The following is a 288,358-nucleotide window of genomic DNA, read 5'->3' on the forward strand; positions in this document are numbered from 1 at the left end:
TTCTTCACAGAAGCTAGTGTGAGACTACGTTTTGGATTTGGGATGAGAAAACTGTTTATAATGTGCTGATGTTTTGGGCTGTTGCTCAGTAGTCAAGGACAGTCCAGCTTCTCGTGCTGGCCTGCCAGCAAGAAAGCTGGGGGTGCACGGGAAGCTGGGAGGGGACACAGCGGGACAGCTGACCCAGGCTGGCCAAAGAGATATTCCCTACCATACGACATCATGCCCAGTACATAAACTGGAGTTGGCCGGGGGGCGGAAATCGCTGCTCGGGGACGGGCTGTCGATCGCCGGGTGGTGAGCAATTTCTGTATTGGGCATCACTTGTTCTTGTACATTCCTTTGTTGGTATTATTATTGTTTTTATCACTGTTGTTTCTTTCTCTCTTTCGGTCCTATTAAACTGTGTTTATCTCAACCCACAAGTTTTTTTCTAGTTCTGTCCCCCATCCCACTGGGGGAGGGGGAGTGAGTGAGCAGCTGCGTGGTGCTTAGCTGCTGGTTGGGGCTAAACCACGACACCATATCCAGAAAACCTGTTGGAAATCAAATGGAACTATTAAGGTCCTGGGTTATTTCCAGTCATTTGCTGGAGGACTCCCAAGGGACCAAAGGAAAAAACCATCCTGATCTCCCAAATGGGAGATCTTTCCCAAAGGAACGATGCCTTTAGAAAGCTCTGGAAAAACAAGAAGTCTGTTTTCTTAACAGAGGTTACAATTGTGCTTAATTCATCACCAGGTTAAAATGAAATCTTTTGATCCCTTCCGTTCCCTCTGAGAGAATCCCTTCTCACTACACAGTGCTGCTCCAAGTGCCCACTGAGATTATGAATTAAGCTAAGCAGAAAGGGACTTGTGTCCTGCTGTACCGATAGATATTCTGCAGTGGACACACATGCTCAGTTACTTTGAACGGAAAGTCTGTCCTCTTCTTGACAAAAAACCTTTCACAATCGTTGGATTTCCACAGGCCAGTTAAAACAGCATAGTTTGGTATGCAAAGGTTGTTACCTGGAGTAATTACTACCAGTCCTTAACACTCTGAGACTCCTAGCCAAGTTTATAGCAATCAATACCAAAAAAAGGAAGAAAGTTACAGAACAATCATGAACTTTTACCTCAAAAGGCAGCCCTGTCTCTTCTTGCAAGCCCTTCCTTCAATATTTTTTTGCCCAGGGTGCTTTCTTGCTGTCAGCTTTTGTGTTTTATGGCACCCAAAGGGATCCCCAGCATGAGCTACTCCTGTATGGCAGGACAAATGCACTACTGAATCTCTAGACTGGACCCAGGGGTTTTGAAGATGTCCTTTGAGTGAATTTTTACCATTTTCCTCTTTTAAACACAGCAACTTTAAGAAATCCTGCATTAACAGCAATGGAAGTAAATGCTTAATGAATGGCAAAGGCAGCACAGTGACATTCACATCTTCCAGGCTGCAGGTCAGGGTGCTGTGGTTCAACCCTGCACCTGATGACCATAGTTTCCTGTCTTCTTATTAGTCGTTATTCCTAATGATTTTCTCTGCTGGTTTTGTTCTTCTGTCTTGAGTTGGCGTGTGAATGCAATGATCTGAAAGCTGGGCTGGCTATTTAGCGGGGTAGGAAATCTGGAGACATCTGCTAGACTGGGGCCACCAGCTTCAGGAGCTCAAGGGTCCTGGTGCCAGACACTGGGGAGCACTGGGACCTGATGGCCAACTGCTGAATACACTAAGCCCAGCTGCTGGAGAGACCCATGATGGCTATGAATACCCCAACAGCTTCAGTCATGGTTGGCTGGGTGGAAAAAAGAGGATGGGGCCACATGGTGGGTTGATCTTGGCTGGATGCCAGGTATCCACCAAAGCTGCTCTATCACTCCTTTCCTCAGAGGAAAGAGAATATAATGAAAGGCCCATGAGTCAAGATAAGGACAGGAAGAGATCACTCACCCATTACCATCACAGGCAAAACAGACGTGACTTGGGGAAATTTAATTTATTGCCCATCAAATCAGAGTAGGGTAATGAGAAATAAACCCAAATCTTAAAAACACCTTCCCACAACCTCCCTTCCTCCCAGGCTCAACTTCACTCCTAATTTCTCTAACTCCTCCCTGCCAGTGGCACTGGAGTATGGGGGAAGGGAGTTGTGGTCAGTTCATCAGATGTTGTCTCTGCTGCTCCTTCCTCCCCAGGGGGAGGTCTCCTCACCCTCTGCCCTGCTCCAGCCTGGGGTCCCTCCCACAGGAGACAGTCCTGCATGGACTTCTCCAGCGTGAGTCCTTCCCACAGGCTGCAGTTCTTCATGAGCTGCTCCAGCCTGGGCCCCCCACGGGTGCCGTCCTTCAGGAACAGGCTGCTCCAGCCTAGGTCCCCCATGGGTGCCGTCCTTCAGGAACAGGCTGCTCCAGCCTAGGTCCCCCATGGGTGCCGTCCTTCAGGAACAGGCTGCTCCAGCCTGGGTCCCCCCACGGGTGCCATCCTTGAGGAACAGGCTGCTCCAGCCTGGCCCCCGCGGGGTCCCAGGTCCTGCCAGCAAACCTGCTCCAGCCGGGGCTCCTCTCTCTCCCCACGGGGCCACAGGCCCTGCCAGGAGCCGGCCCCAGCGCGGGCTGCCCACGGGGTCACGGCCTCCTTCGGGCATCCCCCTGCTCCGGCGTGGGGCCCTCCCCGGGTGCGGGTGCAGATCTGCTCCCCCGTGGAGCTCCATGGCCGCAGGGGCACAGCCGGCCTCCCCGGGGGCTTCCCCTGGGGCTGCCGGGGACCCTCTGCTCCGGCGCCCGGAGCCCTCCTGCCCCTCCTGCTCTGGGCTGGGGGCTGCGGGGCTGCTCCTCTCACACGTCCTCACTCCTCTCTCTGGCTGCTGTTGCACAGTTTTGGTTCTTAATGCTGTTACCCCAGAGGTGCTGCCACCATCGCTGATGGGCTCGGCCTTGGCCAGCAGTGGGTCCATCTTGTAGCCAGCTGGCAGTGGCTCTGTCAGCCATGGGGGAAGCTTTTGGCAGTTTCTCACAGAAACCACCCCTGCAGCCCCTTCCACTACCAAAACCTGGCCAGGCAAACACAATACAGGCCTTTCATGCTGTTCCTGTTTATGTGAGCATTACGTGTGGTTACGGGCTGCTGGTAAAGGCACTGCTCTCTGTGCCGAGCTGTGTCTGGCTGTGTCTGTACTCCGTGTGTGTGTGTCTGCTGGAAATATGTGCTCACTTCCAGTGATAACCGAGCTGGGGGCTGCAGAGCTGCACAGCTCTTGTGCTGGGGCAGGAGGAATGCGTTATCTTATAGCCCACAGGATGTGGCTGCCTCTAACACCCTTGTCTTCTGTTGTGTCTCTCTCTTGAACCACCTCCATGTTATTTTCTCTTCCAGGTTGGAATTGTCATCCTGACAGTTAGATACTACATCCAAATTCCACTATTAATTTTTCCTTTTCTATCTTTTTAATCAGTGGCTTTTATGCCATCAGCTTCCTTTAGTTTAAAGAATTCTTGTTCTCTTCTGCAGTTCCCTCTGTTCTTTCAACAATCATCAGCAACAGCCAGAAACCTCTTGACATTGTTTATACAGACTAAAGGAGCCAGCCTTTCTTAGCCTGACCACATGGTCTTGGTCCCTCTGAGCTGTTGAGTAGTCCTTCTTGGTTTGAATCCCTCTTCTCTGACCGTGTGTGGCTGGTTGCGCTGTTCTCACCACCAAGGAGGCAGCAGGAGCTCAGGCAGCCCCAGGACCCCTCAGTGCCTGAAGGCACACAGTGCTCCACAGGAACCTCAGCAGGTTCTTGCATAATGTCATCTCCTCTTCTTTATTGCTACTGGAAAGTATTTTTCTGGTATCCCCTGAGCTTGGTTTGATTTTTTTCTAATTGATGATTGTCCTGAATGCATCCAAGCCTCTCTCCCTTTTTGCTCCCATCTGCTGAGCCTCCCAGGCTGCAGCATGAGCTCTGTGCTTAGCTTGACTGTGTGCTTTGTTCTATGAAATGTTATTCTGTTCCTCTCCCTGCTCTCACTAGGCATCTAGTTCCCTTGGATGATGTCTGAATCCTTCTCTGTATTGACAATGTCCCTAAAGGTTTTGCCTCCAAATCTTTTCTTGACAAAAACCTAACCTTTTTGTTCCCAGGCTTCAAATATATTAACTAAGACAAAATCTTCAACTTAACTGATGAACATGATTATGGACTCCTGCCCTACTCCCATCATAGTCTTTTATCCCCCAGAACCTTCCTTATCCACTATTCACATTTTCTCTACCAATACCACAGTGTAATAGTCTATGAGACCCTTTGCTGTGAATAGACAAATTATTCTGATCACAGATCTAAGCTCAGGGAAATCAGTTGTTTTATTTAAGGAAGACAATTAATTACTATGGAAAAGCACTCTTTGGTCAACTATCTATGCAGTGTGACCCATTTTCTGTTGCCTTTTGTCTTTACTGATTCTTATAATGTGCCCAAAGCCCTGCCTGACACTGAATGGGGGTGACCCATTATAAACCAAGCTGATTTGCACTGTCTTGGACTATCTGGACCAGGAGCATCAATGAGGCCAAGCTTTTAAATCTCTTTATTTCATTAACAAACAGTAAGTGTCAGCCCCAAAACGCCAACCCTTCCCCATCTCAGGTCAGAAGAGACCTTATTTCGTGGGAAGCAATTGCAACCCAGCAATTTCTTGTAGGCCTTTGACCTCTTCCAGAAAATTTATCAAAACTGAGTGAGAGGATTTAGTACTTTGAATGGAACCATGGCTTGGCCTAAAGGGCATCTGTGGAGGAACCAGATGGTCAACACTTAGCCCTTCCCTCTGCTGCATTTTCTGTGCTCAAGTCAAGTTTCTCTGCCTTTCCTCTGTGCTCCTCTACTTCAAACAGGTTTCCAGCCCTTTGAAGAGGACATGGCCTCTTATTTCCCATGCAAATGCAAAACACCCACAAGTGGTGGAAGCCTGTGTTGGCTGAGGCCTCAAATCTTGATTTGCAATATTAATAATAGGTCCAAACATGAGCTAACACAAAGAAGCTGCCAATTATTTCAGATAACAATTGATCAAAGCCAAGAAACTCCTGATATACATTAAACGACCCTTTGATTGTCCATTCCCTGGAAACCCTCAGCCCACACAGACCAGGAGATGACAATTTGCCTTTTCATTTAATTATTTCCCTTGAACAGAAACTCCCCTGCTCCTTTCTTGTTTCCTGCAAAATTTTACTCTTTCTTTCTCTCCTGCTTTCAAATAATTCCCAACATTTGCATAACTTTCTTCGGTCATTGCACTACCACTGGAGAGGTCATTTGTCAAAGTGCTGCCACAAAGTCGTGTTTTTTAATTTTGAATGGCTTTATAGTGACATTTTCCATTAGACAAAAGGAAAAAAAAAGCCTCCATCCTGCTGTGTACTGCATAAGCACAGCTATGTGCTAGACACAGCAGCAGGTTGCTTTGCAAAACCTGCTGGACACATGGAGAAATGTGGCCATGCTGGGTACCACCACTGGTGCCCAACAAATTGGGGAAGCCAAAACATGGTCAGATTAAGGCATTTATGCAAAAGTAGTGCAGGGAAACCTGTGACAAAGCTAGAAACTGAGTCTCCGTCTCAGGAGTCTCTACTCAGTGTCTGCTCCATAGTAAAATTCATGTTCTCTCCTGCGGTGCTACCCCCAAACAGGAACCCAGGCTCATTTTTCACCTCTGTGCCCTGAGCTCTGTGGTTTTAATGCCTGTCCTGATCTCTGCAGGAAGGCAGGACCTTGCTGAGTTTAGAATTAAATAGTTCATTTGCAGCTGGTTACTCACAGAAGGCCAAAATGAGCCAATCCCATAGGATCAGGTGAGAAACATACTTCTGCTTTGTTTTTCCTTTGCTGAACCTGGACTTTATTACCAATCTCCTTGGTCAAAAAATTCAGTTTCATGTCACAAATAAAAACAAAACAAAACAAAACAAACAAACAAAAAAATCAACAAAAAACCACACCAAACAAACCCAACAAAAGCCATTGCAGATGTGCAGATCAGAAAATGCTATTGCACCTAATTAATTGCTGCATCTTACTTAATTCCCACTCTCTTTCTGTAGTCCACTGAACACATTTCTCACATAAATCTTAACTGCTATTTGAGTCCCATTGTCAAGTCAGTTTGACATCAAAAATGTGGTATATTTAACCTGTCCCAATGCATTTTAATGACTTTATACATTTATGATGGTTTACCTGTCTGTTTATCAAGCAGTAGGTAAGTACTTGTGCATGAGACTGTGTGAGAATATATATATGTATTTATATGCAGCTGCACATATCAGAGATTTGAGGTCAGAGTTCTGTTTTGCATTACATGTGATATATTGCCCAATGAGCACTGTGTAGGATATGGCAGTGGCTCTCAGTACCGGGTTATACATACATGCTGAGCACGGGCACGTGAAAATGCTAAATCACTCCTATCCCCATCAGAAAACTGCCTGTCACTACTGACTCTGCTCAGGACATGTTTTGATAATCAGACAGGTACTTGCTTTCCTTTAGAAATGTGGATGGAGCTGAAGCAATACCTTAGTGTTGTCCTGTTTTCTGCCCTAATCCTTTAAAATTTAACCTCCTCTAATGAACAAGTGTTTAACACCTGCCCAGCTGTGGCTGCTACAGGCACTTACATGGCAGAAAATTTCATAGTACTGACTTCTCTTTTCCGCAAAATTGACCTTTTACCTAAAGGACTTTAAAGTCAATGGGAAGTGGTGATGGTGAGGACCCAGCCCTAGTGTGGCTATGTTGACGTGGAGTCATCTAGCACAAGTCAGGGTGCAGCAGCTGAGAGCAGCACACTTGCGCTTAGTTATTTCTTCAATGAAATCTGCAGGGGGAGAAAGCAAACAAAATCATCCAGACCTTACATAAGATTCCTCCTCAGGCTGAGAGTCCTGCTTGTCCTCTGTTTCCCCCCAAAATACAGCATCTGTCCTTTCTTTCCCCATTTAGAAGCTCAAGGAGCTCACAGAAACTCCACAGGAGCCAAGACATGTTGCTTTTCAAAGAAGCAAACAGCTGTGAAGCAGTGGATGGTGTGGACCTGATCCTGGAAGGTGAGGTTGGGATTTCATCTCTCAAGATGCCACAGCTCTTCTGGCTGTCGTGGTGGTTGCATGCTCTCTTCAGAAGCCACGTTGCTCCTCACTAATGTGCCAAAGCCACAGTGGGTCTGGGATACAGGAGGAGATGAGCAAGGCCCACGTCTGTGTGGTGGGCTTCCACAGAGAGTTGTTAAGGTGAAGGAAGGCAGTTCAGGTTACATGGTTGACTTCTCTTGCAATGATCATGGAAGAGACTGAAGAGTGATTGAAACCTGACTGCGTCATTCCCCTGGGCCTCTTTTTTGGTATTACTGCCATAATGGCTACTCAACTTCCTAACGAGCCAGCGTAATGAGTGACGTTCATTACTCAAACATAATGCTCATACAATCATCAATGAGTTTCTCTGTTCGTGCTAATCCTAAAAGGATTCTCAGGTTTTTAAGGCAAGGAAAGAATGATTTTGACCATACAACATGAAGACCTGCATGGCCTTAGCTTAGGAACTGTGCTCGTGTTCAACACTGACATCTCTATGGCTTAGTACAAAATTGGCCTACCCAAGGGTTTTGCCAGCATAAAGGAGCTTTGAGCCTTAGGCTTTTTTGAAAATCATGAATGAAAATAGGTCTGAGCAAGCAAGAACCTGGAGAAGTCCTCCATATGCATCCCCTGAGGACTCCTTACTCAAAAGGCTGCTTAAAGCTACTTTGAAGGTGTTTTCTATTTGCTTGAAAGCTGCAAGGCAGACACTTTAATCAGGAGCCACTGACCTTTCCTGGGAGGAGCAGGTTGGGGAAAATAAGAAAAAAAAAAAAAAAGCAGTCATCTTCTTTCTTTTCTTCTGTTTAGATCTTGTCACAACAGGAGCTCAGCAATAGATCTTCAGCTGAGACCCAGATTCATCCTACCTCATCTTGCACACTTCAGTTAGTAAAGTGAGCTCAAGCACTCCCTTCAGGCACAGAATAGAGGAAAATCACCACAGAAGGTAATCTACTCTGGTCCTAGATATTCCAGGAACGGTGTCTTGCTCCTTAAGGGCCATTCCCTATATGGGTAGCCCAGGGCAAATACTTCTCAATTTCTTCAATTTTCAGATTCATCTCAGCTTTCCAGCACAGCCATTTTTTTTCAGTGTAGGAACCAAGAAACATGATTTCTTACTTGTGCAATGTACCATTTACCCACTGCTGCAGCATGGCTGTGCTTCCTCCTTGCGAGGAAGAATCACAGAATCACTAAGGTTGGAAAGGACCTTCAAGATCACCAAGTCCAACCATTAATCCAGCGCCACCGTGTCCCCTAAACCATGTCCTGAAGAGCCACATCCACACGTTTTTTGAACACTTCCAGAGATGGCGACTCCACCACCTCCCTGGGCAGCCTGTTCCAATGCTTGACCACTCTCTCAGTGAAGAAATTTTTCCTGATATCCAATCTAAACCTCCCCTGGCGCAACTTGAGGCCATTTCATCTCGTTCTATCACTAGTTACTTGGGAAAAGAGACCAAAACGCTCGTCACCACAACACCCTTTCAGGTAGTTGTAGAGAGTGATGACGTCTCCTCTCAGCCTCCTCTTCTCCAGACTAAACAACCCCAGTTCCCTCAGCCGCTCCCCATAAGACTTGTGCTCCAGACCCTTCACCAGCTTTGTTGCCCTTCTCTGGACACGTTCCTGCACCTCATCATCCTTCTTGGAGTGAGGGGCCCAAAACTGAACACAGGATTCAAGGTGCGGCCTCAGCAGTGCCGAGTACAGGGGCACAATCACTGCCCTACTCGTGCTGGCCACACTAGTGCTGATACAGGCCAGGACGCTGTTGGCCTTCTTGGCCACCTGGGCACACTGCTGGCTCGTGTTCAGCTGGCTGTCAACCAGCACCCCCAGGTCCTTTTCTGCTGGGCAGCTCTCCAGCCACTCCTTCCCAAGCCTGTAGCGTTGCATGGGGTTGTTGTGGCCCAAGTGCAGGACCCAGCACTTGGCCTTATTAAACCTCATACAGTTGACCTTGGCCCATCGATCCAACCTGTCCAGATCCCTCTGCAGAGCCCTCCTACCCTCCAGCAGATCAACACTCCCACCCAACTTGGTGTCATCTGCAAACTTACTGAGGGAGCACTCGATCCCCTCATCCAGATCATCTATAAAGATATTGAACAAGACCGGCCCCAGAACCGAGCCCTGGGGAACATCGCTTGTGACCAGCCGCCAGCCAGATTTAACGCCGTTCACCACAACTCTCTGGGCTCGGCCATCCAGCCAGTTCTGTACCCAGCAAAGAGTAAACCTATCTAAGCCACGAGCCGCCAGTTTTTCCAGGAGAATGCTGTGGGAGACGCTGTCAAAGGCTTTACTAAAGTCCAGGTAGACAACGTCCACAGCCTTTCCCTCATCCACTAGGTGGGTCACCTGGTCATAGAAGGAGACCAGGTTGGTCAAGCAGGACCTGCCTTTCATGAACCCATGCTGGCTGGGCCTGATCCTTTGGTTGTCCTGCACATGCCCTGTGAGCACTCTCAAGACCAACGCTCCATGATCTTTCCCGGTACAGAGGTCAGGCTGACAGGCCTGTAGTTCCCAGGATCCTCCTTTTGGCCTTTCTTGTAGCTGGGAGGCACATTGGCAAGCCTCCAGTCTTCTGGGACCTCCCCTGTTAACCAGGACTGCTGATAAACGATGGAGAGTGGCTTGGCAAGCTCCTTCGCCAGCTCCCTCAGTACTCTTGGGTGGATCCCATCAGGCCTCATAGACTTGTGGGTGTCCGGGTGGCTTAACATGTCCTTAACCGCTTCCTCTTGGATTATGGGTGGGTTATTGCGCTCTCCATCCCCATCTTCCAGCTCAGGGGGCTGAATACCCTGCGGATACCTGGTCTGGCTATGAAAGACTAAGGCAAAGAAGGCATTAAGTACCTCAACCTTGTCCTCGTCCTTGGAGACAATGTTCCCCGCCATATCCAGTAGGGGATGGAGATTCTCCTTGCCTCTCTTTTTGTTGTTAATATATTTGTAGAAGCGTTTTTTATTATCCTTTACAACTGTGGCCAGACTGAGCTCTAGCTGGGCTTTTGCCTTTCTAATTTTGTCCCTGCTTGACCTAAAGAGATCCTTGTACCCTTCGTGACTTGTCCTCCCTTTCTTCCAAAGGTGATAAGCTCCCCTTTTTTTCCTGAGTCCCAGCAAAATCTCCCTGTTCAGCCAGGCCGGTTGCCTTCCCCGCCAGCTCTTCTTACGGCACATGGGGAGCGCCTGCTCCTGTGCCTTTAAGATTTCCTTCTTGAAGGCTGTCCAACCTTCCTGGACCCCTCTGTCCTTCAGGACTGTCTCCCAAGGGACTCTCTCAGCCAGTGACCTGAACAGGCCAAAGTCTGCCCTCCGGAAGTCCATGGTAGCAGTTTTGCTGACCCCTCTCCTTACTTCCCTCACAACTGAGAATTCTATCATGTCGTGGTCGCTAAGCCCAAGACGGCCTCCAGCCACCACATCTCTCACCAATCCTTCTCTGTTTATAAACAGCAGGTCTAGCAAGGGACCTCCCCTGGTGGGCTCACTCACCAGCTGTGTCAGGAAGTTATCCTCCACACACTCCAGGAACCTCCTAGATTGTTTCCTCTCTGCTGTGTAATACTTCCAGCAGATGTCCGGTAGATTGAAGTCTCCTACAAGAACAAGGGCCATGGTCTATGTACAGGTGTTCTCTGTTTGCCCCATGACTACAGCTTGGGGTATCACAGAATCGTTAAGGTTGGAAAAGACCTTTAAGATCATCAAGTCCAAGCACAAACCCGACACCACCATGCCCACTAAACCATGTCCTGAAGCGCCACGTCTACATGTTTTTTGAACACCCCCAGTGATGGTGACTCCACCACCTCCCTGGGCAGCCTATGCAAATGCTTGACCACTCTCTCCGTAAAGAAATTTTTCCTGATATCCAATCTAAACCTCCCCTGAGGCCATTTCCTCTTGTTATATTGCTAGTTACCTGGGAGAACAACACCCATCTCACCACAACCCCCTTTCAGGTAGTTGTAGAAAACGATAAGGTCTCCCCTCAGCCTCCTCTTCTCCAGACTGAACAACCCCAGTTCCCTCACCTGCTCCTTGTAAGACATGTTCTCCAGACCCCTCACCAGCTTTGTTGTCCTTCTCTGGAAACCTTCCAGCACCTCAACATCTTTCTTGTAGGGAGGGACCCAAAACTGAGCACAGGTTTCGAGGTGCGGCCTCAGCAGTACCGTGTACAGGGGCACGATCACTTCCCTACTCCTGCTGGCCACACTATTGCTGGTGCAGAAAGGGTACCTGCAAGGCAGGATCACAGGGTTGTAGGACAGTTCAGAGGAACCTCAGGAGGCCCTTTCCAAGCTGAACTAACTTGTGACCCTCCCTTGCAGACACACCACATAACAACACCACTGCAAATTGAAACCACCTGTACATACACTGACTTCCTGCATGCACCACATCTGACAGTGCTGTTATTTACAGTCCCATGAACGCAGTGGGGACACGTTTCCTCCTTCCGGCTCCCCTTGATGAGAAACAGCAGGACCTCCTGAACCATCTCCAGGGCTATGATCAGAGGTTTGGGCTGTCCTGTCCTCCCAGCCTATCACCTCATGCGCTACCTGATGATTAGTATTTCCCTTCTGCCTACTAGTGTTATAGGATCATGGTATGGGAGATATAGGGTGAGAAAGAACCCTGCAGGAAGGATGAAGAAGCCCTGGGGTGCACCATTAGTCACTGCTGATTGAAGATGGGTTGGATCATGGTTCAGGGGTAGGGTGATTGGGCTAAGAGCCTCTGGGCAGCCCCACACCTCTTCAATCATTTTAGACGTTTCGGGATATCCAATTCGTTTCAGCCAGGCCAAGAGAAGTCATTACATCTGGGGACCTACTGGGCCATGATGGCTTTCAATCAAGGCTCTGGAGAGCAGCAGCCCTGGATTCGATTTGCCAGACCCCTAAGCCTCCTGCAATCCTGCCTATAAACCTAAAAACTGTCGATCAGGTGATGGAGCAGAGTCAGGGAGATAAGGACACATTTTCTTGCTGGAGGATTTCAGGCATTCAAGGGTAAGCACCAAGGAAGTGAATAATAGCTCAATTCATTTCTTGTCACCTTTCGTGAATGATATCCTTAACCCCATCGTGCACTGAGCTGTGCTCCACCTCGCAGCCTGCCTGGTAATGCAAGATGTGGCAGGGAAATCCAGGTCAGGTTGAGACTGGCTGCGCAGGCACGCAGGCAGGGTACCACCAGCATCACCCTGGTCCCATTGGAAACTGCTATATATACCCCAGTACTGCTGCCCTCTTCCAGTAACGCTGCTTGATCTGTGTTAAATATTGGCCCCCTCACATCATATGTTAGGAGGAGGGCATCAAGGGTTGGGTTAGAGATACCTGCAGAAGAGCAGGCTGCACTGCAGGGAAAAGGGAATTCTTTGTGCCCTGGAAATGTGCATTATAAGGGGAGGTATTTTTGAGGGTTGTGAAGAAGCTACAAAGCTAAAAGCAAAACATGCACTTGTGGGGAAAGTTTGGCCCCTGGCTATGGCTCTTCCAGAGCAGAGAGCCAAACTTGCAGCTTGCAGGAGAGGTGTTTCCCAAGACCCGGGCGCGATGCAAACCCTATGTAGGGCACGGGCAGGGGCGCTTTTAAAAAGCAGACATTGCTAGAGTTTGCACCTCTTTTATTAGAAATAAGACACATTCATTTTGTGCTCTGAAAACTGTACAGAAAAAAACCTGATGAACACAGAGAGGAGGGAGGGGAAGGCATGGCACGGGGCAGGGCAGGGCATGGGAAAACAGAATTAACCGGAGGAGCTGAGCAGAGAAAGTCGAATATCAACAGTTTTTAAACAAACATTTATCTCTGTAATTACATAACACCGTTAATGTCCTGCAAGTCGGCTGGAGTGAATGGGTGAATGGGGATGGTTGGAGAGAAGAGGGCAGGCTTGGTGGGGCAGGTGAGGGAAGGGGAAAAAAAAGAAAAAAGAATTAAAACACAGTAGAAAGATCTCTGTATGCTAAAATTCATAATGTGTAATTATAATAATTACATTATCATACAACCCGGCATCTGAGGGAGGCCTTTGTGCTTTCCTGTGTCATAGAATAATCTAAAATTGAACAATAATATCACAGTTTTTATAAGTAATCAGTTTCCCTATTTTTTAACTATTTGGATTTTTTTTTTTACGTTTTTCTTTCCATCCTTCATATTATACAGTTAATGGCAAGGTAAATGCCACTGTCCTTAATCATCAGTTACCCAGGTGGCCCAAAGGAAAGTTGAAGCAGAGATGTTTGCACGTCAAGCAACAGCTCTCAGTGGGGGAAGCACAACTGGGGTCAGTGGCTGTTTTGCATCTTGTATCCGTTCCTATTTTTTTTAAAAAAAGAGACCCAAGCACACAATAATAACTCAGACCCTGATCAAACTTTACTGTCATCTGGCACAATCTGGCCACTCACAACCAGAGATTCATCGCTGCACATCTCCAAAGCTGGGAGAGTAGTTCCAAGCATCAGACAGACAGTGCTGGGAATGACAAAAAGATTGAAGTCTGCATGTAGTGTCAGTGGTATATTTTTTAATGCTAAAAATATTGCACAACGCTTTTTGGGGTGAAATGTAGATACCCTATTTTTTGTAAATAGCCTTGAGAAATGTTTAATGAAAAAAATCTTTTTTTTTTTTTCATGGTGAAATAAAAAGACAGTATTTTATGATGAGGAATGTCCTGCTCTCCTGAGCAGTTCCACCTCTTCCTTCTTGTAGGACCACAAACCTGCCTCCTGGCTCTGGGCAGTGGGGAGGGAAGAGAAGAGCCAGCGAGTGGAAAATAACCAAAACCCAAACTGAATAAAGCAAAGCAAAATATTGCAAATGAGTGGCGAAAGGGCGATGTGTTCCCACCATCCCAAACTTTCCATGGAGCAACTTGCCTTCCACCTTCAGCAGGTGGCAATCTCACCCCATGCCTGCACAGTCCTACAGCACAGAAAGGCATTTGAAATGACAAGAGCCAAAGAAAAGAAAGGTCTCGGGTTTCAAGTTCTCTTTTTATTGAAGAAAAGAAAAGAAGAAGGAAAAAAATAGATTATTTTGTTTGTTTGTTTGTTTCCAAGTGGATGTTATTCATGTTGTCAGTTTGTCTCAATGTCCTAAGGCAACATCTCCGTATACCAAATATCTTCAGGTACATTGGCAGATCTGTCTTTCCCTTTTTCTCTCTCTGCCTTCCAGGGAGGGGCAGTTTGGAATAAATCTGAGTCCGAAAGCAAGGAAAAATAACAGAAAAAAAAAAAAAGGGTGAGGCCAAGAGGACCTTCGCAAGGCCCGTGCTGAGTTGCTGAGTTTATCTATTTAACAGTCAATGAAACGACCTTCCTGTTGGTCTGTTTTTCTAACACCTTCGGCACTCTCCCTGGAGACGGGGCGAGCAGGTTTTGGAGGTCCTTTCCTCCTGCACCTGTCCCACTCCTTAGGGTGTGCAGGAGCTCCGCTGTGGAGGGATGAGAAGAGGAAGATCCACCTTACCTCTCCACCTAAGCCATGGATGACTCCACCACTTCCCCCTCCAGGCCCCGTGGGGACCCGCTGCGGGAATGCCACGATGCCAGGTCACAGTGTGGCGCATCGGAGTGGGAATGTCTTCTTGGCCACAGCTTGGCGCATCCCGTCTCCTTCCTTCTCGGATGAGCTGGTGAGGGAGAGGTGGGGGGCGAGAATTGGCAAGGGATGCCACGGACCCTCAAGGCTGGATCTCCCCCGGGGATCTACGGCCAGACCACATCCCAGTGAGGTTCCCGCAGTGTCCCCTCTTGTGGTCCCCAAACAATCCCGATCTTCTTGGCCCTTCGTGGTGGCTGCTGGACATCCTTCCACAGCTCCCTGTGGTAGAGCGGGAAGGCTCCCAGTGTGTGGCAGCAGCCCGAAAACATCTTGGCAGGGCTCGTCTCCTGCAGTCCCTCCCCACCCTCTGCCTCCTCCTCACTCTCTTCCAGGTTCACTTCTTCTCCAGTCCTACCTGGGAAAGCTCGTGTTGTCCTGAACCTACAGCTACTATACTCTATGAAGTAATATTCCCCCTCTCCGCTGAGAACAATACAAAAGTTACTCTGTCTTACCAAAGGTTTCAAAAGAAACCAAACACTTCTCTCACTCGGTTCCGATTTAATTTAATCATTTCTTTAAAACGTGGGTTTGTTTTGTTTGTTTCGTTTGTTTTCCAGAAAAAAAAGTCCCTTTCTTCCCTTTCCACTCAGACCTCTGTCTGAAGGTCAATAATGTCTTGTCCCACCAGGGGGATGGTGGCCCCTGTTTTCTCCCACTCTACAGTTTTTAGTTCTAGGGGAGACTGTGCCACAGGTTCGATGTCCTTTTTAACCCATGACGGCGGGGACTGGACTTTCCTGATTCCTTCCCAGGGTCTCTTGTTTGGTGTCTGCTGTTTTTCTTGCTGCAAGAGGAGGAAAGTGTAAGAAAGGAGAGAGAGAAAGAAAGAGATGTTAGCACCTGTACAAAAAATAGCATTTTTTCACCTCTTCTTCTGTTAAAGGCAAATCTTTCTGTGAAACTCCTAATCCAAAATAAAGTGGGGTTTCAATGAAAATTTCACTTGGTGTGCAGACTTTCTGTTTTCAGGTAGAAAATATAAAGGTTGTGGGTTTTTTTCATTGCTATCTCTATCACCTAATGCCTAGATATTTCAGCTTTCAGCTGAGGTTTTTGCCACTTGCATTTCCACTGAAAAACTGAATATAGTTTTGAGAATTCAAGATCTTTTTCTACTTCTACAGAAAATACCCATATCGAAATCCAGATTACGATGAGGTTTTTTTGAACATACATTGACTGCATTTGATACAGATGTGAATACATTCCTTATGCAGCACAGCTATTTATAGGCTATTTAATTGCAGTAAAACATGCTAACTCTTTTTCCAGTGAACCCTTGATGTTTGATGGGCTGGATTGTCAGCTCTGAAACTGAAAGCATTTCCATCAACTCCACACCAAGCCTTTGAGGCTTCATCGACTGCCGTTAGCCCAGTATCTTGCCAGCATCCCACCATTGATATAAATCCAGAGAATATCTTTCAATGTTTCTGCCGATATGCACCAAGACAAGACTCTGGGGAGAGCTGCGGCTCTTCAAAATGGGTGTATTCTTCAGTTTGTATATGAAGGGAAGTCCATGCAAAGATTTTAAATGAGTTGTTCCACTAAGCTTCTACCCCCCACCAAGAGTGATGCTTTTCACAGTTAATTATTCCCACAAAACAGTCCAGCACTGGGTGAGAAAAGGCTTCCCTGCATGTGACAGGAGCACAGAGCCCTTTTGAGCCACCTGCCAAAGGGAAAGAGGTGGTTAGCAGAAAGGGTGGCAGGCAAGGCAGCTGTGTGGAGGACGACAAGGAGAGAAGAAGTCTGGGGAGAAGGTGAGGAGACAGACATGCAGGTGACATGCAGCCCGGGATGTGTCACAGCTCGATGCTGTCACCAAAAAGTATTTACTGAGGGGAGATGAAGCCACACGTAGACTGCGGTGTCATGATTGTACTCCAGGATGCTGCAGAGATTGCTGCAACCCAGAGGAAACCGAAATACCGATATGCTACATGCTAATCCACCTGCCTTGGCTTCCGATTTTGCCCCTTCCTAAGAGACTTATAAGTCTGTGATTTATCCCACCTTCACACTGCAACACCGATAGGAAAGGCGCTGTAGCGTTATCCCTAGAGGGACAGCTTTCATCGCATCACCCAAGCCACAGATTCTGCCGAACTTTCACCCTTAATATAAAAATAAGTCATGTTTGAAGTTGCTCCTGCATCCCTGCAGCTGCTCACAGGGAGAAGGTGCTGGGTCAGGTCATTTGGTGGCTCGAGTGGCAAATGTAGGAACAAGGTAAACCCAGTCTTCTCAAAGTGAAGTGAAAACATTCTGAAATTATTTTAAATCAAAGGGAGAAAAGTAACTTTTTAGAAGTCTTTTGAAAGAGATTTTTTTTTTTTTTAAATCAGGCTTTGGAAAAGCATTTTTCGCAACAATGTCAAACATGTCCGTTCCTGAAATCTGCAGCTGTGGTTTTCATTAAACTCAGAGCTTTTGTTATGCTGTTGGTGTTATTCTTACTTTATTTCGTGATGTAACACAATGGTGACTAATACTAATATGACAGGAAAAGTGATAAAATTGTTGACTTATTCTGTTATCTATTTTGGACCTTATTTAAGAACCACTGCCACTAAAAATTGAAACCTTTTTATCTCTATGTGTGTCTTAATGAGACAAGTTTGAGACTTCCTGAAATGAAACTTCTGCCTATGGTGTTTTTGCAAGCCATTATTTTGCCATGAAAAGATGCAGCAAGACATAAAGACAAATATACATATAGAGCAAGAAATGGAATGAAACTAAAAGTTTCTCAAGAGGTGAAGAATTAAAAGCTTGATCAGAACAGCTCTTTTCAATGAAAAACATATTGTCTTCTCCCACAATATCTGTAATGCCACAAGTTTTCGAAGTTACCTATGTCCACAGCTGTATTATATAACAGAGGGCAGCACAAATGTTCATATGCATGAAGTTCATAAATAATTCCATCTTTTCCCTCAAATAAAATCCCTTCTTTGATGGCATTATTTATGGCCACGCTCAGCATCAGGTTCTTCTATTCCCAACCAATCTCTGTTTTCATAGTCCCTGTGTCTGCCACACTCCTGACCTTCAGCCTCTCCTTTGTGCTGCGAGGGTGCACCCAGATCTGATCACATACACTGAACATGATCAGCAAACCTCAGAGCTGTTCTTGGCATGGGCTGCTTTTGAGCTACTGAGCGAGAGCAACTGCAAAACCATGTAGGGAATAGAAATTGGGACACCCCCCTTCCACCCCCCACAAACAATTATGAGTTCATATCTACAGCAACGGTCTCTGATCAGACCTGTCACTGGGGAACAAGACCTAAGAGTCACAATAACTATTCAATGGCAAAAAGACCAGACATTAAATGTTGTGAATTATGAAGAATGGATAAATTAAGAAAGGAAGAGAGAACGGAGCAGAAAACATCACTATGCCAGTGCATAACTCCACTCTGCAGCCACTTCTTGAATATTATGTGCACTCCGTGGGATTCCTGATAGAAGGATATAGGGGAAGTGATAAGGGTGGACAGTTTACAGCCATGAACATGCCCCATACTTGGAAACATCCCAGGTCAGCCTGGACGGAGCTCTGAGCAACCTGATCTAGTTGAGGATGTCCCTGCTCATTGCAGGGGGGTTGGACTAGATGACCTTTAAAGGTCCCTTCAACCTGAACTGTTCTATGAATCTATGATTAACAAAGTTATGAAGCATGTTCTGTAGGAGGAAAGATTACACAGACTATGACCTTTCAGCCTTGAAAAGATATTATGGATGGATGTGAAAGAGGTCTATGAAACTTAGCGGCTTGTTGACGATAGGAACGGACTACTGATGGTAGGGATCATCTCTTCCAACACAACTACAGAGCACGACGAGGCACCGAGCGGTGCCTGGCCCAGAGTGAACAGCAAGAGCTGGTCCTGCACACAGTGCCCAGCCGAACTGTAGACCACCTTTCGATAGCTCTCTGTTGATGCCGAAAACTTCTAAAGTTATAAAAAGTATGTGGAGACATTCACAAAAACAACATCTATACAGTAATATGATATAAAGTGATGCCGTTCTGTGTCAGGGGGTCTCTGAGCACAAATCACTGGAGACTTGGGGATCTTTTTGAAGATGCACTACCATATGGTTGCCCTGCTCTTATTTTTCCAAGCTGCTTTTTACTCTGCCATGGAGAGGAGGCAGGGCCAGACTGGCCTTGGGTCTGATGCCCATACAGTTGTTGCTTATCTATGGGATGGGTTATCTAGTTATTACTGTGGCACGCTTAATGACTCCAAAGATGTCTACTTACAGTTAGAAGATGAAAAGGAGCATCAGGAGATCAGCAAATGGACAGGGAAAGCTTCCTTTTAGCTTCCTGCTTCTCAGAAAAGAATTAGACTTCCCTGGTGATGCTGTGAGCGGAGGTGCTATCAGGAGTGGGATGCACTGGCTGTCCACTGCAGTCACCAGCAGTTCAGAGAGCTGCGTGCATAGCCGTGATCTGAGCACGGGTGCAGAAGGACTCGATGTGTGGTCAGATCTCTGAGCAGGTTAAACACAATCAGCCAGGCTGAGCTCTGGCAAGGATGCTGGGAGACAACAGAAAATCTTCTCCTCTTGGCAAGAGGCACCCTGAGAATTGGTCTCAGGCTCCTGGGAACAGCCCCCATTTTCTTTCCCTCCGTATGGAAAAGATTTTTATCAGGTCTGGGCCACTGGAGCAGCATATAGAAACAGCCACTGGGCTCATGCTTCAGCTCTGGCATTTTCCTCCAGCCCCACTGTGGGGTCTTAGCAATCTTTGCAGTCAGGAGGGAAAACCTAGCTATGCACAGAAAAGAAGAAAAAACCTGGAGGGAGGGTTGTGTAATCCGACTGTAAAAGGTGCCGGTGCTGGCCCAGGGCCTGGCGCCTCGGAGACAGCCAGGAATGGCCCAAGACAGGAGCTGGAAGCAGCAGAGGCTGCCCTGCCAGTAACTCACAGAGACAGAGCCATTACTCTGGCCTGACACAGACCATGAGCTTCTGGCTGTCGGGGCGGGGAGAAATGTTTATCGTTTCCTGCCCGGTGCCAGGACAGCGGAGCAGACTGCGCAGTCAGAGGAGTGGGGAGGGAGCGCCCCGACCCAAGGCTGGGGTAAAACCTGCTGCTCAGGGCAAGCTGGAGGTCTTCATCACCATGGTCACATTTGGATTCTCCTTCATTCACCCATGGCTTTCATTTTAGCTGCACATCTTTAAAGGCAGAGGGAGAGGATTTGGGACAAAAGGCATTTAAGATGCAGTGACAAGAACACCCCCCTGCCCCGAATCCCAAACAGACAGAGGCAAAGTGCATTGAGATAATCCACACAGCCCTCTCCTAAACCTACTCCTGGCAGACTGCAACGAGTCACCTGTGCTGGACTCATGGTGGCTATGGAAAGATAACGGTGGAGTGAGGCACTGCCCGGCCACGGGCTCTTCTGTACGTTGTCTCTGTGCTGCCTTCAGGGGTGCCTTCAGGCTGGCTTCATCCAGAGTATCACAGAATCACAGAATCACTAAGGTTGGAAAAGACCTTTAAGATCATCAAGTCCAACCATCAACTCACCACCACCATGCCCACTAAACCATAGTACCATAGTACCATCAACTCACCACCACCATGCCCACTAAACCATAGTACCACGTCTACACGTTTTTTGAACATTTCCAATGATGGTGACTCCACAACCTCCCTGGGCACCCTGCTCCAATGTTTGACCAACATGCATCCCAGTACCTGCATCCCAGTGCAACTCTTTTGCTTAGGAGCGGCATCAGTGTATTAAATAAATACGGCACGGGAGACTGGCAGCTGCTCCAAGACGCAGCTTTCATTTCACACTTCAATCAAAAAAGATGAAATGTGCAAGCTGCTAAGCTGCATCTCCTTGTGTTTGTTTGTGGGTTTTTTCTTTTTGTTTGGTTGTTTTGGTTTTTATTTTAATACCCATTTTTTACAGTTACCCTGAATAACCTGAAGAGGAATTCAGTGCTTTCTACAGAGCACTCTGGGCTAACTCCCCTAGAACCGGCTACGCCCATGCTGTTTTCATTGCCCCTGGCATCAACTTGAAGGATATTTCATGACCCAAATTGTCTCTCCCCATGACACTGATGACTCTAGGACCAGAATGAAGTTATTCAGAGTGTATTGCAGGGAATCTTAAAGATAAATGTGGCTCACACTGTTTAATCCATCTTTGGATCAATGTCAATGAAAAGTGATTAGAAAATGGGAAAGCTGTTTTTTTAAAGAATGATAAATTTTCCTTTCTTTGTTTGAAACAAGTAGCTGCAGTTCCTTCATTTTATGCTACTGAGCTACAAAGATGATACTTTTTAATTCTTTTTGTTTGGGAGAAAAGCAAAATAAAAGGAAGTGACTGACTTTGTTCAGAATTTCATTTTTTAAAAAAAGAAGAAATTATTTGTGGTTTTAACTTGCATTGATGGAAATCGGTTAGGAAACCTCAAATACGCAACATTTTCTGGGTTATAAAAACATGTCTTCTGCTTCTGAATTCTTTTAAGTTCAGATGGTCTAACCTGTAGGGGTTGCTGTGAGCCAAAGTCTAGTGGTTCAGCTGAAGGTGAACAGGCACTGAATCAAGGAGCTCCTTCATAGACCCTCAGGGGCTCTTGCCATAGACTCACAAACTGTCCCTTGCCTGAAGGTTGCAGAGAAATCCCGTGGTCCCACCAGCATGAGGAACAGGGTATTTTCCAAGATATTCTTGCTGTTAATCCAGCTGGTTAACATACCATCATTTTTTGGACAATGCCTATGATCTACTGAGGACCCCATTCCACTTGGTGGACATGGAGGACTGGGTGTTCCCCAGAATGCTGAAATCATTCAAGGCTCCCTCATGCCTCACAGGGGCTCCTTGGAACTCCAGGAGGGGACCAAGAGCACCCAGAGCATCATTCTTTATAGAGTCCTTTGGGTAAGCAGTCCAAACAATTAGAAGCTGCAATCTGCTGGTGGCAAGTGCAGGGTTTTGTAGCAGCTGATGGCTGGTTAGCGACAAGGGGCATGGCAGGAAGGGACTGTGGATACAGAGGGTGCAGGGAATAAGAATTCTCTTGGAGAAATACAGGCTAGCTGATGCCCGTTACTTGGGACACAAGGTTTCAGATGATCTACAGGAGGGGGTGAACTTCTGATTGATGATATATTTGGACAGCCTGTAGCTGACAGACGGTTTATGGCTGAATGAATTAAGGTTTGACGTCATTTTCATAACAGAAGTTATTGCAGTAATTATTACACTTTATGTAGCATTCCTCCCTATAAAAGTTATCCTAATTGGTCTTTTGAAATTTGCCAGTTACTAAAGCCTTTAAGAAGTGCAGAGACGACTACACACATTGCACAGAAGAGACACCCCATCTGTACGTGGAGCTTCCCTTGCAGAGGGACACACAGTCGACAACAGGAGGAGCACAGCCTCCGGATTTTCTAATTCTTCAGTAAGGAATGAGGCTGAGTTTGACACAACCACCACCATCTGAGCTCCTCCACCCCCACCCTGAGCCACTGCAATGAGGTTCTCATGGACATGAGTCAAGTTTTCCCACCTGGGAGCAGGGCTGCTGGCTCCCCAGCCAGCTAGTGAAAGGCCAGGTAGCCAGCAAGCAAGGGAATTAATTCTGTCAGGCAGCAGAGCACGTCAGGGAGACACACAGCCCTGGCCAGGAATGAGCTGCAATATTGATGAATATTCCTCTTTTCTCACTACTCTGTTAGATGCCAAAGCAAGTGTTGGTGCGACAGGCATACCTTCCAAGTGTCCAAAGAGGAAAGCTAAGAAAAATCTTGACCTGAGAAAGCAAGTAATCAAGGTAGAAACATTGTCTAGCAGGAAAGAAGAAAAAGTCATAGAAAGGCAGAAAAAACTTTGTATCTTTTTCCACTGGGTTTTGGAGCAAGTGCTTGTCCAGGACCAACACAGGGATAGGACTGGATTTGAAAGCTGAGTTACAGACTGAGTCCAGATCCTGTATTGGAGTTCTAGGACAGGGCTCCAGCCAAAGCAAGAGCCATCTGAGCTGCAGAAAAGCCAAACGTAGCAAGTAGCTAATAAGCAAGAACGAGCAAATCAGAGAAATTTGCAGAGCTCTGTTCAGCTTTCGCTGGCCTTGGTGCAAGTGAAGACCTGCTGTTTAAATGAATGCAAAGCCAGATGCTGGCTAGAAGAGAGGAATATGTATATGATTCAAACTTCTGTAATGGAGCTGGATCAAAGGACTCCTGCCGAGGGGGAAGGCAGGAGTGTCACTTCCATTGCTTTCAAAGCTGCTGCTAAGCGTAGAAGAAACAAAGCCTTCGCTTCCTTTACAGGCTGCAAGGCCTCCACTTTCATGCCATGCTGTTGCAGACCATGTGAAGCCCTCCCGATGTCCATCCCAAGCGATGGAATTTCTTTAGCAATTAATTCACAGGGAGGAGATGCTTTACCCTGACAATACAGATCTGCACAGGAAAACATTTCCCATGTGGTACAAAATAGCTTGAAAATAGCGACTACCCTGCTTTAATGTGAAGAGCTCTCAGCTGCAAAAATTTAGACCTTGGGAATTGTGTGTATTTAGGAGGAAACAGGGAAAAAAAATTGCATGTTGGAGCAGACTGTAGGTGTGCCAGGCAAAGGGCAGACTTTGAAATGGAGAAACAAACTTGCAGCAAGGTTTCCAACAATGGGGTTTTTTTGGTAGCACTCAGGTAGGTAAAGAACAACTCAAAGCGATGGGAGTAATTAGAAAGGAAGAACTCTGCTGAGTAAATACCAACCTAACATTTCACTATGCATCCATTTGGGCAGCAAAATGTGCCTTAAAGCTGCTATGAAGACAGATCTACAATCCTGTTGGAAGCCACTCAGTACTTACTGTTAATCGCGTAGGATGCATGGTGAGGGTGGCTGGGTTTTTTGATTCAAATCCTGCTGTGCCTGTCCCCAAGCCTGTGGTTCCTTTCATGCTTCCTGGCTGCAAATAAGCTGTCTAGGGGATAAATATTCAGACCTCTCTGATGCTTGAACAAACACAGCTCATTCAGTTTCCTGCTTAGGTTCTACACCAGCTTCCAGTTTGGTCTGGGATAAAATGGAAGGGCAACAGTGCACAGCCGCCACACATGGGCTGGCTGCAAGGCATTTGGGAGGAGGATGAGCAAAGTAAATCCAGTTGTTCCTGATATACTCTTTTTAGATTCAAAGTCCCTTCAGGTGGACAGAGATAATCTGTCCCAAAGTCCAGCATAACAGGAGCAAAGGAGCCTTGCCCACAACCCTATAACTTCGTTTAGAGGAAGGGCTGATTTTTCAGAAATAATCTCCATCTTCCTTGCCTCATCTGAACTTGAAGACTGCAAGAGAAAAAATTTAACATACGTCATGGTAAAATCATACAGAGACTTATTAGTGCGTTAAAAATGGACTTTTTCAACTTGCAGTCATCAGGTCTTGCTCTATGACTGCTAACATTTTAATTCCCTAGCACTGAAAACTTAGCTTTGGGTAATAGTGTCTACATCCCTGAACACAGAATCACAGAATCAAAGAATTGCTAAGGTTGGAAAGGACCTTCAAGATCATCAAGTCCAACCACTAATCCAGCACCACCATGTCCCCTAAACCATGTCCTGAAACGCCATATCCACACGTTTTTTAAACACTTCCAGAGATGGCGACTCCACCACCTCCCTGGGCAGCCTGTTCCAATGCTTGACCACCCTCTCGGTGAAGAAATTTTTCCTAATATCCAATCTAAACCTGCCCTGGTGTAACTTGAGGCCGTTTCCTCTCATCCTATCACTAGTTACTTGGGAAAAGAGACCAACACCCTCATCGCCACAACCCCCTTTCAGGTAGTTGTAGAGAGTGATGAGGTCTCCCCTCAGCCTCCTCTTCTCCAGACTAAACAACCCCAGTTCCCTGGCCTTATTAAATCTCATACAGTTGACCTCTACCAATCCAGCCAGCCTGTCCAGATCCCTCTGCAGAGCCCTCCTACCCTCCAGCAGATCAACACTCCCACCCAACTTGGTGTCATCTGCAAACTTACTGAGGGAGCACTCGATCCCCTCATCTAGATCATCTATAAAGATATTGAACAAGACCAGACCCAGAACCGAGCCCTGGGGAACACCGCTTGTGACCGACCGCCAGCCGGATTTAACTCCATTCACCACAACTCTCTGGGCTCGGCCATCCAGCTAGTTCCTCACCCAGCGAAGAGTAAACCCATCCAAGCCACGAGCCGCCAGTTTCTCCAGGAGAATGCTGTGGGAGACGCTGTCAAAGGCTTTACAAAAGTCCAGGTAGACAACGTCCACAGCCTTTCCCTCATCTACTAGGAGGGTCACCTGGTCCTAGAAGGAGATCAGGTTGGTCAAGCAGGACCTGCCTTTCATGAACCCATGCTGGCTAGGCCTGATCCTTTGGTTGTCCTGCACATGCCCTGTGAGCACTCTCAAGACCAACCGCTCCATGATCTTCCCCGGTACGGAGGTCAAGCTGACAGGCCTGTAGTACCCAGGATCCTCCTTCTGGCCCTTCTTGTAGATGGGTGTCACATTGGCAAGCCTCCAGTCTTCTGGGACCTCCCCTGTTAACCAGGACTGCTGAGGAATGATGGAGAGGGCTTGGCAAGCTCCTCCGCCAGCTCCCTCAGTACTCTTGGGTGGATCCCATCAGGCCTCATAGACTTGTGGGTGTCCAGGTGGTTTAACATGTCCTTAACTGTTTCCTCCTGGATTATGGGCGGGTTATTGTGCTCTCCATCCCCATCTTCCAGCTCAGGGGGCTGAATACCCTGCGGATACCTGGTCTGGCTATTAAAGACTGAGGCAAAGAAGGCATTAAGTACCTCAGCCTTGTCCTCATCCTTGGAGACAATGTTCCCCACCATATCCAGTAGGGGATGGGGATTCTCCTTGCCTCTCTTTTTGTTGTTAATATATTTGTAGAAGCATTTTTTATTATCCTTTACGACTGTGGCCAGACTGAGCTCTAGCTGGGCTTTTGCCTTTCTAATTTTGTCCCTGCTTGACCTAACGAGATCTTTGTACTCGTTGTGAGTTGCCCTCCCTTTCTTCCAGAGGTGATAAACTCTCCTCTTTTCCCTGAGTCCCAGCAAAATCTCCCTGTTCAGCCAGGCCAGTCGCCTTCCCCGCCAGCTCTTCTTACGGCACATGGGGACCGCCTGCTCCTGCGCCTTTAAGATTTCCTTCTTGAAGACTGTCCAGCCTTCATGGACCCCTTTGTCCTTCCAGACTGTCTCCCAAGGGACTCCCTCATTCAGTGACCTGAACAGGCCAAAGTCTGCCCTCCGGAAGTCCGTGGTAGCAGTTTTGCTGACCCCTCTCCTTACTTCCCTCACAACTGAGAATTCTATCATGTCGTGGTCGCTAAGCCCAAGACGGCCTCCGACCACCACATCTCTCACCAGTCCTTCTCTGTTTGTAAACAGCAGGTCCAGCAAGGCACCTCCCCTGGTGGGCTCACTCACGAGCTGCGTCAGGAAGTTATCCTCCACACACTCCAGGAACCTCCTAGACTGTTTCCTCTCTGCCGTGTTATACTTCCAGCAGATGTCCGGTAGGTTGAAGTCCCCCACAAGAACAAAGGCCAGCGAATGCGAGACCTCCGCCAGTCGCTTATAGAATGTCTCATCTGTCTCTTCATCCTGGTTGGGTGGTCTGTAACAGACTCCCAGCAGGATATCTGCCTCATTGGCCTTCCCCCTCATCCTTACCCACAAGCACTCGACTTGGTCTTCACAATCATTGATTTCTATGCAATCAAAACACTCCCTAACATACAGAGCCACCCCACCACCTCTCCTTCCCTGCCTATCCCTTCGGAAGAGCTTATAGCCATCCATTGCAGCACTCCAGTCTTGAGAAGCATCCCACCATGTTTCTGTGATGGCAACTAATCAGTTCATAAAGCCACAAAGGACTGAGACCCCTTTACTGTGCTGCAGCAATGACTTGGCCTATGCTTGAATGCAGGTGGATGTGTGGTTCTGTATGCTTTGAACATGGATCCTGATGGACAATATGATTCTAATCAGGAATATCTGACCATACTTCCAATGGGAGCATTTTTATAGTTGAGATATATATAAGAAAGTCCATGCCACACAGAACAGATTTCATGTAATAAACTGAAAAAAAATTGAAAAATCCCAGTCTGTTCACCAAGGAAGGCAAATTCTGTATTATTGTGCTCTAAGGCTCAAGTTAGTTTAGCATTAGCAGTGTGCTTTGTTTTGCAGCAAAATAGCTGCCGCAAACACTGGTGCCACGGTGACTCCTGGGAAAGCATTAAATCTGGGCAAGAATCAGATGTGGTCCCTGTTTCAGGCAGTATTCTGCTTCTCCTAATTGCCTGCTGCCATACCATCCTGGCAACATTGCTCATTAGTAAGTTGATGACAGGTCAGCTGATGGCAGTGGGGACACCCTAATCTCAGAGGGCTGTGGGTTAGTCTCCAGACCTTTACTGCAGCAGTTCTGACTTAAATGGTGACGTGCGATGGCTAGCAGCAGTGTTGCACAGTGCTTTGCATCACATGTATGCTTCCACCCCGTGCCCTCCAGTGCAAGGGAGAAGAGAGGTCCCAGGGAAGGACACCTTGGCTACTGGGTGAGGGGAAAGCAGCATTCATCCCCAAACCTGTCTCCACATCTGCAGGATGGGAGGCAAGTCCAGAGGCATTTGTCAAGTCTATCTTTGGTAAGGATCAGGACTTTCTCCCATCAGTAATGCCTTTCAGAAATGGACCTTGTAAAGGAGGAAAGATGAACAACTCAAACATGCAGGAGTCCCTGATTATGTTTCCAGCTCCGCCATTAACTACTCTGGGATGGTGGGCAAAAGGCAGTCTTCTTTAAAGACTGTGGTAATACTGATCCAAAGTTTAAATGTGTCAGGATACTTAAAAGGAACATATGTGTTGGTACACACCTTCAGATCTTTGCTGAAGATGCCTTAAAAATCATGTTTTACCACTGAAGCTGGAGAAATTCTCAACCATAAATGCATGTGATTGTTGAATTTTCAACCCCTCTTCCTAAAGAGTCAGAAGATCTGTTTCTCCCTCCCATTCCTCTGTGGGTGCTTTCTTCAAATCTGACAATGTAGTAATTAATCTGAGAGGACCTAGGCATTCAGTGTGATGGGGTAATCAGCTTTGGCCAGTGCACTGAAGAACAGAGAGGACTAGCATTTACAGCGAAATGAAAACCCAGCCAATCCCTAAATAGGGCCAACACCATTCCTAGGAATTCTCAAGGGAGGTCTCTTCTATGCAGACATTTAGCCCAAGTCTCAGCAGCACCTTTCTGACCTTGGAGTTGAAGGAGGAGAGAGGAAGTGCAAGAGGATTAGGAAAAGCATAATATCTTGGAAAGGACGAAGGACAATGGGACGTGCTGCTGGGAGAGGCTGGGAAACTGCTGGGGTTGGCAAGAGACTTGGTAGCTGGACTTTGTGGTTGCATATTTAAAAGTGAAATCAAAGAGACAGCAATGCAGGTAGATGGACTAGACCCAGTAAATGTCCCTTTTGCTCTATGATGCTAGGTGTGAAAGGGTGCAAGGACATTCCAGGATCCTTATGACCTTGTTCATGTCCACAAGGCAAGGAGTTTCCTCCTGGTGAAGGAATGTGTTTGGATTCATGCGTCATGGAAGGGTTTGGGACAGGTTTGCAATGCTCTTCAATGCAAAATGAAAGCCAGACTTACGCTAATGTTAGTTTTATCACTTCCACCAGAAGAAATACTCCATCGTTTTATAACCTAAACATACATAAAAGAGGAAAAAATTCTTTTGTTGTTACTTTGATCCCCGGTATCTGCAGTTTGCCTTCTCAGGGCAAGCTGAAGATGGGGCATTATTTCCAGTGGGGTCTCCAGTAGCAAGTGGCAGAAAAAGGGGTGAAGAAAGCTATTTATTTTCACTGTACTGCTTTGGATGTTGTGAAACCAATACCCACTACTGACTTGCCAATACTGATCTTCACAAGCTCACCCTCTCGGCTTACATCCAGGGAAAAATCACCACTTGAAAAGATTCGGTCAATATGCAAAGGCCACCTTCACAGCTTCTTTCCAGCAGTTCAAAGCTCTTTGATGCTGACACTGGCAACTTTAATTCTAGATAGATGCATCTCTGAAATGACCAAAACATCTCAATCTATAAAACTCTCCTGCAAACATATCACAGATTAACTTTTACATGGCATTTAGGCATTTCTGATTTTACGGCTGTGTCATACCTAAATAATAGAAAAAAAAGCAGACACATGAAATTCAGTGAAATGCATTGGGATTCTGGGCCAACATAGGCTTCTTTGATCGGAGCCTACCTGCTAGATTCACTATCACTCTCATTCTGTAACACTGGGCAGCTAATAATGGCACCTTGCCACACATAATAGAAGTAGGATTTGCTGGAACCACATCTCCAGAGCTCAACACAGCAGCGCTGTGAGATCTGAATGCAGACCAAAGGCTCTGTAGTCCTCTGCTTCTACAAAGAAACAGACTAAACCTCTTGTTCAATCACCCTCAGAGCTTTGGTCTTGCCTCTAAGGAAGTCCCATCAAAATAAACCCCACCAGTGCCTTCTTGACCATGTTGCTGGTGACTCTGCATCCTAGATGTGGCTTTGCTTGCAAATGACAAAGAATGTTATTAATAGCTCACCTTGCCCCTCTTCTAAGTGCAGGCACAACCCAAAATTCATTTCTCACCATCAACCTGACTCTGCCACTTGTTTTTCCCTCCTGCTGGAGCAGATACACTTCCTTGAAACCTTTTGGCTCTTGACCAGAAGGCCTAGTAGGCTGAGACATGGGAGAGGTGTCACCAGCCTGCCCTTCCTTATTTGTGTTATCCACATCACTTACTACACAGTCTCCTGATACCTGTTTCTAGTACCAAATCTCTGCCCCTCTGAAAGGCTGCAAGGTCCTTCCCTCAGCCTGCCTCCCTCAAAATCTCTTCCTGCCCTGGAAGTTTTGTGCTGTTGAGGAAAGCCGTGTACATGGTGATGAGCTGTCACAAATACCCTTACCCTGCATTTAGTTAGCATGCAGTTCCCAAGAAGAGCTGCCACCATCACAGCTGTAGCTTTCCTAAATAGCTAAGCCCGTCACTGCCACCTTGGCCTCTGACTCAGTCCCTGCAGGTCGGGTAGATGATTCCTGCTGTCCCCACCTTCTGCCCTCTCCCCTTTCCACCTAGATTTCCTCAAGGCTGTTCTAGTTTCCAGTTCCTAGTTATGAGTGGATGTATGGGGCACTCGGAGATGACCTGAAAGAGAATGCAAAGAACAGACACAGACACGGGGAACAAACACAGAGAAGACAACACAGGCTCTATTCACCATGAATAGACATGAGGACAGACATTCTCCTTCTGGGCTGCCAACCACTCTATAGACAAGCTAGTGGTACCTCTGTGACTTTTGTGTCTTTTGTGGTGCACATGTGCTTGTTGCAACATGCATGGACAGAAAATCAAGGTAAAGTAGGCAGTGAGAGCTCCTAAACTTTCCTGCTTCTTTCTGTGCTCTTGCTGGCACTAGTGGGCTCTAGGAGATGATGGTTATGGAAGTCTGACTAACCTTGCTGTCCGTTGTTGGAGACTCCTTTTCCTTCTCTGCATGCTGGAGTTTTCTGTTCAGGTCTTGGAACATGTCTTGGTGACGTTTTCTTGTGTGCATTATTTTCTGAAGCAAACACAAGGGCCACAGGTCAACAAACCCTATTCAGCTGTACAGAAATAACAGGTCTTCCTCCCCAAAGTTACATGCATTAATAAAACCAAGCTCTGCTCCATGCAGTTGCAATCTGGTGTGTCTAAGCTACCTTCAAAGTTCACTGAGGACCCAGTGTAGCACTGCCTTTATTTTCAGGATGAGATGGAGGGACAAAGTGGAAAAGACTAATTTTTGACCTTATGGTTGCCCTAAACCTGCCACTGCCAACTGTTTATGCCCCAGAATTTGTGCTTGACTGGCAACATTCTACTAGCTAGCCCTAGGAAGCTTTGCTGACCTTCTTTAACTGATTCGTGACCCCATGTCCACTCCATTCTCAGTGTATCTATCATCTCCTTTGCAAATGTATTCAGAGCTTACCCAGACATGTAGAATTTGGGTACAAAAAGTTTCATCAGAAACTATTCCACAATTTCCTTTTCTTTGTATTTTGACCCTTCTGCATTTTCACTTCTGCCTTCTACTGACCAGAAGGAGAAGCAGGACCAATTTTTATAAGTACTTCCCTTTGCATGTAAAAGCATGTGTAATATGGCTTTCTTGTGCTCTGCCAAGTGCTATATAATTAGAAAAGGCGGCTCAAATAGTTTAGGACCAACTTGAAGTAACAGCTTAGACGTATCCATCGTGCCTCAATTTCAGACCAAGCTCACAACCTGGAGCTCTGAAGTGATTCCAGTGTTAAGGGAAATCCTCATGGGCCTTTAACATGACTGTTTTGGAATAAGCCAGCAGCTTTGAATACAAAGGATAGCTCTGCTGGGAAAGATGTCATGATTGAACCCACGATAGCTACACTAGCTCTCATTAGACCCATGGACCCTCTGTGGAGGATTGGCCCTTTCAAAGCTTTCCATTCTGTGCCTCAGGTGTGAGGACAAACATTTTCCTACACACAGTATAGACTTTTTCCACCCAGGCTGATTCTGTGACGTTCATTAATAGGTGTGAAAGACCATGGCTGACGATGGGTTGTGACAGTGGGCACATATTAGCTTCCTTTCTGTTAAGTGACAGGTCTTGCGCACAGAAAGCGAGGCGTTTTTAGCCACCAACCAAATGTATGTATGCTTCCCAAACAGAAACGTGGTGCAGTAACCTACCACTCCATCAGCTCTCTGTAAGCATTTTGCTCACAGAGTATTTTTGAGCATTTTGCTCACCCAGTATTTCAGCACAGGAAAGGAGAAATAACAGAGAAGTTGCCTTGGGCAAGCTGACATAGGATCTCAATGTACAAATGTTTACACAGAAGCTACTGCTCCATAAATTAAGCATGCACCAATACAAATCACCCATTTGTTTAGCTGCACGGGGTAACCCTTACTAGGCATCCAGCACAAATCTCTCAGCCCACCATTTTTAACCCTTGAAAAGGCCCTTTGGCAAAGGCAGCACTCCTGCAAAGGTGCTAGAAAGAAAAGAAAGCAGCATTTCTTTTTCTCATCCTATTCCTAGAAGAGCGCATTCAGAAAGGGATGTACTTACCTCAAAATCTAGTTCTGCGTATCGGGATTTCCGCCTCTGGGTATTCAAAAGAAAAAGAGATGGGTGAAGGTTAGTAAGAGGTTGATGCTGGTGAGTGGGCACACACTCAGCCACACAGTAGGTAAAACAGGGACACTCATTCTCCTTTTCCTTCTTCCTATGCCTTTAGCATGTTTCTCTGGCTCTTCAGGATGGAAAGTGCCAGCCATTTAGAGGGATCTCTACTAAAAAACACTGAGCCTTGAGGAGAGCTGAGCATGGGCTGAGCATGCGAGTTTGGCCAGTTCAAGCTCTGTCTTAGTTATGAAACTTGCAGGTCATTCACAGAATGGGAAGCAGAAAGGGAGCAGTAGATCAGCCAACTGATCTACTGGAGCTTTTGAGCACCAGTCAGCAGAGACTGAAGTTTGGACAGCAATAGCTGAGACCTGCTCTCTGACAATAGACAAGAAAAGGGCCAGATGCCCTAGGACAGACCTCAGTGTAAGATCTAAGGTCAAGGGACAACTGCTAATGTATGTAATGAGTCATCATGGGTCAGAAGGAGAGGGCTGCACTTATGCAGAACCTCTGACATCCTTCTGATGCTAAGAGCATTGTGGAGAATGCCTTAGGGACATTTTACACCTGTGATCACTAGGGTTTTCTCATCTGTATCATGACAGGTCATCAAAATGGGAAATAGAGGCCAATGATAGGAGAAAAGGTAATGCAAGCCATGTGTCTTGCATTAAAATGAACAGTCTTTGACAAATTAACATTTTTATTGGACTTCTCATTGCCTGTAGGCCTATCCATCCAGCAATGGAATATGTCTGTGGAAATAATGAGAGATTTTAAACATTACGTTACAAAATGGTATCACATGCCAGTGATCCCTTGTGACAATGTAATACTGGCATTGCATAGTGGGCTGCATTTGGCCTAAGCTGCTTCTCTTGAAACACCAGCGTTGAGGGCAGGGCATCATTCTGAGCTGAGAAAAATACAGTAATTCACATGCTCACCTCCAAGGAGCTCATGGAGAGGGTGGAGACGGTCTCACTCTTGGACACCACACCCGAGTTCCCTGAGTCACCTGTGTCACACAGGCTGTTGGGAATCTGTGACTCATTGGAGATATTTTGTGGAGCCAGCTGCTGCTGCTGTTGTATCATGGGGGAACCTTGAACCTCACTGCATGTCATGGTTACAGGCTCCCGTGGAGGACTCTTGACAACAAAGCCTGGGTCAGTAGCCATACTGAGGTGGATGAGCCGTGTCTGAGGCATCTGGTCAATATTGATGCTGTATTTGCTCTCATCTTTGGGCGGTTTGGCCCGTAAGGTAGACGTGTTGGTAGGCAGAATGACGTAGCTGGTGTCCAGTGTTTGCTCTTGCGCCCGGGAGAGTTCTGAGTCCAACTTCTTGAAGATGTCCCCATCACAGATGTAGATGGATTTAGGTGGCTGGTTCTTGTCCTTCTTCAGAGTGAGAGTGTGATTGCTGAACTCGTTCAGGTTGATGGCCCCCAGGTAGTGTGGTGAGCCCTGAAGATGCATCTTGGAGACATTGGCTGGAAGACTGTTAAAGTTTGATGACCCCTTCTGGTGATTGAGTTTCAATTTCTCTTCATCTGGCAGTGACGGACGCTTCAGTGTTCCTGTGATGGTTGAGGTTCTGCAGGTGGTGATGTCTTTATTCAGTACTATGGAGACAGATAAGTAACCTTAGCACCTCACCTAGGTTTTTGTTAACACATCAATACAGCCACCACAGTCACTCCATGCTAGCATGTGCTGTTGGACCTCTCAGAAAGAGGCTATGGTGGCTGAACAGTGTTTCATACTGTTTGTTTGGTTTTTTTTAAATCCAGGATGCTAAAGGCAAAGTTAAAGCTAGGGAGGAAGAAAACTTTCTGATTTTGAGAATTCTTTGTGATGTGAATTCTCCAACGCAATCATGGCCAAAACTTCCAACTAGGCCAACACATATTGTCATACTGATAACAATATTTTGAAAAGCAAACACACATATATATACTTAGTACATGTAGCATAGGTATATGTATGAAATATATATATAACTAGCCTATGGAGGAGTAGAATTCTTTGAAATAAAAGACTGCTTTCATGTCAAAAATTATTTTGATTCAGAAAATAGCTGAAATGCAGCATTATCAATGATTTCAAATGTGTTTTTTTTTTTAATTCACTAAACTGCTTCAAATTGCTCTTTTCCCTTGAACAGTTTCAGTGTCACTAATTTGGTATTTTAAAATACACCGCATTTTGTTATAAATTTCTAACTGCTCTCCAAAAAGCTTATATTCTAGTAATCATGGCAAAACTTTGAGAGCGCTAATTATTTAGTGTTTTTCAATTTCTGCTGAGGAAAGAAAGGAGTGCCATGAATATTCCTTAATAGGAGAGGAAAACCTTAAACTGAAGAAGAGGAGAACATGCCAATTAGGAGGTATATAAAGGGCAGACAGACACTCATTCCCACACAACATTGTCCACAACAAAGCATCTGCTTTTTTTCTAGGCATAGGAATCTATTGCTCAGTTGATTTCAGGCTGCAACAAAGACCTTCGGAAGATAATGACATCAGCCGTGATGTCTCACAGGCTGTGGTGCAGGGGCAAAGTGGTGTGGGACTGAAGGCTACTTACCCAGTATTTCAGCACAGGAAAGGAGAAATAAATGCATGTTCCCCTTTCAATCATCTCAGAAGAAAAAAAAAAAAAGGTCCTTTTACTTATTTCTTTCTCAATGGACCAGAAACAAGGATCTTTGGGGTAACCTGATACTGTTCAGCTGCTCCACCTGGGACAGAGGCAGGTCATGACATAGGCATCCCATCGGACTGAGGACAAACTAATTTTTCTACCAACTAATACTGGGAGTGATGGGTGCTAGAAGAGCAAAGCTCCCCTGCAAAGACTAGAAAGCAGGCAAGAGCAGGATGACAGAGATACCAATGAGAATAAAAGAACTTTAAAAAACTTTTTAAAGCTAAAGGTACTGGGTGTAACTGGCAGCCGCAGTCATCTTGACATTGCTGGAGGACACACTAGGATAAATCAGAGCATTACAGCGTATTCATAGCATACACTGCAGGAAGATGTTACTGAAGCCAAACCCTTCACTTGGGAGTGAAGGCTATTCTCCATGCTAACATCAGCTGCAGAAAGTAGGTTTGAAGAGGTTTGCACTTGGCAATCTTCAAGCATGGAGCAGAGTGAGCTTTCAACACTGAGCGATGGACCCAATCCTACCAGTGAATCTAAGTGAGGAGGTTATGAGCGATATCAGGAATATCTCCAATCCGTCATAACATGAGAGCTGGTGGCTCCAGGAGAAATGATGTCCAGAAACCAATGGACAGATTTCTGGTTTTTATTATTCAGTAAGCAGAATGCATAGGATGATGCACTACACAGAAAGGTCTCTGAAATTGGGACTATTATTAACTACTTAGCTTGGCACAGACTAAGAGCACTTTATCAGAGGAGGAACATCTCCTCAGGCAGACATCAACAAACAAATTGAATAGCTGTATGCTGGCAAAGGAAGGGAAACCTAGGCTGTTAGCAAGCTGCTGATCCAGGGTCTTCTGCCTTGAAGTCATGTGAAGCCAATCAGCTCCTTGCTTTCCTCCGAGAACCTCGATTTGGGAGCAAGAAGTAGCAGATCCAGAAAGGTTTCTTTACTGCAGGAGAAACCAAGGTCTGCCTTGGTTTCCAGCACAAGGTGGGCTGCTGGCTGTGTAGCTGGTTGTGTGTGCCAACACCCAGCCTGGATGCATGTTTGCTGAGCATGTGTGCAAGTCAGACCTGGTGTCACACGAACATTTTTTGCACGTGATCTTTTTGAACTGAGATCTTCAGTGTCAGAAAGGAAGGAGGAAGATAAATGAGAAGAGGGAGACAGTTAGAAATTAGATTATAGAGTGTGATACAGAGAAACAGAAAGAAAAAAATGGACAGACCCTGAAAAGAGATAAATGGATAGAAAGAGACCATGAAAGAAGATATCACAGGGATAAGTGAGATAAATGTACTGTGACTGTAATAAGCATAGGGAGAGGGAGTGAGGCAGAGAGAGGACAGGAAAAGATAAATAAGATATAGATAGATATTAGATAGATAAACGATAGTGACAGTGATAGACAATACACAGAAACACAGTGACAGAGATAAATGTTGACAGAGAAAGAAATGCATACGTAACACGTACAGCAAGACAGACAGCTGAGGACAGGGATAAATAAATGATTGCAAGACAGAGAGCAAGAGATGAATTATAGACAAACACATTTAGAAGCAGATAAATAAGTGATAGATTAGATAAAGATGAAGATGAAGATGAAGATAAGATAAAGATAAATGAAAGGGACACGTAAATGTGTACAGAAAGAGAGAGAGGAGACAAACAAAAATAAAGAAAAAAGGGAGAGAAAGGCAAGAAAGAAAGCAAGACAAGAAAGAAAGCAAGACAAGGCAGAAAGAAGGAAAGAAGGAAGGAAGGAAAGGAAAGAAAGAAAGAAAGAAAGAAAGAAAGAAAGAAAGAAAGAAAGAAAGAAAGAAGAAAAGAAAGAAGAAAAGAAAAGAAAAGAAAGAGAGAAAGAAGAGAAAGAGAGAGAGAAAGAAAAGAAAGAAGGAAAAGACAGAAAGAAAGACAGAGAAAGAAAGAGAGAAAGAGAGAGAGAGCAAGAGAGTGAGAAAGAAAGAGAGAAAGAAAGAGAGAAAGAAAGAGAAATGAAGGAAAGGAAAGGAAAGGAAAGGAAAGGAAAGGAAAGGAAAGGAAAGGAAAGGAAAGGAAAGGAAAGGAAAGGAAAGGAAAGGAAAGGAAAGGAAAGGAAAGGAAAGGAAAGGAAAGGAAAGGAAAGGAAAGGAAAGGAAAAGAGAAAGAGAAAGAGAAAGAGAAAGAGAAAGAGAAAGAGAAAGAGAAAGAGAAAGAGAAAGAGAAAGAGAAAGAGAAAGAAAGAGAGAAAGAAAGAGAGAAAGAGAGAATAAAGAGCGAGAGCGAGAAGCTTTCCCATGACGGTAACTGAACACACAGCATGTACTGTTCTTGGCTAAGGGAGATCCTGGTTTGGAAGATATGAATTATATGCAAGTGTCAAGCAAGCTGGTATTTCTCTTGCTTGGGACAGGGGAGGAGTCTTGGAGGGTAAATGAAAGCCTATATATCTACAAAGGGTAAGAAAAAACCTCAGTCAAATGGCCAGACATGCCAGGACCAGGAAAGGATGAAACCTCCAGAGACAAACAGGTAGCAAAGGAGAATCCAGACGGCACAAACACCCCCAGGAGAATGAGAGAAAAGGGAGTTACTGGGGAAAGGGACTGTCAACTCATGCAGATCTTCAGGATCAAAATGAATGTGTGTGATTGAACACACAGCAGAAAGGTGCAGGCAAAGAAGGAGAGACCTGACCAACCTCCGTATGTGCAGGCAGCTTACAGCTGGAGGTGTGCATGGAGCCGGGTAGAGTGGTGGGAAGGCTCTTCAGGTTCCAGACCTTCTCAAAGACATCTCTCCTGAGCACAGAGCTGTCTGAGGTTGGCGTGACTGGTATGATCCCCTCGGACAGGGGTTGTTAAAGCAAAGAAGGATCACAGTAGGAAGAGGTGGATCCAATCTCTTCCTTGATACTCTTCTTTGCCACCGCCTTACATGGTCCATAGGTAAGAAATAATAACTTGGAGCCAAGGCTTAATCTTAGTTAAAAGACCAAAAGAGTTATGGGAAAGCAGGATAAGCAAAGCGTAAGGGAGAACTAGAGGTGTTGCTTTCTTTTGGCCAGGTTTGAGAGTAAGGGCAGACCACGCAACTACATGCAAGCCACAAAGACACACACAAATAAAAGAGAAAGTTAAAAATAAATGGCCTAGTTCAATCCCCAAACCAGGTCACTTGTTGATTCTCACCTGTGATGTGCTCACCTGATCTACAAGCCATATCCACGTCCTTCTCAAAATCGGTCTGAAAGACAGAGAACACAGAGGAGATGGTCAAAAGGAGGTGGTGGGGGAAAGCAAGCCATTTCGAAAATGCAAAAACACACCTTAATTAGTGAGCCAGACACAATCATTGCCAGAAGAGTGGAGGAGAGACATTTTGCTTGGGCTTTGAAACATGACAAACAGACCATTTTTTTCCACCTGTAGCTTTTGCACCTCAAGTGGTGGTAAAGCTGTAACATTGCTTTTCAGCTGGATTCATCTGCTCATCCATACACTAATTCCTGGGCTGCCAGATTAAAGTATCTCCCTGGAACACATTTATGAACATTCCTAAAACACTGGGGACAGGTTCTTGGCCTGATCTGCCTTGGATATATAACACCCCACACTTAGTCTAAGTGGATTCCCCTCCTCTCTTTCAAAAGATCTGGGGATGCCGCTGAGAACATTCCGTACCCACTGGGCTTTCCTGTGATCTAGCACCAACTCACATGAAGTGGAAACAAGTCTCTGCTTCTGAAACTCTTAGCATATATAATCAATGGTCCCTGCAGGCACAAAGGCTGAATAACTTTTTCAAGCAGTCTGCACAGCCAAATGAAGCTCCTTTCTTCTCCCAGTATGAGTTAATCCTTTTTCTAAAGCTTTTAGCAGATAACATTTCAAAGAAGTGGATACACTGACTCACAGTAGGCAACGAGTTTTCATGGAGTAATGGAAAGGCCACAGACTAGTAAAAGGTAGAAGAGTTCACTGATTATTTCTAGTATCATTTCAGAAAGAAAACACTTAATATAATTGTATTAATGTGATTAAATGCATTCCAGTTTGACACTAAGAAGAGCGGGGGGCGGGGAACCACCCCCCCTGGCATAAACACTTTAATATTAGCAGGTTGAGATCCACGAGTTGTTGAAGAGCTAGTTGAGGAATTCTCTCAACCTTCTTGATGTTAATTTCTTGATAAGTTATTTGGGATATCAAATAAATCTGAAAAGAATAGAAGTAAGACTGAACTAAAGTTTCAATGGGTAAGTGGGATGACACAGAAAAATGTAATCTCAATTTCACGATAGGAGTTCCAGAAAATGTAACTGAACAGCCTATACTAGTTCTACTGGTGAATAAATAAAAGATAGCTTTATATTTAATACCAGTCAACAAGATTTTGTGGAAAACAGTTCTACTCAGCTAAGCTTCTTTTCACTTATTGGGCAGATTTGGAGATTACTGGAAAAGGTAACAGTAAAAATGCCATCCTGCAAAGCTTTTGATTTCTTTGGTTATGTTACAACTCATTCACTATAAAATAACATTGCACCCCTCTAAAAATATCAGTGAGGAGGCATCATTCATGTCTAGATTCTGGAGTTTTTTCTGCCTGAATGTGAAGAAACTGATTTTAAGCTCTCTACTTCTCAACACATCCATCAACAGTGCAGAAGTAAATGTAAACTCATTGCTAAAAAACTTGTTGCTGACACAAAATTTTGCAAGGTGGTTGGTAATGAATGAAAACAGGGAGTTATACAGAGAGACAAAAATCTGAAACTTCACAATATAGTGCTTGGGATGGTGACAATAGAATAACAGATATAGCATCCACATTTTTAAAGGATGGTGAGAGCCTGAAGGGCATGTGGAAAAGGGTTATATAAATAATTTGAAGGCAAATGTCTTACAGAGGGAGAATAAAAAAGCTCAGTGTGTTACCTTATTGAAAAGAACATGGAGACTGGATATGATTATGGTGTCTATTATTGAAGGATTAAAAGTATTAGGCACGCAAGGGGCTTTCTAATTACACATAAATAGGCATAGCAAGAACCTGTCTGAAAATGAGACTATGCATTTAAATTAGCAATGAGGCACCTGTTTTTAACAAACTCCTGTGATGTGTGGTAGAATTATATATCTTTCATGTCTTGACTTAAAGATTGTGCTGTTTGAACTGAGACCTTGAACCCAAGCTTAGCACAGGAGTGACTGGGAAAAAAACATCGTTGGGCTATGCTATAGGTCTAATATTAACTAGATGTTTTTGGAACTTGTTCAGATCTTGTGATTGTCCTGATGTCCTTACACTAACATCAGAAATAAGTCCTTCTTATATCATCTACATCATAACACTGAAGCAGATGCAAGATGATTCCTCACAGCTTATTCTATGGCTTTATCTAGACTGTTTGTAAAGGACTGACTTACACAACAGGACCAAGGTTTACAGTGCTTAAACTATATTCCCAGTGAAGCAATGTAAACAAGTGTGCTTTTGAGAGACACAAATCCCTTTGAGACAGCATCTTTATAATAATGACCCAATACACTGTGATTAAAACTGTATTAAACTACTGCCTCCTAGCTCTAGGAGTGGCAGAGTGATGGGGATGAAAAGGTCTGGAAGACCTGGGAGGGTTTTTTTGGCTTTGTATTTTCTGGCAAAGAAAGGATCTCACCAAGATGTCTGTAAAACCTGGTGTGTAAGTTGAGCCCCTTAATATTACAATGAAAAGAAACTGTGTTTGTGTGAAAGAGCCTACGCTAAGTGTTACGTTTGTTCTAGCACAGGTTTAAAGGGAAAAAGAATTATGGTTCTTGCAAAGTCTGTGATGGACAGAGCCCTTTGTTTATCAGTTATGAGTTAAAAATGCCCATAGGTCCCTTAATAATATACTATGTGGTAGTTTTCCCTACCATTAGCTGAGCGTGTCCGTTCTGAAATGACCCCCCTGAGTCTCCATTGCCCTCTTCCTGACGATCTACTACTCGGCACTTCACAGCATCCTGGACCTGCAGGAACAAATGGATTTGCAAGTCAAAGTCAGACATACCAAACCATGTTACGTTATGCTGAAGAAAAAAAAAAGTCAAGTCCTTGGTAGATCAAAAAAACATGGATCCTACTTTAGTAGCATTCAGGTATTCATTTCAAATGGTTTATATGTTATTTATCTCCCGTAGTAACAGAGCAACTCAAAGGTTTCAGAGGTATCCTGGGTCATTGTGTTGGTCGCTTCTAGTTGCTTGGTTTATATAGTCAAGAATAAAATTGTCTTCTATTTTGCAGCTTGCAATATGTTTACAATGGACGCTATTGCATAAATCATTATACTGCGGTTTGCAATGTCTGATTATGATCCTGTATCGGCTGTAATAAATATCTGATCCCAAACTCACTGAAATCAATAGAAAAAAGTGCCAGTGACTGCAATGAGAGTTAAATGCAGGCCCATATTCATATTGCAATTAGTTGAAGGAGTCTCAGCCAAGCCAGTAGTGTAATTCCATTGATTTCACTGGCCTGACATAAGAAATTAATCTGTTTTACTTAATTTAAAGGAGCTGTAAGAAGATAAAATGAATATTGAAAAAACTCACCTTCCTGTCTCTGTTATTAATAGTCTATCCACTCAGTAGAATGAAAAAAATAAAAGAAACATAAAAGATTCATCCTTTTCTTCCCTGATATAATTTACCATTTTAAATCTCCACAGGGAGGCTGAGAGAATTTTTTCAATTTCCTTGCTTGATTATTGCTAGCTTTACTTTCTAGCTTAAATATATAGGTGCTAATGCCAGCGTACAATCATTCTGTAAATTTTGGTGCAAGTTGCCCCTCTTAAAATCAGATGAATAAATTGTTTTTCTTAATATTCCATTTTCCATTTTCAGAGGTGGGGTGGAAACATTCCGGAAATATTAATTTTGTTGTTAAACAAGCAAAACCTGACATGTTAGCTAATCTAAGACTGTCCCCCAAATTCCACTCTGTACTACACTCAGCATGACAACCGCTGATTCATCCCTCTTTCCCTCTGACTGATACTGTCATGGTCATTTTTGCAGTCACTGTCTACACAAAGGCAAGAGTTCCTAGGATTAGAGAAATTACCAGGCTGACTGGACATTTTTCAGATGTTTTCTATGGGAAATATGTTGGTTAAATAAAAGACAATGACTCATCTGTCTCACCTCCCGCCTTAGGATGCAATGGACCATAACGATGACGAAGCCCTCCAGCGAGTCAAAGACAGCAAAAAGGATCTGGAAGAGTGCTGACCGCCGATCTGTGATTGCCAGAACTGCAGACATCCAGGTGAGAGCCAGGAGAGGCAGGACCACGCAGGAGCTCCAAAGGGATGCCCTGTAAAGGGAGAGGAAAACTTCAGCCTCACCCACTTCCATGTGGGATGCTTAATTCAGCCTCCTGATCCCATGGCATCTTCAGCAAATGTATACTTGTGCTAGACATCTTCTGAGCCCCTTTCACAAGGAAGCAGGAAGATGCTTTGCACACTCGCACTACCAATACAGGTGACACACATTTCTATGGGAGAGACTACTTTTCAATGGTGCCATCATGCATAAAACTTGAGGTGGGGAGAAAGGATGCAGATACCTCACTCCCCCCTTCACGCTCTTCCCACTCTATGTCACTACAACGATGGCATTTCCCAAGGAGGGGAGACAAAATACAATCATTGTAAGTTGCCAAAGGGAAGGGGAACAGTTGCAGCAGAGACTGGTTTGTCACGATGGCTGTTGGTACTTGAGTTACAGACACTTGGACTTCCACAGCACATGGAAGACACCAACAGGTGGGGACATATGTCACGGTTTCAAGTGACTAAGACGGACAAGCATAGAGCTGATGTGGAGACTGATCTTTTGCTGTTGCTCCTTTTTACTCTACAGCTGGTGGTCCCTACCGCACTACCTCAATGAGCATCAGGAGAACTGATAACTGACTCAAATTTTCTGTAAAGAGAACTTTTTCTGCTTTCTTGTGTGATATGCCCAGTTGAATGCTCTGAAAAAAAATTACACTTGTTTCTATACTTAACAATTATTGTAATAACTTTATTCTTGGGTGGACATGCTGGGTCAAAATATCTTAAGATACAAGCCACTTCTGAATTTGATACAAGCCACTTCTTAATTCACAAGACAGAAAACCAGAGAAAACAGTTTTCTGCAATGCAAGTACTGCCACATGAACCTCCACTTCATCTATGAATGATGGCTCTAGAAATGGGAAAGCAGGTCTGTTTCCATGGATTATTTAGTCATTCAGCTCTCTGACCAAAAAGGTCCCAAGCAACTTTAACAGCTTGCTATGGAGATTTTAAGCTGTCAGTCATCCTATATATTTGGCAGCACTCATGCACCAAGAGTACTGGGAGAATTTCTCTGTGGGCTTTTATCTAACAAACAACAGTAGATCTATTCACAGTCTGAATAGCAAATTGAGTTTCAAGATATTTTCTGCATAGAAAACTTCAATCTTTATGCTAACAAATACAGGCAACACAGTAACTTACAGGACAGATATAGTGACACACATTTTACAGTACTTACATGGGACTTGCTTACCATTTTGTGATATATGATCAAGATTTTAATAATGTTTACTTGCTGGTTATCCAGGTACTGCTCTCACAGACGTCAGTGAGAGTTTTACCTGAACAAAGCTGGAGCTTGGACACAGGTATGGACATCAGGATATAACGCCCTGGCTTCAGTTAAGAGTTTTTCAGGGTTTGTTACAGTTCTGCTGGAATGACCACATGCTGAAGTGACAGGTTATTTTTATAGTCATAATGATACTCGGATTGCAAATATTTCTACAACCTGTCCAGACTCAGGTATGTTCCTTAGCGGTATTATTAAACAATGTAATTTACCTAAGGGAGCAGGTAAATGGAATACTTTTTTTCCAATTAAAAAAACCATTATGAGACTTCCTTGTAAGGTAAGGGCCATGACATGATCTGATATCTTGTATGATATAGGATGACAAACTGATTGTTCTTTAATGTCCAATATGAACTGTAATTCCAAAGTATTATTTAAAAAAAAAAAATCAGCAGCCAGCCAGCCCTCAACCAAACAACCCCTAAACAGAAGTTTTTATTCCGCTTCTCCCTCAGCCCTCTGAAATCTGCCTCATTATAATGAAATCTCTCTTCACTGTCATTTGCAGTGGTGCATTAATGAAACTGGTTAAACAGTAAGTGCAGCAAAAAAATCTGAGAGGCAGAAAAGCCAAATGGAAAGATAAGGCTTGCTCCATAACATGCCACTCCAGGTGTATCTTTAACGCAAGTATCAGCAAACACAACATGCCTGATGCACGGCTTGGTAAATGAAGTCCTTCTAACAGCAACCTACCTCTGCGATTGCCTGAAACCAGCAAAGTCAAGAGAGGCTGCTAGAAAAGGTCTGTACCAAACAACTCTGCTTCCTGGAATTATCTGGTCTCCCAGCAAAATCTTGATACACATATTTGTGTACGTTACCACCACCACCATGCAAACCAGAAACCTGGCAACCACATCTGAGAATGGATCTGACCCAACCAGCCATCTAAATTCGGATGGGGTTTTCATTCTTGAGAAGAACTGCAACGTCAGAATGACAACGATTTGGACCTCGATCCAAGATTCAGATGTGGATTTGGGGTTATAATGGATGCTTCTGAGGAGGTGAAGTATGTTTCTCTTTAGCAAATGGTTAGATTTCAATCCACTGGCTTCAAAACCTGCTTTAAAAAAATATGCAGGCACCCTGCTTTAACAAGGCACTGCTTGAGTCTATTTGATATCCAGAGCACAGATGCAATGATCCATAACTACAGTGGGCTCCCTTCAGAGCTCTTGCTGCCTTCACCCTGGACTCAGTGAGTCCTTCCCAGCCCCTTGCTTCTGTGTGTCTCCATATGGGAAAGCTATTCAACTTTCTTCTGAGTCAAGACATCCTGATGGACTTCACTATTGCTCCCAACATCAGCAACCTTAAATCACCACTTAAATCTCTGCCCTTCCAACCAGATGACGAAAACATCCTCTGTCCTTCCAATTCAGATGATGAAAACAGTGTTACGCCATGTATTCAGCTGGAATAAATGAGGATTTTCCCAACAGAATTGTGCTGAATTACAGCAGCTAAGAGTACGGCCTTTCTGTTCTCATTGTGGTTCACCTTGCAGATGCCTTTTCAACAATCTTCATCCCTTACAAACATTATGGAAATGTTGCTTGACAAAGCATAATCTTTATTCTCAGGTAGCAGATGGCAACAGGTCATAGGAATGAAACTTAATTTCACTTTCAGAGCTCTGCTTAGCTTTTGAAATATCAACTTCAAAAAAAGTTTAATTTAAAAAAAAATTATATAAAGATTGAAATTTCAGAAGGAAACTCAAGGAAAGATAAGTGGGTTTCCTGTGTCATTACCCTTAATTCTTCTTGCTGTGAGCTAAATTCATAGCAGAACTCACATTTCACAGAATCACCGTATCATTAAGGTTGGAAAAGACCTTTAAGATCATCAAGTCCAACCATCAACCCAACACCACCATGCCCACTAATCCATGCCCTGAAGTGCCACGTCTACACATGTTTTGAGCACTTTTGAATACTTCCAGAGATGGTGACTCCACCACCTGCCTGGGCAGCCTGTTCCAATGCTTGACCACTCCCTCAGTAAGAAATTTTTCCTAATATCCAATCTAAACCTCCCCTGGTGCAACTCGAGGCCATTTCCTCTTGTCCTGTCGCTAGTTACTTGGGAGAAGAGACCAACACCCACCTCACCACAACCCCCTTTCAGGTAGTTGTAGAGAGCGATGAGGGCTCCCCTCAGCCTCCTCTTCTCCAGACTGAACACCCCCAGTTCCCTCAGCTGCTCCTCGTAAGACTTGTGCTCCAGACTTCTGCCACCTTTCCACCTGTCCCTTTTTTAGGAGGTACTATACATCCTTAAAAGGTTCCAGAATAACTTACAGGACCTAAGAAACGTCATGTTATGGTGCCACATGATGTGAAATGAAATGATGATGTGTTATACAATGACATTGTGATTACTTAGTGACTCTTCATTATGGATTGTCTATGACCAATGAAGCCGGGATTTTTATTGCTCAAGACAAAGGGATTAGCTGCCAGATCCTCTTATTTGTCCCATACGTGACAGCAGTCATGATGAGTGACAGCAATATCAAGGGAAGATCATGATACTGCATTGTGGAAACATCATGGTGGTTTATCCTGTGATGACCATGCCGTGACTGTGTTACTCAGCAGTACAGTGGTAGTGTCACATTGTTCCTCCCCACCACACCACGCTACTGCTGGATTGCAGAGGAAGGGCGTCACTTTGGGATATGGCAATGCCACAGCACAGTGCAACCAGATATGATTACAATGACGTCTGACAACATGGCCACACGGTAACTTTGTCCACAGGTTTATGTAGCGTGGCAAAGACTTAGCCTTATGAAAGCACATAGCAAGCCCAGCTCTGGCAGTGAGCAGATGATGGCCTTTAGTCAAAATGTCAAAAGCTAGCTGTGGTTTTGTTCTTTAGCTAGCTGGCAGCCTTGAGAGTCTTCATCTTTGCAAAAGAAGCAGGATAAACTGATGGCACTTAGGGGATAGCAATGGAAAGAGAAAAAAAAAAGCTTTTGGAATCAAAGATCGACATGAAGAAAGATTAAGTGGCCTGCACCCTGACAAGAGGCGAGTGCAGAGGGACACAGAGTACATGCCAACAAAGATGTGAAGGACCATTATAAGGAGGTAAGTGATCAATTCTTCTCATTACTCAACACTGACAAGGCAGTGAGTATGATAAGTTAAAGAAAAAAACAGAAGGACAATTAACTTTACAATTCAGAAAGGAGCTCCTGGAGAGGAGCTCTGAAAAAGGAGATGGTAGATAGACTCAACACACAAGACAATGGATGGCTCCTTACATGCTGCACAAAGGACATAGCTCCACTATTCTGATGGACGTGCATCACAGCAGTTCTGCTCCTGGAAAACTACTGTACAAGGATTTACTTTATTCATTCTCTTCTGCTTTATTCCTTCTCTAACTTGTATTCCTTCTAAAAGCAAGAGTGTTGCCCCAATTTTAGGCACAGTTTCAGGAAACTCCATTTAACTCAATGCCCATATAACCAAGATAAGAAATCTGTAGCTAGAAAAGAGAGAGCACTGTGCCTGCTCTTCCCATGCACAGGCAACACAGAAACACAATATATTATTTCTATTTTCTCCAAAAGATGATTCTTCTCTCAGTGCTGCAATCTGAACCATATAACTAGGCGTACAGGAAATCAAATGTATCTAAATTAGACAGGCAGGTAATGAAGTAGCTATGGACAGACTGCTTAATTGTTCACCCTTAATAGGGGAATTTGTTCTTTGACAGTACAAGCAAGGTCCTGCAGGGCCCAAGTATTATCCCCAGGTTAAGGATACAATTTCCAATTCCTTGAATTCTAAGAACAACACTCTCCTGAGGAACAGTCTCATTCAAAAAAAAGCAGTCATGCATGGAAATATTGATTCTCATTAGTCCTGGAAATACAATAAGGGCAGAAAATTTGACATCTAAGACTTCCTGAAATGACTTTGAGCCAAGAAAAAGAGCAAATCCCTTAGATAGGAGATTTGAAACATGAGCCTCTGATGACTTAAGATGGATGATGCATGAGAAGGGTCATGAGGACTCGCAGACATTGATTCTTGGGTGGGTTGCCTGCACGAAGAATAAATTGTGCCTGGGACTTAGCCTTGCACCGCTCTCTTCCCTATGGTCAGAACATGAGAGTCCATATTTGTAGGAATTCCTTCCTTTTTTCCTTCTTTCCATTTATCCATCCCTCCATCCATCCCTCCATCCATCCACCCATCCATTCACCCATTCATCCACCCACCCAAGAGCAATCCCTGTTATCTGCAGTGGATGTCCTTGTTTACAGCAAGTACAAAGACACAGCATGCCCTTGAGAGATTTTTTCCCTGTCTCAGATAAAAAAAAATTACAGGTAGCAAAGACAAATGAATTATAAAGCAGTATTTCACAGGCTGAAGCTACCCTACAGGCAGCAATAAAAGGAAGTGTGGGAACAGAGGTCTTCCAGTGGGAAAATATATCCATACTTCTTCTCTTTTGGACAAGACACTACCATGACGAGCTGCTCAAAACTTCTATGACTTCCACAAGCTAAGAAAAATGGGCAAAAAGGTCTCTATCATTTCATGCTATATCAGGAACGAGCCTCTGAAACCTATGGGAGGTGAGCTGGAAAAAGCATAGGGAACCCTGGCAGGAACACCCTTGATGTGCTCTCTACAAAAAAACTATGGCTAATTCCAGGTTAGAGAGGAGCCAGGAATCCTCATGGCATCTGATTTGCATTACAAGACTTCAAAACTGAATGGCAAAGCTGGCCCGAGGTCTGGGGTGAAGGCCAGCAGGATGGTGGCAGTGGCATGAAGTCAGGGCTTTGCCTTATTGACAACCTCATTCACGACAGATTGGAAGGAAGAAAAACAGAAATAGCTTAGCTGCAGAATGAAGTGAATGACAAGGGTAGATGAGGGCCGAGTGAACTAATTTATGTATTACTCAGTTGCCCCTTTGCAAGAATAAGAGTATAGGACACTTCAGGAGAAACAAAACCACTACTGGAATTAACCATCTAAGGTATTCTATCTGCTGGGAAACAAAAGACATACCGTCTTAGAAGAGCCCTCCAATATCTATCAAAAAACTTGAATTAGAAAAGCGGTATGAGTAGGAGATCTGGATTTCATATCTCTTTTTTTTCTGATTTGAAGATGAATTGGAATATGTGATTTATGATAGACCAATGTCAGACAATTTAGGAGAAGGATTTGAGACTGTTTTACTTTTTAAAGAAATTTACGATGAACCGAAAGCCTCTCCTATTTGACAGTCTAATTTATTAATAGTAAAGCTTCTGCTGGTTTAGCATTCCTTTGCAGTCGCAGAAATGCAGTGACCTGCTAATTCCAGACTCGTGGTACGTGTGTTTGGACAAACGCCATCTCACCACCTCAGCTGGGCACTGTTGCAAAAGGTAAGTAAATGACTTCAACAGTGAAAAATAAATGAGATTTTGTTCAGTTTTTCCATCTCATAGAAACTGCTAGCTCTTAATAAAGGTGATTGCATGTTCTATTTTTCTAACGACAATCGGTTGTTTTTCAGAAATGTACATTTTCCCCTAAATTCTTTTGGATTTTATATAAATGGCTCAGTTTTCAGAAAAAAAGGAGAAAACCTTGTGTTTTTATTTTCTTTCATATGTCTACATTTTGAGATTTGGCACTCAGCTACCTATTTTTGTTTGGATTAATTAAAGCTAAGAGTTTTCAAATTGAAAATGTCTAGATCTGAGACTGTTTCTTTCACACATTTTACATATATTAGTTTAGATCTCAAAACCAAAATACAGCATCGCTTGGAAATGATGTAGATTAGATAATAGAATTTCAAAAGGAGAAGGAAGAAGACAAACCTTCCCTCATTGCTCTCCCTCCTACCTTAAGCTTTGGGAAGAAAGCCAACTATATAAATAGGAACAATTTCTACAGCAGAACAAAGCTCTGGCATTTTAATTTTTTTTTAATTTTTTTTTAACTAACTCCAGTGGCATCTATGAAGAGATTTAACAGCATTTGACTTCTGTATCTCAGAGCTTTAAGATTTTAAGAACTAGTTCCAAATGTTTTTAGGGGTCCAAAAGAGGCAGTCAACACTTACCAAATCACAACTGCAGCCCTACAAGGTATTAAACTGAACTCTAGCCTTTTATAAGAGAAAAAACAAACACTTAGAGGTGATTCAGCAACTCACTTAAATGATACTCAACACTCTGAAGCCTCTGGAGTAAAAAACTCAAGCACATGATTAAGTGTTTGGTCCCCATCTACCATCAAAATTAATGAGAACCACATCTTTAAGTCTGTAACTCCAAGAACTAAATTAAGTGGGGACATTAAACATATACCCAGCTTCAAACAAATCAAGAGTCCCTTTGTCTTCCATGGGCTGCTCACATGCCTAAATCTAGGCATGTCATAAAGTGCTTTTCAGGATCCAGCCCATCAGCTTTTCCTCCAGGGATGTTGCAGGAGCCCTACACTACTTATGGCCCACAGAATGAGGTCAGGAAGAGTTGGGGATGTGGGGAGGTGGGCAGGGACATGGGGAGAGAAAACAAACAAGGGCTGGTGAGTGCAGGGAAATGAAAGAGGGAAATAAAAAAAAAAAAAAAAAAAAAGAAAGTGGAAAGAAAGAAAAGAAGTTGAAATTAGAGGAACTAACATGGCGTTACTGGTGGCTGTGGCCGAAACTTCAGCAGAAGAAACTACTCCACACTTGGAACATTTGAGCGTCATGCCGTAAAGGGGCACTGCCATCTGACTGCAATTAAAACCAAAAGACTGAAACAAAACAAAACACTTTGCTTATGAACACAAACGTAGAAAGGAAAGGGAAGGGAAAGAGAAGCCGAAAGAAAGAAAGAACAAAAGAAAGGAAGAAAGAAGAAAGGGAACCAACCAACCATACCCAGTTTGAAAAGAGAAATGAAAGACAGGCAGGAAATAACTCTCTCATCTGTACCACTCCAGATGCGGGAAATGGGAAAAATGTACAATTCAGAGACGTGTTGGTGCCGCTGGAGAGGGTGGAACTGTGTTGGTGAATGTTTTGCCGGATTCAGGGTGTCTCTCTCTGGCACCCATGGAAGAGAAACCAGTACTGCTCTCCCAGTCTCCACCTCCTTCTTTTGGTTTGGTTTTGAGAAATTGTTCTTTTCCCTCCTGGCCTTTTGGCTCCAAAACAAAAAAGGTGGCAGGGTTGTACAGTAGAAGGCAAGAAGTAGGGCTGTGGGGACTGTGTCTGCTTGTCTTCTTTCCTAAAGCAATGCAAGGGATAAGTCATGTATTTTCTCCACTGGCCCTTGTGTGCTAATCCTCGCCCTGGTGGGGATACCCACATGGCAGCTGACAATACCGGGAGATGGGCCACTCTTTGGTTGCTTAATCTGTGATAAAGGACATGCAAATGGGACTGTTTATGTCCTGGAAGTTAAGCATGAGCTTGGGTGTTTTGTAAGACCATCAACCTGCCCTGAAGGGAGGTGGACTGGCTGACTACTTTTGAGACATTTCTTCTCTCAGATCTTGTTTTGGAGCTGAAAACATCTTCGGGATGAACACTGAGACTTACTCACTTGCCCCCACTTTTTCTGGATAGGATCAACCACAGAACCAGGCCATTGTGGGCTGCGGATACAAGGGGCTGCAGGGATCTGCTAAAGGGCACGGCCTCATGATTTTTAGAAGATGATGTGTGTAAACCCACGCAGCTGACAAGCCAGCTCTTACTTAGGAGCCCGAAAGCCACATTAGTTTGGCATTGGCCCTGTTTCTTCATGGCATTTACCAGTTTGTGTGCACTCTCTGATTTGCACAGATAGACATCCACATCATATCTGGCTTGGAAAACAGCAAAACATCCTACAGACCTACACGCATTGCCTGGCATCAGAAAAGGCGTGACCATCACTACCAAAGGACAGGAGGTCTGTCATTCTTGGGCGATGGCAGTGCAGCTAGTGAGGGGTGATGTTTGCAGGTACCAAACGAACGTCAGGGCTTCTACAGCCCTGCCCTCCCTGGCAGAGAGACTGGGAAGCCTGACAGATTGTTTCTTAACTTTTACAGCTTTCTGGCCAGTCTCACTGCAAAAAGGACATCCCCATGAACACCAACACAGCATTATCAGTGGTCCTAGTGGCCCACATTCAAGCGGCTATTGATTGATCTTTTAATTAGCTAAACCAACATAAGCCATTACTCCCTTCCAGAATAACAGCTAAGGTATTCCACCGAAACTTTCAGCCTTCAGACACAGAGAAAATTAGCTCCTGTGTCCATAGATACATATCTTCCAGGAAGGATGGTGTAAATCCAGTGAGGACAATGGCTGAATTTAAGAAGGCTAAAGTGGGTCTTGAGAGGCATTAAGTGCATGACCCTTTAAAAAAAGACAGCTTATCCCCAGATCTATAAGCCGCAAAGAACAGATAAGCAGAGAGACAGAGAGAGGCAGAGATAGGCAGCAAAACGAAAGTAGATTGATTTGAAGAATTTGATGGAAAAATATATCAGAAAAAACATGAATGACACTGAATCACAAAGAACTGGCCAAAAGACCACTGTAAGACACAACTGTAACTGCTGCTGGGTGTATTTATGCAGAGAGTTGTAAACAGTAGGCACAGATGTGGATACATTTATATTCTAATTTGTTCTTATTGGGGGCATGAGACTGTTAATATATTGAATTTCCATAGCAGGTTTATATTGGTTCCTGTATGTATGAAAGGGTAGCTAATGAAATAATCACAGTGAATAATGCATTCATTTAATTTAGCTTTTTCTGCTCCCTAAATATCCACAAACAGCTCACGAACTCGTCTGGTGTGTTCACTGAAGCCTGGACTTTTGCTGCCTATTGAACAGTGCTTTACATCATGCACAACCCAAAGAGCAGGAGCACTGCTTCCAACATGAAACATTCCCAGATGAAGGGCAATCCGAATCTGTTCCTATTTTAATGTAGTTGTTATCTTTCCAGTTGCTTCTCTATGAACTGACAAGCCAGCTCTGTTACACCCCGCCAGGACAGTCGCACAGAGAATATTTCACACAAGGTATTGGGGCAAACTTTCCCAAGACCTCTCTATAATCAACGGAGAGATAAAAGAAGTAAAGGTCCTCTAAGGGGCACATTGGAAAAACTAAACAAGGCTCTCGTCTCTCTCCAGTAGCTACAGAGGAAGCCTAGGGAGATTAAAACTCAGCAGGCTAAAATTAGGCTATGTGAATATACCCTATAGTCTCATTCTTCTTCCCTGGCTGTGTGAGCACACAAATGCTTCTGGAATAAATGCTCGCGGAATAAATTTAAAGTTCATTTTAAAAACTCCTGCGTCTGACATTAAAACATTCGGTTTTTAGTAGCACTCCCATCAATAGAGCTCAAATGCTGCTGGTGCAGCTGACCGCAAATGGAGACCGCTCAGCTGCGGGGGGTTGCTAACCACTCCAAGAAAGCATCTGCTGGGTGACACTTGCATGGTTTTTTCCCGTGCCCAGAGAGGATTTGGGCTGTTATGCGGGTTTCTCCAGCTCTCCAGGCAATAACACCCGACGCTCTACCGCCTGGTTTTGCGATATATCTATGAAGTCATTGCCATTAGAAAGTCAGCATGTTCTGACAGATGTGACAACAATAATCATAGAAATTTCCTCTACTAAGTATAGGGCAAGACCTATCGTGTCTCGGGTATTATTTCACGGGAACTGTTAGCACTGATTTATTTGTGCCAACCGATCTGTGGTATGTGTGCTGGGCTCCTCTTAGTGTTCAACAGGTCTTTTTTTGGGTCTCTTTTTGTTTTTTTCCCCTTTGTTTTTGTTTTTGGTTTTGCAACACTGAACCATACTTCTTGCCTCTGCTAAAGGAAACTCAACGTTTCTTTATACCATCTCCTCAGATCCAAACATCTCCAAGGCTGTTACTCATTCTGATTATCTTCAGATCTACCCTCCAACACGGTTCCCAAGCCCAGGCCAGAAGCGGCTAGCTACAGGGAAGGGGCACCAGAGCTCTCAAAAGTGCTTCCGCACTCTCAGCGGGTGCACTTCGAAAGGAGAACAAAATCACTGAACACAGAGAAGGCTTAAAAGTGCTGCACACACACACACGGACATGAAAGAGGGGGGGAAAAAGAGAAAAGAAAGAAAAAACAAAGAACATCAGAAAAATGACATTTTTTCTTTGCTTTGTAGGTTTTGTTTTCAAAGTACAGCTATGAATGTGATCAATAACCAGCTGCTATGTATTAAATAAAGTCATTCTGTATGCAGTTTAGAGAGGGTGAGGCTGATAGACAGTAACTCGCTAATCCAATAAACCATTTATTTCAGCGCTGACTTTCAAAAGCAATTATCTTGCTACAGACTCTGCCTGTGGTTCAGGTATTTTCTTGAGTTCTTTCTTTGTAAAGATGGCATCACCCAGAATAAAGCACTCGCTTGTTAGCAGCTGCTTTAAGCAATACACCGAGGTCACTTTTTTGCATACCTGTCCAACCCAGCAGCAACCGATACCTCTGGTTATCCAAACGTGCTTAAGTCACCTCTTACCATCATGACCACGAGTCTGCTCAGGCATCGAGATTCCCCTCTTTGCTGCACCAAGGCACTGTGCTGCTTAGGCATGTCAACACTGCTGACAAAACATGAACCTTCACACGTTCCTGTGTTTCTCCCTGGCTGGGTAAGAGCTTGCTTCAGCCCTCAGTTTTGCTGCCATCACTCAATTAAAAACCACTTCCACCAGAACTACTCAATAGTGCGACGACAGGAGTATTGAACCATGTCTGTACTTTCTGCTTCTGCCCTCTGGGACCCAATTTTAGGGCCCAAAGCTTTTGCAGCACGGCAGTGGATAGAGCAGCTTAGCCTCTCTGTGGAGCCTGAGAGAGCAGCAAAGGTGGCGGCAGGTACTCACGCTCCCTCTGCTTTCATAGACAGTGTGTGTCCTGTGTCTTCTCCACCAGCTTCCTAAGGTTTTAGGCTCTGCCTGTAGCCACAGTGCAGAGGCAACAGAAGACCTCTTGCTCTCCTCTTCTCTTTGTAAACAACTTCTTCCTTCAAGAATACGATCGTTATCCACAGTAATAAACCAAATGCCATCAACGGACCGGTGGGAGCATACAACCCTGTCTTTCCTAGCAGCAGGTAAGGAGGCAGTTTCTCTGACTGCAACAGCAAGCCAAGTAAGGCAGTGGAAAATAATGTAGTAACATCAGCAGCCAGGCAGACCTGTGCATTTGATTTGGCTCAGATTGTCCGTGTGCCATTTCTGTCCTTTGCTTGGAGCATGGCACAGCTCACGGACAAAGTCTGAGCAGGCTACAGACTTGTTTGTAGAAACGAAGATGAAGCGGGGGAGGGGGTGACTCATCCTGCTGGAGCCAATGACAAAATAGCCATTGCCAACAGAGTTTGGAAGTAACCCAACAGAGATCTCTGCAGTTGCCACTCCAGCCAACCCTTAGCGAGACTAGGGTGATAAGAACTGTGGAGTCAGCTCTTCAATTTACACTACAAAGAAAACGAGGTAACACAAGCCCCAGGCTTCAGGCATGGAGGTTGTGTAGTGGGTGTGGAGAAGATGAAGAACCTCAGGTGACATCAGAAATGTTTCTTGCAGAAGACGTATCTTTATTTACCAGTCCTCCTCTTTACATATTCATCCATCTACTAATCTGTTCACTGCTAGACCTCCAAAGACCCTTTCCTTAAAAGTATCACACACCGTTGCTGTCCCTCAGCCACCTGCCAGCCGCTAGACAAAACTTCTGTTACACAGCCCATGCCACATTCAGCAATGATGAGTCTCTCTCTGATCCAGCTGCTGTCTGTACGAGTTAGTGAGAAGAGTCACTTTGCTCACTTTGCTCTCCCTAATCTTTGGGAGGATACATCAGGCTGGGCTGAAGCCATCTTAACAAAGAGATGAACTTCTAACCTTCCTCCATAGTGCTGCTGCTTGGATCTTTTGTCTCTGCTGCATTCAATGACAAGGCAGAGATTAAACCAACTGGTTTGTTGTTTTTTTGGTTGTTTGGGTTTTTTTCCTTTCATATTGTTGAAATCTGTTTCTGCTTTTTGTTTGCATCTCCAACCTCTCTTTGTATTCCTTGCCTGGTTATTGATCACAACCTTGGGTATGTTTTTTTTTTTTCATTCTTAACTTAGATGTATTGATAAGGCATACCCTGCCCGTTCCTTCAGTTTCTTATCTGTTATTCCATCTTTGGATACAAGTTTGTTAAAAACCAGAATGCCAATAACCATGTTCACCTGTTGAAAGAGAAACAACACACAATTTTGTTCTCAAGTGGGTCAGATCAAACCTGGTAGCACAGAACAAAAAAACCCAACATTTGGCCAGCTAAGTCCTTCCCATTTCTCCCAAAGCCAGAGAGTCACACTCCTGCAGGCCACCACCCCTTCTATCCCCTCTCCACCGTGTCCCACCTCCCCTTGCCATGCATCAGTGAGTTCAGGAGAGCAGAATGCAGCTGGCAGCAGATGGGAGAGGTCTCCATAACCAGGACAAGACTGTAAAGTGCTCAGATTGCTGCAGGGCTGTTTGAAGCCCGATGCATGCTTGAGGTCTATCAAGGCAAACTCCAGGCACAAGAATGATTTTTCAGGGTAATACAAATAGAAAGTGGCCAATACAGGGGAGAGCAGTGGGTTGACAGTAGCTACTTTCAAAAGTGCCTTCTGGAGTCTGTGCTACCAAAGCAGCAACATTAAAAGGATGGAGTAGGGTGGGGTGGTGCAGACAGCTTGTCATAGTTCTTGCTTAGTGAACCAGCACCACTGCTCTCAAAATAAGAGGTGGAGGGCACTGGAGCAAGCAGAAACTTCATCTACTATGGTGGAATGTCTTGGGAGATACTGCAGATGGCACAGCATGTAGATCAGACATCCAGTAATTTCTAAAAAAATCAGTGGGCATGCAGTCCTTCAGTCTGCTTTGTTAGGGTGAGAGTATGGATGTCTCTATCAATCAGGTATAAATATTCACAGTGAAATACAGGCTGTACAGAGCTGAAATCTCACAAAGTGATCCTAAACTCCTCACTGTGCCTTTCTGACTGCATTCGCTGCTGCCAGCTGCATCTGTTTTACAAAGCCCATCCAAACCTCAGCACCCCCAGAATGTGAACACATTAGGCGACACACAAGAACCACCCTCTTCGTGGAGGCACAGCACTGATGGTGGAAAAAAGTGACACTCTTCTGGTTTTGTTGTCAGTGAAACATCTGGGAGTAGAAAAATGTGCTAGATGCTCTTTTGCATATGGGGCTTGCAAGGAAATGTTTAAGGCCAAATTTGGAGATGCGCAACATTACGTGCTGGCTGAGAGCCTTACTGCGTTAAATAGATCCTTGAGAGGTGGCCCTAAGAGACACCTAGTACAAGACATCCCCCAAAGAAAGGGAGGTGTCTGCTCATACCAAGCTTCCATCTAATTACCTAAATCATTCTCAAGAATGAGCAATCTTTCTAGAAGAGTTTGGATTGCTGGTTTCAGCAGGACACAACCCAGCTCACTGATGCAGAGTCCACAGCTGGGACTAAATGGAAGATCTCACAAATAGCAGTTCTTTTCTTTTGCATCATTTGCTGGGTCAGTGGACTAGTTTCCACAGCTGTGAGTCCATTTCTAGAGCACACCATGGTATCGTTTTAGAGAAGCAACACTGGCAAGTCAGATGCAGTAACTCAGCCAAGGATTAGCAGGAAATCTAACCCTAGTTAGGTGCTTGGAGAGCGAGCACACTTTCATTTCACTGACCTTTCTTCACCGTGCTGGAGGCTGGCGAGGGCAAGAGATACTTTTCTTTAAGATGCAGTAAGGCAGTAGGAAAAATGGGGCTGAAGTGTGGCAGGCTGGATCGTTCCTGTGGCTGGGCATAACACTGTGTATCCTCATTCATATATAGCAGGGGAGATGACAGAGTGCAGCTCTGCAATTGCAGGTCTGCAATTGTTTTAATAAATAAAAGCGATTTTATCCAGTACATTGATCATCATGATCAACATCCTGCTCTGATCCTAGCTCTGTTTCTTTATAAAGTCAGGGATATAACACGGACACGCTTCTAGATGCAGCGACTCTTAATAAAACGCAGTGTAGATTTACTTCCTTATCTCTGGGATGCTATCCGGAATCAAAGACACAAGTCTGAGATTCAGCCCTTGAGATACCCAGTACCTGATGACTGATGACTCTCCGTCCTGACTTCACCATGCCATGAGCCTCTCCCTGCAGAAACACCGTTGCCTTCAACCTGCACACATTTACGACTAGGCTGCTTCACTTGAGTTAGGTAGGTAAAACTGCTTGCAACAGCTCTGCGTTTCAGGCTGCCAGGGTTTTTAAGGCTAAAGGTCAAATCTTTGCAGTCATTCAGTGTTAGTGGATTGACTGCAAGCTCCAGGCCAACCATATTAAGAATATTATTTTGAGTACAGATATTCTCCAAGCCAAAGGCCTTTTTCCAATGTGAAGAATAATAAGAGAGGGTGTGGAGGAACAAGGTTACTATATATAGGCAACAGAAAAATCATGTTGATAGGAGAACTGCAGTACAAAGATGCTTGAATGCCTTGGGAGGAGTGAGCACAAGTCTAGCCTGTCCAGGGTGAAGGCAGAGGTAACAAGCCCAGCTGGGGCCAAGTCAGCTCTGTGCAAAGTTACTTGGCTGTCTATATATCATACTCATCAGAGTTTTGGGTGAGAAAGAGCTCAGGCATAGAGTCAAGTGCCACCTTGATCTATGCCTCACTGCACAACAGCAGCTGTATTGTACTGACAGGAGCAAACCTGTCCTGAGAGTAGCACAGCTGAGTATCCCCTGTGCAGCCCTGCAAGAGCCTGACTGTCCTCGTTTGTCCTCCATTGCTGGCATGGTCAACCTGAAATCAGGACAAAGTACACAGAGAACAAACAGCTGTCCAGTCCTGTGGACAGTGCACACTTGAGAACTGTGTGTTCAACTGCTTGCTCTGCTACAAAGTCACAGTGTGAATTTGGGCAACTTACTGAACTTATAACTTCCCAGGTTTCCATTTATAAAAAGGCTTCCAATGTTTCTCCTTGGTCAAACATTGGAACAGGCTGCCCAGGCAGGTGGTGGAGTCACCATCACTGGAAGTGTTCAAAAAACGTGTAGACATGGTACTTCAGGATATGGTTTAGTGGGCACGGTGGTGTTGGGTTGGTGGTTGGACTTGTTGATCTTGAAGGTCTTTTCCAACCTTAATGATTCCGTGATTCTGTGATTCTTCCTCTCCTTCTCTTTCTCCAAGTTCCTCAGGATATGTAGCACCTTGGGCAGCATTCATTTTTCATTTTAGCCAGCAATGAATCAGGTAGTCTAAACTAGGTGTGTAGGCTTTCTTTCTAGGTGCTGAATAGAGACAGACACCCCCAGAGATGATTCCTAAGATCAGCTGTATGAACCACCATTTTCAGGTGTTGTCCTATCTGTAAAGACGTCTCCACTTCCAGCTTCGATGGTGAGTGAAAACTGAGATGGCAAATGGAAGCAGGCTCATGTGCTTTTCCTACACTTTAAAAAAGCTAAGGAAAGCTGAAGGATTACTTCCCTTGTTGTTGGCACAACAAAGCAAGATGGCTTGAGGCAGCAGATTGACTCCCCCTTTTCTGGGCATTACCAAAGCTTACTCCCTCCTAATCACTGCTGTCTAGCGAGCATTCAAGCCACTGAGACAGAGCTATCAGCTGTTATGTTGTTGGGGCAAAGAGCTAGTTCATCTGAAAGCACTAAGCCACTTAATACTTTGTCAGTTATCCTGGCTATAAAGACCCTGACTCCCATCAGCTACATTACTGAGGGAAATCCAACCATCACGTGCCTACAGAGATCTAATGACTGTCTGGCATGAACATCTGCTTATCCCCACTCTTTGCTATCTGAAGCCTCAACTATGTGTTGCAGCCCTACAATAAAGACGCTAACTGATACAAGCTTTGCTTTATTATAGAGGAGGGGCAACTCCTGGCTTGTCTCTTTGTCGTTGTGATGAAACGATGGCATCAAGGTGGTTTGATGTGCAGGGACAGCAGTGAGAATAGAGGCAGCAAGAGCTTTTGTGTAGTTATTCTCCTGTAAGCCTGCTCCTGCTGCAGGGCAGTTAACCCCCCCAGGCACTGCACAAAGCAAAAGCCTGATCCGAAAAAGAAATTGTGAGTGTCAACAACCCCATTCCTCATAGGACCCTCCAGGGCACTTGAGCCTTAGAGGACATACAGCTCCTCCACTGGATAAAACGCTGGGCTGGAAAGCAACTGCAGACTGTCACTTACATATAGGGGCTCAAATGTGGCATTAAACTCATCTGAAATTGCTGCAGGAGGCATTTCCTAGAGGACCAGCAGCTCTTTCAACCCTGACAGTCAAGATTTCTCACGGCCACTGAGGCTTCAACAGCCTGGAAGCTTCATGAAAGGTATGTCATCTCTTGAGTAACACCTTCAACTGAAGTAATAACTGGCCAAGGCTGGTTTTGGTGCTGTGTTGGAGCCAAGGATGTGGGGACAGGAGAACAGACTGCCACCGTGCACGAGCTGCTGGGACAGAGTTTAGGAGTGTTCACTTTAGCTATGCCATCTCTTTGAACTAGAAGCAAACATGATATTTTTAGGGTCACAAAGGACCCCCTTGGCACTGATATGAAAACCTCCACTGCACGTGCAAACAAGGAAGCTGCTCACATGCACTGGCCATGTGGGACAGACCAGGAATAAATGCTGGCCGTGGAGGCCCAGCCTGGGCTGAGAGCTACCAGTGGCAGCAGTTTCCGAAGGAGTTAATGTCAGAGTTTTCCACCATCACCCTGCACTTCCATCCAGGTAGGGCAAAACCAAGGTAAAGCATTAACCAGACATCTAGGGGACTCCAGATTGGGCAGAGGTGGAAGGCTGAGAGCTGAGGCATATTATGTTTCAAAATCAACCCCATCCCAAATTTCTGGCTTCTAGCATTTTGCTCTTTACTCCTGAAGGAGAAAGCTATTCAAAACAGTGGAAATAAAGATTGGCATTGAAAGAACAAGGGTTGAAAGAACAAGGAAAGTGCTATAAAAGAGGGAGAAAAAACACTTTCAGCCAAGCTTAAATACCAAAACGACAGCAGCCGCCGGTCCCACGAAGGCATAGAGAAGACCTCCCTCTAATGACAGCCAGCAGCTGGAAAATGAAGAGAGAAAAGAAAGTTACCCAGTGGCTAGTATCACCGACAGGCGCAGGTTTGCTTTTTCTCTTTGCCTGCAGAGTTCATCTCGGGAGGTGATACCCCATAGCAAAAAAGTCTCAGACTTTACAGCAAGTGAGTTTTGCATCCTGTTTCTCCTGAACTTGTACAAAGGCTCATCTGCCTGGGGGTCTGCCTGTAGAATGGCATTTGCATTCAAAATTCATGACAGTGCTCTGTTTCAGACAAGGTTCTAGAAGCAGTTGCATTAGTTTGCGGGCAAGATGATGCTCTTGTCCTACTCACTCAGGCAAAAGAGTAGAAACAGTGGAAATTGTCCCTTGCGCTTTTGCTAACCACTATGCCTGCTGGCAGCTCAGGTCCAGGAGTGCAGTACATTTCTTCTCCTGGATCCTCCCGTTGGGCTTGCTGCCGTGGGGGAATTTTGCAACACAGCAGCAAGGCGGGAATTCACAGCGTTCTTTAAGTGGATGCTCTTAAGGAATGAGCTGAACATGAAGTGAGTGGTGCCTCTTCTGGAAAACAGCTTGTTCCTTCTCCCTCACACCATGTAACCTGAGAAGGACTTCTCCTTTCTCCACTGACCACTTGTGGAATTTAGGCTCCTAAACTGCCTGGTGCCTATAGAGCCCGAGGGGGTTCTGATTAAGTGCTGGTGTCTACCATATTGGTGCCTACCACAGAGCCAGTCACTCTTGATGACATTTACTCATCAGAGTTCTAATCCAGGAGATCCAAAGGAGTCCAGGATGAGGCATCTACATTCAGTCAGATGAATCATATCCTGAACTCCACTGACCGCCTCGACAAGGTCTTCACCATCCAAGTAAGAAGTGTATCTAACCCAGATGGAGACATCACTGGGGAGGTGAATCCCATCTCTCATGTAAACAGTACATATATGCTCCAAGTGTCCTGTAACTGCGCCGTACATTCACATGCAGATCTCGCTGCACACTGATATCCCCATAGTGACAAACCTGATGTAAAAAAACAAGCAAAGAGAGGTAGGGGAAATCTCACCCCTCTCCCACCCTCACAGCTGATCATCACAGGGTGTCTGGGTAGTTGAACAGGGATTTTCAGGTTTGACCATAAAGTCAGGAAGGAAAAACTTTTTCACTGTGAGGGTGGCAGAGCACTGACACAGGCTGAGCAGAGAGGTTGTGGAGTCTCCAGCCTTGGAGACATTCAAAAGCAGTCTCGGCATGGTCCTGGGCAGCCAAATCTAGGTGACCCTGCTTGAGTGGGGTGGTTGGACCAGATGGCCTCCAAAGGTCCCTTCCCACCTCAACCAGTCTGCAACTCTGCGACAGTCATGAACAGGTACAGCAGCATTGGAGCTGAAATATCCATTTTGTGGGGAATTCAGCAATTTGGAGCATGGGCACATGAACTAGATACTTCAGGGCAAGAGAGGATGCAAATTTACACTGTGTCAGCAACCCCATGGAAAGTTGGCGTGCTTTGACATCACGGTACCCTGGAGAAAACGCACAATGAAATAATCCTGTTTCAGCTGTAAACTACCTTGCCTTTACCACAGGATAAGAGCAGGCAACCACAATGGAGCGAGGACTTTCTCAAAGCCCTTAACCCAGCTAGTCCTGCAGTAATTCAGTTACGTGCCTGTACTCTCAGCAATATGGATTCATTCTACATCGGAAGGAAACCGATGCTGTCTTTCAGAGTCTCCCAGGAAACAAAGCCTTCCTGGCCTATTTCAATGCGGTTGATCAGCCTCATATGTTTTTGTATCAATTCTGACTTGCAAAAAATGCTATTTTTTTACCCCAAAATGCAGAACATTTAGGAAAAGAAAAAAAAAATTCAAGTTGAAAATTGAAAGCAGGGTATTCTGGTTTTCTCTGAGGCTTGCATTTTGTTTATTTCTAAACTAAACTTGCGATGTGTTAATTTAATCAATTCTGATTTCTTCCTGATAGCAAGTTGCTCTGTCAGAAACTCTCTAAGCGGCTGTAATAATAAAACAAATAATCAGCTGGAAAGGGAGGGAATAAGGATGAAACTTTGGAGGGCTGCAATAACTGGGCATCTCCTTAAATTCAAGGGGAGGGCAGGGGGAACGAGGAGGGCTCCCAGATCCCAGTCCTTGCCCAGAACTTTTTCTCCAATGCATCATCTTAATTTTGAGACCATTTTTCCCAGGGTGTCTTCCAACCAACAGCTTAACCGAAGAAAGGAGCCGACAGTCTTGCACTCCAGTTAGCAATGGGGACTTGGTGCAATGAGGGTTCCTGTTCCCACCAGGTCCCTGGCAGACCCTCTTCCCCTCTGACCATCAGGCTTTTCACACATCACCAAACACTGGTCCTTGTCTCTTCTGACTGCCTGACCTCTCTGCCATAGCGCTTAATCAAAGCGTTTCCAAGGCTGTCAAGAGGTGGTGGCTGACAGCAAGAGAAGGAAAAGAGTGAAGTGATACCCAAGAAGGGGAACCGACAGTAAACTCCAGCAATATATTCATCTAGTGGAGAAGCTTTTAGCCTTGTGCCTACAAGGCACAGAAATATTTGCATTTCACTAAGAGATTCCCCAGTACTTGCCAAGGGATCTCTTCGCATCTCTTAAATAAAATTGCCACTGCAAGGGAGTGAGTGGTCTAACAATGCTCAGCAGCTCCAGACTACTACTTCCAAGCAGTGCTTCCCCGACTGACAGCAGCTCTTGTGTCCAACACCAGAGACCTCTTTGCAAAACATCTGATCCTTTTGTGAATCTGCCACAGCAAAGGTGCGAGATGGATGGCTTTTGTCTTGGTCCTGCGAAGAACTGACTTCCCCTGAGACCTTCTTGATTACACCACGCAACTCCACCAGCAACAGGTCTCACCTCAATCGTGTGCAAAATTAAGCAACCCCAGTGCAACAGCCAACATATTTGTGTAACTAAGGTTACAGCTGGGAAACAGGGCTGTCCCACTAGCATTAATTTAGAGATTAAGATAGAAGCTACTAAGATACCTGTGGGTGACAGAAGCCCTAATGCAACGACACTCAAGGACCCCTGGAAATCTGCTGTGTTCTGGCACTGCTCTCAGAAAACTTTCTGTGGGCTCTCTTGTGGGGAAAGATATGAGCTCCCAGCTACCTGTAGCATAACCTCAATTACCCGGTTCAAGCTTTAGGAGGCAGTTTGTCAAGCTTTAGATCCAGAGTCGGTCCCTGGAGTAGTGGCTAAAAGGAGAATTATTCAGGCATTCAGCCTAATACAAGGAGGTGTGCAGTGGCAGGTCCTCTAGACCTCCATTATCTCTAAGACTTTCTTTGAGACTGGAAGTACAGCCTGTACCCTACCCCAGCAGCTCTCCAAACAACTGCAAAATCTGCTTTCAAATGCTGTTCACATAAGAAAAAGGAAAAATCTTCTTGTGTCCTCCTCCCCTCATTGTAGATGGAGAGTTCATAGCACTCCAGAAGAAGCCTCCTGAGCAACAAAGGCCACCGAGTGAATGTTTGTTGGGGAATTGCCACTGGAGACAGTCCAAACCCTGCAGTACATATTCAATTTTTAATTTGAATCTCTCTCTCCCTTCTCATCTTACCCCTCAGAGGCTCAGTCGGGTCAGCTAAAGGGTAAATACTAAATATTATCTCCAACCTTCCCACACTTAGCACTGTCTCTGACTTCTCTGCATTATAGCTTGGAGACATGGCCAACCCTGCGATTGCTGCTATGTCTTGATGGGACAAGCCTCCATAGTGCTGCTCAATTGTGTTTCATCGTTACAGAATAGCTTCTTCCCATGTACAAACAAAAGACAAGACAAAGCTGGGTGAAATCCTGCTTAGGGCCCAGACAGACCACCCTTGTTGGACGTCCCTCCCTTAACTTGCTCCACTGCAGCTGGCCCCCTTGGGTTCCCTGCAGATGAACAGTTTCACTCAACATGACACAGAGACACACACTGTCCCTTCCACCAGCTTTGTCCTGGGAGTCTAACACCAAGATCAGTGCTGCAATGGCTTCAACAGTGTCCCCAAAATGCTCCCATGTCCTGGGAGTCTGTAACACCAAGATTAGTGCTGCAACGGCTTCAACAGTGTCCCCAAAATGCTCCCATGACCGTGTCCCATAGATGGATTTTTTTTTTACCACTGTGAGTGGGGTGAGAAAAAAAATGATGTTGAGTGCCAAATCCTGTGCTCAGCTAAACATCAGAGCCCTGCTTTGTCTTAATGCCCATCTCCACAAGAAAACCAACAAGTGCTAATGCACTACTCAGGATCCAGAAATTGCAAGGTTGGAAGAAGCTTTGAAATACACTGTGAAGTCCCTTGTGGCTTATCATGTCAGCTCTTGTCCCCTGCTTCACAGGGAGGGACGTGTTGTGGCCAATGTTCTTCTTTCTTTCTGCAATATGGAAACTTCATGCCTTGAAAGTCTGCCACTACCCATTTGAAATGCCCTGTGCACACTCTATACTAACTAAACACGAAGCTAAAATAGCTCCTGAGCTCTAGCTCCAAGCTTTGCAACTATCTCACACAGTTCTGCAATGGCCAGAGACCAACAAACATCCTGGGACAAGCTTCGGTCCAAGTCTGTGTTCTGTTTATATGCCTTTAGCATTAGACAGTGTTAAACCTAGCTCTGAACAACCTCAAGTTTTGGAGTTCAGCACTGAAGTTACTGCTTTGTAATGTTGACTTTGCTGCAGAGGGGAGGTAAACCCAAGGAGGTAAACCCACACATAGCTGTAAAAGAGCTTTTATGCCTTTTGAACAGGAAAGCAGGGATAAGTGTGAATGCATTGCCGTCTGTCGGGGCACCCTGCTTAGCCTGGTCCACGTGAATATTTGCTTCGCTTTTTAAAAGGCACCAATGCGCAAACGCAAATCTCTTTACAGCAGCGCTCGGCACCATTTTAGGCTCAGCATCGTGGCTCAGGAACCCACCACAGCATCCTCCCGGCGCAGCAGCGTGCACCCACTTGCCCCTCACTGCGTGGAGGCAGGGCAGGGACTGCCTGACCAGCACCCATGGGGTCAACCGCGCTGCTTGGGGCTGAGGTGCTGGCTTGAGTGCATGACTGCAAGTTAGCTCCGTTTAGCTCTGGCCGTCAGTAAAGCCAGCAGCAGGAATTACAACAAGCAGCGTTGTAGGAATGTCTGATTGGGTTTTTCTGTGTTTGAGGGGAACTGTTGCTCATCTTGTGACTTTGCTTAACCACACACTGGATTGCGGCATGGAAGGGGATGAATAGAGGACCAAACTGGACTTGCTGGAGTGCGAAGGTCCCCTGCTATTTTGGTGACAAACACCCTGACAACAGAGCTAGGAAATGGTGTCACTCAGGCCACAGCTCCTGCTGGGAGCACAGGATCCCCAGCCCGCTGGGCAGGGAGGCAGGCAGCACCCAGCCCTGGGATGCAAGGAGCAACAAGAGATTTAAGGGCTGAAAGGAGTCAGAGGATCAGCAGCAAAGGGAGGAGAGCTGGTGGGGTTAAGCATCCCCTGGGAACGATGGAAAGTCAGCGCAGGCTGTCGGCCACCCTGCCGGTGTGCCAAACCGAGGGCAAAGCAGGAGTCCGGCAGGGATTGTCACGCATCGTCACCCTTTTGGCTGCAGTTTGAGAAGGCTTTGGGGGTCAGGGAGATGTTGGCATGCAGCGGTCCAGGGCAGTGAAACAGGGTGTGCTTTCCTGCACGTTCCTCCCTTCACCCCCCAGGCTCTTTTGCATGGTCAACGTTGACCACAAAACCCTGCGGTGGCCCTTAAGAATTAATGGGGAAGGAGCTACCGAGATTTTTGCACCCATTCCCACCAGTCTATAAACAGGAAAGGAAGCAGAAATATTTAGCACCTCCCTCCCGTTCCCCTGATGCTTGTTGATGATGAATTATTCTTGTGGACTTGCACAGAGGAAAACCGCAGAAACAAGCAGCCCCACAGAAAAGCTAAAGGGCGTTTGGGAACTCAGTGGCACTTCTGAGAGCCAAGCTGTGTGTGTCCTCTTCTGAGTCATACAACAAGCACTGGATCCCTCTTTCCCAGGACGTGATGAAACCGTCACCTGAGCTGGGGCGGGCAAGTCAGGACAGCTACAGCCAATGCATCCTGATGCCAGCACAGGCTTCAGGAGTTTTATCGATGGATTTGCATTTGATAAACCTGACTTCCCGAGCCCTCTATATGGTACAGTAATTTAGACTGCAGTAATTTAGATAATTTAGACTGCAAAGCAAATGTTGAATGCTGCTATGGTGTTGCAATACACTCCTGCACTCAAAATGCAACACTGGAACAATTTGCTCATGGGTGTGCAGAATACAGGGAATTCAGAAAAAAACAGGGATTCCTCATGACATTTTCTCAGCGGACTTATCAAACAGTCATCTGTTGCTGGCCACATCTCCAGCTTTTGTCTTAAACATTGTTCTTGTGGGATGCAAACCACTGGCCAGGAAGGCTCTGGATAATGATGTGTGTCAGTAAGGAAGGGCCTGATTTATTCCTACATAATATATTATCCATTGGCTGACACTATGCATAAAAATTTATAAGCTGTCTTTTTCACAACACAGTGAAAAAATACCATTTTCTTTAAGTTGCACTAATTTTCAGCTGAGTGATTCCAGCCTGCCTTAATGTATTTTTTACCTCTGCACAGTCTTATTCTGTTATTTTACTCTGTCTTCCTTCCCCCGTTACATGCAAAAAGTTTCTTAAAGGCAAATCCTGAGCTGCTTCCAATGTGGAAATTGGAAACATGCAAACTCAGATTGCTTTCAAAAGCTTGGTTTGAAAAACTCGTGCTCATTCTGATGCCTAAAACTGAGCTGAGCTATTTTGTAAATCTGGAACCAATTATGCAAACCATTAAATAAATAAAGACAAAAGCTATTTTTAATTTTTAAACATCCAAAACTTTAAATATTCCACATTTCCCCCTAAAAAATAAATTAAAAAATCTCTAAGCAGGAGGTACTTAGATAAAAGTGGTGTCAAATATGCAGCAGTTAAATCTCACTAATCCTTATGAACTTGTTTTTAAAGGAATACATAATCCACCTTGGCCAGCTGATGGCTTGAGGAGGCAGGGAGGCAGGACGGCTCCTTCCTCTCCCATCACCCCTGCTTCCCTCTGCCATGGGCAGCACACCAGAATTTAGGTCCTACCTTGGCTCCTGCAGGTCAGTGACTGCATTTTGACAAAAGGGTGGAGGGTAAGACAGGAAGAGAAAGGAAGAAGAGCCCCTTTACTCACTAGTTCACGGTGCCGTACCCCTTGGCTTTAGTAAATCCCACGGAAATGGCAACCACCAAGGCGGGGAGCCCTACAGAAATGAAACAAGAGAAATTTGGTCATTTAAGCGTATGTGCAGCTCTGCTCCCACTCAACTGCATAATACACCCCGTTCTTTCCAGTGTTATTCTAGCACCATCTGTCCCAGCCTGGGTCTTTGGCAGAGACTGAATTCAGAACCTTCAGAGCCAAAAGCACGAACCCTTGTTACCTCTGCTAATGAACTGAATGCCATCAGATGTAATCAGCTCATATCCTGCTGTTGTCTCAGCAGTTGTGTGGGGGCTGACAGTACATGCAGATGCATAAAATGTATTTATTTTACTCTTAGGTATGAAGGATGGCCAGGAATATATCTGGGTGTCTCCTGAAGATTGAGTATTCAGCCACAACCTAACTCAAAAGGGCTAGCCAGGAGGAAATTAAGGGTTATGTTTGCTCTCAACATAACGTATGATGAATAACCCAGGTTCAAACGTTGCCCCAAATGAGATAGAGCAGGAAATGGAAACTGAATTCCTCCTATCCTAAATAGGCCCGCTAAATGCTGGTCCATGGTCTATAATAGAGCATGTCCCTCTGAACCACAATGGAAAAGAGCATCACAACATCAGGTCTTTCTGCAAGGCAGGTTATTTATTTTCTTGCCAGAGACTTGCTCGCTTTTTGTGTCCAAATGGGGAATAAGCTAAGAGAAATGAGCCACCCTTGAGAAGACACACTTCATTATGAGTCTTGCAAAGGATAAGCAAGTTAGTCTGTGGCTGGGATGCCACAGTGTACAAAAGCACAATTTAACTTCAGGGCATCATGAGCTAACGGTGCCAGCACAGGATATTTCAGGTGTATAAGAGGGTGAAGCTACGGCCTTGATCTTCCCACTAGAAGCTGCCATAAAATGAGAGCAAGGACTATAAAGAAAATCTGCTGTTTATTGTGCAATTTACTGGTTATTGGCCTGAAACTCATGTAAAGTTCTGAAATTGTTGGGTCCTTGAACATCCAGGCACAATCAGAACTAGCAAAAGACACTGCATCTTGCTAATAGTCTTCTGATCCTTCTTATCCCTGCCACGATAAACTGCTCAAGGATCTACAGAGGAGATTGGGTACTTTTCTGGTTCACTAGTCCCAGCCCAGCTCTTCCCTTTCCCTAAAGAAATGCCTGGCTATGGGCTAGTAACATCTGGTTCTTCAGCTACGGAGGTCTCCATGTGGCTTTTTATAGCCCTCCTCCTTGTGACATGATGAATTAAGCTGACTCAATGCTAAAGATGGGCAAATCCCATTAAGAATTAGCAGGATCAGTAGCCACCTAGGATTAGTGCTTCTTGACAGGACCTTAATTCATGTTCTGTAGAGGTCATGGCAGGTGGCTGCAAAAGATGCTGTAGATGTGCAGACACAGCATCCAAGCAAAAACCCTGCTGGCCAAGTGGTCACTCAGCAATACAAATCATCACAAGATTGATTCACAAGATTGATTCACCATCACAAGTGAGGGTCTGCAGCCAGCTGAGAGGTGTAAGGCCAAGTCGGCTGGAATAGACAGCGTTTGAGAGTTATGATAAAGGGAAGTGTTTCTCTTGCCATATGAGATTTCCAAGCACAGTTCACATTTGATCAGTCCAAAATCAACAGGCAGTGGGTTTAAAAGATGTTTTTTTTTTTCCTTTTCATTTTTTTTTTTCATTCGTTGACTATTGCTCCTCTTGCTGTGCCTCCTTCACAGCTCATCTGGTTATATCCTGGGTGCTGCATTCACTATGATGCCATCAATATAGCATCTCATGGTAAGCACACCGAGAAACCACATGTGAAAGGACTTTTCCAAAAGTATAACTTGATGTAAGAGGCCCTGTGAAAGAGGAAAGTTGGCTAAGACTTCGCCAAAAATAGCAACTTGTTCTTCGCAAAGTACTTCTCTTAGACGTGATAATTATGCAGAAATACAGACGCAGGCTGTGAACTCATCAGCTTACAGGGACTGGCTCGTACCGAGGCTGGGTAGAAGCCCCAGCTTGTGCTGAAAATGGATCTGTACAAGCAGCATTTACTGAAGGTGGTAGCTATGCCATGGTAGCTAAGCCAAGGAGCATCGTAATGAGGGGTTCTGTACTCCTCTGCCTTGGGAGAGCTGTAAATGCTCTAATCACAGATGTGATCAGATTGAAAAAAAATAATCAAAATTTTTAATCTATTTTTTGATTATTTGAAAGGAAGTTATTCCTAACCGGTCAGTTCCATCTACTGTGTGTGGCTTGTATCAACCTTCTAGGCAGTTGCTCGTGCTACATAGTCACTGGCAAGGTTTGCAGGGCTTTCTGCAGAGAGTGAATTTTACATTCACAATTCCATTTAAATGCGTTAGAAACCTGTTTCAAAGAGTTTTGTACTGCCAGGTCAGAGGAGAACTGGGTCATGTGTTCATCATGTCCCACTAGAAAATGTTGTTTGTTAATAACTACCAAGAGCCGTAACTGTTATGAACAATGGAAGACCCACTTGGAACCTGAGCTAAGGCAGCGTTAAAAATCCAGTTGTGGAAACCACGACATGGTCGTAAAAAGGCTGACAAAATTATTTCTTCTTTACTATGGCTAAATATGATGACTGAATTGTTTCTAGGGAGCAGTTTGTCTGTTCTAAATAATAGTAATAAAAAAAAAATCTAATTGCTGAAAACTCTTTTCTGGAAAGGCAAAGTTGCATACCCAAGAGGAGAACAAAAAAACAGGGAATAAACCTCACTGCCGATGAAAACCACCGTAGGTTCAATAAGCTACAGCTGACAGCAGCTGAGAACTTGGCAAAGATGTCTAGAACAAGGGCTTAGAGAAATGCTAATAGGCAAAGGGGGAAAAGGGGGAGAATCAGCCCATGACAAAGTGAATTGTGTTAATTATTTAAGATTATGCTCTTTAAAACATATTTTCAGCCTCTTTCCTCTTAGAAGTGCCATTAATCCCAGCTCTGCAACTGAAGTCTAGCAGGATGCTAAATATCGGAAATTCCCTTGCTGCCTTAATAGGCGAGAGTATTCTTCATTTCTTGTCCTAACCTATTCCAAATGGTTATTATGCATCATTTATCAGCCAGTGCATCCTTGCTCAGAGATGACTACATTTTACTAGCAGTGCAAATCACGCTTCTACACATGTAGGGTGTGGGGGTTTTTAATCCGTACAGACTACAAATGTGAATGTTGCTCATCCAAAATTCCCTTGGCTAACACGCCCATCTGTCCCAGATTTTATAAATCAGAAGAATCCCTTTTTATTACCTAGAAAACTATTAATGTGTTGCATTCGGTATCCCTGGTGTTCCTTGAGTCACAGAGTGTGTATAAACATATGCATGAACACACACAGGTGCAAGCAGCCTGTGCTTTGTGCTACGTGGCTACGCTTTTGCTACACACAAACGCTGTATTTCAATAACACAGTTTATTTTCTACCGTAAGCAAGAGCTAGGAGTGAAAACTTAAAGGGATGCAGGTGCTGGAAGGAGGACAGCTCTTGATGTGCCAGAATAAATCACATCAGGGCACTTCGTAAGCATCAGAAATGTCTCGCCTGGGGGGAAATGGTAGCCTTCAGTGGTAAAACGAGACACTAATACAACTCAGACGCACAATGCCGTCTCTCTCCCTTTCTCTTTTTTGCCTGCTCGTTTTTGAGCAACTTTTTGTTCACTTGCTCCGTTCAAACACACACTTGTTCTTGCTTTGAAAGCCCAGGTTATGGGTTTGTGTTTGTTTTCTACTACCGAATGCACCATTTAAGGCTAATAAATTAAACAGAGGGAGAAAAATTAGTTACAAGCATCCGCACCAGTCTCATAGTTTATTTGTCTACCAAAGGCCCTGCTGCCATGGAGATGGGATTTCAAAGCTTGCTTCACTCTGGTTGCACATGGAAGGAGACAGCAAGAGAGAGAAAGGGAGAAAGCAAGAAAGAGACCCAAACCCAGGAGAAACCACCCCCAGCACACCCTTTGAAAACTCAGCCCCTCTCTACTCATCTATTTTGTGTGACCCTTGGGTGCACTGGGCAGCAGGCAGGACTTACTGGCTCTTGCTCATGCTATTAACCATCCTACCCCTTCTTGACACCCTGAAAAGGGTTGCGAGCACCCTCTGCCAAGGCTTCTGCAGAGCATCTCTCCCTCTCGTCGCCCGGACCCTCTCCGCTCTGCATCCCGGGGAGGGGGACAGCGCTTCCCCCCTGCCCCGGGGGAGCTGCTCCACAGACCCAGGATCCTCACCCCATCCGAGACACAAGAAGCGCTTGCGGATGATGCGGTTCCGTAACCGGCCCGTCACGGCCATGTAGGACTGCCAAGCCTCGGTCAGCACCCAGCAGAAAGAGGAGAGGAAGAAGAAGTGCAAGAAAGCCGCCACCAGCGTGCATATCACCTGGAGAGAGGGGGAAAGGAGGACACGTGAGAGGAGCAGCAGGCGGAGAGAGCAGCATGTAGGAGAGCAGAAGGTGCAGGCAGATGCTTCCAGACCAGGCTCTTGAAGGCAAGGTCATGGAGATCAGGACACGAAAAGACATTTTAGGAGGAGGCAGTCTCCCCCACAAGCTGCAACCTAGCAAAGGACCAAAGTGTTTGCTTCAAATTTAATTGCTGCATGGAAATCGGCTGCTCTTAGGCATGAGCTCTAAAATAAGCTCACGGTTAACAGTTTTGCTTAAGTCTGAGTCCACATCCCATCCTAGTGCTTCCTTGGCTTCAGCAAAATATATTGATTTTCCAAATGATCAAAACCATTGCCACGTTCCTTTCGGGGAGGAGGGAGCAGTCAGTAAGTCATGCACTAATCTCAGCTCAAAAGGTTTGCAAAGCACCATGTCGTTGGCAGTCGAGCCGTGGAAATGAAATCAGAGGAAGCCCATGTAGAGGGTGTCCATGCCAGGGAAGGATCGCTGAGTGAAAGAGTTAAGCCGTGAGAGCTGGGTGAAACCACGGCTGCCAGGGGCTGGTAAGAACTGCAAACATGAGTGGTGTGCACTTGTCCAAGAGCATATAACTACTTGCAGACGGGGGAAAAAAGAAAGAAAAAAAAAAAAAAGAAACTACATTAGAAGGAATTTCATAATGGTGAGCTTTTCTACTCGGTGGGGAAGTCTCTCAAGGGAAATGCAGGGAGCTTAAGCCATTTAAAATTAAACTGGGGAAAGTACTAGCAAATGCATTATGAAGAACAATCCTGTAGTGCCAGGGAGATGGACTGGAAAGCTGACAAGCTCGTCTTTGTTTTTAACTCAGCAAGGCCAAATCTTTCACTGGTGCAAATTGGTGCTGCTCTGTTTAATTCTGCCAGAGCTGTGCTTAATTTCTACCATCTGTGAGTGAATCAATGTACTCAAGAAGAAAATGATGTAAAGAAACTCCAGTGGCTCCAAAGGAGAAGGGAGAGCAAATAGACTTTAAAAGTGATTCTGGTTGAAAAAAATGGCTTAAGACATTCAGGGCAGGGGGAGGGAGAGATTTATAGTGAAGAATTTCTCTGCTTTGAGTTATACCAGGAAACACGGACTTTGGGTTTACAGTCAATGAACCTTCCTCTTTTTTCATCCACCAGCATCTTTTAGCACAGAACTCTCATGCACAGAGTGTCTTTTATCATGATTTTTTCAGATTGCTCTCGATTCATACACTGGCACAAACCGACGTTATCAGAGGTTGTGAATAAAAATAAGACTCTTTGTTCTTTGAGACAGGAACTGCCTTTTTGTTCCATATTTGTATTTGACACTGGAACTTTTGGTATTCTGCTTATAAATGGATTCTGGATGACAGCTCAGTACAAATAACGCAGCATAATGTGATAATATCAAGTAATTTTCACATTTTAAAAGAATCCTAAAAAGGTGGTTGCTATTCATCAGCTTACAGACCTACATAAAACAGTTACAAACACAGGATGCTTTCTGGAATGTATTTTAAGAGATTGCTATTTTAGAACTTTTTTTCTGCCTAACATCAGATATGACACTGTTCATTTTACTGTTTTGATTTTGTTCTGCACCGACACGGTTCTGGCCCATTTGCCAGCAGTTTGTAAAGGGGAGGGAAAAACTTTGCTTTCCAATTTTATACCAGAAAGACACATTTTCTGGGTATTTTTTCTCAGTCAGGTAGTTTTGATGGAAGGGGAAGGAGAATAAAGGAGGGGAGCACAACAGAAATATGCACATCCCAGCTGGGCCACTATAAACCCATTGCCTCAACCGAAACCAGGCTGCGAACTTGGCCGGCTGATGGGCAGGCACACATTTGCTCCTGCTACCTCTGCTGTAGGTTTTTCCTTCTCTGTAAGAAAAAAAAAAAATCTCCATGAAGGCCTAAGCACAGGGATATGATGTCCCAAGCTGCTGCAGAACTATCTAGCACAGCTTGTCAGTCTGTCAAGGCCATTAGCCCTTGTTTTCCTTTAAGAGGAGAAATCTGTTTCCTTGCAGCACGTAGCTGTGCCTTTGAGATACGGCCAGTTCATGCAGCATTCATTTCTTTTCTATCATGTTATTGCTGACTGTAATTTTTTAGCTTTTTCTCAGGCCTTTCATCTTCAAAAAGCTTAGCAAATCCAGGCGTGGAACTTTGCCTTTGAGGTTACACGGATGGAAACCAAGGGAGAATTTGGCATTTCCAGAGAAACTAATACCATAGAAATTCTCCCAGCTTAACTGCAATTATAAATCAATCACCAACCTTTTAAGATGCTCCATTATCAATAATTGAATGCAAATAAAATCCTGATTTAGACTCCTTCGTCTCTTCTCTGTGTAGTTTTCTTTCTCTGTTCCCTGCCAGAGACTGTTTACTAGACGGCTGAGCGGAAATCCAAGAATAACCTTTCTATTTATGGTGTTTCATGCATATGTATGTGCAAAGAGCTAATCTGCCTCATGCAATCACAGAGGGGAGCTTTGAGTCCCCACTAACAGCTCTGACGGTGAACACCCAGAGTAACGTGAGAAAAAGCACGAGGGAGAAGCCGGGCTCACAACTGTGCTCCGAAGGAGGTGGGAGAGGGTGAAGACATCCACCTCCTGTCCTGGGGTGAAGAAGATTAACCAAAGAGGTGGTCCAGCCATGATTTGCCATGTTGAGCATCCCTCGGTATTTCTATTGAAAGAAGCTCCTAGAACACACCTGGGGTTGCAGACAAAGCACCCGTGGAAAGCAAGAGCTTAGATCACCCTTTTTCCACCTCTTGCCAACCATGCTGGCCATGAAAGACAGCTCTGCCTTGCGAAGTTAGTTTCTGAAGGGCACTCATTTAATAGGAGCAGGGCTGTCTGGCTGCATGTCTCCGCGCTTCTCTCCACACATACGACTCAAGCAGCTGTAAATCTTTCCCTAAAACAACCTACCCTTAATCTGAAGGGCCCTCCATAGAAACGAGTCTCTGTGATTCATTAAACCCTGGGGATTCTCTGTAGAAATTCTTCCAAAAGTGACGGCATGTCCCGGCTGCCAAAGCAGAGGCCCAAAAAAACTGGCCAGTCACTAGTTACTGTTAATTAAAAACTAAATTTTGACTTCTGATTGCGATTTTGGCAGCAGGAGTAGCGGAGGACACTTCTTGCCTCACTTTTCTGCTTAGCAGTGCTAAGATGGCTGGAGTACTTGGGGAGATAGATAGGAAAATGTAGAACAGAAAAATACTAATGGTGAGCAGTGATTTGTTATGCCAGACACCAACGGGGAAACTGAAAGTATTTTAACTGGAGAAAAGTCATACAGGCAGCACACACCTCTCCAGCTGGGTCTGTAACGTGGGAAGGCATGTACGTCCAACCAGTGCACATGGCTTGAAAATCCACGTTACATCTTGCCTTTACTGCTCAAGTCACACTGTGATCTGCAGAGTCCCGCGCGGCCTCCGGCTTCACAGCATGCACAGTGAGTCTGGCAACACATCCTATCCCAAAAAAAGGTGTTTTTTGTGTCTGTGTTTGTTAACATCTGCCAAGCGCTTTAAGCTCAGAGTGTAAAAGTTGTTGGAGAAATAAATGTAAAGCTGAGATGCTGTTGGTTTTTTCTGGGGTTTTTTTAAGCCTTTTCTCAATCTGTCTGTCTTTGTAGTTTTTACAAAATAAAATAGTTAAAGCCTTGCAAATAACCATGTTTCTTCACTGTGCCATGTGCCAGCTACTCTAGGCAGATATTCAAAAATATCACATTGGTTTTAATCAAAGCCCTGAGGATGCTGACAAATTATCAAAGAGAGAGCGAGAGAGAAAATTGAAATCTGCCATTTAGTCGTGTCTTTGACATGTCACTAATTAACAGATGGAGGAAAAATGAGGAAGCGCTGCCTGAATGGATCATTTCAGTGCTAAATCAGGGGAAAAGCAAACAAACAAACAAAGCCCAACTGATCTCCTACCTTATTCCGAGTCTGTGTCTGTCCGATCAGGATGAGAGCGTTGGAGGAGATGATGGACAGGCAGAAGTTGATAAGAATGACAGAGCGCTCTGAGCGAATGTACCTGCAGCGAAAGAAGAGGGGGAGGGAGATCCACCCTGTTACAACTTCATTAAGTTACCTCTGAAAAGCATCAACCAGGTGCAGGTTGCACTGGGCCAGGCTCTACAGAAGGCCGTGGTAAGAGATTGCCCATTTCCTGCAGATCTTGTATGTTAGACAAGAACAAGGGGAAAAAAGAGGAGGAGAACTTGGGTGTAGTGCTCAGCCCACAGATCTCTCCATCCTCCCCCGTCAATGCTGGAGTTTTGAGCACGAGTCAACAAACTAGGGGCCAGCCTGGTCCCTAGTCTGAGCTGCTCCTAAAACAGTAGAGTGCTCCAAGTCTTCTTCAGCTCTGCTTAGTTGAAATGGGACTTGAAAAGGAGCTTAAAAGAAAACATACAGGCAACACATGGGAAGATTCCCAAATAAGAAGAGCCACAGGCATGCTGGCAATGAAAGCAGATTACGAATGCATGCACCTTCACAACGAAGTGTTTGTGATTTAGCATTCCCCTTTGTTCAACCTAAAAACCCCTCCTGAAGTGAGAAGTATTTGTGGCTTTCCACTCCCCCAGACAGAGAGGTTTAACACTTCTCAAAACTAGGCCAAATACATAACTGCAGCTGTGGGTCTGGGGTATTAGGGATCCAAGTTAGGAAGCTGTTGCCTTCAGCACCTTGCAGGAGCAAGCTATTTGTCACTTCTGATTTGCAATGTGCAGCACAGCACCAACTTGCTGCTGAGGTATGTGCATGACAATTAATTCAAACCACTGGCTACGGTGGAAAATTTCTTTGAAGGCACCTTTATGTACCTAAAAAAATTAAATGGGAATTGCAAAAGTGCAAATCCTCAATGATGGACTCAGGACCTGACCATACCAACACTCCTAATCTCAGTGACCTGGCAAGTGCCCTGCCTGAATACCAGAAGAGTGAAAAGTAGACGCTGATGCTTATAGAAATTAGAAACAGATCTATTAATCAACCAGCTCATCCCTGGAGGCTAATGCAGAATTATTTCCTGTATTCCAGCACATCAACTATTTATATTGGGAATTTATTTCATTAACTAATTTTAGCAAGACTGAGTTAGTCATGCTTTGGCTGCAGAGTTTTGAGTTTCTGACTAGGTGGGCAGGATGAGTTTACGGCACATGTGTGTTCTGTAAAGGGTAAATCTGTGCTTTAGACCTACCAAGGGCTGCAGAACTTTGATTTTAACTTCCCCCTGAGTTTTACCTTTAGACAAACATGAACGTTGAGGATATGCTTTCCTGGATACAAAAAGTCACTGATGCAAAGTAGCCTGAACTTACACTTAGTCTGTTGGAAATCTGGCTTCTAAGTAGTTCTCCCTGAAACTCACCCAACCCCAGGACAGACTACAAAATTTAGGCTTCTAGCTTGGCTAGAAACTGGGCTGGCTGCCTGCAAAATGAGCCTCTGTTTCCTTTCATGGCCAATCTGATCCCAAACTTCCCCATTTCCTTCGGCTCAATACAACGCTGTGCATCACCTGGATGGAGTGTGGAGGATTGTGCCGAGCCATCAAGCTACCTGTGCTTTGATTGTGTGAAGTAAAACATCGTGTCTCCAGTCAGAAGCTTCTGGGGCATAGAAAGGGAGATTTGGACTGGTGGGAATGAGTTGTAATAAATATTTGTAGAAGTATTTGAAGAAACACTGTGATCCAACTGGCATTAGCGTGCACTTCAAAAGTCTCCTCTGGTCAAAAAAGGTAAGAAATGAGTTGACCGTAAGTATAGTCTGTATGTGAATGTAAGGGAAGGCAATCCTGCTGTCTTCAGACTTTTCCTCCCCTTAAACAAGCCTCTCCTTTCTCCATGCTTCCCTTCATGCACTGAGAGTCCATCCCGTTCCCCGGATCCCTGAACCTCCAAAGAATGGGATGTGGGTTGGCAACATGTAGAATCATGGAATCAGAATAATTTAGGTTGGGGAAAAGCCTTTTGAGTTCCTAGTCCAATCTTTTGCCCAGAAAAGGGCTAATTTCAAAGTCAGATCAGGCTTCTCACAGTCTTGTCTAATTGAGTTTTGAAAATCACCGAGAACAGAAATGCCACCACCTCTCTTGGATGACTTGTTACTGTGCATAATTGCTCTCATGGTGAAGGATTGTTTTTCTTTATATCCAGCTGGATTTTTTCCTGCTGCAGCTGGTGCCTCTAGACCTTTTGCTGTATACCGCTGCAAGTTGCTTGACTTCTCTGTGACTCCTCCTTAATAGTTTCCTCTTCTCCAAGCTAACCAAACCTTGTTCCCTCTGCCTCTTTTTACATCATGTTCTCCAGCTCCCTGAGCATCCACTGGACTTGCTCCAACGTGCTGACATCTCTTGTATTGGAGGAGTCCAATACTGGGCACACTTTTTCAGATGTGGCCTTAAGAGTGTCAAGCAAAGGGGAATAATTAATTGCCTTGACCTGTTGGCTATATTCTTGCCTATATAGATCAATGTAATGTTGGCCTTCATTGCTGCATAGGTGCACTGCTGATTCATTTCCAAACCATTGCCCACTAGGACCTGCAGAGCCTCCCTTGTGGAGGCATTACCAAGCCAGTCCGTCCCCAGCCCATCCTGCTCCAAGTGGTTATTCTGTCCCAGATGCAGGACTGTGAATTGTCTTTGTTGTGCCATTTCTCCAGCCCATATCTCCAGTTTGCTGAGGTCCTCCTGAATGGCAGTGCTGCTATCCAGTGTATCAGTCACTCCTCCCAATTTGGCATTATCCACAAACCTGCTGAAGGTGCTTTTTGCCCCATCATCCAGGTTGTTAAAGAAGACATTAAACAATATTGGCCATAGAATCAACCCCTGTCAAATGCAACTAGTAACCAGCTCCTGATTAGGCTTCAAACTTTTGACCATTACCGTTTAAACCTGCATGAACTCCATCCAGCTATTAAACTACCTTAGAAGGCAGCAATCCAGTGCACAGTTCCCTGGTCTGGATACAAAGATGCTATGGGACACTGGGTTAAAGGCATTGGTAATGTCAAAATATACACCACCTACTTCTCTCCACTGTCCATGCAACCAGTCATCCCATCACAAAAGGGAAACAGGTCAGTCAGGCACAATCTGCCCTCAATAAATCTGCGCTGTCTATTCCAAATCACTTTCTTGTCCATCATTTTCCCTGGAAATAACCTTTATAACTATTTGCTCTTTAATCTTCCCAGGGGCTGTGAGTAGGCTGATGAGCCAGCTGTTCTCTGGATCCTCCTCCTTGCCCTTTTTAAAGATGGATGTAACATTCACCTTCTTCCAGCCATGAGGAACCTCCCCAGATGATAGAGAGTGGCTCTACAGTACAACCAGCCAGATCCTTCAACACCCTTCACGCATCCCATTTGGTCCCATGGACTTGCAGATGTCCAGCTTACTTAAAAAGTCCTGAGCTCTCTCTTCCTTGGCAGTGGGTAGTATTTTCTTGCCCAGATTCTGCCACTAGGTACAGGAACTTGGGTGCCTGGGAGCAAACCTTGCCTGTAGAACAAGGCAATGAAGGCACTGAGTAAATTCACCTTTTCTACTTCCTTCTCCATTAGGCTACTAGTCCCATTCAACACTGGGCCAACACCTTCCTGGATAATTCTTTGGTGCTGATGTACCTACAGAAACCCTTCTTGATGCCTTTCACATCCCTTACCAGTTTCAAACGCAACTGAGGTCTGACCTTCCTAATTCGATCCCGCATTCCTGGGAAATGCTTCCATACTCCTCCTTGGTAGCCTGACCTGGCTACCAAACATTTCCTCGTTATGTTTCAGCTAAATCAGAAGTTCCCCATTATGCTAAGATGGCCTCCTGCCATGCTTGCTTTTTTCCTTTCATTTCCTCTTCTCCAGCGCAGGATGCTCCACAGAAAGAAATCACCGTTACTATCCAGACACTCTGGCCAAAGATGTCAGGATCTTATATCACAGAGCAAAAAAACCCACAGAACTTGATGGGTTTTGCCAGAGGAGAGTTCTCCAGCAAAGGCAGAGCTACTCCAGGGTGCTGTCTCGCTACCCCTTGGCTGATACATGGGCTCTGTCTATCTATCAAAATATGCTGTATTCAGCCACCAAAGCAGGGGAAAAATCACTGCAAATTTAGGTAACTTCTGCTCTGGCCTGGGTCCTGCAGGATGTGGGGAAGCCCCATGCAAACGGAGACAGATGGAGAAGGTGGGAAAACCCCACAGTCTGTCTCTCTGTCCCCATTACTCTCCCTTCCACTCCACAAACACTGAGTCACTCTTGCTTTCTCACTGTGCATACACACATCCTTCTCCCCGCAGTCACTTATTCATTCCTGCTACCTCCCACCAGGGCCACTGAGTGCCTCAGCATCTCCGGCAAAGGCAGAGCTCCTGGGCTTAAAGCAAGTGTTAAAAGCCTCTTGAGACCTCATTGACAACCGCTACATCAATCCTCAGGCTTCGATGGGCAGGGAGTGAGAAAAGCTCGCACTGATACCTTTCAGCGATACAGCGTTCACCCAGCTGCTGCCAGTGAAGAAGGCCTGCTGTGCCCCACATGCTGATGGGCTGGTGGAAGAGCTGTTCGATACCAAGCATTGATCTCCATGCTACGGAAAGGTCACTGACTCCAGTGGTTGTTGAACTGCAATGAGTTCAGGGATGGAAAACATATTGGGGCACTCCTGAAACACCACCGTGTCAAGAAGCTGCTTGAAAAGAGTGGTACAAACCAAAGCTTAGAGAAATACAGTAGCATTTCACTATTTCACCTGTTCTGAACCTTGAATAGTTCCTTTTCTCCCCAGCTTTTCATTTGCATGTCAGTTTTCAAGAGGGAAGATCTTTTTCTGTCAACTCCCCCTCTTTTTCCACATGGGTGGTGGAACACGTGGCCCACACACATATTGTGTCCCCAGCTGTGACCCAGGACAGCTACTGCCGAGACGTAATGAGGTCACTCCACTTCTATGGCCCACTGTGTCACTGACCTCTCTGTTGAGACTGCTAATAAGGCCAGAGATGCACCACCGGCAGCAGAATTTTTGCAGCCATCTGTCTACTGGGAACTGGAGTGAGTCCACCAACAGGTCACCAACAGCCGTCAAGTAGAAACAATGTCCAGTTTTCAATGGGATTGTGCCAAGTTGGCTGTGTCTGAAGCGATCACTTACACCAAAAAGCTCATGGCATTCGTGCCGATGGCTGAGTAGGTACCACTAAGAAGCAATCATTGTTTGGGAGTTTTGGATGGGAAGCGGAGGGTAAATCTATTTCCTCTCTGATATGAAGCCCAAAGCTGGGATCACCCCTCTTTTACTCTGCCCCCTTTTCTTTACCATGTTCCTTTCCCTCTTTCTCCCCCATCCTTTCTTTCTGCTTCCCATGTATCAACAAATCCTAGCCGGGCAAAATTCTGGGACAGTTTCCAGATTGTCAGCCTCAGTGAGCTTATTCATCGGAAGTGTTTCATACGCAAGCTGAGCCTATGTATGCGTGCTCCAGATGCCTTTGTCCAGAGGTCTGAATGGGAAATCTCCCCGCCAAAGCTCCCTGAAACAGCTGCTCTGGTGAGTGCTCTCTACAGAAGACCAGGCAGCTAGGGCACGAGGATTTTCTCCTCTGCACGGTGAGAAAAGACAAATTTGATACAGTTCCTATATTTTAGCAATAACAGCTGGAATAATACTCCTGATCCCACTTCTGAGCATTCCTCCAGCTGTTGTCTATCAGAGTATATAACATCTAGGGCGAAACAAAGTGGGAGCCAGGAGATAATGTTGACTTGACTATGATGTTCCTGAGACCATTAATAGGACAGCACATTCATGTCCAGCAGCTATGCCTAAAATAAAAAGGACACACAGAGTGCTCAGGGCTCAGCCATGGGAATGCTGTGAAGTTTAGAAGACATGAAAACATGATCTACAGAGAAGAAATGAAACAAACTCAGCGCACCAAAGAGAAATTCTAGAGATCACTTGATCATGCTTTACAAATATTTACACGAAGAGACTTAGGATAGAGCGCCCTTTAATCAAGATATAGCTGGTCTCAGGATCACTTGGAAATGCATGTCCATCCTTGGCTAGCTCAGAAATGCCCATTCAAGCCTCCCATAAACATGTCCCCCCAGTCATGCTGATCATTTTGGGCATAGGCATTACACAAAGGCTGGAATGAGAAATTAAGAAGAGTGTATTTTAAACAGGGCAGGCAATTAACTTTACTGTCCTCAATAACAATAAATATTGAGGGGCACACTCCTGGAAGAAAATGCATCATGTTATTCCAGATGACTCTGGCATGCTCCAAACTGATTCAACCTCATATCTGAACTTGGGTTTCAGATCCTCAACTTGTTTCTGATAGCAAAGAGAGGGTGAGGCTCGAACACTTGCTCTTTACTCCTCTATCCTAATTTTCCACTTGATCCTGACACCAGTGACACCAGTAAGTCACCTACCAGCGCTGCCCAGTGCTGCCCAGCCTGAGGAAAAGCAGGAGAGGACAAGGACTTGAGCAGATCCAATGATACCCCAGGCACGGAAAAACCTGAGTTCTAGATAAATGTTATTATGATCAGTCTACAGCTCAGAGCACTTGCCATAATTAACTAGCCACTATGCACTGTCACAGTATCAACAAAAAAAGATGCATTTTTGCTCATTTTTTACTCTCTTGTTTCTCTCCTCTATCAAAGGGTAGAAAAAGTTCTCTCAGTTCACAGCTCCCAACTGAATTTACCCTTTCCTTCCTACTAAGAAGAATCACTTGACAAAATAAGAGCCTCAGATTGATCCCTTCTCCCAAAAGGGTCACCAATAATTTCCAGACAGTGTATTCTCTTAGCCACTCCATTTCAATTTCACATTCTTTTACCTGGTTCTGATTTTCTTGTTTTATTTAGCTTAGTCATGAAGCTCTCAGCATGTTTGCCATGGGTTTAGGAAAGGCGTGTGTCTCGTAGAATAAATCTCGCACCTTGTTCAGTGCGGTTTAGGGGGAGAAACCCTTGCACACCTCGGGTCCTCCAGCTTACACAGTCCACCAAAACGTATCTAACAGGGGCATGGGCCAACGTGAGCCTTTGTTCAATAAAACTGTGCTACAAAACCACTGCAGCTTCTATAAATGATACAATTTAAGGTTGCATCTGACCTGCTTATAGGTGTACAGGAGCTCTCTGCAATGGGATGTACTGAGGAATCCCATACTCATCTGAAGCTAAAGGCAAAACGTAGCTAAGAGGTTGGAGAGTTACTTAGACCATGCAGTTTATCATCTTTAAGCTCCTGAAAAGTGCTGTCAGTTCTTCAGGCCAGATGTTTTCATAACGGGTCATGGGTGTTTTGATGTTATCAAAGACCCAACTGGGAATACTCTAAAGCAATCTGCCTGCCAGGAGGCAGTACCCATCCACGTCTCCACGAACAAGGTTTCCTGGGGTATACAAAGGCATCTAAAACAGCACGCGGCTTTTGAAAATGGAACAATGTGACTACATGGGGTCATGGCACTAATTTCACTGTGCTAATTTCTCTGGCACTAAAAGGAAAGAATAATGCCAACTAAGCCACCATGATGACTTTTTGCAGGACCCACTAATTACGAAACGGTTCTTCCTCAGGCACCAGACACCCAAAGCAGGAGAGCAAAACCTCCAGGATCCGTGTAGATAAAGATACAGTTACTTTCCCCAACAAGAAGAGAAGAGAATGAAAGCCATACCTCCAAACAGAGACATAAATGATAATCAACAGCAAAAGTGTCAGCGAAGATACTCCACAGCCTACAATTAATGTGACAGAAGGGACCAGCACCTTTTCCATGTTCTGAAAGAGAGAAAGTAAGACATTAAAAAAAAAGAAAAAAAAAAGAAAAAAAAAAGAAAAAAAAAAGAAAAAGATTCTCAGCAAATGCTACCAGCTCAATTTCATGGCAAGAACTTTCCTCCTAATTGTCTGTGTGTCAACTCACCTGACCTTCACATCGTGCTGCACATATAAACAAAGAGGAAAGAAGACCATGATCTATTTCTGGTTGACCCAGCCTTTTTCTGGACCTGATTCTGCTCCCACACACACTGGAGGTAAATCTGGGTAACAACTCTGATATCCATGGCAAGGCAGGTATGTAAAAGGCGTGGGTTGCAAGAGGAGGATCAGGTCCTTCAATATCCAGTGTGAAACTTTGAAGATAATTAATGAGGCATTAGCAGAAGGCAGTGTCCGCACTAGAACAATTACAAATGAGCTCTTCTGGGAATGGTGGTGATGAAGGTTGGAGGATGAAAAGAGGGTGAAAATCTTCTACCAACTACAAACATCCATCTGGAAAAGGAGCAGATAAAGCAAACAAAGAAAAAACAAGATGTATATCCTCCCCAGGGACACAGCATCCATCACTTCACTACTCTTACACTGCTACACAAGGCATTTCTTCATATGCAGGTGTCCTTACTGGAAAATCCGGTGTGTAATGGTTCTCCTTTTCTGTCTGAACACAAAAGATCTGCTGATCATCAGCTCTTGAAATGTCAAGAACAAACACACATGCTATAACCTTTCCTAATCTAGTTCTCTGCATCACTGGGACTAACTGTGTAACTAGCCAACATCTGCCAGACTAATAACGCTAAACTCCCCCTGTTCTCAGCTTAAAGTGAGGATCCGGATACCACTTGGTTTCCTCTGCTGCAGGTCTTTTTTTCTGGCATGTTTCTCATTTCCATGTCAGTGATCTCTGCTGGCATGAAGGCAGAGAAGCAGAGACCCACTGTGCAGAAGACACACGAGAACCCTCTATTTAGAGTGATTAGGCTGTATGTAGAGGTGTGGGACCACAGCCAAGGTTGTCACTAGATTAGGGCACTACCAACACCTATTGCTACAGCCGTGGAGATGAGATGGTTTCTTACATAGCAAGGGCTTAGCATAGGGAAAAAAAAAAAGCACTTATGCATGAATTTGGGAGTGGAGCAGGCATTCCTCTAAGGACTTGTCTACATCATTTTGTTGGCAGGCATGAGGCTGCTCAACCTGAACCTCCCATCAGCAGGACACCACGAAGTTGGGGCTACTGCAGCACTGTTCCAGGCTACTGAGCCTGCTGCAAAGCAAATTATACAGGGGCAAGGCTCAGTGCTATGGTTATATGGAGTCTGGCCAGCTCAACACATGGGCAAAGCAAGCATGTGTCCATTGACCTAAGGCCCACAGTCAGTACAGATTTAGTCCACAGAGCCCACCATAAAGAAGAGACAAACAATCCTGATATATTGGGATCTGAGCTGAATTGTCCCTGCGGTCTGAAGGGCTTGGGAAGATCCTCCTTACTTGCATATTTTGACCAAAGGCACCTCTCACATTTTGAATTGCATTGGGGGAAATTAATGAGGAGCACAACTTTCACCATACTGCTGCATTGAACCCCACAGGAGCTATTGAGAAGGCTGGCACAAGAGCTTAAGGGGTCTGAGACAAAATTTAGCAACATATTCAATAGCCTGCACGTCCAACTGGCATATATACCCAAAGGAGTACAAGTTGATTGAGAGATCTTTACTGGATGCCGGCCAGCTGCAGACTGGAAGCCAAACTGTACTGCAGTGTGCTGCTACCTCTCTGTAATGTCCCCTCCCTACAGACCGTATTAGCTCTGACACGTCGCTACCCCAGCACACTTGTACAGCTTCCTTGAGTTTGCTCTGTGGAACGGGAGGCTTGGGGCTTTCCAAAACCACCACCGTAGATATGTACAAAGGGTTTGAATGCTGAGCCTAATTTAACTTGCTGAAATTATGGAATTGGATTTCAGGTGATATCTTCATCCTTTAACTACCAGCAATTGTGCAGAAATTGCAAGAACAACATGGCACCGAACCTCACCAATCCATCCTGCAAGATCCTGCATCTCCCTCACCTCTGGCTTCTCAAAATGCCCATGGGAAATGCTACAGCTCACATGTGGATGCTTCCTCTAAACTTCTACAGAGACTTGGATCACTGCAATTGTTAACATCAGCTCATGTGACTGTATTCCCACCCTAACAATTTGCTCCTGCCAAATATTCGTGGAAGGTTAGAAGCTGTTTTCTGGGAACTAGGTAAAGAGAAATAAATTTCAATGAAAATATCAACATTTTGGTTTGGCTTCCATCAAACAAAATTGCAATTGGATATATTCCAGGCACGGTGAGTGCTGAAATATTGTATCCTGCTCCTTATAAATTGAAATATGGAAGGGATTTTCTTGTGGGAACAGAAGTCTCTGATTTAGTCAGACGCTGGTGTAGGATATGAAAGAGAGATGCAATCTCTAGTATGAAGCCACACCTTCTCCCTTTGTCACCTGTGCTTTGTTTCCCTCCCTGGAGAAACCAGGTGGGCAACAGCACTGCCCCACCTCAGAGATGTATGGTCGTGATAAATGCACTATGAAGCGCAAGCTCCTCAGACATGAATTGTTCCTTGCTCGCTCGCTCCAACCCTTACAGCAGTATGAGTTCACATTTCCCAAATGGTGGCCTGGGATGAGCATCGATTGTGACATTTGATTTAAGTAGGTCTCATTTCACTGACTTTTCATGGGTAACTGGATAAAAGTGGGGGAGGAGCTCCATTAAAGCAAAAAAAACCAACCTCGACATATAAATCCTAAACCATCCAAGAGAAACTGAAAAAATGGAGTTTGGATTTTAAGAGATGAGCAGACTACGTCCCTATATCTCCAAAAGAGTAACCCTAACTGCCCTCCCTTCCATACCCTCTCTGACATCCCTCTACGCCCAACAACCTCAAGTTCTTTCACCCCTTTCCCTATTCCCTTTCCCACATCACCCATAATCCTCTCCAAGATCTCTCATCAGCTAAGTAACAGGTTGCATGTACTGGACTATTCCTAGGTCAGATGTTTGCTCATTGGCAAGGCATTACACAAATGACAATCAGCCAAGTGGAAGCCAGACCAGTGGGTAATAGGCTGGTGTCTATCTGCAGCCCTTCCCACAAAAAAAACCCTCATCTGCACCTCCTTCTTTATCCTTCAGCCAAACTTTCACAAAACCCATGCCCACCAGAGGGACTATGTAGCTTAGGATTCTCCTTTCTTTCTTCACTAGTGAAGTTTCTCTGTCCTCCCAATCTTCCTTTCCCCTCCCCCACTTCTTCCCTTTGGCAAACGAAGCATCAGTTGTTTTATTTCTTCTGACTCATTAAACCCCCTGACAGAAGGTGGTCAGATGCTGTATGATCTGAGCCTTGCATGGGAAATTTCCTTGGAGGAGAACGAGGGGGAAAAGCAAGGAAATAGCGATACCAAGAGAAAAACAGCAAGGCATTCTCAAGGCAAGAGAGAAATCAGTCCTACGGGAGTTTCCCAGTACCACAGCTGAGGAGCAAACTGGTTGTCTGAAAAAGACAGGCTAGGAACAGGGTGTCACCTACTTGGTCTGGAGATGGTCCCAGATGGCCTGTGCCTCACCACCTCCCCATGTCTGCTGATGGGTGCCATCCAGAAGCACCCTGAAACACTGATGAAGCCGTGCCTGGTTGGAGCTGGAAACAAAACCTTGGTCTGGGCCAAGCAAGAACAGAGCAGGTCATTATGAGTCGCAAGTCCTGTGATTCTGTCACCAAGCATGACAAGGGAGGAGAGAAGCAATCAATGACATCAGCTAGGATGGAAATAACGAGTGCTACTGCCTGGGGCTGCTTGCTGTCCTACCACCTCATCACTCTGCTTAGCAGGGCAGAAGGACACTCTTCCTTTTCTTTACAATTTCACTTTGCTTCCTTCTTCTCTTTCCTTCTTTTCCTTTCTCCCTATTTTTTTTCTGTCCTTTGTCTTCTTTCATCCCTTCCTTTGGCCATTTTCCATGACATATTCTGCCTTTTCTTCTTGCTCTTAATGCACTTCCCTGGCTCTTTCCCCCCCCTCCCCTTTACATTCTCCACATTTCTCTTTTTCCTTCTCTTACTTTCTGCACAACACTGTGAAAAGCGACTTCATTCGGGTCATGCTTGTTCCATTACTCTGCTCTGGCTCCAGGGTCAAACAGGCTCCAATTAGAACAAAGTAAAAAATGGTATTTCTTAATGCCATGCAGTTTGCCTGAGACCTTACAAGCAAGCTGTTCTTTCTGCTTTTTCCATCCTTGATGCTGAGAAAGGCTGTACAAAGTCTTTATAAATACATCATCATACTAATAAAGTCACAGAAAAATTAAACCATTTCTTTTGCTTCCAAATTAAACATGGACATAAGCGTTTGGAACTTGGGGTGCTGGGTTTTGGTTGGTTTTAGAAATGTGTTTGTTATTCAAAATGGTTGCCTTGAGCTTGACTTCCTGCACATCTGAAATTAAAATCTCATTAAGTCAGAAAATTTCAAAAGTACTGGTTGCAAGGGGAATTTAGAGCTTTCTAATCCATTTTACTGCTTGGAGCATGACTATCACTAACATCAGGTGAGGTTGGCCATGGTTTGTCCAGGTGAGTCTTGGACATTCTCAAAGGTGGAGTGCTCCCATCCCTCTGGTGACTGTTCCAGGGCCACACCACTCTCCCAGAGATGGGGTTTTTCCTAAGGTCACACAAGAATCTCCCAAGCTATAGTCTGTGGCTCTCCCCCTTGTAAAATCATCAGGCACAAGAGAGAGGAGTTTGGTTTTATAATTTTTGTAATTGCCCCTCTGATACCTGTAGGTTGTCATTAGATTGTCCCTTACATTCATCTTTGCAAGACCAGTAAAGTCCAGCTCCCTCTACCTCTCTCCTCACAGGTCATGAGCTGTAAAGCAGTGAGACTCACTCCACTCTTCTCACAAAGAACTAGACCAGGTGGGTGTGATTTACTCCAAGAATTGCTCAGGAACCATTTTACTGTACTGCTGGCCTAAAGGCTTTTCACAGTTCTTAAGAAGTCTTTTAAGCCACATTGCATTGATTTTGTTGCTGGTTGGACAGCTCTTGTCAAAGCAGAGAGCCGTTTGTTAAAATTGCTGGAAAATAATGCTTTTACTGGTTCTCACAAAAGCGAACAGCTTTCTAAACAAAAGGGTGTATGTCAGTGTTGTAAGAAAACAATCAAGGAGGGTTGAACAACCAAGAGGTGAACGTGCTCTTGTCATGTGCCAAAAAAGTCCTGAATTTTTTTTTCAATCCCCATTCAGTTAGATTCTCGGTTTCTCATTCAGGCTCAGGCCCTTCGTATATACACATATATACCGCAGTGGTATGATAAAGCACCAGCTGTGTACTCTACTCCAGTACACTGCTCGACAAAAGGACAGCAGCCACCCCAAAGGGCAGCAATCCTCAGCAATATACGGTATCTTTTACAGAATCACAGAATCATTAAGGTTGGATCATCAAGTCCAACCGTCAACCCAACACCACCGTAGGGACTTTGGTAATAAGTAAGCGATGCTATGACACCTTCACCTGGGTGAGAACCAGGCTCTTGACACAACTCAGCTGACAAAGGTGTAGCTGATTATGTGTCCACCTCCAGGGACTCTGCAGATCCTAGAGGAGCAAAACTTTGCGCTTCCCTGCAGAAGGAGCGCATATGAGGCAAGCACACACAGGGAGCAGGCTCAATGAATAAGCAGGTGCTGTATGTACCCCACCACTCTCTTGACCATCATGCAGTGCTCAATGAAAGTAGCACTGATGTCCAGCTGTCTGGTCATGCCAGGGCATGCCAGTTGCTGAGGCCAATGGTAAAACAATAGACACAGATGGAGCTAATCAAGGGAATGTCCAGTTTTCATCTCCCAGAAGACATATTTCTTGCACAAATTGCAAGGCAGGGAGAGAGGAAGAACAGAACACAAGCTCTTTTTGGTGGACCCAAAAATATGGGCAATAGCAGGGATGTAGTGAAGGCAGGATTGGGTCACAGCTGAAAGGAGCTTTTTTGGTGGGTCAGCATTATCAAAGGGACTACAGGGTTCACTCAACTCAAAACAGAGGAGCAGGGAAGAGGCACCAATCCATTTTTTCGTAGAACCACAGAATGGTTTGGGTTGGAAGGGACTTTTAAAGATCATCTAGTCCACCGCCCTGCCATGGGCAGGGACATCTTTCACTAGATCAAGTTGCTCAAAGCCCTGACAACCGGACTTAGAACACTTCCAATGATGGGGCAGCCACAACTTCTCTGGGCAACCCCGCCCTGTGTCTCACCACCCTCACTGTAAAAAATTTCTTCCTTACATCCAATTTATATGTACCCTCTTTCAGTTCAAAACCATTGCCCCTTGTCCTGTCACTACAGGCCCTGGCGGTGTGGACCAGACGTGGCCAGCAGCTAAGCACCACACAGCTGCTCACTCATTCCCCCCACAGCAGGATGGGAGGGGAGAATCAGAAGGGTAACAGTGCAAAAGTTTGTGGGTTGAGATAAAGACAGTTCAATAATTATTAAAAAAAAAAAAAAGGGAGAAAACTAATAAAGAGAGAGGGGAAAACAACAGAACCCAAGAAAAACAAGTGTTGCCAAAGAAAGCAATCGCTCACCACCAACCAACTGATGTCCAGTCAGTCCCCAAGCAATGGCAGCCCCCACCAACTTCCACCGCCCCCCCCCTCAGTTTTATTGCTGATCATGATGTCATTTGGTATGGAATATCCCTTTGGTCAGCTGGGGTCAGCTGTCCTATCTGTGTCCCCTCCCAACTTCTTCTCTACCTCCAGCCTTCTCGCTGGTGGGGGAGTCTGAGAAGCAGGAGCAGCGTAAGCACTGTTCAGCAACAACTAAAACATCACTGTGTTATCATCAACACTGTTTTCAGCACAAATATGAAACATAGCAACATACAAGCTACTGTGGAGAAATTTAACTGTATCCCAGACAAAACCTGGTAAAAAGTCTTTCTCCATCTTTCGTATAACACTTTATATATTGAAAGGCCACAATGCAGTCTCCCCAGAGCCTTCTCTTCTCCATTTTCTAGCCTCTAAGGAGGACTTTGCGATCCCTGCATGAAGATAGCTTAGTGGCATCATTAATAAGTAACCTCTTCATGACTTCTTTCTGGAACAACCCAACATCCTTCCCAGCCCACGTCATTGCAAGACAGGCCCAGAGGATTACTACCTCAATTTGCTGCCTTCGTATCGTAACTACAGGCTTCTCATGTCAAAGCTAATAGTCAACCATTATCGGGAACGCATTTGTGGAGCTGAGGGCCCCTTTTATGTAATTTAGCCAGTCTAACGGGCAATTCCATGTAATTACAGTACACAGAAATCACCCAGAGAGACATCTTAACATGCTACTATTTATTAACAATTGCTAACTCTTCACTCGGTATTGACTCCGCTCTCAAGATACAACATGGCAATCTGCATTTAGTAAACAGCCTTAATGAAGCTCTCAGGGCAGAGGAGTGGTCACAGTCTCGCTCGTTAATACAAACTGTCAGGATAATTTCCTTCAGGCTGGCGGGGAATTGCAGAAGTTAACAGTACACATTATCTACCTGCCAGTCATCAACGCCATGGTCAGCTTGCTGCTGCTCTTTGAACTACCAGACTGCACTCTCAATGCCTCTATTTCCCGTCCTGATATCAAGGAGGGCTGGATCAGGCTCATATGAACTCTAAGGACCGCTCTCCTCCTGACCAACCAGCTGTTACCAAACATTTTCACTATACAGCCCACTGCCATTACTCAAAATACACTACACTTTATTCCCTTCCAGCCTCTTTCTCATTGCGCTTCGCCTGGCTTGGCTGCTAAACTCACTGTTTAACAGGGCTCTGATGAGTAGCTGTGAGCCGCTTTGCATCCCTCTGCGAGCTGTGGCTTGGGAGCCAGCGTGCTGAGCAAGGGAGTCGCAGGTGAGGAGGTCTACTCCCAACTTGCCCGCCGGTCAACTGTGTACACGTGGCTCCATCATTTAAGCCAATCGTTTCAAAGTCCTCTCAAACGATCCGCTTTAGATTGCGAACACTGGCCTTAACTTCTCAGGGGCTTATTTTGACCCCCTGGAAATGGAAGATGGAAGAGCGTAATACTGCTCTCCATCTCTCTTCCAAAGCTCAATTCAGCTTAGATTTCTGATACGGGTAAGTGCCTTCGGGGGTTCCTGGGGCTACGTCAGGACAATCAAGCACCAGCATCTCATTCTCTGCTGTGCAATATTAACATGGGGATATATGGAGGAAAGAAAGGAAAGAGCTTTTGGCTTAATTGTTTGTGAGCTGGCCAGATGGAGTGTCTGGTTTTTCAATCTTTGCTTTTCATGCATATGGTAAGACTTGATCTGTTTCAACCTTTCCCTCTAACACATGTTGAAGAGAAAATAGAATCATTTTCCACAGTAAAGCTGGTGATAATCAACGTGGCCTATTCCTCTATGGGCACGTGCTCTTTCCTTGTGAGACAACAGAAGCAGAAGTAAACTTTAGTCAGATTGTGCAGTACCACTATTACAGGCACTGTGGTAAGCAGCAAACCTCTATCTCACTATGTCAGTCCTAGAATATAAAATGGACCAGGACCCACTCCGTTGCCCTGAGATGAAATGATATGGTACAGGTAATATTCACACAAATACACCATTCAAAACAGAGGGGCCTTGTCCATACTGCCTAGTGCAACATTCATGGACCATGCCATCCCCTGGACCACAGCTTGACACAGTTTGTACAAGCCAAGACACAGCCGGGAATAATTACAACAATTAAACAGTAAGGACAATTACAGGGCAGTGCTAGAGCTTTTGCCATGGAATTTATTACTAATATTATTATGAATATTATTACGATTACTAGCATTATTTTATGGTATGGACATATGCTCTAACTACATTAAAAATGAGCCTTCTTCACTGATCTTTCTGTTTGGGGTTGTCCCTTCCTTGTACTACACAAAGGATAACCAGTTCAAAGTCCATAACTGATTTGCAAGCTGGTTCTTGCATTACTCATCTTGCCGTGGTTTCACAAGCATGCCCTCACCTCTAGTAACTTCGCAGCAGCAGTGCTGAGCAACTTGTAGGGAAATGTGGTGAGATTTACATGTAGTTAAAATAAAATAACTCCATGGCAGACCGGGAATGGAAAATGAGAGTGGAATCCAGACTGTGTTTATCCTGATTTAAGCAGTGTTTTGGTTCCATGCCAGGCGACAGCATTTCACCAAATTATTCCCAAACAGCCCGCTGTTTGTTTTACTTTATCAATGTCGCGCTGATGAGTGGTGCCAGACCGGCAGCTCTCCCCACAGCATGGGCAATGCTTGCCTCCCCCGTGCCAGCACATCCTGCCCCTGGGGGAGACCCGACTGAGGAATGGGAGAACACCTGAAGCCATTGTGTCTGGAAGAAGATTTCTGCCAAAGATGCTCATATCACCCTGCTGCCTACCACCATGGAGAACAAACACGTGTCTTCCCTTTCCCATTGAAGACCAGTCCTTAAGAAAAAGCTTCATCTAAAGCACAAGCCGTGAACACTTGTGCAAAGACTGCACAAGCCATCCATAAAACACCTCCAACTTTGCCGATGTGATTCCTCTCCTGTAGGACCCAGCCATCTCTCACTGTTCAACCACTGAAAATCCCTGCACTGGCAATGACTCCTGACCCGAACTAGATTGCTGAACCAACAATCTTGAAGTAAAAGATGTCTCCAGCTCATAATCAGTCTTCAGAGGCTTTCAGGGGCTCACTGGCTAGAGCTCGCCTCTGAAAAGGAGACAAAGGAATTTCAGCCATTTAGCGGATGATCTGTACACTACCTGGGATATGGAGAAGGCTGAGGTACTCAGTGACTTTTTTGCTTCAGTCTTCACCGGCAAGTGCTCAAGCCACACTGCCCAAGTCACAGAAGGCAAAGGCAGGGGCTGGGAGAATGAAGAACTGCCCACTGAAAGAGAAGATCAGGTTTGAGACCATCTAAGGAACCTGAAGGTCCACAAGTCCATGGGAGCTGATGAGATGCATCCATGGATCCTGAGGGAACTGGCAGATGAAGTTGCTAAGCCACTATCCATCATACCTGAGAAGTCATGGCAGCACGATGAAGTTCCCACTGACTGGAAAAAGGGAAACATAACCCCCATTTTTAAAAACGGAAAAAAGGAAGACCCGGGGAGCCACAGGCTGTGCAGTCTCAACTCTGTGCCTGGCAACACCATAGAGCAGATCCTCTTGGAAACTCTGCTAAGGCACATGGGAAATAAGGAGGTGTTTGGTGACAGTCAGCATGGTTTTACAAAGGACAAGTCATTCCTGACAAATCTGGTGGCATTCTAGGACAGTCTACAGCAAGGGAAGAGTAACTGACGTCATCTACTTGGATTTGTGTAAAGCATTTGACACTGTCCTGCATGACATCCTCATCTCTAAATTGGAGAGATACGGATTTCACAGATGGAGCACTTGGTGGTAAAATTGGCTGGATGGTCGCACTCAAACAGTTGCGGTCAATGGCTCGATGTCCAAGTGGAGACCAGTGATGAGTGGCATTACTCAGGGTCAGTGCTGGGACCGGCGCTGTTTAACATCTTTGTTGGCTACATGGGCTGTGGGATTGAGTGCACCCTCAGCAAGTTTTCTGATGGCACCAAGCTGTGTGGTGCGGTCAACATGCCTGAGGGATAGGATGCCATCCAGAGGGACCTGGTCAGGCTTGAGAGGTGGGCCCATGCAAACCTCATGGAGTTCAACAAGGTGAAGTGCCAGGTCCTGCACATGGGTCAAGGCAATTCCAAGCACAAATACAGGCTGGGCAGAGAATGAAGTGAGAGGAGCTCTGAGGAGAAGAATTGAGGGTATTGGATGATAAGCACAACATGACCCAGCAATGTACGCTTGCAGACAAGAAAGCCAACTGTATCCTGAGCTGCATCAGAGGAAACACGGCCAGCAGGGCAAGGGAGGGGATTCTGTCCCTCTGCCCCGCTCTGGGGAGACCCCCCTGCAGGGCTGCATCCAGCTCTGGAGCCCTCGGCACAGGAGAGACACGGACCTGCGGGGCCAGAGGAGGCCCCAGCAACGCCCCAAGGGCTGGAACAGCTCTGCTGGGAGGACAGGCTGGGAGAGCTGGAGGGGTTCAGCCTGGGGTGGAGAAGGCTCTGGGGAGACCTTACTGCAGCTGCCAGGGCTGAGAGGGGCTGATAAGAAAGATGGGGACGGACTTTTCAGCAGGGCTTGTAGTGCTAGAACAAGGGGTAGTGGCTTTAAACTAAAGGAGGGTAGATTTGGACTAGACTTAGGGAAAAAAATTTTCACAATGAGAGTGGTGAGGCACTGGCACATGTTACCCAAAGAGGTGGTAGATGCCCCAGCCCTGGAAGTGTTCAAGGCCAGACTGGACAAGGTTTTAAGCAACCTGGTCTAGTTGAAGGTGTCCTTGCCCGTGGCAGGGGGATTGGAATTAGATGACCTTTCAGGTCCCTTCCAACCCAAACCATTCTATGATTCTATGATGGTAAGGACAGCTCTATCCCCATTGCAATCTGAAGAGCCCATGGGATCCAGCATGTTTCTGCTCAACCAGTGCAATACACAGCTGGTTACTGAGGTGTTACTGGTGCTAATTCCCTCTACGTAGAACAGTGATCTCAAAGCGGCACTTGAGGAACCAGCTTCTGGCCCTGATGTCCATCTCATTCACAGCTGAATGACTGGGAAGTAAAATTGTAACAGGCCCTGGATTTACAACTGTACCAAGTTGATATAAACAAAATCAAAACTGGCTCAAATAGTAGGATATTCCCCATCTGGGGAATGGCTGACATGATTGCCATATTTAAAAGAGCAAAACCGAACAATTTGTCATGAAAAATTAAAGTGTTGTCTTACTTGTGGGAAAAGAGCAGAATCATTTTGCTTTCACAGATTTATTGAATATATTCTGTATATCATTTTGGGTAGTAGGGCAGTAGCTAGTGAGCACTCGAGCTGCAGACTTAGTTTTGAGTGACCGTTATCATGCACAGCATAATCCCAGTTTGCTGATTAGACAGTCCTAACATGTAGAAGGAAGTTTCAAGTCTAAATATTCAGTTACAAGTCTGTCACTTGTTTTCAATGCATACTGCCCATTTTTTCTTAAACATTGCCATTACTGCCAAAATCTTGCCAGTAGATTTGTGCACTTAACTATTCATAGATAGCAAAAGTAAGAAGGGCACAAGCCTTTCAGAAACTGATTCAATTTTGGTTTAAATGAGTAGTCATTTGTTTTAAAAAATAATAATGACTCACGTTCCATGTCTCGCTTCACGGCAATTGAAGGGCAAACTTAGCCTTTAGACAGGGCACAACAGGGCTCAGCGGTGAAGCAGCTTGCCACCGTTACCTAAAAAGGGCTTTTCCCGGCCAAAGCACTATGGAGACAGGTGCAGAATGATATAAGAAGGACAAGCAACACTCAACAGTTCAACTGACTCTTCAAACATAACGTGCTTAGTCCCTGAAGTGCTTTGAAAAGGAAGATAATCTCATTTAGCACTAATGCGCTGACTCCCACCCCTGATGAGCCCATGAAACCCAGCCTCTATCACCCACTTGTTACCATTTTCACATGAGCACCTTTGTGATGTCTCCCACACCATCCTCTGCCTTGGGAGAAGCTCCCCAAAAACCATCTAGAAAGCTATCCAGTGCTCTTGCTTTAAACCTCCTCTGTAAAACCCTGCTTGGTGCAATGCCTACAAAACAATCCTGACAACAGCAGATGTGCCACGACTGACTGCGGATCGCGATGACTAATGCCCTCGCGCTGTTTACATGTGCCCCCACACCCACCCGTATCCAAGCATCTTTGTATTTCAGCTGGAAATTTCAGCTGTATTTCACCTATTTTGTGCCGGGCTGGCTTTCTGGTTTGCTCAGCGCTGAGCAGGTTGCTGAAGTCATGCTCCACAGCTAAGCTTCCCAGGTAATGCAGTGATCCAAATAACACACGGCAAATATAAAATAACAGTGGATCAACAGCTATAGCTGGGTACAGAAAGCAGGCAAGGCGGTCCCTCCAACTGTGGGCAGACCCTGAGTTTTTTCCAATACACGCCCTAACCCACCAGAGCTTCCCCATCTGCCTCCATTCCGCTCCTCCACCTCCCAGTAACGTGCACATCTCTGCCACATTTCTCCCTTTCACATAGCAAGAAGCAGCCACAAAGGTGATCCGATTCTGTGGTTTACAGAATTGCAGGCAAGAGGGTGGAAAGAGACCTGACAAGCTCAGCTCACCCATTCGCCTTCCTCAAAGCTATCTAAACCATCCCCAGCTTCTTCAAGAAAACCTTCGCTGAGGGAAGCTAGGCTCTCGGTGCTTGACTATCCCTGCAGCCAGAAGGTTTTCCCTTGTGCCTAAATTAAATCTCTCTCTGCAATTTGAGTTCAATCCCCAGCAGACACAGAAAGCAGATTAATCCCTTTCCACAGCTACTCTCTACCCATTTGAAGGCTATTATCCTCTTTCCCCTCAGCCTTTTCTCCTTGAGAAAAGAGTCAAGACGTCTCACAGAGCTCACCTCCGCTCCCCATCAGCACAGGGGTACCACACCAAACATCTCTGACACATCATCCTCTCCCACACACATACTCACACACTCCCACATTCACGTACCGTACCAGTTATCCTGCTTGAACACACAGCAGAGCATCCCGGAGAGGTACCGCTCATCCCCTTTATTCACGTTTCTGGCCCTCGATGGTTCAAATCTGCCCCCATTGAGTCTGAGAGCTGCTTTCTGAGCTCTTAGGAAAGGGGAAAGTAGGAACTGGAAAGACCCTGGTGTCCCAGCTTAAATCCATACCTCCTTTAAGAGAGTAGTAAGCTGTGGCTGGGTAATAGGGCAGCTGTCACACTTGCTAATCTGCCATCATGGCAACAAGCCATTAAGCACTGCAGCTCAAACTAAGCACCAAACCCCTCAGGAATGCCTAGACACGCAGTATCCCAGATGCGCACGGTGATGCTTTAATTTCAGCTGAGGACAAGGCACTAACCTCAGCCCCGGTCTGCTCCTGGGGTCACTTGGTTAACGCCAGTGCTGCTCCTGCCTTTACAACGAAGGGTGAATTTGGCTTGGTGTTACTCACGCTGAAGCACTGAGTCCCACAACGGTTTTAAGCTCCCAGCCACTTGATCATGTTCCTCTCCCACGTCCCCTTCAGATGAAGAGATAGCGGGTGATGCAGCGTTTGCCTGCAGAAGAGTCACTGCCAGGGCTGCGCGGAGCTCGCTGGCTTCGGCTCACGGGGGAAGAGCTGCAGACCCACGCCGCTGCGATCCCACCGCCCGGACTTTTGTCGTGAGTTAAAGACCTGAGCGAATCCACAAGCGCGGAGCAGAAACTCGGCGGAGGAAAGCTGTCAGCTGTGAGTATCTGCCGAACTACCCGCTGGATAGACAGACAGCTGAATCTGCAGAGAGCCACGAAGGAGGTGGGATGCTGGATGACTGCTTATTATGCTGAGCCAAATCCTCCTATTATTACCTTGTGTGCTACCTGTCTTCTTTTAATATATTCAAGTGTTGTCTCTCCATGAAGCACAGAACTGAAAGGGATTTCCTATCAGCCCTCGACTCTGATTCTTTTCCTGTTACGTTCAAACACCAGTCACTTATTTGCCGATGGGATCCCTCCTTAGATACTTGTGTACAGCATATAGCAATGGCAATCTCCGTTCACATCTCCCACCAAAGTAACACACCCAAGGTTCCTCTGCTCCCTGGCACCTGGAGCGCATCACAAGCTCTATCAGTAATCCCCTTCCTCTAAAAACCCAACACAAATCATCCATGCATTGACTCCAGGTCCTCTCCAAACTCAAATGAGATTTAGCCCAAATTCGCTCTGCAATGCATACCAACAGACTTCAGGTCAGTGATGACAAAGCAAACGTTTAAAAGCAGGTGAATTCCAGCAAAGTGATGATGTAGGATCACAATTCAGGCCCCCTCTGCTAAGAAGCCACATTTGAAAAATAATGCAATTCTTTTAAGAGGCGGCTAGACTGCAGGTTGGCCCATTTGGCCATCTAAGGCCATCACATGTCTTCTCTACTACTTAATCATATTATGAGAGAGAGTGGGAGGGGAAAACTGTCTATCCAGCTGGTTTGTACTTTACCCACGCTATCAACGCCTGCTGAAACTCAGGGGGACTATACTGGATTTAGTGAAAAGAGCATCCCTGCTGAGCAAAGGAAAGACAAGCTTGTGATTTGCAGAATCACAGCCTGCTCCGACGGGCTGCCACAGACCTTAGGGAAAGGTACCCCTAAGAAAACACAGCAGGTACTCCTGCTGCAGAGCACGAGATGGGCAAACCCCAGAAATCCTCAGCAGCACTTACATCATGACCTTCCCCAGTCTCAGCACAAAGCTCTCCCGAGATGTGCAGGAGTGTCCCTTTGTCACTCCCACTTTGGCCTCTCCATATGCGGGGAGAGTCCAGCGGTAATCGCACAAGTCCCCAGGAAATTTTAGGAAACATTTCCAGTTCAAGAGCTCCACAGCAAGAGGCGCAATCAGCTCCTGAGAGACACTCTACGCACAGCAGCATGCCAGAGAGGACGGGGTGATTGCAGGAAGAGGTGCCAACGGCACAAGCACGGGAGGGTTGCGGAGGATTTGGTCCTCAAAAGCCCAAATGTTTGCAGCAATGTTCACCCTGGCACGGTTCTTGCTAACCGAGCAAATGGAGGCTCCTAATGCTCTGTCAGGGAAATGGCAGCACTTTGTGCTTTCTGTAGCACCCTTTGTAGCACTGTGCAACCATGGGTGCACACAGTCTGGGTTGTCACCTACAAGGCTGCTGCAGCTGGAGAGACGGAAGCACAAAACAATGAAGTGATTAGCCCAAGGTCACAATTCCACATACAGGCACAGAAAGAGCTCCTGTAGCTTAGCCAAGACATCCAGATACACCAGTCTAATAAACTCTTCCCCAGACTCCTTGTACAAACTGGAAGTAGTGTGATGCCTTAAGACTTTGAACTGGGCAAAACTGAGAACTTCCCTTCAACAGAAAAGCCCAACTTTTGAATCAAAGAGTTAATATTGCAGGAGGAGCAACATCTTTATTAACAAAACCTGAAAACTATTGTAAACGTGAGAACTGACTGTCCTCAAGGTATCCAAAAGTTCTTATCCAGACTCCAAATCTCATGTGATAAACAGTGGTAGAATATAAATGTTAAAATGTTCATCTCCAAACAAAGCGTTCTGGTCTTATCTAAGTGAAACACTTATAATTTTGCATCAAAATGTTGTCAGAACTGCTACACACTTAAAAAATATTTTAATTCATTAACATAACATTTTTGCAGGGGAAAAGCATGCTGCTGGAAAACCTGGATCTAATCCCTGTACAAGTGAGGTCCTACAGAGTTTTAGGACTTTAAAATAACCCACCTTGTGTCTACGCACTCCCCCTGAAGCACAGGGCAATCTTTTCAGAGGGAAGATCTTCAAGATACAGCAAGATCACACCAGACCTGCATGTTGATTCCCTTCCTAGAGCCTGCTCAGCCAAGTTGTAAACTAAAAGTCTACTCCATGCTTTGTTATTTCCCCAGGGTAAAAAGGTTTTCTTTTCCTCTGCTGCACACATAATGTTGGGATGTTTTCAGGAAAAAAAAGTAAATCGCACAATCACAGAACCACAGAATCATTAGTGTTGGAAATGACCTTTAAGATCATCAAGTCCAACCATCAACCCAACACCACCATGCCCACTAAACCATATCCTGAAGTGCCATGTCTACATGTTTTTTGAACACTTCCAGTGATGGTGACTCCACCACCACCCTGGGCAGCCTGTTCAAGTTGTTGTGAGTTGAGAGAGAAGCTCACAAGCTGTTGTCCCTCTGGGTAGGAAGCACACCGTGAAAGGTGCCTTGTATTTATGCAGAGTGGAGGTAACAATGAACAAAGCCTCTTGCAATTCCTGGGATATCATAGGATCAGGGCTGCTCACTGCGTACACTGACTTGCCTTGCCAGCACGCTTCCAAGTCAGGTCTGTAGTTTGGTCTGCTAGAGTACACCCCACAAATATACACAGGTATGGTACAACCCTTCCAACTAATCATTTGCCTGTCAATAAGCACCATTGTGGGGACAAGATGTTCAAAAAATTCAGCACGGATACAACAAACTCGACATCCATACAAGTTCTTGCCACCAGTGCTTTTGCTAACACTAGAAACGAGAGCAGGGCTCAGACACCCAATTCTGATCAGCCTTGTCTCTGTGGATGGGGCTAGTAAGGAGGGGGAGAGAGAGCAGAGATATATTTGTACAGTCTTACTACAGTCGTAAGTGCTGTAGGAACCAGTCTTTAAAAGCTTGGTTGACTTTATAAAGGCCAATCATGAGCTGGTAGGCAGAAGAGGCAACATGAGCCAAACTCAAACAAGACGACCGAAGAGTGAAAGGCTCTCCTGCGCATCCTCTGGCTCCTGCTCTCTTTCCTTCCCATCTCCAAGAAATTGAACACTTGGCTCTGCAGTTTCCTTTTGCCTTTATTCTCTATTAGCAGTGCTATTATGCAGGTGTAGCATCAAAGCATGTCAACACAGTTGCCCTACCAAGCTAGGCATGGTATAAAACCAAAACAAAAAGACAGCACCAAAAAGTTTGTCTGTGTTCCTCAATTTAAGAGGTTTTAATCTTTCATGATGGTCAAACTGCCAAACCAGTGTGAGGGGCTGCCTCTGTCTAGTCAAAATATCAGGGTCCAAGGGAAATTGGATCAAGAGAAAAAGTCAAATTTGAACTCTAGCTTTTGAGCTGGATCTGAACATCACGATTTAGTGAGGTCTGTCTCCAAAACCAATTCAAAACACAGCACTTTCAGCCCCTAGTTTCACTGAAATCAAGGAAAACTGCTTCCTTTCTCCACCACATGAGCAACTCTCAGGGCCCAGCCCGGGGAAACTCTGTCCTTGGCAACTCTGAATTGGCTGCCTGGGCAGCAACACTCATCCCCCACAAGCCTTTCGCGGTCCTTTTTCACTGAAAAGAAGCTGTGTCCATACCAGGGTTACAAATATTTCAAACTGCCAGGGCCAAAGACTCCAGAAGGGAGATTTATAGCAATAAATAATATTAATGACACAGGCGGACAGAGCTTCTTGTCCTGAGAGTTCCAAAGGCACATGAAAAACTGCACTATAAATGTCACCACCGCAGACACCAACGATGACGAGATGCCACCTCGGGGGAAGGGAGGCAGCGTGGGCTTGCTCAGAATGACACTTGGTCAGGAAACTGAGGGTGGTACCACAAGAACCTGGGTGAACAACGCTCCACAGCATCAACAAACCCTGGGCTTTGGTTAGTGGAGGGACTCGGGAGGTAGCCAGGCCCCAGCTCTCCTCCCGGCATAGCCAAAGGACTCCTCTTGATGCTCATGAGTTGACTCCAGTCCGAGAAAAACTGAGTTGTGAAAATGTAACCCAACCAGCAGCCAGTGGAGTTGAAAAGAGGACGAAGGAAGCAATTTTAGGCCCCCAAAGGACCAGCTGAGAGGTTAGTTGCAGATATAATAAAACATGCCTGGAGGAAGGAAGCTGCATCCTGCAGCCAAGCCCACTCTCAGCTGTGAAAATACTTGCGCTGATGATAAAGGGCTTACACCAACCCTGTGCTATCCAGATAACACTCCAAACACCGAGAGCTGAGGGAGCTGCAGTATCTGGTCACTTCAAATTAACTATTTTTTTTCCTAGCTGCTTAGTAAAATAATACCAAACACCATGTGAACATAAAGTCTTAGCCCCCGTTAGAGAAACTTCTGCTTTAGCCAAGCCAAAGACTCTTTTCTCTCTTTCCACGCTGCCTTGTCCTCTGCCCACCCCCAGAAGAAGGATCAGCAGAGGACCTTCACTGGCAGCTCAGCTGCACACCTGGGCTGGCTTCATTTCAGGCTTTGCCTTAAAAGTGTTCCTGCAGCAGAAATCACAATTTATTTTCTCCGAGCATGCAACCTCCTTAAACCTTGTCAGGACCGGGTTGCTCGCAACAACAGCACAGAGTCCTTCCCGCACTGGACAAGGCTCACCCATCAGTCATCATGGGGGTCATCACAACCTCTGGAGCCAGACACTTAAACTGCTGTAGCTTGGGCTGAAGGGTAAAGCCTTGCTGCTGGCAGGACACAGCCCTACAGGCTCACAGGGCAGGTACAGAGCAGCAAGGTACAGAGCTGCAGTGATGGGTCCTGGCTGGCTTACTTGAGCTCAGCTTGGCCGCCTGGAGAAGGCTGGGTACCGCTCCCAGAGAGCACTAGCCCAGCAGGCTACCTCCCTGCCCGCTTCGTTTCATGCAGATCCCAGACTGCCCGGTGGGAAGACAGGGAAACAATGACCCGTGGAAGAAGGTGGGTTCAGGGACACCAGCATCAATGCAACCAGCACCTTCCAGGCCCTTTCCAAGCGGGAAACCAGTCCCGGTTCTACTTCTGAGCATCCTTCGACCAGCGCGTCTCTGCCAAGACCAGAAGCTCGGCGCCTTCCTCAAGAGGACCCCGAGAGCAGCTCTACCTGGCGCCCCAAAGCCCATTTCACAACGCCGTAGTGGCGGGGCCTGCACGGGGCCTGGGCAAACACAACCAACGCTGTGTCTTTAAAACCACTTCAGTGCAGATGTTGTTTCCATGGTAACTAGTGGACCAAATACATTAGTGTTTCTAATAATAAACCAAACCTTCATCTTGGAAAATGTGATCCCCCCCTTTCCTTTACCACCATCATCCTTCCTTTCTTCCTTCCCCCTGTCCTTTCGCTGAATTAAGCCAGCATTTAACAAGCAAGGCATAATTAGTAAATAATTGCAAGGGCCCAGTAAGTCCCAGTGCCCAGGCAGATGGAGATGCTCTAGGTGGAGGGGGAGGGAGCGCTCTGCTCTATGGACCTGAGAACTGTCCAAAAAGGGATGAACTGCTTAAAAAAAAAAAAAAAAGAAAGAAAGAAAAAAAAAAAAAAAAAAGGACAAGGTGGAAGAGACCACCCTGGTGTCGCCTTTGGTGCCCTGGCACCCACCCCACTCTCTGATTCAGGGTGCAACCGCCCGGCGATAATTTCTAGGAATCTCGCACTTTTTTTTTTTTTTTTTTTTTTTTTTTTCCCGGAGGTTCCGTCCGAGACGCGGCACCGGCTTCGTGTCACCGACAGCGGCCAAAACTTAGCAACTCTTCTCCTCCACGGTCCCCTATTCTGGAGTGGGGAACCCACCCTCCGCCCCCACCCCAAATGCGTGGGGTAGCGAGAAGGACCCCGAGGCAGGGAGGGGAACACGAGCGAGCTGTGGAGCCGCGGCGGGGGTGATTCCCCCTACCCCCCCAATAAAAATAAGACACGTGCGAAGGTTTCGTGCGTGGGGAGCCCACGGGAGTGAACACGCCCGGCGGGGGTTGGTCTCCCCCCACGTTTAGCGGTATTCGTATTCAAACGCGCGGGGACGTAGGGATGGGAGGGAGGGGGGAAGCGGTGCAGCAGCAGCCCTGGGGTGGGTGTCCCCAAAGCGGCGGTCAGGGTCGGGGGGAAGGGGAGAAGAAGGACGGCGGTGAAGGGAGAGGGAGATGCAAAGCCTCACGGTGTGTCGCCACGGTCCCGGCGACACCGGACTGCAGCAGGGTTCGGGTCTGTCCCCGCTGCACCCCCCCGCGCAGGTACGCGGTACCCGAAAAGCCGCAAGCCGAGGATGCTCCGCTCCATCCCGCTCGCGTCCCCTGCCCTCCCTATTGATTTTCCGCTCTCCCCCCCCGTGTCCGTGTCTTCTGTGTGTGCGTGTCTCCTCCCTCCCGCGGGACTCACCATGTCGGGGCTGAGCTGGGCTAAGATGGCGAAGGCGGAGAGCCGGTCACACAGGCACTTGGTCCGGGAGGCGTCGAGCGGGACCGTTCGGCAGCCGCGCCAGGACCAGGCGCCGGGCGGGGAGGCGGAGGCGGAGGCTCTGCTGAAGGGAGGGAGGGAGGGACGGGGCGGCGGAGAGGGGAGAGAGGGAGAGCGGCCGTCAGGGCGGGCGGGGAGCGGGCACCGCGCCCCCCGCCGCCTCCCCCCGCCCCCACCCCACCGGACATCCCCACCCCCATCCCATCAACACCTCCGGACCAGGCGGTCCTGGTCCTGGTCTGCCCCCGGGTTCCCCGCCCCGCTCTGACCCCTCCATCGCCCCCCACCTATGTAAGCGTCCCCCTCCACCCCCGGGCTGCCCCACCTCGCGCTCCCCATATGCACCTCCCTAACCCCCTAGCCCTCATATCCCACGTATAACTGTGTAGCCTTGTCCCACACACCCACTATGTGGATGCATAACCGTACAGCCCTGCCCCACATATCCCATATATACCTCCCTAACCCTATAGCTCTGTCCCACACACCCCCTACATGGATTCATAACCATATAGCCCTGTGACATACACCCCATATAAGGATGCATAACCTTATAGCCCTGTCCCACATATCCCATACACACTTCCGTAACCCTATAGCCTTGTCCCACATATCTCATACAGACTTCCCTAACGCTATAGCCCTGTCCCACACATCTACTAAGTGGATGCATAACCTATAGCCCCGTCCCACATATCGCAAATACACTTCCCTAACTCGATAACCCTGTGCCACGTATCCCATAGATGGATGCATAACCTTATGGCCTTGATCCACACACCCACTATGTGGATGCATAACCCTATAGCCCTGTGACGTACACCCCATATACAGATAAATAATCCTTTAGCCCAGTCCTATGCAACCCAAATACACTTCCCTAACCCTATAGCCCTGTCCCATATATCTCATGCACAGAGGCATAGACCTGTCACACAGACCTGATATATACCTCGCTTCCCCCATAGCCCCATCCCACAACCCATATGCCCCCCTGAACCCCTGCCCTACACCCCTTATAAACATGACCCCCATCTTGCCCCCCCCATATAGACCTCCCCCAGCCACATGATCCCCACAGGGGAGCGCACCCCTCCTCCCCACTAGTTACCCCGATACGTGACTCCACTCCTCATCCACACCTTTCCCCTCCACCACCACCCACAATTACTCCACAGACACCAGCCCCTCCACGCTCCCCACCTTAGCCATCCCTCTCCCCTCCCCTCTCCCCCTGCCCAGGTCTCTGGGACCAGGGTCTCCATAGACCATGGCAGCACCCCCCAAACCTCCCCTGTGCCCCAAGAGCTCCGGGCAGGACAGGAATATCCTTGCCTCATGGTCAGAGGGACCTCAAGAGACCGAAGGGACAGAGTCCTGCTTTCTCACAGCATCCTTTCAGGCTGGAAGAGCAGCAGAATGGGGAAGGGGTTGTGGGTGGGAAAGGCTCTGTGTGAAGTTGGTCATTGTCCCGCAGGTGGGATGGTTTCATAGGGAAAAGTCACTGCAGCCCTATCTCCATGTGAGCACTTCAGGGCTGAGCCAGGAAAAGGACAATCTCATGCTCTGCCTCGTGTGCTGAGGCACAGTCATCACCCAAAAAAAGTACAGTCATTTTCTACCCATTGCTTCTGAGTTTTGTCCAGACCGCTCTCCTGAAACGCGGTCACATACGGGGTGCTGACGCATAGAGTGAGCGCAAAAATGCAATGGATGGGGGGAAAGTCAGGTTCCACGCGGTTAACCTGGGCTTCACTGGAGCCTGGGACAGGATGTAGAGGCAGAGCAAAAGGGCTATATGCCTTCACTGGAGGAACACGGGTGTAAGATGTCCCCTCTCCACATCTGAGCATCCTCAGAGGAAGGGACCTAGGCAAGAATGCCGGCAGCAAGCTTGAGGCAGCTCCAGATGGAGCCGAGCTGCTCAGCAGCCTTGGGTGTATCACAGATGGCCTGGACTCCTCCATACTGCTGACTCCAGCAGACCTGCCTGGAGTGGCAGAGAAGGTTTTTTTGCAGGTCTCGACTCCACGCACACACGTTCCTCACGCAACGAGACAGAGCCTCCTTCCACCTCCCCAACCACCCTGCAAGGAAGCGGAAAGAACGGGCCGGGTACCAACAGGGAAACAGAGCGTCAACACATGCTGTTTCTTCTGTTGTGATTATCTCCTCAGACCCAGTATAACATGTGACACTGAATTATCCTCGTTTCGGATTAAAGCATGTTTCATAGTTTAAAAAAAAAAAAAAAAGCCGAACTAATTTTACTATAGAAGTCATCAGCAACACACAATCCAGAAGAGGGGTTTTTTTTTCTAGCACCCACCCAGGTCTTTCTGGACCCTTCTGCATGTCCATCCAGCTGATGGGACATAGATCTGTCTGCCCTGGATAGTCGGGTCTTCACACGATCTTTACTGAGCTAAATCACATCATGTCTTAGAGACTCCCAGGATCAGGCATCGTTCTGGTCTCTTCCACGCACCTTCTGCAATTCCCCAACACCCTTCTTGGAATGGACTGAAAGATCCAAGGCCAATCTGAGAGGGAATAGGAATTCTGTACCCTCCCCTATATGTACCACCTATATTTCGAAGAACTGCATTAACCAGTCGTTCCATTTATCCACTGTCACCAAGGCAAATGCCTTACTTATGATGTGTACAAATAATGACAACACCAACCAGTTATGCATTGTCACAGAATTCGGCTTGACAAGATTTGTTTTCCACAAGTTGATTGCTATTATTTTCTATGTTTTAATGAGTATGTTATTATTCAATTATAATCATAATATTACCCACAATCCCCTAATTTTTGGATCCCGTATCAGATGGTGTGTTACTGCGCCTAAGACAGATGTGAAGCGAACGACTCCGGAGTGAGGCTGTTGTGCTTGCAGACACGTGCTCCTCTCTCCAGATTTTGGGAACACTTCCACCCTTCATTTACTAAAGAGCAATGATCCCCAATTAGCCTTAGCCTGCTCTTTTAAAACTCTTGCATGCAAAATTACTCTGTCTTGTTTCTCTTCAAAATGTCTTACTTTATTAGATGATGTATAGCATGTTTTCTAACTGCTGGTGTAATGAAAAATATTTCATTAGCCTGGGATGTGGATTAAGTAACCAGGCTCTCTTCCAGCTACAGAATACAGGCATTTATTGAAATTTCTGCATTATTATAAATAAATCTGTCATTTCTAGCTAGTAACAAACCAATACCATTAGGATTTATTTTGGTTTCAGTAGAGTCTAAATTTTCCTTTTTATTCATTTTAACCATCCTGAACAATGAAATTCTTACATCTTTTTTTTTCTCTTATCTTTTTCAAGCTTTTAATTTGTATTACTTGCTTTCAATTTATCCTTTGTCCATATCTCTGCAACAGCTTTTACTTTCCCTCTAAAACAGACTGTTGTTGTGTTTTGTAGATATTGGTTTATTTGTCTTTGCTTGGGGGGGTTTCTTTCGTTCAATTAGAGTTTTTTCAGTGCTCTGGTTATCTTTTTCATTTAGGGTTTGTGGATATCTAGAAAAGTGCTCTTAAAATTATCTTTAATTATCTTTAACTATTACTTTAACTAATTATCTTTAACTTTTTCTGTTTAAGCAGGCTTTTATAACAGACATGCTTAAAGCTATCATTCTTAAAGCATCAAATATGTGTACATTGACACACACGTACACCCCCTGCCCCCAAGCAATTTGAACTCTCTTGAAATGTGTGAATACAATTGCCTTAACATCACTTTCAATCCCGAAGCTCGGTTTTACTCATTTACCAGCTTCCAGAGTAAACTAGGACAGATCTGGGCCACCCATCAACAGAAGTAACCTCATTCAAGAGAAAAAAAAAGCAAAAAAAAAAAAAAAAGCAAAAGAAATCAGAAAACCTACCAAAACAGGAAACCCCAGGGAAGGTATCAGAAAACAAGTAACGTTCCCTAGATGCTGCGCCTGGTCTCACACTCTCATGGCAGAAAGGTTGACGATACGGCAGTGAATGCAATATCAAAATAAAGTCTATCCAGGGCCAAAGCCACGCTTGGCACGGTCCGATATCCATTTCTAGATGCACATACAGAAAGAGCGCATAGCAATATCCAGGCAAAAAAATAAAAATAGATTGTAATAACTGCCCTTTGCTCTTATAAGACCTGGTCTGATGCCTGCTTACTTATCCTGTTGGATTCAAAGCAATCAATTGGATCGAAGCCATCCAGTTTTTGCTTTAAAAGCTGCTGTAAATCACATAAGGGATGCGTGCTGTCGGACGTGCTAAGTCAGAAACTTGGTGTAAATCACATCAGAAAAAGTCCAACTGTGCCACTTATTAGAAAATTAAAACCTGGCCCTTATTATTAGCAGTGATTATTAATTGATTATTGCCAGTTATTAAACTACTCGGAATATTCAAATGCTGGCTGTTCCAAAGAGCATGTCCATTCCTCTGGTTTTAAGCTCATCAGAAGAATAACTCTTCTCTCATCACCTCCTTCCTCTTTGCAAATCTGCTTACTTACCTATTTGCTTTGCCCTGGAACCCTTCTGATACAAACACCTCTGCACCCTTGTGGGATGTGGCTTGGACCTGGGTTGGGGGAACATATTTGCGGGTAGGAGGACATGCCAGAAGAGTCACCAGCCTCTTTTCACTGTCTATATGTTACCTTGTGGGAAGAGGCAGGCTAAGCTCAGTCTTCAGAGCTGAGTGAAAGGTTTCTTGGGCATTGCACCATCACAAGGGCTAGCTGATACACCATCTAAAGGTGTGCTCATTGCGTCACTCATGGCCCTCAGGTGAGGTGCCAGCATGGGCTTATTCCCAGTGTGGACCTGACGTTCTGAACCTTCAGTCAAGCCTGGCTTCTGGATTCAGCCTGTGTTTCTTTATTTTAAAATTAATTTCAGTCCACATGGTTGCTGAGAAACTCCTAAAAACGCATGATGCAGTTGCAAGTGGAAGGCTTCAAAATCACAGCTGTACTGATGTGAAATTTTGTGAATAATGCCAGTCTTGTGATTTTGGGTGGTCCCATTCATGGCTTCTGAATGTTTGAGCCTGTCCGGCAACATCTGCTACAGCTGACACATTCAACACCACTGGGAGAGTTCTAATAGGATCTCTCCGTGGTCCAGGGAATCACATCTGAGGGAGTTTCGGGCTTGTTGGATGCAGACAGGACCCTGCCCAGACAAGGGTGTGGAGGTTCACCCAGCATGTATGTCCAAAAGCCTCATAGTTCAGGGCAAACTTCGAATCCTCAACAATTCGATCACTGAATTCTGTAATAGAAAGATTATTTCACTGGGACCTGTTCAAATCACAAAACAGGGGTATTACAAAAAGGACACGCTGGTGTTTGACTGTAAAATACTTTCATCATGGACCTGATTAAAAGCTGTAGAAGAAAATGGGATATTAATGTACAGGTCCATAAGGGGAGGTACATGTGTGTATTTGTGTGTGCGTGCTTGCAGGTACAGGCTTCATCTCTAGGTCAGCACTGAGCCTTTGGCTTCTCAGCAAAACCTTTGATTTTGCAGAAAAGTACACTGGGTTTGTAATGGAAAACCCATGCTCACAGCTCGGTGGCAAAGAAAAAGAGCAGAATTTGAGTTATTCACAAATATTGAATCCAGGTGCACTAATAAGGAAGCAGAATTATTTCCAGGCGATCTCAAGAGGGGAGGGAAGAAAGAGGAACTCTACTAAAGGGAAAATGTGGGCAGAATATTAGAGAACAGTGTAGTCAGACTGCTTACAAGCCAGGCAAAGAGGACTTGTAGAAATCCCTAAACCAGACCGGCGTAAAAAACAATGTACTAGAAGGGTTAGCAGGAAACCTGACAAGTTGATTCTGTCTCTAATGTCTATGGTCTGTGGTTATCTCCAGTGTAATTCCAATGATGTTCCACAAGAAAATGTTTCACCATATGTTACAACATGACTATGAACATTATTTGAGCACATGACGGGAAAAAGCAATTAAGCGCTGTCTTGTAGATTTAAATAGGAGCTAAGCACATGCTTAAGGACCTGCTTAAATAGAAACGCTGCTCTGAATAGGAATTTGCACAAACAGAGAGCCTTTGCTGTGGGAAGAGGCATGGATCAGAAGGAGATTTTAAAAACGGGGTATTATATTTGAGACTTAAATAATGTGAATGATTTCCAGAGGTTTCTTCCAACCTCAATGATTCTGAGACTCTCTGATACTTCTTGCTTCACATGGGCAGTTCCCCTCTCGCTAACCAGGCAGGTCATGCAAGTGCTTGGCACAGGTCCAGCTGGCAGATTGATTATTAATTTGGAGAATGAACCAGAGATGAAGTCAAAGTTAATCCTTTTTGTGGGATTCCCAAAAGCAATTTTCATTTCCAGCCAAAGTCTGCCCCAGAGCGCCTTTCAAACACTTTGGCTTTGCACAATAGCTCGGGACAAAAAATGTACAATCATTTTTCTGCAGCAAGTGTGTCAGAGTCACCATTTCTGCAGGACCTTAGGGCTGGATTAAAAAGTGGATGGTTCCCGGGAAAAAGGGACATGAAAAGGTTTGCACATTTTGAAAAAAATGGCTGATTAAAAAAAAATAAATCTTTGGTTGGCTGCTCAAACAGTCACAAAGGATCTCAAGCCATATAGGTAAGCACTGAAATTAATTAAACACTAAGCTAAATATGGGCTACAATCAATCTTTAAAACTCTAGATGTTTGGGAAGTTTTGGACACTGTCAGTGCCAAAGCAGTAATCGTGTTTTGGTTAGTTTAGACCTCCTAAGAACTGAATAAAAGCCTCAGAACTGCTTCACAAGGGTCATCCTATTATCCAAGAGATAATTTTGCCTTTCTGTGATCAATCCACTGATTCAAAGCCAGGCTGAGCTCTCAGTTATGCTACTGAAAACCCTGCGAGACATCTCACACATCCAGCAAGTCAATCGAGGCTTACTGGAGCAAAACCTGTCCTCCTAGAAAAATCACGCGCTTCTGCATCTCTGAGTTTGAAGTGTAGCACCAGTTTGGTGACATCCATGTAACCCAGTCTGAAAACCAACACCTCGATGCAATAACCGATGGCACAGCACTTTTTCTACATGCATTTCAAAGAAATCAACTGTCGTCATCCTCATTTAGCTCGCAGCTCAGAAAGCCAACCGTGTCCTGGGCTGCACCCAAAGCCACATGGCCAGCGGGGTGAGGGAGGGGATTCTGCCCCTCTGCCCCGCTCTGGGGAGACCCCCCTGCAGTGCTGCGTCCAGCTCTGGAGCCCTCGGCACAGGAGAGACACGGACCTGCTGGAGCGGGGCCAGAGGAGGCCCCAGCAACGCTCCGAGGGCTGGAACAGCTCTGCTGGGAGGACAGGCTGGGAGAGCTGGGGGGGCTCAGCCTGGAGCAGAGAAGGCTCCGGGGAGACCTTCCTGCAGCTGCCAGGGCTGAGAGGGGCTGAGGAGAAAGGTGGGGACAGATGTTTTATCAGGGCCTGTAGCAATAGGACAAGGGGTGATGGTTTTAAGCTAAAAGAGGGCAGATTTAGACTAGATCTAAGGAAGAAAATTTTGACAATGAGGGTGGTGAAACCCTGGCCCAGGTTGCCCAGAGAGGTGGGAGATGCCTCATCCTTGGAAATGTTCCAGGTCAGGCTGGATGAGGCTCCGAGCAACCTGCTGTGGTTGAAGGTGTCCCTGCTCATGGCAGGGGGTTGGACTAGGTGACTTTTAAAGGTGCCTTCCAACCCAAACTATTCTATGCTTCTATGATAAGTAAACTGAGGCACACAAAGAGACGCGAATGCATACAGTCCTGTAAGAAGGCACTAACGGAGTTCTGGTCCTTGGAGTAAGCAATCACTCCTGAAACTACTGAGCAACATTGCCTCGCAGTCAATAAGTGCATCCATACATCCTTTGGCTAGGTTCTCTGGTTTCTTCACAGAAAGAAAACAGAAAAAAAGGTCTCTGGAGCCACTGTAAAACTTCATGCTCAACTGCTGAGATCGCTCTGTCTCCTTATGAGTTTTGTTTGGCACTGATGCCCCTTTTTTCACCTCTACCCTGACAACACAGACCTGGCACTGAACAAAACAATTTTCTGTTGGTAGGAAAGAATCAATAATCAGATTAGCAACTATTATTAAATTATCTCTTTAGAAAAAACAATGAAAATGGAAAGAAGGGGGGAAAAAAGCCTACTATTGATCCAGTTGCTTGGTGCAAGGAAAATGAAACCAAAGAAAGAATTTTTATTTTTTCAGAGGCCCCTAATTCCAGGTGTTTTCAGTTGGTTTACTTCAGAACTCACAGAGGCAAGATTAAGACAATGGCTATTTAAGAAAAGATTCATAACCTATGGGAAATGAGGGATATTTGGGATTTTTTCCAGGTGCTTTTCTTTTTGTGCGTGTGGGGAGGGAGGGACAGGAAAAGAAAGTTATAAGGAGGTTAGAAGCAAGAACTTTTCCCAGATGTGAATTTATAATCAGGGCTAACTGAATTGGAGCGTTTTGCAGGGGACGAGGTTACTTACTATCTGCAAATTAGCCCCAGAAAAAAATGAAACAGCCCATATGCAGCATCCAGTCTGAAGCCTTAATTAACATAAACAATGTTAAAATGCACAAAGAAATACACATTACCATTGAAATAAAGCATATGGCTGGCTAAATACCCGTAAGATTATCTGGAGATAATCTTTTCAGACACCATAAATACAGCTGATGCTGAGCTGTAATGACTCTCATCAGAAGGCCACACCATCCTAGAGATGAAACTCAGCACTTCCCAACATCATCAGCCTCCTGGGCTTTGGACTCTGCTGTTTAAAATCCAGAGCATGTGGTGGATAACTAATGAGCACTCTCTCCCTTTACATCCCTGTTCCACAGCTCCGGAAGAAGGTCTGAAATGAAGACATCATCTCTTGCAGGTAAAACTTGCACCATGCCCCTGGTCTCTAAAGACCTCCCTCGGTGTTCAAGGAAGGGTGGGATGGGAGAGAACTTGGCCACTGCAACAGCAATTTTCCTTGTACTTCCCTGCCCAACATCCTTCCAAAGGCTGTTGCAGGCAGATGTTTCATCAGTATGGACCCCGAGAAGGACCATTTCTGCCCCGTGTGTCCTGCCCAGTAAGCCACTGAACAATGCTCAACATGTGCCATGAATGTCCAAGTTTTGATGCAGAAGACTGCATAGAGAAGAACTGGAGAAACCAAAGACACTGCTAGTGTCCTTGGTCTTTAAAACAGGAACAAATGTGAAAATCCCTGTGACGTGTCACAACTTTCACGTTGCAAAGGAAACCAGTGCAACCGCTCCTGGTCATCGAACCTGGGGAAATATTCCTTCCTGACCCTGGTTCTAGTGTTTGCTTAATAATTACAGTTCTGATCTCTTCCACAGTATCACAGCTTACACACACAACAACAACCTACATACAACGTCAGGAATTTTGCTTGAAGTATCATGAGGGTTTGTTGGGGTTTTTTTTCTGTATAGCATATTTGAAGTCTTTTTGCCTTGTGGATTTTCTCCTTTAAAAGGATGACATTTTCAAGCTCCTCTACAGAACCTTGTGAAATAGAAACAGAAAAACCTACAGCTCCCTATAATCCCATGCCTTCATGGCTTTAATAAAAAAGAAAAATCGTTCTTAGACTTAGCTACACTGCAAATACTGGTATCATCAGGTCGGCTCACCTGTCAGTGACTGCAGAAGATGACCTTGGACTACTTTCCACATAGATCAACGTTTTATCCCTCCAAGACTTCAGCCTCTGCTTTTAAACTTGCTATAACTACCCAGAGCTAAAAGCACCATTACAGGACTTCTGGGATCCCTCCTATGTAAAAAGCCCAGGCCATACCTCCTAATCTTATTTTTGGGAAAATTTGCCCCATTGGAGCTTTCCTGTTACACCAGACTATCAGAGCAATAAATAGTTCATGAAATATCAGGATCATCTCGGGAAAAAAGTGAAAACAGGAGCTACTGTGAAAGTATTGTAAACAGAGGCTGGGAATTCCTGAAGTTGACTTTCCCAAGTGGAGGGAAGCGTACCACTGGGACAACAAGGGAATGGAAAGATGAGCAATAAGATGGCTGGTCTCATTATCATATAGGGCTCCTTTCCAACAAAGGACAAGGTGAAATCAGTGAGTGATATATCTGTATCTCTCCCACCCCTAAGTGACATTCACAGCTGCTTATCCAGGCTTTGCAGGACCGTTTTCTCCAGGGGCAGCTCCTCGCGTGTCCTTGACTGGAGCACGGAAATATTTTGGCAGGTCTCGCAAACGAAGAACGGGAGCCAGGACTGTGGTGAATGGGCTGTCATCCACTTGTTGTACCACACTGCACAACCCTCCTGAAATCACCTGCTTCAGCAAATAAGTAGAAAGAGTGTATGTTTCACCTGGATGCAAAAATGTTCAGCTTACTCTCTGAGCTTTCATGTCAGCTTTTCAGCAGTAATTTCTCAATTACCATGGGATGCCTGAGACGTTAAAGACTTGTGGTTGGCTATGCAGTCAGTTCTTCTCATGCTAGGAAGACTCAAACGGGATCACAGTCCAAAAGATCATAGAATCATGGAATCAGAGGATCATAGAATAGTTTGGGTTGGAAGGGACCTTAAAGATCACCTAGTTCCAATCCCCCTGCCATGGGCAGGGACATCTTCCATTAGATGAGGTTGCTCAGAACTCCATCCAAACTGTTCATAAACTCTTCCAGGGATGTGGCATCCACAATTTCTCTGGGTAACTTGTTCCACTGTCTCACTACCTTTATAGTGAAGGATTTCTTCCTTAGATCTAGCCTAAATCTACCCTCTTTCCATTTAAAAACGTTAGCGTTTTTCCTAGCACTACAGACCCTGCTAAAAAGTCTGTCCCCATCTTTCTTAGAAGCTCCCTTTAAGCCCTGGAAGGCTGCAATAAGATGTCCCTGGAGCCTTCTCTGCTCCAGGCTGAGCCCCCCCAGCTCTCCCAGCCTGTCCTCCCAGCAGAGCTGTTCCAGCCCTCGGAGCGTTGCTGGGGCCTCCTCTGGCCCCGCTCCAGCAGGTCCATGTCTCTGCTGTGCTGAGGGCTCCAGAGCTGGATGCAGGGTGGTCTCCCCAGAGTGGAGTAGAAGGCAAGTATCACCTCTCCCGACCTGCTGGCCACACTGGTTTTGTTGCAGGCTGGGATAGGGTTGGTTTCTGTCTGTGAGCACACGTTGCTGGGTCATGTTGAGATTCCTGTCAACCAACACCCAACACAGGTGTTTTGCTTTTCTGTTTATAAAATGGTGTGGCTCCACAGCAGGCATTAACCCGTATGTGCTCCAGGCAATCCTCTCTCTCTGCGTTTTACAACAGCCAGTCATCCTATGATCATTTCTGAGAAACTGGGAAAGTGTCCTGGTTACACAGAAAATGATACTCAGCGCACCAAAGTGATAAGCAGCAGCCTTGTCATATGTGCTGAAAATATTCCAGGGAAAATCCTCAGAGGAACCAAGCGCATTAGCAGAGTACACCGTTTTCTACGCCTGGACATCATGGTCCCATGCTCAAGTCTCTTGGGAAAGGAGGTTTGGGAAGAATGGGGAAACAAGGTAGTAAATGCTTCTGCAGATGCCAAACTAAATGTAAGACATTGCAGCCAGCAGTGAACAAGCTGTAAATGCTCCCTTTGGCTAGTCAAGGATGTACAAATGCACTTGGTTTAAAGGCAGGGAGAGCGATAGAAACACCTGGTAAGAGGTGCCTCGCATCCTCTTCAGGGGATGGTCAGGCTGCCTCAGCCATGGCAGCATCTACCTCTTGTTTGCAGTTCAGCACTTCCATCTTCCTACATGACCCCAATGGAGCCTAGCAGGATTCGGAGCTCTCTGCCAAGCCCTCAGCCAGAGCTCAGGGGAGCAGAAGGATGGTTAGCTGGCATGGAGAGACGACCGCAACCGTCATCCCATGGCTGTTCACACCAAACCCTGGCAATGGCAGGGCAGCAGGCTTGCCTCTGTGTGTCCAGCTGGGCTTCTTAAACATTGGTCTGGTGCGTGGGACTGAAAGGAAAGAGGAGGATGAAAGTGTATTATTAGCTCTGAACTAAAAGCCTGCAAAACCCAGCTCTGGTCCAGAGCCCCTGTCACTTCTGCACCCTTTTTTTCAGTCTCCCCTTCTCTGAAATGGCCCTAGAAGTCTTGATGCTCTTCCCAACTTTTCATGGCAAAGTCAGGGACAGAGACACAGACTCCCTCTTGTCTACCTATAAGCAGCACTTTGCAAAACAGCAAACAAACGCTGCTGCCGATGTCCCAACCCTGTCTTGAAGAGCACAGGAGGCCCCAGGGCCAGTTTGGGAAGAAGGATGGTTCTCTCACCACCAAAACTCTAGCTCCAGGGTATGGTGCTTCTCAGAAACCTAAATCAGAAAATTTTAATGGCTGAGCTCAGGGCTAGCAGATAAAGAGACAAAGAAAAATAAATCAGGGAGATGACAGAGGGGCTGGGAATAGGAGGAGGTAGCAGACGGTAAAAGAAATTAAATCAAGAAGCCAAATTAAGGTGCTGCAGGCAAAGATGAAGATACTGGATTAAAGATTAACCGTAACCAAGAGGGAGATGCAGTCCTTTAAAGGTACAAATTGCTTCAATGCACTCAGCGAAACCCCCACAAACCTCCTAAGAATAAAGTCCTCACAGATGCAACTGGATAACAGTTACAGATATATCTGGGCCTGGGAACTCTGGATAGGTTCATGCTCCAGTGTTTCCAGCTGGGAAGGGGCATTAAAAGCAGAGCAAAGTCAATCAGCCTAAAAAATGGAAAGCGATGTGCTGACTGAAGCAAAGGGGAGGGGGTGCAAGAAATCTTCTGAGAAGGGCTTGGCACTGTACAAACAAAATCTGGGGGTATTTTGAAAACATTTTGAATCCAGGGGAGGAGCTGCTGAGGCCTTTGGGGCTGTCTTCCTACTCCATCTCTTGCCAAGTAACTCCAAAGGAATGGTGGGCGAGCTCGAAGTGGAAGCGCATCTTTCACACCTGCTTCTTTGCACGAAAGCTCAGCAAACGTCCCCATCGAACTGCAAACAGGTGAAGCAGGTCACCCTTCGGCTCAGCCACTGGGCACAGGAGATTCTTGTCCCATCACGGCACATTATGTGTTTGCACCATTTCACATCCCCGCTCCGGGACTGCCGGGAGAAAGGTCACTTATGCATTGCCACCTCCTTTTAGCACAGGCAACTCACATTTTGCCCTGGAGCATCTAAGACCCTGTTTTCATAAGTGCAAGGAGGAGGGTGAAGGAACTGGAGGAGGTCATGGGATTAACATTTTTTTTAAATCCTGAATTATTTTTATCATGTCTTTCGAACATACTAATAAGGTTCTCCCAGGCAATACAACCTTGGTAGCGGCTGTACAGACCACAGTAACAGCAGGTTACTGCTGGCTGTGTTAGCCTGTCTGTTATGGTCCAGCCTTGCTCCTCGGACAGACAGACAGGGCTTTGAGCCTTGCCCATATTGGCACAATTATCCCATCAGCAGAACCTCAGGGAAACACCAAAATCAAAATCAAGACCCACTTCAAGCCTACAACTGTACATCCGCGGGCTCTGAATCAGGCCCAAGGAGCGATCAGGAGTTCAGAGCACCAAGTGATAGTAGTAAGACGTGGGCACACACACGCATGCACACAAGGATGCTACTCTGCAGACCAGGAGGTTTAGTCAGCGTGAGTTCAGCTAGCTGCACTTTTTTCTCTGCCAGTGCTTTCTTTCGCTCCTTCCTTTCCCTTTGGTCTCCTTTTTTTTTTTGCGCTCTGCAAAATGAGCATTTCATGGAAGTGGAGCAGCCAAGAGAAGCGGAGCTGACAGCCCCTTGAATGGGGGGGTTGCCAGCCTTTTTCCCGGTTCAAATGTCGGAAAGCATTCTCTGCCCGTTCCTGAAGGTCATCTGGACCCTGGTTCAGGAATGCTGCATCGCTGCTCACCGCCTCATCATTATTCTGCATCTATAGCCGCTATAGATGTCCTTTCACGTTAGGTTGTTACAGGTTTTGGGCAGGAGGAGGTAAATAAAATATAAAGTAAACCACAAAATCCCACCCTGGTGGGACCTGTGTGATATCTGACTTGACTTACGTGGGTGTATAAAGGAATCTACTAGAGGGTTTGCTTCGGATTTACATTAGCAGAAGAGGAGAAACCTCTGGGAAATAAAGGTGATGCTAATGCAATGAGGGGGCTGGTGCACTGGTGGCTAAATAAATGCTAATAATAAATGCTGATGTTTAAGATCGTGCTGCCCCTCTCCTTGAAGAACCTGTTCCCAGCCCTTCTCCGTGCTGATCAGAGGGTTTCTCACCGGGGGTCGGTGTAAAGAGCTCCCTGGTGGGCAGGACCCCGATCAATCAGGGGGAGAGGGTGAGACCCCCCCAGCGGGGCTGCACAGCCCAGCTGGGAGCAGAGCAGCGAGGCGGCTGGATGCATCGATCCCTTTCAGCCCCGAGCTGGCAACGGTACCTTGTCACAATTCGACGTGCATGACAGGAGCGAGGGTGCAGGGATGCAGAAAGCCGCTGACAGCAAAGCTCAGGATCGTAGTGAAACTCGTGAGCAGTGGAGCAAACTTCCCTCCTCCAGCCTGCTGAAAGCCTGGCTGGACCGGCAGGAGGTTGAAACACAAATCAAGCTCCAGACCTGCAAAGCTGGCAGAGGTTTTCTTACTGGAAGGTTTCCCCACCGTGCAAGCCCGATGGTTTTATGTGGACAGCCTGACTGTTGTCAGGTCTGCTCTAATTCCTACTTTCCCCTGCCGATGGATCTGGCTGGGAGAAAAGAAATGCCTGACCCTCAGACACAGCACCCCAGCATTTTGCAAAGAGCAGGAATACGGAGCAGGTGCTGTGCGGAGCGACACGGAGCCGCCTCTGCTTTTCTCAGGAAAGCAGGTCACGAGGGAGGAGGGGGAGTCATTTTCCCAGCTTTGCTGCTGAAAATGTATTTAACCAAAGCTACGCTGGTAACCAAACACTCTGCCAGTCCCTGGAATGCATGCAAAGAGGGATTGCTATCAAAACCTTTTAAACCCACTTTCCGCTAATGAAAATGGCTTTCAGAGACACAGACTGGTGGAAACCTCTCTCCTCCCAGCAACATTTCTTCATTAAGCTCTCTCCTCCCTCCTCCCCATCCTACCATGTCTCTGTATATCTAGACAGCACAAGGGGCAGAATGCTCCACAAGAAACCCAGATAGCAGACTTGATCTCACACCTCCAGCAACACCAACCATCTTGTCCAAATTGGACAGATGTTGCAGCATCTGTGCTAACTTGCCCTGAAATGTCTGATGTATTTCGTGTGCTGAAGTTAAGATGAGTTGCAGTGACAGGTTTTGGAGGGACTCAAAGAGTATTCACCCAACAGGGAGTTTCTGACTTCCCACTTAATAGGAAGACATAGAAATACTCCTCAGCTAATTAAAAACCTGCCAATTATGAGGCAGCGCAAACGATGACTGTGCTGGCTAAAGCAATTTGTACCGAAAAATATCTGTGCTGTCCTGTCTGTGGTTTCCAGCATGGGGAACGGCCTTTATTGCAGAGATTGCTGATCGCACAGCAGAAGGCAGAGTCCTAGGGGTGAACTGTCCTTTTCTCCTGTTGATCCATCCGCCCCGACCTGCCCAGCAGTAATACGCATGCACGCCAGTGCCAAACACATCTATCATTGCCTTCTCCTTTGGCAGACTGATCACTAAAGCCCTGCTTCCGCACCTCCTGCAGACCTGTGCAGATACCTGGGGCTCCAGTTCCATGCTAGAAACGTCCTTGCAGAGTTTGAACCAGCTCCTGATAGTCAAAGGCACCGACTTGTGAGATTCAGCCTTCCACAGGTCCTGGAGGCAGCAGGATTGGGTCTGCAGCTCCCAAGCTGGGGAACTCAGACGTCCCCCTGAGACTCACTGAGGTCTCAGGTGTTAAACCAATAACAACAAAATGCATTCGACCCTCCTGGTACTCTTTTTTCTCAAGGCCCAGGAGAGGGAAGGAACATGGGAATAAGCCAGCTTAGTATCACCGCTGCAGATGAAATGCAGAATTCCAGCAGGAAGCTTTTATCCTCTGGCTCAGCCGAGCTGCGCATTGCCAGGGTGTTGTCTCCAAAAGCCAGGCTGGCACCTGGAGCCAGGAGTCTCAAAAGGAGTTGGTCATCCTGGGATTGCAGAGGGTGAATAAAGGGGGATTCCTGCTGCTGCAGGGAAGGTGGGGAGAGGGGAATATCCAGACGAGAGAAGCAAATGAGCATTGGCAACAGCAATAGGAGTTGTTCAGCTTTAAGGAATAAACAGCAGAGATTTTGCAGAGGAGGAACTTTCTGGAGGCATTGGGGAAAAAGAATCAAGTTGGGGAGAGAGAGTCTGGAGATCAAAGGGTGTCCAAGTGTGTGCACATGTGTGTAGAGGGGATGAGGTTGATCAGGACATTTAGTCTTACACTCAGGGGTCCTGGAGGTAAAAAAGGATTGGAAAGCACAGTGCTAAGGTGTGTGCTGGTACAGTCTCACTGTATTCTCCCCAACCTGTTCCAAAAGCCCCCACCAGCATTGCTGGCTTGTGAATCAAGGTCTTACACACACACTGAACAGCAAGTAGACAGGCAGGTTAGGATCAAAGTGATGAAGCTGCTGGTCCCAGCCTTCACCTGCCCGAGGGTAATGGAACTGAGCAGGAAAGGTACAGAATCATAGAACAGAATCATAGAATCATTAAGGTTGGAAAAGACCTTTAAGATTACCAAGTCCAACCATCACAGTGGATGTGACAGCTCCCACTCCATTCTCCTGTCTGATTTTTCTTTCTCTCCTGAGAGACGAGTGATGTCAGAGGGAAGGAGTACTGCCCACAAGCTGGGGTCTCCCTGGCCACCTCTTCTGATAGCTTTCCTGGGAGGGGGGCCAGGAGAACAAAAGTGCTCCTTGCGAGTCCTGTGTTCAGGGGACCAGAGAGCAGGTCCCCACGTGGCTCCAGCTTCAGAGTAGCAGAAATGTTCTGCGAGTTACTGTCAGTTTTGCTGCATTTTGAAACGATCTTAACGATGAAAGCCTCAAAAGCGAAGTGACACTTGTCATTTGACCAGCAGTGCTTTCTCCTAGCTTTTCTGTTCACCAAAACTCTCCTAAATCATGAATCCGGGTAAAGGTAAAAGTTAAGAAACTTCAGAACTGTAATTGACCTAGAAAAGGAGTTTTTTGTTCAGTTCTAGTTGCAATAACAACACGTTGAAGGCTGTGAAATACTCAGGCATGACAGCAATAGGAGTCGTGTAAGTCCTGTTTCACAGACTGCAGCAACAGCTCTTTACTGCTGCCGAAGATGTAACAGGCAGGACAAATCTCAGCTGCTTTCCAGATCCCAGGAGGAGCTGTCAGAGCTGGCAATTAGCAAAAACATCTTTTGCACTTGTAAACTGAATGAATTGGGTGGAAATGAACTGGGAAGCAGGGAAATGCCCAGTGCCGTGATGCCATTTCTAACAACACTTCAGAGATGCCGACGCCTGACTGGAGGGAAATGCAGCAGCCTCCAAGAAGTGGCAGTGGAGGTGGGGATTTCTTTTTATAGCTACATTAAAAAAAAAAAAATTGTCCCATAAACACAATAATCCTGAGAACACAGTGATGGGATGCACCTCCCCACCATTTCAGACTGCACGTTAGGAAACATTTCTTTACACACAGGGTGGTAAAACCCTGCTACAGGCTTTCTAGAGAGCTGGTCAATGCCCCATGACTGTCAGTGTTTAAGAGGCATTTGGACAATGCCCTTAATAACTTTTGGACAGCTCTGAAGTGGACTAGATGATTGTTGTAGGTCCCTGCTAACTGAAAATATTCTATTCTATTCTATTCTATTCTATTCTATTCTATTCTATTCTATTCTATTCTATTCTATTCTATTCTATTCTATTCTATTCTATTCTATTCTATTCTATTCTATTCATCACCTCCATACCATTTCTTGTGTGGGCATGGGTGTTTCCTGTGTGTCTGCTCCGTCATGCTGAGCCAATGCCAGTTCTGAGCTGCAGGTTGTTTCCTCCCCTGCCCGGTTCGAAGAGTCTCAGTCAAAGCACATTCAATCTCCCCCCTCACCCTAAGTTGTTTCTCTTGGGGGTGGACAGCAGATTCTCTCCTGGGACTGATCAATGCAACTTTAATGACTACAAAGATGCTAAGGCTGCAATACAACCACAGCTGCGTGTGTGCTACATGCTTTCCTATCACTGCACTCAAGTTGGCTCCCTATGTGCTGGCATGTGCAAATTACACACCTTCAACATCAAAAATCCCTTCCCTCCCGGTAACCTTGCAGCTGAAGGATGATTTTCCCAGCCAGGACCCGGATCCTGCAGTAACATTACACACAGGGAGCTCCCTTCTCTCTCCTTGCTTCGCCATGTGTGCAGCAGCTCTGGAGACACGTTTTTCTTGAAGCTGCCTGGATTTTAGGTATGTGCATGGCAGGGCTCTGCCTCGCTCATCACTGCCGGTAACTAAACAGGCCCTTGGCACATGCTGTTAAATGTCAGCAAACTCTCCAGCATAGTTTTGACTGATGCGTGGGACACATGGACTGGAAAGGGTCTGCCTGAACACACCAAACTTCCCAACAGCAGTGATACATTACTGCAGCGTTCACGCGGGGCCATGTGGAAAAGAAAAGAGGATTATACCCCAGCTGACAGCCAAAAGACCTGCAAACAGCCCTTTGCGGCACTTGTGTCCCAGCCTCAGCTTAAGGTTGAGATAGGAAAAAAAATCACATGCATATTAACAATCCCTGGGCCAAATCCTGTGGAGTGCCCTTGAAGCGGTCAGGAGCCTTACTGAGGTTTGAAGGATGTTTAGCACTCCTTAAGATTTGACATCTGAGCTTAAACTATCATTAAATAAATAATACCCACAGCTAAAAAAAGAGCAGCGTTCTCCTGGATCCTCGCCGCCTCTGGGCTCCTGTTCTCCCAGTACGTAGCTAACTTTTATTCAGAGCCACCAGCACGGCCATAAGAGAGGACAAGGAGATCTGAGTTGTGGCTCAGCTCTGCTCCTCCTTGGTGACAGCAGAAAAATCACTCCCTCGGTTTCTCCTTCCCCATCCTCAAATGACAGCAGTCAGGGTTTTGAGGACAGCCCATACCTCAACGGCACCATTATGACCCTCTCCGATTTTGTCCCCTTGGCTAGCTGGTGGTAGGTTGGATACGTCACCAAAAGCTGAGGGGAACCAAGGTACTTGCCACCCACGTCGCTGCCTGCACTTCCATCCATGCAGAAAGACCAACTGTCCTCAAACTTGCAGAATTCACCCCAGGAAGGTCTCGGCTCTTGCTGCGTCAGGCTTGAGGCCACCCTGCCAGGCACCAGGCTCTGCTGGAGGGGGAATTTGTTCCCTGCCTCCCCGTCAGAGACAGGCAGCAACTCCCCTGCCTGACTTACCGTCCCACCAACATTGCACATGTACATTGAACCACCTTGAGAGGCAGTTCTGGCCCGAAGCAAAGGGCAGCTCCAGGAGATTAATACGCATCTTCCAAAGGGTCATTATTGTAATTGAATCAAAGTATTTGTGAAGCCCTGGGAAGGGCCTTGACAAGTCTGAAAATCATTGTACGCCACGTAATGGGGCTTTTTGACCTTGCTGCGTCGGTTATTTTTCTTTCTACAGCTCCTGACTGAGGGCTAAAATGGATCCCCATAAATCCGATAGCCAGGGCAAAGAGTATCTGTCCTCTCCGGGAGGAGAGCTTTGCCCACTGCCTTCCAGGAGGGGCTCAGCACTGCCTGCCCTGGGGGTCTGCCTGCCCCTGCTCTTCCCCCGCGAGCAGCAGGTCAGCTGCAAGACATCGGTTCTCCCTGCGGTGGGAGAAGCTGCCGTGCTCTGCCTCGAGCCGGCTGTCAGAGCGGGCTGGCTGCTGCGTGCCTTGGCTAATCTGCTCTGCCACGAGGCTGAGAGGCCACCGCTGGCGCAGGCAGCCGGGTGGGACGCACGGGCCAGCGTCCCGTGCCATCACGTGCTGGGTCTCGCAGGGGTTGCCCTGAGCGTCCCCGGCCCCATTCTGCTCCGTGAAGACTAAAATTCACGTCGCAGTGCTCGCTGCCGCTCACATGACCGAGATGTGATGGGCAAAACTGACGCGAGGTGGGCTCATCTCGCGTGGATGACCAGTTCAATCATAAACCTCACGTTTAGATAATCAGTTCTCAGTGATAAATAATAATGTTTACTTTTGCTGCTTACTATCACTTAACAGAGCTGCTTGCTCCTAGATTTCATGACATTTAGAAGAGCTGTCTGATGTTGTTAGCACAGTAGACTCGGGGAAAACTGAGGCACAAAGCTTACACTGATTTGCCCAGACACGCAGAAAGTTCATCATTAGATGAAGTCTGGATCCCAGGCACCGTGTCCTCTTTTCACTGCTAAGTTTAGCCGAACTTTTCATCTCCTAGTGTGCTGCACAAGCAGTTAGGTGAAAATGAAAACAAGTCCTTTTCTCCTCTTTAAAAATAGGGGCAAACTTTCCCCACCTTTATTCACAGCGTGCCAATTCTCAGCGCTTTCCCCCCACATCCATAAGTCCTGCCCACCCTTGAGCAATGACATGGACTCATAAACCCATCTCTGCACCCTGACCATTTCCCATGGGCTCCCATCATGAAAGTGAGAGCTCTGCAAGATATCTGGGACTGGGAGCGGCAAGATTGCCCCACCAGTTAGGATCCCCACCGTGGGGTAATCCATTGCCTGGGCTACGGAATGGGCTATATTCCACGGGCTACGGAATATGTACTGGTGGCTTTTTGTGGCTGATTCACAAAGAAGATGAGTGACCCACTAAGAATACCAACTCAGGGTGGGGTGGGGGGGGAGGTTCTTTAGCCCAGTCAGTAAAGATAAAGAACAAAATCTTACATGGTTGTCAAGAGATTTGAAAAAATACCCTGAATTTTAACAATCTAAAATTATTGTGATTATGGTAGGTACTTTTGGCTTGCATGCCAATGTAGTTCATGGATTCATTCAAAAATGAGGCGTTTTAAGGAGTTAATCTGAACTTGCCTCAGTCTTGCAAGGAAGTTGAGCAAAGAAGCCTGATGGGGAAACTTCTTATGTTCTTAACAGAGACACATAGGATGTAACTTGCTTGAGCAGCTACCTAGTGCTAGTCTGTGCTTTGGACAAGCCTGGCCCTGAGATACTTGTGGTCATAACACACCTTCATCATGCACAGGCTGCTCTGCAGCCTTCAGCTTCCAGCAAAGCCAAACAATGCTCCGGAGGATACAGACCTGATATCCTCAGGATGGTGACATGGGTTAGAGACAGAATCATTTGGGAAGTCCTGCTCTGGATCCAGACAGGCTTTCTTGTGCTCATAAAGAGAGAATAAAATCAATCCAGCAAAGTACATGGAGGTGCATGACTACTGTAAAATTTTACTCTGAATTTTACACACAGAGGGTGCTGAGCATCCTGGTTGTGCAGGTGTTCATCTCTCCTCCATGCACCTGAGCCTGCCTTGAATCACAGAATCACAGAATGTTAGGGGTTGGAAGGGACCTCTGAAGATCATCTGGTCCAACCCCCCTGCCAAAGCAGGATCACCCAGGGCAGGTTTCACAGGAACGCGTCCGGTCGGGTTTGGAAGGTCTCCAGAGGAGGAGACTCCACAACCTCTCTGGGAAGCCTGTTCCAGTGCTCCATCACCCTCACAGTAAAGAAGTTTTTCCTCATGGTGAGGTGGAACTTCCTGTGCTGCAGTTTGTGCCCATTGCCCCTCGTCCTGTCACTGGGCACTACTGAAAAGAGACTGGCTCCATCCTCCTGACAGCCACCCTGCAGATATTTATAGACGTTGATAAGGTCCCCTCTCAGCCTTCTCTTCTCCAGACTAAACAGCCCCAGGTCTCTCAGCCTTTTCTCATACGAGAGATGTTCCAGTCCCTTAATCATCCTCGTAGCCCTCCGTTGGACTCTCTCCAGGAGTTCCCTGTCTCTCTTGAACTGGGGAGCCCAGAACTGGACAAAATACTCCAGGTGAGGCCTCTCAGCAGCGCAGAGTAGAGGGGGAGGAGAACCTCTCTCGACCTGCTGGTCACACTCTTCTTAATGCACCCCAGGAGACCATTGGCCCTCTTGGCCACCAGGGCACATTGCTGTCCCAAACTTTGAAGTTGCCTCAAAGCTACACCCCGTAGGCTATTGAGTCGTTGGAGTTAGAGCGCACCAAGGGTAGCCTTCAGGTTTCCCCAGCCTGCTTTCCCCCCACCACACTTAAGGCCTGGAGCTGTGAATCAGAGCTCTCCACCAACATGCAGAAATGCCTGTTCTGTGTTACTAAATTCCCAGCACATACAAGGTACCACACAGTCAAGCACCAAGTGAAATGCAGCACAAATGCACCGGGGAGTAGACCTGACGTCCTTTCATGCGGCCTGAGAAGCCGAGTTGGATTTCTGCCGCATGCCCACCGAAAGCTCTCAGCAGGCTGGCGCTTCCATGGCAGACGGTCACAGGAGGGCACGTGGCTGCTCCACATATCCCCTCCCGTCCACACAGGGAACACGAGTAAGAGCTGTTGTGGCTATAGAGGAAGGAGCTGTAAGTAAATGTGGATGAGGGAAAGGCTGTGGACGTTGTCTACCTGGACTTTAGTAAAGCCTTTGACAGCGTCTCCCACAGCATTCTCCTGGAGAAACTGGCGGCTCGTGGCTTAGACGGGTTTACTCTTTGCTGGGTGAGGAACTGGCTGGATGGCCAAGCCCAGAGAGTTGTAGTGAACGGCGTTAAATCCGGCTGGCGGCCGGTCACGAGTGGTGTTCCCCAGGGCTCGGTTCTGGGGCCGGTCTTATTCAATATCTTTATTGATGATCTGGATGAGGGAATTGAGTGCTCCCTCAGTAAGTTTGCAGATGACACCAAGTTGGGTGGGAGTGTTGATCTGCTGGAGGGTAGGAGGGCTCTGCAGAGGGATCTGGACAGGCTGGATCGATGGGCAGAGGCCAACTGTATGAGGTTTAATAAGGCCAAGTGCAGGGTCCTGCACTTTGGCCACAACAACCCCATGCAATGCTACAGGCTTGGGGAGGAGTGGCTGGAGAGCTGCCCGGCGGAAAGGGACCTGGGGGTGCTGGTTGACAGCCAGCTAAATATGATCCGGCAGTGTGCCCAGGTGGCCAAGAAGGCCAACAGCGTCCTGGCCTGTATCAGAAATGGTGTGTATTGTATCAGCAGGAGTAGGGAAGTGATTGTGCCCCTGTACTCGGCACTGGTGAGGCCGCACCTTGAATATTGTGTTCAGTTTTGGGCCCCTCACTCCAAGAAGGATGTTGAGGTGCTGGAGCGTGTCCAGAGAAGGGCAACGAAGCTGGTGAGGGGTCTGGAGCACAAGTCTTATGAGGAGCGGCTGAGGGAACTGGGGTTGTTTAGTCTGGAGAAGAGGAGGCTGAGAGGAGACCTTATAGCTCTCTACAACTACCTGAAAGGGGGTTGTGGCGATGAGGGTGTTGGTCTCTTCTCCCAAGTAACTAGTGATAGGACAAGAGGAAATGGCCTCAAGTTGCATCAGGGGCGGTTTAGGTTGGATATTAGGAAAAATTTCTTCACCGAGAGGGTGGTCAGGCATTGGAACAGGCTGCCCAGGGAGGTGGTGGAGTCGCCATCCCTGGAAGTGTTCAAAAAACGTGTGGATGTGGCGCTTCAGGACATGGTTTAGGGGACACGGTGGTGCTGGATTAATGGTTGGACTTGATGATCTTAAAGGTCCTTTCCAACCTAGTGATTCTGTGATTCTGTGATTCTGTGATTCTGTAAAGGGAGCAGGCAGGGATGCCGGCAAGACACGCACCCCCAGCCTGGCACGCACAGTGTGCTGTGCAGAGGTTTGTGTGTGTGCACATCCCCCTGCACACACAAACACTCTATAGCTCCTACATGCATTTAAATATATGTTGTGCACATGTAGCTGGAGAGTCATTGCACAAATGAAGGACGGCTTGGCCAAACAGCCTTATCTGGGTGCTTGTGTACATTTGTCCATTTGTGTTGTCCACACACAAACACATATGTACAAATGCTGCCTTGTGCTTGCAGATACCCGCATGCCCCGTGTGCTTGCATTCACACTGACACACCAGCAACACCCTGCAGAGCTGATTGTGCACAGACACACACTCGCGTGTGTCCATACTCACACTCAGGCACCAGCACTCGCTTGTTCCCGCACATTCACCCTTTTATATCCTTGCACGTATTTTGCACATGTGCCTTTGCATGAATACGTAGTGTGCACACACACGTGTGGACATACAGGCCATCCTGAGCCCCACGATGCTCTGGCTCACGGCACACACTCAGCGCCGAGTTGAGATCGGGAATCACACCGCTGAACCCAAAGCCCCTTCCCAGCGGAAGCATCCTCCAGCTCTGTGTGTGGCTTCTGCCAGTTCTGTAAAGGGAATTAATTTATTCTGTCCATATTCCTGACCCCTTTACTAGGGAAGCAAGAGAAAAGCTGGAGCATTTGATTCAGAGCCTCTGAATCCGCTCTCCTCTCCCCCTTCCCCTTCTGTCGAAAGCCATTAAACCATGCTCTGTTGGCAGGCAGCAGAAGCCCTGTATCGTGCTGCTCGGCTTCTCCTGCATCCTGTGCTGTGAAAGGCGCTGGAGAATAAGCCAGCTCCTGCTTTGCCAGTCCCATAGACAGCGCTGGCTGCTGAGCAGTAGCTCAGCAAAGGCCAAAGAAGTGTGACTCCTCTCCTGAATGGGGATGGACACAGCCCTGAGGTCTGCAGGTACCTTGTGCCAGCTGCTTTGTGCTAGCCACCTCCTCATCTGGACGTCCAGGTGACAAGGGGTTTCCAGGAAAAGGTGGCCTCGAGGTAAGACAGATACCTGGGAAAATAGTCCCCTGGAAGCAGTTCTGCTTGGGGCTTCCAGCAACCCCAGAGCCCAGGTGGAGGAGGGAAGCTAAATCCTCAGGCTCTAGAGGTGTGACTGGGTTTCACTGCCTTAGTCCTCTCGTCTACTCTCATCCAGGACTGAAAAGGGGCTCCTGGGGCCATATTCAGTCTGCCTGGTTGCACATTGCAAGGGCAGTCAGACAGGCTGAATTAGGGGGTACTTTTAACTGGGTTTAAAACAGGGGAACTAATGGGAATATTCAGATTAACCTTCCTGCAAGCCCCGATGTAGACAGGCTTTGCAAACATAACGCTACCTTCTTCCACAGACATCCCCTGAATGCCTCCGCAGGAGCACGCAGGAAGAGCAAGATTTGCAGGTGGAGCTAAAAACCAAGATGTTAGTTAAGGACAATGAACCTGGAACAGGGGTACTGGCAAACCCCAGCACAAACACCCTGCATGGCATCACGTGTTGCTCCCCCACAGGCAGCTGGAGTGTTGCAGTAGAAAATATATAACATCTATAATCTGTGAACTATAATATATAATATGTCATGGATCAGTCCAAAGAGGAGAGAAGTGCAGTGATTTCTCAAGGGGCTTTGGGGCTGCAACAGTTTCCCTCCATATCTGCATCTGGGGGAGCTCATCCACCTTTGTCAGCATAGGCAAGCTGTGATACGGCTTGATCTACAGCTCTGTGAGGGCCATTAATGCCCTAGGTGATGGACAGAAGAAAAGGGAAGCTCTTTCCTGACTTTAGAAAACTTTTCTTCAAAAGACAGGCTTTGGGAGAGTGATCAGCTGATGTGATGAGCAAAAAGTGTCCATGAGATGCTATAGATACAATCCTTCCTCCGTGATGTTTTTCTGGTGGTGGAGAGTAGTAGAAGAAATGGACCTATTGTACATGCCCTCCAAAGGAAAACAGTAAGTAACCGCCAAGACTTAGATCGCATTAAAGTCCCAGAAAGAGCAGAAAACAAAACTTCCTGCCTTTCTCTTTATCCAGTGCACCAGCAGCTCTCATGATGAAGCCCATGGAAGCCCCTACACCGTGTCCTGCTCCTCATGCTGCCTTGCACCATACATCAGCGCGTGACTTTGCTGTAATCATGCAGGACATGCAGTCAAGAATTCAGACAGCTTAGGACTCTGTAGATTAGACACTGGACATCCCACCTTGAAAACAGGAATTCCAGCTGCACTGCAAAACTCATGAGATGGCTGGACCACAAATGCACCAAAGTGCTCAATTACCCTATGGAAAAATTATGGTGCCTGATAGGCAATACCTCCTGCTAGGATGTTTTTGGGGTTCTTCTGAGTTGTTCCAGACAAAACAAACAAAACATCCCCATAAACTTATTGTGACACTGCAGAGCTCTCCTTGTGGATTGCAATTCTGTGCAATCACCTTCAGTTCTGCCAGCCCTTGGTGCACACAGCTCAATTAAACATCCTGTTGAAGGACCGCCCTGCACCTCAAGTGGCTCCGTCTGAAAAGAGCCCATGAGCAGGACTGTGTCCTCAGCATCTGTGAGCTGTATTTTAGGATCCTGTAAGATTCCAAACAGGTACAGACCGACAGACTACTTTCTTTGGCAGCACCATAAAATACCGCTCCGTGCAGTTGCGAATCCTCAGGGGAGATTTCCACCTGACCTCGGCTGGGCATCAGATCCATCCCTGAGCCAGGAGGATGTGATCTAGCCTTGCCCCGCTAGCTGAGGCACTGTTCGTCTTGTTCTCCGTGCCTAATCTTGCTGTGCACAGGGCACCTTCCTAAACAGTGAGGTCTGCATTTCCTAAGTTAGATAGGTTAAAAGCTTTAATTACCAGAACAGATGATCTTTCCCAAGGGAAGGTAAGAGTGTCCTTGAATCAAAACCACAGACTCCAGAGGCATTTTCTCTTCCAAGAGCAAAAAGCTTTTATGCAAATATTTTTGAAGGTTTGGAAGACCTCTTAAGATCAGTTATTATAATGCCTAGCTAATATTATGCTCTTCTTGGAGACAGAGAAGCACAGAATAGTTGGTGGCTGAAGCCAGGCAGACCCTCTAAGGGCAAGCATTCCCTGTGGCATGCGAGGTCCCCTGGCAATGGTGGGATGAGAGGTCCCCTGGCAATGCAGACCTGCTGGATCCTACCCTCTGCATGTGCGGGACTGGATTTCACACTGGCATGGCACGATGCTTTCTCATGCACTAATGAGCCAAAATACAAGACCCAGCTGGCTGGCTTGGTCCCAGCTCTCACGAAGGCAGGGCATGCTGGAGGGGAGAATCAGCATTCACTGGTGTCTGTGGGTCTATCTACGGCAGCAGACAGCCTAATCTCGTGGTGTCTCTCCAGACACTTGATGCTTGTGACTGTTCCTTTTCATCTCACAACAGTCCTCATCATTTGACCTGATCCCACGCTCAAAGAATACCAAAACCCAGCTTTGGAGGTCTGAGTACACAAACTTATCAGTCCCATGGGACAGCAGGACTACTCTGAACGGTAACTAGCCCCTCATCTTCTGCTGCAGCCATGAAGAAATGCTGCCACCACTAACAACAAACTTGGGCAGCTGTCTCCTCATTCCCCTTGCCACATGGCATCTCTGCCGTGCACCAGAGCAAGGCAGGCAAGAATTACAAATCTGGTGATGCACGAGAACATGAAAGCACATCAGATGACTTCATCCATCAGCTCTCTCCATCCTGTCCCAGCAGGAGAAAGAGGGAGCAGGAGAGCAGATCCTGCTTGGGTTTTAACTTCAACAGGGCTAAACAGCTAATAATTACTCCAGATGAATACCCTTGGAGGAGAGCCAGTGAATCCCAAATCATTCTCTGATTTCAACTTTCAATTTAGCCAGCCAGTGCTAAGCTCATTAATCATACTTGCAGCACCCAACACAACAGAAATTAGTCCCTCATCTTCTCCCCTCTTATTTCATGACATGAGGAGTTGGGGGCAAGAGGAAGAGAAAAGAGACGGGGAGGTGCCACCCATGAATCTAACAATCACTCAAAGGGGCTGGGATTAATAAATCAAAAACCCATTATTAATATTACAAGCTTACATATCTATCTAAATGCAAATGAATGAACACTCGGGGGTTCTTCCTCCTTCAACAACTCTGCCTTGGAGGAAGCACATGCTCACATGATAATTGTCCGTTCTAATTGCAATTTTACAGTTCAACCCTTCACGGCCCATGGATTTTAAGTGGCCTTTAAAGGACTGTGCCATGTTTTAGATGGGATTGAAAGTTCAGGTGGCTGCAGTAACAGCCAGAAGCTCTCACGTGAGGATTGTTTTGAGTCTCCTGCCTCTGTACCTGTTCAGTCACTTCAGCTGCAAGGGGTTAAATCCAGAGGCTGGTTCACTGGAATCAGGTGGAGTTTGGATCCCCAAGATCCGCAGCCTCAGATGGATGATTGTGAACATAGGGAAGGTTCCCCTGGCCAGCCAGCCTTGGAGCAGGAGCATGGAGAGCCTGCAAAAGAGCAAGCTTAAGAGACAGCAGTGTCTTCTGAGTAAGCAACACCATGGCAGGCTGGCTTGGGCTGCGCAGGGAATACGGCAGGGTGAATAACAGACAAAAAAATGAAGCTGTAAAGCCATTGAATTGGTCAGAGCTGAGAAATGGAATTTCCTGAGCTTCACTCACTTGCACAACCATCTTATGAGACTGATCAAGGGGAAAACCTCCAATTTAAAGAGAGGGGTGTCAGGAAGGAGAAGGTAGGAATGAAGAGAGGAACCCACATAACTGTGGCTGAACCTCAGGGTTTCCTGGCTCACAATAACCAGTCATGATCTCTACCATGTCCCAGTCAACAAACAGGTCCAACATGCAACCTAAAAATCCTTGCTCCAAACAGGAAATGATTATCCAAAACTGTGATGCAAAACCCTTGAGAACTCCAGAGTGCTGTTCAAGTCCGAGGTGAGCATTCAGGCCTGGAAAATAGGGTTTGCGTCGTTTGCCTCTCGTTAGACTTTCCCAAGAGGCAGCAGTGGTAGCAATTCAGCTTTAAAATGTTGCACAAACAACTTTGCAGCTCCCATTGCCAGAGCTCACTGGATCAGATCTAGCTTTGGAACACCCCCCTAGCAAAATCTGCTGACATCAGCGTTTTGGACTTTTCAACCACTTGTGATTGCAAATGATGGTTGAAAACACTTGCACACATGCACACACATACCACCCAACACGCACCGAAAGCAGAGTCTTAGCGACAACATTTGCGCAAACAGTCTGCTGGAGTTTTGGAAACCATCCTTGACAAATGAACGACAGCGTCGGTGCCAAGAAATTGTCTGCTCGACTCTTAGCTATGAGTCCATCCTTTGATTCCATGGAGTTGCAAGGATTAAAGACTGGAAGCATTCCTAACACCCCACACTCTCAGGGAGACAACAGGCAGCCGAACAAGCTGCCAGGTCTTTGGAGCAAGTATATGGAGCAGCCAGGACAAGGCAGAGGTAACGGTGCTGGACTGGGCACAGTTTTGTCTCCAGATCAGCAACAGCATTCAAGCTTCCTCAAGCCACGTTCAGCACTTGGCAACCCTTTATCTTTCTCATCACAAGCACCTTTCAGTGCCAGCTCTAACAGATAAGTACCCAGCCTGAATGCCACCATGCTCCCTCAGATCCAACCATGTGCGGACTAGATTTTGCTCTTTTCTTGTTCAGAGTCTAGTTAATTAAATCCAGCTCTGAGCATAGCAGGGAAACACCTCCATCGTTCTGGAGATAACCCTCTCTCTAGGACATAGAAAGCCAAGAACAACAAGATGGTGCGCAAAAAAGAAGGGGCATTGGTTCCAACTTCTGTCTTTACTTGCCAAAAAATGGATTTGTATACAAGTGCTTTAATGCCATTCCAACACAGAGAGACAACAGATTTAGCAGAGCAGACCAGCTCCTATCCAAGCCTCCTGCTGAGCTGCCCATCTACACATAGCCCTCTACTCTGGGCTGACCCACAGACTCAGTCTGCTCTCTGGCACTCAGGTAATATAGTAAAATCCTATTTTACTAATTTTGTGAAGGTTCATTTGTATGCTGCCGTGTGAGGTCAACACAGCACACAAGGGGCTCCTGTATCCCAACTGTCTTCTAATGCTGGAGCAATTTTCACTATAACCCAGAGGGAGAAGTTCTGCCCTGGGCTACAACATGGGTATGATTTCACAAGCAGAGAGTCCCTCTGGGTTCTTCAGCTTTGCTTTGGATCCACTCATACATGCCAAATTAATCACAGACCAACAAGAACCATAAGCTGACTGCAAATATGTTGCCCGCCTATGTGTGTATATGCTGCTTAATGGAGCATAAAACGAGAAGAATAGAATCATTTTTCAAACGCTGCAGATAATAATAATAAATAATAATATTAAATGCAGAGGTGTGTGCCAAATGCATGAGATCTCACAGAGGCAAACTGATTGTAAGCAGAAAAGAAGTCAGGTTGGTCCTCAAACTGAGATACAAAAGTCAGTGAAGTAAAAACACCACTAAATCTAACACTTAGATTAGGATTTAAGAACACACTTTCAGAGTGTACTTTATTTTTTTGTTAAGATGCACACTCTTGGCCAACCACTTCCCATATGGGCTTTATGGTCCTGACTCTTCGTGGTAACTTTGAACTTCTTTCTTCCCTGCTGACCACGATTAAATAACTCAACACCTCCTGAACAGCACCAGTCATTGCAGGAATCCTTGCAGAAACCATTTTACTATATCACAGCAGCACACCACCTACTTCACCACTGCAGGTTGTATTTGCAACAGCGGGCTCTGATTTTGCATTACTCTACTTATGGTACCCAATTTGGGGGTGAGGACTGAAGAGAGTCAAACACTGCTATGTCGAGTTCAATTTAGGGCAATCCGTGAACCACTCCACAATCCTGGGTCACAGTTCGTGATCAATACCACATGCATTCCTCTTGTGGGCAAATCCAAAATTGGAAGAACCAGAATTAGAGGCCACTTTTGCAAAACGTAAGCCAGTGTCCAAAACATCAAAAGGAAAAAACAGACGCCCATCCCTGCCAACAGAAGCACACATGAACATCCCTGCTTGGACACTGAGAGATGTTTCCCTGGTACAGGCATACAATGCTCCCAGCATACAGGACCCTTCATGAACCGTACTGACAACATCTGACTGCAGACCTTTAAATATAAGACCCAGTTCAACCGGCACTAAAAGACAATGCAGTAAGAAGACATGCATCTGTGTGAAGGAAGAAGCAGTCCCCACCAGGGTGAAAGACTTTGCCAGCCGTGAAGGTGGATGCAAGAAAAAACTGTGTAGGGAGAGCAAGGGCTGAGACAGACTGACACATCACTGCTAAAATTGAGATGATTGCACCCCCAAAAAACAAATGGGCCCGTGAGAGTAAAGAGAAACCCACAGAACTCACCCATCAGTTTCATCCCACAGGATGCAGGTCTGGTTGGTGGTTCCCTGCCAGGAGAGAGGAAAGGGAAAAATGAAGCAAATCAGTGCCGTGCTGTTTGTGGGGCATCTGGGGCAACTAGAATGGAATATGCAGGTCCTGTAGAACAGCTTCCACTACTCTAAGCATGGTAAGTCTGCGATACTCAAGTTGGGCAGTCGCAGATCTGAGTCCTTAGAATAGCTTCTTTCACCCTTGGCTTGAAAGGCAAGAATAAAATTGGCCTCAGTTTGTTCATCAACACCACTGTCAAAGGATTCGACTCCGCATCTTTCCTGACTCAACCCACTGACGTTCTTCCTTTATCCTCCTCTCACACAGAATCCTTTTGCTGCTCCCTTCTGGAAAGTGGATCAAATACAGCATGTGCTTTTGTGGAACACGGTGCTCAGAGAAGCCCCAGCCCTGCAGAAGGTGGTCAGGTGTGTTTAAAGCCCCCCAGAAGAGGCTTACCACTGACTTCAGCTGCAGCTGCCTTAGATCACTTCGGAAAATCCTTCCAGGAAAGTCCAAAACAAAGACACAACAGACCTAATATTCATGTTGCGGAGCCTCAGGAGGACATCTGAAACTCACAACAAGAACAGGCCTTGGGGTATGTAAGTGTCCATCACATATGTCTGTTCAGGGTTGAACAGGGGAACCTGGAGGGGATCTTTGACTGTGTTTTAAAGCACTGATCACAGCAGTAATATTCATGTTTCCAGTCATATCTAAGGATTGCAAAAAACATTGCAAGCATTAAGGGAAACAACTTTTTTCCTCCCTTTTTCCTTCCTCAAGGAAGATCATTGCTATAGTCCATTTTTTTTAATGAGTACACAGTTCTTCTCCCATGATCATGCCCACAATGAAATGGTGTGAATGCGGGACAAGTGCGCCCACGTTCCCTGTGCAAGCAGTGCTGTCACACTCCTCCCGCACTGGCAATGCCTGAACCAGGAGCATGGAGCAGTGAGGTTTGCAAGGCTGACCCGTAGAGTGCAGCCTTGGCAGTGAGCAGCAGCAAGACACCACCACCAGCCCAATTTCAGGGTGGTAGTCAACCAACTTGGCAGCCTGCATTAAGAGAGATTGAAGGGTCCTGCATTGGCAAAGGGAGACAGGAGCCCAGCAAAACCACCTCCTTCTTTGCACCAACACATTCCTAATATGCAGGAGCAAACACAGCTACCGGATGGTGCAGATTCACAGGAAAGACTTACATTGTACAGGTGGGAGAATTCAATTTCCAAGGGGGTGAGGAGAGACCGGGGAAATGGCTTCACAGTCACGGAGATGACTCTGGAGTTCAGAACAGTGCTGTTCCTGGGAAGAAGAGGAGAAAAAGACATTTTAAAGTGTCCTGAGGGAGTTTTGCAGAGTGATGGATCCCATTGCATTCATCACTGTGTACAAGGTTTAGTGTACACAGTGCAGAAGGAGTTGGCCCCATTACTTTAAAATATCATTGAAGATACTTGCTGCCGTTGGACCCCACCCTCTGCCCTTTGATCTCCCCTCATAGTCACTCTACATTTATTCCTCCAGGAGTCAGACCATTTTATGAACCACATAGGCCCCTAAAGCCATTGGATGTAAAGGCTGTATCTATCCCAGTAATAAAATGGTCTTGGATCTATTTAATGGTCCTGACACGAGGAGACAAAGCTCATTTCATGTCCTTTTTCAAAAAAAACCCCTGTCTTTCCTCTCAAAGGCTGGTTTAATCTACACTGCAGTAAGTATTGGGCAGGGGCACGGTGACCTTTAACAGCATATCCATGGTTCATCCCTATGATTCTGTCCAGTTCACTACTAGAGGCACTGGTACGTCAATCCTTGAGGATCAAAAGCAAGTGGAAAGAGGCCAAACCTTTCATGTGGATGTCTAAATGTCTGTACCCAGACAAATACTCTAATAAACCTGGCAGCCCTAAGAGGATTTGACTGTTGGGAGAGGCAATAAGGGAGGAGATATCTCCCATACCTGTGCTCCTGCTCCCTGGAAAGCCAAACCCTTTGTAGGCACTTCCCTGGACAAAGGACATCTAAATACATAGGGGTTCCTGGTGTTTCTGCAGCAGGAAAAGACTTCGGTGCTTAAATAAACAAAAGTTGTTTAAATAAACAAAAGTTTCAACCAGCAGTTGCAAATGTTAACTCTCTAAGTTTACCATGAAGGGATCGGTAGTAGAGTGGTAGTAGAGAGTAATGCAAAATCTGGCTACTCCCAGTCCTTCTTGCACCCACGGGCAAGGGAAGTTTTTCCCCATCCAAAACTCTGCCAAATCTACAGGCACTGGCAAAATCTTTCACCTTTCTTTCTGGGTCTTATTTTCCTTTTACAAAATAATTACAAAGAAAGATTTATGCTTGCTTAACAGCAAGTAGGTTAAAAAAATTTCCGAAAAAACCACTAAACTTGGAATTGTCTATGGCTGTGTAAGTGGATGCTCAGAAAGCCAACTATTCCATCAATACCAGAAGGAAAAACAACATTGTTTTAGCAGGGTAAAGAAAAAAATACAACATATTTTCTTTAAGAAAAGAGAAAAAAAAAAAGAAAAAAAGAAAAAAAAAGAAACAAAAGAAAAAAAAAGAAAGGAGAAAAAAGGAAAGAAAAAAGAAAAAAAAAGAAAGAGGCAATAAAACACAAATATCAGTCTACAAAGGAAGAGTAAAAGGGAAAGCTAATGGGAGTAAATATCAACTCTAAGTTTTGAAATGTAGACAAGCTAAAAACAGGAACTGCTGCTAAGTAAACACCAGTGCCTGTCTCCATCAGTAGCTGGGTCTGTAAGGGTCAGTTCTCGGTTCAGTGCTGTTGAATATTTGCATGGACAACCTAGATGACACAGAAATGTCCTTCTGGAAGCTGCGGACCAAGTGAGGAGGGTGCAGTAAGCGAAAGCAGTGGCAGCGTTTGATTTTTCAGTGGGTCGTTAGCACAGAGAAGTGACTCGCGTGCAGGCTGTGAAGGCTGCTTGATGGCCAGGTAGTCACAGCCCAACCGGGAGTTATCCCAGTGCATCCGAGAGTCGGGAAACGCATCGGAGCTGGGAGAGCGCGAGCGCTGCCTGCAGAGGTACAGGCTGTGCTCTGGGGAGCAGCGACCCAAAACGTGCCCAGGGAGATGGACTTCAGGGCAAAGAGCTGTGACAGGGAGGACAGAAGTGATCCCGTGCAGGAGAAGGAGATGAAGCAACCCTTTGCAAGCCTCCTTGTCAGGATGCAACTGTAGCGTTGGGTTCACTTCCACTTCGAGGTGGGGAAACAGTGGAGAGGGTTCAAAGAAGAGACACAAAATTGATCCAGGTGCTGGAAAACCAGACAAAAGTTTTCAGTCAAAAGGCATGTCTGACAGTTTGTGGCATGTGGGGGATTTTTCAGTCGCCCACCCGAAGGCCCAGTGCCTGGAAGTGGAAGTCAGACAAACTCAGCCTTAAAATAAGAGACAGTCTCCTAGCAGAGAAGGTAATTAAGCATCTGAGCAGCTTGCCGGGGGAGGTGAGGGACTCAGCATCACAAGGAATCTTTGAGGAAGAAGATGAGTCGTCTTTCCTAAAAGCATGTTGCAACCCAGCTTCTGGGAAGAAAACAAAACACGTCAAGATCTGCTTTGGACAGAAGGTCAGACGAGCTCGGAGGGCTCCTGCGTGGCCGTAAAGAGTGTGCAAACAGCTGTGAACATGCTGTTTCATACACAGGGCTGTCAGGTGCCAGATTTTTTGGCTCTCCAGCTGCCGCACGCATCCTCTGCAGCAGTGCCCCACTGGGACCAAAAGCCCTTCACCCTCCTGGCTCGAAAAATCAGGCATTGTGTGTATCCCCTCTCAATTGTCACAGCTGCCAAAAAACACAGGGCTCTCTGGACCCCCGGGGGACAGAGCAATGTGTGGCTCAGATAAGGAATTGGTGCTTGGGGGAGGTAAATTGGGGCAATTAGGAACAGCTCAGCTGGTGCTGTTCGCCGAGTTAAATCTACATTGTTTTTCTTTTAGGAAAAGATTCTCCATCGAATCGTTGTGGTCAAACCCAGGATCTGGGTCCTTATCGCTCGTGTGTACCCAGGAATAGCTGCTCCCCTTTTGTGGTCAGAAATATTTTTACCCCATAGGCAAAATAACCATGTAGCTATACAGCTACTTGGTTATTTAAAGACATTCCCCTTTTTCTCCCTGCGTCTATTTGTGCAGTGGTTGAAATAAGAGCTACTCTTTTTTTTTTTTTTTCCCCCCTTTGAATCTCCACAGGTGATTCAGGACTCGGGAATTTTTTTAAAGAGGGACTGTCCTTTAATTAAAGAACGTCTTAAATCAGATCTCTGTGGGAAAGCTGTTCAGAGGCTGCGGCTGCTGCAGCTGCTGGTTTTCAGAGCTCATTCATTGCTTGGCCAAAGCAAGCTGAAATACCGCTGGATCATTTGAGCCAATGATGTTTATTGCCCTTCTGATCTAATTCCCTGTGCTGTAATGGAAGATATTACAGAATACAGTTGGCTGGCTTGCTAATTCCTCTCTGCACTCACTTGGAGCTCTTTTGCCATTGCCAGTGCTAAATCTTTAGGTATTTAAATGATTATCAGTGAGGAGAGATGCCCTGGTGTTTATGGTAAATGGGCTCACACTAATCAGTGCAGAACAGATTTAGAAGGTGCCTTAGGATGCTTAATTTACTGCCTCAGTACCAGCCTCGGGAAAAAAGAGCGAGATAGCGAGAGCGAAAAGGAGAGGAGAGAAGAAAAGGAAAGGGAGTGCTGAACACAAAAGCCTCGGTGCCCGAGGTGGTTTGAGGCGGCTGGGAACATGGTAGAGATGTGCAGCCGGGCGTGCTGCTGCACTCCTCTGCTCTCCCCAAGCCTGTCTTCTGCCGTGATGCTCTCGGAGGGCTCGGCATGGCTGGCAGCTCCCCAGTCGCTTGGGGGGATCAGGGCAGCTGAGCATCCCCCATCTGTCAAACCCCCTAAAATCCCTTGTGACGAGGAGGGCAGCGTGAGGACCCATTCCTGGAGGGCAAAGGGTGGCAGGCAGCTGACAGGCAGAGATGTGGCGGTGACAACAGCACTGTGCTTTCCCTCATATCTGGGGTGCACGGCGCTGCACAGGGATGGAGAAAACCTTCCTGCCCCTCCAGCGAGTGACGTCTGCGGTGCATGAGCCTGGCCCCACCTGAACGTGCAGCATCGGTCGGTGGGGGTCAAAACATTTGCGCTGCTGAGCCAAAGTCTGTCTCATCACACATAGCAACCTTTGCTTTTTCCCTGGAAAACCAGGGCTCTGCAGCCAGAAGGATCAGTAGGAAAGCCTGGTGATTTCCCAGGGGCTCGCCCTCCCAAGGCAGCCCCTCTTACCTCTGGAGGGAGAGGATGTTGCCCACGTTGCGGTACAGCACTGTCCCCACCACGAAGACGGAGAAGTCGTCTGTCTCTGCAGGACACCAAAAGAAAGGGAAGACGATAACAGCACTGAGACAACCGGGATGTCTGCTGTCCCCATGGGACACCCGCGTTCAGGATTAGACCTCGCATGGAGGAGGTCTCTGTTGGGGCATAGCCAAGGCCAGCATCGCTATGGTGGGATGCAGTGCCCGCTGTCATCACGCCGGGTCTCAAACAGTCCCAAGGAAGGGCTCAGCACCTTTGGGGTGACCCGGCTTCTGAGGCATCTGCCCCCCACGCAAGGCTCACTCATCCCAAATGACTGGCCTCATTCTCCCCCATTCAGAAATCCCATTAATCCCTCCGACAGCACCCCCGCAGGCAAATCTGCAGAGCGGAAAGGTCTCTTGCAGCCGCGCAGAGGCATTGGGACCTGTCTGTAGCTATCGAGGCATCAGCCAGAAGAGCTGTGCTCGGGCTGACAAGGGCAGCCAGGAAGGGGAGATGTCCCACTGCGCTTGGTCTGACCCCACAACTCGTACACTGCCTCGGGAGGCAGCGGGGGCCATGGTCCCAGATAAGCCTCTGAATCATCTGTGTGATCTCTGGGCACGTCACTTGACCTCCTCCTCCTGCTCTTCCTCTGCCTTACAGTGCCCAGCTGCAAAAAGCAAGAACTTCCCTGGAAATAGCGCAGGCGACAGAGGCAACCCTGCGGCCGGATTTTCAGGGGGAGAAAAAGCAAGTGACGGGGTGAACAGCAGAGCTGAGGAAGCCTGGGGAAGCACCCTGATGTGGGGCTTCTCTGGTGTCTTGTACTGAGGTTGAAGTTACTGTGCACACGCTCCATCAGTGCGGGGCAGGCACGACTCTGCATGTCTGTCTTCCTCTTTGTCAAACTGGGATCAAGTGGGACAGCTGGTGACAACGTAACTAGGAGAGACTGACAGACAGGCTTGCAGAGCTGTTGCAAAAGCCTTGCTTCTTTAGGAAAGCTGGCACAGCCTTTTGGCCTTTCCCGCGAATCCCTAATGCAAACAAGGATCCTGCTGCCTTCAAAGAGAATTTTCCCTCTTTGTGCTCAGAGGATGCAGTGGGGCATTTACAGAAGCAACGTGTGCTCCTGTGAGACTGTGAGCAAGCAAAACCCTAAGCCTCACAGGCTGGGTTATCACAGCACCCTCCCAAGAAGACAAAGGATCCTGACTGTAATAGAGGTGGAGTCTTGTTTCTTTTGGTCTGGGACAGATCTTTAATAATGCAGCTTCCCATCAGTCCTGGTATACGAAAAAGAAATCCTTTGATGTGCTACCCAGCTGAAACATCATTGCATTTTGGTCATGTAACATCTCCCCAGCGATGCTCACTCACCAGCAGTATTTACACAGACAACAGCCCAAGAGGCACATCACCCAGCTATAGAAATTAGTGCTGGCCTTTTGAAATCAATTGTGCAAAGGCAGCTCTCAGCAGTGAGGGGTCTGGTTTTGGTCTCATCAAGCTGCCAGTCTCCATCATTTTCCTCAGGATAGCTGCCCCAATTTCCTGTGGCTAAGGAAAGGTGAGGATCAAAACTGATACACGTGCGTCTCCACTGTTAATCACTGAGTAAACCCTCAAAAAGAGACCAACAGCGCTGGATGCTGAACAAGGCAGAGGCAATACAGCCCTGGCTGGAACAGGACACCATGGAGAGGTGAAGACCAATGGGAAATTGATTCTTTGGGGTAGATGTCACATTTTGTTTGCACAGTGACTGCTGTTTGGGGGCCCTACAGCAGCTCTGTGTGAGGATGATTGTAATAGAAATCTGGAAAACAGCACCATGGGAAGTGGATGAGGGCTCTAGGACAGCCCTCATCCCTAGAGCAGGATCACTTCTGCCTATGTCTGGTGCCAGCAGGTTGACTAGTTAGTGATTAAAGGTTTCCAAAGGTGAAGGCTCCACAACCTCCCTAAACAAGCTGTAATAACCCTCCCAACATGCTCTAACATCTCCCAGGACAATAATGTGGTCTTCAAGGCACAACAAAACACAAGGAGTACTAGATGTGGTCCTTGCTCTGATAGTGACTCACTGTTTACCCTCAGGGTTGACGCTTAACTGTTCTTGGCCTCAGATTCTCCAAGTAGAAATGATGGCTGCGTTGTTTCCGTCCCCAAAAGGGAAACTTGTGACAAGAGGTTCTGGTATGACAAGAAGAGGCGAAAAGTCTTCTGACAGCAACAACTCACTGTCTCCTGCCTCTGTGCCAAGGAAGGACAGAATAGCCTGATGCAACAGCCAGCAGCTTGCTCTCTCAAAGCCGTTGGTGCCACACACAGCACCAAGTCATCTAGAAGGATGCTGGTGAAAACCCAGCATTCCCACCTCCACGCTGTGGCTCATATCCACTGACCTCAGTGATAAATGCCTATACAGTTCATTTCTGAGGGCAGGAAATTTCACTGAATCACAGAATCACTGAGGTTGGAAAGGACCTTCAAGATCATCAAGTCTAACCATTAATCCAGTGTCACCATGTTCCCTAAACCATGTCTTGAAGCCCCACATCCACACGTTTTTTGAACACTTCCAGGGATGGCGACTCCACCACCTCCCTGGGCAGCCTGTTCCAATGCTTGACCACTCTCTCAGTGAAGAAATTTTTCCTAATATCCAATCTAAACCTCCCCTGGTGCAACTTAAGGCCATTTCCTCTTGTCCTATCGCTGGTTACTTGGGAGAAGACACCAACACCCATGTCGCCACAACCCCCTTTCAGGTAGTTGTAGAGAGCGATGAGGTCTCCCCTCAGCCTCCTCTTCTCCAGACTGAACAACCCCAGTTCCCTCAGCCACTCCTCATCAGACTTGTGCTACAGACCCCTCACCAGCTTTGTTGCCCTTCTCTGGACACGCTCCAGCACCTCAATGTCCTTCTTGTAGTGAGGGGCCCAAAACTGAACACAGGATTCAAGGTGCGGCCTCACCAGTGCCCAGTACAGGGGCACAATCCCTGCCCTGCTCCTGCTGGCCACACCATTTCTGATACAGGCCAGGATGCTGTTGGCCTTCTTGGCCACCTGGGCACACTGCCAGCTCATGTTCAGCCGGCTGTCAACCAGCACCCCCAGGTCCTTTTCTGCCGGGCAGCTCTCCAGCAACTCCTCCCCAAGCCTGTAGCGTTGCATGGGGTTGGTGTGACCCAAGTGCAGGACCCAGCACTTGGCCTTATTAAACCTCATACAGTTGACCTCTCCCTATCAATCCAGCCTGTCCAGATCCCTCTGCAGAGCCCTCCTACCCTCCAGCAGATCAACACTCCCACCCAACTTGGTGTCGTCTTCAAACTTACTGAGGGAGCACTCGATCCCCTTATCCAGATCATCAATAAAGATACTGAACAAGACCGGCCCCAGAACTGAGCCCGGGGGAACACCGCTTGTGACCGGCTCCCAGCCGGATTTAACACCGTTCACCGCAACTCTCTGGGCTTGACCATCCAGTCAGTTCCTCACCCAGCAAAGAGTAAACTTGTCTAAGCCACGAGCTGCCAATTTCTCCAGGAGAATGCTGTGGGAGACGCTGTCAAAGGCTTTACTAAAGTCCAGGTAGACAACATCCACAGCCTTTCCCTCATCCACTAGGTGGTCACCTGGTCATAGAAGGAGATCAGGTTGGTCAAGCAGCACCTGCCTTTCACGAACTCGTGCTGGCTGGGCCTGATCCCTTGGTTATCCTGCAGATGCCCTCTGAGCACTCTCAAGACCAACCGCTCCATGATCTTCCCTGGTACAGAGGTCAGGCTGACAGGCCTGTAGTTCCCAGGATCCTCCTTCCGTCCTTTCTTGCAGATGGGTGACACATTGGCAAGCCTCCAGTCTTCTGGGACCTCCCCTGTTAACCAGGACTGCTGATAAATGATGGAGAGTGGCTTGGCAAGCTCCTCTGCCAGCTCCCTCAGTACTCTTGGGTGGATCCCATCAGGCCTCATAGACTTGTGGGTGTCCAGGTGGTTTAACATGTCCTTAACTGCTTCCTCCTGGATTATGGGCGGTTTATTGCGCTCTCCATCCCCATCTTCCAGCTCAGGGGGCTGAATACCCTGTGGATATCTGGACTGGCTATTAAAGACTGAGGCAAAGAAGGCATTAAGTACCTCAACCTTGTCCTCGTCCTTGGAGACAATGTTCCCCGCCATATCCAGTAGGGGATGGAGATTCTCCTTGCCTCTCTTTTTTTTGTTAATATATTTGTAGAAGCATTTTTTATCATCCGTTACAACTGTGGCCAGACTGAGCTCTAGCTGGGCTTTTGCCTTTCTAATTTTGTCCCTGCTTGACCTAACGAGATCCTTGTACTCTTCGTGAGTTGCCTGCCCCTTCTTCCAGAGATGATAAACTCTGCTCTTTTCCCTGAGTCCCAGCAAAATCTCCCTGTTCAGCCAGGCCGGTCACCTTCCCCGCCATCTCTTCTTACGGCACATGGGGACCGCCTGCTCCTGTGCCTTTAAGATTTCCTTCTTGAAGACTGTCCAGCCTTCCTGGAACCCCTTTGTCCTTCAGGACTGTCTCCCAAGGGACTCTCTCAACCAGTGACCTGAACAGGCCAAAGTCTGCCCTCTGGAAGTCCATGGTAGCAGTTTTGCTGACCCCTCTCCTTACTTCCCTCACAACTGAGAATTCTATCATGTCATGGTCGCTAAGCCCAAGACGGCCTCCAGCCACCACATCTCCCACCAGTCCTTCTCTGTTTGTAAACAGCAGGTCCAGCAAGGGACCTCCCCTGGTGGGCTCACTCACCAGCTGCATCAGGAAGTTATCCTCCACACACTCCAGGAACCTCCTAGACTGTTTCCTCTCTGCCGTGTTATACTTCCAGCAGATGTCCGGTAGGTTGAAGTCCCCCACAAGAACAAGGGCCAGTGAATGCAAGACTTCTGCCAGTCCCTTATAGAATGTCTCATCTGTGTCTTCATCCTGGTTGGGTGGTCTGTAACAGACTCCCAGCAGGATATCTGCCTCATTGGCCTTCCCCCTCATCCTTACCCACAAGCACTCTACTTGGTCTTCACAATCTTCGATTTCTATGCAATCAAAACACTCCCTAACATACAGAGCCACCCCACCGCCTCTCCTTCCCTGCCTATCCCTTCGGAAGAGCTTATAGCCATCCATTGCAGCACTCCAGTCATGAGAAGCATCCCACCATGCTTCTGTGATGGCAACTACATCATAGCTGTCCCGCTGCGCAATGGCTTCCAGCTCCTCCTGTTTGGTGCCCATGCTGCATGCATTGGTGTAGATGCACCTGAGCTGGGCTATCGATTTCCACTCTGGCACGCCACCTCTAGGCTCAACTCTAGTGAGCCTGGTTTCATCCCCTTCCCCCTTCAAATCTAGTTTAAAGCCCTTATGATGAGCTCATAAGCAAGAATCCTTTTGCCCCTTGGAGTCAGTTGCACTCCATCTGCTGCAAGGAGGCCCGGTGCCATGTAAACAGCCCTGTGGTCAAAAACCCCAAAATTCTGACAATGGCACCAGCCTCTGATTTCAGACAACTGCCATAAAACCACAATCTAGCAAACCTTGTCTTTGCAGCAGACCCAGACCCATCAGTTGCTCATCCCGACATGCTGATCCCCAGCTGCTTACCCTGAGATGGCCCCATCATGGCTTGATCCAGTCTTGGAGGGCATCTACAGCATTTTTTGCCTACGTGGCCATGGTGATAGATGGCAGAACCATACCCCTATTGCACCTGCCTTTCTTGTGCTGGTTAACCATTCTTATATAGTACCCACAGAGACAACTACCATTCACTACCCCTAACAGCAACCCAGTGTGTTCAGGGAGGCTTGAGAGACTCATTTCAGCACCAAACATGGCCTGAAGAGGATTGCAGACTCAGCTCAGCACCCACATGCATCAATAACAGAGTGACCCAGCAGACACAGGGATGTTTCCACTTCTTCCCAAGTTCAGAAACCTTGGAAAGAAGCAATCATCAATGCAGTGTTGCCCTGAGTTTTTGTGCTAATTCCGACTCTTTTCTAAATATGCTGCTTATTTATGAGAAAGTATAGATCCATATCCAGGCACTGAGCCTGTCCCTGAACTTTTGCAAGGAGTTTAAGTTTGACTCTTGGTCAGGCCATAACCAAAATCTTTATCTGCAATCAGCAATGCTTTTGGTGACCAAGCTTTTGTGAGAAATCCAGATGAGCTGGAAGGAGAATTTGAAGACCACACAAATGGAAGGAACCTATCTGAGAAAAGAAAGAAGAAATCTTCTTCTGGAGTGCCCTGGCTGTGCTGCCTACCTGTCAGACCCGAAGACAGGATGCTCTTGGAGACAGTGACCTTGTCCTCCGAGTTCTTGGCCCAGTCCACCATGCCCCTCCAGCCTTTCATGGGGAAGGTGATGTCTGTTGCTGCATTAGCAGGCAGTTTGTGAATGCCGAGGACTAGAAGGAAGCAAGAAATAAAACCAGTGAGAAAAAAACAGCCTTAATAAATTCACGTGTGCTGAAAAACCCATTGGAGGCAATAGTAGGAAATCAGATAACAGAAAGAGTGAGGCTGGATCTTGATAACTATAGGACTGGTGCTATCTTCAGGTAATATCTATACATGAAGGAAGATGGCACTAACTGTTAGGGCTCCTGTTTCTGTTCATTGAAAAGGATCTGCCTCCACTAAACCTGGCAGAAGGGAAGCCAGTCTGCAGTCATCTCCAGGAGTGGCCAGCAGCAGCTGCTAAGAAGAAATGTGAGAAAGAACAGATCAAGACATCTCTTAGTTTGTCCTCCCAGCTTCCAGCAGTCAGCAGGACTTCCTTAGCTAGTGACTGTATCCAGATCATCAACTTTAACAGCCATCAATGGACCTCTCCTTTGTGCAGTTTACTAATGCCATCATGAACCCATCTGTACTTTTTGGCTTCTGCAACATCCCACGGCAACAAGTTCCATGCTGTGATTGTGCATACAGCATAAATCAAATACTGCCTGCTGTTTGCTTGCTGCCTGATCACTTCACCGGCTGCTGTGCAGCTCTTGTGTTAAAAAAATAAAAGGAAGCAACTAATTCTGCCCAGTTTGTCATCTGTTCTCCATTCATGGTTCTATAGATATCGCTCAGATCTTGTCTGTGGACATCTCTTCTTCACGTTGAAGTCCTAACTTACTTGGAGAAAAGCCACTCCACATTTATGCTCATCCCTGTCTTTCCCCAAACCTTTTAATGTTCCACCACCTGCTGCCTTCCCTCCTTCCCCCCCAGCCCAGGTTATAGACATTGCACAGTAATTACAGATTCCTGGGGTCTCTACTCAACATGGGGAGTGCAAATCAACTCACCCAGATTGTCCGTGACTTGGTAGGAATCCCGGAAATCTTTCATGCGAAAGCCAATGACATCAATGAAATCCTCCACAATCCTGAACAACTCCTTGGCGTTTGGTCCTATCTGCAGAGAGAGCGAGAATACTTAGTAGCACAGATACTAATGAGCACAGCACGAGTTTCTCTGAGGGCAAAGGTTTCTGTCCTCACATGCGTACTGGAAGCATATGCTGGATATAATGGAGTATTATGGATCTGTGAAGAATGAGGACTGAGAAATCCTAAAAGGATACCTAGAAAAATAAAAAGAAAGGGCCAAGAAATTATAGTGTGGCATTCAGATTGATAAAACTTAGAGTGGAGACCAATATCTCAAAGCAAAGGGAAATATCTGAGACTCTCTGGAGAAGAAGATAACCTACCCATCTCCCTTCCCTAGGATTACCTCTGCTACCAGCAACCCCATCGAGAGGTATTGTGGTACTTGGCCTGAGAAACATATTTGGGCTACTCCTGATGGTATAGATATATGTTACGTACTGAGAGGGAGCCCACAAAACATTACCCCCACCAGGATAGTTAATTTGCTATCACTTCACTGAAGTAGCCCCACTAATGGACCTCCGTGTTCTAATGTCGAATCCCAGGCACCAAATCACATAATCCTATCCAGAAAAGCATCGCAGTCTGGTTCCGTGCTTTCCTGTTTTGCTGGCAGGATGTCACTCTCCAAATAACAAAGCTGCTGCTTCTTGGGACCAGGCTGTCTTGGAACTTCTCCGCCTCTTTTTTTCTTTCCTGGTGTTTCCCCGATGATAAAGATATTGGTAATAATTCTTCTTTGTATTTCACATGGCTAACACAAGGCTGTTAAACAATAACTAGTTTTTCCGTGACAGATTTCATAAAAGATAATTCTCTTGAAATGAGCTGTGCTGACTACCTGTCTTTTCCTCAGAGCACGTTTGCCTATGGGGGCTCAGTAAATACCACGAGAGGTTGAAGAAAAACAATTCAGCTCCTTACACCTCTTCTTTTCCTTTTCCAACACTTTAACAGCATTTTTGGTTCCTCACCATAATCCAGACCTCCTGAGGTGGCTGAGCAGAGCCGGAGGAACAGCTGGGGACAAGCAGGACAGCAGGATGGGATGGAGGCAGAGGAAAGTTGAGCTGTTGAGTGTATGGGCAAGGAGCACAGGGGTGGCCATGCGTGTCTCTCTCTCTGACTATCCAAAGGAAGCTTGGTAAGACTAAAACTGTATCAGGATCAGATGAAAAAGTCCTGCCCGTACAACAGGTGTACACATAAGGAGGAGAAGTTAGTGAGGAAGCTATTTTTAACAGTATAGTTTTATATTCTGTTACAGATTGAAATCACAAGGTCAATCTAATCCCAGTCTACACTGCCCACTGTCTTTCTGGTTTTTATCACATAATGGCCAATACAATCTCCTCAAAAAACATGGTCGACCTTCTCTGAATACTTTTCTGGGTTGTTCTGTTTTATTTTCCTTGAGCAACATCTCTGCCTGGGGGACAACAGGGCACTGGGATGTGAGACTGCGATGAATTTGGTTTACTTTTAATGAGCAAATAGGGAGCCAAAGACCTTGTTTTAAAAGATTTGATTAATCTTGTGAAACGTGGGGCATGGGTTTGGTCCAGCACCTTTGAGGGAGAAGGACAGAGACTGCTGAAATCTCTGTTGTCATCCAATTCATGAAGATTTCTGTGTCCTAAAGTCATGGTGTTGGGCTGTCATCTCAGTTCTCATGAAAATGTACACCAGGCAAACGTTCTTCCCATGATGGTCCCACTCCTCATGTAGGTTATGGTGATGCTGGAAGCAGGTTGGGCTGCATCTATCTATAGGTGCAAAGAGCAGATTGTACAGGGAAAGCTGGTGGGAACGAATTGCCACAGAGAGTAAGCTGCAGCTGTTTTTAAGGGGATCAGCAGGATTTCCCTGTTGTCATGACAACTTGACAGTATCCTCTGCTCTGTGCTGAAATACATCCACACACCTGTAGGCTTGAAACTGAGTTTTTGGTCCCACATTCACAGAATCATGGAATTGTTGAGTTTGGAAGGGACCTTGGATGTTCATCTGGTCCAACCTGCCTGCTCAAGCAGGGCCATCTAGAGCTGGTTACTCACAACCATGTCTGGATGGCATACATGTCCAGGTGGTTCTTTATTTTGCCTGGAGCCAGATCATGTCACCCTCTTCCAAACGCAATGGGAAACCACCAGGAACCTAAACAACCAGTGTTGGTTTATTATAGCAGTCAGCAATTTCTACCTGAACCAATGCAGCCCCTAATTTAATCAAAGAGTCTTGCTCTATCCTTGATGAATCATTGAGACTACAGTTCCTGCAGAGGAAGACTCCAGTCAGTAAGGGTTTCACCACTCTGTATATGGCGTGTACACTTCTGTCAGCTAAGAAAAGGGTATGTGTTGCTTAAATACTCTAGGTAGTTTGAGACAGACTCTGAGCTTGCCTCAGAATAGAGGAGTATAAAAGGAGCAAGACTTGCTCTTCCACAGTAAAAAGTGCAAGGTTTGAATGCTACAAGATATTATTGCTTAAACCTTGCCAGAGCAAGGCAAAGGACCAAGAGCCATCATATTAGAATATCTGTCAAACAGCTCTGGAGCGACCACTGTCCATAGTCCGAGTGCCTGTTTTGTTTCCATCTTTTCCTGCACTCCCCTAAAGTTTCTCTGTAATTGCAATGACATCTTACGCATCCAGGTTCATATACTGTTGAAAGATAAAACAGGTCATAACTTTGCTTAAAGGACATTCCTCTGTCTAGCCACTGAAACAGAGAAAAGAGGAGAAGGACAGGTTCACAAGGCTGTTCAGCTCCTGGTGGCGTTCCTGTTGCATGAAAGTACTGTATCTTGGTCCTTGTCTCATGTTCTGGACTGCCAACAGTTGTGCCAGCACCTGCTGTTAAGAGTTTTTCCCAGAGGACTTCCCTGAGTGGCGTGAAAATAACTGGACTCTGGGGTTGCTTTTTGTGCCGGGTGATTTTTCCGTCATTGTTTGGTATTTCCAGACCTCTCTCAGGAATTTTTGTAACAGCAACAAGTGGTTAAAAAGGAGCTGCTGTGCTCTGATCCATACTTCTGGGTAGCTTCCACATGACTGATCTCTCAAAAAGGCTGAGTTATATTCCTCATCCAGGATATTTTTCAAGCTGAGACCAAGGCAAGCTGGTGTTTCTGTTCCAAGATGCAATAATAAGGAACGGATGTGGAAGGAATGAGCATTAACATGGGCCCAACCACCAGAGCTGCTTGATCTGAAGCAGAACTATTTCACTCCAATGTGATCCCCAGAAGCTGTAGCGAGATGACAGCATTGAGCAGCCCAAGGGCTTGCCAAGGGAATGGCAAAGGGACAAGGAACAGGTCTGACACCAGCCCAAGCAAGTGGGGCAGAAGAGACAAGGGGCAAATAAGACATTGACAGACAAACAAACAATGCCTTCCCCTGATACACAAGGGTTTAGCCACAAAATTATTCAGCAGGATTCACAACACAGAGAGGAATAAAGTAAAATATAATTGAACCCTTGCTCAACTCATGTTGAACAGAAACAGAAGCTCAGCAGAGCAGAGACCAGCTCTAAATTATGAAAACCATGCCTGTCCTTCATCTTTTTAGCCAGGAACTCAAATCCATGTAATCTTACTTCTTTATCTTGGCAAGAGGAGAGGAGGGGAATTACGGCAAGCCAGGTTTATCAACTCCAAAACCAGCCTGACCTTTGAGACCTGTCCAAAATTTGATATTCACCCCCAGTTTTTCACTGTTCTTCATGCAGAGATTCTGGCTTAGTGCTGAGAACCTGTGGCTCACTGAGTAGCTCCATAAATATGATTCAGCCCAGCACTGAGCTCAACCGCTCAACCAGTTACATCAATCAGCTGAGTGGCAGTCAACTCTGAAGCTGACCACAGCTGACCATGTCTGGATTGTCTGTCTCTTTCACCATAAGGATTTATCCAAGGAGAATAGAGCTGGTGGATGAAGATAGTTTGTGGTCCATGGTTGAAACAGATATATGTTGCACAGAATGCATCGTGGGCAAGAAGAGCTAGGAGGCCATGTAGACACTCAGAAATTCCCCTTGCCATGGCTTAAGCCTATGCTGAAAGCCTGTCTTGTTTCAGGGAAGGTGCTGAAGGTTCATACCAGCTGAGCTTCCTCCCATTTGTCCCGGTTTTCCTCCGATAAAAGATTGCTGATAATCTGGACAAAGTTCTGGAGAAGGGAGACAAAAGAGGAAAAAAGAGGTGGTTAGCCAAATGTAGCCCAGACTAGGAAGGAGAGAGTGATGCATGAGGAAAATGTGAGAAACAGCCATGCTCCAAGAGCGTTCTTATGGTCCCGTCCCCAAAGTCTCCCACAGCATTTCACAGGCCTCTTCCTCCAAGGATGTTAGCGGCAAAGCAGATTGTGGAAGGCCTTTTTCCAAAGCCCTTCACTTTGACTACTATATCTGATAAGGCATTGGACTGTGAATATGTCTTGTATCCATTATTAAACATTTTTAAGAGCAGATTAGGTTGATGTCTGTCAAAAACTGGTTAAAAACAGATGATGTTGCCTTGTATAAATCCCTTCCTATCCTATTTTCTACTATTTCTGTTATTTCCAGAATAGGGAAACCTTATGATCCTCTTTAGGTCTGCAACCAGGCAAGAGAAGCAGTGACTGATCAAGAAGATGTTATGCATAGTAGTATCTTTGCAGCACGCTATGAGAAGGAAGGAAATATTTGAAGACCATTGATTTTTTCTCTAGTTTTACCACTCTTTGCAGATCCTGTAGGATCAGTTTAATGTTTCAAGCCATTGGGGTCATGACCCATCCCAAAGGTATATCTTGTAGCCACTCTGCATATAACTGTTGAAAGTAAAACCCTGGGATGACAAGCCATCAAGACATTCTCCCACGTCAACATCCAGGTCCCCAATACCACAGGATCATCTCACCTCTAGTCGTTAGACTGCAATCCCTTCCAAATAATGTGCTTATATCAATTAGACTCCACAGTAAAGTGCTATCAGGTTGAAATAGTTCAGAGTGACTTTGGATTTCAAGTTCTTTATAAGCCAAGGAGAACCACCTCGAAAGGAGAGTTTATTGACACACAAAGACACTTCACTTGGGCAGAAAATACTCCTGCTTTTCATCAGCATTGTATCAGCTACAAAGGAGGTAATGAAACGCTGAGCCCTTTATATGCACACAGACCTGTAACCTAGCTTTGGTCTCCAGGACGTGCATCTCAGCTCACCTGCACATCCCCAGAAGTTGGGCTGTGATAAGCCCTACGGAAGATCTCTGTCATGTTCCTGAGCACATCGATGGTGGACAGCAAGTCCCCACTGTAGCTGGTGCCATCCTGGGAGATTTCCACAAGGTTTTGGAGCACGTCTGACAGCCCATCTCCCATCAGCCCACGCTGAGCTTTGGAAAGATGTTCCCTGGTCTGAGAAACAAAACAAAACATGACAAACTTTTTAGTGACAGTCAAAGTCAAGTTAATGAGCTCAATGAAGGAATTGCTGGGGGAATGTTTTGACCTTCCTTGTAATTCAGATGACAGATTAGATGAACCTGACAATCTTTGCTGGCCTGAGAGCCTGTAATATTTTTAAAATTGTAGGAGAGCAGAAGTCAAATTTTCTGTATGCCCACAAAGGAAAGGTTGTGTGTAGTTTCAGAAGAAATTATTCTACTACACACATGCTATTCTCTTTGTAACCCGAGGTCAGCTTACAGAAGATTTTTGCCCCAAAACCTTGTTTTCTTATAACCAATTTGGAATTATTTTACGACAGACTGTAGCTTGTCCAGAACAGTAGAAGGCTGTTCTCATAAAAGCAATGTTTTAAGGTAAGCCACAGGAAACCAGCAGAAATTCATCACAACAATGAATACAAGACTAACAAAAAAATAAGTGGCTTATTTGAAAGTGATATAGTCACAGCAATTCTTATTGATAATGTGATATGAAAGACCTGGTAGGACCTGGATTCTGCGAAGGTAGGTATTAAAATACCCCGTGAGGAACCATCCCTAGTACATGGAGTGCCCATGCAAGGTAAGCAGACAAAAACAGCAAGAGAAAAGCGGAGCAGAGCTGGCATCTCCCTTTCACATGGAAATACTGCTTTCCTTCTCTTCTGTAAGTAAGTACTGTGGTGTAGCAAGCATCTGGGGGGATTCCAGAGCTAAGAAGTCGCTCTGCCTTACCATCATCTGTATGTTCCTGTAATCAATAGAAACACACTTGATGTATGTTGGAGGCTCCCAGTAAGCTATCCCTTCTTCATCTAAAATGCATCTTCGAAGGATCAGCCCTGGAAGAGGAAAGAAACGGATATGAGAGTGAGGCCAGCAGGATGAAAAGCCAAACACCTTCATGGAGGCCACCCAGAACTGGTCAATGCATCCATGTAGGGACACCTATCAGCACAAAGGGCAGCAGGAGCATCTGCAGATACCTGAACAACACATGCAAGCATGTAGGAGAGATTATTTTTATTTCCTTCTCCTGCATTTTATTATTGAGGGGCAGAACATCAAAAGGAACTGGGAATGAAAACAAAACCTAACAAATTGGATGTACCTAGTCAAGATGAAAGAAGGTTTCTTCTGCCCTGGAGGGCAGCTTTCTTCCTGGCTCGGGAAGTCACAGGAGCCTCCCCAGGTAGCATGGTCTGATACTTGCAACTAAACCAGCCACAGTATCTTGTGCTGCCTACACAGCCTCAAGGAGAATAAATACCCAACAGCACCATCTTTGCATCAGCTGAAAAACCCTGAAAGCTGCTTGCAGTCCCCTCCTCGGCCTTTCCTTAGTTTCAATCTACAGCGAGTTTTGCAGTGGTAGTCACACACCTTTGCAATGCAGAGGAACAGACATATAAGTAAGGAGGAAGGGGAGAGGGATCACCTTGCCCAAGCAATTATGCTGCCTCTTGGAGAACCTCTGAGGAGCAGGCTTTGCTGCGACCACAGTCCCATCACTACTGTTAAATGATTCAGTGACCTTTCTATGGTTACAACCCTTCTTCTAGGCTAGCATTTGGGTTGACACTGACTGTCCCAGGCTGTATGAGTCAAAGAAAGCTGCAGGGTTTTTCTGTATCCACCAACCTCACTCAAACAAAATAAAACCTTTATGTTCATTACTGACACTGCTGCCCCCATTTCTGTGCCTGCCTGGGAGTGAGGAACGTCCAGCTGAGGACAAGCTCTACCACCAACATGTCTCCTGGAGCCTTCTCTGTGCTGTTTTCCACTCCTTGGGGAACATGTGGCCATGTTCACAACAGATAACACCTGGATGTCCAGGTCCTATCACTTCACACCACCACAGTCAGACCATCAACTTGAGCAGCTGATGATATGTTTAGAGAGCTGTTATGGGTTGATATGTTTAGAGAGCTGCTATGGGTTCTAAGAAGGAAAGCACCTAGGTGTGAGTGGACAATGCAATTCAGATTTTCTACTTTCAGATATTAGCTGCTTTTATGGGCAGTGGAGAGAAATACAATGTCCAAGTCCAGAGGACTCTAATAAATCCCTACCTGCTTCTGCAGAGCTATTTGTAGATAATGGGGAAAACATACCACAGTAATCCTTAATTGCAAAGTTGTCCCAGGACTAGGCAGTAGGTGGATGGCAGACCACCTCAGATTCTCCAGTATGAATCAAGAAGTTGTTGTTAAATGGTGAAGGACTGCAGAAACCCAGAGAAAGTTTATTTAGCTCTGAGTGGAGGGAAGTTCATTGACTTGTCCTGTCCTCCCACAAGCAAGTTCTCCTCATGTAGGAAGCAAAGGATGAAGGATATTCTGAAGGCGAGCCAGGTCCCTGGCTGAGGCATGCAATTGTCCTTACCGGTGGCATTGCGAGGACACCGAACAGCTGCAGCATCCCCAGCGGGTGTCTCTTTCCAAACGACAGAGGCAAGACTTTCCTCATCACAGATTTCATGAGGCTCTGCAAGGAAGGAAAAACTCTATTGGTAAAGCCTCCTTCTCAGGAAGGAGGTGGAAAAGGGAACGGAAAGAGGAAACAGGGAAGCATGGTTTGGAGGGAACAGCAGTGTGGTGTAAACCAGGAGGACTGGAAGTGAACTCCCAGCTCTGCAGGTGCTTGTCGCATGGCCCTTGACAAAGCCACTTAAACTCTCCATAATTTGCTCTGCCTGTCTGAAAACTGGGCCTCCATCCATGCTGAGGATTAGCTCACTAATATGCATGTAACAACCTGGGAAAGTCCACTAACATGCTTGCCTTGCCTTGTGGCAGCTCTTTGCAAGAAAGCTGTTGTTACTACACCCTACTAAAGAGTTTTCTTTTCTTGTTTAATGGGCAAACGTCTACCTTTTGTGGGTGAAGTCTATGGCACCAGACTTTATTCCTTCCATCCTTCAGGGTTTCAACTCAGCGTAAATAAGTTGGAGTAAGAATGAAGGAAAGAACAAGTACACAAAAAACCAAGACGGACATATCCCTGGGTGGTCTTCATTCAGGCCTTCTGTCTGCTGCCGTCTTGTGCAGGGACAAATGGAGAAGATCTGAGCACCAACAGAATGGATCTGCATCAGCAGCTTGTTTCTAAATATGGGTGCAGAGTCCAAGAGACTGCAGAAATATGTTTTGAGACATCACAGACTAAGCTTGTTGGAAGGAGTTTTTTCTGATGCTTCTGTCTGTGGGTGGAGCCGAGTTTGCCCCAGGGTCAGTGGGACCTGGGGAAAAGACATTCACTGCAAGATAGCTTTGTGCCCAGAAACTCATTGCTTGCAGCATGTAAAACGGAGGGAGCCATGAGGATGGTGTTAAAGCTATTTATCACTCCTGAGGGTGGGGAGGAGAAAAAACTTGATTTAATGTTTTTCCATTACAGCTTTTATTTATTGTGCATGTAGAACCACCAATAAAAAGGAAGCTGAGTGCATGCCTGCAACTGGTCAGGAAAGGCAGCTGCAAAGTCAAAGCCAACCAGCTGTGGAGCCTGGCAGCTGCCTGCTGCGCTTCCTTCCCATGCAGGAAAGTGCTGCCCATACCAGCGTCCAGTGATGCCAGTAGAGACATGCCAAGGTTGTAGGGAAAATGTTCATCTGCCATAAAAAAAGAGGGAGGCCTTGAGGGAGTTGCAGGCATTGCTCCCTTGGGAGTTGCAGAGCAGTAATGACCCTGAAGGCTTCCTTCTTGAAGGGACCATGCAATGGACATGCTTAATTAGACTGTTTCAGAACCTTCATCACGATGTAAATATCTGGCGATGGACGTACCCCACTGCTGCTCTGAAACTACCCAGAGCACCAACCTGGCTGTGGAGAAGGCTCAAACCCAAGAAAATGTGCACAGCAAGTCCCGCTTCTTTGAAGGACTCATACAAGACCCAACAAGCTGCCTACATATCACTGCTCCTGGAGTCAAGCTCTAAGACTGTGTGGCTCCAGCCCCAGCTGCAGTTCAAAGGCAGTTGCCTCCCTGGTAGACACTGGTAATGAACAATTTATGCTCTCTGCTTCGGAACAGATGCTCCTTTCCCTGTTTTAAAACCCCTTTTGAGTAATGGCTATTGTAATGAAATCCCAGAGGGCAAGCAGAACCCCTGTTGTGCTCTGCACATATGTGAAGCAGTCCTTATGCCAACAGCTTATGACTTCTGTAGGTAAGGCAGAACGTGGGTGGAAAAGAGGCAGTTTTATTTCCAACCTGTTGACATGGAGCTGTAAGACAGCGAGATTAAGTCACCCAGTTGTGACCTGCACATGGTCACCCAGAGATTCTGTGGCAGAGCAGGGAGCTGAAAGTAAAACTCCTGCCTGCTGGACCAGTGCTGTGGCCACAGTCACAGATTCTGCACATCAAACTGTGGTTCAAAGGAGGATTTGGGGCATGGGATGGGAAACTTCTAGCACCCTTGGGTACAAAACTACAGCACACAACAAAAAGCAGAGAGGGAGTGTGTTCACATCTGACCTCCCCTTTCTCCTTCTCTGACCTGTCAAACCTTCCAAGTCTCATCACCACTGCGGTCTCCCTGGGGACTGCTGAGGGATGCTGTGGATCAGAGATGCTCTTTAGAAATATACTGATTGCCTGGCATTGTCTTGCCAGTGAGTGCAGAAGCAATTCCCAGGCCAGGAGAGAATCATCCTTTTTCTTCTTTTTTTCTTTTTGATGTTGCTTCGTAACAAAATCCTTTTTACCAGAGTACCCTATTTGCACTGGGAGATTTTAATAACTAACCCAATTAAGCTCAATTCTTCTGTTCAAATCAAATCATGCCGGCATTTGATACTTTCTGAAGAACAAATTGAGTCGGTTTATTTTTAGCCTCTGATGACTCCCCACTTTTTTTCTTCCCCTGCAAATTAACAACTGCAACGGGACCCTTCTGGTTTTGAACCCTAGTAAGGCTCAGTCCCTGAGACATGCCTTTTCCTTTTGAGCACCGTGCAAGCATCAGCCTCTGTGGAAAGAGAAGAAAAGATTGGGCTTGTTCTGCCAGGGCCCCAGCTGGCACACGCTGAATCTGCACTAAATCTGCGTCGCTCTGTAGACACCACCAGACAACCCTGTGTTAAGATTTTCTATGGTGGGGGAGAGCTTTGTGGCTGAGTTAGAAGAGACTCTCACACGCCGCTGCTAATTGAGAGGCACAGCTTGTAAGGAGAGGTGATGTCTTCTATTAGAGCATAGCTGGAAAGAGTGAATATGGTGTCTCGGGCACGCAGCCTCTTTTTTTTTGTTGTCTTCAAGCTAAACGTGCTGAAACTTCCACGCTGAAGTGCTTTGGCTTTGATCTTTATCTTCAGCAGTTTGCAAGGGAGTCTGAGGGTCAGTTGTCCTCAACATGGCAGATCCACCCCCAGAAACATCTGCACCAAAACTGCTCCCTCTGTGCTGAGCCCCAGCCTGTCTTTTAGGGAGACACCCCTTTTCACTAGGACTGCCAAGATGCTGCCATGAGAACCTCTCCTGTCTCTTAGTGAGCTGCTCTGACAATTAATTACCCTTTCGGTCAAAAATCAGGGCCTGTTATGATCCATGCAATCTGACTGCCAACATCACATAAGGCATTGATTTCCCACCAGCAATTTCACCAGGCACTTCATCTGAGGCTGAGAAAGAAAATAAAAATGGTGCCCAGGCTTTTTTTCTGGCCTCTTTATACTGTGTGAGAGACAGCAGAAACATTCCCACTTGCAAGTATTTGCTCCTGCTTATTTTTCACATTAAACACCAGGTTTTTCCCTGTCCTACAGTTCACTTGTCCTCCATTCAGACTTTTACACCCTTTTGCTCAAATGGATGCTGCTCCCATGACTGTAGCTGGAGGAGGGTGAGATTGGGTAAGGCTCTGACAGGTGTAGACACATCTGTCTTTTTTAAAAATTAAGTGGCGTGCAGGTCACCCAAAAGCTAAGTAAAGGGTGGGAAACCACTTCAGCATCTTCAATACTCAACTTCTTCAGGGACTTGAGGCTCTGATATCAGTTTTTGCTATCAAACACTGTGTCTTTCCCTCTTATGACTTATGGACATGAAAAGATAAAAAACATTAAAGTTAGACTTGTAGGACTTACCAAACATTCACTGAAATCAGCATGGTTACAGTGGTTTGGGCAAAAGTTAAATCAAGCCCTTGACATGTCTTGTGCCTGGGTTATTGGCAAGATCTGACTAGATCACAGCTCCTTGTTGCATTCAGCTCTCTGACACAGGACGTTCTTTCCAAAATCCCTGTCCCCCCCATGCAAAGGAAGGTGGGAGGGGTCTGGGGTACCTACCAGGACACCTTCTGTCATTGCATTGCTTATACTCTTCCTTGGGGCCCTGGCAAGCCTCTCCACCGAAGAAGGGTCCGTAGCACACACGGTCACGTCTCTGAGTCCCACCTCCACATGTAGCGGTGCAGCTGCCCCACACCCCCCAGGCCTGCCACTTCCCATCCACTGGAGACAAAAAGAATGAGAGAAACAGCCTGTCACATCCTAAATATAATCTGCAACAGAAGGAGGCAAAGTCCCACAGTGAGCACTGGAACATAGGGTGAGTAGAGCATGGCTCGGTGGGAAGGGAGATCTCCAGCCTTGGGTCTTTGTCTGATCCTCAACAGACATGAAATCAGTGTGTGTTCTTTCCCATTGCAGCAGCCCTTTAGTAATTGAAGGATTTTCTTGTGTTTCTCGGTATCCTCATCCCCTGCAAAACAGCCCTATCCCTTTCCTTGGGCTCAGATCTGGGGCTGTGCTCATGAACACTCTTCAGGTGGGCAGGGATTCAACCTGCCTGTCAGCCACATCTGTCAAGCAAAGTCTTGAGTTTGGTTGCGATGTACAATGTATGTGTGAAAATAGACCTTCCCACAAAAGGTCTGGCCCAGGGATTTAGGGAGAGCAGCAGAGCCCTTGGGCAAGAAACCATGAAGAAGCATCAAATAAACATCCCTCCAGCCGTTTCCATTGCACTGTTGTTTCATGTGCCTTGGAAAGAGGTTTGGGATGTTGTCTCATTCCATCATATCTTCTCCCAACACTTTTACAGACTCAGTGGAAATGCTACTTCTTTTGCGTTAACAATGGCATTTATCAAAACACTATAAAAATGTTAATTAGCCCTCACAACAAGCCTGCAAGGTAGGGAAACATTCTCCTCTGCTGCATCACAGATGAGAAACAACAACTCAGTGACAGAACTAGAGCAAGGACCTAAATTTTCTGATTATTATTTGGGTTTTAATTAGGAGTTAACACATCATCTTGGGCCAAATAACTCCTTTTGGGAGGGTGGGGGTTCCTTCTCCTCCAAGAAGTAGAAGAAAATTATCAAAGGAGAACAACACCAACCTCTGGTTCTTTGTTTGGTGACACTGTATGCAGTGGAATACATGACCAACATTGCTTTGACAGGTAAATCCGAAATCTGTGGGACAAGGTTGTCTAAAAAAAGAGTGAGGCCCTTTTTGTCTTTGAAGATCTCCGTAAGTTGCAAAGAAAGAGTGAGATACCCAAGCACTAAAACCTACTAGAGACCAGGAAAGTCCAATACCTGTGTTAAATATTGCATAAGCTCTGCTGCAGTTGGTGATGCTACCAGAGAGGATAGGGATTCCCTGAGGAAACAGCTACACTGGGCTGAAGAGCTACTGGCTTCTATGCTTGTGGACTGGAGAGAATGATACTTGCTCACCTGAGCAAAGTATGAGAAGTACCTCCAAAAAATGAGCTGTTTCTAGCTGTCTCTGTTCTTTTGGGAAGGGGAGAAAGACCCTCTCCACCTGAGGGGTCCACACCTTCTCAGTCCTATGGCCTAACAGGGATGGAGCACCTAGGAAGAGTCAGGGAATGGGCCAGGAGAAGCATGGCAAGAAAAATCAGTTGCTGATCAATCTTGAAGGCTTCTAGATGTTCAAGCTTTGTTTCCAGGTCAGAGTATTTTCCACACCAGCTGACCCAATTAGTCCTTTTGGAATGGCCTCCCCCAAGACTTCTGCACAGAAAGGAGGAAACTGCACCTGCAGCTCTATAGGGCTGGTGTTAATCTGAGAAATGCAGACTTCTGGTGTTAGGTGTGCTCTGGTATCTGCTTCAATTTTCTTTGTTTTTGTATGAAATGGCTCTCCTGGAGCCCATGGTCCATGGTATGAAGACAAGGTGATTATTCTGAATGTGAGGTACTGGCTACAATAGCTGGGGCAGCAGGAATTATTACTATTACTATGAATTACTATTATTACTGTTATTACTGTTATTATTATTTTAAGACACAGCTAGATGACTAAAGTAAGTGACAAGTCTTAGATTCATGCCTTAGATAGGCATGAATCAAGGTTTCATTGTGCTAGACCTTGTCATAGGTAAGGTTCAAAGGTGTGATACAATAGTGGTTGCTTCCCTGTTTGCTTCAGCTATAACGAGGAGTGGTGAATTGGTAGGAGAAAAGGAACAAGAGAAAAAAAAAAAAGAGGAGGAAACTTGAGGCATTGTAGAGGCATGGAAAGGGTTTCATTGATATTTTGTTTGTTTTTTAAACATGTATTGAAAACTGTTATCTAATGTTAGAAAGACAAATTCTCTATGGGCAATCACTCACCTCTTTATGGTCTCCTGGAGCATTTGCCAAGTAGGGATTTTGACTTGCATGGTCTGTTAGTATGATCCACAACCTCCTTATTACTGCATTAGTGGTGCAACTCTTCCCCAAAGAAAATAGGAGGGGATTTTAGAAAAGCCTGCCTGGGACTGCAGAGAAAGATGACCCAAAAGAAAGAAAAAGTCATTTGTCACTGACCTGGACATTGGCGTAGGAAGCAGTCCCGTGTCTCCACCCAGTGTCCCTGGCATTCGGCTCCCCCGTAGGAGGGTCCATTACACTCCCTTGTCCGCTGCTGGGTGCCGTTGGAGCAGGAGGCAGAGCAGGAGCTCCAGCTCGACCACTCATTCCAGTTGCCGTCCACTGAGTGGCCCAAAGAGAGATAACAAAGCTGAATGTGAAAATCGCTCCCACTGGGAGGAGACATGTGCAGGAGCCTCTGGCCTTTGCCTACAATGGACCGAGGCAGGGGATGATAAAACGGAGTCACAGAGTGTGAGAGAGGGCAAGAGTCATGAAGAAAAAGTTCAAACAACTGTGGCAATGGCAGTTTGTTGGGACTCTTTGCAACCTCTGACTGGTGTGGTACGGCCCAGCAGGTTGCAAGTGCCATAACACTTCAATTTTCATAGTCTACATAACACCATAAAAGTTGAAATCATTGATATTACACATTCCAACACACATTTCAAAACTATTATTATTGCTGATTACAACATAACATCAAAACAGAGAGCATGGATCACGTTTTCACTGAAAATTTTGAAGGAATCAATACATTACCGTGACATTTCCCATTTTGGGCAATCAGCACTTTCTGAGAGAACCCATTTTTTACCAAAGCAATGCACGAGTCTGCAGGGAGGGAAGTTTCTCAAGCACTTCAAATGCTGTTTTTCATTAAAGCATGTGCAGAAACTCTAATCACAGAGTTATTCTCAGGAATTCACGCGGCTGGTCAGGAAATGCTTGAAGCAAAGTTGTGCTCCAACAGAAGACCACGAGCAGAGCGTGTGTGGTCAGTGTACTTCTCTCACAGCTGAATTAGCAGTGACAGCTTGATATGTCTCTACACAGCAGTGTCCTTGATAATTAAGTAGAGGAGCGAGGGACAAGAGAGGTTATGATAGGGACAGGGTTGGAGAGAAACATGAATATATCTTATTAACGTGGTAAAGTGTGAGGCATTCCCAAATGTAGCAGTTACACCCTAATTGGTCCCTGATCAACAGATCCACCACCCAGTCTGCTGTTCCTGGAGTACTTTTTTCTCATTAGCAGTGGTCATCATGCTCTGTTTAGCTCTCACTAGCTGTTAGCTCTCACTCAGAAAAACAACCTGAATCCCTGAAAAGTCTGAATTCTGGCTCAAATCACATTGCTGTAGATTGCAGCTCATTTTCTTTGGCCTTGTTTGTCAGTCCAAGAAAAATATGTGCAACCTGGTCCACTTGTGTAATCTGCAAGGACTCAAAGAGCCTCACATAATCCCCACTGCAGTTGTGCAGTTAAGCAGCTTTTTGTTTTCAAGCACGTACAAAAAAAAAATCAAAAACATCCAAATGAGTGACTGTTAACTCAAAGGGGTCACGTGAGCTCAGAAGGTGTGAAAAATCAGGCAGGCATAAAGGTACTTCCAAACAGTGCTTGTTTTTAGCAATCCAACCTTCATGTTTTCATCGTGCATAAATTCAAGGCACCATGTCAATGTCTATCAATCCCAAGGAAGTAAAATGCAAAAGGTGGTGACTGACAGGTGATTCCTCTCTGGAAATGATCCAAAACTCCACAAAGTAGATCCTAACAGGTATAAATTATAATGGTTTTTCTGATTGAAAGAAGTGCTGCTAGTTTCCATGAACTGACAGTGCCTTCCCCTCATTAACATTCCTCTGTATTAGAAAAATGAGACTGCATTTACCAAAGTAAATATTGCATTTACCAAAAAAGTTGAATTTACCAAAGCCCGACCTGCTGCTGTGGCAGTGGTGATTGGAAGCTTACCACAAGTGTGAGCATTTGGAGATGGGAAAATAAAAGAGCGCCATATCCATAAATTTCTATTTCAGTGGGGGATAAGAAACAGATAATTTATTTCAAGATGACAGATTATTTATTCATGGATTGTAATTGCAAAGACATTTAAAAAATGGAGAAACAGATGGCCGTGTTGCACTTCCAGCCACATGCGCTGATGTAAGGATGTCTCTTTAAGAAGATGCTGAGGGCTTTCCATCACAGCCGTAGGAAAGACTGCTCAGTGCCATTGTCACACCACAGCGTGAGTCTATCATCAGAAATGTTCATTGGAGTCTGCTTGGTGCAGCCTACACAGAGATGGGCGCTGTCTTCGCCCTTGTCTCTCTCTCTGAAAGACTTTGGGCTCAGCCTGTGATAGTTACTGCTCCAGCAGAACAAAAGCTCTGTTGTTCCCGCGGCAGAGCATTTTTCATCAGATGTAGTAATGAATCCTCAGAGCAGGGTGGTAATAAGTGATATGACTGTCTGGTGCGTCAAGCACCGAGCGCTGCCCACTGTTGTGCTTCAACGAGTCCCACAACGCTGCGCTCATTTGGCTCTGCAAAACCACTGATTGCCTTTGTGGCATTAATTAGGGATGAAGTCTTGCAGTTGGGCAGTTTGTCTTTTCCAACAGTGTTTTGTTCGCTGCAGTGTATCCACATATTTATTTGTATTTAAATTAATTATGGATCACTGTTATCTCAGGGTATGCTTTATTGCCCAAGCAATGTCAAGTCTGACGTCTTCAATTTGTCTTTTTATGACAGTCAATCTGGTGTCTGAGATGTTCTTATTTCAAATAGAGTCTTCTGGACAGCAGTCAGAAACCGAAAGGATAGTTACTTGGGGTGAAAACTGGGTGGGAAATGCCAGAAGGCTTCTCACAAATGTTTTCACAAAGTTCTTGTCGCTCCTGCAACCCTTATTCTACTCCGAGGACATAATAATGTCTCATAATGATTCTCATTAAACTGGATAAATGTCAGTTGACATTACCCTGGGAGAGAATGGGAATGTTGGGGAGCTCCCTCGTGTTCAGATCATGGTCATCAGGACACCCTGACTTAAATTAACAGGGACTCTGTGGTAAACCCAGAACCTGTCTGGTTCAGCAGAAGGAAACCACAGAAGCACAAGTGGACTTCCAGTGGGTAAAAAACACTTAATCTCATGTTTTCTTTCTGGTGTTTCAGAGCAAAACTTGGGGAGAGGCATTTGGACGTGAAATTTAGGGATAGGGAAAAGGTACTTAAAAGTATTAAAATATGGCTCTCACGAGTCTCTTAGTCCATGTCACCACCCAAAGTAGGATCAAGTACAGAGAAAGCTTGCATATATAATGAATTAATGCATGTATATTGCTAGCAAGTGAAACTATTAATTAATTCCAACACAATAACAAGCTCAGTCCGGCAAAATTACTTTAAACCACTCACTGGAGAGAACAGGTGAGAAGCTTAAGATGGTCTTGGAAATAGTACTGATAGCTGAGCCAGTCCCAATCCAAACAATATAACGTGTCACAAGGCAAATCTGAACCTAAGACAATGCTGCGCTGAATAACCCCAGAAAGCACCTCCAGGTTGTTCCTTCAATGCGTCCTTTCCTTATGAAGGATCCTCTTCAGGACAGTGCAGACTGTGTGCTCATTCAGCTGAGACAGCTAAGATCCACTCGATGACCCATGTATGGGTGTCTTTGGAGATGGAGACCTGCTGGAGGGAAGGCTTTGAATCTCTAACTGCCTTACCTGGGCAAAGCGCAATGTTGCAGAACTTTGTTTGCTTCTCCGGGCCCTCACAGGGATTCCCACCAAATTGTGGGGGCTTGCATGTACGGGTCCGATCCCTGTACCCTCTGCCGCATGTAGAAGAACACAAGCTCCATGGAGACCACTCGTCCCAGGTACCATGCACTGCAATCAGAGCAGAAGTAGTAAGTTTCCTTTCCAAAGGAGGTCTGGAGAAGTGAGTGAGCCCACAGAGCACAGCCCACCCAGAATGAGCAGCATGTGAGAAGTGAGAACAAACCAACCCAAAATGTGCAAGAGGAGCATTGCATAATTTTTTATGCTTTGCTATCAACACCAAGTGTCTGTTACTTTCCAGCTTATTTGAAATAAATCACAACACACTTTTAATTGACCCTGATTTTTCAGATTTTTGAACGAAGAGAAAAGGGTATTTTTTGAGCAAAAGATGCAATTAGCTAGAGAGGAACAAAAACCCACCACCCTTTGGAAGCAGGATAACCATCATTTTGTCATTTCTTGCCCTTATTTCCCTCCCTCAGCAAATTTTCTCATTGAATTGTCAAAGACTACAGCATTTTCAAGACCTCAGAAAAGCTGTAGTCTACCTACTAATTACTATCTTACACCAGTGACACCACAGAGGCAAAGCTAGGGAGACTTGGAAGAACCAAAACAGGATGAGCAACATGCTCCTATAGCGATCAGACCACCACTGGTAACTCCTGGAATTAGACATCTAAAGCCTTCTGATCTATATTAATCTAATCTTCTCTAATCTAATCTAATCTAATCTGTCCAGGTTATGGCAGGTTAGTCACTGTAATTTCTAGAGGCCAAATGTCACAAGAATGTACTGATCTCTCTTAAGGGACTTCATCCCTTCCAGCTTTACCGGGGACGCTAATGCAAAATCAATAATGTTTCAGAAAAAAAAAAAAAATACAGGTACTTTTCCAGTCCTTCGTTGATTGCTAACAGTGACTTATCCACCAGTATCAGGAAATCTAAATATCTTGCAATAGTCACCATGCATCTTGCATGGTAAGAGGTAACCAGAGAAGGAAATGCAGGAAATAGCATGGGAAAACAGCTTGGTGGTTTCACCATTCTAAGATTAGCTCCTAACAATGATGTTGCTGGCCGGGAATCATGAATAACATACCTGGTTTAATAGCATAATTCTTCAAAATGATGTCCAGGCTCAATAGACTGTACTTTTTCATCAAAATTGTGGAAGGAGGAATATGAAAACAGAGATGATGGCTGGCTCAATTCATAAACATATCAGCAGCCTCAGTTTTTCATGCTGATTTTGCAATGGTATGCTCAGTGTTGACAACTGAACAACTGAAAGTGTCATCTGCTGCTTCTTTTTCACAGTCTGCCCCATGCCTGGAAACACCCAAAAAAGGCACATGCCTTTCAGATGTACTGTGCTTATTGCCTCTAGACAGTGTGGAATTGTCCATACCATGTAAAACAAGTGCCCAGCTAATGGTGCCTGGTCTAACAAAGGTGTGAGGCTTTAGGGTAAAAAGAGGAGGAAGAGGAAACAAAAAACATCTCCCTCCAAGTAGATGTCATGGTGGAGCTCTCACAGGCAGTCAGTACTCTGTGCATCTCCCTTCCCCACCTGCCCATGCATACACGGAGCGCTCAGCCCACCTGGGCACACGGCAGAGTTGTTGCACTGTCTCTGCTCCCGGAGAGGGCCGCTGCACTGAGTGCTGTAGGAAGATGACACACAGAACCTCGTCCTGGTCTGCCAGCCCTCCCCACAGGTGGTCGAACACACACTCCACGGGGACCACTCTTCTGCTGCGGGGTCACCTGTTGGGGTTGGAGCAGAAGGTGAGGACATGGCATCCTTGGTCCCTGGAATTCTGGGGCAGTGCTTTCCAGGTTGCACTTCACTGGCTGCTGGCAATCTCTGGAGCTGTGCAATGTGTCCCATGTGTGGTGTGACAGCAAGGAAGCAAGGGGATTGGTGAGAAAATGTGAGTGTTGACAATGGGCTAAACAGTTTTTTGGGGTATTTTGTAGAACTGTAACACAGACACACAAAAAAAAGAGAAGGACACTTCAGAGCACTGGACAGGGCAGGCTCCACCACAAATAACAAGGTGGTGTAGCCACTGCAGAACTGTGTGAGCTGGGATATGTATCATCCGCTCAGAGATAGTACTAATTAAGTAACAGTGATCTCCTTCTATGATAAGGTCATCCACTTAGTGGATAGGGAAAGGCTGCAGATGTTGTCTACCTGGACTTTAGTTCAGGCTTTGACACTCTTTCCCACAGCATTCTCGTGGTGAAACTGGCTGCTTATGGCTTTGATGGGCATACTCTTTGCCGGGTAAAAAAATGGTTGAGTGGCCAGGACCAGAGTTGTGGTGAATGGGGTTAAATCCAGTTGGTGGGCAGTCACAAATGGTGTTCCCCAGGGCTCAGTATTGGGGCCAGTTCTGTTCAATATCTTTATCAATGACCTGGATGAGGGGATCGAATGCTCCCTCAGTAAATTTGCAGATGACACCAAGTTGGGCGGGACCATTGATCTCCTTGAGGGCAGGAAGGCTCTGCAGAGGGATCTGGACAGGCTGGATTGACGGGACAAGGCCAACTGTATGAGGTTCAACAAGGCTTAGTGCCGGGTCCTGCACTTGGGTCACAAGAACCCCATGCAATGCTACAGGCTTGGGGAGGAGTGGCTGGAGAGCAGCCCCAGCAGAGAAGGATCTGGGGGTGCTGGTTGACAGCCGGCTGAACATGAGCCAGCAGTGTGCCCAGGTGGCCAAGAAGGCCAACAGCATCCTGGCCTGTATCAGGAATAGTGTGGCCAGCAGGAGTAGGGAAGGGGTTGTGCCCCTGTATTCGGCACTGATGAGGTCACACATCGAATCCTGTGTTCAGTGTTGGGCCCCTCACTCCAAGAAGGACATTGATGTGCTAGAGCGTGTCCAGAGAAGGGTAACAGAGCTGGTGAGGGGTCTGGAGCACAAGTCTTATGAGAGGCAGCTGAAGGAACTGGGAGTATTTAGTCTGGAGAAAAGGAGACTCAGGGAAGACCTTATCGCTCTCTACAACTACCTGAAAAGAGATTGTAGCAAGGTGGGTGTCAGTCTCTTTTCCCAAGTAGCAAGTGATAGGATGAGAGGAAATGGCCTGAAGTTGCACCAGGGGAGGTTTAGACTGGATATTAGGAAATTTTTCTTCACCAAAAAGGTTGTCAAGCACTGGAACAGGCTGCCCAGGGAAGTGGTTGAGTCACCATCCCTGGAAGTATCTAAGAGACATGTAGATGTGGTGCTTAGGGACATGGTTTCATGGTGGACTTAGCAGTGTTAGGTTAACGGTTGGACTTGATGATCTTGAAGGCCTTTTCCAACCTAAATGATTCTATGATTCTATGATTAGATGGGGGTAGTAAATGTGTCCATAAATTGAGCAGTTGTATGGATTCAACTCCTTTCCATGCCTTCTCACAGCACCTACGAATGCAGATTGGCAGTGGAACAGCAGACAAAATAGAAGAAGACAGTGCCTGGGAAGGACATTGGCTGAAGTAATCCCACAGAGCTTTCTCTTGCCATTGCCTTCACTTGTGGGGAAGATCTGCTCTGAGAACAAGACTGACTGTTCCTAAGCATCATACAGTACCTATCAACTGCTTACCTGACGGGGCAATATTAGAAAGGCAACTAAATCATCCCCTTGTACAGGAGGCGGTGGTGGAAAGAAATGAGACATATTCCCGTTGTCATTAATATCCCTGCAGATAGATGGTCATGCTAAGGGTGTTGCAGCCATGCCACAGCCTCCAGGTAAGTCACCAGAAGTGTGGCATGGGCAGGGAAAGGACAGTTTTCCATTAGTTTCATAGGCATTAGTCTATCCTTGAGAAAATGCCTTTCTCCCCGAGATGAAAACAGAAGCTTGCTCTGTTTCATTTAATTAAGCTCTGCATTGTTTGGGTTTTTAGATTTTTAATGGATTACTAATAATTACACATGATAAACCTAGAATGTAACATTTAGTATGTATAGTACACAGGCATATGGCACAAATAAACACCAACACATCTTTGAGGATGCATAATAGAGGGGTATACCCTTCTAGTAAGTTCTTCAGAGCTTCAGACTGCACCATGTCATATCATAACCAGATGCACCTGGCATATTATGGATGATGTAAGAAGGATGATGGCACTGGGTGCAGCAGGTAAGCAGGTGGCACAGCCTGAGCTGCACCCAACACTTGCATGTTTTTTCCTGCACCACCACCTCATTCCCAAAGAAAACTGGATAGTAGATGCTGTATTGGATTGACCAGCTGCAACATGGAGCATGAAGGATACTCTAGCAGTGGGCTGCTACAGCTTGAGATCTCAGCCTGCTTGTAGGAAAGTGAGGGTTATAAACCAGCTGCGTGAAAGTCAATGTCAGTACAGGAACTGCGATGGGGACTGTAAGGGTTGGAGACCCCCAAACTGCCCAATACTGCCTCAGCTGACTTAAACCTGTGCATGTCTGACTTATTCCTCAACGTGATATATTTATTTGTTAGTGTCTTAAGGTTAGGAGTTTTCTGCCTACAATGAAATTTTATGCAGAATTTCAAGGGTTTCAAGGCAGTTGGTAGTTAAAAATATGCCCACTAATTGGAGACTGGTGAATCAATATGTGCAGGCATGTTGAAGGGGGAAAATGTAGAGGAAGACCTGTCCTTGATGTATAATGGACCGGCTTACATTCCTTCATTTACTGGCTGGACTTAGAAAGAGGTGGAGGTAAGGATGAGTCTTTTTCTACCTCATCTATGCCACTGTAATGATTATCATGAGATGTAACTGCTTTTGTTCATTAAGCCAAAGTTACTCAATACTGTTTCCCGCTACTTTTGTGCTTTTTTTCATTAATCTGCCCAGCTGGTTCCAGTTAGGTAAATGTTATGGACCATTGGTCTTTCTCTGGGATGTGTAGGAGATGGTGTATGTTTTGAGACCTTGCGGCTTCAAGAAAACGTTGCTGTTTCTCAAGTATTAGATCTGCTGGTATACAGAGATCTGCATTTCCATGGTAATTTTGCTGCCTTTCCAATAAGGAATCTGACTGGCTCTGTCAGAGTGACAGTCCTGAGCTACTCTGAGTTCACCACCAGCAAGCTACCTTTGGTACCATCATTTCAGCATTTTCTATCCAGAGCAGGGCAGAACTGAGGAGATCCCTCTTGGGGCCACAAATCCCAGCAATTCCCGCTACCTAACCTGCTTGGCTGCTGCACGAACAGACGATGCCTTTGCATTGCTCAGAGAACACCCTCCATTGACCTTGAGCAACCTCTCCAGCACCGCACCCAGCAGCACCAAGTCCCTCAATGGCAGGGAGCTGCCATTTTTTTGGTTGTTAAATGCTGCCAGTTTGTACCCAAAAGTCCTTCTGAGAGGCCAGAGGTGGGACAGGGGAAGCCTGCAGAGATACAGTGGCTTCCTCCATCAGCAACTCATGGTTTTGAGAGCCTGCCATCCCACCATCTCCCCACTCAGACCTGGTTGTGGTTTTGCAGTCTCCATATTCTGACAAGAGTTACTGTGTCACTAGATGAATAAATGACATCTTTGAACCGAATTCCACTTCTTCTGCCTCTTTCCTCTTCTTTATTGTTTTTGGCCTTTGCCCTTTCAGACTAAAAATAACTATGATTAGAAGTAAATCTCCTTAATTATAATTTCTCATATTGCACCAATCCCTGGCTTTTAAATCCATAATATAGTTTATTTTCCAAGTGCTGGTTACTTCTTTGGGTTTGGTGTCATTCTGAAACAAACAATTTTTCTCAGTCTACTGGGGTACTATGCCCAGTCTAGTTTCAAACCTTGCAGAAATTCAACTGATTTTCAACCATGTGAGACCCACTTCTGAGATGCTTTCAGGAATCAGGACAAGCCCCCTCATTCCTCATCCAAGAGAAGCAGAGTATTGCCCATCACCAAAACTGTGGATGAGAAGAATTTCTGCACCCCTGTGGGTCAGCCTGCAGCAAATACGAATTACTGGATGCAATATCTTCCAATTATTTATCCCAGAAGTGGGTACTGACTCTGTTTTTTGATATAAGGGCAAAAAGTCTACTATGCTCATCGGGGTTGAAAACCCCCTCATACAGCTTGGTCTTACAATTAGATCTGCCAGAGATGCACTCCACCAAATTGGTCTTCACCCCCCGGAGGACAAGGGGCCATGCATTGCCCTCCATCATGAATGGTGCCTGTGGACAGATGTGTCTGCAGGATTGACCTTTGATTAGTCCTGTAATGCTCCAGGCTAGATTGGGGATTAACAGTAGTGTCCCAAAGGAGTTTGCAGGGGCGAGGACCCCACTTCAGGTGGGAAGATGGCCCTTTGCAGGGCTTGCTGCTCCCACAGAGCCAGCTGCAGCACCTCTTCTCGGTATGCAGGTGCTGCAGAAGGAGACACACTGAACATCACTCCATGGGGACACAGCACTGCAATCCAGGATCCTTTCCAGCTCCTGGCCATCCCTGAGATTAACTGAGCTGGCCTTACAGAGAGCTCAGGCGGCTGCGGTGTCCCCATCAGTGCCTGCAGCTTCTCCGTGATGCTTCTTCCCTCGGCACTAATGGAGCGGCACATTGCTGTCATCCCTCCATCAGGATCCCCTTATTTTTTTTTTTGCGTCATCTGTCAATCTGACATCTCGCCACGTGGAAGCTGCTTCTTTGCTCACGTCCTGCTGCTGGCAAAGACTTCCTGGAAGCTGTCTGTGAGCTGAGCCGGGAGGGCCGGTGCCAGGCACCTGCCGGGCTGGATCTCAGTCTTGTGCTATTGCTGGGAGAGATGTGGGCAGCCAGCGGCACCGCAGCTGAGAGTACAACTGTGCCAGAGCCTATGGGCCAACAGGATCTAGACACCAGGGCTGTGGAGAGCTGGCAGGAGACAATAATCGTCTTCAACCGGTCAGGGCCATCCCTTCATCCCTAGTCCTTATGGGTGGTATCAGCTATTTTTTGTATTTCGTGTTTTTCCAGGTCTTGAGTGTATGTGAGATGGCTTATCCCCTACAAACTGTGTTAATTGCTAGGGAAGATGTGGGCTTTCCTATCCCCAGATAAGGAGTCCCCGTAAATCTCTTCCTGCCCTGTACCCTCTGCCTGGTCTTAAATCTCCTCCATCCTGATTTCTTTGAACAACCTGGTTGCAGTTGCTGCTCCTGGGACAGCGGCAGGAATGTGGCAAGCTTGCAGCAAGGCAATGCTCATCTCCCAGCCCATGCTGCACTCAGGGACACCACAGCCCAAGTCAGCCATCCTACAGCAGCGGCTACAACGGCAGGGAGTTAATAGAGATGTCACTGAGCCAAGACGAGGTATCCAGCTGCAAGGCGGGAAGAAATGCCAAGCTATAAACCTGATGGCTGAGCTACAGGCTGGAACAAAGCTTTGGGGAAGCATCAGGGACCAGGCAGTGCAGGACCAGCAGGGGACATCACAGGACCTGCTTCAGCGTGCCTTCTCTTCCTCCCTCCCCGCACCATTTGGGCATGTGTGACTGAGATATTGAGCTCAGCTTCACCAGGTTATAGTGGTGCAAACGCCCTCCCTCTCCTGCAGCCTTTTGCCAACCACCAGTGATCCTACAGGAAGTGGAGCTGCTCCCACTGGAGGGAGCAGATTAAGTGCAGGGTAGCAAGGAAATTCAGACTGTCTTCTGCCTTGTGTTGAAAGCCACAACCTCAGCCATTGTCCGATAACCCCCGGAGCCTCCACACCACTCAACTTCCTGATGCTGTTCACTGCTGTGCACTGGCAAAGTCTAATTTACACCAGAATATGACCTGTTCTCTCTATATTTCACAGCTCTAGCTCTTCAAATCACCTGTCTGAAGCCTTTCTGGAGCACAAATGGTTTTCAAGGTCACTGGGCAATGATTTTAACCTGTAGTCAGGGTCAGCACACCTTACTTTGCCCAAGATCCATGATGTGTTGAGCTTTTGCAACAAAAGACAGCTGTGAAGGGAGAGCTCAAAACTTCACCAGATTGGACTTGACATAGATCTAGGTCCAATTCATTCACATCTTCCCAGATCCCACTCTTTGATAGTATTACATAAGATTCCTCTCCTATTGCAGGAGGGTGGAAGGTCCTACTAGAGAACCTACAAGATGCAAGTCCTTGCACAGCACCCAGTGACAGAAGAAAGCAGTCTGGTTCTCTCCCCATCATGCCCTGCACACCTTCTTCTATGGGCAATGGGAAGGCATGACATGGACATCAGCAAAGAGGCTGTATCACCATAAGGTCAGCTTTGGCTTAATGAACCATGACTGTTTAGATAGTTCAGACAAAGCAGTGACTTAGAAGTAGGCAGGGTGATGAGAAGCTGTTTGTGAGATGCATGGCCTTGTTAGGGCTTTGCGTCTAACCCTTTTTGCCTTTTTGTGTTAATGGCAAAAACACAAAACCTTGTAGGGCAATGGGATGGGAACAAACTGGGTGATGACCATTTGCTCAGTGTGCGACTTGTTGGATAAGCCCACACTAACCTGGGGGGAGAAGAGTTGGTTAGCTGGGTTATTGAAACAGCAAAGCGAGTCAATGCAGTCAGCCCAGCCCAGCTGGGAAGGGCAGTGATCAGGCAGCGTGCCAGCTCCAGAGGCTGTTGCGGTAGGTCAGAGCTTACCTATTTGAGGTGCAGGGTACCCGTAGTGCTGCAGTTCGTCAGTGTCCTCTCGCTTTCTGTTATCTGTGGACCTCAGCGATTGGCTTCTGGAATTATAGCGTCCATTGGCTATGGCAAGGTAATGGGTCATGTAAATACACCTTGGTTCACTCTGCAAGATCTTTCACTACAAAGGTTACATGTATAAAAAACAGTGATCTACAACATTTGGTTGACATGACCATCTGTTTTCCAAACCCAGCACCCCTGGCCACCAGCAGTCCCAGAGGCTTTAGCACTGAGCCAGCCTGCAAGACTTGTACTGGCTGGCAGTTCAACCCCTTGTTTCTCAGTGAGACTTGGGACCATGCAGAATATGATCCCTTATGTCTGGTGTTTAATCAGTTGCAATGACTTTCTAGGGTGTCTGTCCTCTTTGCTGTACTTGTGGAGGAGTTAGCCTTTTCAGATGTGCTGACAATGAATCCCACCTTCCCTAGCAGTGTTTTGAGATCTATGGTGATGAGTGGCAGCATGTTTTGGTGGAAAACTGCCTTGCAACCAACATCTACTTAGCAATGTTCTGTAGACTAAACAGAAAATGCTGAGTGGAGCAGTCAGGTGAGGGCAGGTGAAAAGGAAAGGGATAGCTCAAAAGGATGTTTCCTTCACAGATTCTACCTTACCACCAGCAACGAGGAGAAATGAAGGTCTGGTATCAACAAAATGTCTTATGTACCAACAGACCTATGGTTGCTCACCAACTCAGGTGAAAGAGAGAACCTCATGACACCAGTGTCCTAACTGGAAATGTCCCACTGAAGACCATGGTGTTGAGATCAGAAGGTAAATAGTGCATCCACTGTAAAGTAAAGGCATTTAACTCCTGACTGAGAGCTACACCCGTGTCCCTTCCAAATGTACACTTCTGCCAGCTTTGTATTTGCTTTCCAGGGGGATCAGCACTGAATTTCCTAAAGGGGAAACTAAAACTTCCATTCTCCATGGTATTTGGCATGTTGCAACTCTACCCTCCTTAGTAAATAGAGAAATAACCAAGCAATAGCACCCACATCCTGCCCACCAGTACTGCCCACTGTAAATCAGGAGAGCTCAGCTGACTCCACCAGAGTCATGCAGAAGAGCAGAGTGCAGAGTTGAGTTCAAGTAGTCTGTGATCTGGCAACCAATTTGTTTCCAAAGAGCAAGTACCAGACAGAGGATCTTTTTCCCCAAGGAGGTAAAAGTCAGACATCTTTTCAAGAAGTACAAACTGCCAAGAGATGAAATGGTGACAAATTTTGTCCCAGAACCCTGAGAAAATTAATAAAGGTTAATGAAGCTTCAGTGTGGTGGCAGGAGTCTTTATTGCCATTCAAAACGGGAAAGCAGAGGAGGGGGAGGAATGATTCAGGAAGTCTCTGCCAGGAGCCAGACTTTATATTCAGCAGCTTGGTTCATGGAAGAGGCTTGTCTAGTTTGTGAACTTATATTATTTCCCATTACTATTGCCCAAAAGCAGGACTTAAAGAAGCTAGGAACTGGTCACGCTGACTCCTTCAAACCTGCCCAGCACCGACTGGTTGCAGGCTACTGGTTAGATGGGATGGGGCAGTCATCCACCTGCCATCTTCAAGGGAAAGGCACCAATCACCAGATATCAGGACTGCAAACATCCTGGTATGTGTATATATCTTGTTGTTGTCTGGCTCTTTACTGGAACAGAAAGGGCCAGTGTTTTTTTAATAGCTACAAAGTCATGGGACTTCCCTGTGTGAGATTTATTTATTTTTTTTTAAATGCAAACCTCTAACTAGCTTTCCAATATCCAGTGTCTTGAGTTTGCTTAGGAGGCAAGTTAAATTAGTCCCATATCTGGGACTCATCACAAACCCTTCTCCATTCCCACCATCCATTGCTGGAGATACCCAAACACTTTCATCTGCTCTGATTTAAGTCCTCTTCATGAAAGCATACACATCACAAGTGCACACAAAATCTTCATCTGCAGTAAATCGCATAGGCTTCCCAGATACTTGTTTAGTCTGGGAGGAGAAAGAGGAGCAGGGCAACAAGGGGTATATGTGGAGCTTGGATGGCTTTGTCAGCTGCTCAGAGCAAGGGAAGTGACAAGGAAAACCTGGGATTGAGTATCGCAGAAGCAACCAGTGAGCATGGATGGATGGATGGACAGAGAGATAGGAAACAGGATAGAAGGAAGGAAAGATAAAAAAGCAAAATATAAGTTCTAAATGCAACCCTGGCACCCTGGAACTCCTCTCTCCAGTTATTTGGGCCTCATGTTACTGATATCTCCTAATGACTGATCCTAGTCTCAAAGGAGCTCCATGATTTCCTTTGCTCCCTAACAGATATGAGAAGCCTGCGCTGTTATTCCTTATCCTAATTAAAGGCAATCATGTCTAGTGGCTGGATGCGTGACCCTTCCAACTTGCCCAAACCTCCCTCAGAAAATACTGCATCCAGACCCATGCTGGGGTCACTCCTCTGCAGCATGCAAGCTGCCTCCCCTTTGGAAAAGGTGTTGCAGACAAGCAAGTCTGTCTCCACTTACACAGAGCATGGCTTAGATTTAAGCTGGAGAGTTGCCTTGAATGCATGAAAAAATCAACTGTGGTTCTAAACAGAAGAGGGGAGAAGCCAGGTCCCTTACGCACAAGGCAAAGTTGGTGCAAGTGATGCTCTGCTGTGGGTTTTATGCACCTGAACTTTATCGGGTAGAGGCCACAAAATAAAAGCAGTGGGAAGCTGGTCAGGTTTCAGCAGCCCGCTTCCTACAACAGGGTCAGCGGAGAGGAGTAGTGCCAGGATCAAAGGAAGACCTAGACTTGATTTACATCCCAGCTGTATAAATGCCATGAGGATGTCACATTGCTGAAATATCCAGCACCTCAGAGAAGCTAGCAGGAGGGATGGAACACAGAGATGTTTCAACTGCAAGCGAGGGCAAGCACATGAGATTTTGGAAGAACATAGCTCAAATGTGGGTGGGGAGGATGATCTTGCCATGTTGGCAGCAGTGGGAAGAGGAAGCGGTGACCAAAATTTCTAATGAGAACGTGTAATGTGTCAGGCAGCACCTTACAACACAACCAAGGGGAAAAAAATTGAATGCAGAGACTTTGCAGTGTTGTGGGCCAAGGTTTTAACATCCAAGCATGTCTCACCTGAGCTACCAACTCTGGTGAGTGTACTCTATACTCATCCCCCAAACAAGAGAGGCAAAGAAAATAGCAGGATCATGAAAATTATTCAGGCAAGGTAGAGTGGTGGGAATGAAAGGACAGACCAGAGCAAAGAGTGCAGAGAGATGATTAAAAAAACCCATTAAAATGGGATAAATGTATCTCAGTGTAGTAAAACTGAAGGAGAAGGTGTTGGTTATGGAGTTCCTGGGGCATCTAGCAGCTGCTAAAGGAGTAAAACTGAGAAGGGCAGAATCACTAACAACCCCTAAAAACCAAGATCTCAGCGGATGTAGAAGAGGGGCATTTTGGAGGCTGCTGGACATATGGCAATAGCACCAGCTAAGGAAATGGCCCAAAGCATTTCAGTTTGAACATGAGACTTGTGAAAATGTTGTTGGGTGAGAAGCATGACTCCCAGATATGAAATGTCTGAACCACCATTAAAAGGGGTGACAGAGTGAAGTCTCTGCACGCAGCAGCAGGTCAAGGCGCTCTTCCAGCTTGCAAGGAATTCTAGCCTGGCCTGCAGGGAGTGAAGATGCTCTTACACATGCACAGGATATGTCAGCTTGGTGGTTGCAGCAAAAAGGCTATTTTTAATGAAAATCAAGGGTGGCAGAGAATGAGACTGAGGCTCAGTCTTTTGAATGTCATGTGGAACATGCGTTTCTTCACACCACTAAGTTACACAGCTGAAGGGCTAGGTCCTGAACCCGCTTGATGCTGGAAATCCAGCATGGGTTGATGGGACTGCACCGGTGTCACACTTCTTGCACCTAATGGCAGGATGTGGCCACGCCTTTCCCAGCTTAGGGGAGACGTATCTGCCCAATCTGCATATTCATAAATGTCAGAGATGGTTTTGTGTTGTCTCTGCCAGATGGGATGGCAGGATTTCAGCTGGCTCCTCTGCTGATTTCCATTCTCCAGGAATAAATGCAGGCCGCCTACATCTCTGATTGTTTTTGCATTTCTCCGGCACTGCTGAATTCCAGTGGCAGGGTCAGGCCCATGATGTCCTCCTTTTGGCTTGGATGTTGTCCTGCCACATTGCCCATCTAGCCTCCCTGAGAGGACCCTCTGCATGTCAAGTTGTGAGCAACCACAGCTTTTAGCACCACGCAGCCAAGAGGAACCTCTGGAGCATAGCGGGTGTCCCCTTCCATCCAAAGGGGGTGGACCTGGAAATCTCCTCTGCAAGCACTTGACACCACACTTGGGTTGGCTTTGTTCCCTCCCTCTATAAAACAGCAGCTCCTGGCCAAATCCAACAGGTGGAGGAAATGTCCCCTGTCTGTGCTGGAGAGGAGGATATCACTGGGTCCTTTGCATCTAGCAAGGAAAAATCAGAGTAACAACAAGCATTGAATGTTGTCCTTCAGATTATGTCTCTTGAGCTGAACAGTTGCCATGAAAAAAGGCTCTGCCTAAGCCAAGCTGCTGTTCCCAGACAAAGTTTCCTTTCCAGTTTGGGATGAGCCTTCATTACAGTTTTTCTTCAGTGTTTTCCAGCTTTGGGTTTTGCCCATGGAGATAACTTACCTGGCTCATTCGCCATTGGGCTTGGGTATGTATCCCTGGGGAAATTTAGCCAGGTGAAGATCATCAAGCAAGAGATTCCTTTACATGAAACAGCAGAGATGGTGACCCAAGTGAGTGGAAAAACATAAAGACCACATACAAGTGGCACCTGTGGAGTCATTCAGCCATGCCTGTGCAGTGATTTCAAACAACATTATGGCCTCCAGACAACGTGTTCAGACTCAGCTCTGGGAACCACGTGACTAATACCTGTATTTTGGTGACCAAGCTGCAAGAAGTCACACCTCTTGGAAAGGCTGAGAATCACCATTCCCACTGCTGCATACTGAGACCTGGGGCAGCTCTGGAAGAGGAAGGATGGCAGGACCTGGAGAAGGTCCACCTGGGGGAGGAGCTGCGTGACAAGAAAGGTTAGATCCCTCTACCACATTTGCCATGGCCAGGCAAAACAAAGCAACCAATGAAACAGATCCTCTGCAAAAGTTCATCTGAGCAGCTCCAGGGAGCTGAGTGGCAGCACCCAAAGTTGTTCCCACTGAGAACCTGCCCCAGATGCAATATCAGACTAAGACTTCTCCCTGCTGCTGGAGATCCAAATAAACAGCTAAAACACCCTTGTTAATGAGCACTGAGCTCATTATAAGCATCAGCTCATAATAAGAATCATCTTATGAGCCACTTTGGCAGAAGCAAGGAAGGAGAAGCTAAAGAAAAGGGATGGGTTTACCCTTGTTTTGAAGCTGTTGGCGATTTCTGTGTTATTCTGACCTAACTTGCTTGACCAGCAACTGGTTTTACTTTTCAGTGGTGGTATTCGTTTCCTTGGACAAGTTTCAATTTATCCCCACAGCAAAGAGGAAGATATCAGAGTACTCATCCCTGTTTTGTTTTGTTCTTTTATCAGTATTATAGATGGCCCTTTCGTCAAGGAAAGGACTATTTTTTCCTGTTTGTTTTCTACTAGAAAATTAAGGCGCCATGTACTCCACATGTACCTGGACAGCTAGCCAGGTATTATTACAAGCTACTGAAATGCTGCACAATTCAGGATAAAGATGTTCTTCTGTCCAGGTTTTCTTTTCTTCTTTTTTTTTATTTAAAAAAATCAATTAGAATCAATTTAACTGCAATGTATAATGAACACTTAAGAAAATAACAGTTCAAGTGGAAGAATTAACATCCTACTCATCCCTAGCAAATCTATGAGCAAAAGTCAATATGAGAATAACAGTGACACATTTAAAACAGGATTTCTATGCTACTTTTAAATCTCCTCAGGTTTTGGTACACGTCACAGCAAAGAGAAGAAAATATATGTACAAAAAAATTAAAAGCCCTTCCTGGGTCAAAAGTGCATCTCTCTTGGTCTCATCTGCAAAGGCAACAAGGGACAGATTTACTCAGGACTGAGTTCAGAACCAAATGCACAGCTTTGGTACGTATGAATCGATGCAGGTTTATCTTGAAGTAGGACACAGACTTCAAGATGTGTATGGGCAAGTCTTTTTAGAGACACATCTTCCCTCACATGCTTTCCAGCTTCCCCGAGTGAAAGCATCACAACAGGGCTTAGCAGTTTGTCTGTAAAGAGGCCCTTGGGAAAATTAGTCAGAATTAACTTATTTATTTCAAAGGGATAAATCAGTTTGTGATGCCCCACTCTGTGGGCATACTCTCTTTCCAAACTAGGGCCGTCTCTTCCCAAATAAGCTCAGCTGAACTAACGACACTGCAATTTGATGAAATTGTTGACTGTGTATGTAATGGAAAGAGGACAGGAAGACAAATGAAATCGTTTATTGAGTCATAGCCCCCTGGGGTACAATCAGGTTTTTCTGCACTTAGGATAAGCTTTGCTGAATGTTGTGTTCTGAAAAAGACAAGTGAGTAAATAGTGAGTAAATAGCAATTCATCCTTCACTGCTGTGCTCCACGCAATGAGCGGAGCTGGAAGCACAACCCAGACTTCTAGGCTCTGTGGTTACCCATCATCCCATTTCATCCCTCCTTGCCAAAGCAATCTCAGGAGATCTATCATGAAGAAGAGCAGTTTTGCCCCTGGGGCTGATCAAGGAAACATGTTATGTCCCTTGGTCAGCGGTGGTGAGGCTGGACCTGGAAAATAGTGTCCAGTCCACCCTCCACCCCAATCTCAAGAAAGGTGTGAAGGAATCAGACAGATCCCATGGAGGGCTTTGAAGATCCTGCAAAAGGAGTCTGGTGAGCTAGGTGCTCCCCTTGTTTGTCCAGAACAAGAGGGACACTCTAAGGAGTTTTTTTGCCTCTTGTCCCATGTGCCCCCATATTCAAAGAATGGCCACACAATACCCACCCACAATGCCATCTCCTCCTTCTTGTCCTTCACAGCATTGTCCACCAAGACTGGTGTGGCCCTTCCTCCAACTCTATTCAAGCACACTCAAGTCCCACAGCTGGACCTCCTTTCGGGTCCAGCTTCCAGGTCCTTGCACTCTTAAACCCACTGCCCCAAGCCACAGCTGCGTTGTTACAACTACAAAGTCACCTGCAAGTGTGGGGGACGTTGATTAAATATCCCTAGAGTGTGCAAACCTCATAGGGAAATTAGCAACTGTGAGTCAAAGAAATGAAATTCAATATACTAGAAGGTTTCATTAAAAAAAAAAAAAAAGAAAAAAAGCCTAATTGCAACATGATTTAAATTTATGGAAGTGGTAAAAAATGCATGAAATCATTTTAGCCCTTATTAGAGGAATATATTTATGTCCCTCTGTTTGAACTTCCCCTTTAACAGGAGATACTCCCCTGCCTTTGAAGAAAGCTGAACTCTCTCTAGTTATTTGCCTAGTTGGAGGAGTTATTAAACATTTTCTACTATGAATTTGAAATAAAAAGAAGGGAATAATTATAATCAGCTATTTGCTTGCATTTGCTGGGCTGAGCTTCTTCTGCTGTTGCTTTTTCCTCTTTGTCCTCCTCTCAATTCAGCTAATGCAAAAGAAGAACTGGGGATGACAGTGCCAAAGATTTACCAGCTCAACCCATCGATACCTGACTGCTGACTGGTGTTGACAGCCTGTTCCCTGCTCTGGAGAAGAGGACCTGGAAAGAGGCTGTATTATAGGAGGAGAGTGGAGCATCTGCCAAAGACTTTGCCTTGTTCAAGTCCTGCATTTTGTCTGTCTAATGGCCAGGTCTTTCTCCACATCTTAGCACTGTAGGCAACATTTTGTAAAAGAAAGGGAGAGCAACACTGCTCTTGACTGGGAAGGTGAACTAAAAAAGAACCAAGATTAGCATCTCTCTTAGTTGCGTTGTTTATTTATTTGGGAGAGAAGCCTCAACTGTCAAAGAAGTGCCTTTAAGGGTGTATATTTTGCCATCAGTGGCAGATTTACCACCAGCTTATGAATACCTGATGTAAGCCTGCTTACAGATTCCTATAGATTAACCCTTGTTCTTTGGGGTAAAGGTCTGGATCTGCAGGCGTGTGTGTTGGGAGACGTGTGCCAGTACGTGCTCGTATGCATGCGTGACCGCAAGACAGGCAGGGAAAGGCAGGGCCATGCACAGCCAGAGTCGCATGCTGTCCTGGGCTTGCCACTCTGACACGGCCCTTGGGCAGTTTCACCGTGCCTCTAGAGCATCCTTCATTATTTATGGTGACGAGGCCGAGCTCCTCCTGGGAAGAGCAATCCGCTCACGCGCGTGCAAGGGAACATGCCTCCACTTACTATTGCATGCCTTCCTATTGCACAGCCGTCCTTCCTCCAGGACTCCCTCGCAGACAAGACCTTCGTTGGGAAGGGGCTTGCAGGTGCGCATGCGAGTCTGCAGGCCACCCCCGCAGTCCTTGGTGCAGTCACCCCAAGCCGACCATGGGTTCCAACCACCTGGGCAAAATCCAGAAAACCTCCGTCAGCTTTCATGAGAGCCCAGCACCCAGTAAGCCGACGCAATACTGGCCTGGCAGACCCCACAATGTACCCACTGCCAAGCCCCAAAACTGGGATGTCTTTGGATGTGGTAGGATTAGACACCACAGGGTAGCTCAGGAAGTCAAGAGGTAGAAGGGGAAGGGAGAAGTCTTGCCTTTTCCTTGACTTCTCTTCAACTATTCCCTATCTCTAAACAAGGACTTTGCCTCCCTGGACACCCTGCCCCATTTCTAAATAGTCCAGCTCTTCCTGTACTTGCTGTGGCAAGGAAGTCACTTTCTCTGAAAAGACCGTGTGCCCATTTTGTGGCCTGCTGGCTCCTAACCCCAGAAGGCATTTGCAAAAAACACTTCAAGATACACATCCAGCACCAGTGAGGTTGTCTCTCCTCCCTCTTCTCCCACACAAACACACGTGCATATGTGCAGACAACACAAAGGAGATCGGAAAGGGTCAGGGTCCTACCACGCATTTCCCCCTCAAAAGGACACTCGGTTCCCCATACTGCCCATACCCCCAGTCACAGAGAGGCACAGCTCTCAGGGACAGCTTTGGTGGAGGAATGATATTCCCCTCCAGCAGCTCTGTAGTACCCACAGGGAGCAATCTGTGAGCACCATAAGATGAGGGTGCTTTTTTGGCTTCCCTTCCCAGCCATGCTCAGCGCCGGTGTCAGCAACATGCAGCTTTCCCCCCTGTACCACCAGCTACAGACCTGCAAGTCTGTAAGCCCCTTGCTGATGATCCTGCCACTTGCAGAAGGGAAATGCGGAGCCTCTGCAGCCCTCTCCACCCTGCATCTTTCCAGCTTGCTGCCAGGAGCAATTGGCCCTGGTGGGATGTCCATAAACATTGATGGCAGGATGGACCGTGAAGACCGTCTGAATCTGGCTTGCCTCACACAAGCCAAAACCCTACAGCAAGGCTGCGTTTCACATTGTAAAAAGACAGCCGGGGATCATCCAGGCCCTTCAAGTGATGGATAAGCTGTCATATCCCACAGTGGACAGTTCACTCCTCATCGGGCATATGCAGCAAGCTAAAATCTGCTCTGTAGCAGGCCTTGGCTTCTAACAGCTGGTGACTGCTTCTGCTCCACCGTTTGCCCACATTAATGGGGAGGACCAGAAGTGGCCCTTCATCACAGAGGTGGCCACTCTCCAATAGCTGCTTTTCCTGCTGTGCATTCTCTCATTACCCAGTGCTACCCTTGGAGATGCTTCAGGTCCAAGAATTTCAGCTATGTGCCACGCTCAAGCACAGATAAAGGTAACGAGCTAAAGATGTAGTTTTTGGAAGAGAGGAAACACTAGGAGAAAGACAAATGCTGTTTTTTAAAATAAAAATGAAATAAAGCCCTTCTTTTTCTCACCAACAGCCAGAGATTTGAGAGATGCACATGATCCATTTCAGCTGACCCAGCCTCCCTGAGGCAATGGAGATCATGGCTGTCCTCTGAGCTGTGGGCTCCGCTGCTCCCTACACACCCTAGGCAGGACACCAGCCATGTCTGGAAAAATAACGTTACTCAGCAGCCCAGTTAGGGAATACAGGGATGTTACCAGCACCCCCGTGCACAGGGATGGGGTCTGGACTCATCCACCTCTACAGCATAAAGCTGTGAGTTCATACTCTAGTACCACCAGCCTGTGCTCTAACTTTTGTTTCCAAGACAGAGTGAAAATAAACACATGCTCAGCAATATTCACACTGCTGACTGCAGTGGAAGCTGCTTAGGTACTTAATAATGAGAATAACATGGGAAAATAAAGCAGGATGGAAATGCAGGCTAGTGAACCTGCCAGGAAGGCGCTCAGAGATCGTGGCAGCAGTGTGGAGGACAGAGTTGTTATTGGCACACAATAAATATTTGACCTTGAAGAAGACTGTCTTTTCCGTGAAGGTCACTTTCTCTGCTGGTTCCTTTTCTAAACAGCTTGGGGAAACAGGCTTGTGTCTCCCGTTTCCTGATGGGAGACAGGTTGTGTTTCGGTTGCAAGAGAGGCCATTGACATAATGGCAAGTATCCTGATGCCTCGTTTGAGCTGATCGATAGGATATCTGTAACCAGACACATTTAGGGGCTAATGAACTCTTCGCTTGCCCTCTCAAGGATGTCTTTCTTTAATCTCTCTCCCTTGCATATTAGGAGTGGGGCTGGGGAAGGGAGAAGGCAGCTCCACACAAGCCTTGGCTCGGCTTGCGATTTATTTGCTTGAGATGCTTTTTGAGTCAAAATGCATAATTGTTCCACTGTCTTAGAAGGTTGTTTTATATACTATTTGTAAGCAAAATAAAGACTGGTTGCCCAGACTGATTGCTTGTCATGGTGTCTCCAGTTTGATGATGGTTTATTCAAATCAATCTGCGTTTCAGGATACAACTTATTATGATGACATTAACCCTCTAAAAATATACAGAAACAGGTGTTGCCTGGTCTCACCACAGGAAAGAGTGGGGGATAGTGTAGGTTCATCTTTGACTTCTTCTTACTCTGCTTATCCTCAGCAAAAGGAGAACCAGTCAAAATAAGATAAAAACCATCATGATTTCAAACCCTTAACTGGTATGAGAACTCTTTATGAGGTTGAGTACAGATAACTTCCTTCCTCTCCTTATCCCTGTTTCCATCCCATTTGTGGGATGAAAGAGAAGCTAGAGGAGTACCAGAGCACTTATTAAATCAACATAGGCATTTATAGCCAAGACAAAGGTATTCCCCACTTCATGGAGTAGTCCTTTTTTATCATCAGGTTGTCCCATGGTCCTGACAAATGAAATACTGCATGTTATTTATCCTGTTTATTGGCTGCCAAATAAACCTTTTGTTCTTTTTCTGGGTCTAGTCATTCACTGTTTTAAGTGATTTGTCTTTTTTAGTGGTGCTGTAAACAAGCGGTTAAGGGCCTATTATATGAAGCTACACCCATCCCATCTTTGAGGGGGAAAAAAATGCCATGCCATGAGTAAAACACTTGACTTTTCTGTCCACTATATTAAAGTATCTGGTTGGTGGAGAGGAGTACCTGGGTAACAACAAGTGAATGAGCTACCATGGCTGTGGAGCAGCTGAGCTGCGGCAACACACAAATACTTTTAGCCCAGCGCAGATGCTGCAGAAGAGATACGAGTGGGATTTTGTCACGGCAGTGACTGCACACACGTGCCATTGCTCAGCTCATCAGGAGTGACTTGTTGAGCTGCAACAACCCTCATGGACTCCCCATTTTCTAGGAAACATTAATTCCCACCTCTCTGCTGTACAATTCCCTGTTCTGCCCCTTCTTATATTTCAAGCATGGGGTTGGAGGAGACCTCTCTGATGCTGGGAAGTGAGTAACCCATGTGAAACACAATGCAGAATCCCAGTGAAGTTGATGGGACCCTTTGCAGATAGACCTTTTGCCCCTGGAGTCCCGTTTCATCAGTTCTCAACAAACATCTGCTGATAGATGTGGGTTGAGTTGCCATCTGTCTTTAATCTGGAAATAACGAGTCTGTTGCAACTGCTTTTCAAAGGCACTGACTCCTGTGAAGGTCACATACCTAACCTGTTCTCACTTACCAAAGTTTTGCTTGGCTACAGCCTTGCAGAACTGCAGACCTTTCTCACTTTGCTCTTTATTTGCTTTAATTGGAGTAGCTGTGGCTCATGCCTGCAGCTCCAGAGGTTCCCATCACAACCAGCAGCTATCACCTCAACCACACAGCAAGGTTTAGCTTTTATTTTTTATTTTCTGAGAACAGTCCTAGCTCCTAGCATGAGTTTTGCAAAGGCGGCCGTTGTTCTTGTGGCTGCTGCTCATGGGACTGTTTTGAGTGCCATGGAGACTGTCATTCAGGGAAGTCTTTAATCCAGTTTCTAAAGGGCTTTTTGATCCTCCTCAGTTGGTTCTTAACATGACCACGTACTAAAACAAATTACTTTTCACGCTAGGCTGACTCAATGCATTCTAATTCTCCACAGTTAAATGGAGAAAATTTCAAGATGGTCAGAATCATCCGAAAACCTCATATGTGGCATTTCTTGTTCTGAATCATAAGCAGAGATACCAAAAGAATAGGTCTTTCCTACTACAAATTAGCTGAGAGCGCTCCACTTAGACGCCTCGTCCAAACACCCTTGATCTTTGGGAAGATTTGCATCCCGATCCGGAGTTTATCTTTGCAGCTGACAGCTGCGATGTGGCTCAGATGCCAGTCAGTCAATCACGCCTTTTAATTTACCAGCAATGCCTTAAATTAGATGACAGCGACAACAGCAAAAACTAAGGAATCAACACAAAACAATCAATAGTGAACAGCAAAAGGGTCTTTGCTGACACATTACATCCATCTCCGATTTTGGTTTTTTGGATTTAGCCTCCCACTGACCCCAGCTGCAGACACTTCTTCTTGGCAGCTCTCTCAAACTCAGAAGGCCAGGACATCTTGTGTCTGGAAAACATGCCGAGACTACATAAAGCCACCAGAGTTCTGTGTGCTACCACTGGAAATATTTGTAGTGGATCTGATGTCACAGTATCTGAGGGCCTGAGAATCATCAGCAGTTTGCAAATGAATGAAAAAACCCGTGTTATTTCTTATGCAAATAGGGGGAAGGATGCTGAAAGGAGATTAAGAGTGAGATTGTCTTATACCATCTGAAAGTTAAATTTGTTATATAATGTGGAAAGCAAGAGAGCTGCTCCACAGGGTTTTATCACTCTCCTTTCTTACTATGCTGGGAAAAAGCAAATCCAGAAGGGACTATTTTAAAGACAGCTTTCTATTACACAAAACAGTGATCTTTCCCTGGAGAGCCATGCATTTAGTTTGCTACTTCCGTAGAAGAAGGGAAAAAAAATTTTTCAGCAAGATGTCCCTTCCTCATGCCCCATGCAATGAAAGCCTATGGCAGCACAAGTGAGTTGCTCCGGTGGTTCATTCTCTGCCCTTTCAAAAATAAACCCCACGTAATACTTTGCTGTTTTGCAGACTGTGCAAACTGATACCAAAACTAACCCCCCAAGTTTCCTACAAAGCAAAATCATTCATTCCAGGTCTCCTCTACAACCTTCCCCTTGCAGATGCCAAAGCTTTTGATGAATGGTGTATTAACATGACACCCCCTTTATTGATCTAGTGAGAAGCAAAATGAAAAGGCTGGGGGTGAGTACCCTCTTCTGCCCACTGTCCATACTGTGTGTCACGAGCTCTCTTAGGTTATCTGGCTAATGACAAATGTAATTAAACACAAGAACCCAGAGATGATCAAGGAAACATGACAGGCAGAGGCATCGTGGTAACCCACTGGGTGAAAATGGACCACGCACAAGGAATACCCTCTAAGGATACAGGTCAGTCCCTGGTGTAAGACCTCATAGTGTGAATCATCGTGAAAGACACCCTTGGGAATACCATGCAAACCAGGAGGGTCCCTCGCCTAAAGGGCTGTGGGACTTAATGTTCTATAGAGAAAAGAGAATTTGGTGATGAGAGTTTGGGGATTGCACAAAACTTTTCATGGGATTTTCTGATCTAAGGCTGATCCATGTACAAACCACTAACAAACATCAACCTACACTTGTCAGCAAGTAGGATAAGGCCTGAGACAGGGGCATTGGTATGTGCATCCAGGATCATCCTTTCTCTGCTGTGTGCGTTAACCTCTGACAAACTCTCTGTTAACAACAGCTATAACCATACATTAGGACTCTCCTCTGTGGAAAGGAGCTGGGTGGGGGTGGGAAAATGATGAAGATGCAATAAAAGATCGTGAGTTGCCTTACCAGGGCAAGGTAACCAGGGAATGTCTGTTCGTTGTCTTTCCAATATTGGAACTGAGGGGTGTCAAACGAGACTAGCAGGAGGCAGGTGCAAAACCAATGAAGGACATAATTCACAGACACAGAGCACTGTCAAACTGTGCAATACTTGTCACAGCATGAAAAGGCACCAAAGTTTCTATGAATACAAAAAGTAGCTAGGGAAATGCATGGAAGAGAAACCCACCAAATGCTATTAGATACAAAAACAGCAGCTCTCGCTCCGAAGGTCTCTGGGCTGCAAGTTGCTGAAGGCTAGAAGGATGATGTATGCTTGTCTTGTTCTGCTATTTTCCCTTGGTAGGCACCACTAATAAGATGATATTGGGCTGAAAGACCCCTGATCTGGCCAACAAGATGGTTTCTGGTGCTTTCCCAGTTGCTTCGCCTCTCCCTACCTTAATGTTATTACTATGACTCCCTTTCACGGAGGCGTGCTCAGAGCACAGACAGCTCAAGGTCAAGCCAGTATTCCCCACCACCATTCAAAAAGCTGCTCAGATCACTCACTTCTGGGTACACAAATAAGTGGTGTGATTTTTCAAAGCTGCTGAGTGGACAAAGCTGTTGTTGATTTCCATAACATTCACAAGTCCTTGCAAATGAAGGTAATGAGGCCCGATTTGGACAAACATTTAGGACCAGCTTCAATCTCCCCCTGTTTTGCAAATCACTTAAGGAGGGTGGAAATGAGGCCACAGGGCTCAGCTTTCAAGGAAACCCAGCATAAAGCTGTGCTTATTACATGAATGCCTGCAAATGAAACACTAGGGATAAAGAGAGATTATTTATATGGAAATAGTGTGGGAGGTGGGCAGGGAAATAAGACAGGGAATGTTTAGTCTGGAGCAGGAGATCAAATAAGACCATGGAAAAACCTTCCCTTAAGAAAGCCATAGAGGCCTAATCACTTAACTTATTTCAAAGCAGAGCAGGCAAAATATCAGAGAACAGACTTGTGAAGAAAAATCCAGCATGCACCACCGGGGAGGAATGAAATGCTTTCCCGCCCTGAACCTCTCTGATACTGAATAAATAACATCAGAGCTGAGTTCACACACTGTTTGCTGCTTCTAGTTATTGCAGACCTCGGTGCAAAGCACAGAAGGGACATATTAGCATAGACACATGTGTGCCTCTGTACGTGATAAATATATGAGCACGTTAAAATCTGTGTAGCCCAAGTTGATTGAAGCCTTTCCTGATACGAGTGTCACTATCTATTTTCATAAAAGCTTGTTCAAAAAGGCAGTCAAAGAAGACCATTTGTGAAATTTCCTTTCATGTTCCATCTACCCTGGCTTGAAGGGCCTCGGTTTTGCTGAAGGTGTTTTCACCTTTGAAAAAGTATAAAGCACTTGCAGAACACTGCATAAACCCATAAACGCAGTGACATGTTGTAGTGCCCAGAGCTTTGCAAGCTCCATGCAATTTCAGCTTGTTTCCTGAACAGTATTTCCAGCTGAAGGATTTCTATGGTCCCCAAGACCGCAGTTTCTCAACCCTCCACGAGCTACGGCACATTCCTCTTCGCAAGAGCCCTGCAAGGCAGGGCTGTGCTATTATTGCCTCTGCAAGATGAACTGGGGAGGGGCTGGAAAGCTAAAAGACTTGCCCGCAGTATCAAAGGGCACCTGCTGTACAGCACAGGCAGAAGTTAAGTTTTCTTAAGGTAAGCATCTCGCAGGAAGACACAGAGTAAATCACCCAAGAGGACAACTTAAGACTCAGGTGTGTCCCCCTCAGAGCAGTTTTGCCAAGGAGACGCTGCTCTTAAGACACTATTCGTGGCTCACAGCACTCCTGGCTCCGCTAACTGCTCCCAAGACAGAGCCAGAAATGCAAACTCCAGCACAATGCTGAGGCAGCTGCCTTGGCAGTTATTAAACCAAATATTTAATGACGTTTTGATACGCACAGCCAAACCCTCTTCACACAGAGATGTCAGTAATAAGGATTTTGCCTGGAAGGGGAATGGAGGCGGTTGAAAACCACATGAAAGCGCTCTGTGTGTGTGCACCTCTGAGAAAGGCTGGCGAACAAGCAAGTTGTCAGCAGGCATTTCTCCCTTCGGTGTCCTCTGCTTCGCAGAGCTGTCGGTTACACTCATCCTGCGGTGGGAAGATGCTAATCCTGGCTGCCTTGCTGGGCAGAGGCGGCCTTTACCAGCTCATCCTTTGACACGTTGTTAGTGTTTTTCATAGCAGAAGGGAGCAGGCTTTAGGCTTGTCTCTGTGTGTAGTTTCTGCTTCTGTCTCTTATTAAGTCCCCTTGTTAAGAAGGGGACAGACAGAACGGTTGGGTCACGTACCACTTGGGCGAGGTAAGGGAAGAAATCTGGGGGACTTAAATGCTGATGTGTGTCTAAGGGGTAAGGACATAGTTGCTTGCTGGTTGACAGCTGGCTGAACACGAGCCGGCAGTGTGCCCAGGTGGCCAAGAAGGCCAACAGCGTCCTGGCCTATATCAGCAATAGTGTGACCAGCAGGAGTAGGGAAGTGATCGTGCCCCTGTACTCGGCACTGGTGAGGCCGCACCTCGAATCCTGTGTCCAGTGTTGGGCCCCTCACTCCAAGAAGGATGTTGAGGTGCTGGAGCGTGTCCAGAGAAGGGCAACGGAGCTGGTGAGGGGTCTGGAGCACAAGTTTTATGAGGAGCGGCTGAGGGAACTGGGGTTGTTTAGTCTGGAGAAGAGGAGGCTGAGGGGAGACCTTATCACTCTCTACAACTACCTGAAAGGGGGTTGTGGCGATGAGGGTGTTGGTCTCTTCTCCCACGTAACCAGTGATAGGACAAGAGGAAACAGCCTCAAGTTGCGCCAGGGGAGGTTTAGATTAGATATTAGGAAAAATTTCTTCACCGAGAGTGTGATCAACCATTGGCACAGGCTGCCAAGGGAGGTGGTGGAGTCACCATCTCTGGAAGTGTTCAAAAAACGTGTGGATGTGGCACTTCAGGACATCGTTTAGTGGTCATGGTGGTGTTGGGTTGGTGGTTGGGCTTGATGATTTTGAAGGTCGTTTCTAGCCTTAATGATTCTTAATTCCAACTAGAATTGGAGGGGGGAGGGGCTAAAATCGGGCTCACTAGAGTTGAACCTAGGGGTAGGTTCAACGTGCCAGAGTTGAAATCTATAGCCCGGCTCAGGTGCATCTACACCAATGCACGCAGCATGGGCACCAAACAGGAGGAGCTGGAAGCCATTGTGCAGTGGGACAGCTATGACGTAGTTGCCATCACAGAAACATGGTGGGATGCTTCTCATGACTGGAGTGCTGCAATGGATGGCTATAAGCTCTTCCGAAGGGATAGGCAGGGAAGGAGAGGCGGTGGGGTGGCTCTGTATGTTAGGGAGTGTTTTGATTGCATAGAAATTGAAGATTGTGAAGACCAAGTAGAGTGCTTGTGGGTAAGGATGAGGGGGAAGGCCAATGAGGCAGACATCCTGCTGGGAGTCTGTTACAGGCCACCCAACCAGGATGAAGAGACGGATGAGACATTCTATAAGCGACTGGCGGAGGTCTCGCATTCGCTGGCCCTTGTTCTTGTGGGGGACTTCAACCTACCGGACATCTGCTGGAAGTATAACACGGCAGAGAGGAAACAGTCTAGGAGGTTCCTGGAGTGTGTGGAGGATAACTTCCTGACACAGCTGGTGAGTGAGCCCACCAGGGGAGGTGCCTTGCTGGACCTGCTGTTTACAAACAGAGAAGGACTGGTGAGAGATGTGGTGGCTGGAGGCCGTCTTGGGCTTAGCGACCACGACATGATAGAATTCTCAATTGTGAGTGAAGTAAGGAGACGACTCAGCAAAACTGCTATCATGGACTTCCGGAGGGCAGACTTTGGCCTGTTCAGGTCACTGGTTGAGAGAGTCCCTTGGGAGACAGTCCTGAAGGACAAAGGGGTCCAGGAAGGCTGGACAGTCTTCAAGAAGGAAATCTTAAAGGCGCAGGAGCAGGCGGTCCCCATGTGCTGTAAGAAGAGCTGGCGGGGAAGGCGACCGGCCTGGCTGAACAGGGAGATTTTGCTGGGACTCAGGGAAAAGAGGAGAGTTTATCACCTCTGGAAGAAGGGACAGGCAACTCATGAAGAGTACAAAGATCTCGTTAGGTCAAGCAGGGACAAAATTAGAAAGGCAAAAGCCCAGCTAGAGCTCAGTCTGGCCACAGTCATAAAGGATAATAAAAAATGTTTTTACAAATATATTAACAACAAGAAGAGAGGCAAGGAGAATCTCCATCCCCTACTGGATATGGCGGGGAACATTGTCTCCAAGGACGAGGACAAGGCTGAGGTACTTAATGCCTTCTTCGCCTCAGTCTTTAATAGCCAGTCCAGGTATCCGCAGGGTATTCAGCCCCCTGAGCTGGAAGATGGGGATGGAGAGCACAATGTACTCCTCATAATCCAGGAGGAAGCAGTCAAGGACGTGCTAAGCCACCTGGACATCCACAAGTCTATGGGGCCTGATGGGATCCACCCGAGAGTACTGAGAGAGCTGGCGGAGGAGCTTGCCAAGCCACTCTCCATCATTTATCAGCAGTCCTGGTTAACAAGGGAGGTCCCAGAAGACTGGAGGCTTGCCAATGTGACGCCCGTCTACAAGAAAGGCCGGAAGGAGGATCCTGGGAACTACAGGCCTGTCAGCCTGACCTCTGTTCCAGGGAAGATTATGGAACGGTTGGTTTTGAGAGTGCTCACAGGGCATCTGCAGAACAGCCAAAGGATCAGGCCCAGCCAGCATGGGTTCATGAAAGGCAGGTCCTGCTTGACCAACCTGATCTCCTTCTATGACCAGGTGACCCGCCTAGTGGATGAGGGAAAGGCTGTGGACGTTGTCTACCTGGACTTTAGTAAAGCCTTTGACAGCGTCTCCCACAGCATTCTCCTGGAGAAACTGGCGGCTCGAGGCTTAGACGGGTTTACTCTTCGCTGGGTGAGGAACTGGCTGGATGGCCGAGCCCAGAGAGTTGTGGTGAATGGCGTTAAATCCGGCTGGCGGCCGGTCACAAGCGGTGTTCCCCTGGGCTCGGTTCTGGGACCAGTCTTGTTCAATATCTTTATAGATGATCTGGATGAGGGAATCGAGTGCTCCCTCAGTAAGTTTGCAGATGACACCAAGCTGAGTGGGAGTGTTGATCTGCTGGAGGGTAGGAGGGCTCTGCAGAGGGATCTGGACAGGCTGGATCGATGGGCAGAGGCCAACTGTATGAGGTTTAATAAGGCCAAGTGCAGGGTCCTGCACTTTGGCCACAACAACCCCATGCAATGCTACAGGCTTGGGGAGGAGTGGCTGGAGAGCAGCCCGGCGGAAAGGGACCTGGGGGTGCTGGTTGACAGCCGGCTGAATATGAGCCGGCAGTGTGCCCAGGTGGCCAAGAAGGCCAACAGCCTCCTGGCCTGTATCAGGAATAGTGTGGCCAGCAGGAGCAGGGAAGTGATTGTGCCCCTGTACTCGGCACTGGTGAGGCCGCACCTTGAATACTGTGTTCAGTTTTGGGCCCCTCACTCCAAGAAGGATGTTGAGGTGCTGGAGCGTGTCCAGAGAAGGGCAACGAAGCTGGTGAGGGGTCTGGAGCACATGTCTTATGAGGAGCGGCTGAGGGAACTGGGGTTGTTTAGTCTGGAGAAGAGGAGGCTGAGGGGAGACCTTATCGCTCTCTACAACTACCTGAAAGGGGGTTGTGGCGATGAGGGTGTTGGTCTCTTCTCCCAAGTAACTAGTGATAGGACAAGAGGAAATGGCCTCAAGTTGCGCCAGGGGAGGTTTAGATTGGATATTAGGAAAAATTTCTTCACTGAGAGGGTGGTCAGGCATTGGAACAGGCTGCCCAGGGAGGTGGTGGAGTCGCCATCCCTGGAAGTGTTCAAAAAACGTGTGGATGTGGCGCTTCAGGACATGGTTTAGGGGACATGGTGGTTCTGGATTAATGGTTGGACTTGATGATCTTAAAGGTCCTTTCCAACCTAGTGATTCTGTGATTCTGTGATTCTGTGATTCTGTGATTCTGTGATTATGGATTAATGCTGGCAACCAGTCTGAGTGTGGTAGGATCCAATCCCAGCCTTGACAATGATGGGAGGAAGCAATGTAGAGCTATGTCTGCGCTTGAGGTGTCCAGAGTAAATGACAGGGTTACTACACCAGGATAAGTCATGAAGATAAGGAACGAATCTCTCTTCCTTTTTATGCTCCCAAGAGAGCAAAACAGAACTACAAAATAGGCAGTGAGATGCAGCATCTTCTTCTTTTTTAGGGATTTGGGGTCTTTTATTGGACCATGGTGAGAAGGGAAGGAAACATTCCACTCCAAACCCCATTGGGTTGGGAAGGGATTTCCCTCCTAGACATACCACTCCCAAAGGTGTTAAAAAAAAAAAAAAAAGAAATCTTTAAAGGCATTCATTATCTGTAGGATGGAAAAGATTAGATTAAGTTGAAACCTTGAAATTTCTACTGGATGTAGACTTGGCCTGGGCAGAGTTTGCCCTGAGTTTGTACAGGATTGGTAAATATTAGCAGTCGTAAAGGATGTGCACACAATTTAGAGGCACCGAGTAGCGTACAGGGTCAAATCTTTCCCTGTACGCAATCATGAACTGCGGAGATATGCAAACTTTCACCTCCACACAGGTCTCTGAAGGCCATCTGAGTTATGTTATGAGCCTCTGAAACACCTCATATCCCATTGCCAGTCATTTTCCACAAAACTTATCTCTCTCTTCTCTGGGATACCAATTACAGTGGGCCTTCTGATAGGATATCAGGTCCTTGGCATCACATATCTTGAAGTCTTAGCCAAGAAATCTTTCATTCCTTGGTCTTTGCAGGGTCTCTTTTATTTATCTGATGCCGAAGACTCAGTATTACCATTCTGCTTGCTCTCATTCTGTACTCTTCTGACCATTAATTGAGCATGATTGGATGTTCAAATTAATTAGAGTATTTTGGAAGTGGAGGAAAATGTTTCTTTGAATCTGTCAGTGTTTATGGTAGGAAACAGGAATCTGAGGTACGAGCAGATCCACCTTGGGAATCCTGGCTGCAGATGAATCAAGGGGGGTTATTCTATAGCAAACACCTGGAGTCAGTCACAATGGTTTCATTAGTGTGTCCCATGGGTAACTGGGACCACCATGTACAGTCCAAGGAGAAGGCAGAGATACGTTCAAACCATTGGAGGCACCCAAATGAAAAGCTGCCACCAGATTACTTCATGATAGTTTAAGAAGTTAGCAGCGGCAGTTCTGCATCTGGGACAACAATCATGTGGTAGCTAGCATGCCTTAGCGTCAAGGGCAAGAAATCAATATCATCGATCTTGATCAACATTATAATTAAGAGGTTAATATTGATCTTTTGACATTGATGTTAAGGTGTGGTAGATGCATGAGTCTTTATCATTGCTGCTGGCAATCTGGAGTTGGGGCACTGTAAAACAGACTGCAGGCACAGCAATTCACTCACAGATCCCTTAGCGACATCGGATTATAATGATTGAAACAGTTCTCATCCTGATTCATAAACAAGTGTTCCCAATGTCATCACCTTTTCTATCAATGGTGAGAGGGGATTTCTCACATATGCCTGTTACGTCCCTTCAAAGACACAAGCAAGTGCAACTCCATCTGGTCCTGCAGGCAGCAGGCTCGTGGTCTTATACTGTGTTTTTATCTTGAAAATGAAATAAGAGTTGAACTCTTGTTCTTCATATAATGGCTTGATGCAGAATGGCCTGTGTGGCCATGTTATCTTGTTGCAGGTGAGGTGTCCCTCTGATTTCTCCTGTTATGGCTGCTAAAAGAAAGCCTTTTCCCTCATGAACATCTGAAGCATCTTCATGAACATTTTCTAGCCCCGAGACTGCCAAGCCAGACCCTGATACCCATAATCTTCATCCAACAGAGATCAAGGTCTGTCCTGCTTAAAACCATTCTTTCCTATAGACAAATCTGAGACAAAATTCCCTTGGTCTGAGGTCCTGCTTAAGAAAAGAAAGGCACAACATTGAGAGATTATATCAGCACAGATGATGAGGAGATGCCATGAAGTTTTAACATTTGCCCAGTCATTTGTAAATGATTTTTTCTGTTATTCATATTTGTCATTTACATTCCAGCAGTGTTAAGAGGCCTTGAGTAAGATGAGAGCTGTCCTGGGATTGGCAATCTATGGGCAAAACAGTCGCAGACAGTCCTTGATCCTAAGAGCCTGCATTAGGCAGTGTCTAGATACTGCTGTGATTGGCACTACAGAGTGAGAGAGGTGAACGTGCATGGAGAGGGAAGAGAAGAGTGGGTATGTTAACAGATATACAGAGATTCAGACTACTTTACAAATTATTGACCGTACTTAAATGTTAATCATCATGTGCATTTGCTATTTTTTCTGTGAGAAAACACAGACAAACATCCCTGAGCTGTAAGATTGTCTGCACAAATGGGTGGATTCTGAACAGACCAAGGATGTTATTTTCCTTCCAGCACATTCCCCAAAATTGAGTGGAAGTTAATCCATACAAGAACAGAGGATGGAGACTTGTGGTGGAAGATATCTCTGCATCCTTTTTTTTTCCTTTTGTCACCATTGGTGCTCAGAGGAGTCAGGAGTGGTTGGGTTATCACTGATTGCCAGCACTATTCAGGATGGAGAGCCAATACACCAGGTGATTAATTTTCCTTTAACACTCCATGAAACTAGAAACATGGCTAAATCCTGGCTGGATAACCACATGAATTCAATCGCAGGAGTTCAGCTCTGCTCTCCATTCCTCTGTCTGTGACTCATACCTGAAGCTGGCAGACACACATGGCACATGGCACCCATGGCACATGGCACAAAAGGAATATGGTGGTCAACTCCAAGTGAGAGCTGCAGCCCCTGCAGCCACCAGACAGATACCTGTTTGACTCTGGCCTCTCTTAACATGATTTATTGCCATCATTTCTCTCTCTGCAGCTGTCCACACCGCCTTTCTGACAAGCACAATCCAACACCTCCCCTAGAAATACTGACTGCTTGTCCAGCAATTTTCACTTCACACAAAGCAAACCAAAGCTAATAACTATATCAAATAATTACAAGTGACTGCTGTCTGAGGAGTTGTATCGTATTTTATTTTTCTCTGTGGTCGTTTGGGATGGTCCATGATGGCCAGTAGCAGAAAGGTGGGTGAAGGAAAGATCTGCATTTCGTGGCCTCAGATGGTTCCTAAATGTCTCAGGTTGGATACATCTGTTTAGAGCACATCAGTGTGAGCCAAGAGCAACATCTACTGGCTGAGCTGTTTAGTAAGGCCAAGTGTAGATCTGGAACAACCCATGGATTTTACAGAATCTGTGAGATATTTTTAGTTAGTACCCAAACACAAGGGTTAACACCAGCGATTCCTGGCTGTGGAAGCTGTCATCAAAACAAATATCTCAGTCCTGCACACCTGGACCTAGCTCATAGAATCGTAGAATCATGGAATAGTAGAGTAGTTTGGGCTGAAAGGGACCTTTAAAGGCCATCTAGTCCAACCCCTCTGCAATGAGCAGGGACATCTTCAACTAGAGCAGGTTGCTCAGAGCCCTGTCCAACCTGACCTGGAATGTTTCCAGGGATGGAGCATCTACCACCTCTCTGGGCAACCTGTGCCAGTGTCTCACCACCCTCATTGTCAAAAATTTCTTCCTTAGATCTAGATCTACCCTATTTTAGTTTAAAACCATTGCCCCTTGTCCTATTGCAACAGGCCCTGCTAAAAATGAGCTGGCAGGCCTCGTTGAGAGGGCTTTAAACTAGATTTGGAGGGGGGAGGGGATAAAACCAGGCTCACTAGAGTTGAACCTAGGGGTAGGTTCAACGTGCCAGAGTTGAAATCGATAGCCCAGATCAGGTGCGTCTACAGCAATGCACGCAGCATGGGCACCAAACAGGAGGAGCTGGAAGCCATTGTGCAGCAGGACAGCTATGACGTAGTTGCCATCACAGAAACATGGTGGGATGCTTCTCATGACTGGAGTGCTGCAATGGATGGCTATAAGCTCTTCTGAAGGGATAGGCAGGGAAGGAGAGGCGGTGGGGTGGCTCTGTATGTTAGGGAGTGTTTTGATTGCATAGAAATCAATGATTGTGAAGACCAAGTCGAGTGCTTGTGGGTAAGGATGAGGGGGAAGGCCAATGAGGCAGATATCCTGCTGGGAGTCTCTTACAGGCCACCCAACCACGATGAAGACACAGATGAGACATTCTATAAGCGACTGGCAGAAGTCTCGCATTCGCTGGCCCTTGTTCTTGTGGGGGACTTCAACCTACCGGACGTCTGCTGGAAGTATAACACGGCAGAGAGGAAACAGTCTGGGAGGTTCCTGGAGTGTGTGGAAGATAACTTCCTGACACAGCTCATGAGTGAGCCCACCAGGGGAGGTGCCTTGCTGGACCTGCTGTTTACAAACAGAGAAGGACTGGTGAGAGATGTGGTGGTCGGAGGCCGTCTTGGGCTTAGCAACCATGACATGACAGAATTCTCGGTTGTGAGGGAAGTAAGGAGACGACTCAGCAAAACTGCTATCATGGACTTCCGGAGGGCAGACTTTGGCCTGTTCAGGTCACTGGTTGAGAGAGTCCCTTGGGAGACAGTCCTGAAGGACAAAGGGGTCCAGGAAGGTTGGACAGTCTTCAAGAAGGAAATCTTAAAGGCGCAGGAGCAGGCGGTCCCCATGTGCCGTAAGAAGAGCTGGCGGGGAAGGCGACCGGCCTGGCTGAACAGGGAGATTTTGCTGGGACTCAGGGAAAAGAGGAGAGTTTATCACCTCTGGAAGAAGGGGAAGGCAACTCACGAAGAGTACAAGGATCTCGTTAGGTCAAGGAGGGACAAAATTAGAAAGGCAAAAGCCCAGCTAGAGCTCAGTCTGGCCACAGTCGTAAAGGATAATAAAAAATGTTTTTACAAATATATTAACAACAAAAAGAGAGGCAAGGAGAATCTCCATCCCCTCCTGGACATGGCGGGGAACATTGAGGACAAGGCTGAGGTACTTAATGCCTTCTTTGCCTCAGTCTTTAATAGCCAGTCCAGGTATCCGCAGGGTATTCAGCCCCCTGAGCTGGAAGATGGGGATGGAGAGCACAATGTACTCCTCATAATCCAGGTGGAAGCAGTCAAGGACATGCTAAACCACCTGGACACCCACAAGTGTATGAGGCCTGATGGGATCCACCCGAGAGTACTGAGGGAGTTGGTGGAGGAGCTTGCCAAGCCACTCTCCATCATTTATCAGCAGTCCTGGTTAACAGGGGAGGTCCCAGAAGACTGGAGGCTTGCCAATGTGATGCCCGTCTACAAGAAAGGCCGGAAGGAGGATCCTGGGAACTACAGGCCTGTCAGCCTGACCTCTGTACCAGGGAAGATTATGGAGCGGTTGGTCTTGAGAGTGCTCACAGGGCATGTGCAGGACAGCCAAAGGATCAGGCCCAGCCAGCATGGGTTCATGAAAGGCAGGTCCTGCTTGACCAACCTGATCTCCTTCTATGACCAGGTGACCACCTAGTGGATGAGGGAAAGGCTGTGGATGTTGTCTACCTGGACTTTAGTAAAGCCTTTGACAGCGTCTCCCACAGCATTCTCCTGGAGAAACTGGCGGCTCATGGCTTAGACAGGTTTACTCTTCGCTGGGTGAGGAACTGGCTGGATGGCCGAGCCCAGAGAGTTGTGGTGAACGGCGTTAAATCCGGCTGGTGGCCGGTCACAAGCGGTGTTCCCCAGGGCTCGGTTCTGGGGCCGGTCTTGTTCAATATCTTTATTGATGATCTGGATGAGGGGATCAAGTGCTCCCTCAGTAAGTTTGCAGATGACACCAAGTTGGGTGGGAGTGTTGATCTGCTGGAGGGTAGAAGGGCTCTGCAGAGGGATCTGGACAGGCTGGATCGATGGGCAGAGGCCAACTGTATGAGGTTTAATAAGGCCAAGTGCAGGGTCCTGCACTTGGGTCACAACAACCCCATGCAACGCTACAGGCTTGGGGAGGAGTGGCTGGAGAGCTGCCCAGCGGAAAGGGACCTGGGGGTGCTGGTTGACAGCCAGCTGAACATGAGCCGGCAGTGTGCCCAGGTGGCCAAGAAGGCCAACAGCGTCCTGGCCTGTATCAGGAATAGTGTGGCCAGCAGGAGTAGGGAAGGGATCGTGCCCCTGTACTCGGCACTGGTGAGGCCGCACCTTGAATACTGTGTTCAGTTTTGAGCCCCTCCCTACAAGAAGGATGTTGAGGTGCTGGAGCGTGTCCAGAGAAGGGCAACGAAGCTGGTGAGGGGTCTGGAGCACAAATCTGATGAGGAGCGGCTGAGGGAACTGGGGTTGTTTAGTCTGGAGAAGAGGAGGCTGAGAGGAGACCTTATCGCTCTCTACAACTACCTGAAAGGGGATTGTGGCGACGCGGGTGTTGGTCTCTTCTCCCAAGTAACTAGTGATAGGACAAGAGGAAATGGCCTCAAGTTGCGCCAGGGGAGGTTTAGATTGGATATTAGGAAAAATTTCTTCACTGAGAGGGTGGTCAGGCATTGGAACAGGCTGCCCAGGGAGGTGGTGGAGTCGCCATCTCTGGAAGTGTTCAAAAAACGTGTGGATGTGGCGCTTCAGGACATGGTTTAGGGGACATGGTGGCGCTGGATTAATGGTTGGACTTGATGATCTTAAAGGTCCTTTCCTACCTAGTGATTCTGTGATTCTGTGATTAATGGGTGAACAGAGCTCTAAGGAACTCCAAATCAATTACACATAAAATACAATTTCCTACCCTCAAGAGAGCCAATTCTCCCTGCAGAGCAAGATTTAAAGGGAAGTAAGAGTGATGAAACTTGATCTATATTCTGATCTCACTGCAAGACCACATACAATTCTCCAAAACATTGCCAGAGTGGGCAACATCTCAGCTAGTTTTGGAGTTCTACAGTACAGAAGTGTCTATCTGAGCACTTCATAATTCAATGAGGGATATAAGCACTTTTAGAGTGTAGGCTATCTGTATCACCGTCTTGCTTTAAAGTGAGATGTATATCACCCCAGAAATGCTAATTTCTCACCATTGATTGTAGAAGGAGACCAGATGACCTTAGACATCGAGGATGTCATTTGGTCATAGGAATCCTTCTCTCATAGCATGAGGAACTGAGAGATGACAGAGAACCATAAGTGATTAAAATGAGCAGAAACCACAAGCCAAAACTCTGTAAAATGAGAAGGAACAACCCTTCCTGCTGCAGGCAGGTGGTGAACTTGCTCTATATAGGTGTCTTGCTTGCTGACTCACAGCCACCTGCAACTGTCCTTTTGGCAGTCTCCTTTGAGGACATGATGTCCAGGTGTTCCTTGCAAGGTAACACCTTGTCCAGGTGTTACCTTCCTATGGTACCTGACAACATAAACAGGTAAGAGAGGCAAGGTAAGACAGGCAGGTTTTTCTTCTGCTTGATTATGGTCCATAGATGATGGCATAGCTGAGTCCATGTTGGGCCCTTTTAGGTTCCCAGCACCTCAGGGGGAGGACAGGCAGGTTCTCACAGGGAAATGGATCACCGAGCTCCTCCAAACTGCCTCCAGGACCAGCACAGATAAATGGTGGTTAGTACTCAAGGCCAAAAAGAGTTCAACAGGACCAAGAAGATCAGGATGCCCAGTAAGGCTTATTTTGCCTCTTCTTGATAATGCCTGGCCTTATCTGATGCTTTGTGGGTGCTACCACAACTTCTACCTGGTTTCACACTCAAGTTTCTAGACATGGCTTCAGCACAGCACCCTTGGGAAAACAGGGAAAGGTTGCAGACAGTTTGAATCCTCCTTCTTTCTCTGCCGGACTGTAATCTCCTGGTTACAGCAAATAGCACATGAAAGGCTTTAATGCAAAGTGTCTTCTTATGCATGGAAAGAAGGAGTCCCCCTTATGTCTAACAAAAAAGATTACTCTCAGCTACAGAATCACTGGGGTCTTGTTTCAGCCCCATACTTCCCAGCTGGCCCCTATTTCTAAATAGGTTGAACCAAAATGCTGCATCTAAGCAGATGGGATGGTTGAGGTTTTCTGATCCCTGGATGAATAGGCACACGAGGATTCACGGAGGAAATGCCTGAGCGGAGGCCAAATAAAGAACTAAATGTAAACCCAAGGCAGGAGAGGCACTAACCAAAAGGGAAAGGTTGAGCTCTTGTGTCTCCTTGAATAATGCAAGGAACAAAATATTCTGTTACCAGCCTAGGGAGCAGACAATTAAAACACTACTTGAAGCAAATGTCTCCTGACTCTGGCTCAGAATTTCAATGAGTCTGCAAAGTCTTATTGCACTTAAGAGCAGGTTAGTGACATTTCAGGAAGGAGAGATTGATTGGGAGCTGGGTTACAGCTCAGCCAGCAGGGATCATGTCTAGGGGCCTGTCCTTAAAAACAATGTGTGATCTCTGCATGGCATTTTCCTTGTTTAGCTCTTTCATGTTTCCTATGAGAATGAATAATCCCAGTAGCCAGAGCTGTGTCCCCTCCTTTCAAACACTGCCTTATTTCTCACTTCCCTGTAATCTTTTCTTCCTACTGCCTTTTTTATGTTCTTTAAACATCCTTAGGTATCCAAACAGTATTTCCCATGGCTCTTCTCTTCCTCCTAAAGTTGCTAACCTCTTCTTGTCTCAAGAATTAGGCTCTGGCTTCCAAGAGATAATTTTCATACCAGTTTATCATCTTTGAAGAGCCAGAGAAATCAGGAGAGCGTATTCTAGTTTTTGTCCCTGATGGGCAGTGACTTCTGGATTACTGAATTTGGTAAAGCTGGCAAAGAAGAGGGGAAACATATTGCAACAGTAGTGCAGCATTACCTGACAAATTACGCCTGCAGGTACAAACAGCTTCTTTCCATCTATACTGGCTGCAAAGAAAAGTGGGAAAATAGCCTCCACCAGCTCAAAAAAAAAAAAAAAAAAGTAAAAGAAAAAGTTATTGGAAGACACCAAGTGTGCAGCAGGGAAGGCCCAGTAGCTGGTAAGCCCAGGTAGGACCAGCCACCAGGTTGTGTAGAAGATCCCTGTTGCAGTTAGATGTGCCTGAGATAAGTACGGTTTTTGAGAGGTGTGAGTGAGACAGGAGACAAACAGGATCATGGTTAACAAGCACGTAGATACAATAGATTTTCCTGCCCTGAGTGGCCTTATCTGATACTTTGTGGGTGCTACTGCGACCGAGTGTGGGAGACAGGATTTTTTCCATCGAGCATCCCAAAATTCACCTCTGTGCCCCAGCCAGGCCTCTTCATTACCATTTCTCATGCATCTATATACAACTGCACATACTATTAAAAACATTATCCAAAATGAAACCCTTCCAGAACAAAACACTCTGATCTAACACTTGAACTCCAGCATAATCACAAACTCTACCAGGGACACACACTGGAACAGATGCGGAGCAACACAAATAATCAGATAGGATTAAGTTTTCTGCTACAAAAAGCTGTAGGTAAATGAGCCCCATTTTGACCCATGATGGACAGACTGATGGACAAACCAAATGTCTGCTGTGCTGTTAGCTGTATCTTCTGTTCAGAGGCAGTGACTTTATTTTATAATCATCATAAATGGATTTTTTTTCTCCACCAATCTGCTCAATTGGTTTCTGGACCCATGGACTCTACAGTGCTGTTTGTTAGAATCCTGCAGCGAGTGTTTCCACAGATTCATGATCACAGAATCACAGAATCATTATCACAGAATCACAGAATCATTAAGGTTGGAAAAGATCTTTAAGATCATCAAGTCCAACCATCAACCAAACACCACCATGCCCACTAAAGCATGTCCCAAAGTGCCATGTCCACATGTTTTTTGAACACTTCCACTGATGGTGACTGCACCACCTCCCTGGGCAGCCTGTTCCAATAACTGATGCACTCCCTTGGCACACTCGGCTCACCTACAAGTCAAAAAGCCCTGCTGAAAGCCCGGGTATATTAGCTCAGTAGGACACTAAGCTGTGTATGTGAATATTGGCTGGCCTGGAGACAGCCTGCAAAGACAAAGCTTTTATGAAGACTGTTTTAAATGCATCCCTTCCTTCAGGCACTGTGGAGGCTGTACCAGCATGTGCTGGATCTGCTGGGGCAGAAATGCTGCAGCCCCAGAGGCTCTGGATGTCTCTGGGTGGGCAGAGGGTAACCACCATCTGTGAACAAGTCTTATAACAAAGAGAGACACACAGGATCAATACCGACCCTCTTAGCTTTCTGTGACCTTAACTAACTCTCTATAGCCTCCAAAAATGCTTTTGTACATAAATATCTGATATTCTTGTGTGTATTGAGGAAATACAATCAACTGTGGAGGACACTTTTTCTCCTCCATTTTCTTCCTCCTGTATGACTGAACCCTCCCAGATAAAACTGCCATTGTCTCAGTATGGTCATCTTTGAGGTATGGGCTTGAATGCGTTAGGCAGCGACTTTCCTCTCAAGAAGCAAACTGGCTGAAGCAAGGCCAGCTCTCCTGCCTGGTCCATTTTGGTTCCACACATTGCTCATGCAGAGGTTGTACATCCTTCCCACCCCTTGGCCATACAGGAGGGAGCCATACAAGTACTTCTAACCTCAGACATGGCCAGCCGGCACACAACAACCTAGCAAAAACTTTCCAAAAAGACTTTGGGAATGGAACTGATTTTGCTGAAAGGCAAATATTTGCCAAAGGAGGTCCTACTGTGTCCTTTGGAGATCTCTGCACATACAGGTTAAATTACTGGTGCAGTCTGCTTGGGAGCACAGGAATAAAACATGATTTTTTTTCACCAAATGGTGTTTGCTTCTCCCTTGGTCAGCTTTGAGAAAGGCTTCATTATCAAAGGAAACTCCATTTTGTGTCATCACTCATCCTTTCTCACGCAGCCATTCATGGCCCGCATGAACCACAGCCGCTCAGAAACCAGCCAGGACACTTGAAAACATCCTGGATGTCTTCAAACACCCCTTCAACAGATTGTTCCTCTTCACGTCTGCGGAGTAAGATGGATGGGGGACCCAGGAGGGTTATTTTTGCCCATGAATTATTTACACCTACTGGGTAGTATTTCATTTTAGACTGGCCTTATTTTAGGCTTGTAATTTTTAATTCCATCTCCAGCAAGTAGAGACTCCTGGGAGCAGTAGATCATATCTCAGTGGGCACACTCTCAAATGCATAAATAACCTCTCCTCTGCTGACAGCACGTGGGAGATGGGCTGGGCTTTCACTGGGGTTACGTTCCCCCCGCTCCTTAAGGGAATCTTTATCTCTGTCCAGCTATTCTGTAACATGCTCCTGTTTGGTAGCAAAAGCACTATTTAAATGCAAATGTTGACTTTTTGCCAGGGACAGGAGGGAAAATACTTGTCTAATGATGTCCTTCCTAAAGTACAACTGGTGCTGTTTTTAAAGGAAATGCATCAGAAGGGGTTGGGACTTTGGTTCCCTGCACTCCTAACCACCTCTGCCAGTGCCATCTTGTATTGCTTGAAGTCATGCCTCCATCCTACCTTTGCAAGGGGAAAACAAACAAACAAAAAGGATAGATAGATAGATAGATAGATAGATAGATAGATAGATAGATAGATATACAGACTAAATGAAAAGCAAAGCAGAGTCTTTTGATCAGATTCCCCCTTCCTCTGCCCAGTTTGTCCAAAGGTGGAGGAGACACAGACAGTTCACACATTCCAGTTCAAGATGTTTGGGGGTTTTTTTTTCCTCTGTCTTGGGACAGATGTTCCAGATGTTAAATGCCTGTGTGACAGGGACAGTAAGGTTACTGTTGGGCTGGGGCCTGCTTGAAAGGGAAAAGAGTCGACTGGCCTGAGGGGAAAGGGAAAGAGGAGATTCAGACTCAGGAGGTGGGTGAGAAGGAAAGGAGACCTGGGGAGAGTAGGAAAGGAAAAGATGCCTCAGGCAGGGTGATTAATTTTGTCTGCAGAAACCCACTGTTTACTGTTTTGTACCATTTTTCTCTGTTGACATACTGATTCTGATTTAAAGCCAAAATTAAGCAGTCCTTCCAGACATGCTTGCAAAGGTAAATAATCCAGTGATGCTGAAAAAAGACCAAAGTTAGGTCAAACAGGGAAAGGGGAAAAAACACAAATACCCAACCTATACCCCCCAAAAAGTGCCTTTACCCACAGCCGCAGGGCTAGCAGGAAACACATACCCTGGGTTTAATTTTGGGCCATGTTCATTGCTCCCCATAGTAAGGTTTTGTGCAGGAGTGTAGGAGCAAGAAGGGCTCAAAGTAGTTGGAGACAAGGCTTGTCCTCTCCCCAGATGTGTGGGCTTCACCAAGAATGGATGGAGCAAAGAAAGTGCAAGGGGACACCACAGTTCTCCTCGAACAGGGAGCGTTGGGAAGGGGATGGATGTGCTGCAAGACCTGTCGTTCATGGGAGCTGTAGCAGAAGCCAGGGGTTGGAACAAAACACATAGCAGTAGTGGTTTTACATCTGCATGATGTACCTCACCAGCCAGACCAAGGGCTTCCCATGTCCTTCCCCCTCTTTCCCATCTCATTGCCAGGGATCTGCAGGCTGACGGGTTTCAGTCCAGTTTTTATATGATGTGGTTCAGTTACCAAGGAGACAACGGTTTCCAAGGGGGAACCTCTGTGGCATCCAGAGGATGGAAATCAATGCAGATCACTCAGGGGTTGAGGATGGACCCAGACCCAGGGCTCAGGAGCTGGGAAGCATTTGCCCTAGCCCATGTGAGGTGCCCCAGGCAGGCTGCAGTCTAGAGGGCTTCCAAAGTTACATTTCAAATTAAATCATTCTATCTGTAAGACGAGAAAGAATCAGTCTGTCCTTAGCACCAGCTGAATATTCACATCCTCTGGGAAAAGCAACTTGACAGTTAGAAATCTTTTGTTTGCCTGCTCCAGTGGCCTATGAAGTGTTAGAGGTCAGGTCCAAGTGTTCAAGCAAAGCAGGCAGAGGTCTGGGGTAACAGACCCGTGGTTGTAGCAGAGCAACCGTGGCACCAGGGCTCATGTTGCACCTGCTGTCTATGTTCTCTCTGCCCCAACCCTCTCCTCTCAAGGACCCCCACACAGTAACGAGACCCTCAGCAACCTCTGCTCAACACCACTGAGAGCATCCCACTGGGACACTGGAGATGAGAAACGGTCTTCTTGTCTAACATCACCCTATGGCCCAATGAATATGTTGGAGAAATAAGGATTGTGGTGCCTGCACCCTCACTAAAGCTCCTTCAGCTGAGAAGAGCTAGACGATCAAGGCTTCAAGGCAGTAATTCTCCATAATCCAGAACTAATTTTTTAGACCAAGGTAGGAAGTTTTTGCAACCTACTTCCAGGGCCCTGGCTGCCCTTAACCTCCATGGTCCAGGTGACTATCACCCCGCGCAGACATTTGCCCAAACTCAGATGGAGCTGAGAGGTGCAGCAGGAGTGGGGGGCTGCGTTGTTTTGGAGGTCAGATGAGGCGCATCTCCAAATACATGGTTTGTGAAGAACGAAAACCCCCTTGGCTGGAGCACTGCAGCTTTTGTTATTCCTGACTTGTCTTTAGCAATCACTTGCTGCAAAGCACAAGAAAGCACTGAGCCAGCACAATCCCTCTCCCTCCTTTGCTGCCGTAACACTGCTGCTCAGAAAGGGTCCCTCCAACAGGCAGATCTCTTCCCAATCCCCACCTGACAATCAAATCATGACCGTGAAAGATGAGCACCAAGGGACCTTGCTAACTTGCAAGAGAGATTGTTTAGTGAGTGTCTGCAGAAGTGGGTTAAAAAGCAATAACTCAAGGGAAGGTCCTTCCTCCAGCAGTCGGTGAAGAGGGAAAACATATTTCAGTTCTGTATATCCTTCTTGCCTGGGGAAGGCTCTGTAGCCGAGATGTCAGGTTTAATCTCTTCCCAACGTGTATTTTGCAAATAACCCCTTTGCTCCTTTTTAAGTTCGGCAGCTAATACACCGGAGCAGTGACAGTCTCCAGCAATGATTTAATAGAAGAGATGGGGATGGGGCTGTTGTGGGAACACATAGTTATTAACTAGCTAAGAGAAACCAACATCCCTTTAAACATGAATCCTTTTTTTTAACAAATTTCAAATTTCTTCCTACTATCTAGTCTGAATCTCCCCTCTTTTAGTTTAAAACCATTAGCCCTTGTCCTATCTCTACAGGCCTTACGAAGGGAGAAGAGAGCCTTCAGGGTGCTGGTAGTATAAGACTGAGCCAGCACAGTGACACATGTTAGATGAGAGGATTTTGTACCCTTTTTCGATAATCCCAAACATCCACAAGATATGGGAATAAATCTTCTGGAATGGATGTGGTGGCTCGCTTTCTGGTTTTGAAGAACATATTATTAGGGATGGGTTGGTTAAGGATTAGGGATGTGTTGAGTAGCTCCTGCAGTAGGAATGGACAACCCCAAGGAGGCTCTGATTCTTGAGTCTTGATATATCAAATAAAAAGGGCTGGTCCCAGCGTTACAGTACATTTCAGATTGGTCTGGAGATAGACTTGTTCAATCGAATTTTTGCATCCGTACCCTGCCTGGAGGATGACGGGAGCTGATTCTGGAGGGGGAAGAGCGAACATGGAAACCAGATGTGCAGTTGCCATGATGGAGTTTGTAGCAATGGTGGACATTTGCAGCAGTCGTCAGTGCTATTTTTATGTGCATCAGTTTACAAGAACATCACACATTTTGGGGATAAATGGCAAGAATACGTCTAGCAAGCCCTCCAACTCACACAGCCTGAAACACCCACAGTCCCTACCCAGGATACTCCAAGCCTCATCTGGACTGTGCTTATCAGGTAAAAGATGTAAACCATTTCCCAAACTCCCAGCTATCCTGAAACAATGTCATAGGTGAGGATTAAAGATCTGGACATGGGAGAGCTACCAAGACCTTGCAAGATGAACAGGAGTTTCGTAAGTAATTAATAAAATTCTTTTTTTTTTTTTTTTTTTTCATAAACTGCATCTACCCATGGCTCACAGAACACAGCTGTGCTGAAAGGAGGACTATAAAGCTTATTCTACCCAGCACCAAAATGCAGCTGGTTCTGATGTGGAACATGCCAGCTGCCAACAGCACAGCAGTGTGGGGAAAGCCAGCAGTCATTGCCCCATACTTTTGAGACACAGGGCAATCAGGATCTCCAGTTTTTTAATACCTTTGTGCTAGGATCCTGTTCAGAAGTAGGAAAAAAAAACCTACCAAAAACCCCTAAAAAAACCAACCCCAGTGTCATCTAATAACCAGCAAAGGCAAGACTTCAGCACAGACCAGAGCAACAAGGTTTCATCAGGGCTTTTGATGGTAAGGGTTCCCTAAAATACTTTTCATTAAAATAAGTAAATTCTTTTCTGACCCTAAGATAAATTTTCCATGGAAACATCTGGGGTTTGCTATATTTTTGAGTGAAAGAGGGAAATGTTAGTACTCAATGTTCTGTGTGGGACATTCCCACTAGACCTATTTTGAGGGGGAGCAGGAAGACAAGAACTGCGAGTGTGTCACTGTTGGGGGAGTTAGGAAGAGATTTCTAATGGATTTAGAAAAATAAAAAGGCAGGGAATTTTAGATAAAACTTTTCAAGTGCAGGAAAATATCTCTCCTTGTCTAATTTGGAACTGGTAGAGGGTTCAAAAGGGAATGAAAGATCCCTGTGTGAACCATCTAAGACTCTGGAAAGAAAAGAAGCATTTATATCCTAGCACTTGGATTCTGGTGCCTTGGGAATGGCTCAGTAAAAAGCCCGGCTCATGGCACTCCCCAAACGCAGTGGGGCAGCAGACACTTTCTCTGGTCTTTTTGTCCTCTGCAGCATTAGAGGACACTTCCACTAGCCCTGGATGAGAGTAGGCATGTCTGGATAGATGGGTATTGCAAGGGAAAAAGAAAAAAAAAGGGAGGAAAGAGAAAAAGGCACCAAGAAAGAGAGATAAAGGGAAAAAAAAAAGTATTTTTCCTACTAACCTCCACCTGAAAGTCTTAAGGATATTGAAATCCTTTATTCAAGTGGGGAAACTAGACATGGAGAAGTTGTTTTTCTTGCCTGAAGAGGCATGGGGCATCCATGAGCAGAGACCTGAAGCACCTTTCTCCTGTTGTGACCGCAGCGGGGCCAGGGAGAGGCTCTATGGGGGATGCAATCCGGGCAGTCCTCTGCAGGTTGCTGGGTCCCCTCAGCCTTGGAGCAGCTGCATTTGCAGAGCCCTGGCTCAAGAGCTCGTCTCCTGATTGCCGTGTCTCTCAGAGTAAGCATCTGCCTGGAGGAACACAGCAGAGCCAAGCAGAAAAAAGAGGTCATCTGCTCCCCCACCGTCACCCTGCAGGTTGGAAGCCAGGAGAGCTCTCTGCACAACACTGCAGACCTTCCCTGGGCTCATCATCCCCCCCGATAATTTTTCCACCAGGCCATACGAGGACATAAAGGCAAAGACCCCTTCGGGCCAGCACGCATCAGAAGAAAGCAAAGGGGAGGAGAAGCTGCACGCTCCTGTTCACGCCATCTCCTGCAGAAGAAGAAATCCAACCAGCCAGTCCCTTTCCCATGACCTGAGCTCACCCTGTGGGATAGGAACCCTTGTGGGCTGCCACACAGGGCCAGGTTGTGGTTTCTCAGGATGCTGGACACTGAAGGGGACACTGCGTAGGTTGAATGTCGTTCCAGGGGTCTGGGATTTTTTCCTGCTGCGTCGATTCAGTGTGACCAAGTCATTCCTTTTGGCAGGCGGCTGCGTTTAACCAAATGACAACCTCTGTCCTAGGCCCAGATGTGGCATTTGGGAGGCCGGGGCTGTCTCAGTGACACCCCACAACCACATTGACCTAAGCTGGTCATGGTAGACGTTTGGTCCCTTCCTGCCATCCCCAAGCTTTATGGGGTGATCCCAGAGAGGAACACAGAGCCTCAGACCTGGCTTTCACACCCCGGCCCAGCACCCCAGCCCCTTTTTATCTCCCTGGCTCCATGCTCCCAGTGCAAACCACCCTGGCTTGCCCAACATGGGCTGCCTCTGCAGCGCTGTCATATGCATCGCCTGCCTTCTCCCTGCGTCTCCATGGTTTGTGGAGCTGCACTCATCCTCTGGAGCCCTTACAATGATAGAAAGTCAGGGTTCCACCTCTAAACGGCCTCCAAATCCCAGCTACTCCCAGGTCATCAGGAGCTGGAGACTTTCCAGCTGGTCACAAAAACAGTGGCCAGGAGCAAAACCTCCCCTTTAATGTCCTAAGGTGGCCAGGAACGGCGTGCCAGGGACAGATCTGAGGCCTGCAGGAAAGAAAACATCACTTTACACCCTGAGCGAAGGGAGGGCTTTGCTTTAAGCAGAGCATACGCTATCTGTTCCCGTCGCCCACAGATCCGGCCACGCTGCACGGCTGCGTCGCTGCACTGCCAAGCACAAGGCATTAGCGACAAGCTCCAGCAAGACAATGCTTAACCATCCTCCATCCTGGACAGAACGGTGCTTCCAGGGCAAAACCAGACAGCGGGGCACCCTGAAGACCATCACGCTTGACTTGGCTTAACGTAGGGTTGGCAGGTCCAAGAAGGCACACAACGAAGTTGCTTGCAGCCTCCCAGGTGATTTTGCATCCAAGCAGAGCAATCTGCAAGATTCAGGCAGAAGGCCTAGGGAACACGCTAGCTGGCAAAGCAAAGGGAAGACAGCCAGGTTTGTCTCACCGCTCCTGGCCTTGGCCCATCCCGTTGTCACCAGGAAATCCCTTGCACGCCCACAGGAGGAGACCTTCAGCAGCAAAAGAGCAAGGAAGATTCTTTGGGACTGAAGCCATCTCTGCCAGAGAGAGGAGAGACCTGGAGTAAAAGGGGCAGAAAAAACCTCCTGTTTCTTATGCTTCTTCCTCCAGCTGAAACCTGCTTTATTCGGAGAGGGTTCCTGTATCCCTGTTTAATGATCCACTCTTCATTTACATTTAATTAGAGGAATGAAAGAGCCAATTAACAAGATATGCACTAAATGGGTAGGGATCACTGGTGACTCAGATGCAGGGGTAGAGCCAAGAGGTGAGGCTTTGCAGGGCAGCTTAACCAGACCAGAAGGCACCACACCGTGTGTCTCCTTTCTGACAGTTGGGTGGTTGCACCATGATTCAGGCCACCTCATGCACCCAAGTTAAAACTCATCCCTGTTTTTATTTTATCCAGATGGCTTTCAGCTGGATGGGCGAGTAGAGTCATTCACCAGCCATTGCAATATCGCTGGTGCTGACATGGGGGAGACAGCAAGACCACGCTCAAGCAGTGGAGGGGACACCAAAGCACCCCTCTCAGGGCCAGTCCAGGATGAGTTGGGCTCACTCGGATCTCAGAAACACACCGGAGGATACAGCTCCATGTGCATAGCTGGCTGTGGAGATTTTAACTTGCACCCCTGGCCATTTATCCCACATCACCTCATCGCTCCTCCTGTGACAGCCTGTGGGTCCATGCAGCGAATCAGCTTATGTGAGTGATTAAAAACTCTTGTTTTTTCTTTCTTTTTAAGCTGGGCCAGCTCCCCATCCAATTTTGCAGGTTGTCGCACATGCAGCTGTGCCAGTGCTGCTGGGGAAGGAAAGGGAGGCTTGAGCACAGAGGAGAGGAGGCTCAAAAAGCCAAGTAGCCCTGGAAGTCTCCACCTAAGAAGAGGCTCAAAACACATAGACCGCCACCAGGCCATCTTCAGCCTTCGTCTCAGGGCAATCTTTGTGCCAAGGGTGCAGAGCACATGGTATTAGGAGCACATGTCCACATCATGCTCAGCTCCAGACTCCTGCAAAACACAATCACTGCAGGGTTGTGTCCACTCCTCCCGGTGCAAAGTGATAAAGGTGTAGAAGATGGTAACTTCTCACAATCTTGACTTTCCACCTGCATGGTTGGATGAGGGGGTAGGCTCATGATATGAGCTGGTGGACTGGGCTGTGTGAGCTGGTCGCAGCCATTCCCGCAGTGTGCAAATCACGTGCAATGAGGCTGAAAGTGCTTCCAGTGCTGGTGCAAACCATGTGTGAACAGACCCAGATGTGTCAGCCCAAGCTTCACCCTTCTCTCAGGGTTGGATCTCATTAACCTCAGATGAAGAAACATCTCATCTGTTCTCTTGTGAGCCAGAGCTCATTGCCAAGTTCAGCTTCAAATTAAGAAGCGTATGTGAGGGCGTGGGCAAGGACCACTTTTATGGTATCCTTTTAATAAGGATCATGCTCAAAAGGAAGGGAATAATCAGAGGGTGGGAAGGCAATGTCCGGGCAGGGACCAGGGATGATCATGAAGATGGGGCAGGCAGAAGGATAATCTGAAGACTTGCTGAGAGTGGTGTAACACCAGATCTCCGTGACCATGAAATGGGAAACCTCCCAAAGATTTAGACTTACTGGGACCATCGTTTTAATTTTAATTCCTATGATTGATTTTTTTGTTTCCTTTAATGCTGGGGAAAGAGACAGCTTCAGCAGGAGGAATAGTCTGGGATGCACAGGCTTTACTAACATCCTCCCTGCAATGCCCTTGTGCTCCAGCCCTTACAGATAGATCCCACAGAAAACCTCCTCCTGGAAAAGGGATGGACAGGAGCCAGCAAGATCAGGTGGCTTTCACCAGGGATGGGCTCATATCAAGGCTAACCTTGGTACCGCATTTCAACCAGAGCCAATCACTTCATTTACAGCCAGTGGCAAGGCTGCACTCTAGCTGAGATGCCACCCATAACCATTACTCAACTATCCAGTCCCTTTGCTAAAGATCTTGTCTCATTCCCTCTGATGTCTTTTTTGGGATAATACGAAGCCACGCTCCACTCCAAGCATCTTTTTGTTGACTAAGAAGGGAGCTCGGGGTGACTTGCTGAGATGTGAATGTCTCCACTGGGGACAGCTGGACTTAGTCATTACAGCACATGGGACATTAAGAGCTGAGATCTTCTGCTGCTTACCGTCAGACAGACAACTGAAAACAGATCTGAGATCCTGGATTAAAGAGATCAGCAAACCATTTACTGAAGTGGGTGTCCCAGATACAATAACGAGGCGTATGATCAAACTGCGCTTGGAGATCTGTGATGCAATGGAAAATCTTAAGACATATGTGCTGGTAACTCAATTCCTGTCATTCCATGATCTGCCTAAATCTGGGTTTTCCTTCCTTTCACTGTGCTCTCAGTAAAGTTTTGCAAGTGTTAAGCAAGAATTTTCACATTAGACCCATTCCTCTTATTAGGCTCCCCAGTTGCTTGGTGTTCCTTAAACTTTGTTAAATCACCTCCAGCTCTCCTGATGCAAAAGACAAGCGTGTGGATACTTTGTCAGATAATAAACTTGATTTACTCAACCAGAGCTCATACCAAGAGAAGCAGTGGATGCCCCAGCTATTACCAGGCAGCGTAGAAGTGAGAAGAATCCAGCATTTTCACCTCCACAAATGGAGCATCACAGAAGTGACAGCACCTTCAGAAGACAGAATGAAGAATTTTCCACCAGATAATCTATTATTAGGACCAGCCTAACTGTGTGCTGTTCAATCCAGAGCCCTTCAACTCAGCTTGGTAGAGTCACCCCATCTTTGCACCTTGGCGGCTGATGGTGAACTATGGCCCTTCCTTGACTTAGGATGAAAAAACTCAGTACTAGGCAGGTAGCACGTCCTGAGACATCCTCAGGGCACAATATAGTTTATCACTGAAGCACTGAAAACCTACATTGGGTGATTAAAAGATATTTTCACTGCACCACCCACCTGCCTCATTTAATGCTGGTCAATCACTCTTTCTAGCTGTCAAGCAGTCTCAACACAAGGGTGTCATCCTGTAGGAGATGATCTTTTTCTTAAAAGAGAAGTAACTTAATAAGCAATATTTAACCATAGAGACCAGTGGCGTTTTTATTAACTATTATATTTATATCCGGTCTTACTAAGAGCTATCACCACAGCTCAGGGAGTGTTGGTGCTAGGCACTGTACATCTGTTTTCTAAGCAAGTGCCAACTGTTCACAAGATCTGAGTCAGAATAAAGAAAGGAACGAATAGGAGGATAAAAACAAGATTAAGAGCACCATGTGCACAAATTCCTTGACATCTTCAAGGTCATGAGCAGATGCAGTAACAGCATAGGTCTCCCTATGAGGCTCTGGTCCAGTATCCTGGGGAACCCCCCAGCACAAGACCACAAGTAAACTGGGTGCAGAGGCCCATGTCATGCAGCACAGATGACACACTCAGAATATAAAATTAATCTAAGCATGCTGCACCATAAGAAAACACCCACATAGAATGAATTTTCATCTAACTATTTTTCTTCTTTTTTTGGCAAAAATACATAACTGGCAATACCAGATGTTTCACAAATTCATGCATTCTATCAATTCTATCTATTCTATCTTGTTTGTCTTAATAAAAGCAAAATCCATTGCAGAAATGCACAGTCAATATTTGGATTTTTCAACCCAGAAATATTGGGGAAGGGGACTGGTCCAAACATTCCCTCTATTTTATTTTGCCCAAAACATCATCCAAACTAAAAACAGCACATTCAGTTTCTAGGTTCAGCAAAAGATTTCATTCAGCCCCAAACATTCACAGCAGCGAAGTGTCCTTGATCGCTGCAGCTCTGCTTCCATCGCCACCCACACATTCTCTGGCTGCAAACCACTGCCCTCCTCTGCCCGTTGCAGAGCCTGGTGCTCATCTGGAGGAACCAGTCTCTGCAAGAGGCCAGTGGATTTACACCGTGCTCCCCATTTATAGAGAGACATCATAAAACAACATTCTGGAGCACATAGGTTATGGAGGACCCACTGGCTAAACGACTCGTGACTGTCATTTCTGTGTATCTTTCAAATGTTTGTTGAGGAAACGTATTAGGCTTTTTACTTCCTAGTCTCCTTTCAAGAACAAACAAAAAAATGTGTTGTGCCTCAGGCAGTCTTTTTATTATCTAACATAGAGTTCATGCAATAAAGTCCGTTAATTAAAACATGAATATTTAAAATGGCTTTCAAGAATGGCAGCCTTATCTCACCAGAGGGTAGAAGAAAGAAGAGGGGAAAAGAAGGGGAAAAAATGTGGTAAAGCACAAGAAAGGCAGGCGATAGTTCATTTTGCCAGAGGATAATTCAATTATTTAATTGCTGAATGAATGCATTTTCCCCAGCTGCCATTAGATGTTCATTTGCTGTGAGAGGGTCAGGGCGGAGAAAGGTATGGGGGAAGGAGTGGGGGTGAAGGCGAATGTGTAAAGTTTTAATTAAAATGTGATGTAGGCAAAGCTGTCGTTTTTGTCAGTGTTGCCTTTTGAAGTTGGGACTTTCCCAATGCAACGGTCCTGCAAAAGCAGAACAGCCATAACTGGCCACTCTACTGAGGCGGCTCTGACACCACAAAAGGATTGGACGGTGAGATGAGGCTCAGCATCCCAACACCTGCCTTAGAGTGACTTTGCTCCTCAAAAGCATATCAAAGGATCTTGATGTAACGATAAACAGCTCCCAGGATGGAAAGGCAGAGAGGGCAATGGGTCGTATGGGAGTCAGAGGTACCTGTCTACATGTACAGACCAGCACAAAACTGGAGGCTTGTGCATGGATGCCCACACCCAAGCGGCGATGTGGGGGAGGCAGGAGTGGAGATGTTGAGGAGCAGCCAACAGCCTCCAAAGACATAAGCCTCCAGTAAAACCCCTCCTAAAGCCAGTGCCCATGCTGCAGGGATGGATGCTGCAAGCTCTCCCTGGGAGTAGTCACAGATCAAGCAGTGGAGAAAGAGCTTTAAGGAAGGTGGTCCCTAGGAGTGCCCTGTTCAAAACACAACTCAAGCACCTACTGGACTTATAGCAGATCAGGAGCCTTTCATGGAGCAGGAGAAGACTGCCGTATGCCCTGAACAGCTTTGCTGTGGGAGAGCAGGGCAGAGGGAAGCATGTCCCAACAGCAGTGGGCTTAGGGTCAGCTTTGGCTGACTGCAGTCTCAAAGCAAGTCCTTTCCTGGTCCCCCTCTGAGTGCCAAGTCGTGCAGATTGTCCTTTCCCACCAAGCTATCAAGCCACACTGAGGAATCCATCAGCTTGCTTTAGCACTCGGGGGATTAACAGGAGTTGTACTTTTCATGGGAAGGATCCCACAAATATAAACAAAACCAGCTTCTTCTGAAATGCACCATGAGGTACTCACTTCCCAGATAGGCCTCATGGTGCATTTTGGAAGAAATATGGAAAGGATGAATCATGAGTCAACCTCTCGTTCCTGCAGGGAGTTTACATGCCGCGGGTCTTAATGGACAGGCAACCTGTCTTGAGTGGGAAGCGGCACATCCCTCATCTTTCTGTGCATCTGTTTATGGGGTTCTCCATGGGGGTCTCAGCTCCTGGATATGTTCATAGGTGTGTCCTGGCACTCACACGGCTGTGGGGTTGTGCAGGGATGGGGCTGTGCAGTAGCTGCCCATGTCCTTATGTTTGCAGACTCATTTATATGAGTGTGTATCCACCTCAGAGCGTATACGTCTGTCCTGTGTGTTTATAAACACGTATTTATTGACAGGTTTGCATGTGCATACAGGTATATTCATGCCCATCTGTATATATGCCTGCCCTGTGTGGTCTTACACGCTGTTTGCAGGCATATGTCTATAGACACGCACACTTGGGCATCCATATACACACCCAGGAGCCTGTTCCTGATATATATATCCCCCGGTGAGCACATCCATGCACCAAATCAAGCATGTGTATATGTGCATCTGACTCCCTGGACGTGCATGAATAGAGACGCGTGCCAGTGCAGCTGTGTGCCTATCCAAGCATCTCTGGACAGGTCCTGCTTGTGGATGGACGGATGTGCGCGTTTCAGCTTGCTGAGGGACAAGGGAGAGCAGGAGGTGTGGGGAGATTGCATTTCTAGTGACCAAGAGTGTGCCTGCATCTCTCACACCAGGCCAGTGGGACACAGCTGGGTGACAGCAGGGACAAGCCGTCACGTCCAGGCATGCTGCAGAGGTTTATACCCTTGAAGAGGGATAGAGGTTTGCTGGCTGCTGCCTCCTCCACTCCCTGCTCTCCCTGTGCTGATGCACGCTTTCGGTCAAGCAAGCAAAACCCAGCTGCACCATTTATACTTTATAACTGCTGCTTCTGGCTTTCCCCCATCACCTTTTCATTTCTTTCCCTACTGAAGTATTAAAAACTGTTTCTTTGAGTGCACAGTGCCTGCCCTTCCCCAGACACTGCTCGCTGAGAGGAGCTCTCTTCTGAATCGGAGAGAAAAGGTGCAAGACAAATACTCCCCCACAAGCCTTCAAAGGCTCCGGCACTATGTATGGCATTCCTCCCAAGGCCTCCTGCTCCCTGCTACCTACCCAGCCCTGCTCCAGAGAGCAAGACCCACTCCTGCGGTGTGACCCAGATGTTTCCCCAGGTCTGTGACCCACACACCAGTTGCTTCTGGCACTGTATAGCGGGGAACACACTGCAGAGCAGCCCCGTGGGTATGGTGGGCTTGTATCCAAAGAGCTTCCGTTCAGAGAGATGCTCCCATCCCACAGCCACATACTGTCAAATGTCCCATCAGACACCCTGACATGAGGGTCCTGCCCTAGGAGGAAAAGGAGTTGGCAAGCTTGGACAAGAGGTCGTAGCCTTTTTCTACCTGTCCTCCTTTAGGCTGGAAGTAAGAGTGAAGCATAACATGAGTGATATTGTACTGGAGCAGGTAAAGGGGTGATCTCTAGTGGCAGAAGTAAATAGTCATTTCACATATTCACCCATGTTTGCAACATATAGAGTCAGGGGCTACTCACACTCCTAAAAAGTACATTGGGGCACTGATGCGTGTCTCGCAGAACCCACTGCTGTTCTCTGGAAAGCCTCAAGCCTCGTGGATCAGCGTTGTGTTTGTAACCCAGCACATGTTGCAAACTGACTCTCCCCTTGCTCTGCTTTTGCAGATAGTGCTCGTCTGTGGTATGTCCCTTTGCTTCCAGCACCCAGTGCAGGAGCCTTGTCAACTCCAGGACAACCCCAAATCCAAGCCAGGCTAACCCAACAACTGTAGTGGGACCACACGGCAGTGGTCCCAGGGCACCTGCTGGCCCAGGTTTCCTTTCCAGGCAGCTCCCCAAAGAAAGGTCACCTCTTTCATCTGCCTGATTTCTATCCTTTCACCCATTCATGTTTGAGGCCAGTCTCACCCCAAAGGTGCTCAGCCAATGCAGGTTTCTGGTGAGCATGAGGTCAACCTAAATGATCCCATTCACCAAAAAAATAGTCATCTGGTTTATTTGGCACACCAGCCAGGCCAGCAATGCTTCAGATACGTTACCTCCTGTCCAGACAATGAGTAGGGGACCCAGGAAGGTGGTAGTAACCACCAACAAGCCACCAAGAAGCCATCAACAAACCTGGAGGCATTGGTGGCAGATGAGGGTCAGGAGGAATTTGTATAGAAGCAACAATGAGAGGAGCTGGGATTGTGACAGTAGGGGAATACAGGACTTCACGAGGTAGGAAATCAGGTTTCATCCTTTCTACTATTCACAAAGCCCTATTTTTGAGAGTAGAAGGTACAGCATGCCATCTTGCTGTCCCTACTGACAAGTTTGGGGTCAATACATCAGGCTCAGGACTGGAAAAGAAGGTGGGTCATTGTGTTTAAAGGCTTGGAAAAACTTTTAACTACTCTCTTGCAGCAAGTAAAAGGCACCAAATTATGCCAAGGCAAAACAACCACCAAACTTTTCACCAGCTTCGATCACAACAGGCTCAAAACACGGCACTGCTGAGCTGCCTGTGGGGCAGGGACACATGGGTGGGTGGGAGGGAAGGGACTACACAGAGTGGCATGTTGCATGCAAGAGCTGCTGAGCAAGAAAAGCCATCCCTGCCCTAACAGCTGGTGGGATCCATTGTGCCTCTCCCCTGAGGTCTGTTGTTCTCCTTGGCGGTTCCTCAGCTGCAGTGGGTCCATGGGGGCAGGTGGTGGAGATCCCCAAAGGGGCCTCCTGAGCTCCTCTGTGGCACAAAAGCATAGAAGCATGAAAAGCAATCTCTTTAAATACCTCTCTATAGTTACCTGGGGACTGCCCTGGTGCCTGCGTCTTTTCTTTTTCAGCAAGTACCCGCCCTGGCAAGCCAGCCGTCTTTCTGAGCAGCTCCTCTGCTGCTTGCTGTCTGCCTTCCTGTTTACAGGAAACATTACCGATCTCAAATGACACCCCACCCGTTGGCTGACCCTAACACATAGTAGTTACCTAAATTTCAGGCCAGTTAAAGAAGATGTCCCCAGAATTTAAAGTCTAGACATGGGGGAGGAGAGTTTGGGGAGGCTAAGGCGGCTGAGCATCACATTTCTGTGAGGAAGGTGGTCAGCCTAGTTTAGATGCTGCATTGCTGGGTCATGATGAAGACATCACAAACACCTCCAGGCTGAATCACCCCAGCAGGGAGATGCTGGCACCAGACCTGACTTCACAATTTGGTTGCAGCATCTGCAGATTGAGTACATGGCTACCCATTAAGCACAACCTCATGGGGCTGTTCCCAAGTTAGAATCACTCCAAACCCAACAGACCTCCTTGAAAAATGTGCTGTCCAATGCTTAGTAAAATGTGTCCAGCACAGCAGCGAGTTCTGTAATTCAGAACATTAAAATGAAAAAAAAAATCCCAAAAAACAAAACCCCCAACAACAACAACAACAAAACAACAAAAAAAAAACCTAAACAAAGGAGGGGGAAGGTATGTGAGGAAGTGAGGATTTTGTGGGCAGAAATTGTCATCAGACGCTTTTCTTGATGTTTCTTTGACTGACTCCATGCCGACAGGACAGAAGACAAGCCTAGCTGTAAATAGCAGCCCTGGCCCACCCGCCTGGCTGCGTTGCTGCTGGGCACAGCCAGTGACAACTTGTCCAGTATATCTCCACAGCTGGAAATCTAGTGCAAATGTCTCCTTGGTCCAGCTCTACAGAGATTATTAACCCACTGGTTTTAGGGAGCTTAGTCTCAATCCCAAATTAACAGGTACCAAGAGCACAACTGGTACCACCCTCATGGATTGGAGCTGTTCATGGGGACAGGACTTGTCTCTCCCCTGGCAACTCCCTACACCAGGACTGTTTTGCCTGTGGGTAGATACACATGCACAGCATCCCCATCCCTTAGCCTGGTTGCTCCTCCGGGCACTAGCTTCAAAGCCAAAAAGGTCTGTGTACAACAGAGCTGCTCCCTTCCCCATCTGGGCTCTAGGCTGGGCCCTGACAGAGGTCTTTGATGGCCAAGCTGAACCTGCACTGCAGTCTTTCCCTGGCAAGTGCCCTGCAACGCCTTTCTTCCACACCTCTACTTCTGACCACAGTACTAGTAGAAATGGGATTCTGTTCAATGGTTTTGGTCATACCAGCAAATTTGGTTGAAAATGGATAACAGAGTCAAATTATGGGAAGGGAACACCAAAACTAGAGCTTGATTTCATCCATCAGGCACGTGGGGCAGCATATAGGCCTTCATATGAAGTTGACAGGGATCACAGAGTAGTGCTCTTCACATGGCTAGGTTTAAACTGAGGGAACAGAAAGCATAGGGAGGACATGGTGAAGTCATCATACCCGGTGTCCTACCCCCACCTCCAGTAGATCCTGAAGTAGAAACACTGTGTAGGTCCTCTTTTCCATCTGTCCTAGGGTCTCAATAAGAGCCCACAGACCAATAACCTGCATCTTGGTCCTTCAGTCTTCATATTCAGCAGCAGGACTAGTGAAATCAAATAGAGAAAGCACCCATGTTCTTAGCTGTTTCTCCTGCTTTCAGTACCATACACTGAACTTCACTGTCTTCCTCTGGTTTGGGCACCTTCAACACAAAGATACCCAAACCCGTGCCCCCAAAGCTAACAATCCAGGAAGTGTCAACTTCCATCCAGAAAAAAAAACCCCAAACATCCAGGCTGGCAGAGACCAGGGGATCCCCCTCTTCATCCAGTCAAGGTGACAAAGCCAAGGACCTGCACCAGCAATTTTGTTCCTGCCATAGAATACAGGGAGGGATCAAACTCCTTTCTATTTCATGGGAGTCTTAATTTCATCCCTGTGCTTTAGGACCCCACTTGCATGCACTTATCCACTGCTGTATTATCTCCATGAACACAAACTGTTGCAGCACTTACAGGAATCAACACCAGCTTTTTGTGCCTGTCTCCCATTGCTGCTGGTGTTCATGCAGATCAAAGCCCATGTATTATAGGGACAACACAGCTCAAGCTGCTCCTGAAACAATGGACAAAGCAGCCACCCTGCCAGGGCAGCCCAATTTCTTCAGGATCCTGGAGTTGCAACTTTCATCCCTCCAGGTCCCTTCTCTTCCTTGCTGCTTCTAAGCACTGGGAATATCCCAAGTCAGTAACTGTTTAATGGCATGGACCACTCAAGACCTATTCAGAGCATTCAGCTTAATGAGGTGTGTGGTAATTATTGCTCTGTCAGAACTAGAGCCAAGGAACAAAAAGAAATATATTTAAACTCAGCAGATCCGCAATTCTGATGACGTGCTAAAGAACGTCCTTTCCTAGCCTGGTTGTCTCACCCTGCTGGAAGGCTGAAATGTAGGATACCAGTATCAGATTGCTGTCTGCAGCGAGTGGAAGAAGTGAGTGTACTACACAGAGAGTCGACAACTGGAGGTGACATTGACAGAGCCATCCCAGGGACACAGAGTTGCTGAATCCTCCCCAGGTTAAAGTGTCACAGGACCACATTAATCGATACCTGCTGAGAATCCAAAACCAGTTTTCTAACTTATTTAGCCCAAGCTTCCTTCAGTACTGTCTTGGGGGATGATGAGCTTACAGCGAGACAGAACCAGCACCCGTAGATGTTACAAGATTTCCCTAATTAGAATGAAAAAAGGAACATATGGGAGAAGAGATGAGTTGCAAAGGTGACAATGATGCTCTGGAAGAGGGTGAAATCTACTGCTTTGCCCAGCATGGAAAGAGATTGCTGTGGCTTAGAGCACCCAAGTCCACTCTCTGAGTACTCATGGATAAGCCTCTGTTCCCAGCTTGTTAGGCAAAGATCAGAGCCCTTTTCCCCTCCTGGATCAGTTGTCTGCTGTATCTTCAAGGCAGCTGAGTTAAGCCCCATCTCAGCTAAGTCCTGACTTCACTCAAAGTCTTTGGGAGCTGCATCTGGATAGAGGAAGCCAGCACTGAAAAAGGGAAAACTCCCTTTCAAAGAAACCTGTGAGAAACCCCAGAGCTATATCCACCATGAGAGACAGGATCCACGAGGTCAGAGAGCTCAGCGCCAAGGAAACCCACAGAGGTCAGGTACCTCAAAATGGCATCAGACACCTGAAAAGCTCCAGTTCCCCTTGGAAAGACAATGTTTTTCATTTTTTAACATGCTCTCATCATCTAAATACATCAAATATTCAGGGTGGGTGGTGAAAAGGGTCAGGAGTGTCTCTGTGCATCCTCCCTTTGGAGACATTAGCATCCTCAGTCTCACATTCAGCAGTTACAGTTATAAAACTACACCACAGACGTGATGAATTTGAATCTGGTGTCTGTGTTTCCCTGCATCTAAATTTCACCCTGTATTCTCGTACAAAACATTTCAGGGCAGCTGCTACGGGTCCTGAATACGAGAGGATGTTAAACAATGGCAAATTTACTAAAAAAAAAAGCATAACTGAAAAGCTGAGCCTTTCACCAGGCTGCCACTCATTAAATTACCCGTAAAAGTCCCCTCATAGCAATAATGGGTGTAGTTGTCTGTGAAACTCCCTCGGCAACTGGATGTAAATTCCACCTTTAGTTTCTCTGCTACAACAATAGCACATTCAGACAGTAATTGCTGATGTTTCTGCATTGTGATCATGTCCACAAGCTGTTGGGTTCACAATGGAACCGTTTGCTTTATTTTTCTCATTTTCCTCTCCCCCCACATCCCCCAGATCAGGCATCTCCATACAGATGCATGCATGAGTGAATTCAGTGCTGAAACAGCGGCACGGACACAGGGAGTCTCTGCTCTGCCACTTTTATTCTCATACCTAATTCTCCCTGGTATTCAGTGATAGGATGTGTGGGAATGCTTCAAAGCTGTGCTAGGAGAGGTTTAGACTGGACATTAGGAAGCATTTCTTACCGAGAAGGCGGTCAAACCCTGGAACAGGCTTCCTAGAGAGGTGGTCAATATCCCAAACCTGTCAGTGTTTAAGAGGCATTTGGACAATGCCCTTAATAACATGCTTTAACTTTTGGTGGGCGCTGAAGTGATCAGGCAGTTGGACTAGATGATCATTGTAGGTCCCTTCCAGCTGAAAATATTTTATTCTGTTCTGTTCTATTCTGACTGCAAGGTCTTCAATGACCCCAGAGGGAAGCAGTGGGGCAGGCAGGGCTTGTACAGATCACAGAGATATGAGTGTTTAAACTGTGCCAGGAACCTCCTTTTCAGCATCCAGGAAGAAGTTACCCACACTTGCCTCATCCATAAAACACCCCACTGCCCTCATGCAAGAGGGACAGCCCCATCAGGAGCTGCCCATATGGGTCCCGCAGGGATTCACTGCAAGGGACAAAGTGGTGAAGGTCCCTTGTTTGCCAGGTGTCAGGCTCTGTTCAACCTCCTCTTCCAGGAGCTGTGAAGTGGGCATCAGCTCTTGCTCACAGCTGTTGAGGTTTGGCCTTAAGATGAGGAGATTTCAGGTAAAAGCCCCAATGCTTTTAGCAGGGTAATACAGGAAAATTTCACATGTGAGCAGAAACCAGCAGTTCCTTGGCCCATGTTTTGCTGGTGATCTGTCACTGTATCCTAGCTCTACTCTCAAGTCTACAGACTAGACAGCAGCGGCAGGCAGAGATGTTGAAGAAAGAAGCTGGAAAGCAGCACACCTTCCCCAAGCACATTCAGCAAGTCCAGGCCAGGAGGAAGGAGAGGCAATGAAATTGCACCAATTCGACTCCCTTTGCCATTTGGTTGGCAAATCCAAAACTGAGACAAATCCAAAGCCAAACAACTTCCTCGGCAAGCCCAGCTGTTCTTTGGGCCTGGGGGACTCCTGTGGGAGGAAGGAGCTGAAGGCATAAAAGAGAGGCTTGATAGCCTGCCCTGGGAAATTTACTCACAGCTCTTTATCAGTCCCCGAGCTTTCACGGTCACTAAAGCTCGCCACAAACATAGGCAATGACTTATCAAGTTATTTCTGCCCTGGGGGAGATTCAAGTGGAGGAGAGCTGTGCCACACAACATGATTCCTGCAGCAAGGAGGATGGCAGTTGATTCGTTTGTCCCTATGCCTCTGGCCCCTCTTCCACACCAGGGACCCCCTTCAACAGTCACTCTGACATAAGTCCAGGCAGAAGTTCAGTCCTGCTGAGAGGACATCACCTTTCAGCCAGCAGAACTGGCCAAACATGAAGTAAAGCTTCCCAACAACAACGGGGGCTTGGAGGATGTGTCCTACAGTGAGAGATTTATGGAGTTCAGCCTACTTAGTGCAGCCAAGTTTAAGAAACAACTTGTTCATGTGTCTATAAATGCATCTCCAAATAGTCGAGAATGGATGCTAGATGACTTCCTAAATCTAGCACACAGAGGTAGAAAAACATCTAAGGGCTGGAAGGTGAAACACCACTAACAAAACAAAAGTCATGAGCATGTGTGAGGAAGGAGGGTCTGCATTTGTTCAGAGCTATGAGGACAGCAAACCAGTGGAAAAGTTTATCAGGAAAGGCAGAAAAACCCCTGCGCTTCAGACTAGCAATATCTTGATTCAGGTTTTTCAGAACTAAGAAGCTCCATTTAATCTCAGTTTCAAGTTCTGTGTTGAATTTGTGAAATTCTCTGGCCAAGACATGAAACCAATCAGATTTGTTCATGATAAAAATCTTTCCAGCCCTGGAGACATCTACTTTACCAGGGAGCAAATAACATTTCAGGGCCACACATTTAACCCTGTTTTGCAGTCAGCATCTTGGCTCCCTCCAAGATGAGGATATGAAGAGCAGAAGGACCAGAGCGTGCTTGTTATCTCTGTGGGCCACTGAAATGTGACAGCACTGCAATGGTCTTCCAGGAACAGATTACATGGAGACAAGACTAATTAGACATTCGTTAAGTGCCTAACTCAGCACAGCACTAAAGTACACATTTAACCTTCTCTCATTAAAGTGTCACATTAGCATCTCTTTTAAAGCTCCATCTCTGATTCCACTGAAGCCAGCTCACATTTTGGAGGGTCACCAGGATTTTCAGACCATGAAGTCCCAACACCCCGTGTTTCAGGAAGCTTTCCCATCTTCATCCTCCTGGTCCTCTACCCCAAACTGATGTGGCAGCCTATTCCAGGAATGCCAACTTACATTCTTGAAAGAGAATTCACCTTATCAGGACCTACAGCTGGTTTCTGCCTTCTTCCCATGTTGCCCCAGTTAGCCAAGGGAGATCTGACATTGGCCAAAAATATTTCCCCTCTTGAATTGTCTTCTCCTAGAAAAAAATCCCCTTTTCAAGCCTTCCCAGAGCAGAAGCTTGAGGCAGCTGCAGCAAGGAAGGGAGATGTGGGGGGTGGGCTGCTGCCACCAATACATTTCCAAGTGTGTCTTTCTGATCACCAGGACATGTGCAGCAAGACACCAAAATATCTCCTACCGTCTCTGCACCCTAACAGATTCTTCCCACCACTGCCCGCTGTAACCTCTGCAACGTCTGTGTGGAACAGCAAGTGCAAAGAAGGTGTCTCATTAAACTTGGGAAGCAAACCTGGAGTGGGATCTCCTACCTCCAGACATTGAAGAACAGATGCTGCGGACAAGGCAGGTTTGCTTTGGCAGAGTCACTTTGTAATTGTAGTCACTGTAACTTGTAGTCACAAGTCCCATTGTAAATGTCGACAGACATCCCTGTGTACCTGAACCAAGTGCAAACTCATTGGCCATGAGTGAAATCAGGCTGTCAATTAGGTTTCTTGAGTGTTTCTTGACCCTCTGTAGCAACAAGGTCAGTATGCCCACTTTTCCACCATGACCTGAAGATCTGTGGCCTGGGTTGGCAGAAGTTCATCTTCCAGCTCTGCTCTTTGGCCAGCAAAGCCAACGTCCAACCCAACAGATCTACTCTTAGACTGCTCTTGAGTGATTTCGGAGAGCAAGGAGAGGACACCATCTAATCCATCACACAGACACATATATGCAATCTCCATCCTTCAGTATACCAGTGCCCAGGGATGAGGAGTCAATCTTTTCAAAGGGATCTCACCCCACAGACTCTGTGAGCCAAAGCACAGCTGCTTCCAAGGCAGCATCTCATTGCAGCCTCTGTAGATTTGCACCCACCCATTTGCTTTGGAAATATCCCAGGTATAGAAAAGGCACATCAGGAAAAGTCAGGCTCCACATTTTGGCGTGGTATTTGGGTGTCTGGCAATTTCTTATGTGCCTTGAAACTCATCAGACTAGATTAGGACAACACATGCACGCACCCTTGTTCAAAGATGAAAGTGTGAAAACAGGCCCAGCAACAACAAATGACTCGAGAAGGAGCAAGGGGCAGAAAAAATGCTTGTGGGAAAAAAAAATGTTACATATACAATCAGGACAACAATGAGAGCAATAATCAGCATCAGCGCTTGGAAATCAGGAGCCCTATCAAAATATTCCACCCACAAAATGCTGTTAAGGGATCGCTGGCTCTCTGTCCAAGTTGGATCTCGCCTCCATCTTCCTGATCAAGCTTTTGCAAAAATCAAAACAGACACAGTGGCAGACAGAGCAGCACATGGAGAGGCTGGGCACCCTGCAAGCATCATTTCTATGTAGATGGCATCCCACCAGCGAAGAAGATAATTCTGTGTCTTCAATATGGAGCAGATGTGAGCAGCCAGCAAAAAATTATCTACGCTCTCTACAAATATTTGACACCCAAAAAGGATTTTGATTCAGTCACCTTTGAGCCTCTTTCATATTTATTCTCTGGGAACATTCAAGCACTCAAACTGGACTAGGAGAGATCTTTACAAAAGCCAATATTAAGGTTGAATGCTTCAGGATTTGCTGAAAATCTTATTTCAAATTTCACCTTTGGTTGCAATGAAAAAGGTCACGCTGCTTGAGTTGAATGCATAAATCATCCAATCAGTAAATGCAAGGCATGACACATGACTTAACGAAGCTCGCATCACTCCAAAGAGGCAGCCAACACGGTACTCCTCGCAAGCTGTTCACACAGGAGAAAAGGGCATTGCAAAGAAATCTGAAATCTGGAGAGCGAATATGGCCATGTGCTCATCGCCAGGGAGGGAGGCACGGCTGAAGAACTAATTTGCAGGATTTATGGCTCGGCTGTGTGCCTTCATGTATTGATTCACAGATCAGTGAGAAACAAAATCTCCCCCAAAATACACTGACGAAAGCACTAATACCTGATCATATACTGATCTCTCAGCTAACATCAGACTATGATCTGCAAGAAAATCACGCTCCACGGCTTGGGCCTGTGCCTGGTAACTTCCTTCTTACTGCAAGCAAATTTAGCTCCTTCCCTCCACCTTGAGAACCCCCCCCCCGATTGGGGGTGGCCGCACAAGCCAGGCAGGAGCCCCAAAACCCAGACCCGGATGGATGCCAGCTTTCTCCCGGTGGCAGAGGACATTTCAATCCAGCACCCGAAGAAGAGGAGACCCTAGGGTAGGGGTCAGGTGCAGCTCTAAACCTTGCCGAATTGAGGCTCCCCTCCCCCTGCCCAGATTCCCATTCAGCGTCCCACCTCCGCTTTACCTAACCTGCATGCTGGCAGGTGGGATGGCAGCTGAGAATAAACACATCAGAGAGGATCTGACACAGGCGCGGAAATAAAGCATTTGTTTTCGGGCACCCTGATTCCCTTCTGCTTTGCATGGCACCGTAACACCAGCGGAGACCGTGTCGGACCTCTGGAAGAAGCATTTCCCTCCCCAGACCAGTGCCCAGATCAGATCTCGGGAGCATCTGACCCTTATTCATAGCCCTTTTTGTCATGCCTTTTCCACCTCCCTAGTCCCTTTCCAGCCCAATACCATATTCAAGATCATCATTAAAACACTGATGAAATACCTGAGGAATGAGCCCCAACAAAGGCACCAAGTAACCCTACAGAAGCAGCATGGTGAATTTTTCTGAAAGCCTCCGTATGGAAAACGACGCTGAGAACAAAATGAGTGTGCCTTCTGTTGCCATTCCCTTGAACCAGACCCGAGAATTAAGTTTTTCCCATGAATTAAAATGGTTGGTAGGGCTGCTGAGTGCAGCCTGCCTCGGGAGGTAGCTTGGATCCTGCCTTCTCTAGGACGTCTGTAATTATGTTGGAAAACTGCTCACCCTCAGGTAAAACTCTCCCTTCAGCAGCTCTGGGGCTGCACGAAGTAAAACAAGCACAGCACAAGCCCCAGGAATGAATGAAAATTTTAGGTATTTTTAGGGGAAGCTGCTTTGCAATTCCAGTCACAGGCTCATAAAGAGCCACCGAGGGTTACCAGACCTGCCTGTCGATTAGGAAATAAGGTTTTCATACCAGGCACCCGCAGACGCAGACACAGAGCTGATGGGGATGGTGTGAGACCCGGGAGAGGGAGACCCCAACCAGCCCTCCCTCCCCAATGCCCCCAGCCGCCCTCCACTCACCCAGGAACTCCACTCCGCTGCTGTCCTTGGGGCTGCTCATGCAGTTCTCCAAGTAAATTCCATCCTTATAGCAATCTTCCTTCTTCCTCGTGAGCCCCAGGATCTCGCTGGCCTGATCTAGGACCTCCCCTCCTGAGCAAGAGCATGGGGTCTGCATAATGCCACATGGGTGGGAGCTGCTGCTGATGGCCAGGCATGCATCCAGCCACTTGCAGAGCATCTGGCAAGCAGCTTTGCTAGGGTTCCTGTTGCCCACCACAAGGTACTCCACTGAGAAGTCCCTCTCCTGAGCCTTTGTGGGCTTCCACCGCACAGGCCAGCTCTCCACCCCCGGTGGTGCGGTCTGCTTCATCTGGAGGAACTGCTTGTTGGACTGGAGGAAGGCATAGCGGGTGGACCCATCACAGAGCTTCAACACATCATCAAAGCTCTCCATGCCCAGGTAGGTGCGGGTGGACTCCAGGAAGGAGTCGAACTGGTAGGTGCGGATGTGTTGGTGGTCACATACGCCAGTAGGTTTTAGGATCTTCATGTACAAAGTGTACCTCCGAGGGTCAGGGTTCTGGATAATCCAAGAGCAGAGAGAGGAGTTCAATGGGAAGACGGCAAAGGAGGAGAAATACCCAAAGAATTTCCCCTGGACCAAAGTGGTGCAGGGAGTTTGTGCCAGGTCCAGAGCGACCACGGTCCACACAAAGTAGAGTGGTGATACCAAAAGCAGGTTCAGGGCAGATCCAATGCTCCTCATCCTAGGTCTCTGGTCCTCTGGAACTCAAAGTAAATGTCAAGCAGGCGCCAGATCCTGGACATAACAGGGACCAGCTTAGAGGAAAAGTGAGAGTTTAAGAGGCTCTGGATCTGAAATCAAGCCAATCCTCCCATGTCTGGATTTGAGCTCCCTCCTGTGGCCATAAACAACACCTGGAAAAAGAGGGAAGGGAAGGAGGAGGGGAGAGAAAGAGAAGAAAATGGGATTTGGATTTTTTTGTCGTTGTTGTTTTTTTATTTTATTTTATTAACTCTTTGCAAGGCTAAGAATCCACACAGCATCCCCAGTCCAAGCACACCTCGTTGAGGGAAGATGCAGCCCCACATCACCATCCCCATGCAAGGTTTGGGGGTATCCTCATCCCCAGGATGCCTTAACTCCCAGGAGGGCCCCATTTGTCACACACAGTGAGGCACAACATAGGTGTGACCCCTCTTTCCCTGTGCCCTCTGACCATGCAGAGCCCCTCTGCTCAGCTGAGCAGGGCCTTTGCAGTGATTTCTAACCATCTGCCCAAAGCAAACTGCCTTGATCTCTGTTTTAGGGAGCTTCCACCCCTCTCGATCCCAATGGATCCAGGATGCTGGTTCAATGCAGACTTCAGGCTGCACCAGGGGAGGGTCCACCTGGTCAGCCGGGCTCTGCCTCCTCTCTTCCTCCTGCTAGCCCTGGTTTTTTTGCTTCTTTCTGTCTCTCCTTTTCTCTCTCCTTCCTCCCCTTCCACCAAACCAGTGCTAGGGAAGGGAGTTGTTCAGTACCCCGACCCTGATCTAACCCCGAGCCCAGACAGGAGGCCGGGGAGGAAGGAGCCATGCACCCAGTACAAGAGGAAAAAAAGGTGGTAGAGGCAGATTTTCAGTCTTCCCATATCCGGCGGCCACCCCAACTTTCAACCCTGTGTGCAGGACACCCCAAAGCCTGTGGTACTGTAGCTGGTGATAGAGCATCTCCAGAGAGTGAGTCCTCCCTGTCAGCCCCAGGACTTCCTTCAGCCCCCAAAGCCCCTTCAGCAGAAATAACATCCATCCTGCATTGCCCTATGGGACCTGTTCCCTGCAAGCCTTTGTAGCCCAGATCCCCTCTTCAGCCCAACTGCCCAGACCTCTGTGCCCCTCTCCACACCAAAGAGACTCCTACACTCTCTACGATCTTGCAAGTCTCCCTCTTTCTCACCCCTCCTGTGGTCCCTTCCTTCCATCTCCCCTCTTTCCAGGGAAGAAGGAAGAGGGAGAAACACCATCAGTAGCAGGACTCTCTTTGTCTTGTATCCCCTCCCCAAGCAGTAAGCACTCCCGTGTTTGGGGAGGTGGCCTATCAACAGATGCAGGGATTGACAGGCAGAAGGGGCAGACCCTTAGCTTGTGGGGCAGAGGTTCTCCCACTGCTGGGCATACAGTCATGACGTCTTTTCCTTCTCGCCCTTCCAGACATTTCCTTCCCTGTCCTCCTGGCTCACCCCAGGTAGAGAAAATCAGGAGTTTCCCCTTGGGTGAGGCTTGCCCTGGCATTGCAACACTTGCTGCCTCTAAAACAGGGCTGCTGCCCAATTTCAAAAGGACAGATCGGACCCCTGGGAAGAAGGTTTCCCCTACCAAGTCAGACTACTGCCTTCATTTCAGGAGCCTCCATGGTCCACAGATCAGTGAAAAGCAAGTGCTCAGGGCCTCTGCATTGAAGCCTGAGTGCAAGCAGCCCAACTGCTGAGATGCTAACATTGTCCTGGGCTGAAATCCCAAAATAATTCAAATCATCTGGGATGTGTTTGTCCGTGGTCAGGACATGGTGGCACTTCCAGGAAGGAATTAGGGTGAAAGTCTATGGAGAGAGGCACCTGCTGCAAGGGAGGAGGGAAAACACACCTTTTCCACTGCAGCCGTTCACCATCCTCACAGCCCCATGGTGTCTACACTGCTCATCCCTAGTCCTGCCATCTCCCACTCCGCTGTCAGGCTCTGCTTTCCGACACTGCAAACAGAGGAAGCTTCCACAGCAGCCATACAAATTCTGAGCAAATCTACAATTCAGGCAGATATACGTGATCCCAGGAGAGACTGAAAAATAAGAGATGAAGCCCACAGACCATCCTCTGCATCTGGGAAGAGATAAGAAGCCAAATGCATCTCCACATTCACCCTGTGTTTCGGTCCTCACTGTATATCATAGTTTTGTCTCTGCGTTTCCCCTCTTCTCCAAAAACCCATTTTTTCTAGGGAGGAAAGGGTTAGGTAACTCGAAAGTTACATTGGCTATTTGCAAACTGTTTGATCTGAGCTTCACATCACTGCAGGCTCTGCCAGCATATTCCTGAGTGACTGTTAGACCTGACACGCACCAGCATGGAGTCCAAATGCATTTACAGTTAAATTTTTTAGAAGTCAGGTCCCCACTCTTGACAGCGCTTTGCAGCCCGCAAAGCTCTGCAGTGCAAACCTCCCCGTGCCAGACTTCTGCCTGCCTTGGGAGCTGGATTTCAGGAACGCAGCCGGCTTAGCGGGTGCAAAGCAGCGCTCGCTTGCAACCGACACCACAGGCATCAACCAAACTTCCTATAAATTTCCCGAGGTGACCCTGATTAGCAGGTTGCCTGCAAATGGCTGTGAATGCCCTAAAAACCAGCTTTGGTAAGTGAAAGGTGCTTGCTTAGCTGGGACTCCGAAAGCGACGGCTGGTTCCCCTCTCCCTCGCTCAGTGCCTGAGCAGCTCATGCTGTTTGCAAGCGGACACAACCTTGGCAAGGCCAAAGTCTATCTGACCTTCACACCGACGAGCCAGCCGGGGATGATCTTAACCTCTGGTCCAGACCGCGAAGAAACCTGCCTCTCCCGGTTGGAAGCAGGAGCCAGCGGTGCCTCCATAGCAACGAGATGATGAGGAGACAGGGCTAGCGCTGAGATCTGGTCCCTAACAGTGACTTCAGCACGTGGGATTCAGCCCAAGCCTTCTGCCCTCCACAAACACAATTTTTCTCACGTTGGCCACAGACCTGCTACTGAATGAGGATGCAGCGAGCACAAAATGCATCCCCCGTCACCACCCCTTTCTGGGAAAGGCACCGTAAAAGCCAACAAACTTTAACTAAACAGACCCACTAATGGGACGCTGTGTTATGGTTGTTAGGTCTCAGAATTGATTTCCCCTGAATGCAGCCCCATCTGGAAGGTTTCACTATAAGGAATAAAAACATATTTTTTCTCCTTCAACTAATCCTTGCTGAAGTGGGAATCCTTACTTAGAGCAGAAGAAATGAATAGACAAAACCCCCTCCACACCTGGATCTTTGGCTCAACATGTGTTGGACCTGACAGGGAGGGAAGATGCAACGGGCAGCTGACGGGCTGCTGCATTTCAGCAGAGAGATCCATCTTCTACACTTTAATCCAGAAAAATCTCATGGGGGACATATACCAGAGGCTGCAGCCTGCAGCTGGGGGAGTGATATCAAATGCATGAAAAGGCAGATTATTCTGGTGTTGGAGACTACGTTCCTATGGCACACAGGCAAATTTGCCTGTATTCCCATGGTTGTTGCCACAGCTAGTGTCTAGGTAGCCTGGCTATTTCTGTAATTTTGTGTGATGGGAGACATCTACACCTGGTCCTATTGCTTGGCTCCAACTTGGAGCACCTACCACCTCTCCTGCCCTTTCTTTCTAGTCTGGAACCTTTCCTGGAGTAAACTTGGGGACAGCAGGTGACTGTGGAGCACCTTGGGCTGTCCCTTGCCTGCATATCTCAAGGACAAACCAAAGGGCAAAAATGTTGTCTTCTTTGTGTGTGTGCCCCTGGCAGAAGGCAGTTGTTCCTCCCAAGCAACTCACAGAAAGAGGCTGACAAGTTCGGTCCGAATGGCGCTTCTGCCTTGTGCAGGTGTTAGAGACGATGAAGCAGAGGCTTATGAAGAGACGTGAACCACCGGCATGGATCCCTGCACCCGCGCACCGCTGCGCAGACCCCTGGTAATTTTTTCTACCTCTTTGCTGAATGTTTGCAATCCCACCCTGGCACCCACTGGAGCAGGCATGGTTCAGAAACCCGAGAGAGACTTCACAACTTAAACAGAATCAGGCAGGGACTGAATCACATGTAACGCTTGGAACCTGGGCTGCCCAAGGGGTTTAGACATCCAGTTTGCACAGGTCCCAGTGAATTTTGGAGCCTGGAAGTTGTGGTGAGCTGTTTGGTGTGCACCTTATCTTCCTGCAGTAATGGTAAACCAAAATCATCCAGGTCTGAGGCTGGAGTTTTCCACCACCCTCACGTCCCTGGTTGTTTGCTGCACACGTCTGTACGTCCCAAGCAAACCCCACACCCGTCCTGGGCGTGCAGGCAGCGCGGGACATGTGCCAGCAGGGAGGGATCAGGGCTTCCCCTGACTCTGCCTACAACTGCCTTCACCCTCTTCCCGAATAGCCCCACATGCCGATTCACCCCGTCCCACCAAGACATTCCAGGCAGGTATCTCCAAATTGCCGCGTCCCTCGTAGCTGTGCCCCAGCAGAGGGATTTCAGCTCCGTACGAGCCAGGAGGAGCCCGCGGCATGTGGACAGAGCTGCGATGTGCCCTGCTTTGCAGAGTCTGTGGGTTGCACAGTGTCCTCCCACCCAGGACGGGCAGCCTCCCTGGTGGCACACCCACCACCCTCCTCAGTTGTGCTGGTGACACAGGACTCTCGGTGCAGCAGCCTGGATTTGGCCAATGGAGGGCACTCTTAGACATACACACACACACACGCACACACACACACACACACACAAAACTCCACGGGAAAAAGGGGAAACAATTCAAAACAATGACTGCAGAAAGGGCATCCTTCCCCAATTCTGCCTGTAGGACCCCTCCCAGCACCCTCACCCTGATCTGCTCCCACTAGTTCAGCAGTGAACTAGTCCCCTCTCGCTGCCCACTGGCTCAGATGTGCTATCGTCCAAGATTTACCTCCCTCTGCTTTTCCTCCTCCTGACCTTGGTACATGGCTGACATCCAGCAGGGTGAAAACCACTCTCATCAAGCTAATCCTCTTTTCCTGGGGCTTCCCATTTCCCTGTAAGAAGTCCCCAGAGATCAAAAAAAAAATTAAAAAAAAAAAAAAAATCCCTTTTGCCAGAGGCAGAAAACCTCCTGGCCAAAAAAGCTCAGTCCCTTGCCACTCTGAGAAAACACGGGAAATGAGTATGCTCTGTCCTTATTCACAAGGAACTACTAGCAGGAAAAAAAAAAAAAGCTGCAGCCGCTTGGAAATTTTCTTTTTGCTACCGAGGCGAGTGAGCAAAGCACGGTGGAAATGCCTGGAGAAACACGGTGGCATCTGTGAACTGACAGCACAGAAGAGTCAAGAAGGGCTCGGACCTGGCTGTCACTTGGCTGCAGTGGCTCTGCTGGGCTACAAGGAGAGCAGTTATCCCTGCACAGCACCTAGAGAGGGATGGAGCTTGCACAGATCCTGGAGCAGTGCCTCTTCCACAAAATCTGTGCTCAAAATCAGTTTTTTCCTTAGTATTATTTTTAATGATCCGTTTTCCTTCTCTTCTGTTTTCTATGAGTATTTACTTGACTCTGGTCCTTCCCAGCAAGAGCTTATCTATAAAGATTCATGTTTATTTTCTGGCAAAGCAGAATCTAGTGAAAACTAGGACCTGAAAGAGCAAAATGATGACTTGGTGGGTATTACAGGACTGGGAAATCCTTTAGGTCTCACCTCTTCACTGCACACCCACTCTCTGGAGAGACATTTCAGACGTGGACCATATCCTGGAAAGGCTGCTAAACCAGCTCCACCTGGAGGTCCCCAGGTCAGGATCTGGCCTGGCTGGATCTACCTTTGGACCAAATGCTGAGAGCTGAGCTCAGACAAAGCCCCTTTGGGAAGTAAAGGAATGGAGACAAGAGTCCAGCCCTGCTCATCTCCTGCTGTTTCACTTGCCAAAAACATATTTCTGCATGTACCCCTCGCAACCGGCGTATTTATTCTACCACTGTAGAGACTGATGTACTCCCCACTGCCTCCATCCATCTCAGTCTCCTGAGTGCAGACAGAGCCTGATTCTCACCTGTCTGCTGTGTTAATAAATGATATTTATACACGCTAGCATCCTTCATCCCAAATTTCTCCCAGCTCCAACCTGTAAATGTACCTGCTTTAGGGGTGGACTCCAGCTGACATGTAATAGTCTGCAGGAACAGCATGAATAGGGTGGGAACTATTTGACCCTGTGATGGAGATTGGCTTGTGAGGACAGAATCACGGCCTCATTTCCATTTCCAAAGGCTGGAAGAGGGGATTTGGGGAAAGGGAGGGCTGGGACGTCATGTACAGAAATGGGCCATACTGGGATGCCCCAAGAGGCTTTCAACCACAGTGAGGAAACTCCAAAGCCCCCAAGCCTCGTTTGAGCCATTCCGTCATTGACCACCCTCAGTGCTGGCCAGATGGGGAGACACAATCAGAGGGAGCCAGAGGCCAGGCTTTAAACCTGGCACCAGGATTTGTGCACACTCTCAGTTAAGCATCTCTGCTAATCCATGCTTCAGGTTTCCCACCCAAAAAGATGGACAAAAGAAGCTTCTTGTATTTTCTCTTCTGCTCTGTGATCTGAAAAGCTCCAGCAAAGTGCTGAAGATGGTGATTCATTTCCAACACATGAGAATTTCACCCTGAGACAAGACTGACAACTTTAAAGACTAAAGTCTCTGCTCCAGGTCACATTAGTTGAAGATGGGCCCATAGCTAAAACTCTCAGGCAAGGGTGTAGGCAGGTCACGCTTGTTTCCTGGTACTGCACATGTTTTTTGGTAAGTAGGATCAGGAGGTATCCAAGTGGCAAGACTGGACTTTAAAATCTAGGACTGAGTAAAATTTCTCTTTAGAGAAAAATTTCTTTTAGAGAAAAACCCAGTAGACAAGGAGGGTCAGGTCTGTTCCATCCGCTCCCAGATGTGGCTGCCTGAGGGAAATGGGCCCAGGGCTCTGCAGCACCTTCTGTTGGGTCTAACACAGCCTCAGACAGATGCTGTGTGTGTACTTGGTGTCTTTTAAACATCATCTCAGCCTGAGCTGCAGCTGTGTTTGTCCTTGGCTTTCCTCTACATGAGTACAACATTACTGGTGTGGCCTGTTTGGAGTACCATCAGGATTGGGAGTTTCTCAAGGCTGCATGACATAGGGATGGGTTAGATGCCACTGCATAGCAAAGCCAAGAAGACTACAGGTTCTTGGCAGAAGGCAGATGATGGAGATTGCAAGAACGTTACAACTTTCTCTCCCTCAGTTTCCCATTAACAAAGCAGACTTAAAGCCCGGTTAACAGTGTGTTAACTCAGAGCTTGCTGGTCGTTGTTCTACACTGCTCCCAGGCATTTCCTCACACCCAGGAGAATACACAACTCTCATGATGCTGGTGAGATCAGCCTTTCCTCCACACCAGCATCAGCCATACTCTCTGATTGTCTTAGCTCCTGTCCATCCCCATCAGTGGTACCACCTGAGGAGCAATGCACATTGCCAGAAAAACTCTGGATTCTATACCAGCAAACTCTAGAAAACTCCCACTTCCCTTGTTGCCTTATTTCTGTCCATTAGTGCTCCACAGCCGACCCTTTGGGGGTCTTTTCCCCTACGCTCCCACCTTGCTCCATGGTCTGAGGGTTACACAAGAGGCCCTCTGAGGGCAAGGTCATCCTCATGAGTGCAGAAAGCAGGCGGGGGCCAGACCGCTTCCATCGCCAGTCATTTGTGCTTGGGCCCAGGATGCGATTGATCGGAAATTCAGCTGGATGTTAAAAGCACTGGCATTAGCTGGGGAGCTAAGTGGGAGCCCCGGGGGAGAGGGGGTGTTGGGGGTGGGTGTGCATGGTGAGGCTCAGACTTGCACAGGCATGTGGGCAGAGCAATGGTCAACAAACCCAAAACTGGGCTTTACGATCCACGGGGGTGCGCATGCACAAGCCAGAGCTCAGTACCCATCCTGACGTTGCTCACTTACACATCCCGCGTAAATCACATGCACCAGGGCTCATTTTCTGGTGCCTGAGGCCAAGCGCCTTGACATAGCTCATGTCCTCGTGGCTAAATTGCCTATTCCCCAGTGCAGAACAGCCTTGCTACAGCGCCTAATGCTCTCTCCTGAGCTGTGCCCAGGCACAGTCTGGGGTGTTGGTTGTTGGCTGGGGCTAAAACCTTGCCAGGAAGTGTTCTGAGATGCATAGGCAGTGTTGGGAGCGTGTTTCAGGCCATGTCTTGTCCCTCTTGAGTTACTGGTGCAGAGATGGCTACAGAAGATAAAGGAAAACCTAGTGCCTCAGCCAAGGCACCTGGAGCTCTGCTCCTGCCTGGTCTGTCTAGACCCCGCGGGACTCCATACCAACTGGATTCAGTCCCTTGCCTGACCCATGGCAACGCGGAGCTGGTCTGGCCAAAGGAAAGGAGAGAAAGGGGATGAACACTCAAATAGCTGTTTTTGCAACCAGCTCCAGAGTAAGATCTGCACTAGCTCAAATCCTGGTGCTTCTTTCCAGCATCAGGCAAGTAGATTTCTACCTCAGTGTCCTCCAGCTCCATACACAGTTGGGTACGATCAGCAACAATGGATGACCATGAGCAGAAGCCTTCCACCAGTCCTGGATGTACAAAAGATTTAATGTGTGCTCTTCTGCTGACTCCTTTCATGACTTTGTGCTCTCTCTCAATGACTGTGCCTCAGTTTCCCCAATCTGACAAACAACATTGACGCTATGCCAGTGATGGGGATAGAATTCCCAGGTAACATCTGGGAAAAGAAGGAAAGACTACATCAGGGTCCGATTTTACAGCAACCTTGAAGGTGTGTTGGGCTCATTTCTTTAACATTGTAGTTTCAGCATAATTAAAACTGGATTAGGAATGTTTCCCTTTCTGACAACAGGAATTCAGCTCATAATTTTAGGCATTCAGTTTCCAGTGCCCAGTGAGGATGTCTTTAAATTGCACACAGAAGGACCATAAGACAGTATTGCTCAGATTTGTAATTTTCCTGTACCTCTCAGCAAGAGGAAGATGGAGGTTCAGGTTGTAGCTAAAAGAGATACCTGAAATAGAGGTCCTTTTAGTAAAACCACAACTGTGACCACCCCTTGTCTTACTTTCACTCTCCGTAGAGTGAGGAGCACAAGGGAGTTTGAGCTACAGGATTGCACTAGCTATGGGAGTGATTCTAGCTGCTTCTACACAGTGAAATGAGGGGTTTTGAAGTCTTCTGACATCACGGTAATGTGGGCAAACAGGAACTTCCTCATGACATGGCGAAGGTAGAAATATCTGAGCATTAGCAGGGTGTGGGACCTTTCTACCACATTGAGCACAAGATCCTGAAGGTGGAGAGAATGGGGAACATACTCGATCCCATTTAAAGTCACGAGTTTCAGCGGTTTTGGATCCAGCTGTGACCTTGAAATAGCAGAAGTCTGCAACCTGAACTTACAAAACAAAAGAATGATAACTATGTGCATTTCTACAGCACCTTCTCTCCAAGGTCCTCAAGGGACGTGGGGAACAGCAGTGAATTAAGCCTCATGACGCAGAAAGCCATCCTTACTGACCCCAAAGGCTGAACACAAACAAAAGGAAGTACTTTTTCACACAGCTCATAATTCAATTGGGGACCTCATTGCCACAGGATGCTGTGGAGGCTAAAGGTATAAAAGAGTGACAAAATGGATTAGAGAATTTGTGAAGGACAAGTCCATCAGTTGCTATTAAACACAATGGTCCGGATACAACTGCCAGTCTCAGAAGTGTCTACTCTTCATTGTAGGAGATGAGAAGGTACAGTTGGGGAAAAAAACTTTCCTTCAGTCTTTCGTGAGGCCTGACCTGGAGCACTGCATCCAGCTCTGGAGTTCCCAGCACAAGACAGACATGGACCCATTGGAGCAGGTCCAGAGGGGGACCCACTGGAACACCTCTCCTGTGAAGAAAGGCTGAGAGAGTTGAGGTTGTTCATCCTGGAGAAGAGAAGGCTCCAGAGAGACCTTATTGCAGCCCTTCAATACTTAAAGGTGGAGAGAGGCTTTTTACCAAGCCCTGTAGGGACAGGACAAGGGGTAATGATTTTAAACTGAAAAAGGATGTATTCAGATTGGATATGAGAAAGAAATTTTTTATGATGAGGGTGATGAGACACCAGACCACGTTGCCCAGAGAAGTTGTGGATGCCCCATCCCTGAAGGTGTTCAGTGTCAGTTTGGATTGGGTTTTGAGCAACCTGATCTAGAGAAAGATGTCCCTATTCATGGTGGGAGGAGTGTGGAATAGATGATCTTTAAAGGTCCCTTCCAAACCAAATTGTCCTATGATTTTATGATTCTATGACCTTTGTTCCTTCCTTAAATAACCATTCTTGTGTTTATTATAGAGAGATGCAGGGATATTAGTAACCACACCCTAAGCCTCAAGACATATGTCCATACTGATAAAAAAACACAGCCAGAGCCTAAAATTAAATGGAGAGTCATAAATCTCATCCATGTTCCTAAATTCCCCTGCCAAAATGAGCTGGCCTGATCTATGTCGTCCTCCTGTCCACTCTGTGGCCCTGTGCTATGTCCTGCATGGTGCCATTGCAGTGTTTGTGAGAGTGGTCACTGGGATGGTCATCTTCCCTGACCCAAACCTCTTTGGAATGTCATGCCCATACCCATGCAATGCCATGCCTGAGTTAACCCACTCTGAAGAACAAGGTGTACCTGCCCGCCTTACTCCCTGGAGACCCTCCTTTTCATTTCAGACTCCTCAGGGCAGAGACTGCCTTCTAGGCTCCCCTATAACAAATCCTAAGATGTTGGAATGTAGACAGGCAGACAGGGGAAAGCAATCATAGCACAGGCGCTAACGAGCTGGATTATTCCTTGCATCTCATCTATCAACGTCATGACAAGCAATTCAGGATTTGTATAAATGAGACAGATGTATGCTTTTCCCCTTTTCAGTCTTTCTCTCCAGGAACCCTTGAGGAATGTGAGATGGGAGGGAAGACGGCTTACTGGTAAGGGGCAACCATAGGGGTTATTGGGAAGCAGAAGACTTCTCTCTTCTCACTTTCTTGGGCTTTGTTCAGTCACAGGAGATGATGGAGGATGTTATGGAATGATTTGTGCAGCACTGAGAATGTGTTGGTTTGGGGCTGGGGTTAGTTAGCTGTCTGTGTGCAGCCTTGATGAAGATGAAGGATTGAAGGAGGATGGTTTGTATTTATTCTGAGAAGGGCTCGTGTGATGCTTCATCACAGGGATGACAGCAGAGTCTGTGATTTTCACATGCTCTTTCATTTATATGGGTTTTCCCTTCTGGCTTGGAGAACAGGCAGACAGGACTGAATCGAGGAACTGAAGGTCTGCAGACAACAGTCAGGGCTTAGATTGAGGTTTCTACCCTAGACCCAAGACCTAGGAAGGGTCCTCAACTACAAAGACATGTGCAGGCAATTCTTCCACTTCCCATTTTCTCCAGAGAAAGATTTTGAATCTGTTCCTTCTGCTTCCAGCCCAGCACTGTTTAGAGAAAACTCACTGTAATGTAGCAGCATGCACCCAGGTGTTCCTGAGCAGCCCTGCAATGACCAACCCGTGTGTGCAGCCCAGGAAACAGTCTCAGTAAGCCAGGAAATGCAGGAGAGATGAGCAGTCCTTCTAGGAAGGTGCCAGGAGATGAAGATCATTGCCTTTTTTTCCCAGAGGGTATGTTGACCCAACACAGTGGGGCACAGTGGATGTCCTCAGAACACTATCTGGAGGGCCTGCCACACCTCCACATTCGGTGGCGGGCTGAAATCCAACACAGGTTGGTTGTGAACGAAAGCCCCCACCTCCTGTGAGACACAATGAACAGATGGCCCTCCTTTTGTTCCTAAAGAACAGAAATTCACATGCCAATTAAATGCTAATTTGCCCTTTTGCTGTCTGTCTCCACAGGCTATGTCTACACTACCAAATGAAACAGAGCAGGGGCTGTTCTTTGGCTCTGGGGCCAAGCATGGCACAGCTTGCAACCACACACCTCAGCTCTCTTCCCCTGTGAAATGGGCTGGACTCATCCCACAGACCTGCAGGAGAGAGTCCCTTGGCTCAGCCATCTACCAGACTGTGTCCTGGCACCATCTCAGGCCAAAACTGCACCAGGGAGCATGCAAGTAATTAAAAGGTCTAGATGATCACGGGACCACACTCGTGCCTGCATTTAATCTCTCATTTATTTATGAGGATAGACAAAGCCTCAGAGGGAGTGAATGGATATGAACAGCAAAGGGTTTGTCTTCTTGGGTTTCACTGCCAGAACTGATGGGTGGTAGGGATCTCCCCATGGAGAAAAAATCCAGGTGTCACTTTTGTTGGTTCAGGTGGACCTTTGTGTTGGAGACACATCAGTGGGGGAGCTTGTCTCTGTCTTACCCAGCTCTGCACATAAATCGGGAACTTTGGCCTTGAGAGAAGATTGTGAACCCTGCCAGCCCCACCATGGCTGATTAGAGCACTGCCCTCATCACTCAGCGTGCCTGACCGAAACAACCAGACAAGGAAAAGAATTAATCCGGCTCCTCCTCTTTGTCAGCGCTGCCCATTGGCATCTCACAAAGGGCTGTTCAATGTGGGTAGGACGAGTTGATCCTGGTTAGGCGAACAGAAGCATAATGTTTGCTGCTGATGCTTTTCATAAGAACTGGATTGCTGCTTTTTCTCTCTCCCTCTCCCTCCTTCCCTTCTTCTCCTTTGCCTTTGCAAAGCGCGACAGTGTGGGGATAAATCGCCTGATTGTGTGCTCCTCTTTCCCCCACCACGCCGCACCAACAGCAGGGTTGGGGGATGGAAAGGAGCCCAGCTGCTTCTTGTGGGTTGTTCTCTCTCCACCCACCAGGCACTTTAAATCAGACACAAATTAACACCAACTCCTGGCATCCTTTATTAATCGTATTGGCTCAGTGTTAGTTTGCTTTTCTTCTACCTTCTATTTTAATATTTCTTTTTTTTTCCTAAGCCCACCTTCCTGAAGAGCATACCTAACAATAACAGCAACTCACTGGAGAGTGGGGATGATTTTTGAGCTGTTACAGGTAGTGATCATCTCTGGTTTCCCAAGCTTTAAAACATGTGCCATGCCCTGGTAGGGGACAGCAGTCCCTTGAATGTCTCGTATTTCCATCCATTCTTTTCCATCCATACTGCTCTCTAAGCATCATTCAAGGAGAAACTCCACGCACAGACTCATGAACATGATGAAATGGAGCCACCTTTAGGGTACGGTGCATCTGTCATTTACCATCTGATAAAAAAGTTATGTAAGATCTCTTCTCCTAGCACAGGAAATTGAGGTATCTAAAATTTGACTGCCTCATATGGGGCACAGTGAAGGTAAAAACCTGACTTCTGTGTAGCCACAGGTGACTACTGTCTCCAGAGGCTCCACAGTGACTTAAACATAGGGAAGTGTTCCTATGCCCTGGGAAAGTTGGTACCAACAGGGTCACTGACCCTCATCATGATGGGGCACCATGACCAGAGTCTAAAGAATAGCCATCACTGAAGGATGGTTTCACAACTTCATGGCTTGTCCTTGGAGATCCAAGAAACAAAGTACTAAGAAAGGGTTGTCATGACCGGACCTTCAGGAGCAAAGACGAGAAGGACTGTAACCACTCACTAACCTCCTTTGCTGCTCCCAGCTTTGAGAGACAGGAACGCTGGAGTGTACGTCCTTCAAAGGCTGCTATCCAGTAAGTCTTCGCAAATCCTCTGGTCTTTGTGCGCCTGCCCCTGTTATACCCCTGGTTTGTCAGTCCCCATCAGCAATATGCTTGATGGAGGCAAGATGTAAGGAGCAACTTATGGTTTCCTGCTGGGACGACCGTGCTTAACTGGAGAATCTGTTGGCTCCTCTCAGCTATCTGTATGGCCATGTTTGCCAAGCCCCTGCATCCAGCATGCACCGTTCGGCAACTGTCAAACCTTTTGTGGGTTTCCGTCTCTGCAATATTCGTTTCTTAGCAACTCTGTTTGCTTTTAGCAAAAACAAAATGTCTCTGCCTGTAGCATGCTATTTTGAGCAGAAACGGTGCTGTTTCAGGTCCATGCTAGTCAGAGGGACCCTGGTGAAAATGGTCCAGTCCGCCCACTCACTCCTAACAGCACTGGGTGAAATTCTTATTTGTTTCCTTGCCGTTTCACCTGCTGCAGGGAAAGCATAGCAATCCTGGACAAAGACTGTGGCAAACAGTTAATGCTGCTACATTGCTCTTCTGTGGTCCTTGCCATTCTGGGGATCTCAAAGTGTATTATATAATTCAGGTAATAAAGGTACAAGTAAGCAGCAAATTTTACAGCACAACAAAGCTTCAGCAAGAAAATACAGTTATGTGAACCCTGTGCACTTTATTGGAAATGTCTGTGGTCTTGCAAACTTTGACTGAACCCAGCTCTACAAGAAGCTTTCCCAGCACATCCAGATTAAGAGAAAGATGACTGAACTTGGAGGCCCAACCACAGACCCTGGCAACCTTATAAAAAGTTCAGCAATAGCAATTTCTACCATTGACCAAAAATGAATAGCAGGAATGTGAGGGTCACCGTGTCATTGCAGGATCCATATTTTTCATGTTTTTCTTTTCAGTAATAGCAGTGTCGGTTTCATTCCCACCAAAGGAATACAAAGCCAGTCTCTGTCTTGAAGAAACTGGAATGATTGGTCAGCTCTACTCACAACCCCTCTGTAAGGTAAATCTTCATCCTCTTTCTTGAGTTACTAGTAAGGGTAAGGACATGCAAACTCATGTTAAACAACATCACAAGCTCTTGAGGTTATGATTTAAGAGTTCTGATTGACTGGAAACTAATATCAATTAAAAACCAACCAGGCAGAAATGCTGCCTCACTTTAGAGGCCCAGAAAAGAGCTGGATGAAATGAGAGCCCAGAAACACAAATGGGAAATGCACCCCAGCCCTCTGGTTAAAGACATTTAGCATCATGGTGGGGGAGATGCATGAATGGGAAGTGAGACTTTCACAAGGAGAAGATCAGCTGTGCTTGAAAAACGATACCGACGTCAACTCCCCTACCCATGACAGAAAACCCATTTCCCTGCGTTGTATTCACAGTTTCAGTTTAGCTATGCACATCATCCTGAACACACCCTGCACCTCTGAACTTCTCAGACAATTTAGGATAGGTTAGAGATCTCACCTCACCAACTCAGCCTACCCTTGGCAGAAGGCTCCTTTACTTATCTTCTCCATCTCTCCATGCCCATGGGAACAGCTGATCCCCTGCAGTGTACTTTGCGGCATTTTATCCACTTTGCAAGTAACTCAAATAATGATGACATTCTGAATGAATCCAAAATTCTCAAAATGCTGCTTAAACAACAGGGAAGATGAAGAAGAAAAAGAAAGACCTGAATCTTAAAGATTTGTAACTGGCAAAAATACAGATGCAGGAAGCAAAAAAGAGGAAAGGAGATGACATAAGATGCTCAGCAACTCCAGAGTTAATAGCTTTGAGGTCATCATGTCTCAGGAGGCCTCCAGTAATCAGTGGAGTTAAAGATTGAACTCAAGCAGTGTGGGAACCTACTTGTATAGTTTGTAGCCATTTTCTTGGGAAATAAGTACCATCCGTCTTTGATTATAGATCCAAAGTTATTCACTGAATCCAAGAAGCCTCACTGACATCAGTGGGGCCAGGAATCCATCTCTTTATTCCTGAGTTCAATGCCTACATATTGTTTTCATGCAGCTGTAAAGACCTCTTTTATGCATCTTCCTGATTTTTCTCTCGCTCATTCATCCTGATTCATCCTCCTCTGCTTGGAGCTCCTTGAATATCCTGTAAGAAGCCCACACACTCAGACACATTCTTGCCCAAGCCTACATCACAGTATATTTGTCCAACTAATTTTTACTGAAATAAAGTTCCTGTATTGCAAAATTGCCAAGAGCAATTGTTTTGGTGAATCATAAATACTGCAGAAAGTAAACGTCGTTTCAACTTGTTTGTTTCTGCCTTTGGCAGATCAAGCTGTAAGAGTACATGCATTCCTCAAGAAACTTGAGATTTTAATTCAGTAAATAAACTAAAATGACAGTGGCTATTCGTTCAGAAACCTCTGCATTTTGACCTGAGAAAAGTCCACATATGTGCAAACCTGTCTGATAATGTGATCAGTAAAGACTGCTTCAATCTCAGCCTCTGGCATTGGTCTGGTGAGACAGATTGTGAGTTGCATAAAAACATGTGGATGTGGCACGTCAGGATATGGTTTAGTGGGCATGGTGGTGTTGGGTTGATGGCTGAACTTGATGATCTTGAAGGTCTTTTCCAACCTTAATGATTCTGTGATTCCATGGAAGAGTCTTGGCTCCATTGGGAAGTGACCAGATCTTGGAGAGTGAACCTTGTTTGGGACAGCAGGATCTCCAGTTCAGTCTCCCCTACATGAGATGAAGGACTAATGGAAACTTCTGATATAAAGTGGAGTGCTTTGGCAGGTGCTCTGGGACGTGAATCTGCAGCATGTCATGACCTTGTCCCTGCTAAGGATCACCATAAGCTGTGGCAGTGGTGGTGGAGTAGACTTGTGCTTGCACCCCTACCTCTCCACTCAGCACACCTGCAAACCAGCCTATCCAGGCTGATGAATGACCCAGGGGAGGATGCAGGAAGATCCCAGAGACAGAAAGAGAAGATAAAGTAGATTGTGCCACTATAACTTGTGGGTTGAACTAGAATATAGAGATACTGTCCCTTTTATCTGAAGAATGTTTAATGAAAAGCGCATAAATTGCCCCAAGACTTGAGAAAATAGGGATTTTCAGTCTGGCTGAAAAGTGATGTAGTGCTCTTACCACTAGGTTTTGATGCTGAACATGTAGGCAGAACCACCTGGAAGATACTCAGAAAGGGTTACCTTGAACTATCCTTAGATGACCAAAAGACAGAAGTACAAATATGAGCTGACCACTCGAAGCTCCTTGAGCTGTCCACAGAATTTTGCCCAGGATTATAGACAAGCCACGGTGACCAAAAATTTTAGCATCTTGGTTAGTCCTGCACCAGCATATGAGCTTTCATGGGAACATTTGTGAATGACTACTGTACACATGCCTTTGGGAGGAGGCAAGAGTTTCCATGGATGTATTCATCAGCAGCGCTGCTTAGTGAGGACAATTGATGGGAAGACGGAAACCCATAACAGAGATCCAGATCCAAGGCCAGGGCCACGTGCCAAAAATCTTGTTATTGAGCCAGAATCCTTTACTAGAGCTCACTTTAGGCCTCTTCCCTAGTACCAGTGGAAGATCACTATCTTCTTAAGCAGATACCGATTAAAAGGCCCTCTAAGCTGTGCTTTAATACAAATAATGTATAAAGATAACACTGTCATATTTCATAATACGGTGACTGTAATTCCACTCTTGTTAAAGAGCAGTTGCAGTGTAATTATGATAAGTATGTCCTCTGACACACTTTAATACCACAAATACAAGTGTAATATAATTATACTCCATTACAATATATATTAGTATTGTGATATAATTTTACGATAACGTAATAATATAATTGGTAATTATAGAACATATTATATGTATTAGTATTTTACATATGCACACACACACGTGCACACATCCCCTCATGTCTTGCAAAATAAGTGAATGGTTCACAGTGTGGCTGGGAATAAATATGGTAAATGTCATTGCAATGGTGTATATTCAATTCAGGTAGCATAGGGACACCAGAGAGCTGACACAAACCATTCACTCATGCAGATAATGTTCTTATTATATCAGCAGAAAAAAATATTGATTGATGCAAAAAACTCACAATGTAATTACATTTTAATTGCAATATAATTCTACTGTAATTACACTTTTTTCTATTATTTGGCTTGGCCAATAACAATCAGATTAGTGAGACATTGTTCTCATCATTTTAAAAGATTGTATTATTGTGTAATATTGCACAGCGTCCCAAGAGGAGAGGATTCATCATTGATCAATTATTTCAACCTAAACCTGGATTAGTGTTGGAAAATTAGCCATAAAGTACAACGTTGCTGAGTAGCCCTCCTGAACTCTTCATGTCTTTGGTATCTCCAAATCACCAGCACTCACAAAATCTGAAAAAAATACTGAATGGAAAGTCGTGATGCCAGAAGATGGGTCCTTACCCTCAGTTAAACATCTTCTGTCAGCTTTTAAGGAAGCCTCTTTTCTCTCTATTTGAAAATCCTATAGTATCTAGAGCGGAAGAGGAATAGTATTCTATTGAATTCTGCATTCCCTCCCCAAAATCCTACGTGAGTCAGGACAGCTGCTTACCCAGAGAGCATGAGGTTGAAGATTATTCATGCTGATTCCACCTTGTTCAAGATGCAATGCTATGAGCACCCCTGCATCCCACTGAAGTCAGTAATAATGGAAGATGTTGCTCCACAGAAGCTCTAAAGAGAGTTATGTTATTTGTCTCAAAACAAGAAAGGGTTGGGAGACCTCACAGATGACAGCAGACAATCTTCTCATCAGCCTCAAAGTATTTTTGTGTTTAAAGTACCAGAAAGAACAATTAGTATCCTCCCTTCCTCCATTTCCCCTCTTATTTCCTATTTGTAAAAAAAAAAAAAAAAAAAACCAAACAAAAAATCCCCCACATTCAGTGAAAAGTTGGGAAGGGAATGAAATCCTGTGTGCCTCCTGGATATTCTGGATGATATGGTAGCCATGGCAACACGCAGTTCAAGAGAACTCCTTTACTTTTGATTTTTCCATTTTTGTCTTAATGTTTACATGAAATAATGGAATTTTTGTTCCCAGTCTACCTCCTGTACAGGCCAGTGATTACTGGTGAAAACACTTTGTACAATTTCTCATGAACTGTTCTCCCTCTTGTTCATTACTTGCATGAGGGCGTGAACCAATCCCAGCTGAAATCAGGTTGATCATGAAGTTTTCATGGACCTTTGTTACCCTCCCCCCAAAAAACAAGAGGAGAGGAGGTTGGAAGGTGGGTTGGAGACACATCCTGAACTGACTGAGCAGCACATGACGGTTAAACACTGGGACCCATTGCCATGGCACACCCCAGACGCCAAATGTTCTGCTGGGTTTCAGGAGGGATTAGACAGATTCATAGAGGCACGATCCAGCCGTGGTTACAGAACATGTTTTTTCAGATGCAGTTCCCAGCTCAGAAAAAATAATAAACCTTAATTTGATGACTGCTGGAAGGGAAGTGTGCATCAAAGATGGAATTACTTCATGCTTACTCTTTTTTGCTTTATTCTTCTCATAGGCACCTGCTATTGGCTCCAGCTTCCTAGACTGTTCGTCTCACTCAGCGTGGGTGTTAAGTTTTTGTGCTCAAAGTTACAATCATTCTTCAGACTTCCCCTCTGTCCTGGGGGTTGCAAGATGAGGGGTGATACCAGGAGAGGGGCTGAGGCAGGGAGCCTGCATCAGCGTTCAGCAAAGACTCCAGCCTGGTCCCCAAGTTCAGGAAGGATCTCCGGTGAGGTCCCGTGTCATAAATGCAGGGTAGGCTCTGGCCAAACGGCGCAGTAAACCACACCACTGTGCAGATTGCGGACTGCTCGTCTGACAGTCTCTCTCAGTCTGGAGCCACTGAGTTGCGTCTCCGGAGCTGGGAACGGTTTGTGAATTTTCACGACATTCCAGGGAAACCTGAAGCAAGCAGAGAGGCACAGGCGATGAGCTCAGAGTCATGGCCCAATGCCTGCCACTGCAGAGGTGTTCAAGCCTGGTGTCTTGCTGGGATTTCTTTTTGAAAAATGAGCTAATTTCAGGCCAAGGCTCAACCCAAAAATTCAGGGTGGTGAGGCCATACCCCACAGGCACCAGATTCACCCAGATCCTCCAGGAAAACAGGGATCCTCTTGACTACAAGGACTAAGTCCAGCAAAAGAACTGGAGTATTTTTGTTTTGTGGGCTGTTCTGTGGTGTGGTGTTTTTTTGGCAACAAACCCCACAGGAGACACTGACAAGGAGCTTCTGCTGCTTTGACTTTTGCTCTTTCTCACCTTGCCCAGCAGAAGCACTATGGACACATGAAACAAAAAAGCCCTTAACCTGCCTTGCAGCTCCAGCTCTGACTTCTCTCCTGGAGCATGCAGGCAGACTGCAGCAGCTATGAGAGAGGGGCCAAGTGTTTTCATGCTGCTCCCCAGAGCCAGGAGACTGGTAGAATCAGACTCTGTGCTAGGGCTTGGGCTTGCAACCAACGCTGACACTGCATTGCAGCACCAGGGAAAGTGGGGAGGGAGGAAAGCTAACGTGCACCCTGTGGGAAAAACAACACAGGCAGGATCCTCCTGCCCATCTCTGATGGGAATCCTTGTCAAAGAGGGCTATGCTCCCACGGCACCTCATCACAAAAAGGCACAGAGAGAAGCATAGGACTGGCACGTGAAAAATTAAAAAAAAAAAAAAAGGAAGAAAATAAAACAAAATTCCCAAATACGTGAAACATAAGCCTAGCTGAGCTGGCAATGGTGTTTCCTTCCACAGTCACTGTGCTGCCAGTCTAACTCATTACTTTATTGAGTGCTTTGGGATACTTGGAGTGTGAGACTGTGCTCTTAGAAAATACACCGCTGTCCTACAGTCAATTCCATTCTTGCTCAATAGAAAGCAGATCCAGCTATTACAAAGAAAACCCTGCCAGAACCAATAACCATACAAGGCATGGCATTATGCTAAGATGCTTCTTCAATAAATTATCAGCTGAGAAGAGTCTGGATCCTTTAATACTCCGGGGATTTGCGGCTGCGCAAACCTATGTGTGTATACAGATAAATGCAGTTAAACAAATATACCGTATACTATTGTCAGAGGACTGAGTGACAAGGAACGGCACATTTAAAACTCTAGGTTAAAATTGGTACTTACTGACCCATCTCTGGAGAGAAAAAAAGGTGCGTTTTAGGGCCATGGTAGCTAAAGAAAGGGGAACCCTACATGTCAACACCCCTAAGACTATGTTTATGTAAAGGAAGATCCGTAAAGGATGATCTTTGCTGTGGATCCTTGGGACTCATTTATGCTGGCAAGTCATGGTACATGCTGAAAGCAATCTTCGGAAGAGGAGATCAAAGGCTGGCTGGTGGGAGGAAGATTTGGCAGGACTGCAGACAGAAACCAGAGAAAAAAATTAGGAGGCAACTTCTGTCTCTGGGAGGGAAAAGCCATTTAGTTGAATCCATTTGAAGAAGGACTGGAAGAATGGACAGAGACTCGGTCCACTAGGAAATACCAGTGGGACTTCTTTCCCCTCAGTACATGATTAACTCTAAAGACTCAATACCACGAGCCTTCCTGAAGGCCTTAAGGAGTCCCTCTACAAGGAGTGAGGTTTTTTCTATAGGGAGGGTAGTCGGTTTCAGAAAATACAGCAGGGCTGATTCCCAAAGAAAACACCTCAGCTCTTCCTGATGGCCAAACCCTGGTGAGTGTCCTGAGTTGGACCATCTCACAAGAGAGTTTACAACTGTATGAGGTTTAATAAGGCCAAGTGCAGGGTCCTGCATTTCGGCCACAACAACCCCATGCAACGCTACAGGCTTGGGGAGGAGTGGCTGGAGAGCTGCCCAGCAGAAAGGCACCTGGGGGTGCTGGTTGACAGCCGGCTGAACATGAGCCAGCAGTGTGCCCAGGTGGCCAAGAAGGCCAACAGCATCCTGGCCTGTATCAGGAATAGTGTGGCCAGCAGGAGTAGGGAAGTGATTGTGCCCCTGTACTCGGCACTGGTAAGGCCGCACCTCGAATCCCGTGTTCAGTTTTGGGCCCCTCACTCCAAGAAGGACGTTGAGGTGCTGGAGCATGTCCAGAGAAGGGCGACAGAGCTGGTGAGGGGTCTGGAGCACAAGTCTTATGGGGAGCAGCTGAGGGAACTGGGGTTGTTCAGTCTGGAGAAGAGGAGGCTGAGGGGAGACCTTATCGCTCTCTACAACTACCTGAAAGGGGGTTGTGGCGATGAGGGTGTTGGCCTCTCTCCCAAGTAACCAGCAATAGGACAAGAGGAAATGGCCTCAAGTTGTGCCAGGGAAGGTTTAGATTGGATATTAGGAAAAATTTCTTCACTGAGAGGGTGGTCAGGCATTGGAACAGGCTGCCTAGTGGGGTGGTGGAGTCGCCATCTCTGAAAGTGTTCAAAAAACGTGTGGATGTGGAGCTTCAGGACATGGTTTAGGGAACATGGTGGTGCTGGATTAATGGTTAGACTTGATGATCTTGAAGGTCCTTTCCAACCTAGTGATTCTGTGATTCTGTGATCTGGTGAGATGAGGCTTCTGTTATTGATACATCCCTGAATCCTTATTAAAAGCTGTCTGGTGGGGATCTGTGAGATAAGTTCCTCCTTATTTAAAGGGATCCAACTTTCATCGCAGTACTGGGGCAAGAAATCAGTTTAAAACTTCCTGTAGGACCTCAAGGGTACTGCAACTGGCTACAACATCCATCATCGTGTTTACCCATCACTCATCCTATCCTTAGCCTTTTGAAACGTCCACAATATCTTTAGTGAACCAAACTGTCAGGACCATGTATTTTACTGTTATATCTGCAAATATGCAAGCAAGGCAGGCTAGGGAATGAGGAAAGGCAGGGTAGCTAGGAACAACTGACTGAATATCAAGTTGAAGAAGAACACCACCTGCTCAGACATCAGCCCCTTTTTTCTTCCTTGCTCAGTGGACTCCCAGCTGAACTACCGATCAGCCTCGACTCATTACCTAGCTGATGAACTCTGAAAGATTGCAGCCCCATACAGTTATCTTCCAGGGAGTTTCCTTGCGTTTCTCTGCACAGCCTGTAGTCAGATATGAAGCTTTTTTGGGATGTATTAGCACAAATGATGCTCTGCAGAAAGGAATTGTGTTGTAGCGTCTGCTGCATGCAGACGTAAGTCCTCCCTCGCTTCCTAGTTGTTGTTACTATTATTATTCTTGATTTCATAATACCATGACTTGGAGGGTCACAATTTGTCTGGGAGACACAAACTTTGAAAATTATGTATTCTTCCTTTCCATGTTTCCCTTGCCAGCAGTAGGATGTTGACATGACTGAATTCTTGGGGAGGAAAGAAGTCATGAGGGATGAGGTGAGGCAGACAGCAGCTCCAGTGTGACAGCGGAATTAAATTCCCAGATCTTGAGGTGGAACAGAATTTGCCATCAATAGTGTTTATAAAACGAAAAGTGCTGGCACTTTTGTTTAATACTGGAGCTTGCATGAATTCTGTTTATTTTTGTTTGTTGGCTGGCTTCTTCCTGAGAACCCAGCTTCACCAAAAATGAAGGGATTTGCTTTTGCAGGGCTGGAAAGATGAAGGTTTTTCTTCTGGGAGAACCTATTTACAGCAAGATCTCCTTTCCTGGGAAAGCTGAGATAGAACAGCTCAACTTCTCTTTGTCCTGGAGAAGTGCCATGGTGGGAAGTTGGCTCGGGGAAACTTGGAATGAAAAAGGGGTAGTTTCATTTCTAGAGGACTGGCTCCATTCCTGTTTGGACCAATGAGGAAAAGAAGGAAGTTTCTGTTTGGATCAGTCACAAGAAAAAGAAATCTCCTTTTTGTGGCTCCCTGATGGATTTTGTGGTCCTTCCTCAATTTCTGACCAAGTTGGTGCTTGCACCTCAGAAAGTCCAAGGCAAACAAATACTAACAACCCTATTGATCATATTCGGCAGTGAAACTGAGAGACTTCTCCTCTGCCATCTGAGATTTGGTCTGAGAGACACTACTGAGGAAGGATGGAGGGAGTCCAGCTTCTTTTTGCTTGCACTGTGTATTTTAATCTCCACAGCTTTCAGTCCCACACCTTTTGCAGGCATGAAAATAACTTTCCAGGCAAAGATCTTCTGCTGGCATAAACCAGGAAAACTAACATGTCAAGCAAGCAACATAATTTCAGACTAACTCATTATTTTTTAACAAGGGACCAGAGAGGGAAATTTTCTTTTCTTATACTAAGAATACCTCTCTTTGGCAATTCAAGGAAGGAACAAAAAAACATGTCCCACGATCCTAGATAGCTCTTGATCCCTGCAAAAGAAACAGCCTGGCTTGATGCTCATAGAATACCAATGAACCAAGCAAAGCAGTGCTCTGGAGAGTCCTGCCTCACACCCTCTGGAATTTATCAGCAGAGATTGCTCAATGCAATAATCCTAAAAAAGAGCTGGTCATTTTCCAACAGCTAATGACAAGTTTGTTAGTTAATGGCCCAGATCAAAGCCAAGGGCAATTAATGATCTACCAAACCAGTTGTTAAACTGGTGACGAAGACCAATTATAATCCGTATCAACACCCCCCACCAAAGAATCTCTTTTATCAGTCTTTTCTTCCTTCTGTAGGGTCCAGGAAAAGCAAGGAGCTATTTCAGGCAATTGTTTGCTCCCTAGAAATCAATAACCAATCAACACCTGGAGTATATTCTGAAAAAAATGCAAATGCCGGAAAACAAACCCTCTAAGAAACATTTTACCTAGAAAATAAATGAGCCCAACATGTAATGTGATTTGCCTTAGACTCAGCTTTTCAACAGCTCGTTCAAGGGGACTCTTCTTTGTTTAAAACTCTTGCCAAAAAACGCACAATGCTGGGGAAAAGCACATGTAAATGGAAACCCATTTCCTGAGGTATAATACTGGCTGAATGACCAAGTGAGCTCCTTTGCTATGACAATGAAAAGGCTTGTCTGAAAGAAGCATGTATAACATAGGGATATTATTTTAGGAACTGGAGAGTTCACAACAAACTTCCCAGATCCTTAAACAACCCAGGGTTGGAAGAACAACATTGAAGCATAGACAACAAAAGGAGAGACCTACTCCACCTGCCCACTTCTGGAGGTTTTTCACCTTGCAGAAAGCACCCCCGACCAATGACCTTCCAATCTACTTTTAGAAGACTCCTAACCCTGACAGGCCAGGGTATCATTGTCATCTCTCTAGGAAAAGCTCAACCTTGTCTAATTTAGACAACTCACAATCTAAACCAATGATTTTTTGTCCTGCAGATTCAGAGACCTACCTTATTTCCTTTCTTTGTCACAACTTCTCCTGCACCCCCACACCAGGCAAACCAGTCTCAAGTCTCCTTTTATCATACTTTTCTGTAGACTGAAAAAAAATCCTATCATCTATCTATCTATCTTTCAGTTTTGAACCCACCAGCTTGTGACAAAGCTCATAAGAAAAAGGCCCTACCAGAAAAACCTAATACTCTGTTTCCAACTGTGCCAATAGGAGACGCTGTTTAGCAAGACCACATACTTTTGGCCGATGTCTCCTATTCAGAATCTAGAACTGCTGATTCAGAGGCATTAGAGGAGACACTGACAGGTATCCCTTTCAGTATCCACCTGGTTTCATCACCAGCCAGGTTCTTCAGAGGACACCAGTGGACTTCATAGTGCTGCAGTCTGCACTGATCGCCTCAGCTCAAAAGAGAGTGTCAAAATATCACTCAGGAGCTTTGGGAACTGTTGTAGTGAAGGAGCAGAGCACCTCTAACGGCTTTACCTATTCAGCTAGTTATATGTCATTTACTCAAAGTATCTTTTTCCTACTGTTCCTTCCTTCCCAAAATAAATACTACGGTAAATATTAACCCCTTCCCAGTATGGAAGAAATAGAGATGGGAATATGGATAAAGGGAATTGGGCTGGAGAAAGAGGTGGTATGAGCAGGTGATAATTTTAGAGGTCAGTAGGCAGAGTTAAAGGGCTGTTAAATCATGTGTGTGCGTGCAGTAGGAGTGGTGTAAAATAAACTCTTCTGTAGGAAAATAACTGCAGCTGATTAAGTGTTCAAAACTGCAGCTGATTTAAGTGTTCAAAAAACATGTGGATGTGGCACTTCAAGACATGGTTTAGGGGACATGGTGGCGCTGGATTAATGGTTGGACTTGATGATCTTGAAGGTCCTTTCCAACCTAGTGATTCTGTGATTCTGTGATTCTGTGATGTCCTCTTGCCCTCGGATGAGACACCTGTGTTCTGCTAAGGCTTAGATGTGAGCCCACTGCTAAAAGTATGAAGGGCTTTAACTCCAACAGTAAGCACATACACAAGTTTTACTGTTGGTTTTAATAGCCACTATACTGGAGGCATAGACACAGGAAGAGTGGTACAAGAATGTAAGCCTTCAAACAGTCAAAAGAGAGTGATACCAATCTCCTAAAAGTGATTTAGCTCACCAGCTTTCTGCATCACCGTGGCATTATGAGCAGATGATGATGGTTTCAAAGTCTGGTTTTGACTTCGTGCCTGGTTCTGCCACCAGCCTCCGTCTTTGGGAGCAGCAGTAGATACAGTGCATTGGTGCAGTCTGCATTGATGGCATCAGCCCAGCCTAGCTCTGACTGCTTGAACTGCACTGGTGTAAATCATCTCTCATCCCCCCATGACAATGTGAGTCACTGATCCTGGCACTTGGCTGTCTTGGCAGGTCTCCCAGAATTTGTTGCATGGCTCTCAGCAGTCAGGGGATGCTTTCAATGGGATTTGTGGGTAGAGTTATATTGACTTCTCTATGCCTTGATTTCCTCATCAGTGGAACAAAGCTAATAACCCCTACCAGCTCTTTAAAATAAGAAAGGAAATCCTTCATCAAAAAACTTAGCCAACTGTGGTTTATGTAACACTTTGTGATGCTGTGACAGAGAGGACTCTAAGACAGAAAAGTCAAGTTGTTATGAATAGTCTGAAAAGTCTCACCTCCACATATTGTGGATTGGTTCATGATGACTTACTCTCTCAACTCAGCTGAGCATCTGCTTGCCCAGAATTAGCCCTGAGGATAGGAAGCCCAATTCACATTCCACTTGCAACCTGCAAGGTGAGGCAGTGATCTTATTCACCAGCTGGAGCTGGTTGGAGGGTATTGTCGTGTTTCCTTTTTTAAACACTGAGATGTCCTGCTAAGACTGTCCCTACTGATCTTACACTTTTGTTCCCTGAGGATCAATTTGACTTAATTTCCTCCTCTTCTTCTACTGATTTACAAGCCTTTATAATACAGCAGCTACTACTGCTGCCAAAATTTTTTTTTTATGTCAAGTTCCCCTCCCCACCACTCCAACTAATCTTTATTAATTAACTAGTTAATAACCTCCAATTATTCTGTAAATAAATGAAGGGCTGAGGTGTCTCTGTATAGCGCTTTCCTCCTGCCAAGCGGCATGGTACCAAATTCACCAATTCAGAGTCTTTGCAACAGATATTTTGCTAGAATGAAATTTGTATCCTGGGACAAACATTTTGCTGTTGTCCAAGAATGACCTATTTTGAATGCTTTGAGTAGAAGGGAGTAGTATTAGGATTACCATTAGTCTTCTGAGCTTCAAGAAATCACAACAGAGCTCCCCACTTCCACCTTTAGGTAAGGTTAGAAAGGTACCTTTTGGAGTAGGCCTGCAGAAGTGCTGTGATCCGTGCTATGCTACCGTGCTATGGGATGGGTGGCCATCAGTTTTTCTGTTTCGCACACGTGCAGACGCAATGGGCCAAAGTCTAGTCTCATGTCTACCAGCAGAAACATGGTGGTGAAAGAAACGTGAACGGGATAGACATTTCTCTTCAAAACAAGCGAACAGATTGGAAACTCTTAAAAGGCAGAAGATCAGAGCCTGTTCTTGATTCCCAGGTGTGTGACTTCCTGGGTGCTCTCAGGTAAGACTAAGTTCTGTGCCTTGGCTGCTCTGTCTGTTACAAAATGCACTGTGGGGTACTGAGTCTTCCTTAAAGTGTCTCAAGCAATGCTTTAAAGTCTCACATGAAAAGCTCTGCAGGAAGGAGCAGCTGTTACTAGCAGAATCACACCAGCTTCACACAGATGTGAGTGCTGAGTGGGTCTGCAAAGTCCCAACTTTCTCTGTTATGTGACCTCTCAATAGCAATGTTACAGTTCCCTCCTGTTCTGTCACATAAGTCACTCGCCAGAAGGTCCCCAATGTTAACGAGATCAGACTCATAACACTCAATACAGACAGGGAGTAGTGCAACTTTACAGATGACAGCATGGGTATAGAGGAGCCGAGGTGGGTACATGGTTGACGTGGGCTGCAGATGAGCCAATGTTTGATCCTGTTCACTGAGACATGGGTCATCCTCTCGTACATAGGGTCGAGGCTCTACCTGTTCTGCAGAGATGGGAGATACTCCTCAGTCTCAGTTTCAGATACTGTTCCCTGTGACTCTGCAGCAAAGTGACTATTGCTTTCAGTGATAGAAGATCAGTCCTGTTCTGTCCAGGGCTCAGTCCTCCCCCAACAGACCCTGGAAATTAATAGCAAAATTCTCACTGATTTTAGGAAAGAAGACGTCAGGGCATTAATTTCTTGCTCTCACTCTCCAGAAGGAACCATTTTCTCACCTCTCTCTCGAACGGTTGGAGAAATATTTCACTGATGGAAAAAACGACTCTGCTTAATAGAAGCAGATGGAAAAAATATGAGGTCATTTGGTCACAAATGAAAAACTTGCCTACTCTAGTAGTTTAATGCCGAGTTTGCCTGGCCCCCTCTATGATTAGATTATTACTTATTCACTTATTCGTCTATTTAATCATATCAAGGGAGGGTGCCCTACATGACCCTTCTGGGTACTTGCTGATTCCTTTGTTCTTTTATTCCTCTTTTATCTGAGATTATTTCCATACAGGTTCCGTTCATAATGAGCCTTGAATTATTTTACTTTATCATCCATAAGGTGCTCTATGGTTTGCTGGTATGTCCCTATCTCTCTCAGCTATTCCTGCAGGACACATTACTCTTAAGTGACTCACAAGAATCAGCCATTTGCAGAGTCCTGGGTTTTAAGGCTAGATGGACCCTTCTCTTTCTTACCTCCTGAATGGTGATGGCCTTAGACATTACACCCAAGCTTTTGGCTGTTATGTGTCTTTTAGAACTAATACAAATTAAATCAAGAGGTACAAAGCTTGCTAAAGCAGTAAGCCCCAAGACACCTGGGTTTTCCTCATAGCTCTGAGAATTTTTTGCATGGAGTTTGATTTCAAATCTTTTTTTTAACTTTACCTCAGCTTCCTTACCCATAAATTGAGGATTCCTCTGTTGGTCTGGGTTTTTTTATCTAAAAATGAAACTAGCTGTATAAGAGAGAAATATTAGAGCAATATGAAAGCCTGCATAGGACACACTGTTTATTGATTTCTTGTGAAGTTGTCCCTGTGAACAGCTATTATTTGTTTAAAAATTGGCACCATGTTTCCTGGTTGCATCTACTTAGTTTAACTAAGAGTCATTACATATAGGGAGGCTTCTTCCATCACAACACACCTGCACAACACATCCAAGAGGTAGTAATATTTACCCTATTTTACATTAAACAATACATAGGGAACAAGGTGACTTCTTTTGGCTGTATCGCTTAGTTTAGCAGAAGAGGTAGAAGGAAAGTTGTGGGGTCCTGATGACCAGTTTTATTGTTGAATCATTAGTCCACATCCCATCCCCAAAAAGCATGTATTATGGTTTATTTGTATTGTTGCTTAGCTTTTCTCAGTTATAGGTCCATATTGGATAACTTCCTGAGTTCTTTCTTAACCTTACACCCCATGTATCAAGATGGACACTTAAGTAGGCTTATAAAATCAGAGCATCTTTTCAAAACAACAAAGAAATGCTACAGATTAATATTAAATCTGCAATGGCACCGCTGCATCTTTTGGTAATACGAGATACAGCAATCAAAACTCCATCTTGACTTCAACTAACCAGTCATAAGCAGTCAGTTTAATCCAAGCACAATGAAGGACAACGCTCAGAAAGGTGACTCAGTTCCTGCGTTAAGGAAAACGTATAAAAAGTTGCATGTTTGGCTTTCTTGTTCAGAACACAGATGTCTGGACCGACACTCTTACCTGACTGAAAGCTGTGCCCTGAGAGGAGAGCCTGGGAAGAAAACATGCTCAAGGAAATTCCAGGAAAGCAATGAGGCACTTGAAATGCAGTTATCCTGCTTCGTATCACAGGCCAAAGGTTACTACCATTAAAATTTCATCCAGCACAGGAGCTGTGATCTACAGAAACATCCATGGCCTTGGAAGGGGGAATACTGCCTATAGGAGGAAAAAGTTGGAAAATGTGCCAGGCACCTAGCTGGCATTCTTGGCACTAAACTGCAGCAGGACTGGCCCTGGGAAAAGTTGATTAATAAATGCTAGAGCACTTTTTCATAAGTCTGTTGCTTTTGTGGTATTGCATGTGCCATGTGAGTCCCAAAACACCAAAGCATTCTGGTGTAAGTACACCAGAGGCATGGAGCGGTGTTAGCATCCCACGTTGGCACACGGGGAGTCAACTGATTAAAAGTGCATGTAGCCTGTTTTCAGTTTCTCCATCCATACTGATCCCATCAACCTACTCTGAGAAGATACCTGGGCCCAATCTCCAGACATATTTGGAAGGCAAGTTTCAGGCCTTTCGTGGTTGTCTAGGTGCATTGAACCAGGAGCGACCAACCTTCACCAGCAGATATTCACTCGCTTAGGTCCTTCCAAGTATGCTGTACATACTAAAGCTTAGACTAAAGTTCGCCTGACAGCCAGAAAGCTTATTTCTGCTTTTCAACTCACAGCTAATGATACTGTGCGATGGTATGTATGCTAATATCTTGGAAAACTGCTGATTTAGAGTCTGATTATATCAAAAGCTGGGCATGTAGGAAAACTTGACAGCTTTCTTGGCCCTCAATTCCCAATATCAGAGAATGGATCTAGACATTAGGCACCCTACTTCCCAACTTTATCTGTTTTCAAGGTAGGTACCTCCACAAAAGCACGTCTGTAGGTTCCCCAAATAGTCAGTGATGATCTAGAGTCAATGAAGAGTCATACATGATTGATCAGATCAAAGGTAGATACCTCTCTATTGACTCTCCAGATGGGTCACAGCAATAACTACCCTGACAAAATTGTGTGATTTCTGGATATCTGAGATGTACAAAAACTCCAGAAATAAATATTACTATAATTTCAACCGTCATTTTACTAGAAAAGAACCAATGCATACTCACATATTTGACCAATGCAGAAGGTGACTGGCTGTCATGTTAGACAGCTGTGTCCATCAGAGTTTGTTCTGCAATGACCAAAAACTCAAAGGACAAAACTAGTTAGGAGATGGAGGAGCTGACTTAGAGACATTAAAGAAATGGTCTTCAAATACAGCTAAAAGTAGAAGGAACAGCCACCTACGGATAGCTGCCCAGTAGGTGGAAAAGATCCCAAAGACTGACAACCTTCACAACAGTGAAGTCCACTACTTTATGGGCCATACCCACTGTGTGCTGGGAGATGTGATCATAAACAGTGTTTCTCCAGAACAATTCCAACATTAATTCCTTCAGCAGGGTGGAGAATGAATATGGCTCTTTGCGTTATGTTCATTCATAACACAGGATCATTGTTACAAATAATATTCATGTCATGCTGTGTTGTTATTAAAGCCCATGGGTTTCGGATGGACTGGGAGCCAAGCGGTGGTTAGGCAAAAGATGATCATAAATCTGAGCAGCAATTGAAGAGCAAATTTATAAAATAAATTGGCAGATGATGAAAGGAAGTTGTCAGGTGATGCTGTCACAAAAGGCAAACAAATAAAAACAAATTCAGGCAAAACCAATTTCTTTCTGAAGGCAGAAGAGTCAACATGTCTAAAAGAAAAGTGAAGGGAGTGTAGAAATGAAGGAGAGGAGGCAAGACTGTGTACTTCCATTCTGAAGAGAGAAAAACAAGTTGGAGTCCAGGCAGTACAATGCTATATTTTATTACTTCAGCTTTCTGGTAATTTATTGCTGTTTATTTTTCTTCTAATTTTACAGAAGTACTGAATCCTTCTCCTGTGTAAAGTTTCCATTATATAGAGTAAAAAATAAATTTCCAAGCCTGATATGATCTGGATTGCATCAGGAGCAATGAGTCAAATAGAAACATTTCTCATCTGCTGCTTCTGTTTACAAAATCCGATCACATGAATGTGTTAGTCTGGATTTAACAGCACTAGAACATTCAGTGATTGGCATCCCAGAAGAAAATGGGGTTGGAAACCCAACTTTTCCAAACACTGGGGCCTAATGTTTACGCCTCTTACAAGGCCAAGTGCAGGGTCCTTCACCTGGGTTGGGGCAACCCCCAGTATCAGCACAGGCTGGGGATGAAGGGATGGAGAGCAGCCCTGCCGAGAAGGGCTTGGGGGTCCTGGTGGGTGAAAAGCTGGGCATGAGCCGGCAATGTGCGCTCGCAGCCCAGAAGGTCAACCATGTCCTGGGCTGCACCCAAAGCCACGTGGCCAGCAGGGTGAGGGAGGGGATTCTGCCCCTCTGCTCCGCTCTGGGGAGACCCCCCTGCAGTGCCGCGTCCAACTCTGGAGCCCTCAGCACAGGACAGACATGGACCTGTTGGAGCGGGGCCAGAGGAGGCCACCACAATGATCCAAGGGCTGGAACAGCTCTGCTGGGAGGACAGGCTGAGAACATTGGGGTTGTTCATCCTGGAGAAGAGAAGGCTCTGGGGAGACCTTATCGCAGCCTTCCAGTACTTAAAGGGGGCTTATAGGAAAGATGGGGACACACTTTTTAGCAGAGCCTATTGCAACAGGACAAGGGGTAATGGTTTTAAACTAAAAGAGGGTAGGTTGAGACTAGATCTAAGGAAGAAAATTTTGACAATGAGGGTGGTGAAACCCTGGCACAGGTTGCGCAGAGACAAGGTAGATGCCCCATACCTGGAAATATTCAAGATCAGGTTAGATGAGGCTCTGATCAACCTAGTCTAGCTGAAGATGTTCCTGCTCCTTTCAGGGGGCTGGACTAGATGATCTTTAAAGGTCCCTTCCAACACAAATTATTCTATAACTCTATGATTCTAAGATGGGTGAACAGGTTGTTATCACAGTGTACAGCCTGCCAACATGTGAAGATGGGAACAGCTTTCTGATATTACCCTTTAACACTGATATCATCCCAGCTCACCTACTCAGCCTCTACACTTTGTCCTCAAAGGGAGAAGAAGAAGAAAAAAAGCAGAAAAAATCAGGACATCAGATGCCCAGTAAGGTTCTAAATCTTATTATTGTGGGAGATACCAAACATCTCATCTCAGGTTTCACTTCCTGGAAAACAGGAGTTGCAAAAAGAAAAACCCAGTGTACAGGGATATAGTGATGTTGTAGCTTAGAAAATTTTGATGATTAGCTCAGAGGAGAATTAGCTCTTATTTTCACACTTCTGGCTGTAGTCACACTAACCTTGCCTAATCTCCATTGCACTGGACTATTCTCATAACAGGGTAAGCCCTATGAGATGGTGTCAAGATAATTAAGAAAGACCCACCTTTCTCTGAGCTTTAAGATTCATTGACTACTGTTCTTCAGGAAAAGAGTGTCAATCTCAGCTCTGAATGAGCTCTTGGAAGTCAAAAATGAGTGTTCACCACCTCTTCAGAAATGAAAGCAGAGCTATTTTGTCCATGTTTCAGACTAGGACTTCAGGCACAGAGATATCTAACAAGTTTTTCAGGATCACACAGGGATCCTGAAAGTGAGTTGTAGTTTCCTGCTGTACTGGGTTTGCCTGGCAAGGTTTTGGTAGTGGAAGGGGCTACAGCAGTGGCTTCTGTGAAAGCCAGTGCCAGCCGGCTCCAAGATGGACCCACCCCTGGCCAAGGCCAAGCCCATCAGTAATGGTGGCAGCACCTCTGGGAGAACAGAGTTAAGAAGAGGGGAAAAAAATGGCACAGAAATTGCAGCCAGAGAGAGGAGTGGGAACGTGTGAGAGGAGCAGCCCTGCAGCCCCCAGCCCAGAGCAGGAGGGGCAGGAGGGCTCCAGGCGCCGGAGCAGAGGGTCCCCGGCAGCCCCCGGGGAAGCCCCCGGGGAGGCCGGCTGTGCCTCTGCGGCCATGGAGCTCCACGGGGGAGCAGATCTGCACCCGCACCCGGGGAGGGCCCCACGCCGGAGCAGGGGGATGCCCAAAGGAGGCCGTGACCCCGTGGGCAGCCCGCGCTGGGGCCGGCTCCTGGCAGGGCCTGTGGCCCCGTGGGGAGAGAGAGGAGCCCCGGCTGGAGCAGGTTTGCTGGCAGGACCTGGGACCCCGTGGGGCCAGGCTGGAGCAGCCTGTTCCTGAAGGACGGCACCTGTGGGGGGACCCGGGCTGGAGCAGCTCGTGAAGAACTGCAGCCCGTGGGAAGGACTCAGGTTGGAGAAGTCCATGCAGGACTGTCTCCTGTGGGAGGGACCCCAGGCTGGAGCAGGGCAGAGGGTGAGGAGTCCTCCCCCTGAGGAGGAAGGAGCAGCAGGGACATTGTGTGATGGACTGACCACAACCCCCATTCCCTGTCCCCCTGCGCCGCTCAGGGAGAGGAGGGAGAGAAATGGGGAGTGAAGTTGAGCCCAGGAAGAAGGGAGGGGTGTGGAGGGAAGGTGTTTTTATATTTGGTTTTATTTCTCATTTTCCTACTCTGATTTGACTGGCAATAAATTAAACTAATTTCCCCAAGCCGAGTCTGTTTTGCCCATTATCGTAATTGCTGACGGATCTCTCTCTGTCCTTATCTTGACGCATGAGCTTTTCATTACATTCCCTCTCCCCTGTCCACCTGAGAAGAGGAATGATAGAGCAGCTCTGGTGGGCACCTAGCACCCAGCCATGGTCAACCTACCACACCTGCTATCGAAGTCAACCATTTTCCTAGGAGACCCCTCCAACCTCTCTTTGGAGGATGTGTCTCTCTTTGCAAGCTCAAGAGTGAAGCAGTCTGAATGGAAATGTCTGAGAATACAGGCACAAAGTTCCACCAGGCTCTTGTTGCACTGAAAATGCTCAACTGACTCTCATCTGTGGATTCCTAACCAATTACTGCAACAGCCAAAGAAATCAAATACATTTTCTTCATTTAGGAAAAAAAAAAAGCCAACAGCTGCCACTTCAAGAGGGAAAAAAAATAATAATCCTTGAACAAATTTCTTAGACTCCTGTAGGTCCTCTTTTACAGCAACTATCCTAGGCATAAAAAAAGAGAATTCTCCTGCCCTGGGTAGAAGGGCATATCAGCCCTCCAGCTCCACTATTACGTCATTTAATGCCTATTGCCTGGATTAATAGGCATCTCAATCGAAAATACTTTTTGGAGCAGAACTTGGCTGCAGCTGCTTTCCTTTCTGGGGATCCCCTACGGTGCTCTATAAAGCAGCAGATTAAAAACTGATGGAGCAGTGCTGGGAAATAGTTGCAGCCACGATGATTGCTCACACTTATGCACGGACATTAGATCTTGGCATCTAAGTGAAAGAATATTAGTTGAGACGCTGCGATCATGCTTTGGTATACCAGGACTCATATTTAGAACATATATATACAGCAGCAAACACCTTCACAGTGCTAAAGGTACCTTAATTATACTTTCTGTGACAGTCTATAGTCTTGGTGGAGATATATACACTGGTGATACATCTTAGCCTTCAAAAATCCAGGTGTTCATTGGATTTATTAGTGGCAGAATGGTTTCTCTTTAAACATAGCCATTTTAGGAGGTTCAATATATAACAAGGGTTTTGCACCAGCACTGCTTCTCTTCATTCCCCTGAAGACACCTAGCAAAGTCTTATTTTTTCATAGAGACAGTCCTGGGTGAGAAGGTGTTAGAGAAAAGAATGCCAGCCTGTCTTTCTTCCCTTGCTCCCCATCCAAAGCCACTGGCCATATGAGCTTTTCAAGCATGGGCAGCATTGGTTAATCTCTGATTTTTGTGAAGCACGAAAAGCCCAGCTGGCAGTAACTTGAACACGGGCAGACTGCTCTCTGTGTGTATCCATGCCCTCCCATCCCAAGAATGGAGTCCAATGCTGTATGACCCATAGGTTGATGGGAAGCAGGATATCTCTGTTGTGATGCCAAAGCTGAAGTCAGCAAGACCCATCTGCATTGTAGGATGCTTCCTAGCGCGAGTTATGTTCCTGACCCTCCTCTGAGGTGCTATGTTGATGTATGCCATGGTCTGCCTTGCAGAGAGGCCAGGATCGTTATGCCTAGGATTGCTCTGTCAGCTGGGTCTGGAGTTAAGCAGATGTCTGTGCTTTCCTTTGCTGCATCTAGCTTTGACCACACATGTTCAGTTCTTCACTTACTACCTGCGATGTGGCTGGTACCTTGCTGTTAACTATCAGCACCATCAGCCTGAAGTAGCATGAGGTAGTCTTGTTGTGATCAATGCATGGTGGATTAACAGGAGTTTCCAGCCATACTCACATCCCTGGTCTAGCAAGTCCTTCCTACTGCCAGCTCGGTGTGCAACCACAGCCCAGAGTAGTGCTCCAAAGGGCTCTCCAGTAAAGATAACAAGATAAAATTTCCTGACACAGGTCATCCCTGTTTTCTTGCAACTAGCATCACACCGTGGTTCTTAAGACACTGCAGCATCCTGGGCTTGGCCAGTAACCTTAAAATCCCTGGGCACAGAAATGTAGTAAGAGGAGGCAGCCCCATGTGCTTTCCCTCAAACTGAGAGGGGACAGAAGGTGTTCTCTGCCTCTTCCAAACCACCATTGCCTCTTTCATGGGTAGGCCACCGATGCCTACCTGCTGCCAACCTAGAAACAAGCAGTTTGAGACCAAGTAGCTGTCAAGGAGAGGAATACGATAGCTTATAGGAATCTGAGAGCAGATCTAATGCTAAACCCAGGCTTGCTAATGCCTTTATAAATGTCAGCCTTGTCTGCTTTCAAGTAGGGGAGATGACAGAGCAAAGGCTGCTTGCACTCTGTGTTACTTCAATCTGACTAACGCTGCCAGAGCCAGGTCTGCTGGACTGCTGATAAAAATGTAACTCAGCAGGTCTCTGACATCTTTAAATACCTCTCCCTGTTTCCCTAGAGGAAACCAGGATCTGGGGTCCACAGGGATGATGTGAAATGGCAGCAGAGACATCCCAGAGGGACATGCAGCTGGAGGCTCGTAAGTGAAAGAAGGAGAGAAAAGTTGTGATGCTGGGTGGAAACATAATTCTCAGGGGTGAAGCAAGCTTGACTAAACAGCTTTTCACTCTGCCTCTCTTCACTCGACTAAGGTCACCGCCCTGCACCTCCAGAAAAAACAGGAGCTCCTCCTGGTCATCCCACTACAGTAGTGTCAGTCTGCTGCTCCCTGGAGCAGATGGCAGGAGATGTCAGGTTTTAAAGTGCATCCTCAGGATAATAGCACTATTTCTGTTTTACTTCTAAATTATGTATCACACCCGGAGCACGCGCTCCCGGCAGGTGTCTGTCTCGGAGCTGTACAAGGGCACTGTCAACTCCTTGCTTTTCGTCAACCTGGGGCAGTTTAAGAGGAGATGACCCCACCTCTTGGTGCTTCCATTCTTTTTAAAAACAAAGTCAGCTTCGTCAGCAAATTGAGAGACATCACCCTGATGTCTGTCCAGCAAAGGAGAAGTAGGGACCAGGACTAGTAACCCCTCAGTTGAGGGGAGGTGACTTCAAGGTAGTGTGGACAGGGGAGGATCGACAGGCGTGGTGAAGGGCAATTTTTCAAACCACTCAAAGCAGTCTTACCTATTGTATCTCAAGCCATGTCCATCTGTTTTTTGAGCCAAAAAAGGGTTACTTTTTGCACAAATAGCTTTAGTGAGTCTCTGTTAGGCTGTGGTCTAGCTCTGTCAGGATTATATTAAGCTTTTCTGCAGCACATTCAATGCAATTCTTTCCAGATTAATTTATATTTTTTAGTCAGGTGAGAATGTGGGGGAGTCCCAAAAGAAGCTGAGCAGTGAAATAGGAGAGTCACACTGCTATCACTGATGTCCATTTTTCATGCAGATTATGACCCATGGTTCCCTTATAGAACAAGACTGTGCTGGTTCGAAGCATGTCATGACTTAACCATGTGCCTCACTAGAAAAAAGGTCTTCCCTTCTTGTGATGCATTCACAGTGCTGGCATGAACCATGCCCCGTAAGTGGTATAGACAGGGCTGAAGCTGAACTTATCTCCAGGGAGAGACGCAGAACTGGAGAAGGGAATTTAGTGAAGCTCCTTTAATGTGCATGTTGAATGCCTGACCTGAGAGGACGGACTACAGCAAGTGACCTTTCTGACATCAGACCTCCTTCACCACAGCTTGAATTATCCTGGGATCCTTGCAGAAAGGACCCTGGGACCTGTCATTATAGATGCAAAATGGCTATTAAAGCCATCTGCCCTGGGCCTGACCTGGTTTGCTTTCTGATGCCGAATAGGTATCATGATCATTTCTGGAAGATGGGGAACACTGCTGTTACATACACAGACACACGCAAAACCTCTTCCCAAACATTTAACCCACATTCATTTTCTCCTTGGACTCTCCTTTGAGTTGATCTTTCCAAAACACTGACCCAGTGACCCTATTCCCTCCCCCACCCCCCGGCCCTGCCCCCCGTAAGCCTCCAATTAAATCCAAAATTGCCTCTGTACAAAAGCAGCTCTGTCAGCTCCATTCAGAGAGGAACAAGTGGCCTGAATAGCTTCGGGCACATTGGAAACTGAGAAACAGTGTGGTCTTGTGTTAAAGTTGAATGGTGGCGAGGGGGGCGGTTGGAGGTTGAGGGGGAGCGTTGAATCAGTTAAAGTAATTATGGAGTCATTCGGGAGGCTGGGGAGCGAGGAGGATTCTTCCTAAACAAAGTCCTGCAATAGACACATAAGACATTTCACCCCCTAAGGAGGTCTTGGGCAGAAAAGGAAAGTATCAGTTACAGAGCAGCAATTTGTAGAAGTCAGAGCTATTGTGATGCTCTGGCCTCTTGTTCCTCTTTCGAGATGGTTGATCTTGGACCTAACTCTTCTTCACTTCTCTATTCAAATTCAGAGAGTCCAAAGGTCTAATTCACTTCTAATTCCTGAAGAAGGGTACAGCTGAGCATGTTTACATATAAGATGTAGGCAAGGGATTTGATTGCTCTGCATGTCCTGGAGTCATCGTGATGGCGAACCCAGAGAAATGCTGTCAGGATCATTACAGAAAGACCTCTATCATTTGTCTGACAGTTAATACTAATATGACAGCCTCCTAAGCAAAGGACTTTGGGTATAACCCAAGCCCTAAAAACTGTCACCCATCAACTCAACAAGAAGACCACATCCATGTACATGACAGTGTTATCCATCAGAAACTAACCCACAGTGAGAGAAACGGAGAAGACAAAAATTTAAAAGGCCAGGAGAAAAACCCTCCATCAGGAAGATGAGGCAGCAGTACAAAACCAGCAGTGAATTTCTACAGAGGTTCCTCTGCTGCTGCAGGGGATGTGCATCTCTTCTAGAGCAAGCTACAGTTCAGGGGTACAAATGTAGGCTCTGTTACAAAGAGTGATATCCTGGTAGCTTTATATCCCCTACAGCATACCTCCCTCTCCTATCAGGAAGAAAATCTCAAGACATTTTTGGACAAACCTTTAGCGAAGAGACTCCTGTTAATGCTCTACATATAAGATCAAGTCATGCATATAAACCAGAGGAGACCGAGAGGAAAAGATTTGTAGGAACAGCTTATTTTATCTACTCATTCCAGGCCAGGAAAGACTACCCAAGTGTTCATTTTCCAGTGTTTTGCCTGTCCACACTGAAATATGAGTCCCAAGGTAGAAGTTAGTGAGTAGTCAACTTCAGGTAATGACCCGACACAATTTGTATTCTTCCCTACTGAGAGATTAGGATTTCAGTACGTTTATTAGTTATTTTCACTTATTCAATTATTTGTTCCTTGGTGAATATAATTTTTTTTTTTCAGTGCCACATTTATTACAAATACAAAGAAGAAATATTTGAGATACCATGCTGGTTAGTGATACTGGTCAGAGAAGTCACAGATTGCTGCTTCTGCTCCTTGTTGGGCAGTGTATGACTGTCCTGCTATCAGAAACACTTTTGTGTGAGAGTAAAAATCAGTACACGTTAATTCTCTTCCCTTCCAGAATCTGTTCTTCCTTCCAGAGAAATAATCACTGTATTTATTACTATTTGTTTGTACTGCAGGAGTTACCTGAAGACTGGGTCACTCAAACGAATCTGTGAATCTTGCGTGTACTGTGCATGTCTAGTATGCAAGAGGTTAATAACAGAACCTAAAACTCCAGGATAATCAGATATCTGCTGTCTGGGTTTTTTTAATTATGAGTAAATATTCAGCTAAGACCTTAGATTTTTAGGGTTTTGATGAGATAACTTCTTCTCCTCCTTTGGGGTACAAAGACACAGCCTTGCAGAGCTCTTCACTAGAAAATACACTAAATATAAGATACATACTTTTCCCCCTAATTACCAAAGTTAATAACAACCCCACTAAATTTCAGTGAACGGTATATCAAAGGCATCCATGCACACAGTGCATAGCAGAGAACTGATTAAGCCCAGAAATAGTTTAGCCCTACAGTCATTCTATGTTTGCTTGGGTAAGCCATGCTAACATGTCCAAGATGGTCCCAAAATGTGAGTTGATCTGCATAGGACTTAACAGGGTATCCTTAACACTCTGTGCTGTGCCAATGCAGAAATGCTCTTAGGTTCTCCCACAATTGTGAATTTTCATTCCTAAAAACTCCTTCTTTCTCTTCAACACAACCTCAGGGCCTTTCTGCTCAACCTTTTTGTCCTCGTATGGCATTTGCTCTGCCCTTCAGATTCATCTTTACAGCTCGGAGTTGATGCCTCCTCTCTCACAGCAACAAAACACGCTGCTACAACCTGCTGAGTCACGGTTTGGTGCAGCCGAAGACAATGTCATCTCCTAGCAACGGTGAGATGATGTTAATGGGATTCTTGCACGTGCAGAGCTGCAATGGCAAGCATGTGCAAAGGTTGCCGGGGAAGGTTTCACCTCTGGATCTCATTCTATATCTTGCTTATCGGGGCAGAGATCATGGCAAGGTGAGGTTTTTAAGCAGAACTTCTCCTGGTCCATCCTGTGACCAGAATTGCCATGAACGACAATGCCAAGACAGCAAATAAATCCTGGCTTGTATTTAGCCATGGGAAACCACTAAGATTGCTCAAGCTGAGCTCCGTCTCAAAGGGAAGTTGCTTTATGCCCATCTTACAACAGGCAATTAGTCATAGGCTGTTAACGACTCGGCTGGCCTTTGTGGGAACTAGTCCCAGGTGGAATCAGAATTGCTGGGGCCTGACTCATAGACACTGTCCTGACAGAAATATTTTGTATCTCAAGGCCTGAAAAGGCCCATTACCTTGAAGCTGAATTTGCATTCACTGCAGCTTTTGAAGTACATGCTTATTGCTATAGTGGGATCTTGCAGGTGCTTAAGTAGCTGTGAAAGAAGTGTTGCCTCCTGGTTAGGCTACCAAACTGGAATGAGAAAGCTCTGAGCATTTTCTGCCCTACAAGAACTGTGGTCACATGGTTCATTCCTTGTCTTTGGCAAAGCAGAGGCAAAATAGGGTTCGTGTCTCATTAGCACTATGATTTCAGTGAGAACTTGGTGCTCTAAATAAGTCATGGAGATGGCCCTGTGTATTTGTAAAGTACCCGATGACATAGGGTACAGTTTTAGCCACAGCTTTTAAGCCCTTCATGATACTTTTCAAAGTCCTTCCTTTTACAGCCCTTTCCTCCATCTTCTATAAGGAGAAGGGCAGGTTTACAGCAGTCATTGCAGTTATGGAAAAAATGAAAACACTGCCTTTCTTTTCCTTTCCTCTCCATCTCTAACCTTATTTGATGATCCTCTTAGAGTCATATATGAGGCACAGAGGAAACATGCAAAGTGTGCAGGCTTTGTCAAGATAAATTAAATGCATTATGCCTCTACGAGGTACCAGCTTACTGTATCATTATCAACAACGGTAATAAAAAATGCATCTCTCTCACTTTAAGGGGATTTGAGTCACTGACATTTTAATTAACAAGGTTTTCTTCTCCCAGCATCAAGTCTGCATTCTGCAAAAACTTCCCCTGCTGTAATAGATGGAGATCAGATGTCCTTAGCCCTTCATGACAACAATGCTATGTGGAGACGATATGTCCTATTGTGGATTGCACTAGGGAATGATCTCAAAGCAAAATGAGATGGAGGCACACCTAGTAGATGATGGTCTTTCCCTTTTTAGGGGTAAAAAACTCAGAGGAAGCAGTTGGCAGAAAGCAGGTTGCTGGAAACCAATCCAAGCTAGTCACTAAGAATGGTCACAAAAACCTTGCAGAGTTTATCAAAATACACAAATCTAGAAATGAGGGAGTCAACAGGCTGTTTGTCTGGTAAAGGTCATCTCAACCATTAAATTTGTTCTTCAGGGATAGCAGATGACTATGCAATACATCCAGAAAGTCTTTTCTTCACAGTCTCACAGGCCGTGAAATAGTCTGCCGGACACATATGGCCTGTCTATCACAAAGGTGAGGTAGGTGGTACCTCCCCTTTTTCTTTGACATTCATTTGTAGAGGTAAAAAATGGCACAAAAAATGAATGAAACTCACTTTTTTGCTGCCCAAGACAAGGAACGGTAGATCTATGGTACAAGGAGGAACTGAAGATAGAAGGAGCCCAAGGAAAGAAGGGGTGAAGGTGGCTTTGTCTCTAATAGAAATGCCTATAGACAAAGAAAAGAGAGAAACATGGGTATTTCCAGCACTCCTGCAGGTAAAGCAGAAAGGTATATGTGGGATTTGTTCAGAAGATACAAGGAACTAGGTTATATCCAGCCCCGCTACCAACTTGGTTGGCACAACACCTACCAGCTAAAGATCTTCACCTTATACACTTCATATCACCAAAACAGCACCCTTTCCACCAGTGCTGTGTTGATAAAACCTGGCATTAGCTCATGATATGGAGCACAAATAGAGATTTAGAATGGAAATTCAATGTATTTGTGTGTGTGTGTCTTCTAAACCATGGTAACTAATCACAGAACGGGCAGCAGCTTCTCTGTCACTGGGAAATATAAACTGAGATTTGATCTAATTCTGCTCAGCCTGAATTAGGGGACTGTTTCAGAAACTGCTGAGTGAAGCTCTCTGGTCTGCTCCACACAGATGGCAGATCATCATGTTCACTTCTGGCTTTAAAATGGTTTTGTGTAGTGAAGCCTAGGGGGTCTTCTATTCTCTGTACTGCCCAGCAGTAAGGATCTCCTTTCACTTAGATGTGTTTGGGAAATCAATCGGTAGAGGAAAGGGAGAAATATGATTTCAGTTTTTCAAAACAAGGGGGTTAAATGCATAAAAACAACCATTTCCCATCCAAGTGTCCAAGAGGCTCCTAAACATCTAAAGCCATGTATAGATCTGGCAGCACATGACAAGAAAAAAAAGGGATTTTAAAATTAGGCATTATCTTTTGTTGTTGGTAGTCCTGGGAGAAGGCAACAGATAATGTAATATCTGCATTTTTGAAAGTTGGTCCATGTAGCCATAAGACAGAAGATGACTTCTGCAAACTCCAAATAAGTGTACTGGTGAAACCTAAGATTGCCCTTAGTCTGCCTCCTGACAGTCACAAAGCCCTTTTGTGACTTTAATATAAACCTGTAGAGCTCTTTCCTAACAGCACATTTGCCTCTGGGTATTACCTTGTCTCGACACAATCCGTTTTTAAACACAAAAACTGCCAGTTAGAGCAATGTTGAATTGTGTGTCTGGAAACCAAATGCTTTTTTAAAAAATAGAGAAAATTGTATTTACTGTATCATCACTATCAAATGAATTTTTCAGATGTGATCTTCCTGACAAAATGCTTTTCTTACCCCACCTTCCAGAACAAAGGTCACCTCTCAACTCTGTTTCATCGTATTTCATGTTATAATCCCCTTCAAAATAGCAGTAAGAATAACCTAATTGTTGTTTACACAATGTCTTATTTTCTCTCCTAAAACTTAACTTCACCCATCACATTGAAGACAAAAACCTCCAGTTTGTTATTTGAATGCTGCTCTTGAGTACAGAGTTTTGCAGGAGTATCTTGATTTTGCAAATTTGACGTAAGCAGCAAATCATGTTTGATCTTTGAAGACCATTTGGGATGTTCTAAAAAAAACCAACATTTTTTGCTTTTGGGGCACAAGGCAGCAGTCTAATCTCTTTAACAGAGAAGAAGAGAAAGTCATATGTGGATTTGGTTTTGGTAACCTCTTGTGTACACAGTAGATGTGACTTATGGGACCAAGGCACTCTTGTCATCAGATCCATTGCCTTCCTCCACATGAATATTACTGCTAGACATGACCAAAGCACCTAATGTGTTCAGGCACAGTTGATGGCTGGAGACTATCCATTGTCAAAAACACTCTTCGCAAACCTGGATCTAGCCCACTTGGCCACAAAGTGACAACCCTGAGATAGAAGTCTGTCTAAAATCCCAAGCAGATACCATAGGGAGGCTGAAAGTAGCAGAATGTGAAAGCAAAACAGTTTTGACTGTGTCCTTCCCGACTTCATAAACGTGAAGGAAGATGCACCCAGATAGAGATCAGAGAGAAGTGGAGAGCCTCATTTCCCAAAATACTCTTTTATATGGTGTCTGGGGACTATGTATAACAGAAAACAGAACTGTGCACTGTTGGCTTAGCAGCATGTGAAATAAGGGAAAAAAGAGTGAAGGTAAATACAGTGACAAAACATCATCACAGGTACTTCAGATACCCAGACTTTGTTTGTATTTCTAGCACTGACCATGCTAGAGCATAAGGTCACTTGGCTGTTTTTTGTCATGAGGCAGAACTTTTTCAACATACAGTCCCTACTAAACCAGAAGTAGATTAAGAAAAATAACAATGGAAGCTCTTTGTTATCTGAAAAAGGGACGGAAGTGACGGCACAGTGGCTCCCAGGATAGCCTTTATGCCCCCAAACAAGATGACAGTTCTTAGGAGCTGGTGTCACAAGGCGAATGGAAACTTAGTTGAAGAAACAAGGACCATGCACTGGGGAAGTGACCTGGTGAATCTGTTACTAACAGAAAAATCTGCTGGAGATTCCCTCCTTCCCTGATAAAACCATTCAGAGATGGGGGGTACATCTGTATCTCCACATGATCATCGTATTCTACTGCCTGCATCATCCTGTGATTTCTGCACTGAACCAAGTAACTCGTAGTTAAGCTAGAGCCTGCCTTTCAAAAAGACAGGCAGCTTTGACTTACAGATTTTGAGCAATGGAAAATCTACCACTTCCCTTGGGAAGCTGCTGTGGCAGTTAATTAATTTTGCTGTTAAAAAATATTTGCCATAGTTACAGCTTGAATTTGCCTACGTTGCTCGAAGGAAGGATCTTCGTCAAGACTGTTAGCAATTTCTGGTACTTACACTCTACCTTCGTAAGATCGCCTTCAAACACTTGATAAATGTTAGAGAAACCTCACAACATCCCTGTGAGACATAAAAATGTAATTATCTTAGCACGTTACACGGATGAGAACAAAGGGGGAAAGGAATTAAAATTCTACTCAGGCAAAGCTAAGACATGAATCAAGTGGGATTCCCAGGAAGAAAACCTGGCACCTCGATTCCCTACTCCATAACTGTCTCCAGCATCTGTGTTTCAGAAACAGTCAAGGTTATGTGTCCTTCATAGCTTAGAAACAACCCTAAAGGAGATGATCTCGGCAATCCTGAGCACCTTCAGCTCCGGGAAGAACTGAGGGCACTGAAGAGCAGGCAGGATCAGTCCTTCTTTGCTCTGTACCTAGCAGCTTGCACTGATCCATGTAGGAACATGTTTCTCCCCATGTTGTCATGTCCGATAACACAAGATATTTAGTGGACAGTCAGGCCTCTCCTCTCCAAACACAGCAAGGAATACTTTAGAAATACTGGAAATTTCCAAGACATCTCAGTCACGTACATAATTCCCTCAAGTCCCTCAACGAAATCTTCTCCCTTACTCTCTGTACCTCTCAGTCAGTGACCAGTACTTTATGTCTCCAGAAGCATTTTCTCCACTGCTTAGTCTCCAATGTCACCAGCTCTTCTCAAATGGGATTATATGACATGGTTGGCTTGATGACCTAGAAGGTCCCTTCCAGCCTTATGTTGTAGTAGAATATTAATGACTCTGCTAATTCAGAGCTGTCTGACCTCCACTCTGTACAGCCACAAGCAAGATGATCTCTCTCTCATTATAGCTGTCGTGTTCTCAAATAGCCTCTTCATGTAAAATGTATGCACAGTTTTCTTTTTCTCCTTGAAATAGTGATTTCTCTCTACTGAAAAAAGCCAGTCACTGTTCAGATTATCTTCTTTGTAACCATGTGGAAAAAATTTGGAGGCTATTTCCTTTTTATTCCCAGCAAGCAAACTAGGTATATATCTGTGAAATAAACAGGGTTCTTAGTCTGAAATAATCCAAATTAAAATCTGAAAGGAATCTAATGTGCTGCATTTATTTCATATATTCCCCCATCCCAACTAATGCAAGTGAGGGCGCTTAATGAGTTAAGCCAGGGAAGGCAAAGATGCCATTTTTGTTCCCTCAAAGAAAGATGGACCCTACTTGCCCTCAAGACTACACCTGCCTACATTGCAATCTCAGAAGCTCATGAACTCAGCCAAATACACCTTTTAGGTAATGCCAGGTACCATTGTGAAACGGAGCAGAAACGCCAGCAAACCACCAGGGGGTCTCCTGTCAACACTCAAACAAGTGCCCGAGAGGGTGGAAGAGGGTAAGATGTGGAGTACACCATATTAACACTTGTCCAGTGTCACCCATTCAGAGCAATGCAGATACACCAAGGTTTTTTCATTCACTCAAAGGAGTTTGGAGCAGACTCACAAACTCTCTGCCCCTTACTAGACCTCTTAGGGTTATCTAAGAGTCTACGTGATGGAGCAAGCCCATATCATGCACTATACAGTCATGTAAAAAGTCTTTATCTAAAGGTCTTGTAGGAAATGCATACACAGAATGATGTTATATCGGAGGTAGCAATGATGACGATGATGGTGATGATGATGATAATATTAATAATAATAATAATAATAGATCTTTTGCAGACTTCTCAGGAGATTTTAGGGATATAAATGTTATGCCTTACAGATTCAGGCCTTTAGCCAAAGTTAGGCCAAAAAGAGATGTCAGGGAAAAGGAATCAAAGACATAAGTGAGTGTAGAAGGAAAAAATATCATCTCTACCATGCTGCAATAACAAATTGATTCATATTTCAAAATAGGCTGAAAGTTAAATTTAGTCTGGCCAAGGACAACAACTATTTGCAATGATACAACATACTGTAAATCTCAGAGACTGGACAATAGGTGATTTCTTCCCTGGAGCAGCGTTTTTCTGGCACTGGGTTCATGTTCATGCTGAGGTTCCTACTTGCAGGTAAAATAACACCCTCGCTTCCTTGCAACTTAATATCTGCAACTTAGGAAAGATTTACCCCTACCAGGCTGGCCATCTGTTAGCCTTCCTCAGCCTCTTCAAACTTCTAAAGATACCAGCAATTTTCCTCCCTGTCTGTCATTCTTATATATACTGCCTTTGCATTTCTCTCATGCAGTATTTCTATTACATTATTTTACTTTCTTCGCTGCATTTCATGATTAATATTCTCATTGAAACTTTTACAGGCAGTGCGTTTGTATATTCTGATTTTCTGGAGCTCATTCCTTTAAATGTCTCCAGTTCCAAGCTCAAGTCTAGTCAACATCTGCTGCTTGCCAATAGTCCACAACACGTAAAGTCTTACATACACCCAGCAATCTTGCAGCTCAGGGAAATTTGAAAGGAAACCCAACACGGAAGACACATGTCCTGATAGATAGTACTCTCCAATGTGCATAAATCCTCCTTCCATCCCGGGATGCAAGTCTTTTCTAAAAAGGAGACGGACAGATTTAAAATAATCAGAATATTAAAAAAAATGAAAAATCTTAGAAGGATACTCCCTGTTTTCTTGTCATGGTGGAAGCCTGAGCCCTTTCTGTGCCAAGACAGTTAGACCAAGGTTGGACAGGGGAGAATAGTCTGCAGGGACCAATTGGACTAATAGAGATGAACAAGTCAGTTAAGTGAAAGGTCTTTTCCATTTCTTACCAACCATGATTGAAGGAACAAAAGCCACTGAAGAACAAGGATCCCTCTTAGGGAAAGCTCTGCTTATTAACAGGGAAGTATCGAACACAATATTTTGTTTTAGTGAAATATTTGGCATGTCCTGCAGTGATCAATGCCAGAGCTTTGGAGAGAACGATAGCAATAGACTATAATTAGCTGCGATAACTCCTTACAATAACAACTATATTCTGGTTTGAATTATTCATAAACTACTGTGTTATTTATGGCAATTCCAGCCTTTCTTTTCCTCTGGTAATGTGGGGTGCTTAGGTTTTGGGTATTTCTTATTTTATTTGGTCAGACACAATGTTATAATTACTAAGCACAGGAATAAATAAATAAGCTTCAGGAAAAGGGAAAAAAAGATGAAGCTTTCCGCTAGAATCAAGTTTTCACTCACAGTGGGGCATGGGGAGGGAGAAACAGGATGCGAATGTCTATGTTCTCCATCAGTTACCTGTCTTTCTGACAATGCGGTATACGGACTGCTTAATTGGAAGCAAGAAGGGACTGCTTCTTTGGGAAGGACCAGGCTCCTCAGCTTTCTGAGCATGATCTCTCACCAAGCAGATGGAGGGTTTCAGCTTTCCCCCAAGGTTCTCCGAACGAAATACCTGAGGAAGCGTTTGCCCAACGTTCTGCATCTGACTGTTGTCTGTACTCCTAGCAAATTGACCCAAAGGCTGGGATTTTTGCCTTTTTATCTTGAGATATGCATTGTTTAGTTAAATTGCAGCTAGCAAAAGTGATCGGGGAGGTATTAGGAATTAAAAATTAATTTACATTGGCAGCACAAGATAATGAAGTCCTCTATTCACAGAACAAGTACAGCCAGGCACTTACAAGGACTGTTGCTTCAGTTTACTGTTGCTCCACCTTCCATCCTCACCTTTAGGAGATTATTTACCAGGAAAAGATGTGGTCTCTGCCTTACTGCAAAGAGTACTACTTGCCTTTGGCTATAAAGGTATCAGTCCTCCAGGAGCAAAGGTTCTGATCCAGCAAATCAGAGAAATACCTTCGCTCTCCTTCAAAATCAGTGGGTTACACTTACAATCAAACCAAAGCAGCTTGCACACCTGTCCTGCATTCAGGCCCAATGTGGGGCACGAGCCCATGACCCTGAGACTAAGATTCTCATGCTCTACTGGCAGAGCTAGCCGTTATCCCAAACCCTTCGGGCCCCACCTTGGGCGCCAAAATGGACTGTCATGGTTTAGCCCCAGTTGGCAACTAATCACCACGGTGGGACGGCAGAGAAAATCGGAAGGATAAAAGTGAGAAAACTCATGGGTTGAGATAAAGACACTTTAATAGGTAAAGCAAAAGCCGCACACGCAAGCAAAGCAAAACAAGGAATTCATTCCCCACTCCCCATGGGCAGGCAGGGGTTCAGCCATCTCCAGGGAAGCCGGGCTCCATCACGCATAACGGTTTCTTGGGAAGACAGATGCCATCACTCTGAACGTCCGTTGAACCCTTCCTTCTTCTTCGTCCCAGCTTTATATACTAAGCATGATGTCATATAGTACGGAATATCTCTTTGGCCATCCTGGGTCAGCTGTCCTGGCTGTGTCCCCTCCCAGCTCCCTGTGCACCCCCAGCCTGCTCGCTGGCAGGCCAGCATGAAAAGCCGGACAGTCCTTGACTGCTCAGCAACAACTCAAAACATCAGCATGTTATCAACGTTTTCTCATCCCAAATCCAAAACATAGCCTCACACTGGCTTCTGTGAAGAAAATTAACTCTATCCTGGCTGAAATCAAGACAACACCTGGTCTGAAGCAGATTAATTTTCATAATAAAACTTCCTTCCTCCTATTCAATCAAGATAATAATTTTGGGGAATCTAAAACCAAGAATCACACAAGTTTTTTTCAGCAGATCGCCCTCGAACAAAAAAAAATTTCACTTTCTATCAAGAAAAGGTAATTTTCATGCAGGATCTTGAACTTCTATTTCAAAGGTTTTCTGTACCCAGATTTCACAAACCACTTGCCCTTCACAGTCGTTTCCACCCACAGTTGGGCAGTGCTTACTTTCCAAGAGGCAAAGCAATCCCTGCTTTGCATAAGAGGTTGGAAATACTACTTGTCACCCCATCCTCCCTGAAGGAAAATTGCCACATATCTCCCAAATAGGAATGAAAGTAATCTAACATTCATATACTGTTGTTGTTAAGAGACTGATGAAGTATCTGATATTCAGCTACTGATACATGACATGAAACTGTGTGTTGCACAAAAGCCAACACACACACATACACAAGCGTACACATGCACACACTCTTTATATAGTACCATTTAACCAGAACAGAAGAAGGGCAGTGATGCTAACCCTGATAACCCAAGAGCGTTATTGGCTATCCAATTTCTGGACACTTCAGAGTCAAGTAACACCAAAAGGTGCTTTACAAACTCGGCTTTGAGGTCTGCCAGCTTCATAGGTGATCTCTGTGTGTCCTAGAGACTGGGAGAGGATGCATGTAATGTTCTACTAACAAAGACTGTACCTTGGTTTTAAAACCAGATTTCTGGTTGCAAAATACTGTCCTGAGACTTGCTACCTTTGGTGGAAAAAAAGTCCCGTAAAGGATCCTTCCAGGTTTTCCTGACATTTAAGAGCAGTTGCTTGACTCCTAAAATGACACAGAAAGGTGAAATTCTCGGGGAGTGAGAGGAGGAATAAATCACAAGACCACGTATTTAGGAGAGATCCCTGTTCTCACCCATGCAGAGGATGTGTGAATCACTGCTGAATGGTCTGCTGAGCTGACTGTGCATCTTTCACCCCAACTGCTGCATTTCTCCATCAGCAGCAACTAGGGCAGAGGACACATTCAATAGCTACTGAATATAATTAAGTCTAATTACAAAGTTAATTGTTGAGGAGAAGGAGGGGAGAAAAACAAACAGCGTGAAACTAAGTGGGGATATCAGAGCTCAGTGATCTGACCTCCTCAAGATAAAGCCAAAATTCAGCTTCTCTCCCGATATCATTCCCCTGTGTATGTACGTGTCTATCATTCCTCGCTTCTCTGACTGGACGCCAATGACTGCCAAACCCCTCTCTCACAAAGAAAGGCCTCAGCCCCATTAGCAGCTAAAGCAGGAAGTTGAAAATATCTCAGCAGTGTTCACGTGAAAACTTGTTCAGGCTGGGACCCAAGGAGAACGAAGGCGTCTTGGTATTAAGGGGAAATTATATGACTGCAGGACAAGTCTGACTGCTTGTGGGTTATATTCCCAGCTGATGTTCATTGCTGTAGGTTCATTGACTAGGAACAGAGCTATTCTTCTGCTACAGCTGCTAAGATATCTCTTAGACACTGCTTCATTCAGAAATCAGTCTTGAAGTCTTCCAAAATCTGACCTACTATGACATTTCAAGGCCTCCAGTCTGAAGGAAAGTCCCTGGGGATACATGTCAAAAGTAGCATGGAGTGAGCTTGGAGACATAATGAAGGAATCAAAAAATTCAAGCTTACTATCACTGTTGATAGGCACAGGGAAGGGATATCCATCCTTGTGTTTTAGTGCTTAAGTCTAGCATATAACTTTTAGAGATTTGGGTGGAATCCGTTGTCCACTCTTTGTCTGTGACAGGTCACCAGCAGAGGTGGGATGCTACCCTACCTGGACCTTCTCAGGGACCCAACCTAGGCTTTGAGAGCTGGAGGACCATGGTGCCCACAGCTCGCTGTCTTCGGTAGCAAACAGACCCCGGCATCACTGCACGACACTGAAGGGAGCTGTGCCAGGCAGGGGATGCCAGGAATAAAGGGGTCTGTGATATGGCAGCACAGGCTGAAGGATTGTACTGCACAAACATCCCCAGACAGTCACTCTTCTCTGATGTAACATTAAATATCAATTTGCAATTGGAGTGAATTGCATGTTTATTCAGGGGAATTCCTTCTCCACTCAAGGTTCCATATAATTTTGGTGTTTCCCAATGCAAACAGCCACAAAGGGAGTTAAGTGGGGAAAGGGAAAAAAGCACATCAACCATACCTGATTCAAAATAAACCAGGAGAGATGAAGGGCCAGACCTCACTTGGAAAGATGCACATCAGTCAGATTCTCCCTGTGTTTGAAGCAACAGTCAGTCAACAACTCATCTGTGTTGCCTGATGCCAAATAGACTTGCATGTGTCTGCATGCACATGTGGGATGCTAACAACAGTTGTAATGACCTTGTGACAAAGAGCAGGGCTTACCTCTCCTCTGGGTTTTCACAGGAGAAGCAGCATCACTGGGACCTCTCCTGGAGACATCCCTACACACAGACACACCCCAAAACCCAGATGTTCCCAAGTGCCTCTCTTTGCATGGAACAACTACAGCAGGGCCCAAAAAGGCATAGTCATCTCCAAATAAATTCTTCAACCACAGCTCTGTCACTCAGCTCAAAGATCACAGAACAAGAAGTACAGATCAAGGTCTGCCCCACCAAAGAGAAGCAAACGAACCCCTCTTTTGCTTACCATGAACAAGCAACAATGACAACATTGTTGTACCAGCAACAGGGATGCCAGGGATTTGCATTGGAAAACATGTAAAAAGGCCGTGTGGTTTTGTTGAGTGATTTTTGGGGAAGAGGGTTCTTTGGTTCCCCCCTAGCTGTTATTTTTTCTGTCATTCTAGTATAATCTCTGGGGAAGCAGGGTGGGGGGGATGAAGGAAATCCAGCTGTTGCCATGGTAGCCTTTAGCTGGCCATCTCCTACATCACTCAAGTTGCACAGTGCTGTTTCCCTCCAGTGCCAGCTCCTGGTTTCAAAGCAGAGGAGTGGCAGGGAGGGAATGTGTGTGCAAAGCAGTGAAGAGGAGGGACCAGCAGCTAGCATGGGATGGGAAGAAGTGGCCTGGAAGAAGGAAAGATTGCATGAGAGTGGGTGAGGACAGACCATCAGGAGTGAAGGTGAATGCATGGAAATGTGATGCAGTGAAGTGATGGATGGAAAGGAAACATTTAAATGCAGAAACAGAATTAGCTTGGTGGAGACCCCAGGCATTGACAGAGGTGTGCTCATCACCTAGTTTAATTTGTGCTGACACTTACACCAAAAACTGGTGGAGCTTCACCCAACACAAAAGCCCCTTAAAAACTTCTCCACTACTTTCCATCTAAGCCCTTCTCTGGCTTCTGCCACAAATAGCAACACTACTCTCTGAGTTCAGGCTCTAAGTTTAGTCTCTGTCACGTTTAGATCTTAATGCAGCTCAGATGTTAAAAATTCATGTTCTGGCAGTTCCCATTTTCACAAGGGCCTGTTTCGAACTAATGACGTTGCCTCAGTGAGCACTTCATAAGTTAATCATATGCTATTGCTTATCACTTCCCTGAAGATGGAAGCGGAGAAGTCTTGCTCACAAAGTTTCAGCATTCATGGCTCTCCGTAAAGACAATTCCTCTGCAGGATTTAACCAGCTACTTGCTGAACTCTTCAGGCAATAAATGTGAGGATCTCAGGAGAGTTCCTGGGGACCAAGCGACAAAAGCTAACAAGGAATATTCTACACTCCTTAGTACTAAAAGGAAAAACACACTCAAAGGGCTGTAAGACTAAAATTCATGGCCTCCCCTATAGCTGGCATTATGCTACCATGGAGGGTCCACTGAAAATTTACTCTATCCACCCCAGGAATCCCACAAAAGTCCAGGTTTTCTCTCAAGAAAACCCCTACAAGTTACAAAACTGCAATGCACCACATTAAGAGAATGCAAGGATGTTTAAAAATCTTAGACCTATGCCACAGCAATGAATTTTTTAGCTGAAAATACCTTGATGGCTGTAAACGGACCACATTTAGCACTACTAAGGAAAACCTGACCTGATGGATTTTGTTCATCTATACAAGGGCAAGACTGACCAAGCAGGTGCTTAAGAAAGCTTCTGCTATCACTTTGAGAATCCGCAGCCCAGCCCATGACCAGTCTCCAAAGCTCCAGTCATTCATTTTTAACTACAGTGAAGCCTTTTGAACATAGTGATGGAGGCAGTCACTTAGAGACTGAGTGGATGTGAATCCAGTGAAAAGACAAGCAATTGGCAAAGAGCTTCCTTTTCTTCAGGGTCATCTTTGCAAGCAACAGGAGGGGAAAGCATTAATCCAGAAGTCAGGAACACTGAAGTGGGAAAGGACTTGCAGGTTCCATTTAATATGTGCCTCCAGTCCAAGGGAAGTTTTGCTTCATCCTGTCTAAACAATTCAGGTAATGGGCCATCCTTAAAAAGCCCATTGCATCCTCCCTTATTTTTCACTGTCAGCAACATAACTCCTTCAACCTCTTAACAAAGGTTGCAGATCCATCCTTGTCCTTGGACATTAGAAAACCCTTCCCTCAATTATTTCCTCCTTATTCTTGCTTCCCGGTCCCAGCATGTTTTCTCTTATCAGTCCCAGCTTTGTCCAAGCTCTGATGTCTGGTGACCCCAGTACGGAGATGGGCAGGTACTCGTGTACCCTGTGCTCAGGCTATGGCTGAGATCAAGGTGCACATGGTATATCAGATAGTCTAAGCAGGTTACACAGCTTCCTCGCAGACAGGACAGGGCAGAGGTTTATTTGTCTTTCCCCAGGTATCAAGAAAATGCAATGGTACCTCCTCCTTCCTTCCCCAGTTCGAGTTCCAAATGAAGTCTTCAGTCCCTTGCTCCTCTCTCCCCTCCTCCTCCACCCTCTGTTGCCACTTTCCACCAAACTTTAAGCATGGTATTTTCTATGGTATTTTTTTCACCTAATACTAAAGCTGCAGAACTTGCTGCACTGGGACCCTTTTATATTAGTCCTCCTGAGCACCATCCAGCTACATCTCCTTTTTTCTAAAGTGCATCTGTCTGGAGACCAACATCTCACAGTACCTTCACTCAGCTGGAAGTCTCCAGCATAGGAAATTAGCACCACCAATTATTCTAACACCCCTAAATTCTTCTAATCCCACTGATGCTCTGTTTCAGCCTCCTCAAGCTGAAGGCAATCCACGGATTGTTTCTCCAGCTCAGCAATGAGCGTGGGGCTTAGGAGGAACAGAGCGGCTTGCTTCTGTCTTCCTGACCTCGTTATCTCATATCTTTTGTCTTCACAGTCACGAAAGGCCACTCATGAGTGTAATCACAGGGAGAAGCCCAAATCAGAGAGGAGTCCACAGCCAGAGTGAGAAAGAGGAGATTGGAAGTTCGTTTAAATCAATCTCCACACACAGTAATTGCATAAATCTAAAACTATACCAACATGGGGATGTGTGG

General features: G+C 46.2%; 1 protein-coding gene across 1 annotated transcript; it reads right to left on the reverse strand.

The window, feature by feature from the left end:
• Nucleotides 1-15,357: 15,357 nt before the first annotated feature.
• Nucleotides 15,358-233,612, reverse strand: ADGRB1 (adhesion G protein-coupled receptor B1; the record flags this gene model as incomplete). Its single annotated transcript, XM_082015056.1, has 30 exons — nt 232,243-233,612; nt 184,560-184,718; nt 176,117-176,224; nt 169,081-169,245; nt 167,413-167,577; nt 163,839-164,003; nt 161,336-161,500; nt 157,423-157,524; nt 155,770-155,876; nt 154,808-155,002; nt 153,700-153,768; nt 149,503-149,611; nt 148,465-148,608; nt 142,134-142,209; nt 138,007-138,109; nt 136,766-136,809; nt 105,282-105,420; nt 84,217-84,320; nt 76,409-76,511; nt 72,271-72,421; nt 67,966-68,035; nt 60,642-60,708; nt 55,692-55,777; nt 41,985-42,156; nt 40,707-40,802; nt 37,992-38,031; nt 33,066-33,745; nt 32,059-32,094; nt 30,415-30,519; nt 15,358-15,555 (listed from the first exon to the last, which is right to left on the reverse strand). Exons 1-30 carry the CDS (start codon nt 232,988-232,990, stop codon nt 15,358-15,360), a joined length of 4,671 nt encoding a protein of 1,556 aa, XP_081871182.1. The 5' UTR covers nt 232,991-233,612.
• Nucleotides 233,613-288,358: the final 54,746 nt, after the last annotated feature.

Source organism: Phaethon aethereus (assembly GCF_964289735.1).
Source record: "Phaethon aethereus genome assembly, chromosome: 2".
NCBI classification, from domain to species: Eukaryota; Metazoa; Chordata; class Aves; order Phaethontiformes; family Phaethontidae; genus Phaethon; species Phaethon aethereus.